The 288,358-nt window shown below is 41.1% G+C and overlaps 2 protein-coding genes across 5 annotated transcripts in view; one reads left to right on the forward strand and one right to left on the reverse strand.

The window, feature by feature from the left end:
* The first annotated feature begins 5,776 nt into the window (after positions 1 to 5,776).
* On the forward strand, positions 5,777 to 148,091 carry STEAP3 (STEAP3 metalloreductase). 3 transcript variants are annotated; one of them, XM_053698021.1, is made up of 5 exons: positions 5,777 to 5,984; positions 91,781 to 92,259; positions 117,292 to 117,819; positions 141,262 to 141,426; positions 146,639 to 148,091. In XM_053698021.1, the coding sequence occupies exons 2-5, from the start codon at positions 91,783 to 91,785 to the stop codon at positions 146,921 to 146,923; spliced, it is 1,455 nt and encodes a 484-aa protein (XP_053553996.1). In that variant the 5' UTR covers positions 5,777 to 5,984; positions 91,781 to 91,782; the 3' UTR covers positions 146,924 to 148,091. The 3 variants fall into 3 exon arrangements, with proteins under 3 accessions (XP_053553996.1, XP_053553998.1, XP_053553997.1); XM_053698023.1 differs by lacking the exon at positions 5,777 to 5,984 and adding an exon at positions 6,521 to 6,584; XM_053698022.1 differs by lacking the exon at positions 5,777 to 5,984 and adding an exon at positions 89,988 to 90,098.
* Positions 148,092 to 198,191: 50,100 nt separating this feature from the next.
* C1H2orf76 (chromosome 1 C2orf76 homolog) overlaps positions 198,192 to 288,358 on the reverse strand; it is a 138,266-nt gene continuing 48,099 nt past the window's right edge. For both annotated transcript variants that reach the window (XM_053698024.1, XM_053698025.1), the window contains exon 6: positions 198,192 to 198,620. In XM_053698024.1, the coding sequence (XP_053553999.1) occupies positions 198,544 to 198,620 (77 nt within the window). In that variant the 3' untranslated portion in view covers positions 198,192 to 198,543. The remainder of the gene's footprint in view (positions 198,621 to 288,358) is intronic.

The following is a 288,358-nucleotide window of genomic DNA, read 5'->3' on the forward strand; positions in this document are numbered from 1 at the left end:
CAGACTGATGTTTCACAGTCAAAAAAGTTTCGTTTTTTTTAATTATTTACACTACTGTTACACCAGATATGAGTGGTGGCCCCCGGGCAAGTGGGCATGGCACACACGCTAGCAGGCAGGCAACTGCAATTAGATTACACTAGCAGACTGATGTTTCACAGTCAAAAAAGTGTTTTTTTTTAATTATTTACACTACTGTTACACCAGATATGAGTGGTGGCACTGGGCAAGTGGGCCGGGCACACACGTTGGCAGGCAGGCAACTGCAATTAGAATTACACTAGCAGACTGATGTTTCACAGTCAAAAAACTTTTTTTTTAATTATTTACACTACTGTTACACCAGATATGAGTGGTGGCACTGGGCAAGTGGGCCTGGCACACACGCTAGCAGGCAGGCAACTGCAATTAGATTACACTAGCAGACTGATGTTTCACAGTCAAAAAAGTTTTTTTTTTTTTAATTATTTACACTACTGTTACACCAGATATGAGTGGTGGCACTGGGCAAGTGGGCCGGGCACACACGTTGGCAGGCAGGCAACTGCAATTAGAATTACACTAGCAGACTGATGTTTCACAGTCAAAAAACTTTTTTTTAAAAAATTATTTACACTACTGTTACACCAGATATGAGTGGTGGCACTGGGCAAGTGGGCCTGGCACACACGCTAGCAGGCAGGCAACTGCAATTAGATTACACTAGCAGACTGATGTTTTACAGTCAAAAAAGTTTTTTTTTTTTTTAATTATTTACACTACTGTTACACCAGATATGAGTGGTGGCACTGGGCAAGTGGGCCGGGCACACACGTTGGCAGGCAGGCAACTGCAATTAGAATTATACTAGCAGACTGATGTTTCACAGTCAAAAAACTTTTTTTTTAATTTTTTACACTACTGTTACACCAGATATGAGTGGTGGCACTGGGCAAGTGGGCCTGGCACACAGGCTAGCAGGCAGGCAACTGCAATTAGATTACACTATTAGACTGATGTTTCACAGTCAAAAAAGTTATTTTTTTTAAATTTACACTACTGTTACAACAGATATGAGTGGTGACACTAGTTGGCAAGTGGGCCTGGCACACACGCTGGCAGGCAGGCAGGCAACTACAATTAGATTACACTAGCAGACTGATGTTTCACAGTCAAAAAAGTTTTTTTTTTTAAATTTACACTACTGTTACAACAGATATGAGTGGTGGCACTAGTTGGCAAGTGGGCCTGGCACACACGCTGGCAGGCAGGCAGGCAACTACAATTAGATTACACTAGCAGACTGATGTTTCACAGTCAAAAAAGTTTTTTTTAAAAAATTTACACTACTGTTACAACAGATATGAGTGGTGGCACTAGTTGGCAAGTGGGCCTGGCACACACGCTGGCAGGCAGGCAACTACAATTAGATTACACTAGCAGACTGATGTTTCACAGTCAAAAAAGTTTTTTTTTTTTAAATTTACACTACTGTTACAACAGATATGAGTGGTGGCACTAGTTGGCAAGTGGGCCTGGCACACACGCTGGCAGGCAGGCAACTTTAATTAGATTACACTAGCAGACTGATGTTTCACAGTCAAAAAAGATTTTTTTTAAAAAAATTACACTACTGTTACAACAGATATGAATGGTGGCACTTAGCAAGTGGGCCTGGCACACACGCTGGCAGGCAGGCAGGCAGGCAGGCAACTGCAATTAGATTACACTAGCAGACTGATGTTTCACAGTCAAAAAAGTTTTTTTTTACAAAATTTACACTACTGTTACAACAGATATGAGTGGTGGCACTAGTTGGCAAGTGGGCCTGGCACACACGCTGGCAGGCAGGCAGGCAACTGCTATTAGATTACACTAGCAGACTGATGTTTCACAGTCAAAAAAGTTTTTTTAAAAAAATTACACTACTGTTACAACAGATATGAGTGGTGGCACTAGTTGGCAAGTGGGCCTGGCACACACGCTGGCAGGCAGGCAGGCAACTGCTATTAGATTATACTAGCAGACTGATGTTTCACAGTCAAAAAAGTTTTTTTTTTTTAAATTTACACTACTGTTACAACAGATATGAGTGGTGGCACTGCAGGCAGGCAACTGCAATTAGATTACACTAGCAGACTGATGTTTCACAGTCAAAATTACACAGCCAAAAAAAAAAGACTGATGTTCTAACCCTAAAAAGGGCTTTTTGGGGTGCTGTCCTTACAGCAGAGATCAGATGAGTCCTTCAGGACTGTAGTGGACACTGAATACACTAGCCTAGCTATCAATTTCCCTATAAAATCAGCAGCAGCTACACTATCCCTCCTCTCACTAAGAATGCAGGATCAGAATGAATCTAAAATGGCTGCTGTCCAGGAGCTGGGAGGGTCTGGGAGGGAGTGTCTGCTGCTGATTGGCTGAAATGTGTCTGCAGACTGTGAGATACAGGGTCAAAGTTTACTCAATGATGACGAATAGGGGGCGGATCGAACATCGCATATGTTCGCCCGCCGCGGCGAACGCAAACAAGCTATGTTCGCCAGGAACTATTCGCCGGCGAACTATTTGCGACATCACTATATATATATATATATGTGTGTGTATGTATGTATGTATGTATATATATATATATATATATATATATATATATATATATATATATATATATACATTATAGAGGTTTGTACGTTTTAAAAAAAAAAAAATCATGTTAGCTGTCCACGGGATTCAAAATTGTGAGTTTAGTGGTCCCTGAGGTCCGAAAGGTTGGCAACCCCTGATATAGAGCATGCAATTTTAAGCAATTTTTTAATTTACTCCTATTATCAAATTTTCTTCGTTCTCTTGCTATCTTTATTTGAAAAAGGCATCTAAGCTAAGGAGCCAGACAATTTTTGGTTTAGAACCATGGACAGCACTTGTTTATTAGTGCTGTTCAATCAGCAAGGACAACCCATGTTGTTCACCAAAAATGGGTCGGCATGTAAACTTACATTCTTACTTTTCAAATAAAGATACAAAGAGAATGAAGAAAATTTGATAATAGGAGTAAATTAGAAAGTTGCTTAAAATTGCATGCTCTATCTGAATCACAAAAGCAAACATTTGGGTTCAGTATCCCTTTAATCATTGCTTTATAACATTTAACCATTGATTTATTGTTTTTATGTGACTGGCACCCCATAGTACACTAGTATGTAATAAAACTTATGTGTACACCTGTGATTGGAAACCAGAGTTCTGTCACATAGAATAAGGGTTAAAGGGACAGTCTAGTCAAAATTAAACTTTCATGATTCAGATAGGGCATGTAATTTTAAACAACTTTCCAATTTATTTTTACCATCAAATTTGCTTTGTTCCCTTGGTTAGTAGGCTCATGTGCAAATGTCTAAGCCCTTGAAGGTTGCCTCTTAACTCAGTGTATTTTGACAGGTTTTTTTCAGCTAGAGGGCACTAGTTCATGTGTGCCATATAGATAACATTGTGCTCACTCCCACAGAGTCAGCACTGATTGGCTAAAAGTAAAGTCTGTCTAAAGAACTGAGATAAGGGGACAGTCTTCAAAGCCTTAGATACAAGGTAATCACACACAGACCCCAGCTCACCCTTCCTGCCTCTCCCTCTCACACACACAGTCCCCTGCTCATTCTACCTGCCGTAAACACACACACACACAGACCCCAGCTCACCCTATCTGCCTGTCTCTCACACACCTACACACACAGACCCCAGCTCACCCTATCTGCCTGTCTCTCACACACCTACACACACAGACCCCAGCTCACCCTATATGCCTGTCTCTCACACACCTACACACACAGACCCCAGCTCACCCTTCCTGCCTCTCCCTCTCACACACACACAGTCCCCTGCTCATCCTACCTGCCGTAAACACACACACACACAGACCCCAGCTCACCCTATCTGCCTGTCTCTCACACACCTACACACACAGACCCCAGCTCACCCTATTTGCCTGTCTCTCACACACCTACACACACAGACCCCAGCTCACCCTTCCTGCCTCTCCCTCTCACACACACAGTCCCCTGCTCATCCTACCTGCCGTAAACACACACACACACACACACAGACCCCAGCTCACCCTATCTGCCTGTCTCTCACACACCTACACACACAGACCCCAGCTCACCCTATCTGCCTGTCTCTCACACACCTACACACATAGCCCCCAGCTCACCCTATCTGCCTGTCTCTCACACACCTACACACATAGCCCCCAGCTCACCCTATCTGCCTGTCTCTCACACACCTACACACACAGACCCCAGCTCACCCTATCTGCCTGTCTCTCACACACCTACACACACAGACCCCAGCTCACCCTATCTGCCTGTCTCTCACACACCTACACACACAGACCCCAGCTCACCCTATCTGCCTGTCTCTCACACACCTACACACATAGCCCCCAGCTCACCCTAGCTGCTCCTCTTAAACAAACAGCCCCTGTTCACCCTACCTGCCTCAAACTCTCACACACACAGCCCCTTGCTCACCATACCTGCCCTACACACACAGACATCATCACACAATCCCCAGATCACCCTATCTGCACCTCTCACACAAATAGTAAGGGCAGTGACAGTTAGCATCCCATTTCACTTAGGGCTATTTTTAAGTTTAGAATCATTGTTATTATTATTAATAATAATATGCACTAGAGTGTCCCTTTAATCCATATTTTGTATGTCACTAAAAGCCAAGGAGTTAAGGACTGTATTTTGTGAGTTACCGTCAGTTACATACCTGCTGCAATAGGGTGGCCAATGCCAGCAGGTCATATAATGACACTAAGGTGTATTATTAGTAACCACTAGCAATGTTATGGAATTTTTTTATTTTTTTTTTTTGGGGGGGGGGGGGGGGGGTTGCAAGTAGCTGATCTTGCCTAGGGCGCAAAATAATCTAGCACAGGCCCTGTATATATATATATATATATATTGCGGGTAAAGTCAGATATTGGGTAAAACTAGGATTACCAGGGTAGAACGGACATTACCCCATCTTAACAATCTTTGGGTTCAAGGAAGGGGGCGAAGCCCCACTTGTAAACTTCATTCCCCAAGGTTCACTCGGGGTGGATGCCAGAGGATCGCTGAGGCACCCCCCAAGCCGAGGCAAAATAAATAGTGTAGATGGGGAAATTACAGTACATCGGGCTTTACCCACAGCTGCATAGGTAATGTCCGTTTTACCCGGGTAATGATCCTAGGATTACCCGGATTTCTTACTTTACCTGTGACATATACATAACATTTGGGACACAAAGGTGCAAAAGCATTTTATTGAAGTTCCAGGGACTTTAGTACCCTCCCTCAGAAACATTGTTAACAAACTGGTGGTGTATAAAATGAAATACTTCTGTGTACAGGAGAGCATATGGATCCTATATTACAAGCAAACTATTAAAATATAAATTACACACACTTCTTTGCAGTCGTTAGCAGGCTCTGGAGATTAACACAGAACAAAAATCACTAATAAGCAGCTCCATCCTCTTAAACTCCAATTATCTGACACACAGCACCACAAAACGTAAATGCTATTAACACTATGGCTTCCAAAAAACAAAACAAAAAACAAGCCATTGTAAAGCAACATGCTGCAGTCCTCTCTGGTAGCCAAGGGGCTAAAGAGCATTTCAGCTTGGAGCACATGAATGGATATCAGCTGTTAAACCAGTTTGTTTAAATAAAATCTCTCTGCACAGCACCGGGTGATCTGGAGAGAATATCTAACCGGCTGTCGGTGTTTGTGTCATGTGACTGAGCATGTGTAGCACCAGAGGGGTTATGTGCTAATTGATAAAGTTATTGCCAGTCACCACATTATAGTTACAACCCATAGAGATAGAGACCGAGTTGTAGTGTGTACAGTACTAGAGATGTTCTGACTGGGACACTTTATATTAAAACACCAGCTCCGCCTCCGGTCTCTATTTCCGGTGTTTGGAAGAGTGGAACACAAAGAAACAGGTGAGGAAGGAGAGTTAGTGCTGAAATCAGGTTGAGCCCTGATAGGTTAATGCTATCCCCCTCCCTCGGGTTATAGTACGGTCTCTGCTATAGTCTGTAGAACTTTTTTTATCCTGTGTATTTATTTATTAGTGTGTCCTACAGCAACAGCACTACACTTTGCAAGCCATGTGACACTGACTACTATGTCCTGGTGTCCTTACTGTATAACAACCAGCTCTTTATTTTTTCTTTATCTTAGAAACAAGGTGTAGTTTATGTTTTTCAGTGTGTTCTTTTAATCAGAATTGCTGTTTTTACAATTTATTGTACTTCAAAATATATTTTCTTAGAAAATAGTTTTCTATCAATGTAAAATCATTTACTGCTGATATCTAACGATGTGCTCCAGTTTGAAATGCACTTTAGCCCCTTGGCTACTAGATAGAGTTGCAGCTTTTTTTTGGCAGCTACAAGGTTAACTATGTTTTGTAGGAATGGCTGTGTCAAATAGCTGGATTTTAATGTGGGCAGGGCAGTACTGTGCTTCCTGCTCTGTGAGACTGCATCCATGTGATTTACTGATCTTCAGTGTCTGCTAAGGACTTGTGCTGATTAGAAGTGAGTTTTTCAAGATCTTTTTGTTAAGGAAAACAAATAAAGTTTGGTTTTAATATAGGAACCACGTACACTGCTGTACACATGAGCATTTAATGTTATTATTAGTTTGTTTAATGTTTCTTCCTATACTTTAAACTTAGATGTTTAGAGAGATAGTACACTTGTATTTGTAACCAAAATGTCATGTTGTCACCTTTTAATAAATAAAGCTTGTTGAAAATATGTGTTTAAAGGAATTTAAAACGCAAACATTTTTCTTTTGTGATTCAGACAATGACAAAAGAAAACTGCTGGCAATTGATTAGTGTGTGTATATACAGTATACAACAGAAGTGAGTACACTCCAGTGCAATATCACTTAAATGTCAAATGATTTAAAATTGTATAACCTAACAGTAATTGCATTTTGTCTAAGTTTTACAATAGGGTATTTGCTCTTATGTAAAATTAAAAACTAACAGTTTAGCTTTACTACATTAAAAACTAGTCCTAAAGCCCGTTCACACGGGCCATTTTTTGCAGTACAGCGGTCCCACCTCTTGCGCTCTCTCCCTCCCCCTCTCTTTTGCTCTCTCCCCCCCCTCTCTTTTGAGCTTTCTCTCTCTCCCCCCATCTCTTTTGCGCGCTCTCTCTCTCCCCCCATCTCTTTTGCGCGCTCTCTCTCTCCCCCCATCTCTTTTGCACGCTTTCTCTCTCCTCCCCCATCTCTTTTGCGCGCTCTCTCTCTCCCCCCCATCTCTTTTGCGCGCTCTCTCTCTCCCCCCCATCTCTTTTGCGCGCTCTCTCTCCCCCATCTCTTTTGCGCGCTCTCTCCCACCCTTTCTTTTGCGCTCTATCTCTCTCCCATCTTCCATATATCGCGTGACCGTGCCCTGCCACGCCCCCGGTCACGCCTGGCCATGCCCACTTCTGCCGCGGCGCAGATCTTCAGCTAGGGACTCAAAGGTCAGGTGTGTTTGTCCTCGTGCTGTCTCTACTGCACATGACAGCTTCGGACAAACACACTTGGCCTTTTATTATATAGGATACCGGCCCCAAAGCAGGAAATCGATGCAACAAAAGTCAGTGCACCTTTCATTACTGAGATTCAAATCTTTTATTTTTTTCAATACTTTGCATGCCCACCTTTATTTTTTATGACAGACTCAATCCTTCTTGGCATGGAGGAAACCAGTGTCGTACAAATTTCTGGGGAGATGTTCTGCCCTTCTTCAGAGATAAAAAATTTTTTGTTAACCTGCTCTCTGCTGGAGGGGTTGTGTTGCTCTACCATTCTCTTTAAAATACCCCAAAGGTGTTCTACTGGATTCAAGTCAGGTGACATACTTGGCCAGGTCATAGTTTTCACTTGTTTCTCCTTTAGAAACTCCTTTGTGATTTTGGCAGTGTGCTTTGGATCGTTATCATGCATGAATATTCGTCCTCTGCTAAACTTCTGGAGACTGGGAGTCATCTTGCCAATATTTTGGTATATTGCAGGCATTTAATGGTGCCATCTATAAATGTCATCTCCCCAACACCTTTTGCAGTCATGCAGTCCCATATCGTCTCCATGATTCACTGTTGTGACTGTGCATTCACTGTAATAATGCATTCTTAGTTGAAAGCTAAATCTAGGAGGTTCATATGCTAATTTCTAAGCCCTTGAAGGCCGCCTGTGTTTCATATAGATAACACTATGCTCACGCACTTGGAGTTCCTAGGAGCCCGCACTAATTGGCTAAAATGCAAGTCTGTCAAAAGAACTGAAATAAGGGGCAGTTTGCAGAGGCTTAGATACAAGATAATCACAGTGGTAAAAAGTGTATTAATATAACTGTGTTGGTTATGCAAAACTAGGGAATGGGTAATAAAGGGATTATCTATCTTTTAAAACCATAAATATTGTGGTGTAGACTGTCCCTTTAAGTTCACCCTGCCCTGACCCAATGACCTAACACGACTTTGTGTCTTCTGCAAAAATAGAGGTGTTGCTATTTAATCCTTGCTCCAAGTCATTAAAAGGATACTAAACCCACATTTTTTCTTTCATGATTCAGATAGAGCATGCTATTTTAAGCAACTTTCTAATTTACTCCTATTATCTAATTTTTTTCCTTTCTCTTGGTATCTTTATTTGAAAAAAGCAGGAATGTAAGCTTAGGAGTTGGCCCATTTCTCTTGCAAGGTGTATCCAGTCTACGGATTCATCCTTTACTTGTGGGATATTCTCATTCCCTACAGGAAGTAGCAAAGAGAGCACACAGCAAAGCTGTCCATATAGCTCCCCCTCTAGCTCCACCCCTCAGTCATTCTCTTTGCTGGCTCTAGCAAGCACCCAAGAGAAATAGAAAAGAAATATGCCCAGGCGCCAACTATACGAAGGCAGGTAAATACAAGTAAAGTAAAATTAAAAACAATTTAATACATACAGTGCAAATAAAATACAAATAAACCAATATTTCATGGATCCATGATGGTTTTCACAATAAATGAAGAGAATAATTTAAAATCAGTAGAGTTTAAAAATATTGATGGTATAAAACCAAAAATAAACCTTATTATAAAAATGATGTTTCCTATGGATATTGGGATCTGACCAGGATCCTAACTGTCATGAACTCCAAGAAGTGCATATATTGCGGCCAAAAATTAATATGTGAAATATGTGAAAAATCCGTGAATAAAATCTCAAAAAATTGTGTGCATATGTCAAACGAATCAAAAAATTCAAAAAGGGAAAATATAAAAATATATAGACATTGTATAAAAAATGTGTAAAATATGTAAAAATATCTATACAAATGTGAGTAACTGTGTCCTAACAAACAACCCAGTGTGGACCAAAGATTGTGATAAGTCAATTAATAAAGTTCAATATTGAAGTCCAATAGTGAAAGTCATGTTGTAATCCTATTCCCCTTGATAGATGTAAGTATCTCCAGAAAACAATGTTGATTGTAGAAATTATCCCAAAATAAGTGAGGAAATGAGCCTAGTAATGGGCTAGTTTACAAATATGGTCCCTCCTAAAAAAACGAAAATAGAGATAGTGTAGATTGTACAAAATTATATGACAAATAGAATAAGGCTTACCAGTGTCTACGTGTTTTGGCCCGTATCAGGCCTTTCTCAAGACTCTCAAGATTTTTTTTTTCTTTCATGATTCAGATAGAGCATGCTATTTTAAGCAACTTTCTAATTTACTCCTATTATCTAATTTTTTCCTTTCTCTTGGTATCTTTATTTGAAAAAGCAGGAATGTAAGCTTAGGAGTTGGCCCATTTCTCTTGCAAGGTGTATCCAGTCCACGGATTCATCTTTTACTTGTGGGATATTCTCATTCCCTACAGGAAGTAGCAAAGAGAGCACACAGCAAAGCTGTCCATATAGCTCCCCCTCTAGCTCCACCCCTCAGTCATTCTCTTTGCTGGCTCTAAGCACTAGGGTCTCTCTCGGGAGTGTAAAGTGAATGTGGTGTTAGAATTGTAGTTTTTATTATCTTCAATCAAAAGTTTGTTATTTTAAATGGTACCGGTTTGTACTATTTACTCTCTAGCAGAAAAGTGATGAAGATTTCTGCTGAGAGGAAAATTATTTTAGCATGTTGTAACTAAAATCCACTGCTGTTCCAACACAGGACTGAGGAGTACCAGAAAACTTCAGTTGGGGGGAACAGTTTGCAGGGTGATCTGCAATAAGGTATGTTCAGTCATTTATTTCTAGACAAGACTGAGATAATGCTAGAAGAGACTGACAATATCCCCATGAGGGGAGGGCAAGCTATGTTCACAGACTTAGTAAGGAATTGAATGCTTACATAATAGGGCTAATATACTGGTTGACACTTATTCAGGGCAATCGATTGTTTGGCTAAGGAAAAATCATTTTGCAAGACACTTTGAAAGCCCTTTTGGGTTTTTTCTTGGGTTATTACCACATGGCTGTTTTTTAGTCACTTAGGAGGGATTTACTAGGCCTCACAGCTCCGGAGTAGAGTGGGAGGGGCCTAATTTCACGCCTCAGATGCGCACTTAGAATTGCAGATAAGTTCATGCTGTTTCACATTGAGGGTCCTGCTGATGTTTGATGGCCTAAAAGAAGCTATATTCCCCCAAATCTGATCCCTAAGGGCAGGTAGGGCAACAGCAAGGCTGTGGCAAGGTGCTGTAGTGATTTAACCAGGTGTTGGCTTTAGGCTGCTCCGGTTTGGGCATTAAGGTGTTAATCGTTTTGAAACTTGGGGTGCAATCTTATTAAGCTTTAGGTATATACTGTGAAAATTTCAGAAAGATTGCTGCATTTTTCACTGTTTTTGTAAAATTGTGTGCTCTTTTTATCTCTTAAAGGCACAGTAACGTTTTTTTCAAATTGTGTTTTTTATTTGATTAAAGTGATTTCCAAGCCTGTTTGTGTACTCTACTAGTCTGTTAAACATGTCTGACACTAAGGAAAATCCTTGTTCAATGTGTTTAGAAGCCATGGTGGAACCCCCTCTCAGAATGTGTCCCACTTGTACTGATATGTCTATACAGATTAAAGATCATATTGTTGCACTTAAGAATTTGGCCCAAGATGATTCTTAGACTGAAGGTAACGAGGGTAGCCCGTCTGCCTCTCCCCAAGTGTCACAACCAGTTACGCCCGCGCAAGCGACGCCTATTACCTCTAGTGCGTCTAACCCTTTTACATTACAAGACTTAGCGGCAGTCATGGATAATTCTCTTAAAGCCTTCTTATATAAACTGCCCGTGTTACCTGCAAAGCGTGATAGCTCCGTTTTAAGAACAGATTATGAGCATTCTTACGCTTTGGTAGCCGTATCCGATATACCCTCACAACGCTCTGAAGTGGGAGCGAGGGATTTGATGTCTGAGGGAGAAGTCTCTGATTCAGGAAGGGTTCCTCCCCAGACAGATTCAGATACATTGGCTTTTAAATTTAAACTAGAACACCTCCGTGTTTTACTTAGGGAGGTATTAGCTACTCTGGATGACTGTGACCCTTTGGTGATCCCAGAGAAATTGTGTAAAATGGACAAGTACCTAGAGGTCCCTGTTTACACGGATGCGTTTCCGGGCCCTAAGAGGATTGCGGATATCGTTACTAGGGAGTGGGATAGGCCAGGTGTCCCTTTTGTCCCCCCTCCTGTTTTTAAGAAAATGTTCCCCATATCTGACCCCATGCGGGACTCATGGCAGACGGTCCCTAAGGTGGAGGGGGCTGTTTCTACAATAGCTAAACGCACAACCATACCAATTGAAGACAGTTGTGCTTTTAAAGACCCTATAGATAAAAAATTAGAGGGTTTACTTAAGAAAATTTTTGTTCAACAAGGTTTTCTTCTCCAACCTATTGCCTGCATTATTCCTGTAACTACTGCAGCTGCTTTCTGGTTTGAGGCGCTGGAAGACTCGCTCCAGATGGAGACCTCATATGAGGAAATTATGGATAGAATTAAGGCTGTAAAGCTAGCTAATTCTTTTATCACTGACGCCGCTTTCCAAATAGCTAAGTTAGCAGCGAAAAATTCAGGTTTCGCCATTTTGGCGCGCAGGGCGCTATGGCTAAAGTCCTGGTCGGCCGATGTGTCGTCTAAATCCAAGCTTTTGAACATTCCTTTCAAAGGGAAGACCCTATTCGGGCCTGAATTGAAAGAGATTATTTCAGATATCACCGGGGGAAAAGGCCATGCTCTCCCTCAGGACAAAGCCTTTAAAACAAAGAACAAAGCTAATTTTCGTTCCTTTCGCAATTTCAGGAACGGCCCCACTTCATCCTCTCCGGCTGCAAAGCAAGAGGGTAACGCTTCACAGCCCAAGGCAAACTGGAAACCTTACCAGGGCTGGAATAAGGGTAAACAGGCCAAAAAGCCTGCAGCTGCCACCAAGACAGCATGAAGGGGTAGCCCCCGATCCGGGACCGGATCTAGTAGGGGGCAGACTCTCTCTCTTCGCTCAGGCCTGGGCAAGAGATGTACACAATCCTTGGGCATTAGAGATTGTAGCCCAGGGATACCTTCTAGAATTCAAGGACTCTCCTCCAAGGGGAAGGTTCCACATTTCTCGTCTGTCTACAGATCAGACAAAGAAAGAGGCGTTTTTACGCTGTGTAGAAGATCTACATACAATGGGAGTGATCCACCCAGTTCCAATTGCAGAACAAGGACTGGGGTTTTACTCAAACCTGTTTGTGGTTCCCAAAAAAGAAGGAACTTTCAGACCAATCCTGGATCTCAAAATTCTAAACGAATTCCTCAGAGTCCCATCATTCAAGATGGAGACCATTCGGACAATCTTACCAATGATCCAGGAGGGTCAATATATGACTACCGTGGATCTAAAGCAGTGATTTTTAACCTTTCTTTTGCTGTGGCACACTTTTTTACATTAAAAAATCCTGTGGCACACCACCATCCCAAAATTAAAAAAAATCACACATTGTAGCCTAATACAGCATATATATATACACATACACACAAACACACACATACTGTATGTATTGTGCTATTATGCCATGCCTCCTATAAACTACCCCTGCACTGGGAATAAAATACAAGCAAAGTTTAAAAAATATGTCACACTGTTGTCAGTCTGCCGTGGCACACCTGAGGATCTCTCACGGCACACTAGTGTGCCACGGCACACTGGTTGAAAAACACTGATCTAAAGGATGCATATCTGCACATTCCTATCCACAAAGATCATCACCAGTTTCTCAGGTTCGCCTTTCTGGAGAAGCATTTTCAGTTTGTGGCTCTTCCTTTCGGGTTGGCCACTGCTCCCAGAATTTTCACAAAGGTGCTAGGGTCCCTCCTGGCGGTTCTAAGACCGCGGGGCATAGCAGTCGTGCCTTACCTAGACGACATCTTAATTCAGGCGTCAACTTTCCAAAGAACCAAGTCTCACACGGAGATTGTATTGGCCTTTCTGAGGTCTCACTGGTGGAAGGTGAACATCAAAAAGAGTTCTCTCTCTCTCCCCCCTCACAAGAGTTCCATTCCTAGGAACCCTGATAGGCTCGGTAGAAATGAAAATATTTCTGACGGAGGTCAGAAAGCTAAAACTCTTAACTACTTGCCGAGCTCTTTATTCCATTCCTCGGCCATCTGTGGCTCAGTGCATGGAGACAATCGGACTAATGGTTGCGGCAATGGACATAGTCCCTTTTGCTCGGATACACCTCAGACCACTGCAACTATGCATGCTCAGTGGAATGGGGATTATGCAGATTTGTCTCCTCAAATTCAGTTGGACCGGGAGACCAGAGATTCTCTTCTCTGGTGGTTGTCTCAGGATCACCTGTCTCAAGGAATATGTTTCCGCAGGCCAGAGTGGATCATTGTAACGACCGACGCCAGTCTGTTAGGCTGGGGTGCGGTCTGGGACTCCCTGAAAGCTCAGGGCTTATGGTCTCGGGAAGAAACTCTTCTCCCGATAAACATTCTAGAACTGAGGGCGATATTCAACGCTCTTCAGGTATGGCCTCAACTAGCTGCGGCCAAATTCATCAGATTTCAGTCGGACAACATCACGACTGTAGCTTACGCCAATCATCAGGGGGGAACAAAGAGTTCCCTAGCGATGACAGAAGTAACCAAAATAATCAGAGGATCACTCCTGCCATCTCTCAGCAATTCACATCCCAGGAGTAGACAACTGGGAGGCGGATTTTCTAAGTCGTCAGACTTTTCACCTGGGGGAGTGGGAACTCCACCCGGAGGCATTTGCCCAGCTGACTCAGCGTTGGGGCACTCCAGAGTTGGATCTGATGGCGTCCCGTCAGAACACCAAACTTCCTCTCTACGGGTCCAGGTCCCGGGATCCCAAGGCGGTATTGATAGATGCTCTAGCAGCGCCTTGGTCCTTCAATCTGGCTTATGTTTTTCCACCGTTTCCTCTCCTCCCGCGTCTGGTTGCCAGAATCGAGCAGGAGAAGGCTTCGGTGATTCTGATAGCGCCTGCGTGGCCACGCAGGACTTGGTATGCAGACCTAGTGAACATGTCATCTGTCCCACCATGGACATTGCCAATGAGGCAGGACCTTCTGATACAGGGTCCGTTCAAGCATCCAAATTTTGTTTCTCTACGTCTGACTGCTTGGAGATTGAACGCTTAATTCTATCAAAGCGGGGGTTCTCTGAGTCAGTTATAGATACTCTGATTCAGGCTAGAAAGCCTGTCACCAGGAAAATCTACCATAAGATATGGAGGAAATATCTTTGTTGGTGTGAATCCAAGGGTTACTCATGGAGTAAGATTAGGATTCCCAGGATATTGTCTTTTCTCCAAGAAGGATTGGAGAAAGGATTGTCAGCTAGTTACTTAAAAGGACAAATATCTGCTTTGTCTATCCTGTTACACAAGCGTCTGGTAGAAGTACCAGACGTTCAAGCGTTTGCTCAGGCTTTAGTCAGAATCAAGCCTGTCTATAAACCTGTGGCTCTGCCATGGAGTTTGAATCTAGTTCTTTCAGTTCTTCAAGGGGTTCCGTTTGAACCTTTACATTCCATAGACATTAAGTTGTTATCTTGGAAAGTTTTGTTTTTGATAGCTATCTCTTCTGCTTGAAGAGTTTCAGAATTATCTGCCTTACAGTGTGATTCACCTTACCTGGTGTTCCACGCAGATAAGGTAGTTTTGCGTACCAAGCCTGGTTTTCTTCCTAAAGTTGTTTCTAACAAGAATATTAACCAGGAAATAGTTGTTCCTTCTCTGCGTCCTAATCCATCTTCGAAGAAGGAACGTCTATTACACAATCTTGATGTAGTTCGTGCTTTAAAGTTCTATTTACAAGCAACTAAGGATTTCAGACAAACATCTTCCTTGTTTGTTATCTATTCTGGTAAGAGGAGAGGTCAGAAAGCGACTGCTACCTCTCTTTCCTTTTGGCTGAAAAGCATCATCCGTTTGGCCTATGAGACTGCTGGCCAGCAGCCTCCTGAAAGAATTACTGCTCATTCTACCAGAGCAGTGGCTTCCACATGGGCTTTCAAAAATGAGGCTTCTGTTGAACAGATTTGTAAGGCAGCGACTTGGTCTTCACTGCATACTTTTGCCAAATTTTACAAATTCAATACTTTTGCTTCTTCGGAGGCTATTTTTGGGAGAAAGGTTTTGCAAGCAGTGGTGCCTTCCGTTTAAGGTACCTGTCTTGTTCCCTCCCTTCATCCGTGTCCTAAAGCTTTGGTATTGGTATCCCACAAGTAAAGGATGAATCCGTGGACTGGATACACGTTGCAAGAGAAAACAGAATTTATGCTTACCTGATAAATTACTTTCTCTTGCGGTGTATCCAGTCCACGGCCCGCCCTGGCATTTAAGTCAGGTAAAACATTTTTTCGTTTAAACTACAGTCACCACTGCACCCTATGGTTTCTCCTTTTTCTTCCTAACCTTTGGTCGAATGAGTGGGGGGTGGAGCTAGAGGGGGAGCTATATGGACAGCTTTGCTGTGTGCTCTCTTTGCTACTTCCTGTAGGGAATGAGAATATCCCACAAGTAAAGGATGAATCCGTGGACTGGATACACCGCAAGAGAAAATAATTTATCAGGTAAGCATAAATTCTGTTTTTTGGTTCAGCACCTGGGTAGCACTTGCAAAGTGGGCGGAGTTTGATAAAATATAATACTCAATATTTCCAAAACCAAACTAGTACAAACGTACGTTTTTGGGTTTTTTTGCAACACAAATCAGCACAAACGGTATATCTGCTTTTAAAATGTGATAATGTGGGGTGCAAAGTATGCGGGGTTTGATCAAATCTAATGCTCAATATTTCCAAAAGCAAACCAGCACAAACATTAATTTTTTGAGCACAAATCAACAGATTCTCAGCACAAACTAATGGTATATTTGTTTGTAAAATTTAATAATGTGGAGTGCAAAGTGGACGGCGTTTGATCATATATAATGCTTAATATCATCAAAACTATCACTAATGTTCATTTTTGAAGCATAAATCAGCACAAATGAATTATATTTTTATTCACAAATTAAAGTTTTAACGACACAAACACAGCACTCACCAACCAGCCCAGATTCATGTGTTTTTGCTGTTGTAGTGGGGCTGGGTACCTTTTATTAAATAGCTGATAACTCAAAAATGAAACAAGATAGAACAGAGATTTAAACAGCACTAACCAACCAGCCCGGATTCATGTCTTTTGGTTGTTGCAGGGGGGCTGGGTGACCTTTATTTAATCTGTAATAACTCAAAAAACAAATGCTATTATCTTAAAAATAAAATCAGCACAAATCTTAATTTTTTGCTGCACAAAACAGCACTAACATAGCTCTAACGAAACACTAAAAAACACTCATACAAATTAGTGTATTTTATTTTTACATTCTAATGTATCATTTATGTTCAGTGGCTGACACCTCCAACAGCTCTATTGGTGGAGAAAGACAAGCCTGTACTAGCATGATAAGAAAGTGTAGGCTAATTCAGGGGAAATGTGGTGTTAAAAAAAATAATACATTTTGAAATGTGCTTTTATTGTTGAAACAAGGGGGGGAAAAAATAGAATGTCCATTTAATCTCCAAAAAGTCTCACATAATAAAATGACGCAGATTATGCCAGACAGCGTCTATTAGGTCCACACAGGGCAACATTGTGTTTCATCTCAGGAACATAACAGAGAGAGGGTGCAGCAGTGTGAGACAAGAGTTGAGATATTTGTACTTTCTTGTTTGTAGACTGTCCACACACAGGTTCAAGAAGTGCTCCAGGCATTAAACTGTTAATGATCTAAATTTAGACTAAATGTGATTCTGTATTTATATATAAAATATGTATTTATTGTAGGTTTACATTAGATTTTCTTTGTATCAGGGTCGTATTAACGTTACCTATGTATTATACGCAAATGGTATCATGCTTTTACACATTTTTATATTAAAGGGACAGTCTACACCAGCATTTTTATTGTTTTAAAAGATAGATAATCTCTTTATTACCCATTTCCCAGTTTTGCATAACCAACACAGTTATAATAATATACTTTTAACCTCTGTGATTATCTTGTATCTAAGCCTCTGCAAACTGCCCCTTTTTTCAGTTCTTTTGACAGACTTGCAGTCTAGCCAATCAGTGCCTGCTCTCAGATTACTTCACATGCACGAGCACAGTGTTATCTATATGAAATATGTGAACTAACACCCTCTAGTGGTGAAAAACTGTTAAAAAGCAATCTGAAAGAGGTGGGCTTCAGGGTCTAAGAAATTAGCATATGAACCTCCTAGGTTAAACTTTCAACTAAGAATACCAAGAGAATAAAGCAAAATTGGAGATAAAAGTAAATAGGAAAATTGTTTAAAATTACATGCTCTATCTGAATCATGAAAGTTTGGCCTAGACTGTCCCTTTAAGCTTAAAGGGAAATTAAAAATGTAAACATCTGTTCAGATAAAGTAAACCATTTCAAACCACTTTCCAATTTACTTCTATTATCCCATAGGCTTCATTATTTTGATATGCTTTATTGAAAGAACAGCATTGGGAGCTAGCAGAACACATTGGGTGAGCAAATGGCAAGAGGAATATGTGTGCCTCCGACAATCAACAGCTAGATCATAGTAGTGCATTGTTGCTCTGAGTCCTCCTAGGCATGCGTTTTTTTTATATTTATTTATATATTTTTGAGGTTGAAAACAAATCGGTACATAGTTGCTCAATATAAGGGCCCTTAGGCAGTGAGTAACACATTACAGCTATAAACAAAATTGTTGTTATACATAGCATTGTATGAATTTTAAAGGGCATTAATTATAATATACAATTTGACATCAAGATATAATTGGCTACAGAATATTCTCATATCGTAAAGCTGTATATGCGGTACAGTAGAGCATAAAACTAACCTCTCAGTTTCTCTATAGATGTCAGAGTAATAATCCCCTATGAGAAAGTTAACATAGAGTGCAAAATATATTCCTCTGACTATAAACAGTGGCCTCTCTTGGACCACCAGGAATGTAAGTCAAACTGAAATGGGGAAGCTTTGGGGAAAGAACTTGAGGAGTCTCTCTTGGACCCTAGTAGGTATCTTAGTTAGGGAGTAACGGTGTAGTCTGGACCCAATATATATTGCAAAGAGGTCTATAGATTATAGGTTATAAAGCCTATTTTATATCAGTTGAGTGGTAAGCAAGTATGTATACATTAGGGGTCGGCCGATTATTAGAGCAGCCGATTATTAGGGCCGATATTTCGAATTTCTGAAATAATCGTTATCGGCCATAAACTTACCGAAATGGAGCAAATTAAAAGTAATTTAGCTCTGTATACTTCAGGGAAACTATGTAGTTTTAAGTGACACAAATCAGCTATAGCACAAATAAGCTGAGCATAGCGTAGCATCTAATAATAAATAGCACTGATAAGAGTCCAAGCCCAGGTGTTCCTGGGAGCTCAGTTACCAACTACCATACCCCCAATGGCAGGCCTGTAGATGAACTTGCATAAACAAAATAATATGATTTGGGAAATGGAAAATGTGATCTTTAAGTGGCACTTAAAGCTACATAGTTTCCCTGAAGTACACAGAGCTAAATTACTTTAATTTGCTCATAGGGGTTAGCAATACATAAAAATCAATCTGCTTGCTAATTGCTGTCAGAAATAGAACATTATTTATTGCATTCTGATACATTTTACTCATTTGAAAAACATTTCACTAAAGCTGCTATATTTTGCAATTTTTTTTAATTTTAAATATTTTATTTTCCCCTCTTAATGGGCATAAAAAAAAACATTTAAAAAAAATTATAGCTCAGGCACATCAATTAAATGTCCACAACGACAAACCTTGAGTAGAAAGCTATGCAGTATAGGAGACTAGTATCAATATTATCTAGCAGTGGATAACAATGCTCTGACCATTAGGTGTCGCTGTTACACATGTATAAAACTCTGCCTATAAGTGACAAAGAAATGTATGCACTCCTCAGTACCAGGGAAGGTATTTGCAATCCAGTAAATATGAGCATATTAAAAATGAAATCAAATAAATAAATCTAGCACTGGTATGCCAGCATGTCCTTTCTTTCCCTGGTGTATGTATAATAAATAAATGGCATACCAGTGCTAGATTTATTTATTTTTAATATGCTCATATATTTACTGGATTGCAAATATATATATATATATATATATATATATGTGTGTGTAACAAAGGCAGATTGCAGCAGACGAAATAGAGTTTAAAAGTTCCAAATTTTAATACAAAACTTTAAAAATGTCCACAACATCCATGGGAACAGTGAGTAAGACACAATCACTTGTACAAAACGGCTAATATATATATATATATATATATATATATATATATATATATATATATATATATATATATATATATATATATATATATATTAAAATTGAAGGCACAAGCACTCTCTCACAGACTCCAGAACGTATTCACACCAGGGTGCATAAAGGTTGATAAAGGTAAATTAAGTAGATGCACTGGATTTATGTAAGCACAAACAATTTATTTTGTGACGTTTCGAGGTATTCACCTCTTCATCATGACAACAAGCAGTGAAGAATGAAACAATATAAAGGCATACAAGAAGCCCCTCCCTCAAGTGACCCACCAATAACAGGATAGACAATTAACATAATTCACATGATACAAAGTATCCACCTTAATCACATAAAATGACAACCATACAATGCAATCCTATCACTTGCTATTTAATTAAATAGACAGAATAAGGAACCCACTCATATACGGTGCATACCAAATCATGTTATATAGATGTGAGTGCAAATCCCAATGTGAGTGTGGTAAAAATATATATATAAAAAAAAAAAGGAAAAATGTTATTACAACTGAAAAGTGTGTATGGGACAGCCATCTAAGGATGAAGTTTATGTGCTAAACTACTCAAAATTCATAGTATACAACGGGAACCCATAAATGTACTGCATATCGTTTCATAACAGGTTCATAACGTGTGTATGTAGGTACACTAATCGTTACTATTTCAGTTACAGCCCAGGATGCCTTACAAATGTATCACTGAAAAGAGATCCCCAGCCGTGTTGCATCAACCATGCTGGTAACGCCTCCCAACCATACCAATAGCTGGATAGGGGAGGGCACGGACACACCGTACTAAATAGACACAATCAGCTGTGTATGGGGACACAAGTTACCCCTGTTGTATGCAAGCTATATGGAGCCAAATAGTACTATATAGCTCCCTATATTATATTGGAGAGATACCAGAATACATTTATGGGGAAACAATTAAACCCAACCCCAGGGTGAAAATTAATCTATTGATATCTACTACATAGTGCCTAGCCTAAAAAGGTCACATACATGCAGTCTAAGCACAAAATGGACAACATGTGTATATATAGCCTAATTAAATAATAGATAGTGCTAAATGCTCACAATTCTGCTTCAAAGTATAGCCTCTGCAACTGACAACAAGTACATAAATAAATAAATATATATCCATGTACATTAGTACAAGGGAGCTAATAAATGTAACAAAGATCACTGTCATGACCTTAAGTATGCATACCCACTTTCAGAGTCAGGCTGAGGTATTTACAAAAAACAATGCCAGTCAATATTCACATTCAGTCCTTTGGGATACAATGTATCCAATCTAAAGATCCATCTAGCCTCGACCTGCAGCAATTTCTTTCTCCTATCACCACCATGATTGAGGGGGGACGACGACATGGTCAATCAAAATGAATCTAAGATCTTTGACTGTATGTGGGGCATCCAAAAAGTGCTGTGCCACCGACTGATCAGTTTTATTGGTATCCAAAGCTGCTCTAATGGCACTGCGGTGGTTAGCCATTTTTTTTCTAATGTCATAATCAGTTTTCCCAACATAATATTTCCCACATACACAACTTAACAGGTATATCACAAATTTAGTTGTGCAGGTCATGTAGTGCCGGATCTTATACTGTTTATTATTATGTGGGTGCCTGAATATGGAACCCTGTATCATGGCACTGCAGGTCGTGCAGCTCAGACATCTGTAGGATCCTTTTTTTCTGGTCTTTAGCCACTGTTCCTGTCTATAGCAGTGTACTGGATCAGTTCTCATCAGCAGATCCTTTAAGTTACTGTTCCTTTTGTATCCCATTCTTGGTAGAGTGGGGTCCGTTTATACTAACCACCAATTTTCCTTAATGCTGTTGGAAAAACGTAGTGACCACTGTCACCTTGTCTTCACTGATCTGTGTTCCCTGATCCTTTAGTAGAGCTGCTTGATTCATTATCTTGACCTCCTCTGCAATAGTAGTTATCATTTGTTATCGTCTCTTGAGGAATTTTTCAGCCATCTCTTGTACCTGAGTGGAAGCCAAATCTGGTAGTGTATTATTCCCAATCACTCTGGTCAACTGTGTTAGGGATTGCTCTGATCATTGACCTAGGGTGATTACTGGTTGCTAGCAGAATCGAGTTGCGATCAGTGGGCTTTTGGTACAATGTCGTAGCCAATCCCCTGTCGTTCTTGAATACCCTCAGGTCCAAAAACTAAATCTTATTTATACTGTGAACCAGTTTGAATTTTACTGGTATGCACCGTATATGAGTGGGTTCCTTATTCTGTCTATTTAATTAAATAGCAAGTGATGGGATTGCATTGTATGGTTGCCATTTTATGTGATTAAGGTGGATACTTTGTATCATGTGAATTATGTTAATTGTCTATCCTGTTATTGGTGGGTCACTTGGGGGAGGGGCTTCTTGTATGCCTTTATATTGTTTCATAGTTCACTGCTTGTTGTCTGAGGAAGAGGTGAATACCTCGAAACGTCATATATATATATATATATATATATATATATATATATATATATATATATATATATATATATATATATATATATATATATATATATATATATATATATATATAATACCGTCCATACCACACAGGTTATACCCTCCAGAGGTCGTCTGCCTGGGTGCTATGATGCCTTAAATATTTCCTGTACAAATGACAGCACTCTCAGGTCTTTTTTCAAAATGAGATCAACAAAATTCTCTTTTTTAATGGAACGTTTTCGAGGAGCTTGTCCCCATCATCAGCATAACATTCAAGTGTGACAAAACATATATTTATACAAACAAACCAATTAATCAAATCATAGTAACCTGTGTCTCCCTTGGTGTCCCAGAAAACCGCCAACCACTCGTGTTTGGAACGCACTATGCGTTCCAGTGCTTTGTAACCGGAAGTACCTCATGTCATGTGACTTCCGGTTTCGTATATTCACAATATACCTTATCCGTGCAGCATTTACATATTTCAAACTTATACTCTTGAGTATTTTTGCTTACTATATGCCTATTATACTCATATAGACATTACATTGCCTTATTTTACTTGTGATCTTGTGATACACTGACTTGTCACTTCTGCAGCGTAGTCTAATCACTCTCACACTAGTGTGCTGATTTGTGCAAACTTTATATTTTTGCATTCCACTTTCTCTGTGTAGTCTATATACTGTGTCCATGTATTGTGTGGGTATTAACTTTTATGTGTTTATTTACAATAGCTTGTGTTGATTGTGCCTTTTATGTTTATCTCGGTTACCATGGTTACCCAGTAGTGTTGGCTATGCATTCTCTATGTGTCTTGCAATCTTTATATAGCCATATTCCCTTAATTCCTTTATTGCACTTAGACTTAGAGGTCTATTGGTTGCCCCACTACATTCTAATATGCATGTGTATTTACTCTTCCCCTAGGTGAACGTATTGCGTTACTCAGTCCCTCTTTTCTTAGACTCTTGTGTCTTAGAAGGTGTCTGCTTAGAGGCTAGTGATCTAATTGTGCCTATAGGCACCTTACATCTTTTACACATACATTTCTGACATATAGTTTCTTTGATTTCTGTTCTGTTATCATATTATTTTGTACATTTAGATGTAGCATGTCCTCTTATTTACTGCTTTTATTATTTTTTCTCTATGTTGTTGTTTGTTATTTATTTTTCTAAGATTGTCTCTTTGTATACAGGATTTTCAAGTGTCCCCACTGTGGTACATCTGTCTCCTAGACTTCTATGCCTTGGATCTGTGTGCATAGCCATTCCACTTCCAATTAGCAGTCTATTTCCATCCTGCTGTGTCTTTAGATGTTGTTCATCCTTTCCATGCTTATCTTTTGTTGTAATAGGCTACTGTGTATCAAGGTTATGGGAGTTGTTGTTTTACTGGTAACCTGTCACTACTGTGTCTTACTCCAGGAGTAGTGGGAGGCACTGTCATGTCTCCCTCTGCTCTGATCTAAGGCATATGACTAGGGCACTACCCCCCTTGGGGTCTGTGTCTCAGTCCTACCTTGATCCGGTGCACAGTATCTGGCCATCGTACCTTTGTATGTGTCTCCTACCTACACCAGTGCCTTAAAATCTGGTGCTGAGTTGAGCCCCCCTGGGTGTATTGTGCCCAGTCTATACATCCATTCTGCTTCTCGTCTGAGAAGGGCTTTATTACGATCGCCTCCTATGTCAAGCTGGGGGATGTGGTCAATTAAGATGTATCTGATACTGGAGACTTGATGTTGTTTTTGAGTGCAATGTCTGGCTACAGGTTGGTCTGAATTGCCTGTGTCTAGTGCCACCCTTATCGCCCGCCTGTGGTTAGCCATTCTTTCACGTAATGTCCCACTGGTCTTACCAATATAAAATTTGGCACATGGGCAGTAGAGTAGGTAGATTACATGTGTTGTATTGCACGACAGAGAGTGTTTGATGTGATACACCTTGTTAGTATGCGGATGGTGGAAGGTCTTAGTGGCTATTAGGCCATTGCACGTTGTACAGCCCAGGCACTTGTATGAACCTTTGATGTTAACCTTATCTTTCTTTAGATAGCATTTTTTGGGGTCTGTTTTGACCAGCAGGTCCCTTAGATTTGTACCCCGCCTGTATGCAATCATCGGTGTGAGATTATGTGCAAATCTTAGTTTTGGGTCCGATTGTATGACGGGCCAATGTTTCCTTAGGATCTTGCCAGCATCACTGGTATTTGGTGAAAATGTAGTTGCCATTATGAGCCTGTTAGTTGTATCTTTGTTTTTTTCTTTGTTCATAAGAGTTGTCTGTGTATATGGTAGTAGTTCTTCTACAATTGTATCTACCATATTCTTTTTATATCCTCGCTGTATAAATTTGTCCCTCATAAACTGAAGTTGGGAGACCCCTGTAGCTTTGTCTGTGTTGTTACGTATTACTCGCATCAGTTGTGATTTTATGATTCCTTTGAGTAACGCTGGTGGGTGACAACTAGTGGCTCAACTCAGCACCAGATTTTAAGGCACTGGTGTAGGTAGGAGACACATACAAAGGTACGATGGCCAGATACTGTGCACCGGATCAAGGTAGGACTGAGACACAGACCCCAAGGGGGGTAGTGCCCTAGTCATATGCCTTAGATCAGAGCAGAGGGAGACATGACAGTGCCTCCCACTACTCCTGGAGTAAGACACAGTAGTGACAGGTTACCAGTAAAACAACAACTCCCATAACCTTGATACACAGTAGCCTATTACAACAAAAGATAAGCATGGAAAGGATGAACAACATCTAAAGACACAGCAGGATGGAAATAGACTGCTAATTGGAAGTGGAATGGCTATGCACACAGATCCAAGGCATAGAAGTCTAGGAGACAGATGTACCACAGTGGGGACACTTGAAAATCCTGTATACAAAGAGACAATCTTAGAAAAATAAATAACAAACAACAACATAGAGAAAAAATAATAAAAGCAGTAAATAAGAGGACATGCTACATCTAAATGTACAAAATAATATGATAACAGAACAGAAATCAAAGAAACTATATGTCAGAAATGTATGTGTAAAAGATGTAAGGTGCCTATAGGCACAATTAGATCACTAGCCTCTAAGCAGACACCTTCTAAGACACAAGAGTCTAAGAAAAGAGGGGCTGAGTAACGCAATACGTTCACCTAGGGGAAGAGTAAATACACATGCATATTAGAATGTAGTGGGGCAACCAATAGACCTCTAAGTCTAAGTGCAATAAAGGAATTAAGGGAATATGGCTATATAAAGATTGCAAGACACATAGAGAATGCATAGCCAACACTACTGGGTAACCATGGTAACCGAGATAAACATAAAAGGCACAATCAACACAAGCTATTGTAAATAAACACATAAAAGTTAATACCCACACAATACATGGACACAGTATATAGACTACACAGAGAAAGTGGAATGCAAAAATATAAAGTTTGCACAAATCAGCACACTAGTGTGAGAGTGATTAGACTACGCTGCAGAAGTGACAAGTCAGTGTATCACAAGATCACAAGTAAAATAAGGCAATGTAATGTCTATATGAGTATAATAGGCATATAGTAAGCAAAAATACTCAAGAGTATAAGTTTGAAATATGTAAATGCTGCACGGATAAGGTATATTGTGAATATACGAAACCGGAAGTCACATGACATGAGGTACTTCCGGTTACAAAGCACTGGAACGCATAGTGCGTTCCAAACACGAGTGGTTGGCGGTTTTCTGGGACACCAAGGGAGACACAGGTTACTATGATTTGATTAATTGGTTTGTTTGTATAAATATATGTTTTGTCACACTTGAATGTTATGCTGATGATGGGGACAAGCTCCTCGAAAATGTTCCATTAAAAAAGAGAATTTTGTTGATCTCATTTTGAAAAAAGACCTGAGAGTGCTGTCATTTGTACAGGAAATATATATATATATATATATATATATATATATATATATATATATATATATATATATAGCGCAATGCTTTACATCCAGAGAGTGCAATTGCTGGAGTGTGTGTGTATGTATGTATGTATGTATGTGTGTATATATATATATATATATATATATATATATATATATATATATATATATATATATATATATATATATATATGTATGTATGTATGTGTGTATATGTATGTGTGTGTATATATATATATATATATATATATATATATATATATATATATATATATATATGTATATATGTATGTGTGTATATATATATATATATATATATATATAATCACTAGCCTCTGATGAAGTGAGCTGATATGCTCACGAAACGCGTAAGGCACGTGACGCATGTTCGTGACGTCACTTCCGGATATCCGATACACACACTCAGAGCCGCTCGGACGCCAGGCTCCTCAGCTATTATTGCCAATTGCAATCTTACGCTTCCCACTAAACTACAGCAACAGTAAGTCCTCGCATCCAAGAGTGGATTTACCGTACTTTGTCACCGCTAATCGGTTTTAGGATATAGCGGTTTACAAACACCTGTTTTACCGTACTGCATATTTTTTATACAAACCGTTCTAGCACTGCTTAGCAGCTCATTGTCATATCACACTATAACATTTATGTCTCATTTTAGATACCAATACAGTTTATATTTATATTTTATATTTTTTAACCCATTCACTCACAACTTTGTATTTCATTTATGAATTTATATTAGATTTCTGTACATCACTTAATTCCCATTCATTGCTTTATTATAGTATACAACTAATACATCTACTCCTATTTGTATTATTATAGTTATAGTTATTGTTAATGCTATTTATTATTGTTAATGTCATTTTTATTCACACATTTATTTATACACTATTTCAGAGATCTCTTTTAATATTTATCCATTTTTTTTAATTTTTAACTTTTTTCAATAAAGGAAGTTTTTAACCCATCTAATTTTTGATCATTTCATTTTTAATACACATTTTTTATCCCACCGGGTATACAGCTCAGAATATAGTGGAATATCCCTTTCTCTCCTCCCTCTGTCCAATTATACAGAGTGGAATTAGAACGGTACTCCTACACTTCGATTTGTAATCAAGTTGAAGTCTATTCATCAGATCACTTTTTTATTTTTTATGCGCTTTTCACCTATTCCTGAAAAGCCTGATTCAGAAAGATATACGCCGTTGATCACCGGACCCTGTGATTTAACAGATATATCCTTTTCCGTTACTCCTGCCCATGCACATGTGGATCGTCTCCTGGAAGCGCTGATAGAAACATCCTTTCAACTGACCACGATCATTTCATCTCACTCTGGAGGAAGTGGGATACCCCTATCGGCAGCATTCATCAGACCAACTACTAGTGCCTTTTCAAAACTCTCCACAATCTCCGGCGCAACGACCTACAAAACACAGCTAGATATATATATATATATATATATATATATATATATATATATATATATATATATATATATATATATATATATATATATATATATATATATATATATATATATATATATATATATATATATATATATATATAGTGTTTGTATTCTTTATGGATGAAGGCCCAACTGAGGGCCGAAACGTCGACCATGTATTAATGTTCTAAGAATAAAGAAAATATTCTTCCTTCTACAAATCCTGAGAGTGCCCTTCTTCTATACTGATCTCTATCTATCTATCTATCTATCTATCTATATATATATATATATATATATATATATATATATATATATATATATATATATATATATATATATATATATACATGAGTTTATATAGAAAGAGTAAATCCTGGAAAAAAAAATATACCTGGATTAAAGACAGGGAATTCAGCACTCTTTTTAAGAAATTTATTTAGCTCATGGAAATAAAGATACTTTAATGGTGTATCCAAAAAAGAGCTTGGATTGCTAGAAGAGAAGGTGATCTCTAACACCCTTTAAACTTAATCTCCTAGTTAGTGTAGCAATAAATTTGCAAGCCGAACCAGAACATGTGGTCTGTGTTTATGCCGGAGAACAGACACACTGCAAGTATTGCCGCTTGATGGATCTCAACTGCAGACTTGTTCGGAGGTCATAAAGGCTCTAAAACAAACTACCGGCTTGAAGTTATATCTGGAAACAGGTCGTATATTGCTATAACTATTGCCTGATAGGCAAATACTTCAACTAACTTGATACCGCTACCCTGCCGAGGGGGCTTATCACAAGTCCTTGATTCTGAAAGGAAATTGCAAACCTTGACTATGCTTGATGCACACAAATCATATATTTACTGACTTGCTATCCTGCATTTAACATCATGCTTTTTCTGCTTTATGGCTAACACATTGCCTGTTTGCATGACTAATCTAAGGACTCTAACAACAAAAAATAACGACCTACAGAAACTAATGTGATCACAAGTTTACTTATCTTGCTGAGTACTTTAAACCTTAACTCTGCCTTTTGCTTCTTTTGCAATTTGACCAAAACAAGTGTACATATTCTGGGGCACACTATCAGTAATTACTTAGATCCCATACCTAATTACCTGCCTGGCATTAAGCCTTACACACTAAGGTGCCGTACGCAGCAGGGTGTAGTAGTTTGGTTGCTGTTCCCCACCAATATATTTATATAATGTATGTACAATGAGATGCCTAGCTTGCTATGTGTTGATGTAAGAGGTTCATAATTACATAATATTTAACCTGGTGTATATCGATGAAAAGGTAAATTTTTTGCATGCAATTTTCCTGTACAGGCACCAACACAGTCCCCTGACCGGTCAGGTTTGAATGTTAACTTATTTTATTAATACCTATTTTTTCATGTTGAATATATATACTATTTTTGTATCTTTTTGCGTTGCAAATTTATTGCTACACTAACTAGGAGATTAAGTTTAAAGGGTGTTGGAGATCACCTTCTCTTCTAGCAATCCAAGCTCTTTTTTGGATACACCATTAAAGTATCTTTATTTCTATGAGCTAAATAAATTTCTTAAAAAGAGTGCTGAATTCCCTGTCTTTAATCCAGGTTTTACTCTTTCTATATAAACTCATGTATGTTATTTAAGGGTCTGCACCACAGTTTGATATATTCGTGACTAAACCAGTATGTGATTAAGATCTGGTTGGTTGCTCATATTTACATATTTAGCTCTCAGCAGCTGCGTCCCCTCTGTATTACTCCTCAATATATATATATATATATATATATATATATATACACATACACACACACACACACATACATATATATATATACACACACACACACACATACACATACACATACATATATATATATATATACACACACATACATATTCGACACACAAGGATAACAAGGGCACTATATAGGCAAGCTCCTCACTAGTTTCAATTGTTTGAGATACTGTATTTAATTTTAGTATCTGTATTCTATATTCCTTTGAGGAGTGGTGCTAGCATCTAATACTGAACTTACAGAAAGATTGGGATATATTCCCTGGAAAGAAATGCTATGTAGCGCACTCTGCCCAGACTGGGGTAGAGCCACTAGTGGCTCTACCCCAGTCTGGGCAGAGAGTGCTACTTAGCATTTCTTTCCAGGGAATATATCCCAATCTTTCTGTAAATACATACATACATATATACATACACACACACATATATATATATATATATATATATATATATATATATATATATACACACATACATACATACACACACACATATACACACACACACACACACACACACACACACACACATATATATATATATATATATATATATATATATACACATACATACATACATACATACATACATACATACATATATATACACACACATGCAACTGGAGAGCATTCCCACTTCATAAATAAACTGTATAAATAAATTAACAACGGCTTGCACTTGCTGAACATAAACTGATGAAACATCCTCTAATCATCTCTTAAATAAGAGAGCAAAAAAATAAATGAGCATAAAGTGATTCAAAAGTAACAATGAATAAAACAGAGCTGTTAGCCTCTGAACAACATCAGAAAGAAAACTCCCAAAGTAGGGGTTGGATCGAAGCAATGGGTGTCAGGCAGATAGAACGAACTGTACAATCATGAATAATGGTGCATCTGCACACATTAGGGCACATATATCCGATCGACGGAACAAGGATGACATCATCACGTAGTATCAGCTGTGTAAACAATATCGCATAACAGCTGTTCCAGCCGATCGGACAACACGCTGTCACTGCGGATAGAAAGAATGTCATGTAAAAGAAGAGTGTCATATAAAATTATCATATCAAAAATGCACATAGGATTAACTATAAATCGAGTAATGTACACTCAAAGATATGTATACTGGTAGTACAAACACTAAGACTATCAAATATACAAGCGGAGCCCAAATGCTTAATAAGGCGAAAAAGGGAACTATTTAATAGAAAAAGAGCATAGCAATCTCATGTGGGTAACTCACTGGATAACCTGTCAAACAGTGATTAACATGTATTTACAGCCTTGTTATTGGACATCTAGCCAATTCCTTTTAAGCAGTCTCCCGGGTTTGTAAAGAATAGAAAACTCAACTCATGAACAAAATAGAAGTCCGGTTGGCTGACTCGCTCCCCATATGTATGGCTACATCCAAACGTTAAGTAGGATAGTTCCTTCACACCATTGGGTCTGTTTCCCATAGCCCTCAGCTTTGGTGGGTCAGAGTATATTGGTTTCAGCTGCTGGGTGTTGTTGCAAGCCGCTTCGAGTTTAAAGTTCAATGGCATCAGTGCCGTTAAAGGCTTAGGGCAGGTTGGTATTGTATATTCCAAACTCTCGGGGTGCAAGCAGGCAACATCCTGGGCGCCTTCCCGGGGCCCAACCAGCATCTCTCTGGTCGCCTAGTGTCAGCGTGGCCAACTCAAGGAAGACTTCTATAGCCGGTTCACGAGCTCTCTGCATGAACTACTCCGTGCCCGGGGACTCGGCTCCTCTGTCGAGGTGCACTTCTCTCTTTTTTTTCTCTCCTCTCGGCTCATCAATATAATCTAGATTGTAAGTTCCCACGGGAACAGGGCCCTCATTTCCCCCTGTATTTGTTTGGTAAACTTTGGTGTCTTTTATATTGTATTGTACTTTTATCTTTGTATCCATGGACAGAGCTGCAGAATCTGTTGGCGCTTTATAAATAAAGAATAATAATAATGTAAGTACTTTTTGTGGGACTTGTCAGTAGCGGATCCACAGGTTTTCCGTAGGCACTGGGAGCCCCTGCATAGGGCCATGATCTCTCATGAGCTGCGTCCATCTGATTGTAAAGTGGGTCAGCAGTTGATAGACAATCACAGGTATCCGACAATATGGAGGTTAGCCTACTCTCTAGTTCCATTTCTGACCAATTGCAACATTTTCTCTTCCCACTTACATACCACATCCAACTTGAAATAATGTTCCAAATATGATCGTTTTATGGCCTCTTCTTTTGAGATTTCTACACATCCAAAGAAAATTACTTGGGTTCCAGACTAATTGTAAACTTTATATTGTGCATGAAGAACCAGTTCGCTGGAGTAGCAAGGTACTCTGTATCCCAGATAACTGGGGGGGAGCGGATATTTGCGGCAGCCCAAGCCACGCCGTGAATGAAGCTTATAAGGTATGGCCTACCAGGCCAGTGAAGATCCGCGTGGCTTTTCTGAAGAGTATATACGCCAGACTTGCATTCAGATATCAGCTCATGAATTCAGATGTCGGTGTGTAGAATATATCTGATTTGCAAATTTAAATAAATTGTTAAGTGTTTATATTGCGTAATATATAAAAATAACAAAACTGAAGCCAGGAGCTTCACAGAGACGCGTGCTGCAGCTTCAGAAGTTGGCTTTGCATGCTTTTCAACAATAGATACCAAGACAACAAAGCATGTTTCATAATAGAAGTAAATTGGAAATGTAATTGTTTAAAATTGCATGTTATGTCTAAATCATGAAAAAAAAAATGTTTTACTCTTTAAAAGCCAATCTGAATATTGAGGAGCTGCAGGTACATTTTTTTTTTAATGATCCAGGCAAGGGTATTTATACATTGATATAGGCAAAATATTAAAATTCTAGTACCATGGATCAATGGTTTATAGCCCTATATTGTAAAGTATATTGCCATATTGGTGTTAAGAGAAATTGAAAAAAAAACATATATTAAAGGCAGATATTTCTCATTTAGATATGAAAAAGTAGGTATATTCATGGTTTTGGCTTCTTCTTAGTGAAAATTTTAAAGTTTAACTCAGAGCTCCTCTCATTAAAGAGATAGTATAGTCGAAATTAAACTTTCATAAGGGGGGCGGAGCCTGCAGCTGTAACGATAAGTCGCATATGAGAAGAGCTCCAGGCTATAATCTTATTTTTATACATCAGCTCTGCAGTTTACTCTAACAAAGTAGGGAGATATATATCCTGAAATACCCTAGATGACTCTGAGGTGTTAGAGGACTTAAACTACAGCTCTGACTATTTTTGCTTTCCAGCTGCGCTAAGAAAGGCCCACTGGTCCCAGCAAAGGAGATCACACATGTCCTCAGGACTTCTATTCACTTCCAACCCTTAGAAACTCGGATGGCATATAGATAAGCAACGCTGCTCTACCGTTCCCAGAGTAATTGGCTAAACTTAGACCGGAGTCAGCAGTTCTACTACCTTTACGACACTAAATATGATATCTCCAACAAAGAGTGCGCATGGATCTATTACAGATCTCCTACTCCTTCGGCTAAACGAACTTGAAGTTGTTCTTATGTTGGAGCTAAAGATGGAAGCCTCTGACGCAGAGGTGTCTTCCTTTTCACTCTACCCACCGGCAAATCTGCAACCGCTGATATGCTTTGAGAACCGAGGACTTAATACAACCTACAAGACTGGACCACCCCCTCCTGGCTCTCCAACATGCAACCCAGATACTACACGCTTACTTGAAGAGAAGACCTTAATATTTTGTAGGCAGAATGTGAAGGAAAATACACTCTCCATATATCCTTTGCTATGGGATTTACTCTGATTGGATAGGGTAGTGTTTACATGCATACTCTCTGTTTACATAGTTAATTCTGTTAGAGGTTTGATAAGGTTTAGAACCTAGATCTGATGTCAGTTGGAATCTTTCAACCATAGGGACAAAAGGATATCTACCAATGAACAGCACTAACTATTAACTATGCCCCACCAAAAATAGGCTCATGTGCTTTGGATGTATAACAGTATTAGTTCTAATTCAACTACCATAGTCCAAACGTGGCTAGTGTAACACTTATATTCCATGCCATACTGTTTTAACTCCTCTGTATGGTGGGTTGTGCTGCCAGCGGCCGAGGGACACACCAATTCAGTTGAGGTATCCAATTTAAAGGGTTGTACGCCAGGGATAGATAGATCATATGTATAGATAGATATAAGCTTTCAGACTGTTGGGTGTTCGATAAATCATTCCAAACCTATTGGTGTCTACTATCAGAATTTAATCGATACCAGGGCTCCACATTAGGATAAGGATTGTATACACATTTCTACGACAATTTTAGTAAGACGTACCTTCCCTGCATACCAGAGCTAACCTGGACTTGCATAAATTCACCTTACTATTAGCCAATATCATGCTATTTAAGGGCTTTAAAATTGATTGTAGTTATAAGAGACTATATCTATAGTCAAACAACAATTTTTATTAATAGGGGTTATCGCCATCGGCTTAACCTTACTTTAAACATACTAGTTTTCTCCCTTTTTATATATAGAAAATACTCCCTTGGTTGGTCACTTCTTGTATTGAAGTCTGGGAATTATTTTGCAGTACCACTTGTTTCCTCTCCTCTAAGCTTAGGCAGAGAGCATACCCACTAGTTCATTTATGCCTCACTTAATTTATGTTATCACCCAATAATATATGTCTCCCTTAAGTTATGATATTTGTAGTCATCTGAGCTCTTATAGTACATAAAATAATACAACCCCCCTCCCCATACCTCACTTATTTGCTAAGCACAGGAAAATGCATCCTTGGAAATCCTATTTTTTATTTGTTTTCCTATCCCCCCTATCATCCCCCTCAGTCAAACTAATAGTTAGGGGTCCATGAGAGACCCTAGTTTACCACTGGGTGATAGAACTTTATTAGTTTATATTAATTATAAATATGGTCATATATCCCCTTTTAATTATAAGTAAAAAAAACTAAAAAATGAGGTGCCACATATCTGGCTTATCTTTCATACGAACCTATACACTCATAGATGATCCTCCTCCCTAGCATTTTACATTACTTTATGATATGTGTTTATGGGATGTTCTATTTTACAGTATTTGTTACCTTGTATTATTTACGCATCTTGTTACATGATGGGCTGGAGAAATGACCTATATTGATTGTACGTTGTTTCACCTCAATAAAAATTATTTAAAAAAAAATTAAAAAATTAAAAAAACTTTCATGATTCAGACAGATCGGGCTATTTGGATGTAGGTACTACGTCACAGTACTTTGCCCAGCATCCAATACAAAAGCGCATGCTGCAGTCACTGCTTTCAGCGTGGACTGGAAACTGCAGCGGGGGGCAGAAGTCATCTGCTGATCGTGCTCCCTTACCATATGAAGGCAAATCACTGATCATTACAGAGAGTGACACTCTGTGTCATTCACTGTAATGATCGTCATTGGTGTCGAGTGGGAGCGGTTGGAGGGAGGCGGGTGGATTGGCCCAGTGGAGGAGGGGGAGATGAAGGGATGGGTTCCCTACACCATAGCAAAAATGTGAGGGAACAATGGGGGGACCCTACGCTAGAGAAAATTAGAGGGTGAGGGGGGTCACAACGCTATAAAAGCTTTTAGGGGCTGGATGTGGGCATTGGCACTACAGGTGCCGACGGTGCTGGAAGACACAGAGAGAGCGGTCTGACCGCTAAAAGTCCTGCTAAGCCGCATAAGGAAAGAAGTTGCAGGGGGGAAAACCTACCGTTTGGGAGCTGTGCTGCTGGTTATGAATCAGCGTTTCTTCAAAGGTGAAGTCAGGAGCGTTGCTGGAATTCGAAACCCCGCTGGTAGGCTGAAGCAGAGGATAGACGGAGGTGTCCGGTATTTGTCTGCTGTGCCGCGCGGGTAGAGGATTGAAAATACAAGCTCCTGGGCCTTTTTTGCAGAGCCAGCTAGCCCTGCCTGGTAGAGAATTTTGCACCCTGGTATATTGCTGAGGACCAAGCAGTGCCTGCTAAAGATCCTTTATTGCAGCAGCAAGATCTATCCTTACATCTGAAGCCGCAAGTATTTAAAATTGCTATATGGGGAGATATTTAAACTGTATAATTTAAATCTGGGTCCTCAGTTTGGAGATAAGTTTTTGGATAGGAAAATATCCTTTAGCTGCATAAGAATTTGGATAAAAGTGTTCTGGACGCTAAGCTGCACTTAAATATTTACTCTGTCGACAAATTATTACGGGACAGTTGCCCTCTGCCATTCTCTTATTTCTTAATTAAGGTATTAAAAGCCATATCAGTCTGTGAACGGTTTGAGAGGACGGTAAAATAAGGAAATAGTTTAAGTGTTAATTTTAGGGCAGGATCCTCAGTATTATGGATTGACAACTACGCCCTAAAAGAAGAGGAAAAGTTGGAGGAGGAAAGAAATTTCTGTAGCAGATTTATACACAGTACATATAATCCCCTAATGTGAGATAAGCTGTGAGAAAGCTATTAATCTGGACTTGATATAAATTCTGCTTTTCTTCCCTAGGATTTTTTTCACTGTACAGGAAAAGTGGTCACGCTTTTCCTTCTACACACTTTTATGTAACAGAATTTAATTTTTTTTATGTTTATCTATTAAGTAATTTTGAAAGTGCTATCAGTTAAATGCTATTTGTTCTTATGGGATATTAGTCAACTTAAAAGGGGAAAAAAAAAAAGTTTTTTTCCCGTCTATAAACACATACACGAAAGAGTTTATTTTTTATTAGATGTATTGTTTTTTTGGATTGTACAGGTGTTGCTTCATATTACACTATTAAGGTCTGTGTCTACATCAGACCGCACACGTGTTTGGCATGTGGTGTGCCGGTTTTTGTGTTCAACTTTGAATTTTATTGTTTTTTTTCTATTTTTCTCGTTTAGTATTAGCACATGGATAGATTTATCACGCAGGCTAAAAACACTCCACTCACTATGCCTGCAAAAATAAGGGATAGGAAAGTCAGGACCACAGATACTAGTCTAGACTCTATTACTGAGGGGGATATTTCTACGTTAAATATGCAGCCCTTAATGGCTCAACTTACAGAATATTTTACACCTCAATTTGCAGAAATTAAACAGGATCTGTCAAATATCTCCCTAGAGATATCCTCCCTCTCCTCTGAAGTAAGACAGTATGCTAATAGATTAACGGAGGCGGAGACCAGAATTTCAGATCTGGAGGACTTAGTTAATAATCAGGATAACCAAATACAAAAACATGAGTCTAGAATTTGTAATTTACAGAATCGCCTGGACGACCTAGAGGATCGTTCCAGGCGTAAGAATATTAGAATTGTAGGGCTACCTGAATTATCTGAGTATGAGGATTTGTTGTATTTTACCTCTAATACATTGCCATCAGCTTTAGGATTTCCTCCCCAGCAAATCCCCCTAGCAGTTGAAAGAGCTCATAGAATCGGTCCAAAAAATAAGATTAATGGGTCTGACAGAGATAGAATGTGTATTTTTAAATTACTTAAATTTCAGGATAAGATTGAGCTTATGAGACTCTATAAAAAAATGAATGTACTTTTGATAGGTAATAAGAAAGTATTACTGTTCCAGGATTTTTCGACTGAAACCTCTGCTAAAAGAAAGCTTATGGCACCCTACTGTACACAACTCATTAACAAGGGCTTAAAAGCTCGACTTATATACTCTGCTAAGATTGTTCTAGAGGATGAAGAAAATAGGTTAACCTTTAATAATGTTACAGAGGTACAAGAATATATTTCATCTATGAATAAATAGATGTGATAGACATGATACATATTAAATATCTGCTGTGTGATGTCCATATACTTAAGGATATTTTATGTATATTTTATTAGAGGTAAAGTTTTGCTTACTATTACAAATGTTGGGTATAATATGTCTAATCCAGATATTGTATACTGACAAGGGTAGGTTTTGTGTATTCTTTCTTAATTGGCCCTTATGGCGGTGCCCACGTTGTTTAGACAATGCTGGGATTTTTATGTTTTTTTGTAGGTTCTAGCTTATTTTATTTTTTTTCCCTCATCTCTCTCCCCCTTGCCTCCCCTCTACCCCCTCTCCATGATCTACTTGTTGGATATTGACGGTAAAACCGCCAGATAAAATATAGGAGATAAGATGAGTTTTAATCAAAGTAAAAATGTGAATTTGCTGTCCTGGAATGTTGGTGGAGTATCTTCTCCAAGGAAGCGCAAACTTATAATTAAATGCTTAGCCAAACATAAACCGGATGTAGTATTTTTGCAAGAACTACACCTCTCTGAAGTAGAATTACCCAAACTTGGTGGGGGATTTAATAGCTACACCTGTTAGAAATAGAAAGGCTGGAGTAGCAATCTTATTTCATAAAGATTTAGATTTTAAAATTATTAACACAGAACTGGATATGGAAGCTAGATACATTATTGCTCAGGTTTTAATTAATGGTGTTCTCCTCGTATTATGTAATGTGTATGGTCCTAATATACATAGCCCATTATTCTGGGAAAAATTAAAAGCAAAATTATATCCCTTCAAGGGACAAAACCTTATAATCGGAGGTGATTTCAACATTTCTCCTTTCCCTGAGCTTGACAGACTATCAAAGAAAAAGCTGTACGATTATAATAGAAGTGCAAAAACTCTTAAATCCTTTCTCTCCAAACTTAAGATGTTTGATATTTGGAGGATTAATAATCCAGATGCTAAGGTTTATTCATGCGAATCAAAGTCCCATAAAACCTTTTCCCGGATTGACATTTTATTTGTCTCAGAATCACTTTCCATTATGAATATAATTCCGCGGATAAATGATATAGAAATATCTGATCATGCAATTATTTCTTTAACATTTCCGGCCCTGGCAAGATAAAAAAATGGCACTCAAAATTTTGTCTTTCCACGTTTCTGGGTGAATAATCCTAGATTTATTCTTTGGCTGAAGCAGAAATGGAACGATTATGTCTCCTTTAATATTGCTAGCTTTAATAAAATTGAGACATTTTGGGAGGCCTCTAAAGCCGTGCTAAGAGCAGAAATCAAGGCGTACTTGTACGCTTGGAATAAAAAAAATACGGCAAGTGAAATTCAAACTGCTAATAGGATAAGGAATGCATACAGAAAATGTTGTAATGAGAGATCCAAAGAAAATTGGGAAATATATTGTTCAGCTAGAAAAGATCGTGATATTTTGTTAAAGCAGAAATCATGTCGGGAGGAGGTAAAACTTAATATTTAAATTTAAAGGTTCATTTGGTTGTTCAGCTAAGCATCTAGCTAGGTTAGTTAAGAATAGAAAGAGCCGGAACTTCATAACTGCAATTAAAACAGAAGCAAATAGATATCTAGATACGGAAAACATAAGTCAAGCTTTTCATTCATTTTATAAGAAAATTTATAACAAGGTTAATATCAATATTGATAATCTAGAAAAATTCTGGACAAAGATAAAATTACCTACAATCCCGGCTGAATATCTTAAAATCTTAAATGCGCCGATATCAGGCGAAGAAATTCTTAAAGCAATAGAAAAAATGAAAAAGAACAAAGCGGCGGGTCCCGACTCTACCCGCAGAATATTATAAAATTTTAGCAGATGAAATAAAAACCTCGCTGGAAAAATTATATAATGATTATTTTTGTTCTAATAATCCTATGTCTAAATATTTTGCGGCGGCTAATATTTCTCTAATTTTGAAGAAAAATAAAGACGCGAAAAATCCGGCCTCTTATAGACCGATTTCGGTACTTAATAGTGATTATAAGATTCTAACTTCTATTATTGCGACTAGACTAGCTAAGGGGCTAGAACATATTATACATCCCGATCAGACGGAATTTATGACCGCCAGAAATTCATTAAAAAATATTCGTAAAGTTACATTATTATTAGATTATTTCTGGAATCTGGAAAAGAATAAAATAATCAAGAGGACTACCGATCTTGCTTTGCTCACGCTTGACGCAGAAAAAGCGTTTGATTCGATTATCTGGCAATATTTATTTCAGGCCCTGGAAAAATTTGGCTTAAAGGATCAATTTATGTTCTTTGTCCGCAAAATATATAATTCTCCAATATCTTATTTAATAATTAATGGTATCCACTCACCAAAATTAACACTTGAAAGGGGTACCAGGCAGGGATGTGCATTATCCCCTCTCCTATTTAATATGGCACTTGAACCGCTTGCAATATGGTTGAGGGATAATCTATCGGGGGTCTCCTTTGGTTCCCATACTATGAAAATATTACTGTATGCGGATGATCTTCTATTAGTTTGCGAGAATACTCCACAGACTATTCCGTTAATTCAATATATGTTAGCTGAATTTAGCTCTATCTCAGGCTATAAAATAAATTTTGAGAAAAGTGAACTTATGTGGGTAAATAAATTAAGGGCAAGCTGTCAATCACATCCTTTTAAAACAGTAGAATATTTTAGATATCTAGACATAATGCTCCATAAAAATCCACAAAAATGGTATAATTTAAATTTCCGTCCAATTTTAGAGAAGGCAAAGAAAGATCTTGAGCTCTGGGCCTCTTTTCCTCTATCTATCTCAGCTCGAATAGATTTAATGAAATCAATTATTCTACCACGTATCCTATATCCATTACAGAATTTACCCTTGTTGCTTACTAATGGAGATATACAGTGCTTTCAAAGATCTGTATCTAGGTTTATCTGGGGAGGGAAAAAACCTCGCATCTCTTTAAATAAACTAATGCAGAAGCATAATGTAGCAGGCTTAGCTCTTCCCAATCTCAGATTTTATAATCTGGCTACTTTAGCTAACATAGCGCTGGATTGGATTACAGACTCTAATAATTTTGCAACTATTGATCTAGAAAGTTTTCTTATACAACCTTTTGCTTTAAAAGCTATGTTACATTGTACTTTAAAGTTACTCACATCTAAGGTTAGATCAATGATTACAATCAAAAATATTATTATAGCTTGGCAAAAGTTTTGTAATATTATGCAAATTGAACCACATTTTTCAAAATTCTTACCCATAGTTGGAAATCCAGACTTCATACCAGCGATTCAATATAAAATGTTTAGATTATGGGAAGAGAAGGGGCTTGTTTATGTGATTCAAGCGCTTTCTGAAAATATGGAAATGCTTCCTCGAGAGGCTCTCTTTAATCAATTTGGCTTGGATAGGAATAACGACTTCGCATATCTTCAGTTATGTCATTTTTATTACAAACAGAGTTCTTCTGTAGATTCGATGGGTAAATGGGTAGACCTTAACATCTGTATTAATAAATTTAGAAATGGTAATACATCTATCTCTTTATTATATGATCTCTTGCTGGCTAAACAAAGCTTGCCAGTGTTAGATAATCTATGCAATAGTTGGATAAAGATATTTCCTGGGTTCGAGGCGGACACCATTAAGCATAGTTTTGATTCTTTGGATAAATGTGTTATCCCCACAAATTGGAAAGAATCACATTTTAAACTTGTTAATAATTATTATCCGACACCTTTCAAGATGTCACGTTTTTTTCCTAACCAGTTTTTTGTTTGTAACCGCTGCCGGTATCCTAATGCGGAAATATTACATATTTTCTGGCTTTGTCCTAAAATATTTCAGTTCTGGCAAAAAATTCAGTACTGGTTTACTCAGCTATTTAAAGAACCATTGCAAATTTCTCCAGAGCAGATATTTTTTTTAGAGTTACCTAATGACATGGCATTGCATTTTCAATACGTGGTTAAAATTTCTATATTGACAGCAAGATTCCTTATTATTAAAAACTGGTTGGCCTCTGCAGCACCCTCTATGGGGGCATTTTTTAAAGAGATTCAAGCACATATAATATTTGAGTCCTTCTATAAAAGATTAGCCTCCGAAAAAAAATAGCTAAATTTATTTACACGTGGTTACCAATAATTAAGTCCTATCCGCTTGCTATACAAAAAAATATTCTTAATCCATTCCTTAGTTCCAAATGCTTTGCTGACTTGGTAGTATTGAACGAATTTCCACCGATGTGGGTTTCAAATTTCAGAGAGGTGGGTTAGGGGATGGTAGGTGGGGGCTATGAGGGAGAAGAATAACATATTTTCAAACATTCTTTAGTTTTTTTTTTTTTTTTTTTTTTTGTTGTTTGTTTTGTGTTAGTTTTGTTTTATTAATTAGAAAATATCTCAATTTCTATTTGGGAAGGTCACGTAGCATCCTTTATTATATAATAGGGTTTAAATTTTGACATATAGATAATGTTTCATGTTATTTTTGCAAGATATGTATTGAAGCTATGTTTTTGTTTCATTTTTCCTGTCATTTTTTTGTTGACCTCCTTATTTGACGATTACTGTATTTGATCTTTGAGTCAGAATAAATAAAGTCTTTAAAAAAAATAAAAATAAAAGAATAATTTGTTACTGGCAGACTGGCTGGCAGTAAAAAATATGGCAGTGTGGGGGGAGGTAAGATAGCTGTTGTGGGGATCAGAGAGGGTGAGGCGGGACCCCTACACTACATAAATAAATAAAAAAAGAAGCCCTAAACTGCATACTAGCAGACCGTCTGCCTGTACCCTAGATGGTGGTGATCGGGTGGAAAAAGAAAGGTGTTTGGGAGGTATCGGGTACGAATCAGGGTGTGGGAGGTGACAGGTGGGAGGGTAATCTCTACACTACAGCAAAAATTAACCCCTTCAATGCTGGGAAATTCTCTTGGTATCCTTTGTTGAAAAGCATGCCTAGATTAGCTCAGGAGCAGCACTTCGAGTTGCTTGCCATTGACTACCTGATATGATCAGCTATCTCCCAGTTAGTCTGCAAGCTGTGTGCATCCTAAAGTTATCCTCCTCTAATAAATCAACATGAACGTGCAGCCCCCAAATCAGACTCCATGCTTGTAGGAGGCACATTGAACCTTTTTTCAGAAGGTTTGATTGGAGTCAGTTAAGGATCCCAGGGTTCTAAGTATAGTTTCTCAGAGATACTTTACTGGTTTTCATTCAAGTGTATATCAAGGGGAAGGAGGTTTCTCACATTTTGAGATTGGTGGAAAAAAATTACTGCATTATCTCAGAAATTCTTGGAGTAAGGAACTGGGAAGCAGATTTTCTCAGTTGTCAGGTTCTCCATCCCGAAGAGTGGTCCTTGAATCAAGAAGTGTTCAATCAAATTGTCAGTTGTGTGGTCTTCAAGAGATAGATCTAATGTTTTTTTTTTGTTTGGATAACAAACTTCCTAGATATTGTGCAAGATCTTAGTATCCTGAGGTGGATTTTGCACACACTTAGGTAGTTCCTTTGGACATTTCATCTCATCTATCTACCTATTTCCTCCCTTTGTGTTGCTGTCAAGGGTGATCGCTTGGATCAAGCAGGAACAGGCATCAGTCATGGTTACTCCAGCTTGGCCTCTTAGGACACAGACCTGATTCAGATGTCCAATTACATTAGGATCTTTTGTCCTAAGGTTCTTTTTTTTTTTTTTTTTTCCCATCATGATCTAAAAGCTCTGAATTTAATGACTTGGAGATTGAAAGCTTGATTTGTGTCAGAGAGATGTTTGATTTCGTTATTGACACTCTTATTCAAGCTAAGAGACGTGACTAGAAATATTTATCATAAGTATTGAAAGTCTTTATTCTTGGTGTTAAGGTAAGTGTTTATGCTATAATTCTTTTTAAATTCCACACATTCTTCAATTCCTTCAAGTTGGCCTAGATAAGGATTTATCTGCAGGTTCCTTGAAGGGTCAAATTTTTGCTTTCTCTGGTTTTTTTTCATCACAAGAGGATCACCAAGCTACTGGACATACAATATTTTGCTTAAAGCTTTGTATAGTATTAGACTTGTTTTAAACCAGTGTCTCCTCCTTGGAATATGAATTTGGTTCTGAACCCCTCCACTTTGAGTCTATGCCTTGCTTGGATATTCAGCTACTGACCTGAAAGGTTTCTTTCCTTCTAGCTATTTCTCCAACGAAGAGTTTCTGAATTATCAACATTGTCTGGCGATCTACCTTATCTTATTTCTCATCAAGATATGGTAGTTATTAGAATTTCCTGTGGTATCTTCAGTTACCATTAATCAGGAAATCGCTGATATCTCTTTATGCCCAGTTCCTAATACATTTAATTAGGATAGCTTACTTGGTTGCGAGAAATTACAGCTCACTCCCCATCTTGGGCCTTCAGGAATGACACATTAATAGAACAAACTTGCAAATCAGCTGGTTTGTTCTTTCCTACACAACATTTTTAATTTTGGTGTTTTGCAAAGGCTGCTTTTAGCAGGAAAGTACGTCAGGCAACACTGTCTGGTACTTACTATGACTTCCTTTATCTTCATTTACCAATATTTTCCTTGGTGATCTTGTGGCCCTCACAGCTTGGGTATTAGATCATGAATTCTCACCACCTAATGAAATAAAACACAATTTATGCTTACCTCATAAATTAAAGAGATCTGAACCCCAGAAAGATTCTGATGATTCACATGAGCATATTATTTTGAACAACTTTCCAATTTACTTTCTCTTGATATCTTCTGATGAAAAGCATACCTCGGGAGCTAGCTGCTGATTGGTGGCTGCACATATATACCTCTTTTCTCCAACATAGGTGTGTCCGGTCCACGGCGTCATCCTTACTTGTGGGATATTCTCCTCCCCAACAGGAAATGGCAAAGAGCCCAGCAAAGCTGGTCACATGATCCCTCCTAGGCTCCGCCTACCCCAGTCATTCTCTTTGCCGTTGTACAGGCAACATCTCCACGGAGATGGCTTAGAGTTTTTTAGTGTTTAACTGTAGTTTTTATTATTCAATCAAGAGTTTGTTATTTTGAAATAGTGCTGGTATGTACTATTTACTCAGAAACAGAAAAGAGATGAAGATTTCTGTTTGTATGAGGAAAATGATTTTAGCAACCGTAACTAAAATCCATGGCTGTTCCACACAGGACTGTTGAGAGCAATTAACTTCAGTTGGGGGAACAGTATGCAGTCTCTTGCTGCTTGAGGTATGACACATTCTAACAAGACGATGTAATGCTGGAAGCTGTCATTTTCCCTATGGGATCCGGTAAGCCATGTTTATTACGATCGTAAATAAGGGCTTCACAAGGGCTTATTTAGACTGTAGACTTTTCTGGGCTAAATCGATTCATTATTAACACATATTTAGCCTTGAGGAATCATTTTATCTGGGTATTTTGATATAAGAATATCGGCAGGCACTGTATTAGACACCTTATTCCTTAGGGGCTTTCCCAAAGCATAAGCAGAGCCTCATTTTCGCGCCGGTGTGGCGCACTTGTTTTTGAGAGGCATGGCATGCAGTCGCATGTGTGAGGAGCTCTGATACCTAGAAAAGACTTTCTGAAGGCGTCATTTGGTATCGTATTCCCCTTTGGGCTTGGTTGGGTCTCAGCAAAGCAGATACCAGGGACTGTAAAGGGGTTAAAGTTTAAAACGGCTCCGGTTCCGTTATTTTAAGGGTTAAAGCTTCCAAATTTGGTGTGCAATACTTTTAAGGCTTTAAGACACTGTGGTGAAAATTTGGTGAATTTTGTACAATTCCTTCATGTTTTTTCGCAATTGCAGTAATAAAGTGTGTTCAGTTTAAAATTTAAAGTGACAGTAACGGTTTTATTTTAAAACGTTTTTTGTACTTTGTTATCAAGTTTATGCCTGTTTAACATGTCTGAACTACCAGATAGACTGTGTTCTGAATGTGGGGAAGCCAGAATTCCTATTCATTTAAATAAATGTGATTTATGTGATAATGACAATGATGCCCAAGATGATTCCTCAAGTGAGGGGAGTAAGCATGGTACTGCATCATTCCCTCCTTCGTCTACACGAGTCTTGCCCACTCAGGAGGCCCCTAGTACATCTAGCGCGCCAATACTCCTTACTATGCAACAATTAACAGTCTGATGGGGCCAGGGAGGTTTTGTCTGAGGGAGAAATTACTGATTCAGGGAACATTTCTCAACAGGCTGAACCTGATGTGATTGCATTTAAATTTAAGTTGGAACATCTCCGCATTCTGCTTAAGGAGGTATTATCCACTCTGGATGATTGTGACAAGTTGGTCATCCCAGAGAAACTATGTAAAATGGACAAGTTCCTAGAGGTGCCGGGGCTCCCAGAAGCTTTTCCTATACCCAAGCGGGTGGCGGACATTGTTAATAAAGACTGGGAAAGGCCCGGTATTCCTTTCGTCCCTCCCCCCATATTTAAAAAATTGTTTCCTTTGGTCGACCCCAGAAAGGACTTATGGCAGACAGTCCCCAAGGTCGAGGGAGCGGTTTCCACTTTAAACAAACGCACCACTATACCCATAGAGGATAGTTGTGCTTTCAAAGATCCTATGGATAAAAAATTAGAAGGTTTGCTTAAAAAGATGTTTGTTCAGCAGGGTTACCTTCTACAGCCAATTGCATGCATTGTCCCTGTCGCTACAGCCGCATGTTTCTGGTTCGATGAGCTGATAAAGGCGGTCGATAGTGATTCTCCTCCTTATGAGGAGATTATGGACAGAATCAATGCTCTCAAATTGGCTAATTCTTTCATCCTAGACGCCACTTTGCAATTGGCTAGGTTAGCGGCTAAGAATTCCGGGTTTGCTATTGTGGCGCGCAGAGCGCTTTGGTTGAAATCTTGGTCGGCTGATGCGTCTTCCAAGAACAAGCTACTTAACATTCCTTTCAAGGGGAAAACGCTGTTTGGCCCTGACTTGAAAGAGATTATCTCTGATATCACTGGGGGTAAGGGCCACGCCCTTCCTCAGGATCGGCCTTTCAAGGCAAAAAATAAACCTAATTTTCGTCCCTTTCGTAGAAACGGACCAGCCCGAGGTGCTACGTCCTCTAAGCAAGAGGGTAATACTTCTCAAGCCAAGCCAGCTTGGAGACCAATGCAAGGCTGGAACAAGGGAAAGCAGGCCAAGAAACCTGCCACTGCTACCAAGACTGCATGAAATGTTGGCCCCCGATCCGGGACCGGATCTGGTGGGGGGCAGACTCTCTCTCTTCGCTCAGGCTTGGGCAAGAGATGTTCTGGATCCTTGGGCGCTAGAAATAGTCTCTCAAGGTTATCTTCTGGAATTCAAGGGACTTCCCCCAAGGGGGAGGTTCCACAGGTCTCAGTTGTCTTCAGACCACATAAAAGGACAGGCATTCTTACATTGTGTAGAAGACCTGTTAAAAATGGGAGTGATTCATCCTGTTCCATTAAGAGAACAAGGGATGGGGTTCTACTCCAATCTGTTCATAGTTCCCAAAAAAGAGGGAACGTTCAGACCAATCTTAGATCTCAAGATCTTAAACAAGTTTCTCAAGGTTCCATCGTTCAAGATGGAAACCATTCGAACTATTCTTCCTTCCATCCAGGAAGGTCAATTCATGACCACGGTGGATTTAAAGGATGCGTATCTACATATTCCTATCCACAAGGAACATCATCGGTTCCTAAGGTTCGCATTCCTGGACAAGCATTACCAGTTCGTGGCGCTTCCTTTCGGATTAGCCACTGCTCCAAGGATTTTCACAAAGGTACTAGGGTCCCTTCTAGCTGTGCTAAGACCAAGGGGCATTGCTGTAGTACCTTACTTGGACGACATTCTGATTCAAGCGTCGTCCCTTCCTCAAGCAAAGGCTCACACGGACATCGTCCTGGCCTTTCTCAGATCTCACGGATGGAAAGTGAACGTGGAAAAGAGTTCTCTCTCTCCGTCAACAAGGGTTCCCTTCTTGGGAACGATAATAGACTCCTTAGAAATGAGGATATTTCTGACAGAGGCCAGAAAAACAAAGCTTCTAGACTCTTGTCGGATACTTCATTCCGTTCCTCTTCCTTCCATAGCTCAGTGCATGGAAGTGATCGGGTTGATGGTAGCGGCAATGGATATAGTTCCTTTTGCGCGCATTCATCTAAGACCATTACAACTGTGCATGCTCAGTCAGTGGAATGGGGATTATACAGACTTGTCTCCGAAGATACAAGTAAATCAGAGGACCAGAGACTCACTCCGTTGGTGGCTGTCCCTGGACAACCTGTCACAAGGGATGACATTCCGCAGACCAGAGTGGGTCATTGTCACGACCGACGCCAGTCTGATGGGCTGGGGCGCGGTCTGGGGATCCCTGAAAGCTCAGGGTCTTTGGTCTCGGGAAGAATCTCTTCTACCGATAAATATTCTGGAACTGAGAGCGATATTCAATGCTCTCAAGGCTTGGCCTCAGCTAGCGAGGGCCAAGTTCATACGGTTTCAATCAGACAACATGACAACTGTTGCGTACATCAACCATCAGGGGGGAACAAGGAGTTCCCTAGCGATGGAAGAAGTGACCAAAATCATTCTATGGGCGGAGTCTCACTCCTGCCACCTGTCCGCTATCCACATCCCAGGAGTGGAAAATTGGGAAGCGGATTTTCTGAGTCGTCAGACATTGCATCCGGGGGAGTGGGAACTCCATCCGGAAATCTTTGCCCAAGTCACTCAGCTGTGGGGCATTCCAGACATGGATCTGATGGCCTCTCGTCAGAACTTCAAAGTTCCTTGCTACGGGTCCAGATCCAGGGATCCCAAGGCGGCTCTAGTGGATGCACTAGTAGCACCTTGGACCTTCAAACTAGCTTATGTGTTCCCGCCGTTCCCTCTCATCCCCAGGCTGGTAGCCAGGATCAATCAGGAGAGGGCGTCTGTGATCTTGATAGCTCCTGCGTGGCCACGCAGGACTTGGTATGCAGATCTGGTGAATATGTCATCGGCTCCACCTTGGAAGCTACCTTTGAGACGAGACCTTCTTGTCCAGGGTCCGTTCGAACATCCGAACCTGGTTTCACTCCAGCTGACTGCTTGGAGATTGAACGCTTGATCTTATCAAAGCGAGGGTTCTCAGATTCTGTTATCGATACTCTTGTTCAGGCCAGAAAGCCTGTAACTAGAAAGATTTACCACAAAATTTGGAAAAAATATATCTGTTGGTGTGAATCTAAAGGATTCCCTTGGGACAAGGTTAAGATTCCTAAGATTCTATCCTTCCTTCAAGAAGGATTGGAAAAAGGATTATCTGCAAGTTCCCTGAAGGGACAGATTTCTGCCTTGTCTGTGTTACTTCACAAAAAGGCTGGCAGCTGTGCCAGATGTTCAAGCCTTTGTTCAGGCTCTGGTTAGAATTAAGCCTGTTTACAAACCTTTGACTCCTCCTTGGAGTCTCAACTTAGTTCTTTCAGTTCTTCAGGGGGTTCCGTTTGAACCCTTACATTCCGTTGATATTAAGTTATTATCTTGGAAAGTTTTGTTTTTAGTTGCAATTTCTTCTGCTAGAAGAGTTTCAGAATTATCTGCTCTGCAGTGTTCTCCTCCTTATCTGGTGTTCCATGCAGATAAGGTGGTTTTACGTACTAAACCTGGTTTTCTTCCAAAGGTTGTTTCTAACAAAAACATTAACCAGGAGATTATCGTACCTTCTCTGTGTCCGAAACCGGTTTCAAAGAAGGAACGTTTGTTGCACAATTTGGATGTTGTTCGCGCTCTAAAATTCTATTTAGATGCTACAAAGGATTTTAGACAAACATCTTCCTTGTTTGTTGTTTATTCTGGTAAAAGGAGAGGTCAAAAGGCAACTTCTACCTCTCTCTCTTTTTGGATTAAAAGCATCATCAGATTGGCTTACGAGACTGCCGGACGGCAGCCTCCCGAAAGAATCACAGCTCATTCCACTAGGGCTGTGGCTTCCACATGGGCCTTCAAGAACGAGGCTTCTGTTGATCAGATATGTAGGGCAGCGACTTGGTCTTCACTGCACACTTTTACCAAATTTTACAAGTTTGATACTTTTGCTTCTTCTGAGGCTATTTTTGGGAGAAAGGTTTTGCAAGCCGTGGTGCCTTCCATTTAGGTGACCTGATTTGCTCCCTCCCTTCATCCGTGTCCTAAAGCTTTGGTATTGGTTCCCACAAGTAAGGATGACGCCGTGGACCGGACACACCTATGTTGGAGAAAACAGAATTTATGTTTACCTGATAAATTACTTTCTCCAACGGTGTGTCCGGTCCACGGCCCGCCCTGGTTTTTTTAATCAGGTCTGATAATTTATTTTCTTTAACTACAGTCACCACGGTACCATATGGTTTCTCCTATGCAAATATTCCTCCTTAACGTCGGTCGAATGACTGGGGTAGGCGGAGCCTAGGAGGGATCATGTGACCAGCTTTGCTGGGCTCTTTGCCATTTCCTGTTGGGGAGGAGAATATCCCACAAGTAAGGATGACGCCGTGGACCGGACACACCGTTGGAGAAAGTAATTTATCAGGTAAACATAAATTCTGTTTTTATTGGCTTATCAATGTGCTGTGGTCAGCTAGCTCGAATTTGTGCCGTGCTGCTTCTTCATAAAGGATACCAAGAGAATGAAGCAAAACTAATAATAGAAGTAGATTGTAAAGTTGTTTAAAATTGTATGTTCTGAGGTTCTGGTGGAGGAGGAGCAAGATGTGAGCTGCTGAGCTCTGTACTCCAGTCCTAAAGACTTTGGCGGTGAAACTGCGCGCCCTATCCAAGTTGGATGAATGCCTGCTGGACAGTTTATGTCAACACACTCATGGAACCTGAGTTAGTGGAACATCATCCCACTATCCTAAAGAAATTAAAGTCACCCAAACAGACTTCCAACCCAACTAACTTTGGACATTAAGGAATAAACAATCCATATAAACTTACTGCCGACCAGCTATTTTTTTTTTTTTTCCCTTGTGAGGACGCTACTTTGCTCCCTGAAGTTACACTACTATACAGCAATTCAAGTACTACCGTACAAAAACAAACTCACCACCCCTCTACACTACTGCTTTACCTGAAGATCTTGTTCACTCCAGGGATTACACATTCACCTGCAGGAGATACCCGCGGCTTCTTTTGAATTTCCCTGGGCCACTCCGGATCGCTGTTGCTGCCTTCTCTCCTCCCCCACTGGTGCTGCGTGGGAGGAGAGTGAGTCCGGTTGGGGCTGCTGAAGATCTGGGAGACTGCCCTCTGAGGACGAACACGTTGTGCTGAAACCCCCCTTCCTCCTCCCCCACCGGTGCTGCGTGGGAGGAGAGCGAGATCGGCTGGGGCCGCTGGAGACCTGGAAGATTGCCCTCAGGGGACGAGTACGCTGTGCTGACATCGCCCGGCCGGGCCCCCCTCCCTCCTCCCCCACCGGTGATGCGTGGGAGGAGGTGAGCCCGGCAGTGTTGAAGCTACGAGTAAGAAAAATACAACGCATCAGGAAATCTATTCCTGTTACTCACTACTGGTGACTCAGGATCGACATCCCTAGACTACTAGAAGACTGCAGGCAAGTGTGTAAGAGGAGGTGAGTGCTAAAATCTTAACATGCTGGTTTGTGAATACTCCTCGTGAACTGATAAAACCCTAAAAAAAGAAAAAAACATATTTGTGGAAGACATAAGTTGTACAAGATCCCTGACAACCTAGTTACCTTATAAAATTAAAAGAAAAACTCTAACAAACATGCCCTACTGGGGTTGCGACTGGGCATAAAAGAAAGCTGAATATTATATTGAGACAAACACAATACCTCCCTATTTTGCCTCGATACCTCTGCTGCAGGTTCAAAAAGCAGTGCGGAGAGGAGGGGAGAGAGGGAGGGGAGGCAGTGGAGAGAAGTAAGGAGGGAAATAAATGGCAACATTGTATGCATAAGCAACAGTATTAAATAATCTAAAAGACACTTTGGTATCAGTTTGTAAGAACGTTTAGCTGAACAAACGGGAATTATTGAAACATCTACCAAGGACTTTGATGGTTAATGGAAAACTCTCAGTTCAGTTATATAGCTTAAATGTCTGTTAAAAAGAAAGCTGCCTCTACGCTTTTCAGAACTGGTTAATACTCGGTGAAACAAAAAGAAAATTGTAAAAACTAATTTTGATGTGTGTTCAAGATTGGCTTATTTAAACTGGGTAGCAAATTTTACATGAAAAATAATTTTCTCATTTGTTAACATAAAGATAAGTTAAAGAATGACTTAATAGCAAAATACATAATTCAGAGAGAACTAGAGAACAGTTCATCCCAGAGATTAATCTGCTTGCCTAGTAGGGAAAATTTACTCTAACTCTGTTAAAAACCATCATTTTAGAAAAGTAAAAGCAATCTAAACAACTTTGATAACTGGCAAAGAAATACTGTCTAAGGTTGTTTAATATAGTTTAACTTAAAAAGAACTTATGTATTGTAGAATAGCATAACCCACGCAAGAAAGTATTCCTACCTTCTGTATTTTTTCTGTTTTCCCTCTCCTCTAAATTCTTATAGAAATCTTTCTGTATATACACAAGAATTATAGAGAGGGTTATTTAGATTCCTTCAAAAATCTGTTACTCTATAATAACATATTTAAACATCAGTTGAACTCACAATAAGGATAAATAAGTAAATATCTGAAGTAAAGGATCAGAATTGAATTAACATAAGTTGAAATAGAGGGATTTACTAGTAGGTAATAGAACTGCAACTGGTGTACTTAAATAACTTCTAACTTATTTTGCGAAATTAGATATTTGTAACTCAAAACAAACAAGTACACACTTACTGGCCTAACCTCCAGAAATAAATGAATGTAAGACAGAGATTGCTGTTTTGAACACTATTAGAGTATATTGCTGTGGAATCTGCTGATAAAATCCCTGTTCAAGTTCTGCCACATCCTGGGTTTATATTTTCACAGTAACACAGAAATAAATACATCACTAAGATCAATTAAACTCACTCTCCCCCCTCTTTTTTTTTTTTCTTTTTTTTTTCTTTTTTTCTCCATTTCCCTTTCTTTTCCACACACAGATAATCACCACCTTCACCTTCATCCTTACCCAGTCCTTCTTTTCCCCGATCTTTTGTATCACTATTTTTTATGGATAAATTTATTACCTCACCATCCCTCACAACCAAACACAATCCAGGTATGGCAGCTAAACAGAGGGAACGAAAAAACAAAACTTTCACAGATAGCTCAGCTGAATTACAAATAGAAAACACTGCAAAAACTCAAAATACCATGTCTTTACTAGACACACAAGCTCTAGTTGCTAGCATAATGGAAGCTATAAACCCCAAGTTCGACGTATTGAAAACTGAGATTAAACAAGACATTTTAAATCTATCAACAGAGGTAAAACAATTTGCTAAAAGATTGCAGGAGGTTGAACAACGAATCTCAGATATTGAAGATGTTACAAATTTATATATTCCTAAAACAGAAGCTAACCAGAGTGAAATAGAAAAATTACAGACTAAAATAGAGGAGTTGGAAAATAGGTCCAGAAGAAATAACCTTAGGGTTATAGGTTTCCCAGAAACTAGGCATGAAGAAGATTTAAATAAAATCATGACCCAAATATTACCACAACTACTAAATATACCACCACCTCAGCAACCCTATATCATTGAGAGAGTCCACAGATTGGGGAAACCACGTGATATCTCAAATTAACTTATTAAACCAAGACCAATAATAGCGAAATTCTTGAATTATCAAGATAAAATATCTTTTTTACAGCATTTTCGCAAAAAACAACCGATATATTATAACAATTCTAAAATTTTATTGTTCCAAGATTTTTCATTTGAAACCTCCACAAAAAGGAGAGAGTTATCCCCAATCTGTGGCAAGATGATAAATGCAGGGTGGCAAGCCACAGTAATATACCCAGCTAGACTTAAACTCACTCTTGAAGGACAAACTTTCTTTTTTGACTCAGCAAAAGAAGCTGAAGAAAAATTTGCTGAACACAGGCCCAAAAATCATTAAATAAAAGAAAACACTATATACCTGAAATTTAACTCTTTTCGTGGTCAAGATGTGTCAGATGTGTAGATATTTTAATTCTCTCTTGCTGTTTCTGTTCTTTTGTGCTTTTCCGCCCTTTTTTCTTTCCCTTTTTTTTTTTTTTTTTTTTTCTCTCTCTTCCCTTCCTTCCTCCTCTTCCTCTCCCTTTTGCCCCTATCTCTCCCCCCTACATTCCCTGGCTCATATTGCTCACAAAAAAAAGAACTATGAATACAAATATTAGATTCATCTCGTGGAATGTTGGGGGAATTTATTTTCAAATAAAACGGAAAACTATTATAAACCACCTTCGTAAATTAAACACAAATATAGCGTTAATACAAGAAACACATTTAAATGCAGAAGAATCGACTAAATTAAAATCTTCATGGGTAGCAGAAGTCATCTTCTCTCCAACTCCTAATAGGAAAAAAGGTGTAGCGATTCTATTAGGGAAAAAATTAACCTATGAAAAATTACTAACTATACTTGACCTTGAAAGTAGATTTATAATTTTAAAAATAAAAACAATGGACTCAATTTATACCATATGCAATGTGTATGCGCCCAATATAATTGACCAAGAATTTTGGAACTCTCTCCAGGCTCAAATCTTACAGGTGGCAGAAGGTCATATAATTCTAGCAGGAGACTTTAACATGGCTCCACGGTTTCCCATTGATAGATTAAGACAAAGTCATTCCCTTAAAAAAACAAAAAAAGATAATCTTGAAGAAAAATTATTCAATTCCATCTTTCATAATCTAGCAGTTAGAGATATCTGGAGAATGCAAAACCCGGATGATAAAAATTATACATGCTACTCTAGGGCGTTTAAATCATTTTCTCGGATTGATCTTATACTGACCAGCGAGAGCTTATATAAAATCGGAGCAAAAGCTTTAATTTCTGAAATATGTATTTCAGATCACGCCCCCATAATGTTAGACATTCCAAGCAAAAATATTCATACAAGATCAAATCGCTTTTTTTACCCAAACTATTTAAATTCTAATCCCAAATTTAATAATTGGCTAAAAACCAAAGTTGAGGAGTACTTCCAATTTAATATTGGTTCAGTGTCAAATTTTGCGATAATATGGGAAACTGCAAAGGCGGTAATAAGGGGGGATATAATCGCATATGTGGCTAAGTTTAAAAAAGGTCTGAGACAAAGAGAAGTGACAGCGGCCGTAACTAATGCCTACAACAGATACTTAAATATCTCTTCAAATGACAATTGGAGAAGGTACTTAAAGGCAAAAAATGAACGTGATACATTTTTAATTTCCAGTACCTCCCATGCTGACTTAAAATACCAGGCAAATCTATTTAAATACGGCAACAAATCAGGTAGACTACTCTCTAAACTTGTAAAAAACTGTAAACAGACCTCAATAATTAACGCTATACAAGAAGATGGCATAATACTCACATCACATGAGGAAATCTCTAATTCCTTTTATCACTACTATAAAACAATTTATTCATCGCCCCTCCCAGCTGATAATTCACATGAGAAGTTTTGGGAGGATATTCTAATACCTCATAATAGCAATGAATTCAATCTTAAATTAAACTCTGAGATCTTAGAGAGTGAAGTTAATCAAGCAATTCAATTACTCAAATCTACAAAAGCTCCAGGCCCAGATGCACTCCCAAATGAGTTATATAAAAAGTTAGCTCCTACTCTTGTTCCACATCTGACAAAACTTTTTAATTTATATTATATGGATAATTTGGCAATCTCTTGTAATTTTGCGGCGTCTCAAACTATTCTCATACTCAAACCAGGGAAAGATCCTAGTAAAAAAGAGTCATACAGGCCTATTGCCCTCCTAAATTCGGATTACAAAATATTCATGGCCATTTTAGCCAAAAGATTACAAGAGGGACTAGCAGACAGTATCCACAAAGATCAAGCTGGGTTTCTTTACAACCGTAACTCTTCAGCTAAGATAAGACAATTATTGCTTATTACTGATTATTTTAAAAATCAAGCTGAACAAGAGTTGACTGACCAATCCGATGCAGTAGTTATAGCTATCGACGCGGAAAAAGCGTTTGATAGAGTGAACCATGATCATATTCTGGTTCAGCCTTATTGTTCACATGGCACATATTGTTTCATGTGACCAAAAAGTGGGAACTGACGGTCATTACTACAAACTGTCTTGTATAGGGTTAATTTTCAATGTGACAATTTATTAAGATCTCGCTGTTTAACTGGAGAAAGGGTTATATAGAGTTAATCCATATGTTTTTCAACAAGGCTGTTATATTATAGCCATTCATTTCTGTATTGATACATTGTCTCCCAATATATTGGAAAATGTAATATATTAAACAATATTACTGCAGAGAGTTCTTGGAGAAAGACTGACACTGTCATATGATGGGATATTTAGTTCCTGCTATTATCATCTCCTTAATTGCTTGTGAGGCAGGAAATGAACAAACTAATAGGAGGAAAGATCCCAGCAGACTGATCTCTGGATATCAAGCAGCAAGTCAGTTTATAGAGAAATACAATCCAAACAGCAAGAAAGAGTTTAGCGCTGAACTTTAACCCTTATTGTTCCATATGCTAAATCTGCTTTCACGATGCAGAATAAACAGAGATAGCAAAGATAAAAAAGCAGCAAAAAGAGCGCTAAACATCAAAGGATAGGTTATATAAGCTATATATTTTAGTATTCAAGAAACCCAACAATATTTATTATTAGTGACGTCACTACAAGATTTTTAAAATGTATCAATTCATAAAAATTTCTATATGAGAGTATATAAACAGCGCTGTATACAGCAAATATAAACTAGAAATGCACAATGTGTAGAAAAAAACACTTTATTTTACTGACAGACCATGTCTTAGAACATTTAAAAAGATATAACATATACCTATTCACAAAGCAATAGTATTAAATGTTGCTATTGTATATAGTCCTAACACATAGGTTAAAAAACTATTTGCACAATGGAGGGCAAATTAACGTTTTTGAGATAAATGAAGAGTGAGAGAAACTGCAAACACTTGCCTGGCCAGACATGAGAATATTTGTATATAATAGAGCTAGAATTTTTAAAAAAATGTTTTTATTGTTACTCTATTCTGAGAATATACAGTATGTATATAGTAAAGCTATGCCTTTAATAACATTTAAGAACACATAAGTATTTGAAGACTTGAAAAGGTGATGCTCTCACTCAGTAGAAGCCTATTGGTCATTTAGGCAAGTGCTGTCTGTTAAATAGGAGCGATTGATTCTGTCAGTTACACCTGAGGAAGGGGCGTGGCCCTGAAACTAGTAGTGGTAACGTATACACAGAGTCTGGCCAGGCAAGTGTTTGCAGTTTCTCTCGCTCTTTATTTATTATATATATATATATATATATATATATATATACACGTATGTAGATTAATAGTGTTCATAACAGTATATAAATTAGGGGAGTAGCAAATTGTTCAATGATTATAGATTGTAAACATTAAAAGAAAATAACTTCTGCACACGTCGTAGAATGTTGTAGATGAGGTAGTGAACAAAAACACAACCCAAACTGTGTATCATCATAGCAACACAACCCATCACAGTAGCACAATGAACTTCAGAGCAAATGTATTTTACTCTCTGTGGAGGACAATAAGGCAACACAGGCCATGTGTCACAGCTGTACAATACTCCATAGAGTACAGTAACACAACATACACATTTGTTTAAGCACTGCTATAAATTTCCTGTTACAGCTGCACAATACTGTGAGCATGCCTCTAATCAACATAACTCATATCATGTAACATATTATGTGTGCTGTATTTTTGTTGACAACTACCCAACTTATCCTTTTGCCATATATTGCAGTGATTGGCACAATATTTCACAACTAAACCACATTTCACATTTGCAGAAGCCCCAAAATGTGCTTTCACTTTTTGTAAAAACAACAAAAACTATATTATCTATCACAGATAAACAGCCCACACAGTGCACAACCTAACACAATATCTCACAGCAGCATTAAACACACTATGCTCAACAACAGTTCATCTGTCATAATGGCTCAACAACATACTATGTGACAGAACAACACTATCAATTTGCCACAGCTTCACATTTACACTATAAATGACAAAAAATATATACTGTGTGTGTTTATATATATATATATATATATATATATATATATATATATATATATATATATATATATATATATATATATATATATAATAATAATAAATAAATAAACATAATCGGCTTAATGATTACTAATCAAGTTACATGATCAATGTTCACTACTTATTTGTCTTCTACAAGATACGACAAGTCCACGGATTTCATCCTTACTTGTGGGATATTAACCTCCTGCTCCTCCCTTCCCTCCACCCCCAGTCATTCTCTTTGCCTGTGTTAGTAATAGGAAGAGGTAAAGTGAGGTGTTAGTTTTAGATTCTTCAATCAAGAAGTTTTTTTATTTTAAATGGTACCGGTGAGTACTATTTTCCTCAGGGAGATATGGAAGAAGAAGGTTTCTGCCCTGAGGTTGATGAGCTTAGCAGATGTAACTAAGATCCATGTTGGTTCCCACAAAGCTTCTGAAGGTAGTGCAAGAGAAATCTTCAGTGTGGAGAACGGTTTCATGCTACAAGCAGCATTGAGGTATGTTCAGTCTTTTATTTCTGAGGAGACTTGGTATATCAGAACTGGCTGATATTTTTTCCCTGCAAGGGAAGGGGTAAGCAATAGACCTGTACACAGAGGGTATTTCTGAAAATCCCGTGTTTAAATATTTTACTTGACATTGTATTGGGCTGAGAGCAATATTCAATGGGACACTGGGAGAGGCAGCTTGACGTTTTTATATTTTATTCCAAAAGAGTCAGTAGGGCTGCAGTATTATTAATGGTGTTTAAGGGGACCACATGGCTTAATTTTCAAACCGCTTCCCATGCGGTTATACAGACTGTGAGGACGACGTCCATGATGGGCGGGGCCTATTTTCGCGCGCTCAGACACGCAGTTTACTCTGGCTGAGAAGGCAGCAGGCATTAGCTCCGGTGGGGCCTAAACTTGTGTTCTGTTCACCGGATCGTTGTTAAGTAATTTTGCAGTACCCTGGGGGCAGGTAGGCGCCACAGCAGAGCTGTGGCGAGGTGCAGGGGTAATTTTTTTCTCTTAAGATATATTTTTTGCTATAAAATGTCTCTTAGAGGGTAAATTCACTCTTTGCTTATAGGGTGCAATAATTTTTGGGCCAATTGAATCAGTATATTTAATTGTGTAGTGTTATTTAACGTTTTAGGCAATTTAGGAAAAATTGTGCGCTTTTTATTTCTTAAAGGCGCAGTACACATTTTTCTAAAAGTTGTTGAAATCAATAAATAAGGTGTTTTTCGACTATTGTGGTTATTACTAGTCTGTTCAACATGTCTGACATTGAGGAAACTAATTGCTCTATGTGTTTAGAAGCCATTGTGGAACCCCCTCTTACTTTGTGTACCTCTTGTACTGAAAGGGCCTTACAATGTAAAAAGCATATTTTAGGTAAAGAAAGTGTGCCTAAGGATGATTCTCAGTCTGAAGAGGATCAGGATATGCCATCTAATTCTCCCCAAGTGTCACAACCTTTAACGCCAACACAAGCGACGCCAAGTACCTCAACTGCGTCAAATTCTTTTATTCTGCAGGATATGGCTGCAGTTATGTCAACTACCCTTACAGAGGTATTATCTAAGTTACCAGTGTTACAGGGTAAACGCAGTAGGTCAGGTATTAATGTGAATACTGAACCCTCTGATGCTTTATTGGCTATTTCCGATGTACCCTCACAGGGCTCTGAGTTGGGGGTCAGGGAATTGTTGTCTGAGGGAGAACTTTCAGACTCAGGAAATATGTTACCTCAGACAGATTCGGACGTCATGTCCTTTAAATTTAAGCTTGAACAACTCCGCCTGTTACTTCTGGAGGTTTTAGCGACTCTGGATGATTGTGACCCTATTGTGATACCACCAGAGAAATTGTGTAAAATGGACAAATATCTAGAGGTACCTACTTACACTGATATTTTTCCGGTTCCTAAAAGAATTTCGGAAATTATAAAAAAGGAATGGGACAGACCGGGTATACCGTTCTCTCCTCCTCCTAATTTCAAGAAAATGTATCCCATATCAGACACCATTCGGGACTCTTGGCAGTCGGTGGAGGGAGCTATTTCTACCCTGGCTAAGCGTACAACTATACCTATTGAAGACAGTTGTGCTTTCAAAGACCCTATGGATAAGAAGTTAGAGGGTCTTCTAAAGAAATGATTTATTCATCAGGGTTTTCTTTTACAACCTACAGCTTGCATTGTTCCAGTTACTACTGCAGCAGCTTTTTGGTTTGATGCTCTAAAGAGTCTCTGAAGGTTTAGACCCCTTTAGAGGACATTTTGGATAGAATTAAGGCTATCAAGCTAGCTAATACTTTTATTACAGATGCCGCCTTTCAAATTGCTAAATTGGCGGCGAAAAATGCAGGATTTGCCATTTTAGCGCGTAGAGCATTATGGCTAAAATCATGGTCTGCTGATGTGTCATCAAACTCTAAGCTCTTAGCTATTCCTTTCAAGGGTAAGACCCTATTGGGGCCTGAGTTGAAGGAAATCATTTCTGACATTACTGGAGGTAAAGGTCACGCCCTACCTCAGGATAAGTCTGTTAAGATGAGGGGTAAACAAAATAATTTTCATTCTTTTCGAAATTTTAAAGGAGTACCCTCTGCTTCCTCTTCCTCCACAAAGCAGGAAGGGAATTTTGCTCAGTCCAAGTCCGTTTGGAGACCCAACCAGGCTTGGAACAAAGGTAAACAACCCAAGAAGCCCGCTGCTGCTGCTACAAAGACAGCATGAAGGGGCGGCCCCCGATCCGGGACCGGATCTAGTAAGGGGCAGACTTTCTTTCTTTGACCAGGCAAGGGCAAGAGATGTTCAGGACCCCTGGGCATTGGAAACGTGACCCACGGGTATCAACTGGAATTCAAGGATTTTCTCCCAAGAGGGAGATTTCTTCTTTCACGATTATCTGTAGACCAGATAAAAAGAGAGGCGTTCATACGTTGTGTAAAATACCTCTCTACTATGGGAGTAATTTGTCCCATTCCAAGACAGGGACAGGGGTTTTACTCAAATCTTTTTGTGGTTCCCAAAAAAGAGGGAACTTTCAGAGAGTTTCTCGGAGTCCCATCGTTCAAGATGGAGACTATCCGAACAATTTTACCAATGATCCAGGAGGGTCAATATATGACTACCGTGGACTTGAAGGATGCATACCTTCATATCCCTATTCACAAGGATCATCATCAGTTCCTAAGGTTTGCCTTCCTGGACAAACATTTTCAGTTTGTGGCTCTTCCCTTCGGGTTGGCCACAGCACCCAGGATCTTCACAAAGGTTCTAGGGTCCCTTCTGGCAGTTCTCAGGCGGGGCATAGCAGTGGCGCCTTATCTGGACGATATTTTGATTCAGCCGTCGACTTATCATCTAACGAAATCTCATACAGACACAGTGTTGTCCTTTCTGAAAACTCACGGTTGGAAGGTGAACCTAGAAAAGAGTTCACTAGTTCCACGGACAAGGGGTCCCTTCTTGGGAACTCTGATAGACTCGGTAGACATGAAAATATTTCTGACGGATATCAGAAAATCAAAAATTCTAAATACTTGCCGAGCGCTTCAGTGTATGGAGGCAATTGGATTGATGATAGCGGCAATGGACATCATTCCATTTGCTCGCTTTCATTTCAGACCACTGCAGCTGTGCATGCTCGGACAGTGGAATGGGGACTATGCGAATTTATCTCCTCAGATAAATCTGGATCAAGAGACAAGAGACTCTCTGCTTTGGTGGTTGTCGCCGGATCATCTGTCCCAGGGGACGTGTTTCCGCAGACCCTCGTGGGTGATAGTGAGAACGGACGCCAGCCTCCTGGGCTGGGGAGCAGTCTGGAATTCCCTGAAGGCTCAGGGTGTATGGACTGAGGTGGAGTCTCTACTTCCAATCAATATTCTGGAATTGAGAGCAATATTCAATGAGCTTCAGGCATGGCCTCAGTTGGCTTCAGCCAAATTCATCAGATTCCAGTCGGACAATATCACGACTGTGGCTTATATCAATCATCAGGGGGGAACAAGGAGTTCCTTAGCGATGATAGAAGTATCCAAGATAATTCAATGGGCGGAGGCCCACTCTTGTTATCTGTCGGCAATCTACATCCCAGGAGTAGAGAACTGGGAGGCGGATTTTCTAAGTCGACAGACTTTTCATCCGGGGAGTGGGAACTCCACACGGAGGTGTTTGCCTCACTGATTTTCCAATGGGGCAGACCAGAATTGGATCTGATGGCATCTCAACAGAATGCCAAGCTTCCAAGATACGGATCCAGGTCGAGGGATCCTCAGGCCGAACTGATAGATGCCTTGGCAGTGCCTTGGTCGTTCAGCCTAGCTTATGTGTTTCCACCGTTTCCTCTCCTTCCACAGGTGATTGCTCGGATCAAACAGGAGAGAGCTTCGGTAATCCTGATCGCGCCTGCGTGGCCACGCAGGACTTGGTATGCGGATTTAGTGGAGATGTCCTCTCTGCCACCGTGGAAACTTCCTTTGAGACAGGACCTTCTCATTCAAGGACCTTTCCAACATCTAAATCTAAATTCTCTGCAGCTGACTGCTTGGAGATTGAACGTTTAATTTTATCTAAGCCAGGATTCTCAGATTCGGTCATTGATACTTTGTTACAGGCACGTAAGCCTGTCACTAGAAAGATCTATCATTAGATATGGCGTAAATATCTTTTTTGGTGTGAATCCAAGGGCTACTCATGGAGTAAAGTTAGGATTCCCAGGATTCTGTCTTTTCTCCAAGAAGGATTGGAGAAAGGGTCATCAGCGAGTTCCTTAAAGGGACAGATTTCTGCTTTGTCAGTTTTGCTTCACAAACGTTTGGCAGATGTTTCAGATGTTCAGTCTTTTTGTCAGGCTCCAATCAGAATTAAGCCTGTATTTAGACCAATTACTCCTCCCTGGAGTTTGAATTTAGTTCTTAGAGTTCTTCAAGGGGTTCCGTTTGAACCCATGCATTCCATAGATATTAAAATGTTATCTTGGAAAGTTTTGTTTTTGGTTGCTATTTCTTCTGCTCGTAGAGTTTCTGAGCTTTCAGCATTACAATGTGATTCGCTTTGCGTACCAAACCTGGATTCCTTCCTAAGGTTGTTTCAAATAAGAATATTAATCAGGAAATTGTTGTTCCTTCCTTGTGTCCTAATCCTTCTTCTAAGAAGGAGCGTCTGTTACATAACCTGGACGTGGTCCGTGCCTTGAAGTTTTACTTACAGGCGACTAAGGATTTCCGTCAATCATCTTCATTATTCATTGTTTATTCCGGAAAGCGTAGGGGTCAGAAAGCTACGGCTACCTCTCTTTCTTTTTGGCTGATGAGTATCATCCGTCTGGCATATGAGACTGCTGGACAGCAGCCTCCTGAAAGAATTACGGCTCATTCTACTAGGGCTGTGGCTTCCACATGGGCTTTTAAAAACGATGCTTCTGTTCAATAGATTTGCAAGGCTGCGACTTGGTCGTCTCTTCATACTTTTTCCAAATTTTACAAATTTGATACTTTTGCTTCTTCTGAGGCTGCTCTTGGGAGAAAGGTTCTTCAAGCAGTGGTGCCTTCTGTTTAGGTCTCTGTCTTGTCCCTCCCGTTTCATCCGTGTCCTGTAGCTTTGGTATTGTTTCCCACAAGTAAGGAGGAAATCCGTGGACTCTTCGTATTTTGTAGAAGAAAAGTAAATTTATGCTTACCTAATAAATTAATTTCTTCTACGATACGACGAGTCCACGGCCTTCCCTGTCATTTTTCAGACAGATTATATTTTATTTTTTATAACTTCAGTCACCTCTGCACCTTTAGCTTTTCCTTTCTCTTCCTAAACCTTCAGTCGAATGATTGGGGGTGGAGGGAAGGGAGGAGCTATATATACAGCTCTGCTGTGGTGCTCTTTGCCACTTCCTGTTAGCAGGAGGTTAATATCCCACAAGTAAGGATGAAATCCGTGGACTCGTCGTATCATAGAAGAAATTAATTTATCAGGTAAACATAAATTTACTTTTTTAATTTTTTTTTAATGAAAACTATTGTCAGTAAGGTTTAATAAAAACACAGCTTCTTTATGCAGAATTAAAAATTGTTCATCATGCATAAGTTTTACACTGACCAAGATTTAATATATATTTGGCTGAATAACTCTGCATTAGTCATAGTAACCCAATCAGAAAATATGTATTACAGTATTGCAACACACATCATGTGTTTCTAAACACTGACATTCAATTGACTTCATTGCAGTATTAAAGGGACAGTCAACACTAAAAATAAACTACCTTGAATGCATTACTTACAACACGATTATTTCAGACATCCTTATTCACATCCTATAATGCAGACTGAATCTATTTTTCTTTAAAAAAAAACAACTGCCGTTCTAAGCCAAAAACTCCTCCTATGTTGACGTCACTCTCAGGCTGATTCTAACTGCAAATCACAGGAGTGTCGGCCACAACGACTCCTGAGCGTTCACACCCAATTGCGCATGCGTAAATCGTATGTTGAGTCAGTATCTGCCTCTTTATACCCGGAACTGTGTAAAGGTTCCCTATTCAGCGACGGACCAGCGCAACAGGTAAGAGATGTTTTTATAGTAGCAAGTGTTCTACAGTAGCAATTTTATGGATGTACTACAGTTACTATACTATTCTATATATATATATATATATATATATATATCTATTAGGGACACACTTGTAATATGTTATTGACCATTATATACTGTGTTGGACCATTATCTACTAGAATAAGAACTTCCAGCACTTAAACTGTTAAAGCGCATTAGCAAATGAGCATTGACATATGCGGGACTTGTCAGTGACATGCTGATCATTGGTACTGAATATCGGGAAAGACATAGGTCAAAGATTAACAAATGTACTTCAAATTTAGCAGACTCGAAGAATACATTTTCCAAGCACCAGGAATTGTTTTCTTTTAATGCTAAATAAGTAGCAATTGGATTTAAAAATAAAAAATTTACAAGCATATTACGCTAATTTTGGAAGAGGTAGTTTTGCATTGTATCTATAAAGTTATTCTGCCTGGACTTGTGATTTAATAGGTGTCATGTCTTTATAATATATTCATTTAAAGTGTGTATGGATTAGCCATTGGTATAAAATGTTATAGTAGACGAGACCTGTTTACCCTCACAAGATAAACCTACCCCCTGAATAATGCAAAATTTTATATATATATATATATATATATATATATATATATATATATATATATATATATATATATATATATATATATATATATATATATATATATATATATATACATATAATATATATAAATATATATATATATATATATATATATATATAATATATAAAAATGCATAGAAAGTAGCAGTATTTTAATTATTCCCCAAAAAAACAAATACACCTCACCGCCCTATTGGTTTACAGAGACACATCTCTGCAAGCTTTACAAAATATGTTGGTTATTTAAAACAGAAATTTGTGCTTAAAAAATAGAAATAATACATTTTATATAAAACAAAATAACTGATAACTAGCGCGATCCTTTGAATCCCTTGGACCCATATACTGTGCTATATTATATCTGCCCTTCCCTCTCTGCTGGGAGGCTGCTCCCTGTATCGTGTTCAGTGAGTAGGAACACTTTCTGAAAGTTTCCCTCGTGCCCCCCGAATGCAATCTCTGTTTCACCTGAGAGTGCTGCTTGCACTGTGTATGTAATAAAAGACAGGTACAAGTCTGGTGTCAGATTCATTGAAACAGTCTCATGTGAAACAGCGTAGAGCAAACAGTACTGTGAGCGTGTGACATATCTAGGTGTGCTTGAGTGGTGCGCTGCAGGATATGACATTGCTGAGTGCATTTGGTGGGCGTGATGTCTATGGTATTGGTGGGTAATGTATGACAGAGGAGGTCGGTCGCTCTAATTCACTCTACGTTGAAAGTCGCGGTTTTATACAACATATGATGACACAGTTATACTCAAACAACATTACACACACATTACACGCATAACACATCAGTCTACAAAAATACACTCACACTGTGGTCCCACATGCCTCACATACACCGCTCACTTCCAGTCCTTGCACAGATAATTCCACCTATCGTTGTGAATGTAGAAACAGTTACCTGGAACTGATATACAAATAAAAACAAAAGCTGCACAAAATAAAAGGAACAGCGTGCAACTATGCGCATGCGTCAGTTGTTAGAATCTTTGGCGGGCACTACAGAGTTTCAAACTAGCCGTGGGGAAGAAGAAGATGAGAGGAGGAGTTATGGAGCCATGTTTTTTTACCCAAACGGCTCAGAACGGCAGTTGTTTTTTTGTTTTTTTTTACAAAATCGATTCAATCTGGATTATATGATGTGAATAAGGATGTCTGCAATAGTCGTGTTGTAAGTAATGCATTCAAGTTATCAAATATCTACCAGGTACGCTCGGCACTATTCCGGCCCAGTGTACCTGGCTTTCGATCCGCCGCCCTGGAGGCGGCAGATGCCATAGGAATCAATGGGAGTCAGAAAGCAGCGAAAGCTTATGTTCGCTGTTGCCCGATATCCCATTGATTTCTATGGAAGAATAAAGTTACGTTTACACCTAACACCCTAACATGTACGCCGAGTCTAAACACCCCTAATCTGCCCCCCCTACACTGCCGCCACCTAAATAAAAGTTATTAACCTCTATCCCGCCGCTCCTGGACCCTGCCGCAACTAAATAAACTTAGCCAATAGGATTTTTCCTACCTTAATTCCGATTGGCTGATAGAATTCTATCAGCCAATCGGAAATGAAGGGACGCCATCTTGGATGACGTCACTTAAAGGAACCTTCATTCTTCAGTCGCTGTCGAAAGAAGAGGATGCTCCGCGTCGGATGTCCTGAAGATGGACCCGCGCCCGATGGATGAAGATAGAAGATGCCGCCTGAATGAAGACTTCTGCCCGTCTGGAGGACCACTTCGGCCCGGTTGGGTGAAGACTTCTCGAGGTAGGGTGATCTTCAAGGGGTTAGTGTTAGTTTTTTTTTTAAGGGAGTATTGGGTGGGTGTTTTAGAGTAGGGTTGGTTGTGTGGGTGGTGGGTTTTAATGTTGGGGGGTGGTTGTAATTTTTTTTTTTTTTACAGGTAAAAGAGCGGATTACTTTGGAGCAATGCCCTGCAAAAGGCCCTTTTAAGGGCGGTTTAGGGCTTAATAATTGTATTTAGTTGCGGCGGGGTCCAGGAGCGGCGATTTAGGGGTTAATACATTTATTAGAGTTGCGGTGGGCTCCGGGAGTGGCGTTATAGGGGGTAAACAGTATAGTATAGTGTGGGTGTTTAGTGACAGGGTACCAAGAAAGCTGTAAAAAAGCTGAAGAGCAGCGAGATCGATGACTGTTAGTTAACAATCCGCTGCTCATCGCACCCTACTTGGTGCGACAGCTTTTTTGATAATTTTGGAGAGGGTATTCAGGTCCGTGGCGGCGATGTTAGGCGAGTGTATTGGTGCCGTTGAATGCAAGTCAGTTGACGCTTTGATAAATAGATGCCTATGTATACGATGCAGAAAATGAGGGTGTGGGTCTGGGGATAAAGCGATAGATAAAGTGAAGCCAAGATTGTTAATAAAGGTTAGGAGTGGCTGTGACACTGCTCCAGTCCTAGCTCCTAAGTCAGGCTCTCTCATATCTCATTCTCTCCTTATAAGATTGGTCAATATTGGCCTCTTTTTTTTACTCTGAAATAATAATCCAGACAGAGAATTGGGAGCTCAGTTCATCAAAATGAAACTAGCTAGGTGCCAGCCAGCGCCAGGGTTACTGGACATAAACCCACACAGACAGTTCAGAAATGTTCAGCCACCCGGCAACCCGCTGCCCCCCCCAGCCTGAGCTCACCATCTGCGTGCTTCGCCAGGCCCTGGCCCCTGCCTCAACTCAGTGCTGCCTCTGCAAGTCCCGGCACTCCAGTCTTACTGCCGCACTGCAGACTCCTACTGAAAAGACTACACGTGCAGCAAGTCAGTCAGGAGGAGCTGCGCGCCAAAGAATCCAAAATTGTTAGTTCCGGGCTGCTTGTCATGCAAAAAGAAGTTATTGCTAATACAATTAATCCCAATACACTAGCCAAGAATGGCCAACATAGTCGACAACAACAAGAATGGCTTATCCAGTTGTTGGACCTGGTATTGACCAATAACTTCTTTTTGCATGACAAGCAGTTTTACATGCAAAAGAATGGGACGGCTATGGGGTCCAATGTGGCCCCAGCCTATGCCTGTTTGGTCATGGACCACATTGAAGAAAGAGTAGTTTACAATGACCCCTTTTTCAAGGAGCATTGTCAGGGGTGGTTCCGCTACATAGATGATCTGTTCATCATGTGGCGGGGCCCCCCTGAAAAATTAAGGGATCTCCAGACCAACATTGAGAATGATGTTCCTTTCCTAAAATTCAGCTGCAAACATGATTGCCACAAGGTGGAGTTTCTGGACACTACTGTCCTCAAACAGAATGGGTCCTTAACTACTGATTTATTTGTGAAGCCCACAGACCGCAATACCTTATTGCATCGTATCAGTTTTCACCCCCCTAAGGTGTTTGACAGTGTCCAAAAATCCCAATTAATGAGGGTGGACAGAATAGTCACAGACCCCCAAAAGAAAACAGCCAGATTTGCCGAGATGAAAAATAAATTTATCCAAAGGGGTTATGATAGTCAGCAATTAGATATAGTAGAACAATCTATTAAAAGTCCCCATAAGTCACATACTATATCTGCTAATAAAAGAATGAATTTTGTTACATCTTATAACACCATGAGCCAAAAAGTGTTCAATATTATCAAGAGGAATTGGCCTTTACTTAAGGAAGCTTGTCCAGAAATTGAAGAATTCCAGATTATCCCTAGAGCAGCTTATCGTAGGGGTAAGACCATAGGTAAAAGGCTGGTTAGAGCCATGTCTAGTTCTGATGCCACTAGAAGAGGAGATCAGAGATTCCTTGGTAAACCGAAGGAGGGCACATTCCCCTGCCTAGGTTGTGGCCAATGTGGAAATGTCATAAAGGGTGGTAGCATCTCTCATCCATACACAGGGGAAAAATTCTCAATTAAAGGGTATTACACATGTAATTCTACACATGTGGTGTATGCGTTAAAGTGCCCATGTGGGCTGTTATATGTTGGCGAGATGACCCAACGGGTCAAGGACAGCATATGCCAACATAAATCCACGATTAGAAATGAGAAAACTGCTAACCTCCCTGTACCTGCACATTTTATTGAGAAAGGCCACCAAATCAACCAGCTCAGATACATGGTAATAGACCAGGCCCCTACACAGATTAGAGGGGGTGATAGGATTAAGGACCTCCTATATAAGGAGGCCAGATGGATCTGGAAGTTAGATACTATGCACCCCAAGGGATTAAATAGGGAATTTGATTTACTTCCTTTTATTTAAGGCCTCTGTTCATTTTGTTTTTGTTCTAGTTGATCAATACACTATGGATATTTTACATGTAGCCAAATATTTAGCCATATAGCATAGTTTATATAGCAACTCGCTGCATCTGTTTTTAAATGGAGTCTTTTTCACATGAGGTTCTGAAGGGGTTAAAATTTTGACTATGTGATAATTACTCACTTATTTGTTAGGTCAGGTGAGACCTTAACAGGTGTGTGACCCCTCCCTCTGAGTTTGTGATTGGTCTCCTATGTATATAAATGTGTGTTTTTTCTTCATATATGTTAGCTTGATAAAGGGGCAGGAGCCCCGAAACGTTGCTCTGTAATAAAGGCACTGTTGCCATTTTTTGAGTGCCACCAGTGTGTTGTTTTATTATACTTGTCACTGGACTTTGGTTAGGGGAGTCCCCCTGGTGTGCACCAACTCGAATCACTGGAAAAATTAAGGATTAAGTGAGTGCTGGTCCTGCTTGTTTAAATAACATTTAATACTATTGCTTTGTGAATAGGTATATGTTATATCTTTTTTAAATGTTCTAAGACATGATCTGTCAGTAAAATAAAGTGTTTTTTTTCTACACATGTGTATTTCTAGTTTATATTTGCTGTATACAGCGCTGTTAATATACTCTCATACAACCTTTCTTGTTCCTAAAAATAGCTGAAGTTCAGCCCTTAATCAAGTGATTAGATACCTAGTATATACTAGTGGCATAAAATCTTTAGTTGATTGTAACTAAAATATACTTTTCTCAGTGTGTGGCGGTCTCCTTTTTTAACTGCTAACTATAAAAATATCTATAATGCTAAAATTGGTAAAAAAAAAAAAAAAAAAGGCTAAAAAAATTGTACCACCTTTAGTGCAAATTTTCTTGGAAATACTGCGCCTTTTTAAAAGTCTTTTTTAGTTTGTCAAATAAGCAGCCCACAAATAAAGGTATTATTGTACCAATGTACTGCCTTGTTATATGATTAGAAAATAACAGTAGATTATTGTATTTGTTCCTGATACAAAGACGCTGTGAGTTAACTCTGTGGGTCTGATGATCTCTTGGCTGGTGTCGTGAGATTCTATAAGAAGCCAGCACTTCTATTACCCTGGTGCAATGAAAACAGGGTGTCTTGCTAAGGGGCTTATACTGCATTTTCGTATGGAGAGGAGAAGCATACATTACAAAAGTTCACAATAAAATTCACATTTTAAACATCATACAAAAGCTGCGACAACTAATCGGCATAATCGATTATGAAAATAGTTGTCAACTAATCTCATAATCGATTATTTGGTTTGCAATTAGTTGGTCTGTGCACAACACCAGATGCTTCACTCCAATGAGTTTATGCACATGGTATTGTGTTTTATGGTTATGCCCTCAGACTAAAGGACGTCTACAGATGTTTACTTTTCAGGACTCTATAAGTTTCTTTTTAAGTTTACAACTACTCCTGACTTATGTGCAACCCAGAAATAATAGGAATCATAATTTGGATTGTTTATATTAAAATCGGGTGATTTGGGACAATGCTTTGCATGATATAGCACCGAGCTTGTTATTTACACCTAGCCCTAGATTGATGGCATTTGTTATATGAATTGATGTCACTATTACCTGTTTGCACAATTATTAGCGGATTGCTTGCTATTGATGATTATATGTTCTCTATATAGATAAATGTGTAAGGCTGAATTCTCTTACTGATATATAGTCTTAGCCCTTTTGCCTTTTTTTGTTTTTTTATATTTTTAATTAACTGGAATATGTACCAAATTCAACCTCTAAGTATATATCTGTTATTTTAAGAGTGTACTAGATATTTTTTACCCTAACCTTATAGCTGGTTGTTTACCATTGCATATAGATATTCAATATATTTTTATGTCAGAATCAAGTCCAGGCTTACTTTAAGAGGTCCCTTGCATTGGTGGAGAGCCAACAAAAAAATAGCCCACCTTGGTGAAATTGGCAAAAACCCTACTTATGCATCTCAGGCACCTCAACACCACCTGAGCGCCTCTTCTCTGCTCCAGGCAAAATAGCTTGCAAAAAAATAAATGATTTATTTATTTTTTATCCGATTAGTCAATTAATCGAAAAAATAATCGTTAGTTGCAGCCCTATTCCCCAAAAAATATGCAGGAAAAAATTGTATTGTTAATGTGCATCAAAAATTGTATTTGATAAAAAAAAGTAAAATGTGTATGTAAATTATACAGGAATAAATTGTATTAAATTTGAACAGCATAAATTGTAATTTAAGTACACTGGATGTGCAAAAAACACTTAGAAAATTGTACTTATAAATACAAAACACAAAGCATAATTGTTGTTTTTTCTTAAAATGGGCTGAACATGGGCGTTCCATGGGTGTATATGAAATTGTCGCTCTAATCCCAGGGTAATTCTATAAAGCTTTTCGCACAACAGATCTCAGTTTTTCTCACAAACTAAAATTGTGGCAAGCCTTTCTCAAAACACTCAAAATAACAGTAAGAGAAAACGCATAATACGAAAATATTGTAAAGTGCTATAAACAGAAAGCAGCGTAATGGGATTTATATTGGCTGGTTCACTGCTAACTTCAATCTACTGAGCAGTGTGCCTTTCCAGCGAGCTTCATTCCTTTCAGGGCAGGGACTGCCCCTTTTTTACGATAATTCCACCAGGACAGCCCCTGCAAGGTTTGGCATGAAAAAACGCATCAGAACTTGCGCGGCTTAGATCATGGGGCCCTGTGTGTAGTCGGGTATACTGAACTGTTTCCAAAGAGTTCCAATCATGTGATGTGTTCAAGGAGAGCCAATCAGCTTGGAGTATTCACTGATATATTTATTTAAAACCACTGGTTATAATCCTCAAGTTTGCTTCTGTTACTTTCATTTAGTCTTAATCATCAAATATTGTACAGAACATTCCACAACTGACAGCTTCAATGTTCTGATGCTGGTAACGCTTCACTGCAATGTGGAGATCTGTTCATTATACTCTGCGATTTACTTTTCGATTTACTTTCATTATCACCAGCTACTAAGCATTTGCTAGAGTGAATACGCATTTGAGTCTGTGATTGGCCGATGGCTGTCGCATGATACAGAGGACCAACAAATTGCAGTAAATTTTGAAATTTGTCAGATTTTTTTTTTTTTTTTTTTACTGCTCTTTCAAAATTCAGAGTAAGTGCAATTGCATTGTATTTTATAATGCACTTAATGTGTATGCAGTTCTACTGTATTTATCGGTCCTTTAACTCTGGGACATGCTTCAGTTGTAGCGCATACACCCCAAGCAAAGCATTACACATCCCTCCCACTTCCCCTACCCTCTCTGTAGTACTTTGCCACGTTTCATGGAGTTTGTCAGAGAGGTGCTCTGCTGAAGATTCAGGCTTTTTGTTCTCAAAAGGATTGTTTCCAGAAAGAGATGGCAGAAGTGTGTTTAGGAGCCCTGTAATCCTACACATTGGCATTTTGTGCACTTGAAAAACTACGGGCTAGATAACAAGTGGAGCGATAACTGTTTCACGCCTATGATATGGGGTATTTTGCAGCTCTTTGTGCGTGTCGTAAGTAGCACGCGTATTACGAGGTGAAAGTAAAGTTGCTTGCTTGAGCGCAATTTAATTTAAATTTAGCTCGACTGGTTAACTGTCATGTGAAACAAAAAAGTTGCACCAAAAATATATAATACATTTTAAAAGTACAGTTACACTCATAATGACACTGTCTGATAAAAAAATTTTCTTTCATGTAATTAGCAAGAGTCCATGAGCTAGTGACGTATGAGATATACATTCCTACCAGGAGGGGCAAAGTTTCCCAAACCTCAAAATGCCTATAAAAACACCCCTCACCACACCCACAATTCAGTTTTACAAACTTTGCCTCCTATGGAGGTGGTGAAGTAAGTGTGTGCTAGATTCTACGTTGATATGCGCTCCGCAGCAAGTTGGAGCCCGGTTTTCCTTTCAGCGTGCAGTGAATGTCAGAGGGATGTGAGGAGAGTATTGCCTATTTGAATGCAGTGATCTCCTTCTAAGGGGTCTATTTCATAGGTTCTCTGTTATCGGTCGTAGAGATTCATCTCTTACCTCCCTTTTCAGATCGACGATATACTCTTATATATACCATTACCTCTGCTGATTCTCGTTTCAGTACTGGTTTGGCTATCTACTATATGTAGATGAGTGTCCTGGGGTAAGTAAGTCTTATTTTCTGTGACACTCCTAGCTATGGTTGGGCACTTTGTTTATAAAGTTCTAAATATATGTATTCAAACATTTATTTGCCTTGACTCAGAATGTTCAACTTTCCTTATTTTAAGACAGTCAGTTTCATATTTTGGATAATGCATTTTAATTTAACATTTTTCTTACCTTAAAATTTGACTTTTTCCCTGTGGGCTGTTAGGCTCGCGGGGGCTGAAAATGCTTCATTTTATTGCGTCATTCTTGGCGCGGACTTTTTTGGCGCAAAAATTCTATTTCCGTTTCCGGCGTCATACGTGTCGCCGGAAGTTGCGTCATGTTTTGACGTTATTTTGCGCCAAAAATGTCGTCGTTCCGGATGTGGCGTCATTTTTGGCGCCAAAAAAGCATTTAGGCGCCAAATAATGTGGGCGTCTTATTTGGCGCGAAAAAATATGGGCGTCACTTTTGTCTCCACATTATTTAAGTCTCATTTTTTATTGCTTCTGGTTGCTAGAAGCTTGTTCTTTGGCATTTTTTCCCATTCCTGAAACTGTCATTTAAGGAATTTGATCAATTTTGCTTTATATATATGTTGTTTTTTCTCTTACATATTGCAAGATGTCTCACGTTGCATCTGAGTCAGAAGATACTACAGGAAAATCGCTGTCAAGTGCTGAATCTACCAAAGCTAAGTGTATCTGCTGTAAACTTTTGGTAGCTATTCCTCCAGCTGTTGTTTGTATTGATTGTCATGACAAACTTGTTAAAGCAGATAATATTTCCTTTAGTAAAGTACCATTGCCTGTTGCAGTTCCTTCAACATCTAAGGTGCAGAATGTTCCTGATAATATAAGAGATTTTGTTTCTGAATCCATAAAGAAGGCTATGTCTGTTATTTCTCCTTCTAGTAAACGTAAAAAATCTTTTAAAACTTCTCTCCCTACAGATGAATTTTTAACTGAACATCATCATTCTGATTCTGATGATTCCTCTGGTTCAGAGGATTCTGTCTCAGAGGTTGATGCTGATAAATCTTCATATTTATTTAAAATGGAATTTATTCGTTCTTTACTTAAAGAAGTCCTAATTGCTTTAGAAATAGAGGATTCTGGTCCTCTTGATACTAAATCTAAACGTTTAAATAAGGTTTTTAAATCTCCTGTAGTTATTCCAGAAGTTTTTCCTGTCCCTGATGCTATTTCTGCAGTAATTTCCAAAGAATGGGATAATTTGGGTAATTCATTTACTCCTTCTAAACGTTTTAAGCAATTATATCCTGTGCCGTCTGACAGATTAGAATTTTGGGACAAGATCCCTAAAGTTGATGGGGCTATTTCTACCCTTGCTAAACGTACTACTATTCCTACGTCAGATGGTACTTCGTTTAACCCCTTAATGACCGAAGACGTGCAGGGTACGTCCTCAAAAAAAAGGCAGTTAATGCCTGAGGACGTACCCTGCACGTCCTCGGTGTGGAAAGCAGCTGGAAGCGATCCTGCTCGCTTCCAGCTGCTTTCCGGTTATTGCAGTGATGCCTCGATATGGAGGCATCCTGCAATAACCATACATGGCCATCCGATGCAGAGAGAGCCACTCTGTGGCCCTCTCTGCACCGGACATCGATGGCCGGTATCGTTGGTGGGTGGGAGCCGAATTGGGAGGCGGGTGGGCGGCCATCGGTGTTGCGCGTGACGTCACGGGGGGCGGGATCGGGATCGGGACCGTCGGGGGCGCGGCGGGCGGGCGCGTGCACGGGGCGGGAGCGGGTGGGAACCGCTACACTACAGAAAAGTTAACAAGTAAAAGTAAAAAAATAATGTAATAAACTTTATTTTAAAAACCATCTAAGGGATCTGGAAGGGGTGGGGGTTGGTCTTGGGGGGGGGGGGGAAAGCTACACTACAGAAAAGGGACATTTTATTTAAAAAAAAAAGCTTTTTTTCACTAAACTGGGTACTGGCAGACAGCTGCCAGTACCCAAGATGGCGCACATTAAGTCAGAGGGGGAGGGTTAGAGAGCTGTTTAGTGGGGGATCAGTGAGGTTGGGGGCTAAGGGGGATCCCTACACAGAAGCATATGTAAATATGCTAACAAAAAATGCACAAAAAAGCCCAAATATACCTTTTATTTTAGTACTGGCAGAGTTTCTGCCAGTACTTAAGATGGCGGGGACATTTGTGGGGTAGGGGAGGGAAGAGAGATGTTTGGGAGGGATCAGGGGGTCTGATGTTTCAGGTGGGAGGCTGATCTTTACACTAAAGCTAAAATTAACCCTGCAAGCTCCCTACAAGCTACCTAATTGACCCCTTCACTGCTAGCCATAATACACGTGTGATGCGCAGCGCCATTTAGCAGCATTCTAATTACCAAAAAGCAACTCCAAAGTCATATATGTCTGCTATTTCTGAACAAAGGGGATCCCAGAGAAGCATTTACAACCATTTGTGCCATAATTGCACAAGCTGTTTGTAAATTATTTCAGTGAGAAACCTAAAATTATGAAAAATTTTACGTTTTTTTTAATTTTATCGCATTTGGCGGTGAAATGGTGGCATGAAATATACCAAAATGGGCCTAGATCAATACTTGGGGTTGTCTACTACACTACACTAAAGCTAAAATTACCCCAAAAAGCTCCTTACATGCTCCCTAATTAACCCCTTCACTGCTGGGCATAATATACGTGTGGTGCGCAGTGGCATTTAGCGGCCTTCTAATTACCAAAAAGCAATGCCAAAGCCATATATGTCTGCTATTTCTGAACAAAGGGGATCCCAGAGAAGAATTTACAACCATTTATGCCATAATTGCACAAGCAGTATGTAAATAATTTCAGTGAGAAACTGAAAGTTTGTGAAAAAATTTGTGAAAAAGTGAACAATTTTTTGTATTTGATCGCATTTGGCGGTGAAATGGTGGCATGAAATATACCAAAATGGGCCTAGATCAATAATTTGGGATGTCTTCTAAAAAAAAATATATACATGTCAATGGATATTCAGGGATTCCTGAAAGATATTAGTGTTCTAATGTAACTAGCGTTAATTTTGAAAAAAAATGGTTTGAAAATAGCAAAGTGCTACTTGTATTTATGGCCCTATAAGTTACAAAAAAAGCAAAGAAGATGTAAACATTGGGTATTTCTAAACTCAGGACAAAATTTAGAAACAATTTAGCATGGGTGTTTTTTGGTGGTTGTAGATATGTAACAGATTTTGGGGTTCAAAGTTAGAAAAAGTGTGTTTTTTTCAATTTTTCCTCATATTTTATATTTTTTTTTATAGTAAATGATAAGATATGATGAAAATAATGGTATTTTTAGAAAGTCCATTTAATGGCGAGAAAAACGGTATATAATATGTGTGGGTACAGTAAATGAGTAAGAGGAAAATTTCAGCTAAACACAAACACCGCAGAAATGTAAAAATAGCCTTGATCCCAAACGGACAGAAAATGGAAAAGTGCTCTGGTCACTAAGGGGTTAAGGATCCTCTAGATAGGAAAATTGAGTCCTTTCTAAGAAAAGCTTATCTGTGTTCAGGTAATCTTCTTAGACCTGCTATATCTTTGGCTGATGTTGCTGCAGCTTCAACTTTTTGGTTGGAAACTTTAGCGCAACAAGTAACACATCGTGATTCTCATGATATTATTATTCTTCTTCAACATGCTAATAATTTTATCTGTGATGCCATTTTTGATATTATCAGAGTTGATGTCAGGTTTATGTCTCTAGCTATTTTAGCTAGAAGAGCTTTATGGCTTAAAACTTGGAATGCTGATATGGCTTCTAAATCAACTTTACTTTCCATTTCTTTCCAGGGTAACAAATTATTTGGTTCTCAGTTGGATTCCATTATTTCAACTGTTACTGGTGGGAAAGGAACTTTTTTACCACAGGATAAAAAATCTAAAGGTAAAAACAGGGCTAATAATCGTTTTCGTTCCTTTCGTTTCAACAAAGAACAAAAGCCTGATCCTTCATCCTCAGGAGCAGTTTCAGTTTGGAGACCATCTCCAGTCTGGAATAAATCCAAGCCAGCTAGAAAGGCAAAGCCTGCTTCTAAGTCCACATGAAGGTGCGGCCCTCATTCCAGCTCAGCTGGTAGGGGGCAGGTTACGTTTTTTCAAGGAAATTTGGATCAATTCTGTTCACAATCTTTGGATTCAGAGCATTGTTTCAGAAGGGTACAGAATTGGTTTCAAGTTGAGACCTCCTGCAAAGAGATTTTTTCTTTCCCGTGTCCCAGTAAATCCAGTAAAAGCTCAAGCATTTCTGAAATGTGTTTCAGATCTAGAGTTGACTGGAGTAATTATGCCAGTTCCAGTTCCGGAACAGGGGATGGGGTTTTATTCAAATCTCTTCATTGTACCAAAGAAGGAGAATTCTTTCAGACCAGTTCTGGATCTAAAAATATTGAATCGTTATATAAGGATACCAACGTTCAAGATGGTAACTGTAAGGACTATCTTACCTTTTGTTCAGCAAGGGAATTATATGTCCACAATAGATTTACAGGATGCATATCTGCATATTCCGATTCATCCAGATCATTATCAGTTCCTGAGATTCTCGTTTCTGGACAAGCATTACCAGTTTGTGGCTCTGCCGTTTGGCCTAGCTACAGCTCCAAGAATTTTTACAAAGGTTCTCGGTGCCCTGCTGTCTGTAATCAGAGAACAGGGTATTGTGGTATTTCCTTATTTGGACGATATCTTGGTACTTGCTCAGTCTTTACATTTAGCAGAATCTCATACAAATCGACTTGTGTTGTTTCTTCAAGATCATGGTTGGAGGATCAATTTACCAAAAAGTTCTTTGATTCCTCAGACAAGGGTAACCTTTCTGGGTTTCCAGATGGATTCAGTGTCCATGACTCTGTCTTTAACAGACAAGAGACGTCTAAAGTTGATTACAGCTTGTCGAAACCTTCAGTCACAATCATTCCCTTCGGTAGCCTTATGCATGGAAATTCTAGGTCTTATGACTGCTGCATCGGACGCGATCCCCTTTGCTCGTTTTCACATGCGACCTCTTCAGCTCTGTATGCTGAAGCAATGGTGCAAGGATTACACGAAGATATCTCAATTAATATCTTTAAAACCGATTGTTCGACACTCTCTAACATGGTGGACAGATCACCATCGTTTAATTCAGGGGGCTTCTTTTGTGCTTCCGACCTGGACTGTAATTTCAACAGATGCAAGTCTCACAGGTTGGGGAGCTGTGTGGGGATCTCTGACGGCACAAGGAGTTTGGGAATCTCAGGAGGTGAGATTACCGATCAATATTTTGGAACTCCGTGCAATTTTCAGAGCTCTTCAGTTTTGGCCTCTTCTGAACAGAGAATCGTTCATTTGTTTTCAGACAGACAATGTCACAACTGTGGCATACATCAATCATCAAGGAGGGACTCACAGTCCTCTGGCTATGAAAGAAGTATCTCGAATTTTGGTTTGGGCGGAATCCAGCTCCTGTCTAATCTCTGCGGTTCATATCCCAGGTGTAGACAATTGGGAAGCGGATTATCTCAGTCGCCAAACGTTGCATCCGGGCGAATGGTCTCTTCACCCAGAGGTATTTCTTCAGATTGTTCAAATGTGGGAACTTCCAGAAATAGATCTGATGGCGTCCCATCTAAACAAGAAACTTCCCAGGTATCTGTCCAGATTCCGGGATCCTCAGGCGGAGGCAGTGGATGCATTATCACTTCCTTGGAAGTATCATCCTGCCTATATCTTTCCGCCTCTAGTTCTTCTTCCAAGAGTAATCTCCAAGATTCTGAAGGAATGCTCGTTTGTTCTGCTGGTAGCTCCGGCATGGCCTCACAGGTTTTGGTATGCGGATCTTGTCCGGATGGCCTCTTGCCAACCGTGGACTCTTCCGTTAAGACCAGACCTTCTGTCACAAGGTCCTTTTTTCCATCAGGATCTGAAATCCTTAAATTTAAAGGTATGGAGATTGAACGCTTGATTCTTGGTCAAAGAGGTTTCTCTGACTCTGTGATTAATACTATGTTACAGGCTCGTAAATCTGTATCTCGAGAGATATATTATAGAGTCTGGAAGACTTATATTTCTTGGTGTCTTTCTCATCATTTTTCCTGGCATTCTTTTAGAATACCGAGAATTTTACAGTTCCTTCAGGATGGTTTAGATAAGGGTTTGTCCGCAAGTTCTTTGAAAGGACAAATCTCTGCTCTTTCTGTTCTTTTTCACAGAAAGATTGCTATTCTTCCTGATATTCATTGTTTTGTACAAGCTTTGGTTCGTATAAAACCTGTCATTAAGTCAATTTCTCCTTCTTGGAGTTTGAATTTGGTTCTGGGAGCTCTTCAAGCTCCTCCGTTTGAACCTATGCATTCATTGGACATTAAATTACTTTCTTGGAAAGTTTTGTTCCTTTTGGCCATCTCTTCTGCCAGAAGAGTTTCTGAATTATCTGCTCTTTCTTGTGAGTCTCCTTTTCTGATTTTTCATCAGGATAAGGCGGTGTTGCGAACTTCTTTTGAATTTTTACCTAAAGTTGTGAATTCCAACAACATTAGTAGAGAAATTGTGGTTCCTTCATTATGTCCTAATCCTAAGAATTCTAAGGAGAAATCGTTGCATTCTTTGGATGTTGTTAGAGCTTTGAAATATTATGTTGAAGCTACGAAATCTTTTCGTAAGACTTCTAGTCTATTTGTTATCTTTTCCGGTTCTAGAAAAGGCCAGAAAGCTTCTGCCATTTCTTTGGCATCTTGGTTGAAATCTTTAATTCATCTTGCCTATGTTGAGTCGGGTAAAACTCCGCCTCAGAGAATTACAGCTCATTCTACTAGGTCAGTTTCTACTTCCTGGGCGTTTAGGAATGAAGCTTCGGTTGACCAGATCTGCAAAGCAGCAACTTGGTCCTCTTTGCATACTTTTACTAAATTCTACCATTTTGATGTATTTTCTTCTTCTGAAGCAGTTTTTGGTAGAAAAGTACTTCAGGCAGCGGCTTCAGTTTGAATCTTCTGCTTATGTTTTTCGTTAAACTTTATTTTGGGTGTGGATTATTTTCAGCAGGAATTGGCTGTCTTTATTTTATCCCTCCCTCTCTAGTGACTCTCTTGTGTGGAAAGATCCACTTCTTGGGTAGTCATTATCCCATACGTCACTAGCTCATGGACTCTTGCTAATTACATGAAAGAAAACATAATTTATGTAAGAACTTACCTGATAAATTCATTTCTTTCATATTAGCAAGAGTCCATGAGGCCCGCCCTTTTTTTGTGGTGGTTATGATTTTGTATAAAGCACAATTATTCCAATTCCTTATTTTATATGCTTTCGCACTTTTTTATCACCCCACTTCTTGGCTATTCGTTAAACTGAATTGTGGGTGTGGTGAGGGGTGTATTTATAGGCATTTTGAGGTTTGGGAAACTTTGCCCCTCCTGGTAGGAATGTATATCTCATACGTCACTAGCTCATGGACTCTTGCTAATATGAAAGAAATGAATTTATCAGGTAAGTTCTTACATAAATTATGTTTTTTATAAAATTGCATTAAAATCTCAGGTGTCCTAAAATTCTGCACATTTAACCACAGTCCAAATTATGACCGAAGAAGAGAGTGTCTGATTTTACGTAGTTATGTAATCAAGCCTACAATGCTGCCTGTGTTTATTGGAAATTGAAACACAATTAAAGGGATGTTAACCAGTAAATGCATGCTAGAGACATAATGATGTATTCAAGGCTAATATTAGCTTTAGAATATGTAGCTGTATTATTTTACAATTATATTAGTTTGTCCCTTATTTTCCCAAACTTTTTTATAGTCTCCCAGGCTCACTTATTTATCTGCAACAACATATTTATCCCTTATTTTTTTTACAACATGTAAAACCTTAATTTCAAACATGTACTCTTGTACCCTTATTCAGCTAATAATTTTGATGTATCTAACAGTTCAATGTCTTTATTCCCACTGTGCCTTCAATGAGAAATATTATTCACAGATTAGCAGGAAGTTGTTGAATGTATTAACCTTTTCGTGACAGGGCTAAAGTGCATACATAGGAACAACTGTTCCGATTTAGACAAATTGAAACCGCGCGATCGTGCACACGATCGCGAGATTTCAATTATTGGATCGCGTCTGGGGGGCGTCCCTACAACCCTAGGAACGCCCTCCAGACCGCGATCAAATTCTGGAAGCACAGAAGGCTTCAGGACAGCCGTTGGCTATGATGTTCTATTCCTCCATAACAGCTTTAAAGCCCAGTGTAATTATGACAGAATAGAACTGCATAACGGCGTTAAAAGGTTAAAAAAAAACAACACCCAAAGGTTTCTTTCATAATTAATAGAGAATATAACTTTTTAAAAAGGTTTCCAAATTCTATCAAATGTGCTTTGCTCTCTTGTTGTTCTTTGTTAATGAGATATCTAGATAGGCAGCATGCACATGTCTGCAGCACTACATAACAGGAAATAGTGCTGCCATCTAGTGCTCTGGCTAATGTATAGCATTATTGAAGAACTGCAGTCATATTGTGCTGCACACACGTGCACACTCCTGAACTTACCTGCTTTTCAACAAAGAATAAAAAAATGATAATAGGAGTAAATAATAAAGTTGTTTAAAATTGTATGGTCTATCTGAATCATGAAAGAGCAAAAAAAATGGTTTTTATGTCCCTTTAAGCTACTGTGTGAATAAAGATGATTTGTATTAAGATTTTTTTTTTCTTTCACTATTTTATTTTATTTTTGTGTTTTCATTGAGAATAAAAAATCTGAACATGATGTAGACAATAAGTAAATCAATATCAATATGTCTATTAACATTTAATTTCTATGAATCCTGACATTTATTAAATATATGAAGTACTGAATACTTGGCATTAAGTTGCTTAAAGGGACAATTTTTTTTTCTTTCAAATGGATTCAGATAGCGCATGCTATTTTAAGCAACTTTCTAATTTACTCCTATTAACAATTTTTTCTTCATTCTCTTGCTATCTTTATTTAAAAAGCAGGAATGTGATGCATAGGAACCGGCCCATTTTTGGTTGAGAACCTGGGTTATGCTTGCTTATTGGTGGGTAAATCTCCGCCTCCAATAAGCAAGCGCTATCCATGGTGCTGAACCTAAAAGGCTGGCTGCTAAGATTTACATTCATGGTTTTCAAATAAAGATAGCAAGAAAACGAAGAAAAATTGATAATAGGAGTAAATTAGAAAGTTGCTTAAAATTGCATGCTCTAGCTGAATCATGAAAGAAAAAATTTGGGTTCAGTGACCCTTTAACCGACAAATCTTGTCATATGTATGGTTGCCTCTTGCTATGTATCTGAATTATGTTGCTTTCTGTATTTACTTTTGTTTGTGTTATAATGGACTGTGAAATCATGCCAATGTACGTTTTGTTGATCATAAATAAATTATATAAAATTTTTATTTTATTTTACCATACTGTATCGAATAGTAAAATAAAGTGTTTTCTCCCCAGTAACTACTGTATAATTTGTCCAACAAAAAAAAAGGTTGTCAACCCTAGTGGCAGTTATCTGGCAAATTACCTGTAGCTTACTTCTGCTTTAGCAGCATTTCATTGGTGAATGTGCTTAAAGGGACACTGAACCCAATTTTTTTCTTTCCTGATTCAGATAGAGCATGACATTTTAAGCAACTTTCTAATTTACTCCTATTATCAAATTTTCTTCGTTCTCTTGCTATCTTTATTTTAAAAAAGAAGGCATCTACGCTTTTTTGGTTCAGACCTCTGGACAACACTTTTTTATTGGTGGATGAATTTATCCACCAATCAGCAAGAACAACCCAGGTTGTTCACCAAAAATGGTCCGGCATCTAAACTTCCATTCTTGCATTTCAAATGAAGATACCAAGAGAATGAAGAAAATTTGATAATAGGAGTAAATTAGAAAGTTGCTTAAAATTGCATGCTATACCTTAGTTGCAGCTACGCATTTTGTGTATGAGCCTTCTCTGACAGCCAGGGCATTACATAGATCATAACATATAGAATCATTTCCATTATCTGGATTAAGATTTTACTATAGAGTGCTTACTGCCTATTAGTGTGTTGCTAATTAACAAATGATAGTAAACCAGGGTACAAGAACCCATCATGAGAATCTAGCCTGTACTGACTACAGCAAAATGTTTTGCTCCAATAATAGTCTGAAACTTCAGGGAACAAGCATAGCCAACAAATTAAAGAGCCAAGAAACCCATCATTTTTCTTTCATTATTCAGATAGAGGATACAATTTTTTTTAAAAAAAAGTTTCCAATTTACTTTTATTATTAAATTTGCTCATGTTATTCTTTGTTAAAGCGATATCTAGGTAGGTAGTGTGCACATGCTAGAAGCACTACATGACAGGAAATTCTACTGCCATCCTAGTGCTCTTGCTAATGTATAACATTACAAAACTGCTGCCATATTGTGCATCAGACAGGTGCACACTCCTGAGCTTGCATCCCTGCTTTTCAACAAAGGATAACAAGGAAACAAAGACAAATTTATAATAGAAGTAAATTGGAAAGTTGTTTAAAATTATATGCTCTGAATCACTTTAGGGTTTTATGTCCCTTCTTAAAGTGGCTCCTCACAGTTCTTGTGTACATATTTTTAACCTGTTGAAGGCTACTTCTGTGTTTAATTATTTCACTTCAAATATAAATTGAGATAAGCTGATACTAATAAATATTTTTGAGCTTCAGAAAACCTCATGCATTTTACACCTATAGCATGCTCTGGTGGGCTCCATACTTTTCAAACACCATCACTTGGTTTTGCTGTGCATGGACACAGTCATCATATAACTATGAATTGTGTTAAAGAGACAGTCTACTCCAAATTTCTTTTCATTTAAAAAAAAAAAGAAATAGATCATGCCTTTTACTACCCGTTCCCAAGCTTTGCACAACCTACATTGTTATATCAATATAGTTAATAACCTTTACATTTCTACATTTCTGTGGTCTCTAAGCCATTACAGACCGCCTCTTATCTCAGAGAATTTTTATAGATTTTCACAAGACACTAGTTCATGTGTATGTATATATATATATATATATATATATATCTCATTGTTCTCACTCCTGTGGAGTTATTCATGAGTCAACACTAACTGGTTAAAATAGTCTGTAAATAGCACTGAAATAAGGGGGCAGTCTGCTTAGATACAAGGTAATCACAAAGGTAAAACGTATATTAAAGGGACAGTCTACACCAGAATTTTTATTGTTTTAAAAGATAGATAATCCCTTTATTACCCATTCCCTAATTTTGCATAACCAACATAGTTATAATTATGCACGTTTAACCTCTTTGATTACCTTGTAGCTAAGCCTCTGCAAACTGCCCCCTTATTTCAGTTCTTTTGACAGCCTTGCATTTTAGCCATTCAGTGCTGACTCCTAGGTAAGTCCACGTGCGTTAGTTCATGTGTGTCATATAGATAACACTGTGCTAACACCCTTTAGTGGTGAAAAACTGTTAAAATGCTTTCAGATAAGAAGCCATCTTCAAGGTCTAAGAAATTAGCATATGAACCGCCTAGGTTTAGCTTTTAACTAAGAATACCAAGAGAACAAAGCAAAATTGGTGATAAAAGTAAATTAGAAAGTTGTTTAAAATCACATGCCCTATCTGAATCATGAAAGTTCATTTGGACTAGACTTCCCTTTAATATAACAGTGTTATTACTGGGGAATAATAAATGGATTATCTATCTTTTTAAACAATAAACATTTTGGTGTAGACTGTCCCTTTTTCTGTTCTTAGTTAGGAATATAACTCCTTACTGCCTCACCCAGGGTGTGTGTGGTTGGGCATAGGTCTGGCCTGTCAATAAAACTGTCATTTCAGTGAGTAGGTCCATTGAGTTCAAACTGTCTAAACATTATAGCAAGGGCTGTGTAATGTAGTGTAGCTCTACAGCATTGGTGTGAAAACAGAGGGGGTCCCTAGGCAGCCATTGGAGTATTCACATGGCCCTTATTCTGTACTCTAAAGCAGCCCTTCTTAAACTGGGGGTCGCGTAACCCTAATGTTGGGGTCGCAGGCCTCCTGATTCCATATTTAATACGATCGTGCACGCACTATTTAACCCCAATATTTAACCAAATGCAATCAAATAAAAAAAAATCGTTCCCTTTTTCATAAACTTTTTCACAAACTTTAGGTTTCTCACTGAAATAATTTACAAACAGCTTGTGCAATTATGGCACAAATGGTTGTAAATGCTTCTCTGGGATTCCCTTTTTCAGAAATAGCAGACATATATGGCTTTGGTGTTGCTTTTTAGTAATTAGAAGGCCGCTAAATGCCGCTGCGCATCACACGTGTAAATGCCGCTGCGCACCACACGTGTATTATAGGAGTTAATTAGGTAGCTTGCAGGGTTAATTTTAGCTTTAGTGTAGAGATCAGCCTCCCACCTGAAACATCAGACCCCCTGATCCCTCCCAAACAGCTCTCTTCCCTCCCCCACCCCACAATTGTCCCCGCCATCTTAAGTACTGGCAGAAAGTCTGCCAGTACTAAAATAAAAGGTATATTTGTTTTTTTTGTGTTTTTAAAAAAATCATATTTACATATGCTGCTGTGTAGGATCCCCCTTAGCCCCCAACCTCACTGATTCCCCCATCAAACAGCTCTCTAACCCTCCCCCTCTACCTTAATGGGCGCCATCTTGGGTACTGGCAGCTGTCTGCCAGTACCCAGTTTAGAAAAAAATTATGCTTTTTTTTTTTTTTAATTTTTTTTTTGCCCTTTTCTGTAGTGTAGCTTCCCCCCCCCAAAGACCAACCCCCCACAGCTCCCAGATCCCTTAGATTGTTTTTATAATAGTAAATCCCCCCCCTCCTTTTCTCCCACTTACTAACATTAAGTTTTTCTATAGTGTAGCGGTTCCCACCCGCTCCCGCCCCGTGCACGCGCCCGCCTGCCCGTTGCCCCCTGTGCATGCGCGCACGCCCCCGTCGGTCCCGCCCCCTTCCACATCACACGGCCCATCGATGGCTGCCCACGTCGGCTCCCACCCACCAACGATACCGGCCATCGATGTCCGGTGCAGAGAGAGCCACAGAGTGTCTCTCTCTGCATCGGATGGCCATGCAGGGTTATTGCAGGATATCGAGACATCACTGCAATAACTGGAAAGCAGCTGGAAGCGAGCAGGATCGCTTCCAGCTGCTTTCCAGACCGAGGACGTGCAGGGTACGTCCTCAGGCGTTAACTGTCTTTTTTTAGAGGACGTACCCTGCATGTCCTCGGTCATTAAGGGGTTAATCCATTTTTCACACACTAGATTTTAATACATTTTCTGGAAATTAAAGGCATTTTGCAACCCATTAGTGGATTCAGTGGTACAAATTGGTTTCACGTTATTGCATTTCATATATATATATATATATATTTTAAATGGACAGTCTACTTGAAAATTGTTGTGTTTAAAAAGAGAGATAATCCCTTTATTTCCCATTCCCCAGTTTTGCATAACCAACACTGTGATATTAATACACTTTTTACCTCTGTGATTACCTTGTATCTAAGCCTCTGACTGCCCCCTTATCTTAGTTCTTTTGACAGACTTGCATTTTAGCCAATCAGTGCTGATTTATAAATAACTCCATGGGAGTGAGAAATAATCCAGTGGTCTTCAATATATCCTCCTGCATCTCACCACGCTATTGAGCAAAAGCACTTTTTAATAGCTGTAGTGTCAGTAATATCTGTGTGCTGAGGAGTAAGGCCCCACTGCAATAAGTTTAGTTCCAAGTACTCAACAAACACTCCTGAACTTGCCAGATAAGAGAGTGAAACCATTGTATATTTAAAAAAAGTGCAGGGACATTTCAGTCAAAATGTAAATACACATATATTTATTACATCTTTGAATAGAAACATATTTGTAATATAAATGTATTGGCAAAAATGCTTCTAGTAAAAGTTATCACTGTTTTAGTGTTAACATTTTTCTCTGCACGTGCATGTGAAGCATAGCTAGATATTGTCACTGCACCCACATTTTAAATAATGCAGCTGCTCAGATCATCAGTGGGGCTTGTATCATGTTAGCAATTAACAAATTGAGTCATTACCAGATGGTAAAAGCAACTTAGGCTCTCTGAGCAAGTGCTGTGTTTAAAATGCTGGTGCACGGTGCATACTTAAATACACCTTTGAAACAGCTATAGCTTTTATTAGAAGCATTTTTGCTAATGCATTTATATTACAAAATTTCTTCTGTTCAATACCAAAATGCACCCATGGGGTTTCCAATTTTGGCTGGAATATCCCTTTAAGCACTTTGTCTGAACAAGATATTGCTGGATATACACTACATTTTTAAAGCTGTTCTCATGATTTTACTACTTTTTAAAGGGACAGTCTACTTGAAAATGTTTATTGTTTAAAAAAGATAAATAATCCCTTTATTGACTATTCCCCAGTTTTGCATACCAACACTGTTATATTAATAAAAATGTTACCTCTGTGATTACCTTGTATTTAAGCCTAGCAGTCTGCCCCCTTATCTCAGTTGTTTTGACAGACTTGCATTTTAGCCAGTCAGTGTTGACTCATAAATACCTCCATGAGAGTGAGCACAATGTTTATCTATATGACACACATGAACTAGGACTGTCTAACTGTGAAAAACTGTCAAAATACTCAGAGATAAGAGGTAGCCTTCAGCGACTTAGAAATCAGTTTATGAGCTTACCTAGGTTTTTAGCTTTTAAGGGTGTCAGTAAAGTCAAAATTAGACATTAAAGGGCCATGATACCCAAATGTTGAAACACTTGAAAGTGATGCAGCATAGCTGTAAAAAGCTGACTAGAAAATATCAGCTGAACATCTCTATGTAAAAAAGAAAGATATTTTACCTCAAAAAATTCCTCAGTAGCCACATCCCATTGTAAAGGACTTCTAAGCAGCAAACGAGTATGTCTGTCCCGGGACAGCTAAGGGAGTGAGCTTTCGTGCACAGTCATCTTATTTCCCTATTCAGTTTAAGGAAGTCTCAGGAGATCACAGTAAAAGAGTTCACGACCTCAGCACTGTTGATGCTGATTGGCTGCTGTTCATTTCTTCTTTTTTTTTTTTTTTTTTTTTACCTGCAGCTGGACAGCAGCCGAGTATAACTTTTTACACAGAACTTACTCTGGTGAGCTGAGGAAATTGTGAGGTAAAATCTCTTCCTTTTTTACATAGAGATGCTCAGGTGATATTTTCAAGTCAGCTTTTTACAGCTATACTGCATCAGTTTCAAGTGATTTAGCATATGAGTAGTATGTCCCTTTATTGATTTAGACAGAGCATACAATTTTTGAACAACTTTCCAATTTACTTGTATTATTTAAGTTGCTTCCTTCTCTTGTTATCCTTTGCTGAAATGTTTATCTAGGTAAGCTCAGGAGCAGCAAAGAACCTAGGTTCTAGCTGCTAATTGGTGGCTGCATTTATATGCAGATTGTCATTAGCTCACCCATGTGTTAGAAACCAGTAGTGCATTGCTGCTCCTTCAACAAATGATACCAAGACAATGAAGCAAATTTGATAATAGAAGTAAACTGCTGCTCCTTCAACAAATGGTACCAAGACAATGAAGCAAATTTGATAATAGAAGTAAACTGGAAAGTTGTTTAAAATTGTATGTTCTACCTAAATCATGAAAGAAAAATGTTGGGTTTCATGTTCCTTTAACAAAGAATATCAAGTGAACAAAGCAAATTTTATGATAAAAAATAAATTGGAAAGTTGTTTAAATTTGAATGCCCTATCTGAATCATGAAAGTTTAATTTTGACTTGAGTGTCCCTTTAAAGCTACAGTCTAGACCTAATACTTCTTGTTACATATCGGACAAGCATCTTTCAACGAGCTCCACATCTATAAACTTGTAAGAAGCACATAAAACTTTTAAATAACCATCATTTGTTGGCAGCCAAAAATAGCCACCAAGCTCCACCCACAGCTTTCTTCTTGGCCAGTTAGCTGTTTACTTGTATTTCAGTTTAGCAGTGCACGTGTAATATTTTTCAGCTAGCTATATCAAATTGCGCATGCACAAATCAGCACGTGCGAGTAGGAAAACATTTAAGAGTCGACTGTGATTGGAGAAACTTAACATACCAAAATATACAAGCAATAGGCAGGCGGAGCGTGGCGTCTATTTTTGGCTCCTAACAAACTATGAATCCTTTAAATGTTTCATGTACTCCTTACAAGCTTATAGATGTGGGACCAGTTGCAGGATGCCTCTCTGGTATGTAACAATAAGTAATCAAAATGATGTATTGGGTCTAGACTGTCCCTTTAAGTATGCATTTTGTTTCACTAGCCTTATGGCTACTGGCACACTGTCTCTGGCACTGGTTATTATTTTGTTACCCAGATGCGATTCTGTTTTCACAATGCTCTGGGATAGAATCACTGCTCTGCATTGGTTAATCAATCACTAGATGTTTGGATATTCTAATGCATTGTTTTCACAATAACCTCTATAATCAAAATTCCAAAATCTGCTTGTAAAGATGTTGCATAGGGCTGTGCAGTGCTCTGTCACTGGTAACATTACACTAATCTAATGCACGGTAATGTGTCTGAAATGGGTCTATATTTAACTACAATATTCCCATCTGCAGTTATTGTCTGTAAATGTGAATTCTGTTTGTGTAAAATGCTCTGTAGGAGGTGACAGGGGGCTGTCTGTAAGACCAAGTCTCTTCTCTCCACCCCACAAAGATAAAAGGTTGTGGCCTGGTAGGGAAGTAATTATTCACACTGATAAAAGCTGGAAACAAGATGTTTTAAACCTATCTGAGACCAGAAAAGATCATGCTGCTCCCTCAGATCTAGAGTCTGATAGACATCAACCAGACCGTTGTATATGGTAAGGACCCAGCTAATCTCTCCAAGCATGCAGGGGTCTTAAATACTAATGACAGCTTAATTAGTTCTGATATGTGTTAGAATCTGAATAGTAAAGTGACAATGTTGTGTGATACTTTTATCTGTTATGTTTTTACTTTGTTTTATTATTGAAAAAGGGAAAATAACTTATCAGGTAGATACATGTAGCTGAAGGATTTGTGAATGAAGTCAAAACCATAAATACCCTGGGAAGCTGCCAGAGATATAAAGCCTGGAGCCAAAGCATGACTATCTTTATTTATTTAATCAGACACAATACATTTTTTCAGCCTAGTACTCCCAGGAGTGTAGATCTAATAAACAGCTGATTGTGATATGTTGCAGCAGATCCTATGGACAGTAAGTGGGGTGTAGGAAACTAAAAAGTTCCATTTGTAACTGTCTCCTGGTGATTCCGATGCTCCAGTGAGAAACACTGTAATTTGCTTAATAAAGGGAAGTTTTTGTTGGGCAGATGCATGATACGCCCTACTATCCAATGCAGACTACTATCACATTTCCTTGAGTTATTTTTATTTGCTTTCATTTGCATCTTTATATTGCTCTGTTCTGTTTATCTTTAGCCTTGCTGTCCTACTTTAGCTAATTGCATTGTACCACTGGAAGGATGGGGTTTACAGGGTATTTCAGAGACCTGTTATGTGGTTCAAGTTGCTGGGGCAAACATCTGCATTTGTGGAAAGTGAAATTTGTTTTATTTTTCTACACAATTTATATACTTTTATTTAAATAAATAAAAACGCATTAAACAATGAAAACCTTTCACATAATGTTTCACGGACACATTGATCCAGATAAGATAAATGGGTGCTATATTCAGGGCTGGCAAGTTATGAGGACAATATGATACTCCGATACTTTTATAATCTGTAATGAAGTCACTGGAGAATGAGAGGCTATGTCTCTGTATAGGATGGGTACATATCCTGGCACACAAGTGTCCTGTCTCAGGAGATGTGACTTATCTGCATGACAAGAAGCATCAGGAAGCGGCCCATAGGTCAGAGTACTGGCATGGGAAGGGGTTTCTGGCAAATAGAGAACTCACTGGAGCACAGTATCTCTCTGCTACACTAAGACTACAGAAGCCCCTCCAGTTTTGCTGATTCCTATGTAATCCTATGGAGCAGAATCACAAAGAATAAAAAAGAACTGAGCTTTATATCAGGCATCATAGATTAACACACAAAGTAGAATTTTTTTTTTCATTCTTAATATATTGGACAGAGTTGTTTTAATTGCCATATCTACATTTTACTTCCTCACACAGGTATAACAGGCTTCATTAAATGCCTTGTGTTCTGTGACCTCTGTCCTGATGTTACTTTGTCAGACCTAAAGATTTCCCTGAATTCCCTTTTTTTCCAACTGTGATTAGAAAGTGCTGCACAAGCAAGGCAGCAAGTGCCTGTGTGTGGTATAGGCAGATTAGTGTTAAATCCATGGGTACTGTACAATTGTCTGCATTCCTCTACTAGACACTCCCAGACATCAGAATTTGCCTCTTTATCATTAGCTGCCACTGTACATGATACATATATGAATTACGTTATAAATGCTGGAGATTTTGATCAGACTGTTAACCTTTGAATTGTGCTGATATCACTCATTTCATATTTTATTTACTTCTTTCACATTAAGGTATGCTGGGTTCCGACATGGCTAAACCTCTGCTGGAGTCTGAAAATGGCGCTGAATCATGTGTCCAGCCGCTTGGGCAAACTATTGGGATTCTGGGTACTGGGGACTTTGCCCGCTCACTGACCACTCGACTGCTGTACTCTGGTTTCAAAGTTGTTGTTGGAAGTCGTAACCCAAAGCGCAGTGTAGGCCTGTTCCCAGCTGATGCTGAGGTGATGCTCCATGAAGATGTAGTGACACGAGCAGATGTGTTTTTTGTGGCCCTGTACAGAGAACATTTTTCTACACTGAGCAAGTTATCAAGACACCTTGCTGGGAAGATATTGGTGGATGTCAGCAACAACTTCAAGGTCAACCGTTACGGGGAATCTAATGCTGAATATTTGGCGTCTCTCTTCCCACAAAGCACTGTGGTCAAAGGATTTAATGTGGTGTCTGCTTGGGCTCTGCAGTCTGGCCCCTCAGATGGAAATAAACAGGTGATGATAATATAGGTATGGAATGATGTAATATAGTGGTAATTAATTATGATGCTGCAGCGTCTGATAGATTAACGCTGTCTGTATGGCCAGGAGAGATAATTCAACAAGTTTTACATTAAATGATATTTAACTGGAGGTTTTAAAGGAATGTGAATCAAGACTTTGCTTCCTGACATTTAACCCTTGCATTTCTGTGAAACTAGTTTACCTCATTCATTTCCAATCGTAAGGGAGAGAGTAACATATTAGATAATAACGATGAGCTAAAAATGAGATATAAACAGAACAGTGTATTTAGATGTGTGCTATTCCATGGTTACATAGCTCCTAAATTATTAATTTGAGAATGTTTGTTTTTTTTATATTTTTTTAGAGTTTTAGAAAAACTTGTATTTGTTATTAAAGGGTAATAACTGTACAATAATATAATGCTTCTGTTTGTTATTATTAAACACATTTTTGTAAGTTGAGTTAATGAGTTAAAAGCATAGTTAAAGCTGAAATGAGGGGCTGCAATAAATTACAACTCCTGAGTAGGAAAGGCTGGTGAGCCAATCAGGAAGAGCATAGGTATGTAGCAGCTAATCACCTGCTGTGTCCAGCTTCAACATGCTATGGGAGTGCACCTGGTGATTGACTTTAAATGGAAAATGAATATTATTAAAAGATAGATAATCCCTTCATTACCCATTCTCCAGTTTTGTATAACCAACACGTTTATATTAATATACGTTTTACCTCTGTGATTACCTTGTATCTAAGCATCTTCTGACAGCCCCCTGATCACATGACTTTTTATTTATTATCGATTGACTTGCATTTTAGCCAATTAGTGCAGTATAACCATTTTAATTCTCCACAGGAGTGAGCACAATTTTATCTATATGGCACACATGATCTAGCACTGTCTTGCTGTTGTGGGATTTAAAAAGCTAATAAAAATCACTGAGATAAGGGGCTTAGAAACAGGCAAACTTAGAGGTTAGCAAATTTATTAATATAACAGACCACATACAAACACAGACATGCACAACCACAGACACACATTGGTACACACACAGACCACATACAAGCACAGACACACATTAGAACACACATACACACACAACCACAGACACACATTGGTACACACACAGACCACATACAAGCACAGACACACATTAGTACACACATACATACACAGACATGCACAACCACAGATACACATTAGTACACACATACACACAGACATGCACAACCACAGATACACATTAGTACACACATACATACACAGACATGCACAAGCACAGACACACATTAGTACACACATACATACACAGACATGCACAAGCACAGACACACATTAGTACACACATACATACACAGACATGCACAAACACAGATACACATTAGAACATACATACACACAGACATGCACAACCACAGATACACATTAGTACACACAGACATGCACAAGCACAGACACACATTAGAACATACATACACACAGACATGCACAACCACAGACACACATTAGTACACACAGACATGCACAACCACAGACACACATTAGAACACACAGACATGCACAACCACAGACACACATTAGAACACACAGACATGCACAAGCACAGACACACATTAGTACACACATACATACACAGACATGCACAACCACAGATACACATTAGTACACACAGACATGCACAACCACAGATACACATTAGTACACACATACATACACAGACATGCACAAACACAGATACACATTAGAACATACATACACACAGACATGCACAACCACAGATACACATTAGTACACACAGACACGCACAAGCACAGACACACATTAGAACATACATACACACAGACATGCACAACCACAGATACACATTAGTACACACAGACATGCACAACCACAGACACACATTAGAACACACAGACATGCACAACCACAGACACACATTAGAACACACAGACACACATTAGTACACACATACATACACAGACATGCACAACCACAGATACACATTAGTACACACAGACATGCACAACCACAGATACACATTAGTACACACATACATACACAGACATGCACAACCACAGATACACATTAGAACATACATACACACAGACATGCACAACCACAGATACACATTAGTACACACATACATACACAGACATGCACAAACACAGATACACATTAGAACATACATACACACAGACATGCACAACCACAGATACACATTAGTACACACATACATACACACAGACATGCACAACCACAGATACACATTAGTACACACATACATACACACAGACATGCACAACCACAGATACACATTAGTACACACATACATACACACAGACATGCACAACCACAGATACACATTAGTACACACATACATACACAGACATGCACAACCACAGATACACATTAGTACACACATACATACACAGACATGCACAACCACAGATACACATTAGTACACACATACATACACAGACATGCACAACCACAGATACACATTAGAACATACATACACACAGACATGCACAACCACAGATACACATTAGTACACACATACATACACAGACATGCACAACCACAGATACACATTAGTACACACATACATACACAGACATGCACAACCACAGATACACATTAGTACACACATACATACACAGACATGCACAACCACAGATACACATTAGTACACACATACATACACAGACATGCACAACCACAGATACACATTAGAACATACATACACACAGACATGCACAACCACAGATACACATTAGTACACACATACACACAGACATGCACAACCACAGATACACATTAGTACACACATACATACACAGACATGCACAAACACAGATACACATTAGAACATACATACACACAGACATGCACAACCACAGATACACATTAGTACACACATACATACACACAGACATGCACAACCACAGATACACATTAGTACACACATACATACACAGACATGCACAACCACAGATACACATTAGTACACACATACATACACACAGACATGCACAACCACAGATACACATTAGTACACACATACATACACACAGACATGCACAACCACAGATACACATTAGTACACACATACATACACAGACATGCACAACCACAGATACACATTAGTACACACATACATACACAGACATGCACAACCACAGATACACATTAGAACATACATACACACAGACATGCACAACCACAGATACACATTAGTACACACATACATACACAGACATGCACAACCACAGATACACATTAGTACACACATACATACACAGACATGCACAACCACAGATACACATTAGAACATACATACACACAGACATGCACAACCACAGATACACATTAGTACACACATACATACACAGACATGCACAAACACAGATACACATTAGAACATACATACACACAGACATGCACAACCACAGATACACATTAGTACACACATACATACACACAGACATGCACAACCACAGATACACATTAGTACACACATACATACACACAGACATGCACAACCACAGATACACATTAGTACACACATACATACACACAGACATGCACAACCACAGATACACATTAGTACACACATACATACACAGACATGCACAACCACAGATACACATTAGAACATACATACACACAGACATGCACAACCACAGATACACATTAGTACACACATACATACACAGACATGCACAAACACAGATACACATTAGAACATACATACACACAGACATGCACAACCACAGATACACATTAGTACACACAGACATGCACAAGCACAGACACACATTAGAACATACATACACACAGACATGCACAACCACAGATACACATTAGTACACACAGACATGCACAACCACAGACACACATTAGAACACACAGACATGCACAAGCACAGACACACATTAGTACACACATACATACACAGACATGCACAAGCACAGACACACATTAGTACACACATACATACACAGACATGCACAACCACAGATACACATTAGTACACACAGACATGCACAACCACAGACACACATTAGAACACACAGACATGCACAAGCACAGACACACATTAGTACACACATACATACACAGACATGCACAAACACAGATACACATTAGAACACACATACATACACAGACATGCACAAACACAGATACACATTAGAACATACATACACACAGACATGCACAAACACAGATACACATTAGAACATACATACACAGACATGCACAACCACAGATACACATTAGAACACACATACACACAGACATGCACAACCACAGATACACATTAGTACACACATACACACACAGACATGCACAACCACAGACACACATTAGTACACACATACACACACAGACATGCACAACCACAGACACACATTAGTACACACATACACACAGACATGCACAACCACAGATACACATTAGAACACACATACACACAGACATGCACAACCACAGATACACATTAGAACACACATACACACAGACATGCACAACCACAGACACACATTAGTACACACATACACACAGACATGCACAACCACAGATACACATTAGAACACACATACATACACAGACATGCACAACCACAGATACACATTAGTACACACATACATACACAGACATGCACAACCACAGATACACATTAGAACATACATACACACAGACATGCACAAACACAGATACACATTAGTACACACATACATACACAGACATGCACAACCACAGATACACATTAGAACATACATACACACAGACATGCACAACCACAGATACACATTAGAACACACATACACACACACAGACATGCACAACTACAGAATAGGGATAGACAGATATAGTTTTTTTTAAGGGCCGATACCATTATTGGCTGCCTTTCTGGCCAATAACAGGAGCCGATATTCTGTACATTTAAAGTTTTGAAAAATCAACACAATTTCTACACAAATCTGGTATAAACTGAACACACACAGACATGCACAACTACAGAATAGGGATAGACAGATATAGTTTTTTTTAAGGGCCGATACCATTATTGGCTGCCTTTCTGGCCAATAACAGGAGCCGATATTCTGTACATTTAAAGTTTTGAAAAATCAACACAATTTCTACACAAATCTGGTATAAACTGAACATGCTTATTAAAATTTTGCTTGAAAATTAACTTATTAAATGGCTTCCCAGAGAAAAATGGCGTAAATACCTTTTAAACTGCACACTAATATAAAATTGAAGTCACTACTGATAAGCTAGACACTACACGATTTCTTCAATACTCCCAGTTAAGTAGAAAAACATTATAGTGCAGAAAGCATCACTTGGTACACTTTACAGATAAGGGTTAAAAGTAAAGTAAAAAAAATAAAATAAAAAAAAAAAAAAAATATATATATATATATATATATATATATATATATATATATATATATATATATATATATATATAGAAGGGACATACTAGAATATCAGTGCTAGATTTATTTATTTGCTTTAATTTTTAATATGCTCATAAATTTACTGGATTGCAAATACCTTCCCTGGTACTTAGGATTGGACTATAAGTTTCTTTATTATGTCACTTATGGGCAGTTTTATACATGTGTAACAGCGCCACCTAATGGTCAGAGCATTGTTATCCACTGCTAGAGAATATTGATACTAGTCTCCTATACTGCATAGCTTTCTACTCAAGGTTTGTTGTTGTGGACATTTTAATTGATGTGCCTGAACTATCATTATTGTTTTTTATGTTTTTTTTCTATGCCCATCAAAGGGGAAAATAAAATATTTAAATTTAAAAATCATCAAAAGCAGCTTTAGTGAAATGTTTTGCAAATGTGTAAAATTTATCAGAATGCAACAAATAATGTTCTATTTCTGACAGCAATTAGCAAGCAGATTGATTTTATTTAACTAAATTAAAACAGAGAAGCGCTCAACCTGGGAACGAACAATAGCATTATAGCTTGTTCCATGGCTAGTTACCACCCAAGAAGCAGCCTCCTTTTGCTCAACATGTGCCTTTCACAGAGAAGAACTTTTCTGCAGCATATCAGTTTGATCCTGACTTCACAGTACAATCCAGCCCGAAATACCAGGCAATTCCTCTCTGAACAAGAGAAATGGCAAAACCCCAGATGTACGCTTCGGCCTATTTATTGCTGACTCCTATGAGCAAATTAAAAGTAATTTAGCTCTGTGTACTTCAGGGAAACTATGTAGCTTTAATTGCCCTTAAAGATCACATTTTCCAATCATATAGGTTTTTTTTTATGCAAGTCCATCTACAGGCCTGCCATTGGGGGTATGGTAGTTGGTAACTGAGCTCCCAGGAACACCTGGGCTTGGACTCTGTTATCAGTGCTATTTATTATTAGATGCTATGCTATGTCCAGCTTATATGTGCTATAGATGATTTGTGTCACTTAAAACTACATAGTTTCTCTGAAGTACAAAGAGCTAAATTTCTTTTGATTTGCTCCATATCGGTAATATCGATAAAATTCTGGCCGATACCGATTATTTTAGAAATTCCAAATATCGGCCATAATATTCAGCCGCTCCGATAATCGGTCTATCCCTACTACAGATACACATTAGTACACACACACATACATACATACATACACACATATATATATATATATATATATATATACACACACATACACACCACCACATATACACATTAGAACACACATAAACACACAGACCACATACAGACAGACATGTACAACCACAGACACACATTAGAACACACACAGACCACATACAAACACAAATGCACCATCAGATACACATTAGAACACACACACACACAGACCACATACAAACAGACATGTACAAACACAGACACACATTAGAACTGTGGCCGGACTGTTAGCCGATGGACATTTGGCAGACGGACATTTGGCCGACTGATAATAGTCCGACACACAAGTGGCTGTCAGATAACAGTCTGGCCACGAGATAGGTAGATAGATTTGATAGATTAGATAAATAGATGCAATAGATAGATACATTCGATAGATTCAATAGATAGATATATCGATAGATAATTTCACAGACAGAGAATTACAAGACGTGCGGGCTGGGACCTATGGTTGGGTTCCCAGAGGTGGTTGTGGCACCCGAGGCTCTGATTAGAACAGAGCACTCTGGAGCTTATCTGCCCTCGGCCGAACTCGGAACATGCTTCGGCATTCTGTCCGTCGGTCAAATGTCCATCGGACAGAATGCTGTCGGACAAATGTCTGTCGGCATTTTGTCCGAGCACCATTAGAACACACAGACACACATTAGAATACACACACAGACCACCTACAAACACACATGCACCACCACAGATACACATTAGAACACACATATACACACACAGACCATATGTTCACATGTACAAAGAACACACAATTGTTTGGTTCTTAAACATGAATTAAAAAGTGTCCAGGGTTGCCCTCATATAAAAGGACTGGAAGCCCTTGTCCAACACTTTAGTATTATGTGACAGCTCTTTCTGTGACATCATCAAATTGCAAATCTGTGCACTCATCTGTGATATATATATATATATATTTTTTTTTTGTAGCTGTTGTCTCTCTCCCATATACTATATGTTTACTCGCCAGAAAATATAAAACAAGTATTGGGATTGAAACCGCAGCACTTTACTTTATTATATTTATTAATATCTTAAAAAAAAAAAAGAACAAAGACATTACAAAAGACAAAAAAAAAAAAAAGAAGAAGAACATATAAACTCTCTCCCCCCCGCCCGCGCACTCCCTATACTTTGTCTTTATTTAAAAATGTTTCCCAGTAGAAACGTATCATTAGGAAATAATCCTCCCTTTTAGATTTTTTATATGAGAACTCTTCTAGTTCCAATAACTCGTTTACTCTGGGTATTAGCATGTCCTCCTTTAGAGCTTCCCTTTTCTTCCAATTGCGTGCTATAATAGATTTAGTGCCATTTAATATATATATTATAAGTTTGGCTTTGATTTTACAAATACCATTAATAGGTTTATTCATAAGGGCATTGTATATGTCCAATTGAATTGTTTTATTTAAAATGAACTGAATACAGGAGGAGGTGCCCGACCACAACCTCTGATTCGATGGGCAATCCCACCATATATGCTTCATTGTCCCAGTCATGCCACACCCCCTCCAGCAGTTTTTTGATGCGTTCGGGTAAATGCTATGTAATCTGGCTGGTGTCAGGTACCATCTGGTTAATATTTTATAATTAAGTTCTTGAATATTTGAAGATACTGAAGTCTCTGCTGTCTTTATAAAGATATGGTTCCATTCTGTGTTTTCCAGCTGGGTGCCAATCTCTTTTTCCCATTTATGTATGTATACGTGATTTTTAGGCTTGTCTGTCTCTGTTAACATTTTATAACTATAAGAGATTGTCCCCTTTATTGGAATTCCTTTATAGCATATTTTTTCATAAGTGGTTAGCTTTCTAACTAAATTATCTTTCAGCCTGTGGTTAAGAATAAAGTTTTTTAATTGAAGATATTTTAGCCATTTTGAATATGCTCCCCCTGCTATATTTGTAAGGTTTTCCCTAGACTTCAGTTTGCCTTGTGTAAGGAAATTTACTAGCGGAGTCGTGTCTTGTGTCTGTTTAATGTTAAAACATCTAGGTATTATTCCTCCCTGGAATTCCGCATTGTTGTCTATTGGTAATAGTGGCGATGGGAATGTCGATATATTGGGATATGTGGCTATTATCTTATCCCATTGTGTTATTATATGTTGGATCAGAGGGTAGTCTCCTATACCTGTGGGTCTGCTTTCTGCCGTTATCCAGCATAAATTGCTGATTGTTTGGGCTTGACTTAGATCAGTTTCTAATGCTACCCATGCTTTATTATTTTTATTTGTGTGCCAATCTATTGCTCTCTGTAATACTATTGCTCTATAATAGTTCTTGATATTCGGTACTCCCAACCCTCCTTTTTTCTTTGGCATATATACTGTAGTTATGTTTATCCGGGGTTTTTTCCCGTTCCAGATGAAAGTATTGATCATCCTTTGGAAATCAATACAGTAATTTTTTGGGAGAGCTATGGGGACTGTCTGTAGGATATATAAAAGGCGGGGGAGAACATTCATTTTTATTGTGTGTATCCGCCCAAACCAGGAGAGTGTTTTTTTTTTCCATTGATTAAGATCTTGCTGTATGTTTTCTGCCAATTTCACATAATTTTCTAAGTATAGGTTTGCCATATCTTGCGTTAAATGAACACCTAGATATTTAAGCGATGACTCTTTCCAAGAGTATGAATTTTGTTGTTTGCAGGTCTGAAGAATCAGTGCAGGTGTTGAGATAAATAGAGCCTCTGATTTGTTAGTATTTATCAAGAAATTTGAGTATTTACCAAACTCTTGAAATGCCTCTTCTAGGGCGTTAATTGAGTCCTCTGGATTGGTCAGAGTCATTAAAACGTCATCGGCGTATAACGATATCTTATACTCTTTCTGCCCAATATTCAGCCCCTTAATTTTATTATTTGCCCGAATTCTAGCCGCTAAAATTTCCATAGAAATTACAAATAGTATGGGCGACAGGGGGCACCCCTGTCTAGTGCCATTAGTTATATTAAATGAATCAGAAATCATACCATTCACTCTTACCCTTGCCGATGGACAGGTATATAAGTGGAATATTTGCTGAATGATTTTTTCCCCAAATCCAAATCTTTTAAGCGTTTGCTGAAGGAATGACCAGCTAAGCCGGTCAAACGCTTTTTCAGCGTCCATTGATATTGTAACCAAAGGGATCTTGTTTAACTTAGCATATTTGATTAAATGTAATGTTTTGATGGTATTGTCTCGTGCTTCTCTGCCTGGGACAAATCCCACCTGATCAGTGTTAATTATACAAGGCAGAATCCTGTTTATTCTATTGGAAATGATCTTTGAGTAAATTTTTATGTCATTATTAAGTAATGAAATTGGTCTGAAATGTTTCGTATTATTGGGTTCTTTACCCGGTTTGGGTAGCACGACTATTCTTGCTTCTAGCATTTCTTTCAAAAAGGATGAGTTATCATTCAATGAATTAAACAATCTGAGTAATTTCGGTGCTAATGATTCTATAAAAGTTTTATAATATGTTGCATTGAGGCCGTCCGGGCCCGGGCTCTTACCGACTGGAAGATTCCTAATAGTCTTAGTGACCTCTTGTAATGTAAATGGTTCGTCTAATGACCTTTGTTGTGTTTCTGTAAGAGTAGGTACTTCCGTTTCTTTTATATATGCCAATTTTTCTAGCTCATTATTTTGAAAGTTATTATTGGGATTTAAATTGTATAATTTCTGGTAATACTTTTTAAATTCTCTGGCTATCTCTTGACTCCCCACTATATAATTCCCTTGCGCATCCTGTATTTTTGAAACATGTGATTGAAATATTTTTTTCTTTAGGGCTCTTGCCAGCAGTTTTCCAGCTTTATTGCCTCCATTAAAGAAGCATTTTTTAAGTGCCAGCGCCTTTTGTTGGGCGCCTTTATTCAGGAATACATTAAGATTGTTACGTGCTTCTTTAAGCTGTATTGCTGTGCCCATATTATATGGGTCCTTTTTATGTAATTGTTCTGCCATTTGCAATGCGTCATTTAAGGAGAGATAGGTTTTATTTAAGTTTTTTTTTATTCTAGCCTTGTGTTTAATAAATTCTCCTCTTATCACTTGTTTATGTGCCTCCCACCAGATTGCAGGGGAGGTATCTCCCCATTGGTTACAATGAAAATACATATTTATTGTTTCTTGAATTGATGACTTGATTTGTAAATCATTCAGCAAATAATCCTCTAGTCTCCATTGATATGGGGCCACTGGTGTTTCTGGCCACTTTATACTTATTGAGATTAATGAGTGATCTGACCAAGATATATTATATATTTTTGTTTCCTGAACCATAGAGTAATTATTTTGATCAATAAAAAAATAATCTATACGTGAATATGATTGTTGAGGGGCCGAATAGAATGTATAGTCCCTTGTTGTGGGATGTAATGTTCTCCAGCTATCTACCAGGGATAAAGAAAGTAGATTAGATTTGACCGACTTAATTATGTGTTTAGCTATATTGCTCTTTTTTTTTTGAGCAATCTATCAATGGCTCAAACGCTAGGTTAAAATCTCCACCCATTATTAGTGTACCTTTCATATTTTCCATTATCAAGTTAGTGATTCTTCTAAAAAAAGCTTTTTGTCCTATGTTGGGCGCATATATATTAACTAGTGTAACAGGTCTGTTATATAATAAACCGACCAAGCACAGGAATCTACCCTCCAGATCCTTTTCCATGTGTAATAGTTGAAAAGGTGTATCTTTCTGAATTATTATGCATACTCCGTTTCGTTTCTGTGTATTTGAGCTATAATAAACAGTTGGGTAAAATTTATTTGTAAATTTAGGTTCGTTATTACATAAAAAATGAGATTCTTGAACAAAAACAATATCTCCTTTTGATTTATGAAAGCTATGTAACGCGATATGCCTTTTATGGGGTGCATTAAGGCCCTTAGCATTTTGAGATAAAATTTTTATTTGTTTTATGTCCATTTTACTTTAATTGAGAGGAAATGCTTACTAGTAAGTAATCCTATTCTCTGGGTTAACATCTTCCCAGCAAAATGAGAGCGCCCCGGCGGCCAGGGGGAAAGGAGGGGGGAGAGAGAAAAAAAAAAACCTTGCAACACATAAGAGTCGTACATAGACCAACAAAAAAACCCAGAACAACGTCCATGTACCTCCTGAGCAGCATTGCCGTCAAAAAACTTAAAAAAAAAAAAAAAATACTCTGTCTCCCTCATTCTCCGTGAGAGAGATAGGGGAGGGAGGAAAAAAAGAAAAAAGGGGGAAAGAGAAAAAAAAAAAAAATTCAAGAGGGAGAAACATTCTATAAGATATCTTCTCTATACTTAATCGATTTCTATTAATCCAGGAATTAAGCTTTCTTGTTGTGTGCTTGCTATCCTTATCTATTACCAACCTTATATAGTGTTCAATTTTACTACATGCCTATTTCTTACAAAATATCTTCTCTGTCTGTGATTTATCTACTGAAAATATATTCTCTGTGCTTAATCTGTTTCTATAAATCTAAAAATTTAACTTTCTTATTATGTATTTACTATCTGTGTCCGTTACCAACCTTATATAGTGTTCAATATTACTACATGCCTATATCTTACAAAATATCTACTCTATCTGTGATGTGTCTACTAAAAAATAATATGTTCTCTATGCTTAATTTATTTCTATAAATCCAAAGATTAATCTTTCTTATTATGTGCTTGCTACCCGTGTTCGTTACTAACCTTTTATAATATTCAATATTATTTCATGCCTATTTTCTACAAAATATCTCTCTATCTGTGATGTGTCTGCTAATTCTACTATTTGTTGTTATACTATCAGTCCTATATATTTTCCCTTTACTTTCTTTCTCTTCTCTCCTCCTCCTCGTGAGAAGAAGAGAAAAAAAAAAAAAACACACCCCCAACCTCTATTCACACCGTAAATTTGCTATTATTCTCTGGTCTTGAGGGTAATTATTCTAAATATGTGGTAAATTACCTTCTCTTCTAACGTGATTAAGTGGCTAGTGATATTCCATAAAAAATTCTCTATTTGTTAATAATTATCTTCCTAATTACAGTCAACTCCCCCTTATGAATCTTCCTTGCATGTATGTAACTAACCCTGTGTGATATTAAGTGTTGCTTTATACCTACAGTTTTATAGGTTTATTTTCCCTTACTATATATCTATTGATTCTTATATTTGTGATAGTGTGTGTTTTAACCTATACTATAGTTTTAAGAGAAAAAAAAAACAAAACAAAAAAAAAACAAACCACCCCTCTTCTTCTCTTTCCCTTAACTTTTCTTTAGAGATGGAGTCTTATCTTTCTATCCACTTTCCAATCCCTTCCTGTTCCCTTTTCCTTTCTTTTCTGCTTCTTTCTACCCCCCTCCCTTCCCGCTCTTCTCTCTTCTTCCCCTTTTATTGCTTATATGTCACTTTAGACCATTGTGAGCCCTGCAAATGTAGGGGAGCTTTTGGTTGTTTTGCATATTGAACTGAAACAGTGTTATGAGATTCTTGATTTTCCATCTGAGTGGGTTGGGGTGGGGGGTCTATTCCCAAAGTAGTACAGAATGTATTTATATCATCCATTGATCTTAAAATCGCCGTTTTCCCATTTATTGTTGCCCTTAGGTCAAATGGGAACCCCCATCTGTAGTTAATATTCAGTTGGCGTAAATGTGTAGTCAAGTGTCTCACTTCTCTTCTCCTCTGTAATGTCCTTGGGCTAAGATCTGTAAAAATCTGTATATTTTGTCCGTCATATGTTATATTTTGTTGTTTCCTTGCCATTTGCAGAATGAGATCTTTATCCTTGTAATGTGCAAATTTAATTATTATGTCCCTCGGTGGTTCCCCCTGTCTGGGTTTAGGCCTGAGGGCTCTGTGACTTCTTTCGAGGGTCCTTAATGCATAGTTATCGGTGCCTGTGAAATTGTTAAAGAATTGGAGGAGATATTCTTCTAATTCTTCCTTCATCACATCCTCTGTGATCCCCCTTATTCTGAGATTGAGCCTTCTATGTCTGTTCTCCATATCTTCTATTTGATTCTGTTGTGTTAAGAGTGCCTCCCCTTGTTGGCGTATTTGAGTTGTTAAGCTATCAATAGTATTATTAACTATTATATTTTCTTCCTCCACTTGTGCCACCCTGTTACCAATCTCAGAAACATCTTTTTTTATGGCTATAAGCTCCGTTTTAATACATTGTTTAACCTGGGAGATTTCATCAAGGAGGGTCTGGATATCTTTTTTACTGGGTAGATTCTGTAAATCTGCCTTTGTTACAGGAGACGAATTTAATTCAGATATTCTCTGTGAGGGCCTAGAGGGAGATTGATCTTCTAGAGTGCTTGTTAGGGATGTGTCTGTTGTTTTAAAGTACTTATCCACTTTTGATCCTTGTGGTGTAGTGATTTTATTTACTTTGTCTTGTTTATTTCCTTTTTTAGAGGTCATATTAGTGGTTTTTAGTTTTTACCCAGCTTTAGGGACTGTATGTGCTTTATTTGCTGGGTTTCACCCCTCTTATCACCATCACCTCTATCCCTTGCCCTTTATGAGTCTACAATCACCCTCGCCTTTTGGCTGTTTGTATGTAGTGCTTTCAGTTATTAAGCAAGTAATATGCTCCCCCAAATTCGTTTTTCCATTCAGTATAGGGCCTAACTAAGTGAGTGTTTCTGCACATACATTGCGTTATATTCCTCTGCTTTTTAGTTATTCCCTTAAATTGCCTTAATTTTAAATATATGATTTTATTTGTATAAGTCACTCAAGGCAGTTCGCGGTGCTACACATCCTCACTGTATAGTATAGGTCAAATCTATGGAACATATAATTGCTCATACATTTAATATAACTAGCATTTCACTGTACATGCAAGAGTGTTAAACTTTTAGCAGTAAATAGCCTCTCAGTGTTAAAGTCTCAATATGCGTTATTGCCAAAATATATCAGCCTAAAAGCATTCCGTTTTCTTATTACCTTTGGTATAAAGTAGTATTGCTTACTTTTTTTATCCAATACTGGTATAGACAAAGAAAATACTTGCTATTTTAAGGGTCCTTGGGAGTTTTTTCCTTACGCCCCAGTTTCTTTTCCAGGACTCCAGTGAAAGGGATCGGGGCTCCTCCAGCAACTCGCGCCGGCCAGCAGCTTTCTGCTCCAATAGACACCGCAGGCTTTGCAGACGACACCCGCCCCAGATGAGACCGGCAGCGGGGATTCCACCTGTAAACCTATCTCACCTGGAAGTTTCGTAGCGCTAAAGGAATGTCTCTTCACGCTCCAATCTCGCGGCTCTGGTCGTTCCTCCACCGTTCTGCTGGCTTGTTAGCTCTAGCTATCGGGCTCCATTCAGGTGCTTCTGTCCCGCCCTCTTTCCTTTCAGCGTGCCTTGGCGTAGCGGGGCGGTGATTCTCTCGTCCCTTGAATCTCTTTCCACCTTGGAGGTTTGCCTCGACCTGTTTTAATTTTTTATGTTTACGAGCGGGGCCGCTTCTGGGTTACTATAGGAGCATCCCGATTACCATCTCTTTGCTTTAGCTCCTCTCCCCTCTCTCTCACGAAGTGTGGGTTGTTATTCAATGCTGCTCATAGGGGGTAGTATTCAGCCGGAGCTCCTAGTACCTGCAGCCATGTTCACTCTCGTCCGGCTCCGCCCCCTTGATATATATTTTTTATATATATTTTTCAAAGCTGAGAGGTCTGAGGTTAAATCTCTCGATTTTTTTTTTTATTTTTATTACTACCAACAAAAACCTAGACGTTTACAACAAATATATGCTGAACTAATAAAAAGTGTTGGAAAATTGATACTATTTTGAGCAGTAGGTTTTTGTCATATTTATGATAGCTAATGCAGTGTGTGCTATGTAAACGGAGTGTGCCTGCAGTTTTTTACATACATATTTGTATGCTGATTTTATAAGAATGAACCCATTCACCCTCAGATCACAGCACCTATGTAGCTAAATCAGGTTTTGCACAATTACAACACAGGATGTACCAAAGTTAGAAGTTCCAGGAACAGGAGTATTTTCTACATATACATGCTGCAATATTGGTATTACTAATGTTTTAGAGGAATGTCAATATCAAATATTTTCTCTCCTCCCTTCACCCCTTCCCCAGACTCTGCTACTTCCTTTATCAAATAAATCCATAGTTTTATACATTATCTGCCAAGTCTGTCTCCCTCATCATTTCCTATATATAATAGAGAGAGTGTGCGCAGAGTGTATGTATGTATGTATGTATGTGTGTATATATGTGTGTGTATGTATGTATGTGTGTATATGTGTGTGTGTGTATGTATGTGTGTGTATATATATAAGTATATATATATATATATATATATATATATATATATATATATATATATAATCAAACTCCTAACAATTCCTAACAACCCTCTAAATTAGGTCAAAAGTAGCAAGACAAAAAGTAGTATGTAGGAGCGCTCAAAGGCTAAACATATAAAATTAGAAATTAAGATAACAATTAAAACTTACTCTGCATACATGAAAAATTATCCACATATGGGGTTAAATAGCAAGCTATATGTGGGATTTAAATACTGCAATAATTTACTAGATGCAACAGGGTGTACAATATATAACAATTTATTATAAATAAAAATCAAATTATCTAAAATTCGGACGTCTCCGATAATAAATATATTTAAAACAAAAATTGTAATCAAGGACTAGACTAGGGCGTATTTGCCACCACTATAGTCTTAGAAGAGACACATATTATCCACCTGTAGTGTAAAAAACACAAGCTGGTGTTGCAAGGTATTGAAACAATGTCTCTAGACAGGCCGCAGGGATTCCACAGCAGTTAGAAGTTCAAGCTTGGATTAGTAACCTAAAACCAGTATAGGCACAGTACCTGACTTCCAGACTCGAAAAAGAGCGAGGGTCATACAAACTTTTACCGACAGCTCAGCCTCTATATTTCCTATCCTCTGCCGTGTAGGTCACTTGTGCGTATGACGTCAGGATACTCTGATCGTATTGTTTTTCAAATCAACAGCTGATTTGCTTTCAAAGCCCTCTTGCAGGGAGAAATGCGTCGATGCTGTGCAGTCATTGCAGATTTGAGACATTTACTATAACCTGTTAAGTGTCCCCCCACAATCACGGAGAACCTAGCGGTTCACACTATTGGTACAAATATACCCAAAGACAAGCCTTTAAAGACTTTTTTGTGTGCTGACAAGTGCCTAAAAGACAAGCCTTTAAAGATTTTATTGTATGCTAATAAGTGCCAAAGATAGCCCTTTGAATAATTTCTGCACCTGCGAAAGCGGATCAGCTGTTTACCACTCGTTGTACATGCTGTGCACTCTGTTCAGTTCCCAGGTTCTTCTGACTTCCCGCCACTTGAGTCGCTGACCGGTGCTGATTGGCTATTAGAGCTGCCTCAATTGGGGCTTATTGGCGGTGCTGAGCTTTAACCACCCAGTGGGTGGTGCTGGTGCTCGCCGCTCATAGGCAGAATAGTAGTCATAAACAGATAATTCCCAAAGAACAGGGAAAAACAAGGCGCGCTAAACAATCAGAGCATTTCATACAAAGAACACAATGTGTATATAGAAATCCACCTGCTCTGTATGATAACAAAAAGGCGCAGTCCATAATTAGTAAATGCCAAACAGATGAAAGAAGTCTGTAATGAATAGGCTGCTCCTCTTGAACCCGGAGTGTAAAGTGCTGTTAAAACATAAAAGATGAAAAGAGGGCGCCTCATAGTGTGAAAACTGTATTAACAGATGGTGTCTACTTATAATGTAGCGCTTACCGGATGAAGTGGCACTGTGCTATGACCAGTGCAGGTGAGCAGACTAGCACTCAACAGTGGCTAGTACACTGATGTCTCGATATCCCTGCAGATGTCACCGCAGCTCCTCATATAGTTTAAGCGGTGTTCTGTCTTAGGACCTCGTACCTCAGGTGTTTGTTCAGATAAAACAGAAACAAACTTCCAGTTCAAATTAAAAAGTATTAAAATGCTTTATTATTTTCAAAGCATCAGCAACGCTTGACAGGGTAACGCGTTTCTCAACCAATTTACTGGTCGTTTCCTCAGACCAAAATCAAAGCGGTTTTGGTTTTATTTTACAGGTATATTTGTAATTATTTTAACTAGGTAGCTATTAAATAGTTATTAACTATTTAATAGCTATTGTACTTAGTTAAAATAAATACAAAGTTGCCTGTAAAATAAAAATAAATCCTAAAATTTTGTAGCTATGTTAGGGTTTATTTTATAGGTAAGTATTTAGTTTTAAATAGGAATAATTTAGTTAATAATAGTAATATTATTTAGATTCATTTAAATAATTAAGTTAGGGGGGTGTTAGGGTTAGACTTAGGTTTAGGGGTTAATAACTTTATTATAGTGGCGGCGACAGATTAGGGGTTAATAGATTTAATAGGCTATGTGGGCTACGGCGGTTTAGGGGTTAATACTAGGATAGGTTTATTGCGGTGTGGGCTATGGCGTCTTTAGGGGTTAATACTAGAATCGGTTTATTGCGGTGTGGGCTATGGCGGGTTTAGGGGTTAATAATTAGGCTTATTGCGTTGTGGAGGGTTGTCGGTCTAGGGGTTAATACATTTATTATTAGGAGTGAGAGGGGGGATTGCGGATATAGGGGTATACGTGTCGGGCTTATTTTTGGGAGGCGTGTTAGACAGTTACGGGAGATTTAAAATTTTAGTTAGTTTTTCTTAGGCGCCGGCAGTTTCTAAAGTGCCGTAAGTCACTGGCGACTCCAGAAATTTGTACTTACGCTCATTTCTGGACATCGCTAGTTTATCCGACTTACGGCACTTTAGGAACTGCTGGCAGGGTATATGTAATACCCCGATCTGCGAGGTGAAATTACGGAGGCACGGGTTCCCTCGCTTGCGCCCTGAAACCTACGCCGTATATCGGATCGCGCCCCTAGTTTTTCAAAAGCCAACCTTATTTGGAGAAGCCAATGTGCAGAAGACAAAGTAAGCCACAGTCATTATGTATAATATAAAGTGCATAGTTTTGCAGCAGGCATCTACTAAACTTAACCTTAAGAACTCTGCAGGGAGCATTTCAGCACTGAGAATTAGCAAAGCCACACTTTTCAGAGCTAAATTACATGAAAGGGGAAAAAATAATAATAATGTTATACTACACAGTGTAGATAAAACCCCCAAGGTGTTTACTGTCCCTTTTTTAAAGTGACATGAAAGTCAAAACTAAGCTTTCATAGTTAACAACATACATCATGTAATTTTAAGAGACATTTACTGCTATTATCAAATGTATTTCTTTTGTAAGATGAGGAAAGTACATAGGTGTCCATGACATGGGGATATATTTCCTGCCACTAGGAGGAGGTCAAGAATCCTCACAAGAGCTTTAATCCCTCCCACCTCCTCTCCCAACTCTGTTTGTTCTTGGCATCTGAAGAGAGAGGTTGAGAAAAGTGCACTGCAAGCAAGATTTTATTATTTTTATTTAATTATTATTAGGAGCTCAGACCTGACTTGAGACCCAGTACCCCTCTTCCATCTTCTCTCAGGGAAGACTTCAGGATAATTTCTCCAATATTGTGTGTGAAGCAGGGGTAAAGGTATACATCAATTATGACATGTTAGTACATTAATGGGTAAATCTTTCAGCCATAATTGCCCTCAGGCATTGCAGGACCTTGTCTCTTAGCCTCCACCTGAGGGGTTGCTGGTATATCCGCAAGTATCTTCTGCAGTATATTTACTTGCACTGGATGGGCTCTCTACTAGATGATCATTTTGTGAGGGAGAAAGGCCTTAGCAAGCTGGTAAGATAGAGTGGAGGTGTACTGCAGACCTCGTAAGTGACTCAGACACTAAATACAGCCCAGGAACTATCCATAGTGCTCTCCTTGTATAGTTACTACATAGTTGGGGGTTCTCAGCCTTTACACATAGCATTTTATCTATGTGTTTAACACCAGAAATAATAGAATTCAGAGTTAAAATCCCTCCTTTTTTTATTGCCTTTTCTCTCTTAATATGAGAATAGTCGACGGCTTCATTCCTTACTTGTGGGAATACAGAACCTGGCCACCAGGAGGAGGCAAAGACACTCCAGACAAAGGCTTAAATACCTCCCCTCATCCCCCAGTTATTCTTTGCCTTTCGTCACAGGAGGAAGGCAGAGAAGTGTCGGAAGATTCTGAGTAGTCTGTTATGGCGGGTAGTATTCTTCGGTAATGGACTGGAGTTTTAAGTAGTCTTGTCAGCCTCTCAGTGAGAGCATTGTCGCATGTTAGGTGTCACGGATACAGGGCTGCAAGGGCTAAACCCCTACAACCTCACCCCTGTTGTTTCTCAGTGGTTTTGGGCTTCACAGAGCAACCACAATCTCTGGAAGCTTTTGTTTGCTTGTTTTGTGTTCTAAGCTTGTTAAGAGAAGAGCTGATGTATGACCGGGAAAACCCTCCTAGGCTAGCCGGGCTCCTGGAACTCCCGGTCGGCTGCCTCTCAACGGACACCCACCTAACCCCTCTCAGGCTTGCCGGGCTCCTGGAACTCCCGGTCGGCCACAGAACAGCTGGACACCCACTAATTTTACCCCTGATCACTCCAGCAACCATGTGCCCCAGAGCTCTGCTCTTTTGGGGATTAGTAGCCCCTAGGGGAGGACAAGAGGTGGGGGAATTACCGGAGGTGAGCTCCTTTGGGAACCGGGGGTTTTGGACACCCCTAACCCCATAACTTCAACGGACTGTAACTCCGGTCCCCAGTAACGAATCACGCTGATTTTTGGACTGTGGGGACCGAGAGCTTTAAAATGACATCCTGGAAGTGCCGCCGCTCCACCGGGATCGCCCCAAAACCGCCACCCCTAGGTACTGAGATTCTGTGGGACTGTGGCTGCTATGGAGGTGCCGGTCAGTTTGGAGGGGCGGGAATGGCGGGAAAATTGTGTGATTGTCCAGGGTCTTATCAAGATGAGCTGTGTGTATAAAAGGAGTGTATGTTTTACAATAAAGAGAGTTCCTGTTTCACCTGAATGCTAGTACGTCTAGTTATTTGGTTGGGCTCCTGCTAAAATCACCTTCCTGGGCTACATAGCAGCCTGTTCCAGGCAGAGGAAGGACCCTCTGGCAGAGCTACCTAGTCTGGGTAGCCGGAGTCTGCCACAGGGTGGGACCCTGAGTACTGGTGCTGACGGGCTATAGGGGTGGCTACAGGCTGTGGTCACTTGCCAGCTACATAGCTGCAGTTGGCAAGGAGGAAGCAGGACCCGTTTGGCGGAGCTACCTAGTTGGGGTAGCCAGGGTATCAGTCACATTAGGGTCTGGAGATGCAGGGAGAGTCTTTTTGCCAAACCATCTAGACTCGTATTAACAGCTCCTAAGCAATCAGTGTTGACAAGTTTCACTGCCTGCTTCTATCATTTAAGTACATGTCAGGTGCCATGCTACAAGACTGTCAAACTTCAGAGGCTGTGTGTCTGTTCCACGGCAGAGATTCCAGTAAGATCGTTTCTTTTTATTTCATATGATAACGTAAAGAAGACAGTGTCACAGTGTAACTCCTTTATCTGTATGGAATCAAGGGTTAATATCTCCAGAAGGAAGTTATTGAACAAAGGGGATTTATACATAACTTGCTTTATTATGTTTTATTTTGCGATATGTGTGAGATGAGGCTCAGGCAGATGTGGAACATTTTGGTTTTACTTTAGTTTTCGAGATAACTGTGCGGCCTGTTATTTTTGGCGTGTTTCTCTCCTGGAGCAGGGGCGGTCCTGCATGGCACTCCATGTGACCGGGTGTGGTCTCATTGACTTCCTCTTTCTTGACCGTGCGGTTTACAGGAGAAGAAGAGGCTCTGTGGGGCTATTCCTAAAGCTTATACCTGTTTTTATTGTGCTTGCACCCTGAATAAAAGGTGATGAGTATTTATTGTAAGGAGGAGGCACCCTGAATAAAAGGTGATGAATATGTATTGGAAGGGGCAGGCACCCTGAATAAAAGGGGATAAGTATGTATTGTAAGGAGGAGGCACCCTGAATAAAAGGGGATGAATATGTATTGGAAGGGACAGGCACCCTGAATAAAAGGGGATAAGTATGTATTGTAAGGAGGAGGCACCCTGAATAAAAGGGGATAAGTATGTATTGTAAGGAGGAGGCACCCTGAATAAAAGGGGATAAGTATGTATTGTAAGGAGGAGGCACCCTGAATAAAAGGGGATAAGTATGTATTGTAAGGAGGAGGCACCCTGAATAAAAGGGGATGAATATGTATTGTAAGGAGGAGGCACCCTGAATAAAAGAGGATGAATATGTATTGGAAGGGGCAGGCACCCTGAATAAAAGGGGATAAGTATGTATTGTAAGGGGCAGGCACCCTGAATAAAAGGGGATAAGTATGTATTGTAAGGGGCAGGCACCCTGAATAAAAGGGGATGAATATGTATTGGAAGGGGCAGGCACCCTGAATAAAAGGGGATAAGTATGTATTGTAAGGGGCAGGCACCCTGAATAAAAGGGGATAAGTATGTATTGTAAGGGGCAGGCACCCTGAATAAAAGGGGATAAGTATGTATTGTAAGGGGCAGGCACCCTGAATAAAAGGGGATAAGTATGTATTGTAAGGAGGAGGCACCCTGAATAAAAGGGGATGAATATGTATTGGAAGGGGCAGGCACCCTGAATAAAAGGGGATAAGTATGTATTGTAAGGGGCAGGCACCCTGAATAAAAGGGGATAAGTATGTATTGTAAGGAGGAGGCACCCTGAATAAAAGGGGATGAATATGTATTGGAAGGGGGAAGCACCCTGAATAATTCTGGAAGGTTTCTACCTACTTCACGATGATACAAGATTACCCAACCAGTTAAAATGATATAATATTGCAAATAGCGTAAAGAATGGAATTAATGTGAGCATGAATCTTGTTATATTTTAAACATTAAACTGAAAATTATGATAGCAATGACAAAAAAATATGATACACTTATGTTGGTGTGAATGTCCCAATGAGGGATGTGTTCCAAAGCGGGGAAATACAAGCCACAGTGAAGTTGTAATTGTCAGTAGTGACGTTCACTGTTGACTCTTATACCATGATATAAACTTCTGCTCTAAGTGATTTTTCTTTCATAATTCAGATAGAAAATACAATTTTAAACAACATTCCAATTTACTATTATCAAATTAGCTTTATTCTCTTGGTATAATTTGTTGAAGGAGAAGCAATGCACTACTGGGAGCCATCTGAACACATTGGGTGAGCCAATGACAAGTGGCATATATTAAAGCCACCAATCCGCAGCTAGCTCCTAGTAGTGCATTGCTGCTCCTGAGCCTACTTACAGTAGGTATGCTTTTCAACAAAGTATACAAGAGAAAGAAGCAATAATAGAAGAAAATTGGAATGTTGTTTAAAGTTGCTAGCTCTATCTGAGTAACAAAAGATTTTAATTTTGAATTTAAAGGGACATTATACACTAGATTTTTCTTTGCATAAATGTTTTGTAGATGATTCGTTTTTATAGACTGTACAGCTTTTTTTTTATTTTAAAGTATAGTTTTGCTTATTGTTAAATAACATTGCACTGATTTTCAGACTCCAAACCAAGCCCAAAGTTTTAGAAGAATACTGATGTATCCCTACTCCAGCTTGCTCCTGGTTGTGTAAAGAGTCTTTTCATATGCAGAAGAAGGGGGAGGGGTAGTATCTGCTATTTTTGCTATATAACCACTTTCAGTGGGTGTTCCAGCAAACCTTTTCAACAGAGCTAAACTGGGAGCTTCTAAGTAAGTTTTTACACTGGATTTTTAGATCGGTATCTGTGCATATTATTTTTTTATAATAGTGTCTATTACATGCAGTTAAATGAAAATTGGTGTATACTGTCCCTTTAATGTTCCCTTAAAGGGACAGTTTACTCAAAAAATTTCTCCCCTTTAATTTGTTCCCAATGATCCACTTTACCTGCTGGAGTGTATTAAATTGTTTACAAGTAGCTCCTTTACCCTTATATTGGCATCTGAAATTGTTAATTTAGCATGTGGTATCCCCACCTATTCTGAAAGTTTGTGGCCGTGCGTACCAGCTATAGATAAGCTTTGTAAACACAGCCAGCAGAAGAAATTACACTCCCAGTGTGATAAAGCAGAGATAAGGTAATAAAATGTTGATTTTCCATTGTTCTCTCAAAGTACTGGTGATTGTTTTAAGGACAGATATAAGATAAAGAAGCAGGTATATGTGCACAATGTGATACAGTAATGAGATCTGATTATACCTACAAGCTCAACCTATTTTATTAGGCTGTGGCTTCAAAACACAAAATCAGAGCTTTAATATACAGAAATAAACCTTAAAAAGCTAATTTTTTACATTTTTTACTCTGCAGTTGGTAAAAAAAGCAATTGTAAACACATTAAGGGAAAAACTATTTTACAGTATACTGTCCCTTTAATAAAACGATAACATTGCAGTGTTTCTAATTTCCCAGTTTTCCTTGATACTAAACCCTGTGAATAAAAACAGGCAGTTCATATAAGTAAGAGCTATTCTGGCGTTTTAGAATTTGAGTATATTTTCTTTCCATCTACAAACAATAAGTTGTATTGTGAAAGCAACACTTCTCTGTGCAGTTTAATCTTACAGAGAAACATCCTAAAGGACGTTTGTAGAGAATCTGTGTCCCGGCAGCAAAAACTGGCACCGTATTTCTTTTCACTTAGCCTGGAATAGCATTCTTTGAATTAATTAATGGAAGATCAATATGTTTCTTTCTTCTTTTACTGATGAGTCTACAATGGAATTATATGGAATGTATCCTTAAAGGGACATGAAACCCCAAACATTTCTTTCATGATTCAGATAGAGAATATCATTTTAAACAACTTTCTAATTTACTTCTATTATTTAATTTGTTTCCTTCTCTTCTTATACTTTTGCTGAAAGGTTTATCTAGGAATGCTCAAGAGCAGCAAAGAACCTAGGTTCTAGCTGCTGATTGGTGGATGCATATATATATATATACTGATTGTCATTGGCTCAATCATTTGTTCAGTTAGAAATCAGTAGTGCATTGCTGCTCCTTCAACAAATGATACCAATAGAGTGAAACAAATTTGATAAAAGAAGTAAATTAGAAAGTTGTTTTAAAATGTATTCTCTATCTGAATCATGAAAGATATTTTTTGGGTTTCATGACCCTTTAACTGTCACATTGATTTTTATCATGGCAACCTTTATATCACATTTATGGTTACATATTACATTTTGTTGTGATTATATGTTTATTAATAAAGATATACCGTGCAGCACTTTGTAGCTAATGACAGTATGTTGGTGCTGACTTTTTCACAGGTCCTGATCTGCTCTGACAATATCTTTGCAAGAAATTATGTTGCTTCCATTGCTCGCAGCATGGGATTTATCCCAGTGGATATGGGAGCCCTTTACTCCGCAAGGGAAATTGAGAACATACCACTCCGGCTCCTGCCCTTCTGGAAAATCCCTGTGGTGCTTGGGGTCTGCCTCTTCTGTTTCTTTTACACGTACAATTTTATAATCGCTGTCTTGCACCCATATGTAGTTGAGAACAAGAACAAGTTCTACAAGCTTCCCATTGAGCTTATGAATGTAACGTTGCCTTGCGTGGCCTATGTCCTCCTGTCTCTGGTGTATCTTCCAGGCATCCTGGCAGCCTTTTACCAGCTGCATTACAACACTAAGTACCGGAGATTCCCTGACTGGTTGGACCAGTGGATGTTACATAGAAAACAGATCGGACTGGTCAGCTTTTTCTTCGCAGCTCTGCATGCGGTGTACAGTTTGTGTCTGCCCATGCGCCGGGCTGCCCGCTACCTCCTTATCAATGATGCATATAAACAGGTAAAATACCACAGTCCTTTCCTATGTGTATAATATGTAGGTGCTTATTATTATATTGTAAAGTTTCTCCAAATTCCATAGCACAGGATAGAGGGGAAGGGGTATGTAATGAGGCTGCTTCATAATAAAAAAGAACAGATACATAAAACAGATTAAAAAAAAACAAATGTAAGATGTACTTTTCATTTATATGCTCTTAAAATCATCATTTCCTCAGGTTAGAGGTAATACTATTATCACTGTTCAGACTCACATTCAGATGCCAGTAATTCCTGACTTATAAAACACATTTAGCTGAACATTAGTAGCTTTTTCCCCAAAATGTCTTCATACTTTTATATAAGTTGTTTTGTTTGTTTGTTTGTTTTATAAATTTCACCCATAGTGCAAAAAGTTATTTCTCCAACATTGGTGTGTCCGGTCCACGGCGTCATCCTTACTTGTGGGAATATCTCTTCCCCAACAGGAAATGGCAAAGAGTCCCAGCAAAAGCTGGCCATATAGTCCCTCCTAGGCTCCACCCACCCCAGTCATTCTCTTTGCCGTTGCACAGGCAACATCTCCACGGAGATGGTTAAGAGTATGTGGTGTTTAGTTGTAGTTTTTTATTCTACTATCAAGAGTTTGTTATTTTAAAATAGTGCTGGTATGTACTATTTACTCTGAAACAGAAAAAGATGAAGAGTTCTGTTTGTGAGAGGAAGATGATTTTAGCAGACAGTAACTAAAATCGTTTGCTGTTTCCACATAGGACTGTTGAGATGAAGTAACTTCAGTTGGGGGAAACAGTTAGCAGACTTTTCTGCTTAAGGTATGACTAGCCATATTTCTAACAAGACTGTGTAATGCTGGAAGGCTGTCATTTCCCCTCATGGGGACCGGTAAGCCATTTTCTTAGTCTCAAACAGAATAAAGGGCTTAATATGGGCTGTAAAACTGGTAGACACTGTTATGGGCAAAATCGATTGCTTTATTTGAGCATTTTATACATGTTTATGCTTGAAATTCACACTTATAAGCTTGGGGAACGTTTTTTTAACGTCAGGCACTGAGTTAGACACCTTTCCAGTCAGGAAGGGCCTTCCTAGTTGTAGGCTGAGCCTCATTTTCGCGCCATTACTGCGCAGTTACTTTTGAGAGCAAGACATGCAGATGCATGTGTGTGGATCTGAAAGTAGTTGGAACGGTTCCTAGAAGGCTTCATTTGGTATCGTATTCCCCCCTGGGTTTGGTAAAGTCGCAGCAAAGGCTGTAGCTGGGACTGTAGAGGGGTTAAAACTGTAACCGGCTCCGGTTTCGTTATTTTAAGGGTTAAAGCTCTGAAATTTGGTGTGCAATACTTTTAATGCTTTAAGACACTGTGGTGAAAATTTGGTAAATTTTGAACAATTCCTTCATACTTTTTCACATATTCAGTAATAAAGTGTGCACTGTTTAAAATTTAAAGAGACAGTAACGTTTTTGTTTTAAAACGGTTTTTGTGTTTTTTTGACAAGTTTAAGCCTGTTTAACATGTCTGTACCTTCAGATAAGCTATGTTCTATATGTATGAAAGTCAATGTGTCTCCCCCTTCAAAATTGTGTGATAATTGTGCCATAGCGTCCAAACAAAGTAAGGACAGTGCTGCCACAGATATTAAAATTGCCCAAGATGTTTCATCAGATGAAGGGAGTAGACATAGTTCTACATCATCTCCTTCTGTGTCTACGCCAGTTTTGCCCACACAGGAGGTCCCTAGTACTTCTAGCGCGCCAATGCTTATTACTATGCAACAATTGACGGCAGTAATGGATAACTCCATAGCAAATATTTTATCCAAAATGCCTACATATCAGAGAAAGCGCGATTGCTCTGTTTTAAACACTGAAGAGCAGGAGGGCGCTGATGATAATTGCTCTGTCATACCCTCACACCAATCTGAAGGGGCCATGAGGGAGGTTTTGTCAGATGGAGAAATTTCAGATTCAGGAAAAATTTCTCAACAAGCTGAACCTGATGTTGTGACATTTAAATTAGAGCATCTCCGCGCACTGCTTAAGGAGGTGTTATCTACGCTGGATGATTGTGACAACCTGGTCATTCCAGAAAAATTATGCAAGATGGACAAGTTCCTAGAGGTTCCGGTGCACCCAGACGCTTTTCCTATACCCAAGCGGGTGGCGGACATAGTGAATAAGGAGTGGGAGAAGCCCGGCATACCTTTTGTCCCCCCTCCTATATTTAAGAAATTATTTCCTATGGTCGACTCCAGAAAGGACTTATGGCAGACAGTCCCTAAGGTAGAGGGGGCAGTTTCTACTCTAAACAAGCGCACTACTATTCCTATCGAGGATAATTGTGCTTTCAAAGATCCTATGGAGAAAAAATTGGAGGGTTTGCTTAAAAAGATTTTTGTACAGCAAGGTTACCTCCTGCAACCCATTTCGTGCATTGTTCCTGTCACTACAGCAGCGTGGTTCTGGTTCGAGGAACTAGAAAAGTCGCTCAGTAGAGAGACTCCGTATGAGGAGGTTATGGACAGAGTTCACGCACTCAAGTTGGCTAATTCTTTTATTTTAGATGCCGCTTTGCAATTAGCTAGATTAGCGGCGAAAAATTCAGGGTTTGCAATTGTGGCGCGCAGAGCGCTTTGGCTAAAGTCTTGGTCAGCGGATGTATCTTCCAAGACAAAATTGCTTAATATCCCCTTCAAGGGTAAAACTCTCTTTGGGCCAGAATTGAAAGAGATTATCTCAGACATCATTGGGGGAAAGGGCCACGTCCTCCCACAAGATAGGCCTTTCAAAGCCAAGAATAAGTCTAATTTTCGTTCCTTTCGCAATTTCAGGAACGGACTGGCCTCTAACTCTGCATCCTCTAAGCAAGAGGGTAATGCTTCCCAAACCAAACCAGCCTGGAAACCGATGCAAGGCTGGAACAAGGGTAAGCAGGCCAAGAAGCCTGCTGCTGCTAACAAAACAGCAGGAAGGAGTAGCCCCCGATCCGGGACCGGATCTAGTAGGGGGCAGACTCTCTCTCTTTGCTCAGGCTTGGGCAAGAGATGCTCAGGATCCCTGGACACTAGAAATAGTTTCTCAGGGTTATCTTCTGGAATTCAAGGAACTACCCCCAAGGGGAAGGTTCCACATGTCTCACTTATCCTCAAACCAAATAAAGAGACAGGCATTCTTACATTGTGTAGATGTCACACTGGTATAGGAAATCTAAAATAAAGACACAGTTTTTTAAACAGGTCAGGTGAATCACAACTGCTGAGATGGAAGGTGGCAACAAATAGAGAGTGTATGTAGCAAGAAGATACTAAAAACCACAATAGTCACAGGGTGTGTGAAGGCGGCTTTCCTGTATCAGCAGGCTGTAATTAATGTATAGGAGGAGATTCGTTATGTTAACCCTATTGCAGGCTGAATAGAGTGGCTACACTCTAGTCTGCAGTGAAAACATATAACACAGTTCCTCCGGTAAGATAATAATCAGAATACCCAAATTTACATGAGAGAAATGGTCAGAATGAAGGTTCAATAATTAAATGAAGTTTCAGCAGGTTATTGTAAGTGAACATGGAGTATCACATATGAGGGTAGGTTTATGCGAAGGGTGGAACTGTGTCATAGTTAACAGAAGAACACTGACAAGAAGACATATGCAGTTTGAGGATGTTACAATGGTAAGCGTTATAGTGCTGGCACATATCAAGGCTGAGAGACAGAGGTTGTAACACTTACAGCGTAGTCGGAAGAGCAGGCTAGTGCTGTGGAGCGAGCGAGAGAGCAGCTGGCGTGTGACGTCACCGCGGTTGTTGCGGAGCTCCGTGGAAGTGCTGAGACAGGAGACAGGAGCGGTAGCGTCCAAGGTAAGTGTGAGTTAGCAATTCTCAGTGGTGGTTAGTAAATCACAGGTGCTTCAGAGGAAACTGAAGGTTGCAAGTATAAAGCAACAGCAGCAAAGTTCGTGAAAAGTTTGATTCCAAAGAAAAAGTTGTTGGCAGCAAATTTGAGTGAACAGAGTTCAGACAAAACTGGCTAGGCAATAGAAGTGTATTTCAATACTAAGCAAAGAATGAGTGAAATAGGTGTGCCTTAAATAGGGTGGAGACAGGTATGAGAAGCAGTGATCCTTAAAGGGACAGTACAACCAAGGATAGTGTATATGGCAGAGATGTATATCCTGACAGGATCCCCCCTTCAAAGAGCGACTCCGGAGCTCAGGGTCCAGGAGAGTCGGGATGCCGTTGATGAAAACGAGACACCAACCTGGGTGCGGAGATGTTAACAGAGGGTTCCCAGGAATCCTCATCAGGTGGGTAACCCTTCCAGCTAACCAGGTACTGTAATGCCCCATTCATCATGCGGGAATCTTTGATGGATCGAACCTCATATTCGATATCAGGGTCGACAGAAACCAGAGGAAGAGAAGAAGTTGAGGCGGAACCCCTCACTGCCCGGTAAGGTTTCAGAAGGGAGACATGAAATGTCGGGTGGATTTTCATAGTAGGAGGTAGGGTGAGACGAACAGCATTGGCATTGACGATATGCGCTATGGGATAAGGACCAACAAAGAGTGGGGATAACTTCTTGCAGGGAGTGTTCATACGTAAATGTTTTGTAGAAAGCCATACCAAGTCACCTACTTCATATTTTGGAGGAGTTGTCCTGCGTCTATCGTAGTACCTTTTGTAGAGCCTCTTTGCGTTTTCAATTGAGGATTCAATACGAGTGAAATTCGAGGAAATGCTTTGGGAAAGCTCAGCGATTGAAGGAGAAGAAGAATCTTGAGTAGGATACAATTGGAATGTTGGATGAAATCCGTAATTTGAGTAGAATGGAGTTTGATTAGTGGTGGCATGTAAGGTGTTGTTATAGCAAAATTCAGCGTATGGTAGCAAGTCCGCCCAAAGATGTTGTTCAGAGGAACAAAAAGACCTTAGGAATTGTTCCAGCCATTGGTTACAGCGTTCGGTCTGTCCATTTGACTGGGGATGGTATGCCGTTGTAAGCCGCCTGTCAATATGGAAGAGTTTGCAGAACTCCGACCAGAGTTTACTGGAGAATTGAGTGCCTCTGTCACTCAAAATGGTCTTTGGCAGGCCATGTAGCTTGATGACATTAGAAATAAGAAGTTGAACAGTTTCTATTGAGGTAGGTAGCTTATGGTACGGGATAAAATGACACATCTTTGTGAAAAGATCCACTACAACCATGATGGTGTTGTTCCTTGAGGAGAGAGGTAGGTCGACTATAAAGTCGAGAGCAATTTCGGACCACGGTGTCTTAGGAGTAGGTAAAGGTAGTAAAAGACCATATGGAGGTTGTTTATTCCTTTTTGATATGGTACAAATGGTGCAGGTGTGGACATGTTGGGATACATCGGCAGTCATATTTGGCCACCAATAACTCCTTTTCGCTAAATCCAGGGTCTTTTTTATACCAGGGTGACCCGCGAGTGGAGAGTCATGTAATGATTCCAGCAGAGGTAGACGGAGTATAGGAGGAATGTATAAACGGGAGCCATGATAATAACATCCATCGGACTTCAACTGTAGTTCCTGTAGTGGTTTCGAAAAATCCTTCTGTTGTTCTATATGAATAATAGGCCTGGTGTCGTATGTGAAACAGAGGAAATTTTCCGAAGGAATTATACTTTGTTGAGAGGGTAGTGAGATGGACTCAGGTGGTATGCGAGAAAGTGCATCAGCTTTCTGATTTTTTGTTGAAGGTCGATAGGTAATAAGGAAATTAAAACGTGAGAAAAACAAATTCCATCTAACTTGACGGGAGGTGAGTGTTCGGGAGGTTTTTAAATACTGAAGGTTACGGTGATCAGTATAGATGAGAGTAGGGTAGGTAGTACCCTCTAAAAGATGTCGCCAATGATCCAGGGATAGTTTAATTGCAAGTAATTCTTTGTCCCCGATAGGGTAGTTTTGTTCAGAGATGTTTAAGGTCCTGGAATAAAAAGCCACAGGATGGAGAGGTTTATCTAGATTCTCCCGTTGAGATAGTACTGCTCCAATTGCGAAGTTGGATGCATCAACCTCTAAAATGAACTGAAGTTTTGGGTCAGGAAAACGTAGAATGGGTGCACTGGTGAATTTCTGTTTGAGTGTATTAAAAGCTGACTGACACTCTTGAGTCCACTTGAATGGAATCTTGACTTTTGTGAGTGTGGTTAGAGGAATTGCCAATTTAGAAAAATCTTTGATAAACTTACGGTAGAAGTTTGCGAAACCCATAAAGGATTGAACCTGGCGTCTGGTCTTTGGGGTAGGCCAGTTCAGTACTGCATCAATTTTTTTATTCTCCATAAAAATTCCTGAAGGGGATATTTCATATCCAAGGAAAGATATGGTCTGGGAATTGAAAACACATTTTTCGGCTTTTGCATAGAGGAAATTGCTTCTAAGCCGGGAAAGAACTTGCCTCACATGTAGAATGTGCTGTTCTAACGTTTTTGAGTAGATGAGAATATCATCTAGATATATGACTATGTTGACATCAAGGAGGTCTCTAAAAAGATCGTTTATTAAGTGCTGAAAAGCAGCAGGCGCATTACACAACCCGAATGGCATGACTACGTACTCGAATAAACCATAACGGGTTCGGAACGCAGTCAGCCATTCGTCTCCTGATCTTATTCGGAGAAGGTTGTATGCACCCCTTAAATCCAGTTTTGTGAAAAACTTAGCTCCCTCTAATCTCTCAATAAGCTCTGGTATGAGGGGTAAAGGGTAGCGGTTCTTTACCGTAATTTTATTTAGCTGACGGTAATCGACTATAGGTCTAAGAGTGCCGTCTTTGTTTTTAACAAAAAATATTCTGGCCCCAGCCGGAGAGGTCGAGGGTCGGATGAACCCTTTTCTAAGGTTCTCTTCTAAATATGTCTTTAGGTGTGTTAGCTCAGTATGAGATAGGGGAAATATGTGCCCAATCGGGATCTCTGACCCAGGGAGTATGTCTATGGGGCAGTCGTATTTTCTATGTGGAGGCAGACTCTCTGCCTCCTTTTTGCTAAAAACATCAGAAAAATCGCTATAAACCTCTGGTATGGGTGGTATGTCCGGAGTGGCAGAAGTTTGTAATACTGTACTGGGGAGACAAGTACTTTGGCAGTATGATGAATTGTAAGTAAGTGTGGAATTGAACCAGTCTATCTGGGGGTTGTGTGTATGCAACCATTGCATCCCCAAAACCACCTGAGAGACCGGGCAATTTATTACATCGAAAGAGACATATTCTCTATGCTGCTCATGAGAGACCACAAGTAGGGGTATGGTATGAAATTCAACAGGCCCAGAAGAAATATTTTTTCCATCTATCCCTCTCAAATAAACAGGAGATTGTTTCTGCATCAGTGGTATTTTATTTACAGTGCAAAATTCCTTATCTATATAAGAAGCCGTGGCACCGGAATCAATTATCGCGGTGGCGTGAAGACGAAGTTGTTCCCACTGTAACAGAAGAGGGATTTTTATGTAAGTAACTGAACTCTGTTGAGTAGTACAACAATAAAAATCTGATAAGGTCTTACCCTTGTTTTGTTTTAGGAGGGAAGGGCAGTCTTTCACAGTGTGTTCGTCAGAGGCACAGTACAGGCATAGATTATTGGATCGACGTCTGAGCTTCTCTTGAGGAGACAGAGGACCTTTGATGAAGGCAATGTCCATGGGTTCAGGGGTGTTTTTGTGTAGTGAAGAGGCATGTGTGGGGTAGGATGCTTTCCTAGGGTTAGAGTCATGCCCAGTCTTTTCTTGGTACCTTTCCCTGAGGCGCCTGTATATTGTAATACTAAGGGACATGAGCTCTTCTAAGGTATCTGGGATGTCTGTGCGAGACAACTCGTCTTTTATTCCCTCAGAGAGGCCGAGTCTGAACTGGTTCCTAAGGGACAGATTGTTCCATTGAGAGTCCTTAGCCCATTTTTTAAATTCTGTGATGTAGTCTTCGACTACCCTCTTCTTTTGTTTAAGGCCACGCATGGCGTTTTCAGCTGTAAGCTGTTTGTATGGATCCTCATACAATTGACCCATTGCGACAAAAAAATTATCCAAAGAATTTAATATCTCTTCATTATTCTCAAAGTAAGTGTTTGCCCATGTACGGGGTTCACCTCTAAGGTAAGATATGGTCGTGAGTACTCTAATCCTATCGTTTGGGTAGGTATGAGGTCTTAAAGCAAACATTAACAGGCATGCATTTTTAAACTCTCTGTAGAGAGTCCTGTCTCCATGGAAACAATCTGGAGGGCTAACCTGGGGTTCATATATATGTGTTCTTTTGTCTACTACATCCCTAATGTATGCTTTGAGGTTATCATTCTCCACTTTTAATGCGTTGAGACCATTTGTTAACAAATCTACTCTTTGTGTTAATGCGTGCATGTGAGTGTTAATCTCAGCTGGATCCATAGGTTTTAAAAGGCTTAGTATTCTGTCACACTGGTATAGGAAATCTAAAATAAAGACACAGTTTTTTAAACAGGTCAGGTGAATCACAACTGCTGAGATGGAAGGTGGCAACAAATAGAGAGTGTATGTAGCAAGAAGATACTAAAAACCACAATAGTCACAGGGTGTGTGAAGGCGGCTTTCCTGTATCAGCAGGCTGTAATTAATGTATAGGAGGAGATTTGTTATGTTAACCCTATTGCAGGCTGAATAGAGTGGCTACACTCTAGTCTGCAGTGAAAACATATAACACAGTTCCTCCGGTAAGATAATAATCAGAATACCCAAATTTACATGAGAGAAATGGTCAGAATGAAGGTTCAATAATTAAATGAAGTTTCAGCAGGTTATTGTAAGTGAACATGGAGTATCACATATGAGGGTAGGTTTATGCGAAGGGTGGAACTGTGTCATAGTTAACAGAAGAACACTGACAAGAAGACATATGCAGTTTGAGGATGTTACAATGGTAAGCGTTATAGTGCTGGCACATATCAAGGCTGAGAGACAGAGGTTGTAACACTTACAGCGTAGTCGGAAGAGCAGGCTAGTGCTGTGGAGCGAGCGAGAGAGCAGCTGGCGTGTGACGTCACCGCGGTTGTTGCGGAGCTCCGTGGAAGTGCTGAGACAGGAGACAGGAGCGGTAGCGTCCAAGGTAAGTGTGAGTTAGCAATTCTCAGTGGTGGTTAGTAAATCACAGGTGCTTCAGAGGAAACTGAAGGTTGCAAGTATAAAGCAACAGCAGCAAAGTTCGTGAAAAGTTTGATTCCAAAGAAAAAGTTGTTGGCAGCAAATTTGAGTGAACAGAGTTCAGACAAAACTGGCTAGGCAATAGAAGTGTATTTCAATACTAAGCAAAGAATGAGTGAAATAGGTGTGCCTTAAATAGGGTGGAGACAGGTATGAGAAGCAGTGATCCTTAAAGGGACAGTACAACCAAGGATAGTGTATATGGCAGAGATGTATATCCTGACAGTAGAAGACCTGTTAAAGATGGGAGTGATACACCCAGTTCCAACGGCGGAACAAGGAATGGGATTTTACTCAAATCTGTTTATAGTTCCCAAAAAAGAGGGAACTTTCAGACCAATTGTGGATTTAAAGATCCTAAACAAATTTCTCAGAGTACCATCGTTCAAAATGGAAACCATTCGAACGATTCTACCCACAATCCAGGAAGGTCAATTTATGACTACCGTGGATCTAAAGGATGCGTATCTACATATTCCTATCCACAAAGAACATAATCAGTTCCTAAGGTTCGCCTTTCTGGACAAACATTTCCAGTTTGTGGCCCTCCCATTCGGGTTAGCCACTGCTCCAAGGATTTTCACAAAGGTACTCGGATCCCTTCTAGCAGTTCTAAGACCAAGGGGCATTGCAGTAGTACCGTACTTGGACGACATTCTAATACAAGCGTCGTCTCTTTCAAAGGCAAAGGCTCACACAGACATCGTTCTGGCCTTTCTCCGATCTCACGGATGGAAGGTGAACATAGAAAAAAGTTCTCTGTCTCCGTCGACAAGAGTTCCCTTCTTGGGAACAATAATAGATTCGTTAAAAATGAGGATTTTCCTGACAGAAGTCAGAAAGTCAAAACTTCTAAACGCTTGTCAAGTTCTTCATTCTATTCCTCGTCCTTCCGTAGCTCAGTGCATGGAAGTAGTAGGGTTGATGGTTGCAGCAATGGACATAGTTCCTTTTGCGCGAATTCATCTAAGACCATTACAACTGTGCATGCTGAAACAGTGGAATGGGGACTATACAGACTTGTCTCCTGTGATTCAAGTTTATCAGAAGACCAGAGACTCACTCCGTTGGTGGCTAACCCTGGACCACCTGTCCCAGGGAATGAGCTTCCGCAGACCAGAGTGGGTCATCGTCACGACCGACGCCAGTCTAATAGGTTGGGGCGCGGTCTGGGAATCCCTGAAAGCTCAGGGACTATGGTCTCGGGAAGAGTCTCTTCTCCCGATAAACATTTTGGAACTGAGAGCGATATTCAATGCTCTCAGGGCTTGGCCTCAACTAGCAAAGGCCAGATTCATAAGATTCCAATCAGACAACATGACGACTGTTGCTTATATCAATCATCAGGGGGGAACAAGGAGTTCCCTGGCGATGAAAGAAGTGACCAAAATAATAAAATGGGCGGAGGATCACTCCTGCCACCTATCTGCGATCCACATCCCAGGTGTGGAAAACTGGGAGGCGGATTATCTGAGTCGTCAAACATTCCATCCGGGGGAGTGGGAACTCCACCCGGAGATCTTTGCCCAGTTGACTCAATTATGGGGCATTCCAGATATGGATCTGATGGCGTCTCGTCAGAACTTCAAGGTTCCTTGCTACAGGTCCAGATCCAGGGATCCCAAGGCGACTCTAGTGGTTGCACTAGTAGCGCCTTGGACCTTCAACCTAGCCTATGTGTTTCCACTGTTTCCTCTCATTCCCAGGCTGGTAGCCAGGATCAAGCATGAGAGGGCCTCGGTGATCTTGATAGCTCCTGCGTGGCAACGCAGGACTTGGTATGCAGACCTGGTGAATATGTCATCGGTTCCACCATGGAAGCTACCTTTGAGACAGGATCTTCTTGTACAGGGTCCATTCGAACATCCAAATCTGGTCTCCCTCCAGCTGACGGCTTGGAAATTGAACGATTGATTCTATCAAAGCGTGGGTTTTCAGATTCTGTGATAGATACTCTAGTTCAAGCCAGAAAACCGGTAACTAGAAAAATTTACCATAAAATATGGAAAAGATATATCTGCTGGTGTGAATCCAAAGGATTCTTATGGAATAAGATCAAAATCCCTAAGATCCTTTCCTTTCTACAAGAAGGTTTGGATAAAGGATTATCAGCGAGTTCTCTAAAGGGACAGATTTCTGCTTTATCTGTCTTATTACACAAACGACTGGCAGCTGTGCCAGATGTTCAAGCATTTGTTCAGGCTCTGGTTAGGATCAAGCCTGTTTACAGACCTTTGACTCCTCCCTGGAGTTTAAATCTAGTTCTTTCAGTTTTTCAAGGGGTTCCGTTTGAACCTCTACATTCCATAGATATTAAGTTGTTATCTTGGAAAGTTCTGTTTTTGGTTGCTATTTCTTCTGCTAGAAGAGTTTCTGAGTTATCTGCTCTGCAGTGTTCTCCGCCCTATCTGGTGTTCCATGCAGATAAGGTTGTTTTGCGTACTAAGCCTGGTTTTCTTCCAAAGGTTGTTTCTAACAAAAATATTAACCAGGAGATAGTTGTACCTTCTTTGTGTCCGAATCCAGTTTCAAAGAAGGAGCGTTTGTTACACAATTTAGACGTAGTCCGTGCTCTAAAATTCTATTTAGAAGCTACAAAAGAGTTCAGACAAACTTCTTCTTTGTTTGTCGTCTATTCTGGTAAAAGGAGAGGTCAAAAAGCGACTTCTACCTCTCTTTCCTTTTGGCTTAAAAGCATCATCCGATTGGCTTACGAGACTGCCGGACGGCAGCCTCCTGAAAGAATCACAGCTCACTCCACTAGGGCTGTGGCTTCCACATGGGCCTTCAAGAACGAGGCTTCTGTTGATCAGATATGTAAGGCAGCGACTTGGTCTTCACTGCACACTTTTGCCAAATTTTACAAATTTGATACTTTTGCTTCTTCGGAGGCTATTTTTGGGAGAAAGGTTTTGCAAGCCGTGGTGCCTTCTGTTTAGGTAACCTGATTTGCTCCCTCCCTTCATCCGTGTCCTAAAGCTTTGGTATTGGTTCCCACAAGTAAGGATGACGCCGTGGACCGGACACACCAATGTTGGAGAAAACAGAATTTATGCTTACCCGATAAATTACTTTCTCCAACGGTGTGTCCGGTCCACGGCCCGCCCTGGTTTTTTAATCAGGTTTGATGAATTACTTTCTCTAACTACAGTCACCACGGCACCCTATAGTTTCTCCTGTTTTTTCCTCCTGTCCGTCGGTCGAATGACTGGGGTGGGCGGAGCCTAGGAGGGACTATATGGCCAGCTTTTGCTGGGGCTCTTTGCCATTTCCTGTTGGGGAAGAGAATATCCCACAAGTAAGGATGACGCCGTGGACCAGACACACCGTTGGAGAAAGTAATTTATCAGGTAAGCATAAATTCTGTTTTTCCTGTAAGTCAAAATCACTTTATTATGTATTGCAGGGCAGCCAGACTCTACTGTGTGTCTTTAGGGAGTATTTAAAAATGGGACATCACTTTTCACAATTATCAGATGCATCATATTTTTGTATATATATATATATATATATATATATATATATATATATATATATATATATGTATTTATGTGTTAATGTGTATATACACATATAAACACATAAATATATATGTATATAGTCATATACATATATATTTACAGGGAACACACATTTCCCATAGACCGCAATGTCGCACTTTTTTTTTCTAAAACCCCACTCCCACCAACTTTAGATGCCAAAAAACTGCTTAGTGCAGTTTTTTTTTTAATGCTAAATTTTTTATTTTAAAAGAATGCTACATTTTTTTAAAATTACATTGCCCTCTATTTTTGAGGGCATTTGGTGTATTTTCTGAGCGCTAATTGCTACTGTGATCTCGCAGTAGCAATAACCAGCTACTTTTAATGGCTGGTTAATTATCGCACGCCGGCAAATTGTGTGATAATTTAGCATTCCACTTGTAATCTAGCACTTTACAGTTACAGTTGAGCAAACCCATAATAGTTTGTCTGAACATATTGGCAAATAGATGAAGACTCCAGAAATAAGCACAAAAAAAACCCTGTATCTCTCAAATATCGAATTCCCGTTATCGCCTTCAAGGTTTTGTAAACGCAAAACAATATGTCACAGCTCACACTGAACATTTCTACACATTCACAAACATACACCTGTAATATAAGGGATATTCTAGTGCAGATGTTCTAATTTGCTAGAGCATGTAATTTCTTTCCTAAGATATGGAGAGTCCTCAATTACTAGTGGGAATATCACTCCTGGCCAGCAAGAGGCGGCAAAGAGCACCACAGCAAAGCTGTTAAGTGTCACTCCCCTACCCATAATCCTCAGTCATTCACTTTGCCTCTGTTAATGAAGGAGGTGACATTTTGGTGTCTGAAGAAAATTGGATTTTTTTCGCTACAAGCAAGTTTTTTTTTGGCATAGCTGTAGTCCACGTCAATCTCTACAGTAGAGTAGTGGTGGCTTTAAAGCAGTTAGGAACTTGTAAGGTGAGACAAGGGAGACCGTTTGTTTTCTGTTACATTTTACCCGGCTGGACTTGCTGGGCAGTTCCTGTTCAGTGCCGGGTTTGCCGGTCACATGACTTGCCTACTCGATGCGGAGTGGAGCGGCACAGTTTCTCCTCTGTGTCGGCTTGGTTCTCAGAGTCTCTCTGCTATTGTTTGAAAGTGTGGTAAGACTCCTCAGTAAACCTGAGGTGTAAAGTTGCCTGTACTGGTTCAGGGTATAGCTTGTATTGCGCATATAATAGTAGGTACTTTAACTACTTTTTTGTCCAAATTTTTTTTTCTCTGTGTGGGAATTTTTAGCTCAGGTTTTGAACAAATGTTTATTATGCCTACAAGCCCAAATTGTTTTGTCCATGGAATTTTGTGACTCATGTTTAGCTAGAACGCTAAAGTATAAGGATAAATGATTGCCCTCTGAGCCATACGTTTCTCAGGATGATGCTGTTCAGGCAATGTCACAGTTTTTTCCTCAAATGTCCCAAGCCTCTATGGCATCACATGCAGTGCTCTGTGATTCCTCTCAGCCTACTGGAGGAGTTTATTTGCCTGCAGATATTGCTGCTCATGTATCCTCTGCGGTATCTGTGGCATTATCTGCTTTTCCTATGCTAAAGGGAAAACGCAAAGGAAAATTAGGGATTCAGATAGTAAGGTTTCCGTTCCAACTTCTGCTACTCATGTTGCCCTCCTTCATAAGTCTGATGAGGATACGTCGGTAGCCTCTGAGGGTGAAATCTCAGATTCGGACAGTATAATTCCTTATTCTGATGCTGAATACACCTTTGTGTATTATTAATGGAGGTTTTGGCTCCTTTGGACGACTCAGATACACCTGTCCATTGTCAACCCTAAGAAATCTAGTAAACTTAATAAATACGATGTTCCTTCCTCTGTGAAAGGGTTTCCTGTTCCAGACTGTGCAACGGAAATTATTGCACAGGAATGGGAGAAGCCAAAGATACCTTTTTTCCCTGTCTCCTGTCTTTTAAAAAGAGGTTTCCTGTTGCTGACTCCATTAAAGATTCATGGTGCACGGTGCCTAAAGTAGAAGGGGCCATTTCTACTCTGGCTAAGAGAACTACTATTCCTATAGAGGATAGCTGCTCTTTTAAGGATACAATGGACAAAAAGCTGGAGGCTTATTTGAAGATGTATGTTCATCAGGGTCTTCAATGGCAACCTGCAGTTTGTATTGCCACTGTGTCAAGTGCGGCATCTTATTGGTACAACGCCTTTATTCCTTTATTTCTGATGCTACCATGCAAGTTATTAAACTGGGAGCCAAGATATCTGGCTTCGCTGTGCTAGCCCGCAGGGCGTAATGGCTAAAATCTTGGTTAGCTGATGTTACTTCCAAGTCCAAGCTTCTGGCGCTTCCTTACAAGGGTAAGACCTTGTCTGGACCTGGTCTGGCAGAAATAATTTCTGACATTACTGGTGGAAAAGGATCTTTCTTTTACAAAGATATGACGAGTCCACGGATTTCATCCTTACTTGTGGGATATTAACCTCCTGCTAACAGGAAGTGGCAAAGAGCACCACAGCAGAGCTGTATATATATAGCCCTTCCCCTCCACCCTCAGTCATTCTCTTTGCCTGTGTTATACTAGGAAGACATGGTAAAGTGAGGTGTTAGTTTTAGTTTCTTCAATCAAGAAGTTTTTTATTTTAAATGGTACCGGTGCATACTATTTTCCTCAGGGGGATATGGAAGAAGATTTCTGCCCTGAGGTTTGATGATCTTAGCATTTGTAACTAAGATCCACGCTGGTTCCCACAAGACTTTTGAAGGTAACCATGAGACATCTTCAGTGTGGAGACTGGTTTCATGCTACAAGCAGCATTAAGGTATGTGCAGCCTTTTTTTCTGAGGAGACTTGGTGTATCAGAACTGGCTGGCATTATTTCCCTGTATGGGAATCGGGTAAGCAGTAAAACCTATTTTAATAAGAGGGGTGTTACTGGAGTCCCTATTTTATATTTATCATTAGTTGATATTTGGGCATTAGGTGACATGGGAGACAATATAAAAAACAATGTTTTATGTTTTTTATTTTTTGGCACTTAAAACTTATTGGTTTTATGCTTGAGGGTTATATTGTGTGTGTATTTTTACTTTAGTGCAAAACTGCATTTCCATGCGGTGTTGTTTGGGCCTACTCCAACTTTTGACCTTAAGGGGCGGAGCCTATTTTGGCACAATTTCTTCAGGCTTCGCAGCAGCAAACAGTAACTCGGTGGCTCCTGGACTGTGTAGCTGGTCTGAAGGGTTGGAAACTTGATTCGAGTACCCTGGGGGCAGGTAGGCGCCACGCAGAGTGTATTTTTATCTATCTTTTGACTACATGTTGATATAAGTACTTCTTAAGCCTTATTTCTGCCCTTGCTTCTGGGTGCAGTAATTTTTGGATTATCCATCGATATTAAGTTAAATTTGGGAATAATTTAACGTTTTTTGTGCATTTTGGAAAAATTGTTCACTTTTTCTTTTCTTAAAGGCACAGTACACGTTTTTTTAATGTTTATTTTATGCTATAAATAAGTGTTTAAACGACTTTTGTGGTGTTACTAGTCTGTTCAACATGTCTGACATTGAGGTTTCTCATTGTTCTATGTGTTTAGAAGCTATTGTGCAGCCCCCTCTAACATTGTGTAACTTTTGTACTGAAAGGGCTTTACAATGTAAAAAGCATATTTAAAAAAAGTAAGTGTGCCTAGGGATGATTCTCAGTCTGAAGAGAATCAGGATATGCCTTACAATTCTCCCCAAGTGTCACAACCTTTTATGCCCACACAAGCGACGCCTAGTACTTCTAGTGCGTCTAATTCCTTTACTCTGCAGGAGATGGCTGCAGTTATGTTTACTACCCTTACAGAGGTATTGTCTAAATTACCAGTGTTGCAGGTTAAACGCAGTAGGTCAAGTATTAATATAAATACTGAATCCTCTGATGCTTTATTAGCTATTTCCGATGTTCCCTCACAGTGCTCTGAGTTGGGGATTGGGGAATAACTGTCCGAGGGTGAAATTTCTGATTCAGGGAATGTTTTGCCTCAGACAGATTCGGATGCTATGTCATTTAAATTTAAGCTTGATCACCTCTGCCTGTTGCTTAGGGAGGTTTTAGCGACTCTGGATGATTGTGATCCTATTGTGATTCCTCCAGAGAAATTGTGTAAAATGGATTAACATTTGGAAGTTCCTACTTACACTGATGTCGCTAAGAGAATTTCGGAAATTATTAGTAAGGAATCGGATAGACCAGGTATACCGTTTTCTCCCTTTCCTAATTTTAAGAAAATGTTTCCTATATCCGATACCATTCAGGACTCATGGTCCCTAAGGTAGAGGGAGCTATGTCTTCCCTAGCTAAGCATACTACTATACCCATTGAGGATAGTTGTGCTTTCGAGGATCCTATGGATAAGAAATTAGAGGGTCTACTAAAGAAATTATTTGTTAATCAGGGATTTCTTTTACAACCTACTGCTTGCATTGTTCCAGTAACTACTGCAGCAGCTTTTTGGTTTGAGGCTCTAGAAGAGTCTCTTAAGGTTGAGACTCCATTAGATGACATTCTAGATAGAATTAAGGCTCTTAAGCTAGCTAATTCTTTTATTACTGATGCCGCTTTTCAAATTGCTAAATTAGCGGCAAAAAATGCAGGATTTGCTATTTTAGCACGTAGAGCATTGTGGCTCAAATCTTGGTCTGCTGATGTGTCATCAAAACATAAGCTTTTAGCTATTCCCTTTAATGTTAAGACCCTTTTTGTGCCAGAATTGAAGGAGATCATTTCTGATATTACAGGAGGTAAGGGCCATGCCCTACCTCAGGATAGGTCGGTTAAAATGAGTGGTAAACAGAATAATTTTCGTTCCTTTCAGAACTTTAAAGGAGGACCCCCCGCTTCTTCTTCTTCCACAAAGCAGCATGAAGGGGTGGCCCCCGATCCGGGACCGGATCTAGTAGGGGGCAGACTTTCTTTCTTTGCTCAGGCTTGGGCAAGTGATGTTCAGGATTCCTGGGCACTAGAAATAGTGACCCACGGTTATCAATTGGAATTCAAGTATTTTCTCCCAAAAGGGAGATTTCATCATTCAAAATTATCTGCAAACCAGATAAAGAGAGAGGCGTTCTTACGCTGTGTAAAAGACCTTTTCACTATGGGAGTAATCTGTCCTGTTCCAAAATTGGAACAGGGACAGGGGTTTTACTCAAACCTATTTGTGGTCCCCAAAAAAGAGGGAACGTTCAGACCCATTTTTTGACCTCGTGTCTAAACAAATTTCTAAGAGTTCCATCATTCAAGATGGAGACAATTCGAACGATTTTGCCAGTGATCCAGGAGGGTCAATATATGACTACCGTGGATTTGAAGGATGCTTACCTTCATATTCCAATCCAAAAAATCATCGGTTTCTAAGGTTTGCTTTCTTGGACAAACATTATCAGTTTGTGGCTCTTCCTTTCGGGTTGGCACAGCACCAAGAATCTTCACAAAGGTTCTAGGGTCTCTTTTGGCGGTTCTCAGACCGCAAGGGATAGCGGTGGCGCCTTATCTGGACGATATTCTGATTCAGGCGTTAACATATCATCTGACCATAACTCACACGGACACAGTATTGTATTTTCTGAGGTGAACATAGAGAAGAGTTCACTTGTTCCACAGACGAGGGTTCCTTTTCTGGGAACTCTGATAGCCATGAAAGTATTTCTGATGGAGGTCAGAAAATCAAAGATTTTGAATACTTGCCGAGCACTTCTCTTCATTCCTCGGCCATCAGTGGCTCAGTGTATGGAGGTAATCGGATTAATGGTAGCGGCAATGGTCCTTTCCAACATCCAAATCTAATTTCTCTACAACTGACTGCATGGAGATTGAACGCTTGATTTTATCGAAGCGAGGATTCTCTGGTTCAGTTATCAATACTTTGATACAGGCTAGAAAGCCTGTCACTAGAAAAATCTATCATAAGATATGGCGTAAATTTCTTTTTGGTGTGAATCCAAGGGTTACTCATGGAGTAAAGTTAGGATTCCTAGGATTTTGTCTTTTCTCCAAGAAGGATTGGAGAAAGGGTTATCAGCAAGTTCCTTATAGGGACAAATTTCAGCTTTGTCAATTCTGTTTCACAAACGTTTGGCAAATGTATCAGATGTTCAATCTTTTTGTCAGGCTCTATCTAGAATTAAGCCTGTATTTAGACCTATTACTCCTCCCTGGAGTTTGAATTTAGTTCTTCGAGTTCTGCAAGGGGTTCCGTTTGAACCTATGCATTCCATAGATATTAAACTATTATCTTGGAAAGTTCTGTTTTTGGTTGCTATTTCTTCTGCTCGAAGAGTTTCTGAGCTTTCAGCATTATAGTGTGATTCACCTTATCTCATATTTCATTCTGATAAGGTGGTTTTTACGTACCAAACCTGGGTTCCTTCCTAAGGTTGTTTTGAATAAGAATATTAATCAGGAAATTGTTGTTCCTTCCTTGTGTCCTAATCCTTCTTCTAAGAAGGAGCGTCTGTTATATAACTTGGACGTGGTCCATGCCTTAAAGTTTTACTTACAGGCAACTAAGGATTTCCATCAATCATCTTCATTATTCATTGTTTATTCTGGAAAGCGTAGGGGTCAGAAAGCTACGGCTACCTCTCTTTCTTTTTGGCTGAGAAGTATCATCCGCCTGGCATATGAGACTGCTGGACAGCAGCCTCCTGAAAGAATTACGTCTCATTCTTCTAGGGCTGTGGCTTCCACATGGGCTTTTAAAAACGATGCATCTGTGGAACAGATTTCTAAGGCTGCGACTTGGTCGTCCCTTCACACTTTTTCCAAATTTTACAAATTTGATACTTTTGCTTCTTCTGAGGCTATCTTTGGGAGAAAGGTTCTTCAAGCAGTGGTGCCTTCCGTTTAGGTTCCTGTCTATTGCTTTGGTATTGGTTTCCCACAAGTAAGGATGAAATCTGTGGACTCGTCATATCTTTGTAAAAGAAAACTAAATTTATGCTTACCTGATAAATTACTTTCTTTTATGATATGACGAGTCCACGGCCCAACCTGTTCTTTTTAAGACAGTTTTTCTTTATATTTTTTGTAAACTTCAGTCACCTCTGCACCTTTTTAGCCTTTCCTTTTTCTCTTCCTATACCTTCAGCCAAATGACTGAGGGTGGAGGGGAAGGGGAGGGGCTATATATACAGCTCTGCTGTGGTGCTCTTTGCCACTTCCTGTTAGCAGGAGGTTAATATCCCACAAGTAAGGATGAAATCCGTGGACTCGTCATATCGTAAAAGAAAGTAATTTATCAGGTAAGCATAAATTTAGTTTTTCTACCACAAGACAAGAAGAATAGATCTAAAGGACGTCAAAGTAATTTTTGTTCCTTTCGTAAATTCAAAGGAAATTCTTCCTCTCCCTCTTCCAAGCAGGAACAGTCCAAGTCTTCTTGGAAACCCAATCAGTCTTGGAACAAGGGGAAGCAATCTAAGAAACCCGCAGCTGAGGTTTGCCCCCGATCCGGGATCGGATCAAGTGGGGGGCAGACTTTCTCTGTTTTATCAAGCAGGATATGAGATGTTCCAGATCCCTGGCCCTGTGGACATCGTATCTCGGGGTTACAGAATAGAATTCAAGACTTTTCCTCCCAGAGGCAGGTTCCACCTCTCAAGATTATCTACAGACCAGATAAAAAGAGAGGCATTCTTGAATTGCGTTCGGGACCTTTCTTCCCTGGGAGTGATAGTTGCAGTTCCTGTAAGGGAACAGGGTTTAGTATTCTATTCAAATCTGTTTGTGGTTCCCAAAAAAGAGGAAACTTTTTGTCCTATTCTAGACCTAAAGTGTCTCAACAATTTTATCAGGGTACCGTCCTTCAAAATGGAAACCATTCGTTCCATTCTTCCCTTGGTCTGAGAGGGTCAGTTCATGACAACCATAGACTGGAAGGATGCGTATCTTCATGTTGCCATTCACAGGGATCATCACAAGTTCCTGAGATTCGCATTTCTAGACAAACATTTTCAGTTTGTGGCTCTTCCGTTTGGCTTTGCCACAGCTCCCAGAATTTTCACAAAGGTTCTGGGGGCTCTCTTGGCAGTGTTCAGGCCTCAGGGAATTGCAGTGGCACCCTACCTGGACAACATATTGATTCAGGCGCCATCTTTTCAACAAGCAAACTCTCATAGAGAGATCTTGTTGTCTTTTCTACATTTCCACAGATAGAAAGTGAATTTGGAAAAGAGTTCCCTTGTTCCAGCTACAAGGGTAGTTTTCTTAGGGACCATAATAGATTCTCTATCTATGAAAATTTTTCTGACGGAGGTCAGAAAATCCAAAATTCTTTCCTCTTGCCTCTCTCTGCAGTCTACTGTTCGACCATCCATTGCTCAATGTATGGAGGTAATTGGTCTGATGGTTGCTTCCATGGACATCATTCCCTTTGCTTGATACTATTTGAGAGCTATGCAGTTATGCATGCTCAGGCAATGGAACAGGGTCCATTTGGATCTGTCTCAGAGGATAGATCTAGATCAGTCGACAAGAGACTCTCTCCCGTGGTGGCTTTCTCAGGAGCATCTGTCTCGGGGCACATGCTTCTGAAGACCTTCCTGGGTGATTGTAACCACGGACGCCAGCCTGCTGGGCTGGGGAGCAGTCTGGGATTCGTTAAAGGCACAGGGACTATGGACTCAGGAGGAGTCTGCTCTCCCATAAATATTTTGGAGTTGAGAGTGATTTAAAATGCTCTAATGGCTTGACCTCAGTTGTCCTTAGCCCGGTTTATCAGTTTCCAGTTGCACAATATCACCTCAGTGGCTTACATCAATACCAGGGAGGAACTCTGAGTTCCTTAGCCATGAAGGAGGTGGCTCGGATTGTTCAGTTGGCGGAAGCTCACAATTGCTGTCTTTCTGCCATCCACATTCAAGGTGTGGACAACTGGGAAGCGGACTTCCTAAGCAGATATACATTTCATCCCATCAGGAGGTGTTCTCCAGGATAACCCTTAAATGAGGGATGCCGGTGATGGATCTGATGGCATCTCGATAGAATGCCAAGCTTCCAAGGTACGGTTCAAGGTCGAGAGATCCGCAGGCCGCCCTGATAGATGCTCTGGCGGTTCCTTGGGATTTCAGTCTGGCATATCTGTTTCCTCCGTTTGCTCTCCTTCCACGGGTCATTGCTTGTATCAAACAGGAGAGAGCGTCTGTAATTCTAATAGCTCCTGCGTGGCCTCGCAGGATCTGGTATGCAGACCTAGTGAAGATGTCATCTCTTTCACCTTGGAGGCTGCCTCTGAGGAAAGACCTTATATCTCAGGGTCCATTCCTTCATCCAAACCTTGTTTCTCTGAAGCTGACTGCTTGCAGATTAAAAGTTATTAGTTCTGTCTAAGCGTGGTTTTTATGAGTCGGTCATTGAGACCATGATTCAGGCTCACAAGCCTGTTACTAGAAAGATTTACCATAAGGTATGACGTAAATACCTTTATTAGTGCGAATCCAAGGGCTAATATTGGAGTAGGGTCAGGATTCCTAGGATTTTGTCTTTTCTCCAGGAATTGTCAGCCAGTTCTCTGAAGGGTCAGATTTCTGCATAATCTATTTTGTTGCATAAGCGTCTGGCGGATGTGCCAGACGTTCAATTCTTTTGTCAGGCCCTGGTCAGAATCAGGCCTGTGTTTAAGTCTGTTGCTCCTCCTTGGAGCCTTAACCTTGTTCTTAAAGTTTTGCAGTAGGCTCCGTTTGAGCCATTCCATTCCATAGATATAAAGTTGTTATTTTGGAAGGTTTTGTTTCTTATTGCTATTTCTTCTGCTCAGGGAGTCTCAGAACTCTCGGCTTTGCAGTGTGATTCGCCTTACCTTATTTTTCATGCTGATAAGGCGGTTCTTCGTACTAAAGTGGGATTTCTCCCTAAAGTAGTTTCAGATATAGAAGGAACAACAATTTCCTGATTAATATTTCTATGTCCTAATCCTCCTCCTCATAATGAACGTTTGTTACACAACTAAAATTCTACCTTCAGGCGACTAAGGATTTTTGCAGTCCTCTATCCTGTTTGTTTGTTTCTCTGGAAAGCGTAAAGGTCAGAAAGCTACTGCTACTTCTCTTTCTCTCTGGTTGAGAAGTATAATTAATTTTGCTTATGTGACTGCTAGTCAGCAGCCTCTTGAGAGAATTACAAGGCTGCAACTTGGTTCTCTCTGGATACTTTATTCAAATGTTATACTTTTGCCTCGGCTGAGTGGTGGTGCCTTCTGTTTAAGTATGCCTTCTTTTGTTTTCCCTCCCTAGTCATCTGTGTCCTCTAGCTTGAGTATTGGTTCCCACTAGTAATTGATGATGTGGTGGACTCTCCATATCATAGGAAAGAAAACAAAATTTATGCTTCCCTGATAAATTTGATGACGCCGTGGACTCTCCATATCCGGAAATAAATAAATTTATCAGGTAAGTATAAATTTTGTTTTTTGCACTGTTGAGATTTCAGTGAATTGAAGCATAACATTTTTGCAGTCACCACTTCCATAGTTTGGTTATGTATCCTCTTGGGAACTGTAAAAAGTAAAATTTAGTAAGTTACACATATTCAAACAGGAACTTTTTGGGAGAAAAAAACCCCCCAAAATTTCTAGAAGTTTAATTAATTCTATTCTCTGGTATGTATTGTCTGTCTGTTTTCTGTAGGTGTTTTCTGAGCTTCGTCTTTTTTTCTTTTTTTTTCTTTCTTTTTTTTTAACCTCACAAGATTAAACAAGATATTAGTAATGGCTGGGTAGAAGAGGAGGTCTGGAGGATGGAGTTATATGTTTCTGCTGGGATTCTAGCATTCGGAGTGCTATCCATACTTGCTGTTACTTCGATTCCATCAGTTACAAATTCCTTGAATTGGCGTGAGTTCACCTTCATCCAGGTGAGTGTTTTGTCTGCTGCCCTCTCAAACACACACACGGTCACAGTCTGCAGCTCTTTGCATCCATTGCCTTCTCACACACATACGTAATACTTTAACAATATAAACTATTGTAAGGAACTCAGTACCAGGTCCACGTGAGTGGGCGCCCATGCTCAGGTTGTTTTGGTGAGGTTGTGCATGACTTATCAGACTTCAGTACTCGGTGACACTGACTATATATTTGTAGCATGCACGACTTTCTACCGTGCACGCTACAGTAGCATCCAATCTCCATCAATTTATGCACGCACCCGTGATGCACACACTTGATTGGACTAACAATCAATAACGCATGTGCAAGCTCACTAGAATTATGGGGAGCATTGGTAACACCTGACAGCATAATAGTTTACAGAAACCTACTGATAATGGAAGGCAGATCACAGGGCTACAGGCCCTGTTAATAGTTTATGCAAAAATGAGCGTCGTTAGCACTCAAGGGGAACAAAAGTCATATTTTAATTCAACATTTGCAAAAATGTTTCCTTTAAACATATCACTGCATGAATGACAAGTTTGAACATGCATCTGCCATCGTAGCAGAGTAGGCCATACACGGCACATGTGCACAAACTTCCCGAGTCACATTGACGCCATCAGCAGGAAAACCCACTTTCACAAGGCCTACTACTATGTCTGCATCACATTCTATTTCTAGCAAAATAATTTTTAAAAGCACACCAGTGCACTTTTTTTTTTTTTTTTAAACGTCCCTTTAATGTGGGTCTCTAAAAACGATCCCAATCCACTAAATAAAATAGAACCCATATCTAATCACAAGTCATAACAATAGCTCTAATCCTATAATATAAAAGGCCAAGTGTGTTTGTCCAAAGCTGTCATACGCAGTAGAGACAGCGCGAGGACAAACGCACCTGGCCTTCAACACATTGACCTAGCGCCTGGGCCGACTGTGCGTGACGGGGCCAGGCGTGACAGGGCGGGACTTGGTGTGATGCGGGTGGGGCCGGGCGTGGCATGGGCGGGGCTGAGTGGGGCCGTGCGGACGCCAGGTGGGAGAGAGAAAGCTCAAAAGAGGGGGGATAGAGAGAGAGAGCAAAATAGGGGAGATAGAGAGAGGAAGAGAGACGGCAAAAGAAAGGGGGAGGGAGAGCAAAAGAAAAGGGGGAGAGAGAGAGAGCAAAATGGGGGAGAGAGCAAAAGAGAGGGAGACAGCAAAAGAGAGGCGGGAGAAAGGGGAGAGCAAAAGAGGGGAGAGAGAGCAAAAGAGGGAAGAGAGAGGGGATAGAAAGAGAGAAAAAGAGGGGGGATAGAGAGCAATAGAGGGAGAGAGACAGCGCAAAAGAGGGGGGAGAGAGAGCAAAAGAGGGGGAGAGAGAGCAAAAGAGAGGGAGAGAGCAATAGGAGGGGAGAGAAAGCAAAAGAAGGGAGAGAGCGCACAAAAGAGAGGAGGGGGAGAGAGCAAAAGAGGGAGGAAAGAGAGGGGGAGAGAGCAAAAGAGAGGGGGGGGAGAGAGAGCAAAAGAGGGGGGGATAGAGAGAGAAAAAGAGAGGGGGAGAGAAAGAGCAAAAGAAAGGGAGAGAGAGCAAAAGAGAGGGGGGATAGAGAGAGCAAGAGAGAGGGGGGATAGAGAGAGCAATTGCAATTGCGTATCCTATCTTTTTAATGGGATTTGCCTAACGCTATTATGATCGCCTGAAAAAGTGAGCGGTAGACCCTCTCCTGTCCAGACTCCTACCGCATATAAAAGTCAGTAGATAAGAGCTTTATGTTACGGCGTTAGCCCATAAAACTTAACTAAAGTGCTACAAAGTACACTAACACCCATAAACTACCTATTAACCCCTAAACCGAGCCCCCCCCCCCACATCGCAAAAACACTATAATAAAATTATTTAACCCCTAATCTGCCGACCGGACATCGCTGCCACTTTAATAAATGTATTAACCCCTAAACCGCCACACTCCCGCCTCGCAAACACTAGTTAAATTTTATTAACCTCTAATCTGCCGTCCCTAACATCGCCGACACCTACCTACATTTATTAACCCCTAATCTGCCGCAACCAATGTCGCCGCTACTATATTAAATTTATTAACCCCTAAATCTAACCCTAACCCCCTAAATTAAATATAATTTAAATAAAACAAACTTAAATTACTACTATTAAATAAATTAATTCTATTTAAAACTAAATACTTACCTATAAAATAAACCCTAAGATAGCTACAATATAAATAATAATTACATTGTAGCCATCTTAGGGTTTATTTTTATTTTACAGGCAACTTTGTATTTATTTTAACTAGTTACAATAGTTATTAAATAGTTATTAACTATTTAATAACTACCTAGCTAAAATAAGTACAAAAGTACCTGTAAAATAAACCCTAACCTAAGTTACAATTACACCTAACACTACACTATAATTAAACTAATTACCTAAACTACTTACAATTAATTACAATTAAATTAAATAAACTAAATTACGGGGGAAAAAACACACTAAATTACAGAAAATAATAAAAGAATTACAAGAATTTTAAACTAATTACACCTAATCTAATCCCCCTAATAAAATAAAGCCCCCCAAAATAATAAAATTCCCTATACTAAATTACAAATAGCCCTTAAAAGGGCCTTTTGCGGGGCATTGCCCCAAAGTAATCAGCTCTTTCACCTGTAAAAAAAAAAATACAATACTCACCACCCATGCACCCAACTCTACTCTAAAACCCACCCAATCCCCCCTTTAAAAAACCTAACACTACCCCTTTGAAGATCACCCTACCTTGAGCCGTCTTCACCCAGCCAGGCACAAGTGATCCTCTAGAGGGTCCGAAGTCTTCATCCTATCCGGCCAGAAGAGGACATCCAGACCGGCAGAAGGCTTCATCCAGGTGGCATCTTCTATCTTCATCCTTCCGGAGCGGGTCCATCTTCAAGACATCCGACACGGAGCATCCTCTTCATCCGACGGCCGACGACTGAATGACTGGTCCTTTAAGTGACGTCATCCAAGATGGCATCCCTTGAATTCCGATTGGCTGATAGAATCCTATCAGCCAATTGGAATTAGGGTAGGAAAAATCATATTGGCTGATGCAATCAGCCAATAGGATTGAGCTTGCATTCTATTGGCTGTTCCAATCAGCCAATAGACTGCGAGGTCAATCCTATTGGCTGATTGCATCAGCCAATAGGATTTTTCCTACCTTAATTCCGATTAGCTGATAGGATTCTATCAGCCAATCGGAATTCAAGGGACGTGATCTTGGATGACGTCACTTAAAGGACTCGTCAGCAGTCGGATGAAGAGGATGCCCCGCGTCGTATGTCTTGAAGATGGACCCGCTCCGGAAGGATGAAGATAGAAGATGCCGCCTGGATGAAGCCTTCTGCCGGTCTGGATGTCCTCTTCTGGCCGGATAGGATGAAGACTTCGGACCCTCTGGAGGACCACTTGTGCCCGGCTGGGTGAAGACGGCTCAAGGTAGGGTGATCTTCAAGGGGGTAGTGTTAGGTTTTTTAAAGGGGGGATTGGGTGGGTTTTAGAGTAGGGTTGGGTGTGTGGGTGGTGGGTTTTAATGTTGGGGGGGTATTGTATTTTTTTTTTACAGGTGAAAAAGCTGATTACTTTGGGGCAATGCCCCGCAAAAGGCCCTTTTAAGCGCTATTTGTAATTTAGTATAGGGTAGGGAATTTTATTATTTTGGGGGGCTTTTTTATTTTATTAGGGGGATTAGATTAGGTGTAATTAGTTTAAAATTCTTGTAATTCTTTTTTATTTTCTGTAATTTAGTGTTTGCGTTTTTTTCCGTAATTTAGTTTATTTAATTGTAATTAATTGTAAGTAGTTTAGGTAATTAGTTTAATTATAGTGTAGTGTTAGGTGTAATTGTAACTTAGGTTAGGATTTATTTTAACTAGGAAGTTATTAAATAGTTAATAACTATTTAATAACTATTGAACCTAGTTAAAATAAATACAAAGTTGCCTATAAAATAAATATAAATCCTAAGCTAGCTACAATGAAACTGTTAGTTATGTATAGGTAAGTATTTAGTTTTAAATAGGAATAATTTTATTTAATTTTAGTAAATTTATTTAGATGTATTTAAATTATATTTAAGTTAGAGGGGTGTTAGACTTAGGTTTAAGGGTTAATAAATTTATTATAGTGGCGGCGGCAGATTAGGGGTTAATAAATTTAATATAGTTGCGGCGACGTTGGGGGGGGGGCAGATTAGGGGTTAATAACTATAACGTAGGTGTCAGCGATGTTGGGGGCAGTAGATTAGGGGTTCATAAGTATAATGTAGGTGGCGGCGGTGTCCGGAGCGGCATATTAGGGGTTAATAATATAATGTAGGTGTCAGCGATAGCGGGGGCGGCAGATTAGGGGTTAATAAGTGTAAGATTAGGGGTGTTTAGACTCGGGGTTCGTGTTAGGTGCAGACATAAAATTCCTTTCCCCATAGGAAACAATGGGGCTGCGTTAGAAGCTGAACGCTGCTTTTTTGCAGGTGTTAGGTTTTTTTCAGCCAGCTCAGCCCCATTGTTTCCTATGGGGAAATTGTGCACGAGCACGTTTTGACAGCTTACCGCTACCGTAAGCAACGCTAGTATTGAGGTGAGATGTGGAGCTAAATTCTGCTCTACGCTCACCTTTTTGCGGCTAACGCCAGGTTTAAAAAAACCTGTTTTACCAGCGTTACTTTTGGTGAGCGGTGAGGAAAAACTGTGCGTTAGCAACGCACCCCTGTTGCCGCAAAACTCGTAATCTCGCCGTGTATTTGGCTACAAGGTTTTTATGTTTTTTAAATAAATGTTGTAAACTTTGCAAACAGTTTGTCAGTGTTATATGATGGAAAAATAGAATGCAAACAAATTCAAAATGTTCTTCAGCTTTGTGATTATATATTTTTGGATTGAGTAAAAAAGATAAATCTCTGTTCCAATTAGCTTCCTATTCATGTAAAGGCTGTAGCAAAAACAGTGTATAACCGCTTAATTCCCGTCTTTTACTTGCAGGGGACTTTGATAAACTTCAGATATTTCTTTAAAATAAAAATAGTAATAAAAAAAATATCACAGTGGTTTCTGCAGCTTAATCAAGAAATTGTGTAGAGATAACAGGATAGCAGCTCTAATTCCTGCAGCGTTAAGAGTATCCTGTTTAAGCCCTAAATCTGTTTTTATTTGCAGTCTAAGCTGGGATTTGCTGCCCTGGTAATCAGCACCCTGCACACGCTCCTGTTTGGGTGGAAACGAGCATTTGATGGAACTCGCTACAAGTTTTATTTGCCGCCAACCTTCACTCTTACTCTGCTTGTGCCTTTTGCAGTCATCTTGGCGAAAATTGTGCTTTTTTTGCCATGTGTTGATCGGAGGTTGCTGAGAATCAGGAGGGGATGGGAGAAGAATGGGTCTGTAAAGTTTCACTTGGCAAATAATAACCAGGATTTAACCGAAACTATTAGTCATCTATAAATGAGTCAAGTGAAAAACCGCAGTCGTTTTAGACCTTTCTAGTGCCTGACGCCCAGAAATGTGCTGCCAACCCTTAGAGAATTCAGCTGTAACTATCTTAATCTGAAGAAATCAGTTCCTGCCGTAAAGTGCACAATTCCTTTCTCAGTGTTCTGTATTAGTTTGAACTGGTTTATTGGTTGCCTATTTACATGTGTGTGTGTGTTTCCAGGTCTGTGTGTATGTACATTTGTGCAAATATGTAGATTCCATATATAAACATATGTGTCAGATAATAGTATCTCACTGTTCCAGCAAGTTGTTATTTTTTTCTTCAAGTGGTGCTTTATAAACTACACTTGTTCTGGTGTTTCTTGTAGTAATATTCAGACACGGTATTTACATGGTTACTACTGCCACTGTCCTTTTTAAATTTGACAAATCTATATCCCTTTAGACTGTGCCCACCTCCAAAAAGTGTAGAGCTGCAGGCCATGTTTACTTTCCCAATTGTCCCAGACACTTACTGTGCTCCCTGCCTATGTGGCACTCCACACTCATAATAACTTTCACTAGAAGCATCTCTGCTAGTACATTGCAAAAATACACCTAGTTAACAATGAAATCCATGTGTGCACACTTCAATTCGTACTATAGTGAAAAGCCAGTCTTCAGAATACATATATTATAATGATTCACACTCAGATCAGTACAGTTTACCTGAAATGGGAGTCCCATAAAGAAGACTAAGCCCATCTTAAAGCCGGTTGCTTTATCGTGATTTAGAAACAGAACGGATCCCTCTGAGAGTAACTAAGCATTTCCTACTAAAAGTGTAGTCACACCGGGCGTTATGTAGTGGCCTGAGTGCTGCCAGATGTTTTACTTATTTCAAATATAAGAGCAGGTGTCATTTATTTTATGTATAAAATGTGTTTCTTTATTTCTTCTCTCATGAATTACTTGCTGCATTATTGAGATGTTACACATTTTTAATGGGTTCTTTATATACATTTTTTATAGAAAGATTTGCTTTATTTTATAAATGAGTTTGATATTTCTTCTATAAATATCTACCTATGAGAAAAAACAAAACTAACAAATGTCTCAAATACCTGCACAAATGTGTAACTATTTATGCTGCAGTGTTGTAGTGTACAACTAGCTCTAATAAATGAAATGTACATCATATTCTGTCATGTTGTTTTTGTATGTAGATAGCCTGAAAACAAATTTTCAAAGGGACTCAAATTTAAGCTTTCATAGTTTAGATAGAAGTCAACTGAACATTTCTTAAAACTGCAAGCTGTTATCAAATTTAATTTGTTCTCTTGGTATCCTTTCTTGAAAAATACTTGACTAGACCTGCAAGTATTCAGGATTCTTTATTAGTTAAATGAATCTCAAAAATGGACGAGATCTGTGATATTCGCCTCTCTCTAGCACCGGATTTATTAGGTAAAATATCTGCACTTGCACAGCATTAGTGCGATAATAAAATAAGTCAATTAAAAAAATGCAGTCGTTTTAGACCTTTCTAGTGCCTGTCGCCCAGAAATGTGCTGCCCACCCTTAAAGAATTCAGCCGTAACTATCTTAATCTGAAGAAATCAGTTCCTGCCGTAAAGTGCACAATTCCTTTGTCAGTGTTCTGTATTAGTTTGAACTGGTTTATTGGTTGGTGACTCAAAAAGTGTAAATATAAAAGACTCTCCAATTTACTTCCATTAAAAAAAATGTGCAAAGTTGTTTAAAATTACATGCTGTATCTGGATCATAAAAATTTAATTTAACCTGAGTGTCCCTTTAATTTTAAATGAAGTCTTAAAAACCAAAGAAAAGAACATAAATACAAATTCATAAAATATTGTTCAAGACCATTTCAAAACCTATTTAAAGCAAGTTATTTATTTATTTTTAAGTGGTGCTTTATAAACTACACTTGTTCTGGTGTTTCTTGTAGTAATATTCAGACACAGTATTTACATGGTTCCTATTGCCACTGTCCTTTTTAAATATGACAAAAATATATCCCTTTAGACTGTGCCCACCTCCAAAAAGTGTATTTCTGCTAGTACATTGCAAAAATGCCTCTAGTTAACAATGAAATCTATGTGTGCACACTTCAGTTCTTACTATTGTACCAGTCTTCTGAATAAATGTATTATAATGATTCTCACGCCGATCAGTACAGTAGCTACACTTTCTACTAATTCTCACTGGCTAATAAAGATAACTATTGCCGGAGATAAACAAGCATCAGCAAGCCTGTCAGGGAAATCTTGGTTTATTTGTACATTTTAATGTCTTGTTTTAGAAGAAAACAAAAGTAAAGACTACAATGTGACTTGAAAGCTACAATATGGCATCGGTATCTATCAAGGTCTCTATTTATACAGCAGAGATTGCAATATGACTGTGCAACTTTTTTTGTTTGTTTTTACACAAAAAGGGACATTCTAGTTAAAATTAAACTTTCATGATTCAGATAGGGCATTTAAAAAAACTTTCAAATTTACTTTTATCATCAAATTTGCTTTGTTCTCTTGGTATTCTTAGATGAAAGCTAAACCTAGGTAGGCTCATATGGTCCCTCCTCACTGAGAGAGAGGGGCCAGGGTGAGTAAGGACCATGGTCTGCACTCTGCTCTGCTGGGGACCCTGTGTGGCTAGGTTAAAGGGCCACTAAACCCAAAATCTTTATTTCATGATTCAGATAGAACATACAAATTTAAACAACATTACAATTTACTTCTATTATTTATTTTGATTCATTTTTTAGATATCCTTAGTTGAAGAAAAAGCAATGCACATGGGTGAGCCAATCACACGAGGCTTCTATGTGCAGCAACCAATAAGCAGCTACTGAGCATATCTAGATATGCTTTTCAGCAAAGAATATCAAGAGAATAAAACAAATGAGATAGTAGAAGTAAATTAGAAAGATGTTTAAAAATGCATTCTCTTTCTAAATCATGAAAGAAAAAATGTTGGTTTCATGTCCCTTTAAGGCCTGGGATGAAAGTGAGACAGAGAAGCAAAGTCTGCAAGGCAGGCCACAACCGCACCCTGGCCTGTGCTGCTGCCTGGACCTCAGAGAAGAGGAGGTAAATAGGCGCTGGCCAGGGGGAATAGAGGGCAGCTACCAACCAGTAACGAGTAAGTCTTGTCTCCTGGATGCCCATTTATAAATCCCATTTCAGGAAGTTGAACTTTGCTCTGCTGGGGGCCCAGAAGGGTGAGATTAAAGCTTGGGGTGAGACTGAGACCGCGTTAAGAGGAAAGCAAAGAGACTGCAGAGCAGGCCCAAGCCATACACTACTCCCTGCCCTTTCACCAGCCAGGGGGGCATAAGGACAGCCACTAACCAGTAATGAATAAGTCTCATAAAAGCCCAGGGTTAGGGGTGGTTACCAGACCAAGATCCAATGGCATCCCTGTCAACCCTCTGTCTCTCTCCCCTCTACCTCTTTCCCCCTCTCTGTATGTCACTACTCCACTCTCTCTCTCCCCCCTCTGAGTCTCTCCCCCACTGTCTCTCTTCCCCTCTGTGTGTGTCTTTCTCTTCCCCTCTGTGTGTGTCTTTCTCTTCCCCTCCGTGTGTGTCTTTCTCTTCCCCTCTGTGTGTCTCTCTCTTCCCCTCTGTGTGTGTCTTTCTCTTCCCCTCTGTGTGTGTCTTTCTCTTCCCCTCTGTGTGTGTCTTTCTCTTCCCCTCTGTGTGTGTCTTTCTCTTCCCCTCTGTGTGTGTCTTTCTCTTCCCCTCCGTGTGTGTCTTTCTCTTCCCCTCCGTGTGTGTCTTTCTCTTCCCCTCCGTGTGTGTCTTTCTCTTCCCCTCCGTGTGTGTCTTTCTCTTCCCCTCTGTGTGTGCGTGTCTTTCTCTTCCCCTCTGTGTGTGCGTGTCTTTCTCTTCCCCTCTGTGTGTGCGTGTCTTTCTCTTCCCCTCTGTGTGTGCGTGTCTTTCTCTTCCCCTCTGTGTGTGCGTGTCTTTCTCTTCCCCTCTGTGTGTGCGTGTCTTTCTCTTCCCCTCTGTGTGTGCGTGTCTCTCTCTTCCCCTCTGTGTGTGCGTGTCTCTCTCTTCCCCTCTGTGTGTGCGTGTCTCTCTCTCTCTTCCCCTCTGTGTGTGCGTGTCTCTCTCTCTTCCCCTCTGTGTGTGCGTGTCTCTCTCTTCCCCTCTGTGTGTGCGTATCTCTCTCTCTCTTCCCCTCTGTGTGTGCGTGTCTCTCTCTTCCCCTCTGTGTGTGCGTGTCTCTCTCTTCTCCTCTGTGTGTCTCTCTTCTCCTCTGTGTGTCTCTCTCTCTTCTCCTCTGTGTGTGTCTCTCTTCCCCTCTGTGTGTGTGTGTCTCTCTCTCTTCCCCTCTGTGTGTGTGTCTCTCTCTTCCCCTCTGGCTATATCTCTTCCCATCTAGCATGCATTGCTGCTCTTTAGCAAGGGAATAAAGCAAATAGAAGTAAATTGGAAAGTTGTTTAAAATTGTATGTTCTATTTGAACCCCCCAAAAGAATACATCTTGGATTTCATGCCCCTTTAAAAGGGGGCCTCATATATTTGCACTGCCTAAGGCCCCAGAAAACATAAAACCGCTTCTACCGGAAACGCACAATCTCCTCTTTGGTGGTGTGGGACTGGGCGGCAAAACAATCACGGCTCAGGGGCTGCAGCAGCAGCACTGCCAGTGAGTCATCCTCTCTAGAGAGTGAATAAGTGAAGAACCAAAAAGTGACGTCTACAAAGAGACTCAGGACGATTTATTAAATGTCTGTCCGACATGATCCGCTCCGCGGATCATGTCCGACAGACATCGCTTAATGCCAACAGCATACACTGTCAGCATTTAGCATTGCACAAGCAGTTCTGGTGAACTGCTTGTGCAATGCTGCCCCCTGCAGATTCGCATCCAATCGGCCTCTAGCTGGGGGTGTCAATCAACCCGATCACTGCTTCTTAACTGCTGCTTATGGCAAGCCTGAAGGCTCGCAGGGTATTAGGACCATTTGGCCCCTCAGTCTGCAGCAGGTAGGTGGTGTTTTGTTTAAAAAAAAATTATTGCAATGTTGGCTGGCTCTGAATGTAATGCCTAATGGGCATTGGGCCTTATCTGATTAACAGCATTTGGATAATGGCGATGTGAACAAGCCACACACACACACACACTAAGATTGTCTTGAAAAAGGCTCAATTGTGGAGCCGAAACGTCGACCTGAAATATGTTATTTTTTACTGAATAAATAATCAACTATAAAAAGACCTGTGAGTGCCCTCTATTTTTCATATGGATGCGTATAAAGAGTGATTGAGGAGTCACCCAGGCATTACAGAAAAAGAAGACAGGTTGGAGTGGAGAAAATGTTGTTGAAAAACAAAACGTGGTTTATTGTTGTGACGTTTCGGGGATCAAACCATCCACTTCATCAGACCAAACAAGAGAGAAAAATGTGTGCCCATGGCCTCTCTCCCTGGAAGTGACATCATAAACAACACATGTGATAATCACCATAGTAACATTAGTAAAAAAACAATGTATGTAGTACATCCTATATAATAAAAGGCCAAGTGTGTTTGTCCGAAGCTGTCATGCGCAGTAGAGACTACGCACGAGGACAAACACACCTGGCCTTTTAACTGTCTTCCTCCTGGAGTCGCGTGTGGTGGAGTGGGCGTGGCCGGCGGGTGCGGATGGATGGGGCCCGGACAGGGCATGGACCGGGCGTGGCGCGGGCGGGGCCAGATGCCGGGCGAGTGCACAGTGAGTGATTGAGACAGAGAGCTCTACAAAGAAGGGGATAGAGAGAGCAGAAGAGGGAGGGAGAGAGACAGCAAAAGAGAGGGGGGAGAGAGCACAAAAGAGAGGGGGGAGAGCACAAAAGAGAGAGGGCGAGAGAGCACAAGAGAGAGAGCACAAAAGAGAGAGGGGGGAGAGCACAAAAGGAAGGGAGGAGAGAGCGCAAAAGAGAGGTAGAGAGACAGCAAACGAGAGGGAGAGAGAGCAAAAGAGAGGAGAGGGAGAGAGAGCAAACGAGAGGGGGGAAGAGAGAGAGCAAAAGAGAGGGAGAGAGCGAGCAAAAGAGAGGGGGAGAGGGAGAGAAAAAGAGGGGGGAGAGAGACAACAAAAGAGAGAGAGACAGCAAAAGAGTGGGAGAGAGAGAGCAAAAGAGAGGGGAGAGAGAGAGCAAAAGAGGGGAGAGAGAGAGAGAGCAAAAGAGAGGGGAGAAAGAGAGGGGATATAGAGAGAGCAAGGGGTGGGACCGCTGTAGTGCAAAAAAATGGCCCGTGTACACGGGCTTTAGGACTAGTAAATACATAATCAAATAAAGTGAATAATCAAATAGAATGATTTAGTGTGTGACTGATAATTAGGAGGAATCAACACATATTATGAATGCATATGCTTGATACATAATATAGATACCAGCTAGCGATGTTACTCCATAGTATATCACAATTTTCACAATGTGCGAATATACATTTAACATCCTTCTTATCATACAATACAGATCAGTGCCATTAAAAGGCTCGCTGTAGTCTCAAAACTACCATTTGGCCATATATATAGGTAGTATACAGCTCTCATCCTGCCAATTGGCGTTAAATCTGATAGAGAGCCGACAGGCTGTTCGCAGTTAAATTCTCTGCTACCCCCGTTATGGAAACAATGCAAATGCACTACTGTGTGTATTCATACATCCAATAAAGAGCAAACAACTCATAAGGGGATCCGTCCCACATTACTTATTCACAAACATCGTTAAAGAGCTGACAGGCTGATCATAGTTAGACTCCATATTACCTCCGTTAAGGAAACAGTGCACATGCACAACCGTAAGTATGCATACATCCAATAAGGAGCAATCAGCTCATAGGGGGATCCACCCCACAACATTTGTTTATAAACAGTTTGCTGTAGCGTGTCCTCCATTGCGTGGTGTGTTATCAAACACCAAACCAATGAGGATTAACTCACCTCAGGGCGGACCCACCCAACACCAACTGTCAGCTGATCCAAGGCTCCGTGTATGCTAAAAAATAACATCATAAAAAACATTGCATCTTCAGTTAGTATAACAATTGTCTCAAAGGTGTAAGCATATAAGGGGTAGTACATACTGCTGGGTATAAACGTAAATGATGTCAAAGGTTGAGTGGCAACATTATAATGGAGCAGTCAGTAGCCTAATGTTAATATTACAATGAATACTAGAGCCTATGGTGTCATCATATACCTAGCGGATCCCCAATGTTGTCTGATTAGCCTTGTGATGATTATGGAATGAAAGTACATAAATAATAGATACTATATCTACTTTAGTGCTATAAATATAGCACTGTACCTAATATATATGTGTGCAATGTTATTTCCCTACAAGATCATTATCTATCAGGGTGTAAATATGTAGCAATCATAATTAGACAATAATGTGAATGTAATACTTATCACCAATAGTCAGCAATGATCATATTTATAAAAAACAGTGCCAATCAAGAGTGGCGTGCAGTCCATTGGGTTGTATAGTATTCAGACGATGGATCCATCTAGCTTCACATCTCAACAGTAGTTTCCCTCTATCTCCACCTCTCCTGAGAGGGGGTATATGGTCGATTAATCTGAAGCGTAGGTCTGATACTGAATGTTTATGGTTAAGAAAATGTCTAGCCACCTGCTGATCTGTCTTGCCCTTATCAATTGCAGCCCTAATGGTAGAACAATGGTTTGCAAATCTTGTGCGGGCGTCGTCTTCGGTTTTCCCAACATAATACATCCCACATGAACAATTTAAAAGGTATACAACAAACTTGGTGGTGCAGGTTATGTAGTATTTGATGCAAAATTGCTGATTGGTATGTGGATGTTTAAAGGATTTGCATGGTATCATAGTGTTGCAAGTAGTACACGATATACACCTAAATTAACCAGTCTTTATAGGCTGAAGCCAGGAGGATGTAGTATAACAATGTGTTGGGTCGGTAATTACTAGAGAGTCCCTTAAGTTTCTTGCTCTACTAAAGGCCACCCTAGGTTTCATTGTAAAGGGTAACATGGGATCTGAAGAGAGAATATCCCAATGTTTAAATACATTCCTAGGTAGAGTGTTCATCATAGGATTATATGTTGTGAGTAAAGTCAGGCGATCAGTATCAGCTGGTTTGGTATGTTCTACCAATAGATCCTCCTTTCATGTAGTTGTGTTTTTATATCCCTGGTGAGCTTCGGTTTGTAACCTCTTTGTATAAACCTCTGTTCCAGTTCTCTTAGTTGTTCTTCTTTATGTGTCGGCTCCGTATTGTTGCGTATGACTCTAAGAATTTTTCCTTTGGGAACTGCTTCAACCATCCTCTTCGGAAAACAGCTCTATGCCAGCAAAATAGAATTTCTGTCTCTCTTTTTTAAAAAGAGTAGTGTTGAGTCATCTATTGGCTTTATAGATCCTCAGATCCAGGAAATCCACTTGTTGGGAATGTGCAGTTTTCTGTTCTTAAAGTTCAGGAGTTCATTCTTGTAGGTGTCAACCTGTCTTCAGCTTGTCAAACCAAGCTTCAGTGGTGTATGAGCGCAGAGTCTCTTCTTTCTGTATTTTAAACATGTGAACCTCCTCTCTCACTTTTGTTAATAGGCATCTTATTTCCTCTAAATAAAAAAGAGAGAAGCGCTCAACCTGGGAATGAACAATAGCATAATAGCTTACTCTATGGCTAGTTACCACCCAAGAAGCAGCCTCTTTTTGCTCAACATGTGCCTTTCACACAGAAGAACTTTCCTGAAGCATATCAGTCTGATCCTGACTTCACCGTACAGTCCAACCTCCGAAATACCAGGCAATCCTTCTCTGAACAAGAGAAACAGCAAAACCCCAGACGTACGTTTCGGCCTATTGTGGGCCACGTCAGTGAGGTGCAGCCATATCCCTCTAGGCACAATGAGCAACGGGTCCACGTCTGGATTCCCGCATCACACTTAGGGAGACGTCCCAAAATGTCATCTTACTTCCTCTATCACCAGGAGCATAAGATCCATTGAACATTTGCTCAAGATTTTACACCACTTCACATAAAAATTGTGGTTATTTGCCCGGCTGATAAGGGCGGAGCCCTGGTAAATATGGACTATTCAAAATACAGTAATGAGATCTTAAAACAGCTGATTGACGTAGCAGTCTATAGAGTGTTACATAGTAATTCTATAAAGGACTTTAAAACACAAGTAGACCAAACGTTACTTCAGGATTTTATTGATGGCTGGTTGGATAAGGATACCTATGAATTTCTTAGTGTGTCAGCCGGTATGCCCGATTTTATACACCTTGCCAAAGGTGCATAAGGATGCACTAAATCCCCCAGGATGCCCTATAGTCTCTGCGAGAGGCTCCTTGCTTCAACCTTTGGCTATTTACCTTGATAGCCTATTACAGCCAATTGATCTCAACATGTTATCTTACACCAAGAACTCCACCCAGATTATCAAGGCATTATATTCTTTTGGTGAGATTAAGGAGATTCTAGCAACGCTAGACATGACAAGCCTTTACACCATCATTCCACACTCAGAAGGCTTGACAGCTGTTGGAGAAGCATTAAACAGATACCCTTATATTGGCCTGCAAGTGGTATTCATTCTGAAATTACTCGAATTGTGTCTAAATCTGAATTTTTTCAGATTTGAGAACATCTTTTAGCTACAGACTGCTGGGACGGCTATGGGCTCTAATATGGCCCCTGCATATGCCAATATATATATATGGAGAAATATGAGACCAACATCATGCTAGTATTTACAGATCCACGCCTCAGTATGTATAGAGTTACATTGATGACCTCTTCATTATATGGAGAGGCACAATGGATGAGCTCCATCTGTGGTTACAATATCTTAACAACTTAGACCTACGGGTCAGATTGAAGTTGACAGCACATTCCCAACATGTGGATTTCCTGGATATGAGGATCTATAAAGCCAATGGACGACTCAACATTACTCTTTTTAAAAAATAGACTGACAGAAAATATATTTCTATCTTAATGGGAGGACAGTCCACTGCTTCATTCAATACTTGTGGGAATTAAGAACCTGGCCACCAGGAGGAGGCAAAGACACCCCAGCAAAAGACTTAAATACCTCCCCCACTCCCCTCATCCCCCAGTCATTCTTTGCCTTTCGTCACAGGAGGTTGGCAGAGAAGTGTCGTAAGATTCAGAGTAGTCTCTTATGGAGGGTAGTACTCTTCGAAATGGGACTGGAGTTTTAAGTAGTCCTGTCAGCCTCTCAGTGAGGGCATGGGTGAATGTTAGAGTCCAGAGATGCAGGGAGAGTCTTTCTGCGAACCCATCCCGACTTAGTTTAACAGCTCCATTAGCAATCAGTGTTGATGAGTTTCGCTGCCTGCTTTTCTTATCTCAAGTCCATGTCAGGAGCGATGCTACTACCCTGTCACACTTGAAGGGTCGTGTTCCTGATCCACGGCGTTGATTCTGGTAAGATCGTTTCATTTACAGTATATATATTTGATAACACAAGAAGACAGGGTCACAGTTTGGCTCCTTTATCTTTATAGAATCTAGGGTAATACCCTTGGAAGGGGGTTATTGAACAGGGGGGATTTTATTATGCATAATATTGTTTATTGTGTTCTGCTGCATTTTGTGTGAGATGAGGCTCTGCGTGGAACAGTCAGTTCTCTTAGCGAGAGATTGAGGTGGGCTTTTTTGGCGCGTCTTTTTCGAGAGTGCAGGGGCTGTCCTACATGGCACTCCATGTGACCGGGTGTGGCCTCTGTAACTTTCTCGACCTGCGTTCGGAGGAGACGAAAAGTGTTTCTTGTAGTCCGGGTCATAGGTGGTGGTGAGTGCCCCGGCCATTGGGATATAAAGGTGCCATTCATTTTTAGATCAAGTCCGTAATAAAGGTGCAAGCTATGGAGGACTATGATATGTTAGAGGATACTCTTTATCTAAATCTATTAACTGTGTATACTGTGAGGAGGTTCCAGTTGAGTCGCCTACGCAACTCGGTTCCACATGCTTTGAAAATATTGCTATATCCAAAAAGAATAAAGTATTTAGTACAAATGAGCCGTCCACCTGAAGTGCGTTCCCTACAATCATCTCCGTTTACACAAGCAGTTCCCCAGGGCACTACTAATCCTCCTGCGGGAGGGGACCTTTGGCCTCCAGACTTCGCCGATCAGTTACAGATGACGGTTTCTGCGGCCATTAATGCGATGCCTCGCCCTACTAAGCGTAAGCGGAAGGTACGGCACTGCTATCCGTCTCAGGGGTCTGAGGTGACTCTGCTGGATGTCTCAGATAGATTATCCGCTGAGGAGGACAACTCCGAATTATCAGAGGATGTCGCTTCTGGGTCGGAATCGGCTATTTCTAGGCCTCCGTCCGCGGAGGAACCAGATTATAAATTTAAGATGGAGCATTTGCACTTTCTGCTGAAAGAGGTGCTTGCTACATTGGAGGTTCCGGAAACGAAGCTTCCGGAGGAACCTTCGTCCCTAAACTGGATAGGGTTTACGAGGACGGGGTAGTGCCCCAGGCCGGTTCCAGTCAAGATGGCTAACATTATTAAGAATGAATGGGAGAAACTTGGTTCGTCCTTTTCCCCCCTCTTCTTCTTTTAAAAAGCTTTTCCCCATGCCAGACTCGCAGCATGAACTGTGGGGAACCGTCCCTAAGGTGGACGGTGCTATCGCCACGCTGGCTAAGAGAACGACTATTCCGCTAGAGGATAGCTCCTCTTTCAAGGAACCCATGGATAAAAAGATGGAGTCCATGTTCCGGAAGATGTTCCAACTCACGAGGTTCGTTTTCCAACCGGCGGTGGTGGTTGCTGCGGTGGCTACCTACTGGTGTGACGCTCTATCAGCAATAGTTGAGGTGGAGACTCCCCTCAATGAGATTCTAGAACGAATCAAGGCCTTAAGGGTAGCGCATTCGTTCATTTGTGATGCTAACATGCAGATTATTCGCCTGAATGCTAAAACATCAGGGGTTTTAGCCCGCAGGGCTCTGTGGCTAAAGTCGTGGTCTGCTGACATGACTTCCAAGTCTTGCTTGCTTTCCCTCCCATTCAAGGGGAAAGTTTTGTTTGGCCCGGGCCTCGATTATATAATTATTCTACACACACACAATAGCAAGGGCACTATAAAGGCAAGCTCCTCAATGGTCTATATTACTTAGGATACTTTGTCTGTCAGTATCAATACACTGTCTGATCGTGAGGAGTGGTGCTAGCATTTAATGAAAACTTTCTTTGAACAATGGGATGAGATTCCCCAGAGAGAAATGCTTAGTAGCACTCTTTGCCCAGACTGATTTGAGAGGCAAAAAAATCTTTATTTTAAAATGTAACTTTTATTAAATTGTTTAAAAGATGGGTGAACACAAACATTTAAAATCATTCTATCATATATAGCTGTACTGGTTAAACTGTGAGACCTTAATAATATAATCTGGCCTTTATAACGTAGAGTAATTATTGGTGCTCACTAGTTTACGTCTACCAGTCTGAATTTTATGGGGTGGTAAAGACCAAATAGATATGTGTATAAAAAATGGTATTTCACAAAGTGTGGTAAAATAAGATTCGATGAACCCAATAGTATAATTTAGGGTAAAATTGGATTGATTCACAATACTTCTCCCTCTTACCAAGGGAGATTAGAGTATATGTGAGTTCACACCAATAGTAATGTTTTTGTTTGTCAAGAGGTAACAGTGGTTGTCAGCATATGTTCATTATATTGTGTAACATATTGTGGTGTAACTGGTTCTAGTTAAATTAGGTCACTGTAATATATATGCCACAGTGTTACTGCAGTTATCAATCCCTCACTGCCCTTTGCAAGTAGGTTGCTTGGCTATATAGTTATTCAGTTTTATATGATGTTGGCCTAAATAGGTTACTTTGTGCAGTTATTTTGCACTTCTTATAAAGGTCAGTCTAATTGTGCCAATGCAAAAATTCTTGCTTTGGTTACATATCAATATCAGTATGCTGCCCTTCTGCTGGGCATGGGATTGGAATTATGACAGTGTTATATATTCTGTCTGTGTGTTATTAAATTATTACACAATGACTATTATTTATTGTATTCAGTTAAAAAAAAAACACAATTGTCTGCCCCCTCTTGCGAGTTTAAATATAATATATGGTTACTTTGTGCTGGGCATCGAATTAATATTGTAACTGTGTTGTCTATTTAACTGTACTAGATTGCTACACAATAAGTAATTTTAATTACCCTGTGCAATTTATCTTTTATGCTTATTGTGTATTATCTATATCGACCTAATAGTTACTTGTGCATATTATAGTTGTGCGTTGGTATTCTATGTTGCCCGATATATGGATGTATCTTAATTAGTGGTGAGTGCTTTATTACAAATAGGAATTTTTTAAAGATAACATTGTTATATTCAAACTTATGTCTTAGATGTCTTGTATCACTATCAATTGATACTAGGTGCTATTATAACCTTGTTGTAACACTGTTATTCTCTTTGTATTTGCTAGTACATATATTAATTGTAGATTTTTTATATACTTTGTACTTGCTAGTACATATTTTAGTTGTAGATTTTATTTGTGTACTCTTTATTTCCCAATATGTTGGGTATATCGTAGTTAATACTTGTGCTGCAAATAGACCTTTATAAATTACGTTTCCACTTGTAATCTATATATTGAATACTTCTATTGACACGTAACCTGTATTTCGTTTTGTCTCATAAATTACAGGACAAAGTGACAATCTATTTTTTAATTGATATTCCAAACTGAGAATTTCTAATGGTTTTAAATCACTGTTCTCACACATATGAAACATTATTATCACTATCAGAGTTCACAAGTGCACATAAATTTTCAGATGTTCTTTGTGAGTTTCAAGTCGCTATATATGAGCTGCATACAGCAGACCTCTAGTTGCAATTAAAGTGTGCACGCATTGATATATAATATCTGTTAGTGTTTTTTCATTTCCATTATATACATATGTATGTTATCGCTCAGTTTTTGTTATATGAGTTACGTGCGGAAGACCTCTATTGGTTTAATTTATTATTAAAGCATACATCCACAAACATATAGTACCTGCTTTCATTGATTCATTCACACTATATAAATGTGTCTATTCCACTCTTGTCTATGTTTACTATTCACATCCACACTGTGTGGCTGATTGCTATATTGTAGTAAATATAACCGCTATATATTAAGGTTAACAAAAAGTCTCCTTATAAATTGTCCGTTGGTAGCAATCGTTGCCTAATATTCTAAAGTGGTTATGGTGTTTGTGCTCCACTGTATCAGTGGCACCCCCTCCAATCCTAAAGACTGGATTATATCATATCTACGGTCACGGGTGGCCAGGGTGCCTTTTTGTGTCAGGATAAGAAGGCTAAACCTAAGGGGTCTATTTTTCGTCCCTTTCATGCGGACCTGCCGCAAAGTCTGAGCAATCCAAGGGATCTCGGAAGCCAGCTAACTCTTGGAACAAGTCCAAGCAGAACAAGAAGCCCGCCAAGTCAATGTCGGCATGAAGGGGCGGCCCCCGATCCATCCTCGGATCAGGTAGGGGGCAGACTATCTCTTTTTGCGGAGGCCTGGAGAAGAGACGTTATAGACCCTTGGGTTCTGGAGGTCGTAGCCCAGGGTTACAGGATAGGTTTCAGTCCTATCCGCCCACAGGCAGATTCCTCCTGTCAAACATATCTTCAAGACCAGAAAAGAGAGATGCCTTCCTAGGGTGTGTGAGGCATCTCTCATCTCTCTGGATAATTGTCCCAGTTCCTCCGGAAGAAAGTGGTCTGGGGTATTATTTAAACCTTTTCGTGGTCCCAAAGAAGGAGGGTACGTTTCGTCCAATTCTGGACCTAAAGGCCCTAAACACGTTTTTGTCAGTTCCATCGTTTAAGATATAGACGAGCAGATCAATTTTGCCCCTGGTTCAAGAGGGTCAATTCATGACGACTTCATAGACCAGCACTTCCAGTTTGCGGCCCTTCCGTTTGGTCTGGCGACTGCCCCAAGAGTCTTTACAAAAGTTCTGGGAGCTCTTCTCGCAGTAGCAAGAGCCAGAGGGATTGCAGTGGCACCTTATCTGGACGATATCCTGGTCCAGGCTCCGTCCTACTGTCTTGCGGAGGATCACTCGAGAGCTCTTCTCCTTCAGTCATACTGGTGGAAGATAAACAAAGGAGTTTGTTGGTCCCCAAGCAAAAGGGTGGAATTCCTGGGTACGATAATAGATTCTTCAGCCATGAAGATATTCTTGACAGATCAGAGACGTTGCAAGCTTGCGTCCAACTGTATAGCTCTTCAGACATCCTCCAGGACATCTGTGGCCAGGTGTATGGAGTTGATCAGAGGCTCATGGTATCCAGCATAGATGTCATTCCATTCGCCAGGTTCCATCTCAGACCTCTTCAGCTGTGCATGTTGAGTCAATGGAACGGTTATCATTCAGATCTGTCCCAACAGATATCTCTGGACAGACCGGTGAGGGAGTCCCTATCTTGGTAGACCCGACCGGGGCAGTTGTCTCAGGGGACATCCTTTTTGAGACCATCCTGGGAGATTGTAACCACGTTTGCAAGTCTATCAGGATGGGGAGCTGTTTGGGGTGTCAGAAAGGCACAGGGCAGATGGACTCTAGAGGAGTCGAGTCTTCCTATAAATATTTTGGAACTTCGAGCGAAATTCAACGCTCTAAGGGCTTGGCCCCTTCTGGGGTCATCCCGATTCATCAGATTCTAATTGGACAACATTACCGGTGGCTTACATAAATCACCAGGGGGGGGGGGGAGAAGCTCCCTAGCCATGAGGGAAGTCTCTTGGATTCTGGAATGGGCAGAGACTCACAATTGTTCACTCTCAGTAATCCACATTCCGGGTGTGGACAACTGGGAAGCAGATTTTCTGAGCAGACGTTTCATCCAGGGGAATGGTCTCTCCATCCCGAGATGTTCGTGGAGATCTGCAGCAGATGGGGAACGCCGGAGATAGACCTCATGGTGTCCAGACTCAATTGCAAACTACCCATATACGGGTCGCGATCCAGGGATCCTGATAGCGGAACTGATAGCTGCATTGGCGGTACCCTGGGACTTCAAACTAATTTACATATTTCCACTGCATCCTCTACCTCGTGTAGTGGCCCGCAACAAGCAGGAGCAAGCATAGTTTGGTGTATTCTGATTGCTCCGTCGTGGCTGAGGAGGATGTGGTTTGCAGATCTGGTGGGGATGTCGTCATCTCCACCGTGGAGGTTACCTTGTTGCAGGGATCTGCTGGTTCAAGGTCTTTTTCTATATCAAAATCTCGATTCTCTGAGGCTGACTGCGTGGAGATTGAACGGCTAGTCTTAGCCAAGAAAGGATTTTCGGGAAAAAAACAAAATTTATGCTTACCTGATAAATTTCTTTCTTTTGTGATGTACCGAGTCCACGGTTTCATCCTTACTTGTAGGATATTATCCTTCCTAACAGGAAGTGGCAAAGAGAGCACCCACAGCAGAGCTGTCTATATAGCTCCCCCCTTAACTCCACCCCCCAGTCATTCGACCGAAGGCCAAGGAAGAAAAAGGAGAAACTATAAGGTGCAGAGGTGACTGAAGTTTTCAATAAAAATACTATCTGTCTTGAATAGACAGGGCGGGCCGTGGACTCGGTACATCGCAAAAGAAAGAAATTTATCAGGTAAGCATGAATTTTGTTTTCTTTTGCAAGATGTACCAAGTCCACGGTTTCATCCTTACTTGTGGGATACCAATACCAAAGCTTTAGGACACGGATGAAGGGAGGGACAAGACAGGAACCTAAATGGAAGGCACCACTGCTTGCAAAACCTTTCTCCCAAAAATAGCCTCCGAAGAAGCAAAAGTATCAAATTTGGAAAATTTGGAAAAGGTATGAAGCGAAGACCAAGTCGTAGCCTTACAAATCTGTTCAACAGAAGCATCATTTTTAAAAGCCCATGTGGAAGCCACCGCTCTAGTGGAGTGAGCTGTAATTCTTTCAGGAGGCTGCTGTCCAGCAGTCTCATAAGCCAAACGGATGATGCTTTTTCAGCCAAAAGGAAAGAGAGGTAGCCGTAGCGTTTTGACCTCTACGCTTTCCAGCATAGACAACAAACAAGGAAGATGTTTGACGAAAAACTTTGGTTGCCTGCAAATAAAACTTCAAAGCACGAACCACGTCCAAGTTGTGCAACAGACGTTCCTTCTTAGAAGAAGGATTTGGACACAGAGAAGGAACAATAATTTCCTGATTGATATTCCTGTTAGTAACAACCTTAGGGAGGAACTCAGGTTTGGTACGCAAAACCACCTTTCAGCATGGAAAACAAGATAAGGCGAGTCACATTGTAATGCAGATAATAACTAAATTTAGACTCCATGGCGGAGCAACAGGTTTAAACACAGGCTTGATTCTAACTAAAGCCTGACAAAAAGCCAGAACGTCAGGGACATCTGCCAGACGCTTGTGCAATAGAATAGACAAAGCAGATATCTGTCCTTTTAAGGAACTAGCTGACAATCCTTTCTCCAATCCCTCTTGAAGAAAGGACAAAATCCTAGGAATCCTGATCTTACTCCATGAGTAGCCTTTGGATTCGCACCAAAAAAGATATTCACGCCATATCTTATGATAGATTTTCCTGGTGACAGGCTTTAGAGCCTGAATCAAGGTATCTATGACCGACTCAGAGAAACCCCGCTTTGATAAAATCAAGCGTTCAATCTCCAAGCAGTCAGTTGCAGAGAAATTAGATTTGGATGCTTGAACGGACCTTGAATCAGAAGGTCCTGTCTTAGTGGCAGAGTCCATGGTGGCAGAGATGACATGTCCACCAGGTCTGCATACCAAGTCCTGCGTGGCCACGCAGGTGCTATTAAAATCACTGAAGCTCTCTCCTGTTTGATTCTGGCAATCAGATGTGGAAGGAGAGGGAAAGGTGGAAACACATAAGCCAGGTTGAATGACCAGGGTACTGCTAGAGCATCTATCAGTACTGCCTGAGTGTCCCTGGACCTGGATCCGTAACAAGGAAGTTTGGCGTTCTGACGAGACGCCATCAGATCCAATTCTGGTGTGCCCCATAGCTAAACCAGTTGAGCAAACACCTCCGGATGGAGCTCCCACTCCCCCAGATGAAAAGTTTGACGACTTAGAAAATCTGCCTCCCAGTTCTCTACCTCTGGGATATAGATCGCTGAAAGATGGCAAGAGTGAGTCTCTGCCCATCGGATTATTCTGGAAACTTCTATCATCGCCAAGGAACTCCTTGTTCCCCCCTGATGATTGATATAAGCTACAGTCGTGATGTTTTCCGACTGAAATCTGATAAATCCGGCCGAAGCCAGCTGAGGCCACGCCTGAAGAGCATTGAATATCGCCCTTAATTCCAAAATATTTATCGGTAGGAGGGCCTCCTCCTGAGTCCACAAACCCTGTGCTTTCAGGGAATTCCAGACTGCACCCCAGCCCAGTAGGCTGGAGTCCGTCGTCACTATAACCCACGCTGGCCTGCGGAAACACATTCCCCGAGACAGGTGATCTTGTGACAGCCACCAAAGAAGAGAGTCTCTGGTCTCTTGATCCAGATTGATCTGAGGAGATAAATCTGCATAATCCCCATTCTATTGTTTGAGCATGCATAGTCTCAGTGGTCTGAGATGCAAGCGAGCAAACGGAACTATGTCCATTGCCGCTACCATAAGTCCAATTACCTCCATACACTGAGCCACTGACGGCCGAGGAATGGAATGAAGAGCTCGGCAGGTGGTTAAAATCTTTGATTTCCTGACCTCAATCAGAAAAATTTTCATGTCCACCGAATCTATCAGAGTTCCCAGGAATGGAACTCTTGTGTGAGGAATAAGAGAACTCTTTTTCACGTTCACCTTCCACCCATGAGATCTTAGAATGGCCAACACTAAGTCCATGTGAGACTTGGCTAGTTGGAAAGTCGACACTTGAATTAGGATGTTGTCTAGATAAGGCGCCACTGCTATGCCTTAGGACTGCCAGAAGGGACCCTAGCACCTTTGTGAAGATTCTTGGCGCTGTGGCCAACCTGAAGAAAAGAGCCACAAAATGGTAATGCCGGTCCAGAAAGGCAAACCTGAGGAACTGGTGATGATCTTTGTGGATAGGAATGTGTAGAAATGCATCCTTTAAATCCACAGTGGTCATATATTGACCCTACTGGATCATTGGTAAAATAGTCCAAATGGTCTCCATCTTGAAGGATGGAACTCTTAGGAATTGGTTTAAGATCTTGAGATCTGAAGGTTCCCTCTTTTTTGGGAACCACAAACAGATTGGAGTAGAAACCTTGTCCCTGTTCTGCTTTCGGAACTGGGCAGATCACTCCCATGGTAAAAAAAGTCTTCTATACAGAATAAGAATGCCTCTCTTTTTTTCTGGTTTACAGACAATTGAGAAAGATGGAATCTCCCCCTTGGAGGAGAATCTTTGAAATCTAGAAGATATCCCTGGGTTACGATTTCTACGGCCCAGGAGTCCTGAACGTCTCTTGCCTAGGCCTGAGCAAAGAGAGAGAGTCTGCCCCCTACTAGATCCGGTCCCGGAACGGGGGCTACCCCTTCATGCTGTCTTAGAGGCAGCAGCAGGCTTTTTGGCCTGTTTACCCTTGTTCCAAGCCTGGTTAGGTCTCCAGGTTGGCTTGGATTGAGTAAAGTTCCCCTCCTGCTTGGCAGCAGGGGAAGAGGAAGCGGGACCACCCTTGAACTTTCGAAAGGAACGGAAATTATTTTGTTTGGTCCTTGTCTTATTGGGAGGGCATGACCCTTCCCCCCAGTGATGTCTGAAATGATCTCTTTCAGTGCAGGCCCGAATAGGGTCTTACCTTTGAAAGGGATGGTCAAAAGCTTAGATTTTGATGACACATAAGCCGACCAGGACTTAAGTCATAACGCTCTACGCGCTAAAATGGCAAAACCTGAATTCTTTGCCACAAACTACAATAGGGTCACAATCATCCAGAGTCGTTAAAACCTCCCTGAGCAATAAACGGAGGTGTTCTAGCTTAAATTTAAATGCCGTCATATCTGAATCTGTCTGAGGGAATAACTTTCCTGAATCAAAAAACAGAATTTATGTTTACCTGATAAATTACTTTCTCCAACGGTGTGTCCGGTCCACGGCGTCATCCTTACTTGTGGGATATTCTCTTCCCCAACAGGAAATGGCAAAGAGCCCAGCAAAGCTGGTCACATGATCCCTCCTAGGCTCCGCCTTCCCCAGTCATTCGACCGACGTAAAGGAGGAATATTTGCATAGGAGAAATCATATGATACCGTGGTGACTGTAGTTAAAGAAAATAAATTATCAGACCTGATTAAAAAAACCAGGGCGGGCCGTGGACCGGACACACCGTTGGAGAAAGTAATTTATCAGGTAAACATAAATTCTGTTTTCTCCAACATAGGTGTGTCCGGTCCACGGCGTCATCCTTACTTGTGGGAACCAATACCAAAGCTTTAGGACACGGATGAAGGGAGGGAGCAAATCAGGTCACCTAGATGGAAGGCACCACGGCTTGCAAAACCTTTCTCCCAAAAATAGCCTCAGAAGAAGCAAAAGTATCAAATTTGTAAAATTTAGTAAAAGTGTGCAGTGAAGACCAAGTCGCTGCCTTACATATCTGATCAACAGAAGCCTCGTTCTTGAAGGCCCATGTGGAAGCCACAGCCCTAGTGGAATGAGCTGTGATTCTTTCAGGAGGCTGCCGTCCGGCAGTCTCGTAAGCCAATCTGATGATGCTTTTAATCCAAAAAGAGAGAGAGGTAGAAGTTGCTTTTTGACCTCTCCTTTTACCAGAATAAACAACAAACAAGGAAGATGTTTGTCTAAAATCCTTTGTAGCATCTAAATAGAATTTTAGAGCACGAACTACATCCAAATTGTGCAACAAACGTTCCTTCTTTGAAACTGGATTCGGACACAAAGAAGGCACGACTATCTCCTGGTTAATGTTTTTGTTAGAAACAACTTTCGGAAGAAAACCAGGTTTAGTACGCAAAACCACCTTATCTGCATGGAACACCAGATAAGGAGGAGAACACTGCAGAGCAGATAATTCTGAAACTCTTCTAGCAGAAGAAATTGCAACCAAAAACAAAACTTTCCAAGATAATAACTTAATATCAACGGAATGTAAGGGTTCAAACGGAACCCCCTGAAGAACTGAAAGAACTAAATTGAGACTCCAAGGAGGAGTCAAAGGTTTGTAAACAGGCTTGATTCTAACCAGAGCCTGAACAAAGGCTTGAACATCTGGCACAGCTGCCAGCTTTTTGTGAAGTAACACAGACAAGGCAGAAATCTGTCCCTTCAAAGAACTTGCAGATAATCCTTTCTCCAAACCTTCTTGAAGAAAGGATAGAATCTTAGGAATTTTTACCTTGTCCCAAGGGAATCCTTTAGATTCACACCAACAGATATATTTTTTCCATATTTTGTGGTAGATTTTTCTAGTTACAGGCTTTCTGGCCTGAACAAGAGTATCAATGACAGAATCTGAGAACCCTCGCTTTGATAAGATCAAGCGTTCAATCTCCAAGCAGTCAGTTGGAGTGAGACCAGATTCGGATGTTCGAACGGACCTTGAACAAGAAGGTCTCGTCTCAAAGGTAGCTTCCATGGTGGAGCCGATGACATATTCACCAGGTCTGCATACCAAGTCCTGCGTGGCCACGCAGGAGCTATCAAGATCACCGATGCCCTCTCCTGATTGATCCTGGCTACCAGCCTGGGGATGAGAGGAAACGGCGGGAATACATAAGCTAGTTTGAAGGTCCAAGGTGCTACTAGTGCATCTACTAGAGTCGCCTTGGGATCCCTGGATCTGGACCCGTAGCAAGGAACCTTGAAGTTCTGACGAGAGGCCATCAGATCCATGTCTGGAATGCCCCACAATTGAGTAATTTGGGCAAAGATTTCCGGATGGAGTTCCCACTCCCCCGGATGAAATGTCTGACGACTCAGAAAATCCGCTTCCCAATTTTCCACTCCTGGGATGTGGATTGCAGACAAGTGGCAGGAGTGAGTCTCCGCCCATTGAATGATTTTGGTCACTTCTTCCATCGCCAGGGAACTCCTTGTTCCCCCCTGATGGTTGATGTACGCAACAGTCGTCATGTTGTCTGATTGAAACCGTATGAACTTGGCCTTTGCTAGCTGAGGCCAAGCCTTGAGAGCATTGAATATCGCTCTCAGTTCCAGAATATTTATCGGGAGAAGAGATTCTTCCCGAGACCAAAGACCCTGAGCTTTCAGGGGTCCCCAGACCGCGCCCCAGCCCACCAGACTGGCGTCGGTCGTGACAATGACCCACTCTGGTCTGCGGAAGCTCATCCCCTGTGACGGGGGAATCTCAACGGAGTGAATCTCTGGTCCTCTGATCTACTTGTATCGTCGGAGACAAGTCTGTATAGTCCCCATTCCACTGACTGAGCATGCACAGTTGTAATGGTCTTAGATGAATTCGCGCAAAAGGAACTATGTCCATTGCCGCTACCATCAAACCTATTACTTCCATGCACTGCGCTATGGAAGGAAGAGGAACAGAATGAAGTATTTGACAAGAGTTTAGAAGTTTTGATTTTCTGGCCTCTGTCAGAAAAATCCTCATTTCTAAGGAGTCTATTATTGTTCCCAAGAAGGGAACCCTTGTTGACGGAGATAGAGAACTTTTTTCTACGTTCACTTTCCACCCGTGAGATCTGAGAAAGGCCAGGACAATGTCCGTGTGAGCCTTTGCTTGTGGAAGGGACGACGCTTGAATCAGTATGTCGTCCAAGTAAGGTACTACTGCAATGCCCCTTGGTCTTAGCACCGCTAGAAGGGACCCTAGTACCTTTGTGAAAATTCTTGGAGCAGTGGCTAATCCGAACGGAAGTGCCACAAACTGGTAATGCTTGTCCAGAAATGCGAACCTTAGGAACCGATGATGTTCCTTGTGGATAGGAATATGTAGATACGCATCCTTTAAATCCACCGTGGTCATGAATTGACCTTCCTGGATGGAAGGAAGAATTGTTCGAATGGTTTCCATTTTGAACGATGGAACCTTGAGAAACTTGTTTAGGATCTTGAGATCTAAGATTGGTCTGAATGTTCCCTCTTTTTTGGGAACTACGAACAGATTGGAGTAGAACCCCATCCCTTGTTCTCCTAATGGAACAGGATGAATCACTCCCATTTTTAACAGGTCTTCTACACAATGTAAGAATGCCTGTTTTTTTATGTGGTCTGAAGACAATTGAGACCTGTGGAACCTCCCCCTTGGGGGAAGCCCCTTGAATTCCAGAAGATAACCTTGGGAGACTATTTCTAGCGCCCAAGGATCCAGAACATCTCTTGCCCAAGCCTGAGCGAAGAGAGAGAGTCTGCCCCCCACCAGATCCGGTCCCGGATCGGGGGCCAACATCTCATGCTGTCTTGGTAGCAGTGGCAGGTTTCTTGGCCTGCTTACCTTTGTTCCAGCCTTGCATTGGCCTCCAGGCTGGCTTGGCTTGAGAAGTATTACCCTCTTGCTTAGAGGACGTAGCACTAGGGGCTGGTCCGTTTCTGCGAAAGGGACGAAAATTAGGTTTATTTTTGGCCTTGAAAGACCTATCCTGAGGAAGGGCGTGGCCCTTGCCCCCAGTGATATCAGAAATAATCTCTTTCAAGTCAGGGCCAAACAGCGTTTTCCCCTTGAAAGAAATGTTAAGCAATTTGTTCTTGGAAGACGCATCCGCTGACCAAGATTTTAGCCAAAGCGCTCTGCGCGCCACAATAGCAAACCCAGAATTTTTCGCCGCTAATCTAGCCAATTGCAAAGTGGCGTCTAGGGTGAAAGAGTTAGCCAATTTGAGAGCATGAATTCTGTCCAAAATCTCCTCATAAGAAGAATCTTTATTGAGCGCCTTTTCTAGTTCATCGAACCAGAAACACGCTGCTGTAGTGACAGGAACAATGCATGAAATTGGTTGTAGAAGGTAACCTTGCTGAACAAACATCTTTTTAAGCAAACCCTCTAATTTTTTATCCATAGGATCTTTGAAAGCACAACTATCTTCTATGGGTATAGTGGTGCGTTTGTTTAGAGTAGAAACCGCCCCCTCGACCTTGGGGACTGTCTGCCATAAGTCCTTTCTGGGGTCGACCATAGGAAACAATTTCTTAAATATAGGGGGAGGGACGAAAGGTATGCCGGGCCTTTCCCATTCTTTATTTACAATGTCCGCCACCCGCTTGGGTATAGGAAAAGCTTCGGGGGGCCCCGGGACCTCTAGGAACTTGTCCATTTTACATAATTTCTCTGGAATGACCAAATTCTCACAATCATCCACAGTAGATAACACCTCCTTAAGCAGGGCGCGGAGATGTTCCAATTTAAATTTAAATGTAATCACATCAGGTTCAGCTTGTTGAGAAATTTTCCCTGAATCTGAAATTTCTCCCTCAGACAAAACCTCCCTGGCCCCCTCAGACTGGTGTAGGGGCACTTCAGAACCAATATCATCAGCGTCCTCATGCTCTTCAGTATTTTCTAAAACAGAGCAGTCGCGCTTTCGCTGATAAGTGGGCATTTTGGCTAAAATGTTTTTGATAGAATTATCCATTACAGCCGTTAATTGTTGCATAGTAAGGAGTATTGGCGCACTAGATGTACTAGGGGCCTCCTGTGTGGGCAAGACTGGTGTAGACGAAGGAGGGGATGATGCAGTACCATGCTTACTCCCCTCACTTGAGGAATCATCTTGGGCATCATTTTCTCTAAATTTTGTGTCACATAAATCACATCTATTTAAATGAGAAGGAACCTTGGCTTCCCCACATACAGAACACAGTCTATCTGGTAGTTCAGACATGTTAAACAGGCATAAACTTGATAACAAAGTACAAAAAACGTTTTAAAATAAAACTGTTACTGTCACTTTAAATTTTAAACTGAACACACTTTATTACTGCAAATGTGAAAAAGTATGAAGGAATTGTTCAAAATTCACCAAAATTTCACCACAGTGTCTTAAAGCCTTAAAAGTATTGCACACCGAATTTGAAAGCTTTAACCCTTAAAATAACGGAACCGGAGCCGTTTTTATATTTAACCCCTTTACAGTCCCTGGTATCTGCTTTGCTGAGACCCAACCAAGCCCAAAGGGGAATACGATACCAAATGACGCCTTCAGAAAGTCTTTTCTATGTATCAGAGCTCCTCACACATGCATCTGCATGTCATGCTTCCCAAAAACAAGTGCGCAATAGAGGCGCGAAAATGAGGCTCTGCCTATGATTAGGGAAAGCCCCTAGAGAATAAGGTGTCCAATACAGTGCCTGCCGGTTATTTTACATAATTCCCAAGAATAAAATAATTCCTCAAAGCTATGAAGTATAAAATATGCTTATATATCAATCGTTTTAGCCCAGAAAATGTCTACAGTCTTAAAAGCCCTTGTGAAGCCCTTTTTTTCTTTATGTAATAAAAATGGCTTACCGGATCCCATAGGGAAAATGACAGCTTCCAGCATTACATCGTCTTGTTAGAAATGTGTCATACCTCAAGCAGCAAAAGTCTGCTCACTGTTTCCCCCAACTGAAGTTAATTCCTCTCAACAGTCCTGTGTGGAAACAGCCATCGATTTTAGTAACGGTTGCTAAAATCATTTTCCTCTTACAAACAGAAATCTTCATCTCTTTTCTGTTTCAGAGTAAATAGTACATACCAGCACTATTTTAAAATAACAAACTCTTGATTGAATAATAAAAACTACAGTTAAACACCAAAAAACTCTAAGCCATCTCCGTGGAGATGTTGCCTGTACAACGGCAAAGAGAATGACTGGGGAAGGCGGAGCCTAGGAGGGATCATGTGACCAGCTTTGCTGGGCTCTTTGCCATTTCCTGTTGGGGAAGAGAATATCCCACAAGTAAGGATGACGCCGTGGACCGGACACACCTATGTTGGAGAAATCTCTCCCTCAGATAGCAAATCCCTCATCCCTACCTCAGAACATTGTGAGGGAATATCGGATACGGCTACTAAAGCGTCAGAAGGCTCAGTATTTGTTCTTAACCCAGAGCTACTGTGCTTCCCTTGCAACCCTGGCAGTGTAGATAAAACCTCTGTGAGGGTAGTATTCATAACTGAGGCCATAGAAGTTTTAGACGCACTAGAAGTTCTTGGCGTCGCTTGTGCAGGCGTTACTGGTTGTGACACTTGGGGAGAACTAGATGGCAAAACCTGATTTCCTTCTGTCTGAGAATCATCCAGTGCCAAACTCTTATAAGTCAAAATAAGCTGTTTGCAATTTATAGACATATCAGTACAAGTGGGACACATTCTAAGAGGGGGTTCCACAATGGCTTCTAAACAAATTGAGCAATGAGTTTCCTCAATGTCAGACATGTTGAACAGGCTAGTAATGAGACAAGCAAGCTTGGAAAACACTTTATTCAATGAAAAAAATAAAATTTTCAAAAACGGTACTGTGCCTTTAAGAGAAAAAAAGGCATACACAAACTGAAAAACTGCTTAAAATTACTCCAAACTTTCTGAAATTTTTAAAGTACACCCATCAAGCTTTAGTAAGATTGCACCACAATTTCGGATTGAAAAGTGTTTAAAACCTGATAAAACCCTTGTCAGCACCCAGCCACAGCTCTGCTGTGGCTCCTACCTGCCCTCAAGGATCAAGATTGTGGAAATAAAGCTTTGATTAGGCCCTTGGAAGTGCACCAGGACCCCTCTGTTGTAGCTTGCCTATGTAAAACTGAGGCACGAAAATAGGCCCCGCCCCTCTCTTACTCGATGTTGCTGGGGCCTACACATAAATCTACAAAACGATCTATGAGCCATGTGGGTTATAAAAACCCCAAATAAGCCAAGTGAACCCTCAAAAACAGTCCCAAATTAAATAAATATAGTACTCCCAGACACACAAACGTTTTTCCCAATTAAAAACATACAAACTGAGTGCCCATAAGATTAGCCCTATATGCAAGATAGTAACATCCCCTCTCAGACTAGGATTACTGCTTCCCCTAATGGGGATACTGTCAGCCTTTCTGTAGTTATCAGGTCTCTGCATAAAAAATGACTGAACATACCTCATTGCTGTATAGCAAGAAACCGTTCCAAACACTGAAGTTTTCCTGTACTCCTCAGCTTCTGTGGGAACAGCAGTGGACCTTAGTTACAAATGCTAAGATCATCATCCTCCAGGCAGAAATCTTCATCTATGTTCTGCCTGAGAGTAAATAGTACAACACCGGTACCATTTAAAAATAACAAACTCTTGATTGAAGATAAAATAAAACTAACAGTTTAACACCTCTTTCACTTTACCGTTCCTGCTTAGAGCCGGCAAAGAAAATGACTGGGGGGTGGAGTTAAGGGGGGAGCTATATAGACAGCTCTGCTGTGGTGCTCTCTTTGCCACTTCCTGTTAGGAAGGATAATATCCCACAAGTAAGGATGAAACCGTGGACTCGGTACATCTTGCAAAAGAAATAATTGTCACTCTCGTTCAGGCCAGGAAACCGGTCACTTGACGCATCTACCACAAGGTGTGGAAGACCTACTTGTCCTGGTGTGAGGAACAAGGATATCCCTGGCATAAGGTCAGGGTATCCAGGATTTTGGCTTTTCTCGAGGACGTTCTGGATAAGGGTCTTGCCACCAGTTCCCTAAGGGGACAGATCTTGGCTTTATCTGTACTGTTGCATAAGAATCTTGCGGAGCTTCCTGACATTCAGTCCTTTGTTCAGGCTCTGGTAAGGATCAGGCCTGTCTTCAGGAATCCGGCTCCTCCTTGGAGCTTAACCATGGTTCTTAAGGTTTTGCAGAGGGCTCTATTTGAGCCTATGGGGCCTATTTATCAAAGGTCTTGCGGACCTGATCCGACAGTGCGGATCAGGTCCGCAAGACCTCGCTGAATGCGCTCTCTGTATTCAGCATTGCACAAGAACTGCTGGTGGGGTGTCAATCAACCCGATCGGGTTAAATTCCGGCGATTCCTATCCGCCAGGCGGATAGGGTTATGGAGCAGCGGTCTTTAGACCGCTGCTTCATAACTGCTGTTTCTGGCGAGTCTGAAGACTCGCCAGAAACACGGCCCTTCAAGCTCCGTTCGGAGCTTGATAGATAGGCCTCTATGCATGCTCTTGAAATTAAGGTTCTTTCTTGGAAAGTCCTGTTATTACTGGCTATTGCATCAGCACGCAGAGTCTCTGAGTTGGCGGCCTTGCAATGCAAGCCGCCCTACTTAGTTTTTCATGCTGATAAGGCTGTTCTTCGCACTAGATTGGCATTTTTTTCCAAGATGGTGTTGAGTCATAACATCAATCAGGAAATAGTAGTTCCTTTTTTTGTGTCCTAACCCTTCTTCTTCGAAGGAGAGGCTACTTCATAATCTGGACGTGGTTCGGGCTTTGAACTTTTATCTTCAGGCCACAAAGGAGTTCAGACAGACCTCGTCTTTATTTGTTGTGTACTCAGGGAAGCGTAGCGGGCACTCTGCCACTTCTCTATCTTTTTGGTTGAGGCGTATGATCCGTCTGGCATATGAGACAGCGGGACACAAGCCTCCTCAGAGGATTACGGCTCACTCGACTAGAGCTGTGGCCTCATCTTGGGCCTTTAAGAATGAGGCTTCTATGGAGCAGATTTGTAAGGCGGACACTTGGTCTTCCTTACATACTTTTGCAAGATTTTATAAATTTGATGTTTTTGCTTCGGCGGAAGCAGCTTTTAGGAGAAAGGTTCTGCAGGCTGTGGTGTCCTCCGTTTAGGGTCCGCCTCCCTTTGCCCTCCCTTTTTGTTTTTCATTCAGTGTCCTCTAGAGCTTGAGTATTTGTTCCCACAAGTAATGAATGAAGAAGTGGACTCCCCTCCCATTAAGAAGGAAAACATAAATTATGCTTACCTGATAATTTCATTTCCACTGTTTCTCCGGTGGGCGGACCTAAATTTAATTTTTTTTTTTTAATATTTGTAATTTTTATTAGTTTTTTTGAAATAAAAGAGTGATAGATACAACAACTGTACGAGACAATCGTACATCAAATGCAAGTACATCAGGACATAAACGTAAGCATTACAGACATACCGTAAATTTCTATGAAAAGGGTGTCAGTGTCCTGACAGGACATAAAAAAGCATCGAGGGGGGGGGGGGGGAGGGGGAGAGGAGGTAGGGGAAAAGGGAAGGTAGATATGCTAAGATGACTTTGGAAAAAAAGGGGCCAATTCAGGTTACAAGGGTAAGGCCGGGTCTTCTGCCTATGTGGTTAGGGGTGTACTGCCAACTAGGTGTCGAAGGTGGGGAGCCAGAGAGTATCAAACCTGTTTTTCCAATCGGACCAGATCAGTTCGAAGAAATCAGTCCTACCCGAGGCATAATAGATACTCTTCTCCATAGAGTACATGTATGCCATAGTGGATATAATATCTGACCAGGCTGGGGGAAGGGATCTTTTCCAAGATCTCGCTATATTAAGTTTAACAGCTGACAGAAGGTAAATACAAAGTGCACCATAATGTTTCGATAATTTGCATATGCCTAAGTGGAACAGAGCCGTCTCGGGAGTTCTGGGTAGGTTGATACCTAAACTGGTTAATGTAGAGAAACATTTGTTCCAGATAGGTTTGAGTCTGGGACAGCTCCACCAAATGTGGATCATATCCCCTATATGTGAGCAGTCTCTCCAACAGGTGGGGGAGGCCACTGGGAAGATTTTCGCGCTAGCTGGGACGTAGTACCAGTGCGTGAGCACCTTAATGTAGGTTTCAAGGACGGTAATGCAATGAAGGGTTTTCTTTGTAAATAGGAGCGTGCGTTGCCACTCTAGGGGGGGTTTCGTGAAGTCTAACTTCCATTCCCATTTCAGGATATGTTGGGCTTTGTCAACTGGGACAGCACCTTCCATGAGGGAATAGTGTAAGGACAGTGGTTTGCCCAGTCTGAGCCCCTGTTGCCATCTAGCTTCCCAGATGGTAAGCTGTCGAGGCAGAGAGGGTTTGAATCCCCACCGAGATAAGAAGCTAGTAACTCTGGAGTATTCAAATTTCATATACAAGGGTGTAGATGGAGTAGTATTGAGTTGGGTGTAGGGGGAGAAAGTTGTATGTGGCGAGGTAGACCATAGGTCTCCCACCTTCATGATACCCAGCCGAGCCCAGGCGTTCGGATGGGAGTCCGGTAAACCGGACAGAAGACCAGTCACAGAGGTAATTGGGGAAGGATGAGGGGCTACCTTGGGATTATGCCTCAGGCGGTCCCAGGCGGACAGGCATTCCTTAATAATCGGGTTAGAGGCGTCTAGATTCCTTCTGCAATGGGGTGGCGTCCATATTAGGTCCCTTAAAGTAAGGTTATGTGGTAGGGAGGCTTGTTCAATAGACCTCCATTTACTATCTGAATCTTTGACACCCCATTGAGAGATATGGGTGAGCATAGCAGCATCCGCATACCTAAAATTAGAGGGAGAAGCAACCCCGCCGTGCATTCTAGGGTATTGCAGAACATTATGGGCAACACTAGGGGGTTTACCCTGCCATATGTATTTAGTACAGGCGCTCTGGAACTGTACGAGAAGAGTTCTGGGTACTCTTATTGGTAGACAACGAAGGGCGTACGTGAGTTTAGGAAGATAACTCATCTTTAGGGCCGCTATGCGTCCTAACCAGGATACACATTTGAAGTTCCATCGTATGGGCAGAGACCTAAGCTCGGTCAAGAGGGGTTTGAAGTTATCTTCAATAATTTGTGGGAGAGAATTGGATAATTTAACACCGAGATGGGAGATGTACTTATGGCTGGGGATAAACTTATATTTTCTACATAAGCTTTTGGAGACCTCGGGGAACCCAGAATAATTCAGATTTCGAGTGATTTAATTTATAGTACGACAAGGCACTAAATGTCTCTAGAAGGGACAGGAGTCTCGGAATCTCTTGTGAGGGTCTGGAAAAAAACAGGGTGGTATCATCTGCGAATAGGGCTACTTTGTGAACCGTACCGTGTAGGGTGATTCCCGAAATCTCTTTATCTGTCCTAATAGCCGCAGCCAGAGGCTCCATGGCCAGTGCGAACAAAATCGGGGAGAGGGGGCAGCCCTGTCGGGTGCCATTGGAGATAGGGAAGGGAGTGGGGTCAAACCCCAGACCTCTCACTGAGGCCACTGGGGAGGAATATAGGGCCTTGATTGCCAATATAATTCGCGCAGGGAACTGGAAGTTCTCTACGACCCGCCAGAGGTACTCCCATCTGACGCGGTCAAAGGCCTTCTCGGCATCAAGAGAAAGTACCGCAAGTGGTCTATTCAGTCTCTTGGCTTCAAGGAGTATGTCAAGGAGCCTCCTGGTGTTATCTGGGCCCTCTCTCCCTGGTATGAACCCGACTTGATCTGGGTCAATAAGTGTTGGGAGCAACTTTGCTAGCCGGTTAGCCAAGATTTTGGCGTAGATCTTAACGTCGGTATTGATGAGTGAAATAGGTCGGTAATTAGCGCAGAGGGTAGGGTCTTTATTGGGTTTGGGAATGGTGATGATGGAGGCATCAAGGAATTCCTTATCGAATTTCCCTGTGGACATAGCATTATTGAAAAATCTGGTAAGTATAGGGGCGAGTTCTGTTAGGTATGTCTTGTAGAAAATGGCCGTGAAGCCATCCGGCCCAGGGGCTTTAAGAGATTTCAGTTTTTTAATAACCGATTTAACCTCCTGATTAGTAATCGGGGTGTCAATGCACTCTTTATGAGATTCGTCAAGGGTGGGGAGCTCAAGGGAGTGAAGGAAGGAATCTATGTTTTCCGAGGGGGCTTTCCCGATCGTCGTGGTATCGCCTATATTATAGAGTTCAGAGTAGAACTTATGGAACTGTTGGCCTATCTGGGAAGGGAGTCGGACAGATCGTCCACCCTGTTTGATTTCGTGAATACGAGTGGCACCCGAACGCTGCCTGATTTTATTGGCTAGTAAAGAATCTGCTTTATTGCCTTTGGAGTACAGGAGGTGTTTCAAACGGAGGAGATTGGATTGTGTCTTACGGAATTCTAACGGCAGATATGCCGCCTAAGGTCTTACACCTCAGATTTGTAGGTTACCGGGTTCGAGGTCCGCCGTTGGGTTTCAAGAACCCGCAGTCTGCTGTGTGCTTGGGAGAGGGAGAGGCCTGCTTGTCTCCTGAGGTGAGCCTGCTTGCGGATGAAAAGGCCTCGCAGAGTAGCCTTAAACGCACCCCATATTGTGTTCTCGCTAACTTCTGGGGTATCATTGGTCTGGAGAGTGAAGCAAATCTCCTTCCTGATCTCTTCCCTAAACGGGACATCCGAAAGGAGATGGTGTGGCAGTCTCCATGGGGCTTTGGCCTTGGTAGTGTGACTAGAGTCAATGTCTAAGGTGATAAGGTCATGATCTGACCACGGGCAGAGATGAATGTTCACGGAGCGGACCAGATCTAGGTCTGTGGGGTGGCAAAAAAAGTAATCTAGCCTAGAGTGTGTAGCGTGAGGGTGGGAGAAGTGGGTAAAATCTTTGTCTAGAGGATGAAGGGACCTCCAAATATCAAAATAAGTGAACTGGCATATAAGTTCCCGGAATCCACGACTGGTAGGGTCGTGGCTGGAGGGGAGTCTCTTAGAGGGGCCTGTTTTCCTATCTATCTTCTCATCCCATACCATGTTCAGGTCACCGGCGAGGATAACTCTGCCTTGTTTGACCTTCTCCACATGCAGAAGGACTTTCCTGAGGTACCTAGGTTGAAGTGAGTTTGGGAGATAGACCGAAACAACAGTATATGTGACATGGTCTAGATTACATATAAGGATGAGATATCTGGCCTGAGGGTCTCTGAATATAAAGAGGGGCTCGTAAGCCACTCTTTTGTGTATTAGGATGGCTACTCCTCTGGCTTTCTTTATGAAGGAAGCCGCCTCAAAAACTGGGTAGTCCTTGGAAGTGTGGAGGGGGGGGGGGGGAGTCCGCTAGTAGGTGCGTCTCCTGGAGGAAGGCTACATCCGCTCCATGGTGATGGAGGGATCGGGATAAAAGGCATCTCTTGCCCACAGTATTAAGGCCTCTGACATTATGGGTGAGGAATCTAAGAGAGGCCATTTAGAGGTCTTGGGAGGGGGCGAAGCGAGGGGTAGTGGTCAAAGATTGGTTGGGGGAGGGGGATGAGGGGTAGGGAATAGCAAGTGGAAGTAGTCCACCTATGTGGGGCCCTAGAATGGGCACCAGAAATTGGGGGGGAGTTAACCTTGCCTGAAAGGCAGAGGGACTAGTGCAAGTAGCCCCGCTCAACTATAAAAAAAGCACAAAGTAACTAATTAACCATATATATCAACTCAAACTCTAACCTGAGTTAGTTAGAATAATATTGAAAATGTAAACAAATCAGAGTATATGAACCTGACATTGGTATTGAAATGCAACTCAACAACCTCAAGTGGGTGAGGCCTGAGGCCTCAGAGTGTGGTCAGGGGGGTTTGGTTTTGAACGCTTTGGTCTCTGTTCTTTGACAGACCATTCGGGTGCTGTGACCCTCAATCTGGAGCGAGACTCTTGCTGGTTGCTGGGGGCGGCTTGGAGGCTAATAGAGTGCCTCCCATAGAGGGTGAGGAGACTGTGTGGGTTTGATTATCCTTGGTCGCGATCAGTTTAGTGGGGAATCCCCACCTATATTTGATCCCTGCTTTCCTCAGCTGAGTAGTAATTGGGGCATAGAGCTTTCGCTGTTGCAAAGTATGTGAGGAGAGGTCAGGTAGGAGTTGGATGTCTTTGAGATTATCAGGTAAAGTAGGTTTGTTGTATGCTGCCTGCATCAACCGATCTTTGAAGGCAAAGTGGTGGAAGCAGACGACCACATCTCTCGGCCTATCTGATGATACTGAACGTGGCCGGAGAGCCCTGTGGGCCCTTTCCAGGGACCCCAAGTATGCGGTGAACAAAGATATGAGATACTCCTGCAAACCACCTGTGTTTACCATCTCAGGGATGCCTCTAAACCTGATATTGTTCCTCCTAGCTCTGTCCTCCACATCTGCCAGTTTCAGCTCAAGTTGGGAGATTTGTTCGGCCAGATTTTCTGCATAGGCTAGGAGGTTCGAGTTGTCGGTAGCCAGATCGTCTTGTTGCCGCTCAAGGGAATCAACCCTATCTCCTATTTCTTGGATTTCCTTTTTAAGTTCAGCCGAACTTCTCTGGATCTCAGCAGTGATAGATTTGGTCTGAGCTGCGAGGAGTTTCTGAAGAGTGCTTTCGGTAATGTAGTGATTGAGATGCGCAACAGACAGAGCTTGACTGCGAACCCTCATCTTGAGATTCTGGGTCGCTAATGTCCTTGCTCACTGAGGAAGTTTTCTTGCGTGGTTGAGAAAAATGGTCAAGGACAGTCTGCTTTGAGGCCGGTTGGGTCTTGGTGTTTTTTCTAGCTGAGTGTGACATGTTTGGTGATGAAAGGAGACCAAGGAGTATGTCGGTATGGTGGAGAAGAGGCCCACCCTGACCACGTACCCACAGAGAAGTCGTTAAACCCCTGGACTAAACACAAAGATAAAGAAGGGTTAAGATTCAACACCTGGTTAATACATTAGCGATAAATGGTACACTGTAAGAGCGGGGCCAGCACTGCCCTCATAATGAATTACACCTAGTACATAGTATTACACCCTGGCAATTGTGACGGCTCCTAAGAGCCCCCATGCACCTCAGGGAGGGGGGATACGACCAAGAGGAAGGGGAAAAGGGGAGTGGAAGTGACCAACCCAGACAAGCTGGGCCGGAAAGGAGGAGGCGCGAGGGGGACCAATGCAGCCAGTCCCGTGTAGCGAGACTTACAGGAATACCACAGAAAACTCAGTGTAATAAGGACAAGTAGTAGCATACCTCAATATTTAGAACAACACTAGGTAGCAAAGGCCCTGCAAGTAACTAAGGCAAAATGATGGAAGTACTATGGCCTGAGTATTGGAGCTTAAGCAATCAAAGGCCACAGCTAATGGGTTATCACTTAGTTTAGAGGGAGAAGGGGATACTACATGAAGGGGGGGGCGTGGGTAGGTGAAAGTGACCAGCTCGCCACTTGAGTGGGCCAGGGGTGTAAGAGTATACCAATTATCAAGCTGGTTTAAGTATGTTCAATAGCACAACACATATCCACTGCACTGAGACAATTAGGGAAATGAAGCATGAGAGCAGCAGAGAGAAATCAAGCAGACGTATACAGGAAGCATCTACAAAGACTAGTACTGTAGATAGAACCTGTAAATAAAAGTAAGCATTAGTAAGATAGTCATAAGTAATAACACTCCACTTTGAGCTTAGAGCCCAAAGGCACATAGGCTGGCGCAGCAGCAGTGATTACATCAATTAATGGAACAGGTTATTGTGTTCAGACAGGCTCACTAGAAGTACTCTTTGACAAGGCTGCAAGAGTAAGATTACTGTGGCTGCAGTCTCTCAGGTTTTAAATTTGTCTGCACAGCATATGGGTACAGGCAGCAGAGGATGCCCAAGAGGTGGTTGTTGGTTAAATTATTTTCCTGTGGGGGCTTTTTATTGATTTCACTGCTTGCAAATGTTCCCAATGTGATTAACAAATAGCCCTTGCTTCAGGAGAGTCCTCAGAGTAGGGATGTTTGCTTGGTCAGATTAAGGAGATAAATGTCCGTGGACTGCCCAGTATGTGAATGTTCTGTCCCCCACACTAAGCAACCATGAAATGCAGAATAGCCTGGCTGCCTTAGTATAGCAAACGAGCAGTGCTTAAAATGCTAATGTCTCAAGGTATAGCCCGGTTAGGATGACAGACAGCACATGCAGTTTAGGGGTCAGAGCTGCCTGTAGGAGTATATTGGAGGTACTCCGTTAATTACTGGGAAATAATTGTCCCGGTCCCTGGGGTTTTATTGCAGTGTGAAAGGGCAGATGTAATTATGAGGTGTTTTTTAAACCCTCTTACCTGTCCGTCCGGTGATCACTGATGGGGTCTGGAGCCGGCACTTCATGTATGGCCCGGCAGCGCCTCACAGACTTAGGCCTCAAAATCAGTACCCCATATATTGTAGAATTAAGGTAGGGGTCCTCAATATGTTCACAGAGCAGATAGCATATGGATATATGGGGAACTGTCACTGTACAAAGCTGTAGATGGGCCAAGTGTGCTTGTGTGATGAAGATTGCGCACTTACATGTGGGACAAGATGGCGCCGGCCTACTCCTTGTAGTTCAGCTCTCCACAAGGATAACCCCTGTTCAAGCTCAATCACCACACTTTGGGACCTCCTCTCCGGTTTGTCAGGGTCTGTAGAGCTGGATCGCCACTTTTAGAAGTTTTTCCGGTCAGTTTGTTGCGATCGTGGGATCCGCTGTAGGCCGAAGCCCCGGCCTTACCTGAGCATGTGCCGGTTCTCTTCTTCCGGGATATAAAAGGCTCGTTCCGGAATGCTCAAAATTACATCCGGAGTAGCAGACCACAGCTGGGCACTATCCCACTAGAAGTGGGGAAGAATTATCCCCAAATTATATGCAGGAGTGTAAAAAATAATAGAAGTTACACAGAGCTCTGGTGCTTTGCTTCTGCTCAGCTTGATGGCTTGCTCCGCCCCCCCCCCTAAATTTAATTTTATTCTTCTGGCACCATTTATACCCTGATATTTCTCGTACTGTTCCTTGTACCCTTGGCAGAATGACTGGGGGATGAGGGGAGTGGGGGAGGTATTTAAGCCTTTGGCTGGGGTGTCTTTTCTTCCTCCTGGTGGCCAGGTTCTTAATTCCCACAAGTAATGAATGAAGCAGTGGACTCTCCTCTCACAGATGGAAATGAAATTATCAGGTAAGCATAATTTATGTTTTTGCCGGCACAGAGCTGTCATCCGAAGAGGATGGTTGAAGCAGTTCCCAAGGGACAAATACTTAGAGTCATACGCAACAATACGGAGCCGACTCATAAAGAAGAACAACTAAGAGAACTGGAACAGAGGTTTATACAAAGAGGTTACAAACCAAAGCTCATCAGGGATATAAAAACACAACTACAGGAAGTACGACAGGAAGATCTATGGGTAGAACATACCGAACCAACTGATACTGATCGCCTTACTCTACTGACAACATATAATCCTATGATGAACACTCTACCTAGGAATGTATTTAAACATTGGGATATTCTCTCTTCAGATCCCATGTTACCCTTTACAATGAAACCTAGGGTGGCCTTTAGGAGAGCAAGAAACTTAAGGGACTCTCTAGTAATTACTGACCCAACACATTGTTATACTACCTCCTCCTGGCTTCAGCCTATAAAAACTGATCCATTTAGGTGTATATCGTGTACTACTTGCAACGCTATGATACCATGCAACTCCTTTAAACATCCACATAACAATCAGCAATTTTGCATCAAATACTACATAACCTGCACCACCAAGTTTGTCGTATAGCTTTTAAATTGTTCATGTGGGATGTATTATGTTGGGAAAACGGAAGACGACACAGGCACGCACAAGATTTGCAAACCATCGTTCTGCCATTTGGGCAGCAATTGATAAGGGCAAGACGGATCAGCCTGTGGCTAGACATTTTCTAGAACATAAACATTCAGTATCAGACCTACGCTTCAGATTAATCGACCATATTCCACCACACCCTCAGCAGAGGTGGAGATAGAGGGAAACTACTGTTGAAATGTGAAGCTAGATGGATCCATCGTCTGAATACTATCCAACCCAATGGACTGAATGCCACTCTTGATTGGCAGTTTTTTATAAATATGATCATTGCTGACTATTGGTGATAAGTATTGCAAGTTTCACATACACATTATTGTCCAATTATGACTGCTACATATTTACACCCTGAAAGATAATGATCTTGTAGGGAAATAACATTGCACACATACAGTGGGGGAAAAAAAAGTATTTAGTCAGCCACCAATTGTGCAAGTTCTCCCACTTAAGAAGATGAGAGAGGCCTGTAATTTTCATCATAGGTATACCTCAACTATGAGAGACAAAATGTGGAAACAAATCCAGACAATCACATTGTCTGATTTGGAAATAATTTATTTGCCAAATTATGGTGGAAAATAAGTATTTGGTCACCTACAAACAAGCAAGATTTCTGTCTCTCACAGACCTGTATCTTCTTCTTTAAGAGGCTCCTCTGTCCTCCTCTCATTACCTGTTTTAATGGCACCTGTTTGAACTTGTTATCAGTATAAAAGACACCTGTCCACAACCTCAAACAGTCACACTCCAAACTCCACTATGGTGAAGACCAAAGAGCTGTCGAAGGACCCCAGAAACAAAATTGTAGACCTGCACCAGGCTGGGAAGACTGAATCTGCAATAGGCAAGCAGCTTGGTGTGAAGAAATCAACTGTGGGAGCAATAATTAGAAAATGGAAGACATACAAGACCACTGATAATCTCCCTCGATCTGGGGCTCCACGCAAGATCTCACCCGTGGGGTCAAAATGATCACAAGAACGGTGAGCAAACATCCCAGAACCACATGGGGGGACCTAGTGAATCACCTGCAGAGAGCTGGACAAACGTAACAAAGGCTACCTAACAAATGCTACCATCAGTAACACTACGCTGCCAGGGACTCAGATCCTGCAGTGCCAGACGTGTCCCCCTGCTTAAGCCAGTACATGTCCGGGCCCGTCTGAAGTATGCTAGAGAGCATTTGGATGATCCAGAAGCGGATTTGGAGAATGTCATATGGTCAGATGAAAACAAAGTAGAACTGTTTGGTAGAAACATAACTTGTCGTGTTTGGAGGAGAGAGAACACCATACCTACTGTGAAGCATGGGGGTGGCAACATCATGCTTTGGGGCTGTTTCTCTGCAAAGGGAACAGAACGACTGATCCGTGTACATGAAAGAATGAATGGGGCCATGTATCATGAGATTTTGAGTGCAAACCTCCTTCCATCAGCAAGGGCATTGAAGATGAAATGTGGCTGGGTCTTTCAGCATGACAATGATCCCAAACACACCGCCCGGGCAACGAAGGAGTGGCTTCGTAAGAAGCATTTCAAGGTCCTGGAGTGACCTAGCCAGTCTCCAGATCTCAACCCCATAGAAAACCTTTGGAGGGAGTTGAAAGTCCGTGTTGCCCAGCGACAGTCCCAAAACATCACTGCTCTAGAGATCTGCATGCAGGAATGGGCCAACATACCAGCAACAGTGTGTGACAACCTTGTGAAGACTTACAGAAAACGTTTGACCTCTGTTATATATCCTTTGTTGGCAATGACAAAGTATTGAGATGAACTTTTGATATTGACCAAATACTTATTTTCCACCATAATTTGCAAATAAATTATTTCCAAATCAGACAATGTGATTGTCTGGATTTGTTTCCACATTTTGTCTCTCATAGTTGAGGTATACCTATGATGAAAATTACAGGCCTCTCATCTTCTTAAGTGGGATAACTTGCACAATTGGTGGCTGACTAAATACTTTTTCCCCCCACTGTATATATAGGTACAGTGTTATATTTATAGCACTCAAGTAGATATAGTATCTATTATTTATGTACTTTCATTCCATAATCATCACACGGTTAATCAGACAACATTGGGGATCCGCTAGGTATATGATGACACCATAGGCTCTAGTATTCATTGTAATATTAACATTAGGCTACTGACTGCTCCATTATAATGTTGCCACTCAACCTTTGACATAATTTACGTTTAAACCCAGCAGTATGTACTACCCCTTATATGCTTGCACCTTTGAGACAATCGTTATACTAACTGAAGATGCAATGTTTTTATTTATTATCTCTTATTTTTTAGCATACACAGAGCCTTGGATCAGCTAACAGTTGGTGTTGGGTAGGTTAATGAGTTAATCCTCATTGGTTAGGTGTTTGATGACACACCACAGCAAACTGCTCTACGGGACTAAGGTAAACTTTAAGATTAATATATGTAACAATGTTTTTGAACAAATGCTGTGGGGTGGATCCCCCTATGAGCTCATTGCTCTTCTTGGATGTATGCATACTTACGGTTGTGCAAGTGTACTGTTTCCTTAACGGAGGTAATATGGAGTCTAACTATGATCAGCCTGTCAGCTCTTTAAAGATGTTTATGAATAAGTAATGTGGGACGGATCCCCTTATGAGTTGTTTGCTCTTTATTGGATGTATGAATACACACGGTAGTGCATTTGCATTGTTTCCACAAGGGAGGTATAACAGAGAATTTAACTGCGAACAGTCTGTCAGCTCTCTATCTGATTTAAAGGGACACTCAATCAAAATTAAACTTTCATTATTCAGATAGAGCATGCAATTTTAAACAACTTTCCAATTTACTTCCATTAAAAAAATGTGCACAGTCTTTTTATATTTAAACTTTTTGAGTCACCAGCTCCTACTGAGCATGTGCAAGAATAAGTGTGTATGCATTTGTGAATGGCTGATTGCTGTCACATGGTACGTGTATGCATTTGTGATTGGCTGATGGTTGTCACATGGTACAGGGGGAGTGGAAAAAGTCATAACTTTTAAAATAGTCAGAAAAAAAATCTACTACTCATTTGAAGTTTAGACTAAGTGCTATTGCATTGTCTTGTTATCTTGCATTTGTTGATTATGCAAATCTACAGTATTGACTGGTCCTTTAACGTTAATTGGCAGGATGAGAGCTGTATTCTACCAATATATATGGCCAAACGGTAGTTTTGAGACTACAGCGAGCATTATGAGCACTGATCTTTATTGTATGATAAGAAGGATGTTAAATGTATATTTGCACATTGGGAAAATTGTGATATACTACGAAGTAACATCGCTAGCTGGTATCTATATTATGTATCAAGCATATGCATTCATAATATGTGTTGATTCCTCATAATTATCACTGTCACACACTATATCATTCTATTTGATGATTCACTTTATTTGATTATGTATTTATGTACTACATACATTGTTTTTTACTAATGTTACTTTGGTGATTATCACGTGTTGTTTATGATGTCACTTCCGGGGGGAGGGGCCATGGGCCTATATAGGCACACATTATTTTTCACTCTTGTTTGAACTGATGAAGGGGATGGTTTGATCCCCAAAATGTCACAAAAATAAACCACGTTTTGTTTTTTTCAAAGTTCAAAACACGGAAGGGGACTGCACTCCTAGACTGGACCGAGAACACATCCCATGACCCTGCAACATGATCAGCCCTGGGTGCTCAGTGGCACTCACAAGAAGCTGTGCTGTCCCCAGAGTAACAGGCAGTTAACCCCAGACAGGTCTGGGTGCAAGAACCATAGGGAAAATTACAAAACAAATTAATACAACACACAGAGAAAACCCTGCACTCAATAGCAAGCTCACAGCTAAGATTTGAAAAAAAAATAAAATGGAAAGGTTAGTTACCGCATCTGGCCAAATGGGACAAGCCCAGGTACCACGTCAAGGTTCTTTCCAATACCTGGGACCCTGAAACAGTCACACAATGCAAGCTCTCAAATCCAAGAGTCACAGGCAGTTAATCCCAGACAGGTCTGGATGCAAAAACCAGATGCGGTAACTAACCTTTCCATTTTTGCTTTTAAATCTTAGCTGGGAGCTTGCTAGTGAGTGCAGGGTTTTCTCTGTGTGTTGTATTAATTTGTTTTGTAATTTCCCCTATGGTTCTTTCACCCAGACCTGTCTGGGGTTAATTGCCTGTGACTCAGTGCTACCCAGGTGGTGAACCAAAAATGGGCTGGCTAAGGCTTCAAAGCTTACATTCCTGCTATTTCAAATAAGATACCAAAAATGAAAATAGGAGTAAATTAAAAAGTTGTTTAAAATTGCATGCTCTGATTCATGAAATAACATTTTTTTTAAAATGTTTTTGTGACTTAAACAAGTATTATTCATGCCATGTTTGGTATACAGTTATTTTATTATTCTTTATTTATAAAGCGCCGACAGATTCCGCAGCGCTGCCCATGGGTACAAGGATAACAGTACAATGGAGAAACAATACGATAAGACAAATACAGGGGGAATTGAGGGCCCTATTCCCGTGGGAACTTACAATCTAGATCTAGATTGTCCCTTTAACAATCAGTTAAAGGGACAGTCTACTCTAGAATTGTTAGTTTAAAAAGATAATCGTTTTATTACACATTCCCCAATTTTGCATCACCAACACAATTATAATATACTTTGTACCTCTGTGATTACCTTGTATCTAAGCTTCTGCAGACTGCCCACTTATTTCAGTTATTTTGAAAGACTTGTAATTTAGCCAATCAGTACCCTCTCATAAATAACTCCACAGGCATGAGCACAATGTTATCTGTGTGGCACACATTAACACCCTCTAGCTGTGAAAAGCTGTCAAATGCATTCAGATAAGAGGTGGCCTTCAAGGCATTAGAAATTAGCATATGAGTCTATCTAGGTTTAGCTTTCAACTAAGAACACTAAGAGAACAAAGCAAATTTGATGATAAATGTAAATTGGAAAGTTGTTTAAAATTACATGCCCTATCAGAATCCTGAAAGTTTAATTTTTACTAGACTGTCCCTTTAAATAAGAAATGGTGAGCGAGAGGGGAAGGGGCCTCTTTGCCCTAAAATACCCAGGCCTCTTTTTGGTCACAGTCTGGCCCTGTATATGCTAATTTAGAGGCCCTTGAAGGTCAACTCTTATCTTAGTGCATTTGGACAGTTTTTCTCAGCTAGACAGCACTAGTTTATGTGTGCAATATAGATAACATTTTGCTCACTCCCGCTGAGTTATTTATGAGTTAGTGTTGATTAGCTAAAATGCAAGTCTGTCAAAAAACTGAAATAAGGGGGCAGTCTGCAGCATCTCAGATGCAAGTTAATCACAGAGGTTAAAAACAGAATTTATGTTTACCTGATAAATTACTTTCTCCAACGGTGTGTCCGGTCCACGGCGTCATCCTTACTTGTGGGATATTCTCTTCCCCAACTGGAAATGGCAAAGAGCCCAGCAAAGCTGGTCACATGATCCCTCCTAGGCTCCGCCTACCCCAGTCATTCGACCGACGTTAAGGAGGAATATTTGCATAGGAGAAACCATATGGTACCGTGGTGACTGTAGTTAAAGAAAATAAATTATCAGACCTGATTAAAAAAACCAGGGCGGGCCGTGGACCGGACACACCGTTGGAGAAAGTAATTTATCAGGTAAACATAAATTCTGTTTTCTCCAACATAGGTGTGTCCGGTCCACGGCGTCATCCTTACTTGTGGGAACCAATACCAAAGCTTTAGGACACGGATGAAGGGAGGGAGCAAATCAGGTCACCTAAATGGAAGGCACCACGGCTTGCAAAACCTTTCTCCCAAAAATAGCCTCAGAAGAAGCAAAAGTATCAAACTTGTAAAATTTGGTAAAAGTGTGCAGTGAAGACCAAGTCGCTGCCCTACATATCTGATCAACAGAAGCCTCGTTCTTGAAGGCCCATGTGGAAGCCACAGCCCTAGTGGAATGAGCCGTGATTCTTTCGGGAGGCTGCCGTCCGGCAGTCTCGTAAGCCAATCTGATGATGCTTTTAATCCAAAAAGAGAGAGAGGTAGAAGTTGCTTTTTGACCTCTCCTTTTACCGGAATAAACAACAAACAAGGAAGATGTTTGTCTAAAATCCTTTGTAGCATCTAAATAGAATTTTAGAGCGCGAACAACATCCAGATTGTGCAACAAACGTTCCTTCTTTGACACTGGTTTCGGACACAGAGAAGGTACGATAATCTCCTGGTTAATGTTTTTGTTAGAAACAACTTTTGGAAGAAAACCAGGTTTAGTACGTAAAACCACCTTATCTGCATGGAACACCAGATAAGGAGGAGAACACTGCAGAGCAGATAATTCTGAAACTCTTCTAGCAGAAGAAATCGCAACTAAAAACAAAACTTTCCAAGATAATAACTTAATATCAACGGAATGTAGGGGTTCAAACGGAACCCCCTGAAGAACTGAAAGAACTAAGTTGAGACTCCAAGGAGGAGTCAAAGGTTTGTAAACAGGCTTAATTCTAACCAGAGCCTGAACAAAGGCTTGAACATCTGGCACAGCTGCCAGCTTTTTGTGAAGTAACACAGACAAGGCAGAAATCTGTCCCTTCAGGGAACTAGCAGATAATCCTTTTTCCAATCCTTCTTGAAGGAAGGATAGAATCTTAGGAATCTTAACCTTGTCCCAAGGGAATCCTTTAGATTCACACCAACAGATATATTTTTTCCAAATTTTGTGGTAAATCTTTCTAGTTACAGGCTTTCTGGCCTGAACAAGAGTATCGATAACAGAATCTGAGAACCCTCGCTTCGATAAGATCAAGCGTTCAATCTCCAAGCAGTCAGCTGGAGTGAAACCAGATTCGGATGTTCGAACGGACCCTGAACAAGAAGGTCTCGTCTCAAAGGTAGCTTCCAAGGTGGAGCCGATGACATATTCACCAGATCTGCATACCAAGTCCTGCGTGGCCACGCAGGAGCTATCAAGATCACCGACGCCCTCTCCTGATTGATCCTGGCTACCAGCCTGGGGATGAGAGGAAACGGCGGGAACACATAAGCTAGTTTGAAGGTCCAAGGTGCTACTAGTGCATCCACTAGAGCCGCCTTGGGATCCCTGGATCTGGACCCGTAGCAAGGAACTTTGAAGTTCTGACGAGAGGCCATCAGATCCATGTCTGGAATGCCCCACAGCTGAGTGACTTGGGCAAAGATTTCCGGATGGAGTTCCCACTCCCCCGGATGCAATGTCTGACGACTCAGAAAATCCGCTTCCCAATTTTCCACTCCTGGGATGTGGATAGCAGACAGGTGGCAGGAGTGAGACTCCGCCCATAGAATGATTTTGGTCACTTCTTCCATCGCTAGGGAACTCCTTGTTCCCCCCTGATGGTTGATGTACGCAACAGTTGTCATGTTGTCTGATTGAAACCGTATGAACTTGGCCCTCGCTAGCTGAGGCCAAGCCTTGAGAGCATTGAATATCGCTCTCAGTTCCAGAATATTTATCGGTAGAAGAGATTCTTCCCGAGACCAAAGACCCTGAGCTTTCAGGGATCCCCAGACCGCGCCCCAGCCCATCAGACTGGCGTCGGTCGTGACGATGACCCACTCCGGTCTGCGGAATGTCATCCCTTGTGACAGGTTGTCCAGGGACAGCCACCAACGGAGTGAGTCTCTGGTCCTCTGATTTACTTGTATCTTCGGAGACAAGTCTGTATAGTCCCCATTCCACTGACTGAGCATGCACAGTTGTAATGGTCTTAGATGAATGCGCGCAAAAGGAACTATGTCCATTGCCGCTACCATCAAACCTATTACTTCCATGCACTGCGCTATGGAAGGAAGAGGAACGGAATGAAGTATCCGACAAGAGTCTAGAAGTTTTGTTTTTCTGGCCTCTGTCAGAAAAATCCTCATTTCTAAGGAGTCTATTATTGTTCCCAAGAAGGGAACCCTTGTTGACGGAGATAGAGAACTCTTTTCCACGTTCACTTTCCATCCGTGAGATCTGAGAAAGGCCAGGACAATGTCCGTGTGAGCCTTTGCTTGAGGAAGGGACGACGCTTGAATCAGAATGTCGTCCAAGTAAGGTACTACAGCAATGCCCCTTGGTCTTAGCACAGCTAGAAGGGACCCTAGTACCTTTGTGAAAATCCTTGGAGCAGTGGCTAATCCGAAAGGAAGCGCCACGAACTGGTAATGCTTGTCCAGGAATGCGAACCTTAGGAACCGATGATGTTCCTTGTGGATAGGAATATGTAGATACGCATCCTTTAAATCCACCGTGGTCATGAATTGACCTTCCTGGATGGAAGGAAGAATAGTTCGAATGGTTTCCATCTTGAACGATGGAACCTTGAGAAACTTGTTTAAGATCTTGAGATCTAAGATTGGTCTGAACGTTCCCTCTTTTTTGGGAACTATGAACAGATTGGAGTAGAACCCCATCCCTTGTTCTCTTAATGGAACAGGATGAATCACTCCCATTTTTAACAGGTCTTCTACACAATGTAAGAATGCCTGTCTTTTTATGTGGTCTGAAGACAACTGAGACCTGTGGAACCTCCCCCTTGGGGGAAGCCCCTTGAATTCCAGAAGATAACCTTGGGAGACTATTTCTAGCGCCCAAGGATCCAGAACATCTCTTGCCCAAGCCTGAGCGAAGAGAGAGAGTCTGCCCCCCACCAGATCCGGTCCCGGATCGGGGGCCAACATTTCATGCTGTCTTGGTAGCAGTGGCAGGTTTCTTGGCCTGCTTTCCCTTGTTCCAGCCTTGCATTGGTCTCCAAGCTGGCTTGGCTTGAGAAGTATTACCCTCTTGCTTAGAGGACGTAGCACTTTGGGCTGGTCCGTTTCTACGAAAGGGACGAAAATTAGGTTTATTTTTTGCCTTGAAAGGCCGATCCTGAGGAAGGGCGTGGCCCTTACCCCCAGTGATATCAGAGATAATCTCTTTCAAGTCAGGGCCAAACAGCGTTTTCCCCTTGAAAGGAATGTTAAGTAGCTTGTTCTTGGAAGACGCATCAGCTGACCAAGATTTCAACCAAAGCGCTCTGCGCGCCACAATAGCCAACCCTGAATTCTTAGCCGCTAACCTAGCAAATTGCAAAGTGGCGTCTAGGGTGAAAGAATTAGCCAATTTGAGAGCATTGATTCTGTCCATAATCTCCTCATAAGGGGGAGAATCACTATCGACCGCCTTTATCAGCTCATCGAACCAGAAACATGCGGCTGTAGCTACAGGGACAATGCATGAAATAGGTTGTAGAAGGTAACCCTGCTGAACAAACATCTTTTTAAGTAAACCTTCTAATTTTTTATCCATAGGATCTTTAAAAGCACAACTATCCTCTATGGGTATAGTGGTGCGTTTGTTTAAAGTGGAAACCGCTCCCTCGACCTTGGGGACTGTCTGCCATAAGTCCTTTCTGGGGTCGACCATAGGAAACAATTTTTTAAATATGGGGGGAGGGACGAAAGGAATACCGGGCCTTTCCCATTCTTTATTAACAATGTCCGCCACCCGCTTGGGTATAGGAAAAGCTTCTGGGAGTCCCGGGACCTCTAGGAACTTGTCCATTTTACATAGTTTCTCTGGGATGACCAACTTGTCACAATCATCCAGAGTGGATAATACCTCCTTGAGCAGAATGCGGAGATGTTCCAACTTAAACGTAATCACATCAGGTTCAGCTTGTTGAGAAATGTTCCCTGAATCAGTAATTTCTCCCTCAGACAAAACCTCCCTGGCCCCATCAGACTGGGTTAGGGGCCCTTCAGAACCATTATTATCAGCGTCGTCATGCTCTTCAGTATCTAAAACAGAGCAGTCACGCTTACGCTGGTAAGTGTTCATTTTGGCTAAAATGTTTTTGACAGAATTATCCATTACAGCCGTTAATTGTTGCATAGTAAGGAGTATTGGCGCGCTAGATGTACTAGGGGCCTCCTGAGTGGGCAAGACTCGTGTAGACGAAGGAGGGAATGATGCAGTACCATGCTTACTCCCCTCACTTGAGGAATCATCTTGGGCATCATTGTCATTGTCACATAAATCACATTTATTTAAATGAATAGGAATTCTGGCTTCCCCACATTCAGAACACAGTCTATCTGGTAGTTCAGACATGTTAAACAGGCATAAACTTGATAACAAAGTACAAAAAACGTTTTAAAATAAAACCGTTACTGTCACTTTAAATTTTAAACTGAACACACTTTATTACTGCAATTGCGAAAAAACATGAAGGAATTGTTCAAAATTCACCAAATTTTCACCACAGTGTCTTAAAGCCTTAAAAGTATTGCACACCAAATTTGGAAGCTTTAACCCTTAAAATAACGGAACCGGAGCCGTTTTTAACTTTAACCCCTTTACAGTCCCTGGTATCTGCTTTGCTGAGACCCAACCAAGCCCAAAGGGGAATACGATACCAAATGACGCCTTCAGAAAGTCTTTTCTAAGTATCAGAGCTCCTCTCACATGCGACTGCATGTCATGCCTCTCAAAAACAAGTGCGCAACACCGGCGCGAAAATGAGGCTCTGCCTATGATTTGGGAAAGCCCCTAAATAATAAGGAGTCTAAAACAGTGCCTGCCGATATTATTATATCAAAATACCCAGATAAAATGATTCCTCAAGGCTAAATATGTGTTAATAATGAATCGATTTAGCCCAGAAAAAGTCTACAGTCTTAATAAGCCCTTGTGAAGCCCTTATTTACGATCTTTATAAACATGGCTTACCGGATCCCATAGGGAAAATGACAGCTTCCAGCATTACATCGTCTTGTTAGAATGTGTCATACCTCAAGCAGCAAGAGACTGCTCACTGTTCCCCCAACTGAAGTTAATTGCTCTCAACAGTCCTGTGTGGAACAGCCATGGATTTTAGTGACGGTTGCTAAAATCATTTTCCTCATACAAACAGAAATCTTCATCTCTTTTCTGTTTCTGAGTAAATAGTACATACCAGCACTATTTTAAAATAACAAACTCTTGATTGAATAATAAAAACTACAGTTAAACACTAAAAAACTCTAAGCCATCTCCGTGGAGATGTTGCCTGTACAACGGCAAAGAGAATGACTGGGGTAGGCGGAGCCTAGGAGGGATCATGTGACCAGCTTTGCTGGGCTCTTTGCCATTTCCTGTTGGGGAAGAGAATATCCCACAAGTAAGGATGACGCCGTGGACCGGACACACCTATGTTGGAGAAAGGTATATTAATATAACAGTGTTTTGTTATGCAGAACTGGGGAATGATAATAACATAAATTATGCTTACCTGATAATTCTCTTTTCTTCAGATGGAAAGAGTCCACAGCTGCATTCATTACTTTTGGGAATTCAGAAGAACCTGGCCACCAGGAGGAGGCAAAGACACCCCAGCCAAAGGCTTAAATATTACTCCCACTCCCGTCATCCCCCAGTCATTCTGCCAAGGAACAGTAGAAGAAATATCAGGGTGAAAAGGTGCCAGAAAAACAAAAAACAGACGCCCTGCATAAAAAAAGGACTGGGAGCTGTGGACTCTTTCCATCTGAAGAAAAGAAAACTATCAGGTAAGCATAATTTATGTTTATCCATAAATGGAAAGAGTCCACAGCTGCATTCATTACTTTTGGGAAAACAATACCCAGGCTATAGAGGACACTGAATGCAAAAACGGGAGGGTACAAGACGCGGCCCATTCTAAAGGGCACCAGGCCTGAAAACCTCTACCCAACAAAATCCCGCTTCGTCTGAAGCCAAGAACAACTTTGAGAAAGAGTTAAAGACCCAAGGACACTGACCCACAGATAGTCCACAAGCCTTGCTAGAGACCGCAGGAACTAGACTAGACTGAGTCAACAGTCTCCAGGAGACACCATCGCCCAGCAGTCTGTCTCCAAACAACACGCCCCTTACTAAAGAAAGGGAACAAGCTACCGTGATCTTCCACAGAGAAGGAAAGACATGGAGAAAACATGAATGTACTTGTAAAGCGCGGCTACTCCCCCTTAAGGGGCTCAAGGCACTGCTCATCATATCAACCTTGAAACGAGGAAGGCTGAGTAGACCGCCGAGGATCAACTTCCAACCCTTGGTTTGCTACAGTACAGAGTAGCCACAGTGCATTAGTATACTGAGCTAGCTGTCCAGCTAGCATAAGGAACACCAGACCAACAGAGACCCACCAGTCTCATAGAAATAAGGGTAAGCAACGCCCAGACCCCAAAAAAACAGAAACGACGGGATAAGGCCGGGAGTCTGAAAAAGAGAGGAAATTCCCCCAACACAGTGCAACCTCACTCTAAAATGCAACTAAAGACGAAGGTCCCCAAGTCGCAAAAAGGTAGCTCAGAATTCCGAAATAATCAGAAACGAAACCTCGTGCAGCAAGCTCAGATAGGTCTGACGAACAACATCTGAAGCAAAAACACTTCACGCTGCAGTCATCAAAAGATGACTCAAACTTAAATACTTGCAGGGCAAGCAGAAAGCAGAGTCCCCAAAAAATCAGAATCCTCCATAACTGGGACACTGAATAAAAAATAGACCAATAAGAAAAAATCTAAATGGCATCTTACACCCCCAATGGCTGTGGCACTCACCGCCTCCAGAGAACCAGACACTAGTGGACCAGGATTTCTCTGTCGCCACATGGTCAGGAATGCGGAAATGGAGTCACAAGGTAAACCGTGCAGTCCATGCAAAAGCGCGCCCGACCCAAACATGATTATAAACCCCCCTGTTCAATAACCCCCCTCAGGAGATATTAACCCTTGATTCTTAGATAAAAAAGGAGCCTCACTGAGACCCTATGTTAGAGTTATCCCCGAAAGGTTGTAGCCCCTCTTGGATAAACACATCCATGATGAAAGTAAAATGAAACGATCTTACCAGAATCTACGCCGCGGAACAGGAACACGACCCTTCAAGTGTGACAGATAGTAGCGTCGCTTCTGCCATGGACTTGAGAGAAAAAAAAAGCAGGTAGCGAAACTCGTCAACAATTGCTTGTGGAGCTGTTAATATGAGTCGGGATGGTTTCGCAGAGAGACTCTCCCTGCATCTCCGGATTCACCCATGCTCTCACTGAGAGGCTGACAGGACTACTTACAACTCCAGTCCCATGCCAAAGATTACTACCCTCCATAAGAGACTATTGAAAACTTCTGACACTTCTCTGCCAACCTCCTGGGACAAAAGGCAAAGAATTACTGGGTGATGAGGGGAGTGGGAGGAGTATTTAAGCCTTTGGCTGGGGTGTCTTTGCCTCCTCCTGGTGGCCAGGTTCTGAATTGCCAAAAGTAATGAATGCAGCTGTGGACTCTTTCCATTTATGAAGAAAAAAGGGATTATCTATTTTTTTAAACAATACAAATTCTGGAGTAGACTGTCTTTTTAAGGGCTGCTTTACTTCGTGGTGTGTATTATAAGGAATCAAGTTTAACAATATTGCAAGTTTTAAAACACTTTAAATCTGTATTGTATCTGTATTATGAAAGGATGCCAACCGAGGCATTTATAGTAGGCAATTGACACACATTGCTCAAAATATAACATATAAGCACCATACAGTAGTTGTTGCTAGTTGTTAAAAATGCCCAAGATCACACACAGTGAACATGTTTTTTGATTTGAGAAAAAAAAGTTTAAACCAATTTTTAAACTAACAGGAAATGCATATTAGTGCACAACTGATCAGGGATAAAGTGGTTGCTGGCTGAAAGACAATTCTCACAGCTCTTTTGGACAAGAAAACACCTGCACAAGCATAAAAAGAGAAAGTTTATTTAATAAGCATGGGAAGAGCAGTTTATCTGTATATTTTTTTTAAACCCTCTTTTATAGATTAAAGAAACAATGCATTGACTTTTACTGTGCCATTAGCTATCTGGCAATCAACCTATGTAACAGAAGCCAATAAGGCAATATAGCGGGATTTGTACCTACTACACAGAAACCTTTTTTCTCAAATACCATTAGAAGGAACCATCCTTGGAGTAGTAATTTATTAAATAAAAATGTGCAGAAAACGCTTCTTTGTAAACGTGACGTCATGCCCCTCTGACTCCTGTGCATTCTGGAGCAGCTGAAAGAAGCCTCAAGCAGATTGAGAGTGTTTAGTCACCAAGATGTGGTTGGATTTGCTTTGTAGTTCTTGTAGTCTTTTTCACAGAATAAAGCCAACTCTGTTTCGTGGGCTGTAGAAACAGGCAACATATTCATTTTAACAAATGTCCAGACATTGAATAAAATACCTTTAATTACTCAAGACAAAAAAAAAATGCTAAGAATAAGTGGTGGTTCCTCAATCTCAGAAGATGACTGTGTACCCCCTACCAGTGGGGTGCGCTATAGAGTGAAATGCCAGACACGCAAGTACATTAAATGAGCAGGAAAGGATTACTACATATATTTTTGTGACATAATCATGCAGTCTATCTTATATGGTTTAAATATCAAACCTCCCCTTGTTTCCTACCCATATATTTGTGTCCCCTTTTCTGGCCTTTCTCCTCATCTTGCTCTGTCTACAACAAGGTAGCTATTTACTTATTAAAGGGACATGAGACCGAAACATTTTTCTTTCATGATTCAGGTAGATTATACATTTTTAAACAACTTTTCAAATTTACTTATGTTATCAATTTGTCTTTAATTTTCTTAGTATCTTTTATTGAAGAAGCAGCAATGCACACCTAAAAGCTAGTTTAACACATTTGTAAGCCAATGAAAATGGGCATACAAGTTCAGCCACCAATCAGCAGTTAGCTCCAAGCTCCTGAGCCTAGATATGCATTTTAAAAAAGGATACCAAGAGACTGAAGCAAATTAGATAATAGAAGTAAATTGGAAAATTGTTTAAAAATGTATTCTCTATCTGAATTGGGAAAGAAAAAATTGGGGTTTCATGTCCCTTGGCAACCGAGGACGTGTCAAGCACTTCTACAAAAAATGACAGTAAAGGACCAAGGACGTGCTTGGCACGTCCTCTGGGGTTTGAAGTGCTGGAAGCGATCGTGAGCGCTTTCAGGGTATTGCAGCGATGCCTCGATGTTGAGGCATCGTGCAATACCCTTTACCAACCATCCGATGCAGAGAGAGCCACTCCGTGGCCCTCTCTGCATTGGCCAGCAATGGTGCTGATTGTTGGTGGGTGGTAGCCAAAGCAGGGAGGCGAGTGGGCGGCCCATCGCTGGAGTAGGTGGGAGGGGGTCTGTGAGGGGCGGGAGCCCTTGGGGACGCTCCTGCCCCAGCATGTAATTTAGTGAGTGCCGGGAACATTGGAGGGGGGGGGGGGAATCATTATTTTTTTTTGTCCCCTTTTCCTCTAATTCCATTCTGAAATTGTGAGCTTTTCAGTTCCTGTTGGAAATGGAAGTGCAGAACACTGTTATATTCCACACAGCCATTGGCTGCACAACTATAGTGACCTATTTATAACTGTCTCTAATTGGCCACAGCAAAGAAGATAACCTAATGGCAGCTCCCATTGTTTTAAAGACACTAAAACGTTTACACTTATTTTTTCAATATTAAAATAGCAAAAGAAACTTTAAAAAATAAATCTACATGTTATTCTCAGACTAATCTTTTCTATGAATAAATAATTCTACCTAGCATTTATTTAGTGTTTAATGTCCCTTTAAGTTTAGCAGAAACAGTATCATTGCTATAATGTCTATTACAATAGTGACCATATAGTTTAAGCTGATTTGTAAAGCAAATTATACTTAATCAGCAAATTTATGAGTTGTACCTGAAACATCCCATGGAACACAGAGAATATCATTTGCTTGTTAAAAATAAAAAAAAATCTAGATGGATTCCAGGAACATCCATATCTTGAAATACTGTATGCTGAAACAATTCTGTTACCCATTAAAGGGACATAAAGTCAGTAGTATACTGCCATTCTCACAGCTTATACATAAAATATACCATGTTCCTAACTGTCTTTCAATCAAGCATTAAAGTGCCAATCAACAGCTTGGTACCCTGAGAATCAGCATCTCTTCTGTGTATAAATTATTAATCTTCTAGTTTAAAGCAACCCTAGCACACTTTGCTAACTCTTATGTGCCTAAAAACAGATAGCTCCTTCACTCGCCCTGTCTCCTGCTCTCACATTGCCTTTTATTTATTTGCAGCTACTCCAGCTCTTTATTATGCTGTAATTTTTCCATTCCTTAGTGGCTTTTACCAGTTTTGCTCTTAGTAATACAAAATCATTTAACATAATGTAACACAAGGAACTTGAAGCTGCCAAAACACAGATCAATAAATACAATTTGCCAGCAACAAATTACCTCCAATTAAAAAAAAACTTTCTTCTTGATAATTTAATTGGAGATAACATACATATTCCCATGTTACCAATTAATCTTAACCCCTATGACCTCTTCTTGAAATTGCTAGAGCTGGGCCAGGTAAAGAAAAGGAATAAGAACCATAAAAGGAGCAGGGAAAAAACATAATTTATGTAAGAACTTACCTGATAAATTCATTTCTTTTATATTGGCAAGAGTCCATGAGCTAGTGACATATGGGATATACAATCCTACCAGGAGGGGCAAAGTTTCCCAAACCTCAAAATGCCTATAAATACACCCCTCACCACACCCACAATTCAGTTTAACGAATAGCCAAGCAGTGGGGTGATAAAGAAAGGAGTAGAAAGCATCAACAAAGGAAATTTGGAAATAATTGTGCTTTATACAAAAAATCATAACCACCATAAAAAGGGTGGGCCTCATGGACTCTTGCCAATATGAAAGAAATTAATTCATCAGGTAAGTTCTTACATAAATTATGTTTTCTTTCATGTAATTGGCAAGAGTCCATGAGCTAGTGACATATGGGATATCAATACCAAAGATGTGGATCTACACTCAAGAGTCACTAGAGAGGGAGGGAATAAAATAAAAACAGCCATAATCTGCTGAAAAAAATTATTCCACAACCCAAAAATATAAGTTTATTTCATTTGAAAGAAAAAAAACTTAAATCAAAAGCAGAAGAATAAAACTGAAACAGCTGCCTGAACAACTTTTCTACCAAAAACTGCTTCCGAAGAAGCAAATACATCAAAACTGTAGAATTTAGTAAATGGATGCAGAGGACCAAGTTGCAGCTTTGCAAATCTGATCAACTGAAGCTTCATTCTTAAAAGCCCACGAAGTGGAGACTGATCTAGTAGAATGAGCTGTAATTCTCTGAGGCGGGGCCTGACCCGACTCAAAATAAACTTGATGAATCAAAAGTTTCAACCAAGAAGCCAAGGAAATAGCAGAAGCCTTCTGACATTTCCTATGACCAGAAAATAAAACAAATAGTTTGGAAGTCTTCCTGAAATCTTTAGTAGCTTCCACATAATATTTCAAAGCTCTTACCACATCCAAAGAATGTAAGGAACTTTCCAAAGAATTCATAGGATTAGGACACAAGGAAGGGACAACAATTTCTCTACTACTGTTGTTAGAATTCACAACCTTAGGTAAAAATTAAAAAGAAGTCCGCAAAACTGCCTTATCCTGATGAAAAAAATCAGAAAAGGAGACTCACAAGAAAGAGCAGATAACTCAGTAACTCTTCTAGCAGAAGAGATGGCCAAAAGGAACAACACTTTCCAAGAAAGTAGTTTAATGTCCAAAAAATGCATAGGTTCAAATGGAAGAACCTGTAAAGCCGTCAGAACCAAATTAAGACTCCAAGGAGGAGAAATTGATTAAATAACAGGCTTAATAAGACCTAAAGCCTGTACAAAACAGTGTATATCAGGAAGTATAGCAATCTTTCTGTGAAATAAAACAGAAAGAGCGGAGATTTGTCCTTTCAAGGAACATGCAGACAAACCCTTATCCAAACCGTCCTGAAGAAACTGAAAAATTCTAGGAATTCTAAACGAATGCCAGGAGAATTTATGAGAAGAACACCATGAAATGTAAGTCTTCCAAACACTATAATAAATCTTTCTAGAAACAGATTTACGAGCTTGTAACATAGTATTAATCACTGACTCAGAGAAACCTCTATGACTTAGTACTAAGCGTTCAATTTCCATACCTTCAAATTGAATGATTTGAGATCCTGATGGAAAAACGGACCTTGAGATAGTAGGTCTGGCCGAACGGAAGTGGCCAAAGCGGGCAACTGGACATCCAAACCAGATCTTTATACCAAAACCTGTGTGGCCATGCTGGAGCCACCAGCAACACAAATGATTGTTCCATGATGATTTTGGAGATCACTCTTGGAAGGAGAACTAGAGGCGGGAAAATTTAAGCAGGATGATAACACTAAGGAAGTGTCAGCGCATCCCCTGCTTCCGCCTGAACATCCCTGGACCTGGACAGGTATCTGGGAAGTTTCTTGTTTAGATGAGAGGCCATGAGATCTATCTCTGGAAGACCCCACAACTGAACAATCTAACGGCTAGATTTAGAGTTTGGCGGTAGCCGTCAAAACCAGCGTTAGAGGCTCCTAACGCTGGTTTTGGGCTACCGCTGGTATTTAGAGTCAGTCAGGAAAGGGTCTAACGCTCACTTTGCAGCCGCAACTTTTCCATACCGCAGATCCCCCTACGCCATTTGCGAATCCTATCTTTTCAATGGGATCTTTCTAACGCCAGTATTTAGAGTCGTGGCTGAAGTGAGCGTTAGAAATCTAACGACAAAACTCCAGCCGCAGAAAAAAGCCAGGAGTTAAGAGCTTTCTGGGCTAACGCCGGTTCATAGAGCTCTTAACTACTGTGCTCTAAAGTACACTAACACCCATAAACTACCTATGTACCCCTAAACCGAGGCCCCCCCCACATCGCCGCCACTCTAATAAAAAATTTTAACCCCTAATCTGCCGACCGCACACCGCCGCAACCTACGTTATCCCTATGTACCCCTAATTTGCTGCCCCTAACACCGCCGACCCCTATATTATATTTATTAACCCCTAATCTGCCGCCCCCAACGTCGCCTCCACCTACCTACAATTATTAACCCCTAATCTGCCGACCGTACCTCACCGCCACTATAATAAATGTATTAACCCCTAATCCGACTCACTCCCGCCTCAATAACCCTATAATAAATAGTATTAACCCCTAATCTGCCCTCCCTAACATCGCCGACACCTAACTTCAAGTATTAACCCCTAATCTGCCGACCGGACCTCACCGCTACTCTAATAAATTTATTAACCCCTAAAGCTAAGTCTAACCCTAACCCTAACACCCCCCTAAATTAAATATAATTTAAATCTAACGAAATAAATTAACTCTTATTAAATAAATTATTCCTATTTAAAGCTAAATACTTACCTGTAAAATAAACCCTAATATAGCTACAATATAAATTATATTGTAGCTATTTTAGGATTAATATTTATTTTACAGGCAACTTTGTATTTATTTTAACCAGGTACAATAGCTATTAAATAGTTAATAGCTATTTAATAGCTACCTAGTTAAAATAATTACAAAATTACCTGTAAAATAAATCCTAACCTAAGTTACAAGTAAACCTAACACTACACTATCAATAAATTAATTAAATAAAATACCTACAATTATCTACAATTAAACCTAACACTACACTATCAATAAATAAATTAAATAAAATACCTACAATTATCTACAATTAAACCTAACACTACACTATCAATAAATAAATTAAATAAAATACCTACAAATAAATACAATTACATAAACTAACTAAAGTACAAAAAATAAAAAAATTAATTACAAACATAATAAAAATATTACAACAATTTTAAGCTAATTACACCTACTCTAAGCCCCCTAATAAAATAACAAAGCCCCCCAAAATAAAAAAATGCCATACCCTATTCTAAAATTAAAATAGAAAAGCTCTTTTACCTTACCAGCCCTTAAAAGGGCCTTTTGCGGGGCATACCCCAAAGAATTCAGCTCTTTTGCCTGTAAAAAAAAAACATACAATACCCCCCCCACCAACATTACAACCCACCACCCACATACCCCTAATCTAAACCAAACCCCCCTTAAATAAACCTAACACTAAGCCCCTGAAGATCTTCCTACCTTGTCTTCACCATGCCAGGTATCACCGATCGCTCCAGGATCCGAAATCTTCATCCAAGCCCAAGCGGGGGCTGGAGATCCATCATCCGGCTGAAGTCTTCTATCAAGCGACGGCTGAAGAGGTCCAGAAGAGGCTCCAAAGTCTTCCTCCTATCCAGGCAGAAGAGTAGATCCGGACCGGCAACCATCTTCTTCCAAGCGGTCACAAGCGTCTCCATGTTGAAGACCTCCGGCACGGATCCATCCTCTTCTTGCGATGTCCTAAGTCCGAATGAAGGTTCCTTTAAATGACGTCATCCAAGATGGCGTCCCTCGAATTCCGATTGGCTGATAGGATTCTATCAGCCAATCGGAATTAAGGTAGGGAAAATCTGATTGGCTGATTGAATCAGCCAATCAGATTGAGCTCGCATCCTATTGGCTGTTCCGATCAGCCAATAGAATGCGAGCTCAATCTGATTGGATCAGCCAATCGGATTGAACTTGAATCTGATTGGCTGATTCCATCAGCCAATCAGATTTTTCCTACCTTAATTCCGATTGGCTGATAGAATCCTATCAGCCAATCGGAATTCGAGGGACGCCATCTTGGATGACGTCATTTAAAGGAACCTTCATTCGAACTTAGGACGTCGCAAGAAGAGGATGGATCCGCGCCGGAGGTCTTCAACATGGAGCCGCTTGTCACCGCTTGGAAGAAGATGGTTGCCGGTCCGGATCTACTCTTCTGCCCGGATAGCATGAAGACTTTGGAGCTTCTTCTGGACCTCTTCAGCCATCGCTTGATAGAAGACTTCAGCCGGATGATGGATCTCCAGCCCCCGCTTGGGCTTGGATGAAGATTTTGGAGCCTGGAGCGATCGGTGATACCTGGCATGGTGAAGACAAGGTAGGAAGATCTTCAGGGGCTTAGTGTTAGGTTTATTTAAGGGGGGTTTGGGTTAGATTAGGGGTATGTGGGTGGTGGGTTGTAATGTTGGGGGGGGGGTATTGTATGGGGTTTTTTTTACAGGCAAAAGAGCTGAATTCTTTGGGGTATGCCCCGCAAAAGGCCTTTTTAAAGGGCTGGTAACGTAAAAGAGCTTTTCTATTTTAATTTTAGAATAGGGTAGGGCATTTTTTTATTTTGGGGGGCTTTGTTATTTTATTAGGGGGCTTAGAGTAGGTGTAATTAGCTTAAAATTGTTGTAATATTTTTATTATGTTTGTAATTCATTTTTTTATTTTTTGTACTTTAGTTAGTTTATTTAACCCCTTAATGACCGCAGCACTTTTCCATTTTCTGTCCGTTTGGGACCAAGGCTATTTTTACATTTTTGTGGTGTTTGTGTTTAGCTGTAATTTTCCTCTTGCTCATTTATTGTACCCACACATATTATATACCGTTTTTCTCGCCATTAAATGGACTTTCCAAAGATACCATTATTTTCATCATATCTTATAATTTATTATAATTTTTTTTATAAAATATGAGAAAAAAATAGAAAAAAAACACTTTTTCTAACTTTGACCCCCAAAATCTGTTACACATCTACAACCACAAAAAAACACCCATGCTAAATATTTTCTAAATTTTGTCCTGAGTTTAGAAATACCCAATGTTTACATGTTCTTTGCTTTTTTTTGCAAGTTATAGGGCCATAAATACAAATAGCACTTTGCTATTTCCAAACCATTTTATTCAAGACTAGCGCTAGTTACATTGGGACACTGATATCTTTCAGGAATCCCTGAATATCCCTTGACATGTATATATATTTTTTTAGAAGACATCCCAAAGTATTGATCTAGGCCAATTTTGGTATATTTCATGCCACCATTTCACCGCCAAATGCGATCAAATACAAAAAGTCGTTCACTTTTTCACAAACTTTCGGTTTCTCACTGAAATTATTTACAAACAGCTTGTGCAATTATGGCATAAATGGTTGTAAATTTTTCTCTGGGATCCCCTTTGTTCAGAAATAGCAGACATATATGGCTTTGGCATTGCTTTTTGGTAATTAGAAGGCCGCTAAATGCCGCTGCGCACCACACGTGTATTATGCCCAGTAGTGCAGGGGTTAATTAGGGAGCTTGTAGGGAGCTTATAGGGTTAATTTTAGCTTTAGTGTAGTGTAGCAGACAACCCAAAGTATTGATCAAGGCCCATTTTGGTATATTGCATGCCACCATTTTACCGCTAAATGCGATCAAATTAAAAAAAACGTTGAATTTTTCACAATTTTAGGTTTCTCACTGAAATTATTTACAAATAGCTTGTGCAATTATGGCACAAATGGTTGTAAATTCTTCTCTGGGATCCCCTTTGTTCAGAAATAGCAGACATATATGACTTTGGCGTTGCTTTCTGGTAATTAGAAGGCCGCTAAATGCTGCTGCGCATCACACGTGTATTATGGCTAGCAGTGAAGGGGTTAATTAGGTAGTTTGTAGGGAGCTTGCAGGGTTAATTTTAGCTTTAGTGTAGAGATCAGCCTCCCACCTGACACATCAGACCCCCTGATCCCTCCCAAACAGCTCCCTTCCCTCCCCCACCCCACAATTGTCTCCGCCATCTTAAGTACTGGCAGAAAGTCTGCCAGTACTAAAATAAAAGGTTTTTTTAAAGCATATTTACATATGCTGGGGGTGTAGCATCCCCCCTTAGCCCCCAACCTCCCTGATCCCCCCAAACAGCTCTCTAATCCTCCCCATCTGCCTTATTGGGGGCCATCTTGGCCTTGGGTACTGGCAGCTGTCTGCCAGTACCCATTTTGCAAAATAAAACGTTTTTTTTTTGTTTTTATTTTTAGTTTCTGTAGTGTAGCTTCCCCCCCCCACAGACCAACCCCCACAGACCAACCCCCACCACCTGCCTGATCTTTTTACTGCCAACTTTATTTCCCCTTTTTAGTAAATTTTAATGGTACTTTTTCTGTAGTGCAGCGGTTCCCACCCGCTCCCTCCCGTGCACGCGCCCGCCCCCACCCCCGTGCACGCGCGCGCGCCCGTGCGCGCCCCCCGGGCATTCCCGCCCCCGATCCCGCCCCCCTCAGCATCATCCGGGGCCATCGATGGCCGCCACCCGCCTCCCACACCGGCTCCTATCCACCCTCAAACGTAGCCGTTAATGTCCGGTGCAGAGAGGGCCACAGAGTGGCTCTCTCTGCATCGGATGGCTACAAATGGTTATTGCAGGATGCCTCGATATCGAGGCATCACTGCAATAACCGGAAAGCAGCTGGAAGCGAGCAGGATCGCTTCCAGCTGCTTTCCACACCGAGGACGTGCAGGGTACGTCCTCAGGCATTAACTGCCTTTTTTTTGAGGACGTACCCTGCACGTCCTCGGTCGTTAAGGGGTTAATTGTAGATAATTGTAGGTATTTTATTTAATTAATTTATTGCTAGTGTAGTGTTAGGTTTAATTGTAACTTAGGTTAGGATTTATTTTACAGGTAATTTTGTAATTATTTTAACTAGGAAGCTATTAAATAGTTCTTAACTATTTAATAGCTATTGTAGCTGGTTAAAATAAATACAAAGTTGCCTGTAAAATAAATATAAATCCTAAAATAGCTACAATATAATTATTATTTATATTGTAGCTATATTAGGATTTATTTTACAGGTAAGTATTTAGCTTTAAATAGGAATAATTTATTTAATAAGAGTTAATTTATTTCGTTAGATTTAAATTATATTTAATTTAGGGGGGTGTTAGGGTTAGACTTAGCTTTAGGGGTTAAAAAATTTATTAGAATAGCGGTGAGGTACGGTCGGCAGATTAGGGGTTAATAATTGTAGGTAGGTGGAGGCGACGTTGTGGGGGGCAGATTAGGGGTTAATAAATATAATATAGGGGTCGGCGGTGTTATGGGCAGCAGATTAGGGGTACATAGGGATAATGTAGGTTGCGGCGGTGTACGGAGCAGCAGATTAGGGGTTAATAATAATATGCAGGGGTCAGCGATAGCGGGGGCGGCAGATTAGAGGTTAATAAGTGTAAGGTTAGGGGTGTTTAGACTCGGGGTACATGTTAGGGTGTAAGGTGCAGACTTAGGAAGTGTTTCCCCATAGGAAACAATAGACTGCATTAGGAGCTTAACGCTCAAACTGCCCCATTTTCAGCTCAAACTGCCCCATTGTTTCCTATGGGGGAATCGTGCACAAGCACGTTTTTGAAGCTGGCCGCGTCCGTAAGCACCGCTGGTATCGAGAGTTGCAGTGGCGGTAAATTATGCTCTACGCTCCTTTTTTGGAGCCTAACGCACTGAAAACGCAGCCATTCTGTGAACTCTAAATACCAGCGGTATTTAAAAGGTGCGGGGGGAAAAAAGCATGCGTTAGCTACGCGGGTCGTTACCGACAAAACTCTAAATCTAGCCGTAAGAAAACACATCTGGGTGGAGAGACCACTCCTCTGGATGTAAAGTCTGGCGGCTGAGATAATCCGCCTCCCAAATGTCTACACCTGGGATAAGCACCGCAGAGATTAGACAAGAGCTGGATTCCGCCCAAACAAGTATCCAAGATACTTTTTTTCATAGCTTGGGGACTGTGAGTCCCACCCTGATGATTGACATATGCCACTGTTGTGATATTGTCTGTCTGAAAACAAATGAACGGTTCTCTCTTTAGCAGAGGCCAAAACTGAAGAGCTCTGAGAATTGCACGGAGTTCTAAAATATTTATTGGTAATCTCGCCTCTTGAGATTTCCAAACCCCTTGTGCTGTCAGAGATCCCCAAACAGCTACCCAACCTGAAAGACTTGCATCTGTTGTGATCACAGTCCAGGTTGGCGGAACAAAAGAAGCCACTTGAACTAAACAATGGTGATCTATCCACCATGTCAGAGAGTGTCATACATTGATTCAGCATACAAAGCTGTAGAGGTCTCATGTGAAAACGAGCAAAGGAGATTGCGTCCGATGCTGCAGTCATGAGACCTAAAACTTCCATGCACATAGCCACTGAAGGGAATGACTGAGACTGAAGGTGCCGGCATGCTGCAACCAATTTTAAACGTCTCTTATCTGTTAGAGACAGAGTCATGGACACTGAATCTATCTGGAAGCCTAAAAAGGTGACCCTTGTCTGAGGAATCAAGAGACTTTTGGTAAATTGATCCTCCAACCATGTTTCCAAAGAAACAACACTAGTTGATTCGTGTGAGATTCTGCAGTACGCAAAGACTGAGCTAGTACCAAGATATTGTCCAAATAAGGAAACACTGCAATACCCTGTTCTCTGATTACAGAGAGTAGGGCACCCAGAACCTTTTTTATTGGAGCTGTTGCTAGACCAAATGGAAGAGCAACAAATTGGTAATGCTTGTTTAGAAAAGAGAATCTCAGAAACTGATCATGTTCTGGATGAATCGGAATATGAAGGTATGCATCCTGCAAGTCTATTGTGGACATATAATGTCCTTGCTGAACAAAAGGCAGAATAGTCCTTATAGTCACCAACTTGAAAGTTGGTACTCTTACATAACGATTCAAAAATTTTCAGATCCAGAACTAGTCTGAATAAATTTTCCTTCTTTGGTACAATGAATAGATTTGAATAGAACCCCAAACCTTGTTCCTGAGGAGGAACTGGCATGATTACCCCTGAAGACTCCAGGTATGAAACACACTTCAGAAAAGCCTGAGCTTTTACTGGGATACGTGAGAGAGAAAATCTTCTCACAGGAGGTCTTACTCTGAATCCTATTCGATACCCTTGAGACAATGCTCTGAATCCACTGATTTTGGACAGATTTTATCCAATTATCTTTGAAAAACCTTAATCTGCCCCCTACCAGCTGAGCTGGAATGAAGGCTGCACCTTCATGCGGACTTAGGGGCTGACTTTGGTTTCCTAAATGGCTTGGATTTATTCCAATTTGAGGAAGGCTTCCAATTGGAAGCAGACTCCTTGGGGGGAAGATTGAGTTTTTGTTCCTTATTCTGACGAAAGGAACGAAAATGGTTAGAAGCCTTAGATTTACCCTTAGGTTTTGAATCCTGAGGCAGAAAAACTCCCTTCCCCCAGTGACAGTTGAAATAATAGAATCCAACTGAGAACCAAATAAATTATTACCTTGGAAAGAAAGGAGATAGTAATCTAGATTTAGATGTCATATCAGCATTCCAAGATTTAAGCCACAAAGCTCTTGTAGCTAAAATAGCTAAAGACATGGATCTAACATCAATTTTGATAATATCAAAAATTGCATCACAAATAAAATGATTAGCATATTGCAATAGGCGAATAATGCTAGATAAGTCAGAATCCAATTCCTGTTGCGCTAAACTCTCCAACCAGAAGGTTGATGCAGCCGCAACATCAGCCAAAGAAATAGCAGGTCTGAGAAGATGACCTGAATATAAATAGGCCTTCCTTAGATAAGATTCAAGCTTCCTATCTAAAGGATCCTTAAAAGGAAGTACTATCTTCCATAGGAATAGTGGTACGTTTAGCCACTATTCCCAAAACTCTATAGATTTTGCTGGTAAAGGATACAATTTTTTTAAACTTGAAGAAGGAATAAAAGAAGTACCTGGCTTATTCCATTCCCTAGAAATCATATCAGAAATAGCCTCAGGAATAGGAAAAACCCCCGGAGAAACCATAGGAGGTTTAAAAACAGCATTTAAACGTTTATTAGACTGAACGTCAATAGGACTGGTTACCTCAATATCCAAAATAATTAACACTTCTTTTAATAAAGAACGCATATACTCTATTTTAAATAAATAAGTAGATTTGTCAGTGTCAATGTCTGAGGAAGGATCTTCTGTATCAGATAGATCCTCATCAGAAAAGGATAAATTATGTTGTTGGTCATTTGAAATTTCATCAACTAAATGAGAAGTTTTAAAAGACCTTTACGTTTATTAGAAGGTGGAAATGCAGACAAAGCCTTCAAAATAGAATCAGAAACAAATTCTTTAAAATTTACAGGTATATCATGCACATTAGAAGTTGAAGAAACTACAACTGGCAATGTGCTATTACTGATGGATACACTAACTGCATGTAAAAGTTTATCATGACGACTATTACAAATGACATTCGGCGAAATAATTTCAACAAATGCACTTCGGTAGGACCTATGTCAGGCAGCAATGTTCCAGCAGAAACTTCTGAGGCAGGATCAGATAGAGACATCTTGCAAAATGTAAGAGAAAAAACAACATAAAAATCAAAATTATCTATTTTCTTATATGACAGTTTCAGGAATGGGAAAAAAGCAAATAGCATAGGCCTCTGATAGAGAAAAAAATCAAGAGGCAAACATCAATGGGGTATTGAAATAATGAAAAAGTTTGGCGCCAAGTATGACGCACAACGTAACGTAAACTTTTTGGCGCCAAAAATAACCGGAAATGACACACTCGCTTCACTAATGACGCAACCGTGTGAAAGGTCTAGGCGTCAAGTATGACGCCGGAAATGACAAAGTTGCGTCATAGACGTATTTTTCTGCTCCAAAAATATTTTCACGCCAATAATGACGCAATAAAGTTTAGCATTTGACGCACCCGCGGGCCTAATGCCACCTGCAATTTGCAAGAAGTAGTCAATTGAAAAAAGACTAAACCCCAGGTAAGAAAAAAAAATGATATAAAAAGATGTTTATATTACCCAAATATGAAACTGACAGTCTACAGAAGGAAATACATGAACCTGACTCATGGCAAATATAAGTATAATACATATATTTAGAACTTTATATAAATGCATAAAGTGCCAAACCATAGCTGAGGTGTCTTAAGTAATAAAAAACATACTTACTAATAGACACCCATCCACATATAGCAGATAGCCAAACCAGTACAGAAACAGTTTTCAGTAGAGGTAATGGTAAATTGAGAGTATATCATCGATCTGAAAAGGGAGGTAGGAGATGAATCTCTACGACCGATAACAGAGAACCCATGAAATAGACCCCCATTAGGGAAATCATCGTATTCAATAAGTGATACTCCCTTCACGTCCCTCTGACATTCGCTGTACTCTGAGAGGAATCGGGCTTCAACAATGCTGAGAAGCGCATATCAACGTAGAAATCTTAGCACAAACTTACTTCACCACCTCCATAGGAGGCAAAGTTTGTAAAACTGAATTGTGGGTGTGGTGAGGAGTGTATTTATAGGCATTTTGAGGTTTGGGAAACTTTGCCCCTCCTGGTAGTATTGTATATCCCATATGTCACTAGCTCATGGACTCTTGCCAATTACATGAGAGAAATGAACCCTAAAATACATAAGGGTGGGGTCTCTTTGGCTCTCACCACCATGAAAGAAAGAAATTTATCAGGTAAGCATAAATTAGGTTATCTCTCATATAGTTGGTGAGAGTCCACACTCCATTACTCCTGGCAACTAATACCCACGAGTAATAACATAAAAGGTAAGGATTTAAAAACCTCTCTAAGCGCACTCCTAGGAATCCTTAAACAGGCACTTTTATTCAGTGAACGTTTTCAGACATAACATAGTCCGTCCTCAGACCAAAAAAGTGTTAACACTTTTTTGGTCTGAGGACGGACTATGTTATGTCTCAAAACGTTCACTGAATAAAAGTGCCTGTTTAAGGATTCCTAGGAGTGCGCTTCCTTCTATATGTCTATTTGCTTGTTTTGCTGCACCCAGGACATTGATCTTTTGCTTGCTTGGAGTGCAATCTTCTACAAATTTATTATATATAATATAATATAAAATATGCTTACCTGATAATTTCATTTCCATCGTGGGGAGGAGAGTCCTTGGCTTCATTTATTACTTGTGGGAAATAAGAACCTGGCCACCAGGAGGAGGCAAAGACACCCCAGCCTAAGGCTTAAATACCTCCCCCACTTCCCTCATCTGCCAGTCATTCTGCCGAGGGAACAAGAAACAGTAGGAGAAATATCAGGGTAAAAATGTTGCCAGAAGAAAAAAAAAAAAAAAAAAAACAGAATTTATGTTTACCTGATAAATTACTTTCTCCAACGGTGTGTCCGGTCCACGGCGTCATCCTTACTTGTGGGATATTCTCTTCCCCAACAGGAAATGGCAAAGAGCCCAGCAAAGCTGGTCACATGATCCCTCCTAGGCTCCGCCTTCCCCAGTCATTCGACCGACGTAAAGGAGGAATATTTGCATAGGAGAAATCATATGATACCGTGGTGACTGTAGTTAAAGAAAATAAATTATCAGACCTGATTAAAAAAACCAGGGCGGGCCGTGGACCGGACACACCGTTGGAGAAAGTAATTTATCAGGTAAACATAAATTCTGTTTTCTCCAACATAGGTGTGTCCGGTCCACGGCGTCATCCTTACTTGTGGGAACCAATACCAAAGCTTTAGGACACGGATGAAGGGAGGGAGCAAATCAGGTCACCTAGATGGAAGGCACCACGGCTTGCAAAACCTTTCTCCCAAAAATAGCCTCAGAAGAAGCAAAAGTATCAAATTTGTAAAATTTAGTAAAAGTGTGCAGTGAAGACCAAGTCGCTGCCTTACATATCTGATCAACAGAAGCCTCGTTCTTGAAGGCCCATGTGGAAGCCACGGCCCTAGTGGAATGAGCTGTGATTCTTTCAGGAGGCTGCCGTCCGGCAGTCTCGTAAGCCAATCTGATGATGCTTTTAAGCCAAAAAGAGAGAGAGGTAGAAGTTGCTTTTTGACCTCTCCTTTTACCAGAATAAACAACAAACAAGGAAGATGTTTGTCTAAAATCCTTTGTAGCATCTAAATAGAATTTTAGAGCACGAACTACATCCAAATTGTGCAACAAACGTTCCTTCTTTGAAACTGGATTCGGACACAAAGAAGGCACGACTATCTCCTGGTTAATGTTTTTGTTAGAAACAACTTTCGGAAGAAAACCAGGTTTAGTACGCAAAACCACCTTATCTGCATGAAACACCAGATAAGGAGGAGAACACTGCAGAGCAGATAACTCTGAAACTCTTCTAGCAGAAGAAATTGCAACCAAAAACAAAACTTTCCAAGATAATAACTTAATATCAACGGAATGTAAGGGTTCAAACGGAACCCCCTGAAGAACTGAAAGAACTAAATTGAGACTCCAAGGAGGAGTCAAAGGTTTGTAAACAGGCTTGATTCTAACCAGAGCCTGAACAAAAGCTTGAACATCTGGCACAGCCGCCAGCTTTTTGTGAAGTAAAACAGATAAAGCAGAAATCTGTCCCTTCAAAGAACTTGCAGATAATCCTTTCTCCAAACCCTCTTGTAGAAAGGATAGAATCTTAGGAATTTTTATCTTGTTCCATGGGAATCCTTTAGATTCACACCAACAGATATATTTTTTCCATATTTTATGGTAAATTTTTCTAGTTACAGGCTTTCTGGCCTGAACAAGAGTATCAATGACAGAATCTGAGAACCCTCGCTTTGATAAAATCAAGCGTTCAATCTCCAAGCAGTCAGTTGGAGTGAGACCAGATTCGGATGTTCGAACGGACCTTGAACAAGAAGGTCCCGTCTCAAGGTAGCTTCCATGGTGGAGCCGATGACATATTCACCAGGTCTGCATACCAAGTCCTGCGTGGCCACGCAGGAGCTATCAAGATCACCGATGCCCTCTCCTGATAGATCCTGGCTACCAGCCTGGGGATGAGAGGAAACGGTGGGAATACATACGCTAGTTTGAAGGTCCAAGGTGCTACTAGTGCATCTACTAGAGTCGCCTTGGGATCCCTGGATCTGGACCCGTAGCAAGGAACCTTGAAGTTCTGACGAGAGGCCATCAGATCCATGTCTGGACTGCCCCACAACTGAGTAATTTGGGCAAAGATGTCCGGATGGAGTTCCCACTCCCCCGGATGAAAAAACTGACGACTCAGAAAATCCGCTTCCCAATTTTCCACTCCTGGAATGTGGATTGCAGACAAGTGGCAGGAGTGAGACTCCGCCCAATGAATGATTTTGGTCACTTCTTCCATCGCCAGGGAACTCCTTGTTCCCCCCTGATGGTTGATGTACGCAACAGTCGTCATGTTGTCCGATTGAAACCGTATGAATTTGGCCTTTGCTAGCTGAGGCCAAGCCTTGAGAGCATTGAATATCGCTCTTAGTTCCAGAATATTTATCGGGAGAAGAGATTCTTCCCGAGACCAAAGACCCTGAGCTTTCAGGAGTCCCCAGACCGCGCCCCAGCCCACCAGACTGGCGTCGGTCGTGACAATGACCCACTCTGGTCTGCGGAAGCTCATCCCCTGTGACAGGTTGTCCAGGGACAGCCACCAACGGAGTGAATCTCTGGTCCTCTGATCTACTTGTATCGTCGGAGACAAGTCTGTATAATCCCCATTCCACTGACTGAGCATGCACAGTTGTAATGGTCTCAGATGAATTCGCGCAAAAGGAACTATGTCCATTGCCGCGACCATCAAACCTATTACTTCCATGCACTGCGCTATGGAAGGAAGAGGAACAGAATGAAGTACTTGACAAGAGTTTAGAAGTTTTGATTTTCTGGCCTCTGTCAGAAAAATCCTCATTTCTAAGGAGTCTATTATTGTTCCCAAGAAGGGAACTCTTGTTGACGGAGATAGAGAACTTTTTTCTACGTTCACTTTCCACCCGTGAGATCTGAGAAAGGCCAGGACGATGTCCGTGTGAGCCTTTGCTTGTGGAAGGGACGACGCTTGAATCAGAATGTCGTCCAAGTAAGGTACTACTGCAATGCCCCTTGGTCTTAGCACCGCTAGAAGGGACCCCAGTACCTTTGTGAAAATTCTTGGAGCAGTGGCTAATCCGAACGGAAGTGCCACAAACTGGTGATGCTTGTCCAGAAAGGCGAACCTTAGGAACCGATGATGTTCCTTGTGGATAGGAATATGTAGATACGCATCCTTTAAATCCACCGTGGTCATGAATTGACCTTCCTGGATGGAAGGAAGAATTGTTCGAATGGTTTCCATTTTGAACGATGGAACCTTGAGAAACTTGTTTAGGATCTTGAGATCTAAGATTGGTCTGAATGTTCCCTCTTTTTTGGGAACTATGAACAGATTGGAGTAGAACCCCATCCCTTGTTCTCCTAATGGAACAGGATGAATCACTCCCATTTTTAACAGGTCTTCTACACAATGTAAGAATGCCTGTTTTTTTATGTGGTCTGAAGACAATTGAGACCTGTGGAACCTCCCCCTTGGGGGAAGCCCCTTGAATTCCAGAAGATAACCTTGGGAGACTATTTCCAGCGCCCAAGGATCCAGAACATCTCTTGCCCAAGCCTGAGCGAAGAGAGAGAGTCTGCCCCCCACCAGATCCGGTCCCGGATCGGGGGCCAACATCTCATGCTGTCTTGGTAGCAGTGGCAGGTTTCTTGGCCTGCTTACCTTTGTTCCAGCCTTGCATTGGCCTCCAGGCTGGCTTGGCTTGAGAAGTATTACCCTCTTGCTTAGAGGATGTAGCACTTGGGGCTGGTCCGTTTCTGCGAAAGGGACGAAAATTTGGTTTATTTTTAGCCTTGAAAGACCTATCCTGAGGAAGGGCGTGGCCCTTACCCCCAGTGATATCAGAAATAATCTCTTTCAAGTCAGGGCCAAACAGCGTTTTCCCCTTGAAAGGAATGTTAAGCAATTTATTCTTGGAAGACGCATCCGCTGACCAAGATTTTAGCCAAAGCGCTCTGCGCGCCACAATAGCAAACCCAGAATTTTTCGCCGCTAATCTAGCCAATTGCAAAGTGGCGTCTAAGGTGAAAGAGTTAGCCAATTTGAGAGCATGGATTCTGTCCAAAATCTCCTCATAAGAAGAATCTTTATTGAGCGCCTTTTCTAGTTCATCGAACCAGAAACACGCTGCTGTAGTGACAGGAACAATGCATGAAATTGGTTGTAGAAGGTAACCTTGCTGAACAAACATCTTTTTAAGCAAACCCTCTAATTTTTTATCCATAGGATCTTTGAAAGCACAACTATCTTCTATGGGTATAGTGGTGCGTTTGTTTAGAGTAGAAACCGCCCCCTCGACCTTGGGGACTGTCTGCCATAAGTCCTTTCTGGGGTCGACCATAGGAAACAATTTCTTGAATATAGGGGGAGGGACGAAAGGTATGCCGGGCCTTTCCCATTCTTTGTTTACAATATCCGCCACCCGCTTGGGTATAGGAAAAGCTTCGGGGGGCCCCGGGACCTCTAGGAACTTGTCCATCTTACATAATTTCTCTGGAATGACCAAATTCTCACAATCATCCAGAGTAGATAACACCTCCTTAAGCAGAGCGCGGAGATGTTCCAATTTAAATTTGAATGTAATCACATCAGGTTCAGCTTGTTGAGAAATTTTCCCTGAATCTGAAATTTCTCCCTCAGACAAAACCTCCCTGGCCCCCTCAGACTGGTGTAGGGGCACTTCAGAACCAATATCATCAGCGTCCTCATGCTCTTCCGTATTTTCTAAAACAGAGCAGTCGCGCTTTCGCTGATAAGTGGGCATTTTGGCTAAAATGTTTTTGATAGAATTATCCATTACAGCCGTTAATTGTTGCATAGTAAGGAGTATTGGCGCACTAGATGTACTAGGGACCTCCTGTGTGGGCAAGACTGGCGTAGACGAAGGAGGGGATGATGCAGTACCATGCTTACTCCCCTCACTTGAGGAATCATCTTGGGCATCATTTTCTCTAAATTTTGTGTCACATAAATCACATCTATTTAAATGAGAAGGAACCTTGGCTTCCCCACATACAGAACACAGTCTATCTGGTAGTTCAGACATGTTAAACAGGCATAAACTTGATAACAAAGTACAAAAAACGTTTTAAAATAAAACCGTTACTGTCACTTTAAATTTTAAACTGAACACACTTTATTACTGCAAATGTGAAAAAGTATGAAGGAATTGTTCAAAATTCACCAAAATGTCTTAAAGCCTTAAAAGTATTGCACACCAAATTTGAAAGCTTTAACTCTTAAAATAACGGAACCGGAGCCGTTTTTATATTTAACCCCTATACAGTCCCTGGTATCTGCTTTGCTGAGACCCAACCAAGCCCAAAGGGGAATACGATACCAAATGACGCCTTCAGAAAGCCTTTTCTATGTATCAGAGCTCCTCACACATGCATCTGCATGTCATGCTTCCCAAAAACAAGTGCGCAATAGAGGCGCGAAAATGAGGCTCTGCCTATGATTAGGGAAAGCCCCTAGAGAATAAGGTGTCCAATACAGTGCCTGCCGGTTATTTTACATAATTCCCAAGAATAAAATAATTCCTCAAAGCTATGAAGTATTAAAAATGCTTCATAGCTTTGAGGAATTAAAAAAATGCTTATATATCAATCGTTTTAGCCCAGAAAATGTCTACCAGTCTTAAAAGCCCTTGTGAAGCCCTTTATTCTTATGTAATAAAAATGGCTTACCGGATCCCATAGGGAAAATGACAGCTTCCAGCATTACATCGTCTTGTTAGAAATGTGTCATACCTCAAGCAGCAAAAGTCTGCTCACTGTTTCCCCCAACTGAAGTTAATTCCTCTCAACAGTCCTGTGTAGAAAACATAATTTATGCTTACCTGATAAATTCCTTTCTTCTGTAGTGTGATCAGTCCACGGGTCATCATTACTTCTGGGATATTAACTCCTCCCCAACAGGAAGTGCAAGAGGATTCACCCAGCAGAGCTGCATATAGCTCCTCCCCTCTACGTCACTCCCAGTCATTCGACCAAGGACCAACGAGAAAGGAAAAGCCAAGGGTGAAGTGGTGACTGGAGTATAAATTAAAAAATATTTACCTGCCTTAAAACAGGGCGGGCCGTGGACTGATCACACTACAGAAGAAAGGAATTTATCAGGTAAGCATAAATTATGTTTTCTTCTGTTAAGTGTGATCAGTCCACGGGTCATCATTACTTCTGGGATACCAATACCAAAGCAAAAGTACACGGATGACGGGAGGGATAGGCAGGCTCTTTATACAGAAGGAACCACTGCCTGAAGAACCTTTCTCCCAAAAATAGCCTCCGATGAAGCAAAAGTGTCAAATTTGTAAAATTTGGAAAAAGTATGAAGCGAAGACCAAGTTGCAGCCTTGCAAATCTGTTCAACAGAGGCCTCATTCTTAAAGGCCCAAGTAGAAGCCACAGCTCTAGTGGAATGAGCTGTAATCCTTTCAGGAGGCTGCTGTCCAGCAGTCTCATAAGCTAAACGAATTATGCTACGAAGCCAAAAAGAAAGAGAGGTAGCAGAAGCTTTTTGACCTCTTCTCTGCCCAGAGTAAACGACAAACAGAGAAGACGTTTGTCGAAATTCCTTAGTTGCCTGTAAGTAAAATTTTAGAGCACGGACTACATCCAGGTTGTGCAGTAGACGTTCCTTCTTCGAAGAAGGATTTGGGCATAAAGAAGGAACAACAATCTCTTGATTGATATTCCTGTTAGTAACTACCTTAGGTAAGAACCCAGGTTTAGTACGCAGAACTACCTTATCCGAATGAAAAATCAAATAAGGAGAATCACAATGTAAGGCTGATAACTCAGAGACTCTTCGAGCCGAGGAAATAGCCATTAAAAATAGAACTTTCCAAGATAACAACTTTATATCAATGGAATGAAGGGGTTCAAACGGAACGCCCTGTAAAACATTAAGAACAAGGTTTAAACTCCATGGTGGAGCAACCGTTTTAAACACAGGCTTAATCCTGGCCAAAGCCTGACAAAAAGCCTGGACGTCAGGAACTTCTGACAGACGTTTGTGTAACAGAATGGACAGAGCTGAGATCTGTCCCTTTAATGAACTAGCGGATAAACCCTTTTCTAAACCTTCTTGTAGAAAAGACAATATCCTAGGAATCCTAACCTTACTCCAAGAGTAACCTTTGGATTCACACCAATATAGGTATTTACGCCATATCTTATGGTAAATCTTTCTGGTAACAGGTTTCCTAGCCTGTATTAAGGTATTAATAACTGACTCAGAAAACCCACGTCTTGATAAAATCAAGCGTTCAATTTCCAAGCAGTCAGCTTCAGAGAAGTTAGACTTTGATGTTTGAAGGGACCCTGTATCAGAAGGTCCTGTTTCAGAGGTAGAGACCAAGGTGGACAGGATGACATGTCCACCAGATCTGCATACCAAGTCCTGCGTGGCCACGCAGGTGCTATTAGAATCACTGATGCTCTCTCTTGTTTGATTCTGGCAATCAATCGAGGAAGTATCGGGAAGGGTGGAAACACGTAAGCCACCCTGAAGTCCCAAGGTGCTGTCAGGGCATCTATCAGGACTGCTTCTGGATCCCTGGATCTGGACCCGTAACGAGGAAGCTTGGCGTTCTGTCGAGACGCCATGAGATCTATCTCTGGTTTGCCCCAACGTCGAAGTATTTGGGCAAAGACCTCCGGATGAAGTTCCCACTCCCCCGGATGAAAAGTCTGACGACTTAAGAAATCCGCCTCCCAGTTCTCCACTCCCGGGATGTGGATTGCTGACAGGTGGCAAGAGTGAGACTCTGCCCAGCGAATTATCTTTGATACTTCCATCATAGCTAGGGAGCTTCGTGTCCCTCCCTGATGGTTGATGTAAGCTACAGTCGTGATGTTGTCCGACTGAAACCTGATGAAACCCCGCGTTGTCAACTGGGGCCAAGCCAGGAGGGCATTGAGAACTGCTCTCAATTCCAGAATGTTTATTGGCAGGAGACTCTCCTCCTGACTCCATTGTCCCTGAGCCTTCAGAGAATTCCAGACGGCACCCCAACCTAGAAGGCTGGCGTCTGTTGTTACAATTGTCCAGTCTGGTCTGCTGAATGGCATCCCCCTGGACAGATGTGGCCGAGAAAGCCACCAAAGAAGAGAATTTCTGGTCTCTTGATCCAGATTCAGAGAAGGGGATAAGTCTGAGTAATCCCCATTCCACTGACTTAGCATGCACAGTTGCAGTGGTCTGAGGTGTAGGCGTGCAAAGGGTACTATGTCCATTGCCGCTACCATTAAGCCGATTACCTCCATGCATTGAGCCACTGACGGGTGTTGAATGGAATGAAGGGTGCGGCAAGCACTTTGAAGTCTTGTTAACCTGTCCTCTGTCAGGTAAATCTTCATTTTTACAGAATCTATAAGAGTCCCCAGGAAGGGAACTCTTGTGAGTGGAACGAGTGAACTTTTCTTTTCGTTCACCTTCCATCCATGTGACCTTAGAAATGCCAGTACTAACTCTGTATGAGACTTGGCAGTTTGAAAGCTTGAAGCTTGAATCAGAATGTCGTCTAGGTATGGAGCTACCGAGATTCCCCGCGGTCTTAGTACCGCCAGAAGAGCACCCAGAACCTTTGTGAAGATTCTTGGAGCTGTAGCCAATCCGAATGGAAGAGCTACAAACTGGTAATGCCTGTCTAGGAAGGCAAACCTTAGGTACCGGTAATGATCTTTGTGAATCGGTATGTGAAGGTAAGCATCTTTTAAATCTACAGTGGTCATGTACTGACCCTCTTGGATCATAGGTAAAATTGTCCGAATAGTCTCCATCTTGAACGATGGAACTCTTAGGAACTTGTTTAGGATCTTTAAGTCCAGGATTGGTCTGAAAGTTCCCTCTTTTTGGGGAACCACAAACAGATTTGAGTAAAACCCCTGTCCCTGTTCCGATCGTGGAACTGGGTGGATTACTCCCATTAACAAGAGCTCTTGTACGCAGCGTAGAAACGCCTCTTTCTTTGTCTGGATTGTTGACAACCTTGACAGATGAAATCTCTCTCTTGGAGGAGAGTATTTGAAGTCCAGAAGGTATCCCTGAGATATTATTTCTAGCGCCCAGGGATCCTGGACATCTCTTGCCCAAGCCTGGGCGAAGAGAGAAAGCCTGCCCCCCACTAGATCCGATCCCGGATCGGGGGCCCTCAATTCATGCCGTTTTAGGGGCAGCAGTAGGTTTCCTGGTCTGCTTGCCCTTGTTCCAGGACTGGTTAGGTTTCCAGCCTTGTCTGTAGCGAGCAACAGCTCCTTCCTGTTTTGGTGCAGAGGAAGTTGATGCTGCTCCTGCTTTGAAATTACGAAAGGAACGAAAATTAGACTGTCTAGTCTTAGTTTTGGCTTTGTCCTGAGGCAGGGCATGGCCTTTACCTCCTGTAATGTCAGCGATAATCTCTTTCAACCCGGGCCCGAATAAGGTCTGCCCTTTGAAAGGTATATTAAGCAATTTAGACTTAGAAGTAACATCAGCTGACCAGGATTTTAGCCACAGCGCCCTGCGTGCCTGAATGGCGAATCCTGAATTCTTTGCCGTAAGTTTAGTTAGATGTACTACGGCCTCCGAAATGAATGAATTAGCTAGTTTAAGGACTCTAAGCCTGTCCGTAATGTCGTCCAGAGTAGCTGAACTAATGTTCTCTTCCAGAGACTCAATCCAGAACGCCGCTGCAGCCGTGATCGGCGCAATGCATGCAAGGGGTTGCAATATAAAACCTTGTTGAACAAACATTTTCTTAAGGTAACCCTCTAATTTTTTATCCATTGGATCTGAAAAAGCACAGCTATCCTCCACCGGGATAGTGGTACGCTTAGCTAAAGTAGAAACTGCTCCCTCTACCTTAGGGACCGTTTGCCATAAGTCCCGTGTGGTGGCGTCTATTGGAAACATTTTTCTAAATATCGGAGGGGGTGAGAACGGCACACCGGGTCTATCCCACTCCTTAGAAACAATTTCAGTAATTCTCTTAGGTATAGGAAAAACCTCAGTACTCGTCGGTACCGCAAAATATTTATCCAACCTACACATTTTCTCTGGTATTGCAACTGTGTTACAATCATTCAGAGCCGCTAACACCTCCCCTAGTAATACACGGAGGTTTTCCAGTTTAAATTTAAAATTTGAAATATCTGAATCCAGTCTGTTTGGATCAGAACCGTCACCCACAGAATGAAGTTCTCCGTCCTCATGTTCTGCAACCTGTGACGCAGTGTCTGACATGGCCCTAATATTATCAGCGCACTCTGTTCTCACCCCAGAGTGATCACGCTTACCTCTTAGTTCTGGTAATTTAGCCAAAACTTCAGTCATAACAGAAGCCATATCCTGTAATGTGATTTGTAATGGCCGGCCAGATGTACTCGGCGCTACAATATCACGCACCTCCCGAGCGGGAGATGCAGGTACTGGCACGTGAGGCGAGTTAGTCGGCATAACTCTCCCCTCGTTGTTTGGTGAAATTTGTTCAATTTGTACAGATTGACTTTTATTTAAAGTAGCATCAATACAGTTAGTACATAAATTTCTATTGGGCTCCACTTTGGCATTGCAACAAATGACACAGGTATCTTCCTCTGAATCAGACATGTTTAACACACTAGCAAATAAACTTGCAACTTGGAATACAATTCAATTAGAATAATATTAAAAACGTACTGTGCCTTTAAGAAGCACAGAAAATCTATGACAGTTGAAAATTAATAAATTGAAACAGTTATAGCCTCAATCCTTGTAAACAACACAACCTTAGCAAAGGTTTAATCCCAATAGCAAAGATAACAAATTCTGAAAGCAGGATAAACGTTTTTTATCACAGTCAACTATAATTCTCACAGCTCTGCTGAGAGAAATTACCTCCCTCAAAATAAGTTTGAAGACCCCTGAGTTCTGTAGAGATGAACCGGATCATGCAGGAAATACAATGAGCTGCTGACTGAAATAACTGATGCATAGAAAAGGCGCCAAAAAACGGCCCCCAACCCCTCACACACAGCAGTGAGAGAGAACAGAAACTGTCAGAAAAAGATTAAGCAACTGCCAAGTGGAAAAATGGTGCCCAAACATTTATTCACTCAGTACCTCAGCAAATGAAAACGATTTTACATTCCAGCAAAAACGTTAAACATAATTTCTAGTTATTAAACAGCTTTATGTACTTCTTACAGTGTAATTCTAGTGAAGTACCATTCCCCAGAATACTGAAGTGTAAAGTATACATACATGACATTATATCGGTATGGCAGGATTTTCTCATCAATTCCATTGTCAGAAAATAAAAGCTGCTACATACCTCTATGCAGATTCATCTGCCCGCTGTCCCCTGATCTGAAGTTTACCTCTCCTCAGATGGCCGAGAAACAGCAATATGATCTTAACTACTCCGGCTAAAATCATAGCAAAAACTCTGGTAGATTCTTCTTCAAACTCTGCCAGAGAGGTAATAACACACTCCGGTGCTATTTTAAAATAACAAACTTTTGATTGAAGATATAAAACTAAGTATAATCACCATAGCCCTCTCACACCTCCTATCTAGTCGTTGGGTGCAAGAGAATGACTGGGAGTGACGTAGAGGGGAGGAGCTATATGCAGCTCTGCTGGGTGAATCCTCTTGCACTTCCTGTTGGGGAGGAGTTAATATCCCAGAAGTAATGATGACCCGTGGACTGATCACACTTAACAGAAGAAACAGCCATCGATTTTAGTAACGGTTGCTAAAATCATTTTCCTCTTACAAACAGAAATCTTCATCACTTTTCTGTTTCAGAGTAAATAGTACATACCAGCACTATTTTAAAATAACAAACTCTTGATTGAAGAATAAAAACTACAGTTAAACACCAAAAAACTCTAAGCCATCTCCGTGGAGATGTTGCCTGTACAACGGCAAAGAGAATGACTGGGGAAGGCGGAGCCTAGGAGGGATCATGTGACCAGCTTTGCTGGGCTCTTTGCCATTTCCTGTTGGGGAAGAGAATATCCCACAAGTAAGGATGACGCCGTGGACCGGACACACCTATGTTGGAGAAATTAGGTCCGTCCACCGGAGTAACGGGCGGGAGCCGTGGACTCTCCTCCCCACGATGGAAATGAAATTATCAGTTAAGCATAATTTATATTTTCCATCTAAAGAGAAGGAGAGTCCACGGCTTCATTCATTACTTGAGGGAACAAATACCCAAGCTCTAGAGGACACTGAATGAAAACGGGGGGACAAGAGGCGGACTCTAATCTGTCCCCTGCGCTTCCCTGAGTACACCACAAAAAGAGATGTAGTCTGTCTGAAATCCTTTGTAGCCTGAAGATAAAACTTCAAAGCTTGGACCACATCCAAATTATGAAGTAACTTCTCCTTAGGAGAAGAGAAGTTAGGACACAAAGAAGGTACAACGATTTCCTGATTGATATTACGGTTAGACACAACCTTGGGAAGGAATCCCAAACCAGTGCGAAGAACTGCCTTAGCGTGAAACACCAGATAAGGAGGCTCATATTGCAAGGCCGCCAACTCAGATACTCTGCGTGCCAATGCAATAGCTAACAGAAAAAGAACCTTCCAAGAAAGAATCTTAATGTCAACAGAGTGCATAGGTTCAAACGGAACACTCTGCAACACCTTCAAAACCAAGTTCAAACTCCAGGGCAGAGCGGATTGTCTAAAAACAGGCCCGATTCTAGACAAAGCCTTTAACAGGAAAATCCTGGATACCTTTACCTTGTGCCAAGGATATCCATGCCTCTCACACCAGGATAAGTAAGTCCTCCACACCTTATGATAGATGCGACGAGTGACCGGCTTCCTGGCCTGAACGAGATTATCAATCACTCTCTCAGAGAACCCTCTCTTGTCCAAGACCAATCGTTCAATCCCCATGCAGTCAGCCTCAGAGAATCTAGTTTTTGATGATGAAAAGGACCCTGTACCAGCAGATCCCTGCTACAGGGTAACATCCATGGAGGATGTCATCGTTCCCCACCAGATTCGCAAACCACGTCCTCCGCGGCCACGACAGAGCAATCAGAATAGCCAAAGCTTGCTCCTGCTTGATGCAGGCCACTACACAAGGTAGAAGTGGCAATGGTGGAAAAATGTAAACTAGGTTGAACCCCCAAGGTACCGCCAAGGCATCTAATAGCTCTGCCTGGGGATCCCTGGACCGTGACCCGTATCTGGGTAGCTTGCAATTGAGTCCAGAGTCCCCCATTCATGACAAATCTCTGCAAGCATCTCGGGGTGGAGAGACCATTCCCCCGGATTGAAGCATTTGCCTGCTGAGAAAATCCGCTTCCCAGTTGTCCATACCCGGAATGTGGATTGCTGAGAGCGAGCAGTTGTGGGACTCTGCCCATTCCAATATCCGAGACACCTCCCTCATCGCTAGGGAGCTTCTCATCCACCCCTGATGGTTGATGTAAGCCACCAAGGTAACGTTGTCTGTCTGGATTCTGATGAAGCTGAACAACCCCAGAAAAGGCCACGCCTTCAGAGCATTGTAGATCGTTCGAAGTTCCAGAATATTGATTGGGAGGAGAGACTCCTCTCGAGACCATCTTCCCTGTGCCATCCTGGCACCCCAAACAGCTCCCCATCCTGCCAGACTCGCGTCCGTGGTCACAATCTCCCAGGACGGTCTCAGGAAGGATGTTCCGGACGGATCCACCAAGAGAGGGATTACCTCGTCCGATTGGCCAGAGAAATTTCTTAGGATAGATCGGTATGATCGCCCTTCCACTGTCTCAACATGCACAACTGAAGAGATCTGAGATGGAACCTGGCAAATGGAATGACATTGATGCTGGATACCCTGAGCCCGATCACCTCCATACTCTGAGCCACAGAGGGACTGGAGTAGGACTGAAGGGCAAGACAGGCAGATGCAATCTTTTTGCGTCGCTGATCTGTGAGAAATATTCTATATCATCGTCCCCAGGAACTCCACCCTGTTGCTGGGAATCAGGGAGTTCTTTCCTGAGTTTATCTTCCAACCGTGAGATTGGAGCAAATGCAGAAGGGCCCTCGAGTGGTCCTCTGCAAGACTGAACGACAGCGCCTGGACTAGTATATCGTCCAGATAGGGCGCCACAGCAATGCCTCTGGACCTGGCTACTGCAAGCAGTGCCCCCAGAACCTTTGTGAAGACTCTCAGGGCCGTCGCCAGACCAAAGGGAAGGGCCACAAATTCTAAATGTTGGTCCAGGAACGCAAATCTCAGGAACCTGAAGTGATCCCTGTGGATTGGCACATGAAGGTAGGCATCCTTCAAGTCTATTGTCGTCATGAACTGACCCTCTTGAACTAGGGGCAGAATAGATCTGATTGTTTCCATTTTGAACGATGGAACAGCCAGAAACTTGTTTAAACATTTTAGGTCCAGAATTGGGCGGAACGTGCCCTTCTTCTTTGGGACCACAAAAAGGTTTGAATAGTACCCTAGACCCCTTTCTGCTGGGGGTACTGGTACAATAACTCAGTGAGAAGAGGGATCCCTCACACAGTCTAGAAAGGCTTCTCTCTTTCTGGTCTGGAAGACAGATTTGATAGAAGGAATCTGCCCCTGGGCGGATGAGTTCTAAACCCTATCCTGTATCCTTGGGCGACAAGGTTCCTGAACGTCCTGCAACCAGGCCTCTGAGAATAGAGATAATCTGCCCCCTACTTGGTCCGGAGACTGGTCAGGGGCCGTCCCTTCATGCCGACTTTGTCTCGGAGGGCTTCTTTTGCTTGGACTTGTTCCAAGACTGAGCTGGCTTCCAAGTCCCCTGGGACTGTTCCGCTTTTGCGGCGGGCTGCTGGCGTTGGGCATTGTCCGCACGAAAGGGACGAAAAGTAGATCCCTTAGGTTTAAACTTCTTATCCTGCGGTAGGAATTACCCTTGCCTCCCGTCACCGTGGATATGATCGAGTCCAATCCTGGACCGAACAGGATCTTTCCCTGAAAGGGATAACAGTCTGAACTTAGAAGTCATGTCCGCAGACCACGACTTTAGCCACAGAGCCCTGCGGGCTTGTACAGAAAACCCTGAAACCTTAGCATTCAGGCGAATAATTAGCATATCGGCATCACAAATAAAAGAATTAGCGACCCTCAAGGCCTTAATTCTCTCCTTATTTCATCAAGGGGCGTTTCCCTCTCGACCATATCATTCAGAGATTTGCACCAATATGTTGCAGCTCCGGCAACTGCCGCTAATGGCTGAAAAACAAACACTGTGTGCTGAAACATCTTCCTCAACATGTTTTCTAACTTTTTATCCATGGGCTCCTAGAACAACGAACTATCCTCCAGAGGAATCGTTGTTCACTTTGCAAGCGTAGCGATAGCACCATCCATCTTAGGGACCGCCCCCCACCGTGCAAGCTGAGAGTCCAGGACGGGGAACAGTTTCTTAAAGGAAGAAGGAGAAAAGGAAGAACCTAATCTCATTCATTCTTGATAATATTAGCCATCTTAACAGGAACCGGGAAGGTCTGAGGTACCACTCTGTCCTCATATACTTTATCAAGCTTAGGAATCGAAGGCTGCTCCAGTAGTTTCGGTTCCGGAACCTCAAGAGTAGCAAGCACCTGCTGCAGCAAAAAGCGCAAATTCTCCATCCTAAACATAAAGTCAGGCTCCTCTACAGACGGAGCTTTAGATGATATGGATTCCGACCCAGAAGGAATGTCCTCCGAAGAGTCGGAGGCATCATCGTCAGCGGATAACCTTTCTGAGATATCCATAGGAGTATATGACTCCTGCGCAGGATCGCCACATTTTACCCTACGCTTGCGCTTAGCAGAACATTGGTAAGGCACTAATCACCTTCGAGACTGCCGTTTGTAATTGATCCGCAAAATCTGTCGGCCAACGGATTTCCCCCGAAGGAGAGATAGACATGCCTTGGGGCGCTGCATGTGTACTCAGAGATGAATGTAGGGGACGCACATCACGGGACGTGGAGCCCTCAGATGTGGACGGCTCAAAAGTATAAAACGTAAACTAAGGCACCTTTACAACCTCTAATGGCCAGGGCACTCACTACCTCCTAGGACATGGATCACAGAAACTGTTACGTCTCCTGCACCATCAGCCCAGCAGGAAGTAGAGTAGGCCACACCCGGTCAGCAAGAATGCCTTGCAGGACCGCCCTTGCACTAGGGAGGAAACACGCCAAAAACAGAATTTATGTTTACCTGATAAATTACTTTCTCCAACGGTGTGTCCGGTCCACGGCGTCATCCTTACTTGTGGGGATATTCTCTTCCCCAACAGGAAATGGCAAAGAGCCCAGCAAAGCTGGTCACATGATCCCTCCTAGGCTCCGCCTACCCCAGTCATTCGACCGACGTTAAGGAGGAATATTTGCATAGGAGAAACCATATGGTACCGTGGTGACTGTAGTTAAAGAAAATAAATTATCAGACCTGATTAAAAAACCAGGGCGGGCCGTGGACCGGACACACCGTTGGAGAAAGTAATTTATCAGGTAAACATAAATTCTGTTTTCTCCAACATAGGTGTGTCCGGTCCACGGCGTCATCCTTACTTGTGGGAACCAATACCAAAGCTTTAGGACACGGATGAAGGGAGGGAGCAAATCAGGTCACCTAAATGGAAGGCACCACGGCTTGCAAAACCTTTCTCCCAAAAATAGCCTCAGAAGAAGCAAAAGTATCAAACTTGTAAAATTTGGTAAAAGTGTGCAGTGAAGACCAAGTCGCTGCCCTACATATCTGATCAACAGAAGCCTCGTTCTTGAAGGCCCATGTGGAAGCCACAGCCCTAGTGGAATGAGCTGTGATTCTTTCGGGAGGCTGCCGTCCGGCAGTCTCGTAAGCCAATCTGATGATGCTTTTAATCCAAAAAGAGAGAGAGGTAGAAGTTGCTTTTTGACCTCTCCTTTTACCGGAATAAACAACAAACAAGGAAGATGTTTGTCTAAAATCCTTTGTAGCATCTAAATAGAATTTTAGAGCGCGAACAACATCCAAATTGTGCAACAAACGTTCCTTCTTTGAAACTGGTTTCGGACACAGAGAAGGTACGATAATCTCCTGGTTAATGTTTTTGTTAGAAACAACTTTTGGAAGAAAACCAGGTTTAGTACGTAAAACCACCTTATCTGCATGGAACACCAGATAAGGAGGAGAACACTGCAGAGCAGATAATTCTGAAACTCTTCTGGCAGAAGAAATTGCAACTAAAAACAAAACTTTCCAAGATAATAATTTAATATCAACGGAATGCAAGGGTTCAAACGGAACCCCCTGAAGAACTGAAAGAACTAAATTGAGACTCCAAGGAGGAGTCAAAGGTTTGTAAACAGGCTTAATTCTAACCAGAGCCTGAACAAAGGCTTGAACATCTGGCACAGCAGCCAGTTTTTTGTGAAGTAACACCGACAAGGCAGAAATCTGTCCCTTCAGGGAACTTGCAGATAATCCTTTTTCCAATCCTTCTTGAAGGAAGGATAGAATCCTAGGAATCTTAACCTTGTCCCAAGGGAATCCTTTAGATTCACACCAACAGATATATTTTTTTTATTTATCGGTAGAAGAGATTCTTCCCGAGACCAAAGACCCTGAGCTTTCAGGGATCCCCAGACCGCGCCCCAGCCCATCAGACTGGCGTCGGTCGTGACAATGACCCACTCTGGTCTGCGGAATGTCATCCCTTGTGACAGGTTGTCCAGGGACAGCCACCAACGGAGTGAGTCTCTGGTCCTCTGATTTACTTGTATCTTCGGAGACAAGTCTGTATAGTCCCCATTCCACTGACTGAGCATGCACAGTTGTAATGGTCTTAGATGAATGCGCGCAAAAGGAACTATGTCCATTGCCGCTACCATCAACCCGATCACTTCCATGCACTGAGCTATGGAAGGAAGAGGAACGGAATGAAGTATCCGACAAGAGTCTAGAAGTTTTGTTTTTCTGGCCTCTGTTAGAAAAATCCTCATTTCTAAGGAGTCTATAATTGTTCCCAAGAAGGGAACCCTTGTTGACGGGGATAGAGAACTCTTTTCCACGTTCACTTTCCATCCGTGAGATCTGAGAAAGGCCAGGACGATGTCCGTGTGAGCCTTTGCTTGAGGAAGGGACGACGCTTGAATCAGAATGTCGTCCAAGTAAGGTACTACAGCAATGCCCCTTGGTCTTAGCACAGCTAGAAGGGACCCTAGTACCTTTGTGAAAATCCTTGGAGCAGTGGCTAATCCGAAAGGAAGCGCCACGAACTGGTAATGTTTGTCCAGGAATGCGAACCTTAGGAACCGATGATGTTCCTTGTGGATAGGAATATGTAGATACGCATCCTTTAAATCCACCGTGGTCATGAATTGACCTTCCTGGATGGAAGGAAGAATAGTTCGAATGGTTTCCATCTTGAGAAACTTGTTTAAGATCTTGAGATCTAAGATTGGTCTGAACGTTCCCTCTTTTTTGGGAACTATGAACAGATTGGAGTAGAACCCCATCCCTTGTTCTCTTAATGGAACAGGATGAATCACTCCCATTTTTAACAGGTCTTCTACACAATGTAAGAATGCCTGTCTTTTTATGTGGTCTGAAGACAACTGAGACCTGTGGAACCTCCCCCTTGGGGGAAGTCCCTTGAATTCCAGAAGATAACCTTGGGAGACTAATTCTAGCGCCCAAGGATCCAGAACATCTCTTGCCCAAGCCTGAGCGAAGAGAGAGAGTCTGCCCCCCACCAGATCCGGTCCCGGATCGGGGGCCAACATTTCATGCAGTCTTGGTAGCAGTGGCAGGTTTCTTGGCCTGCTTTCCCTTGTTCCAGCCTTGCATTGGTCTCCAAGCTGGCTTGGCCTGAGAAGTACTACCCTCTTGCTTAGAGGACGTAGCACCTTGGGCTGGTCCGTTTCTACGAAAGGGACGAAAAACAGAATTTATGTTTACCTGATAAATTTCTTTCTCCAACGGTGTGTCCGGTCCACGGCGTCATCCTTACTTGTGGGATATTCTCTTCCCCAACAGGAAATGGCAAAGAGCCCAGCAAAGCTGGTCACATGATCCCTCCTAGGCTCCGCCTACCCCAGTCATTCGACCGACGTTAAGGAGGAATATTTGCATAGGAGAAACCATATGGTACCGTGGTGACTGTAGTTAAAGAAAATAAAATATCAGACCTGATTAAAAAAACCAGGGCGGGCCGTGGACCGGACACACCGTTGGAGAAAGAAATTTATCAGGTAAACATAAATTCTGTTTTCTCCAACATAGGTGTGTCCGGTCCACGGCGTCATCCTTACTTGTGGGAACCAATACCAAAGCTTTAGGACACGGATGAAGGGAGGGAGCAAATCAGGTCACCTAAATGGAAGGCACCACGGCTTGCAAAACCTTTCTCCCAAAAATAGCCTCAGAAGAAGCAAAGTATCAAACTTGTAAAATTTGGTAAAAGTGTGCAGTGAAGACCAAGTCGCTGCCCTACATATCTGATCAACAGAAGCCTCGTTCTTGAAGGCCCATGTGGAAGCCACAGCCCTAGTGGAATGAGCTGTGATTCTTTCGGGAGGCTGCCGTCCGGCAGTCTCGTAAGCCAATCTGATGATGCTTTTAATCCAAAAAGAGAGAGAGGTAGAAGTTGCTTTTTGACCTCTCCTTTTACCTGAATAAACAACAAACAGGGAAGATGTTTGTCTAAAATCCTTTGTAGCATCTAAATAGAATTTTAGAGCGCGAACAACATCCAAATTGTGCAACAAACGTTCCTTCTTTGAAACTGGCTTTGGACACAGAGAAGGTACGATAATCTCCTGGTTAATGTTTTTGTTAGAAACAACTTTTGGAAGAAAACCAGGTTTAGTACGTAAAACCACCTTATCTGCATGGAACACCAGATAAGGAGGAGAACACTGCAGAGCAGATAATTCTGAGACTCTTCTAGCAGAAGAAATCGCAACTAAAAACAAAACTTTCCAAGATAATAACTTAATATCAACGGAATGTAAGGGTTCAAACGGAACCCCCTGAAGAACTGAAAGAACTAAATTGAGACTCCAAGGAGGAGTCAAAGGTTTGTAAACAGGCTTGATTCTAACCAGAGCCTGAACAAAGGCTTGAACATCTGGCACAGCTGCCAGCTTTTTGTGAAGTAATACCGACAAGGCAGAAATCTGTCCCTTCAGGGAACTAGCAGATAATCCTTTGTCCAATCCTTCTTGAAGGAAGGATAGAATCCTAGGAATCTTAACCTTGTCCCAAGGGAATCCTTTAGATTCACACCAACAGATATATTTTTTCCAAATTTTGTGGTAAATCTTTCTAGTCACAGGCTTTCTGGCCTGAACAAGAGTATCGATAACAGAATCTGAGAATCCTCGCTTCGATAAAATCAAGCGTTCAATCTCCAAGCAGTCAGCTGGAGTGAAACCAGATTCGGATGTTCGAACGGACCCTGAACCAGAAGGTCTCGTCTCAAAGGTAGCTTCCAAGGTGGAGCCGATGACATATTCACCAGATCTGCATACCAAGTCCTGCGTGGCCACGCAGGAGCTATCAAGATCACCGACGCCCTCTCCTGCTTGATCCTGGCTATCAGCCTGGGGATGAGAGGAAATGGCGGGAACACATAAGCTAGTTTGAAGGTCCAAGGTGCTACTAGTGCATCCACTAGAGCCGCCTTGGGATCCCTGGATCTGGCCCCGTAGCAAGGAACTTTGAAGTTCTGACGAGAGGCCATCAGATCCATGTCTGGAATGCCCCACAGGTGAGTGACTTGGGCAAAGATTTCCGGATGGAGTTCCCACTCCCCCGGATGCAATGTCTGCCGACTCAGAAAATCCGCTTCCCAATTTTCCACTCCTGGGATGTGGATAGCAGACAGGTGGCAGGAGTGAGACTCCGCCCAAAGAATAATTTTGGTTACTTCTTCCATCGCTAGGGAACTTCTTGTTCCCCCCTGATGGTTGATGTACGCAACAGTCGTCATGTTGTCTGATTGAAACCGTATGAACCTGGTCCTCGCAAGCTGGGGCCAGGCCTGGAGAGCATTGAATATCGCTCTCAGTTCCAGAATATTTATCGGTAGAAGAGATTCTTCCCGAGACCAAAGACCCTGAGCTTTCAGGGATCCCCAGACCGCGCCCCAGCCTATCAGACTGGCGTCGGTCGTGACAATGACCCACTCTGGTCTGTGGAACATCATCCCTTGAGACAGATTGTCCAGGGACAGCCACCAACGGAGTGAGTCTCTGGTCCTCTGATTTACTTGTATCTTCGGAGACAAGTCTGTATAGTCCCCATTCCACTGACTGAGCATGCACAGTTGTAATGGTCTTAGATGAATGCGCGCAAAAGGAACTATGTCCATCGCCGCCACCATCAAACCGATCACTTCCATGCACTGAGCTATGGAAGGAAGAGGAACGGAATGAAGTATCCGACAAGAGTCCAGAAGCTTTGTTTTTCTGGCCTCTGTTAGAAAGATCCTCATTTCTAAGGAGTCTATAATTGTTCCCAAGAAGGGAACCCTTGTTGACGGGGATAGAGAACTCTTTTCCACGTTCACTTTCCAGCCGTGAGATCTGAGAAAGGCCAGGACAATGTCCGTGTGAGCCTTTGCTTGAGGAAGGGACGACGCTTGAATCGGAATGTCGTCCAGGTAAGGTACTACTGCAATGCCCCTTGGTCTTAGCACCGCTAGAAGGGACCCTAGTACCTTTGTGAAAATCCTTGGAGCAGTGGCTAATCCGAAAGGAAGCGCCACAAACTGGTAATGTTTGTCCAGGAATGCAAACCTTAGGAACCGATGATGTTCCTTGTGGATAGGAATATGTAGATACGCATCCTTTAAATCCACCGTGGTCATGAATTGACCTTCCTGGATGGAAGGAAGGATAGTTCGAATGGTTTCCATCTTGAACGATGGGACCTTGAGAAATTTGTTTAAGATCTTGAGATCTAGGATTGGTCTGAACGTTCCCTCTTTTTTGGGAACTATGAACAGATTGGAGTAGAACCCCATCCCTTGTTCTCTTAATGGAACAGGATGAATCACTCCCATTTTTAACAGGTCTTCTACACAATGTAGGAACGCCTGTCTTTTTATGTGGTCTGAAGACAACTGCGACCTGTGGAACCTCCCCCTTGGGGGAAGTCCCTTGAATTCCAGAAGATAACCCTGGGAGACTATTTCTAGCGCCCAAGGATCCAGAACATCTCTTGCCCAAGCCTGAGCGAAGAGAGAGAGTCTGCCCCCCACCAGATCCGGTCCCGGATCGGGGGCCAATATTTCATGCTGTCTTGGTAGCAGTGGCAGGTTTCTTGGCCTGCTTTCCCTTGTTCCAGCCTTGCATTGGTCTCCAAGCTGGCTTGGCCTGAGAAGTATTACCCTCTTGCTTAGAGGACGTAGCACCTTGGGCTGGTCCGTTTTTACGAAAGGGACGAAAATTAGGTCTATTTTTTGCCTTGAAAGGCCGATCCTGAGGAAGGGCGTGGCCCTTACCCCCAGTGATATCAGAGATAATCTCTTTCAAGTCAGGACCAAACAACGTTTTCCCCTTGAAAGGAATGTTTAGTAGCTTGTTCTTGGAAGACGCATCAGCCGACCAAGATTTCAACCAAAGCGCTCTGCGCGCCACAATAGCAAACCCAGAGTTCTTAGCCGCTAACTTAGCCAGTTGCAAAGAGGCGTCTAGAGTGAAAGAATTAGCCAATTTGAGAGCATTGATTCTGTCCATAATCTCCTCATAAGGAGGAGAGTCACTATCGAGCACCTTAAGCAGTTCATCAAACCAGAAATATGCAGCAGTAGTGACAGGGACAATGCATGAAATGGGTTGTAGAAGGTAACCCTGCTGAACAAACATCTTTTTAAGCAAACCTTCTAATTTTTTATCCATAGGATCTTTGAAAGCACAACTATCCTCTATTGGAATAGTGGTGCGTTTGTTTAAAGTAGAAACCGCTCCCTCGACCTTGGGGACTGACTGCCATAAGTCCTTTCTGGGGTCGACCATAGGAAACAATTTTTTAAATATGGGGGGAGGGACGAAAGGAATACCGGGCCTTTCCCATTCTTTATTAACAATGTCCGCCACCCGCTTGGGTATAGGAAAAGCTTCTGGGAGCCCCGGCACCTCTAGGAACTTGTCCATTTTACATAGTTTCTCTGGGATGACTAAATTTTCACAATCATCCAGAGTGGATAATACCTCCTTAAGCAAAATGCGGAGATGTTCCAATTTAAATTTAAATGTAATCATATCAGATTCAGCCTGCTGAGAAATGTTCCCTAAATCAGTAATTTCTCCCTCAGACAAAACCTCCCTGGCCCCCTCAGATTGGGTTAGGGGCCCTTCAGAGATATTAATATCAGCGTCGTCATGCTCTTCAGTAACTAAAACAGAGCAGCCACGCTTACGCTGACAAGGGTTCATTTTGGCTAAAATGTTTTTGACAGAATTATCCATTACAGCCGTTAATTGTTGCATAGTAAGGAGTATTGGCGCGCTAGATGTACTAGGGGCCTCCTGAGTGGGCAAGACTCGTGTAGACGAAGGAGGGAATGATGCAGTACCATGCTTACTCCCCTCACTTGAGGAATCATCTTGGGCATCATTGTCATTATCACATAAATCACATTTATTTAAATGAATAGGAATTCTGGCTTCCCCACATTCAGAACACAGTCTATCTGGTAGTTCAGACATGATAAACAGGCATAAACTTGATCAGAAAGTACAAAAAACGTTTTAAAATAAAACCGTTACTGTCACTTTAAATTTTAAACTGAACACACTTTATTACTGCAATTGCGAAAAAACATGAAGGAATTGTTCAAAATTCACCAAATTTTCACCACAGCGTCTTAAAGCCTTGAAAATATTGCACACCAATTTTGGAAGCTTTAACCCTTAAAATAACGGAACCGGAGCCGTTTTGAGCTTTAAACCCCTTTACAGTCCCTGGTATCTGCTTTGCTGAGACCCAACCAAACCCAAAGGGGAATACGATACCAAATGACGCCTTCAGAAGTCTTTTCTAAGTATCAGAGCTCCTCTCACATGCGACTGCATGCCATGCCTCTCAAAAACAAGTGCGCAACACCGGCGCGAAAATGAGACTCTGCCTATGCTTGGGGAAAGCCCCTAAAGAATAAGGTGTCTAAAACAGTGCCTGCCGATATTATTATATCAAAATACCCAGATAAAATGATTCCTCAAGGCTAAATATGTGTTAATAATCAATCGATTTAGCCCAGAAAAAGTCTACAGTTTAAATAAGCCCTTGTGAAGCCCTTATTTACAATCGTAATAAACATGGCTTACCGGATCCCATAGGGAAAATGACAGCTTCCAGCATTACATCGTCTTGTTAGAATGTGTCATACCTCAAGCAGCAAGAGACTGCAAACTGTTCCCCCAACTGAAGTTAATTGCTCTCAACAGTCCTGTGTGGAACAGCCATGGATTTTAGTTACGGTTGCTAAAATCATTTTCCTCATACAAACAGAATTCTTCATCTCTTTTCTGTTTCTGAGTAAATAGTACGTACCAGCACTATTTGAAAATAACAAACTCTTGATTGAATAATGAAAAACTACAGTTAAACACTAAAAAACTCTAAGCCATCTCCGTGGAGATGTTGCCTGTACAACGGCAAAGAGAATGACTGGGGTAGGCGGAGCCTAGGAGGGATCATGTGACCAGCTTTGCTGGGCTCTTTGCCATTTCCTGTTGGGGAAGAGAATATCCCACAAGTAAGGATGACGCCGTGGACCGGACACACCTATGTTGGAGAAATTAGGTTTATTTTTTGCCTTGAAAGGCCGATCCTGAGGAAGGGCGTGGCCCTTACCCCCAGTGATATCAGAGATAATCTCTTTCAAGTCAGGGCCAAACAGCGTTTTCCCCTTGAAAGGAATGTTAAGTAGCTTGTTCTTGGAAGACGCATCAGCCGACCAAGATTTCAACCAAAGCGCTCTGCGCGCCACAATAGCAAACCCAGAATTCTTAGCCGCTAACCTAGCCAATTGCAAAGTGGCGTCTAGGGTGAAAGAATTAGCCAATTTGAGAGCATTGATTCTGTCCATAATCTCCTCATAAGGAGGAGAATCACTATCGACCGCCTTTATCAGCTCATCGAACCAGAAACATGCGGCTGTAGCGACAGGGACAATGCATGAAATTGGTTGTAGAAGGTAACCCTGCTGAACAAACATCTTTTTAAGCAAACCTTCTAATTTTTTATCCATAGGATCTTTGAAAGCACAACTATCCTCTATGGGTATAGTGGTGCGTTTGTTTAAAGTGGAAACCGCTCCCTCGACCTTGGGGACTGTCTGCCATAAGTCCTTTCTGGGGTCGACCATAGGAAACAATTTTTTAAATATGGGGGGAGGGACGAAAGGAATACCGGGCCTTTCCCATTCTTTATTAACAATGTCCGCCACCCGCTTGGGTATAAGAAAAGCTTCTGGGAGCCCCGGCACCTCTAGGAACTTGTCCATTTTACATAGTTTCTCTGGGATGACCAACTTGTCACAATCATCCAGAGTGGATAATACCTCCTTAAGCAGAATGCGGAGATGTTCCAACTTAAATTTAAATGCAATCACATCAGGTTCAGCCTGTTGAGAAATGTTCCCTGAATCAGTAATTTCTCCCTCAGACAAAACCTCCCTGGCCCCATCAGACTGAGTTAGGGGCCCTTCAGAGATATTAATATCAGCGTCGTCATGCTCTTCAGTATCTAAAACAGAGCAGCCGCGCTTACGCTGACAAGTGTTCATTTTGGCTAAAATGTTTTTGACAGAATTATCCATTACAGCCGTTAACTGTTGCATAGTAAGGAGTATTGGCGCGCTAGATGTACTAGGGGCCTCCTGAGTGGGCAAGACTCGTGTAGACGAAGGAGGGAATGATGCAGTACCATGCTTACTCCCCTCACTTGAGGAATCATCTTGGGCATCATTGTCATTATCACATAAATCACATTTATTTAAATGAATAGGAATTCTGGCTTCCCCACATTCAGAACACAGTCTATCTGGTAGTTCAGACATGTTAAACAGGCATAAACTTGATAACAAAGTACAAAAACGTTTTAAAATAAAACCGTTACTGTCACTTTAAATTTTAAACTGAACACACTTTATTACTGCAATTGCGAAAAAACATGAAGGAATTGTTCAAAATTCACCAAATTTTCACCACAGTGTCTTAAAGCCTTAAAAGTATTGCACACCAAATTTGGAAGCTTTAACCCTTAAAATAACGGAACCGGAGCCGTTTTAAACTTTAACCCCTTTACAGTCCCTGGTATCTGCTTTGCTGAGACCCAACCAAGCCCAAAGGGGAATACGATACCAAATGACGCCTTCAGAAAGTCTTTTCTAAGTATCAGAGCTCCTCTCACATGCGACTGCATGCCATGCCTCTCAAAAACAAGTGCGCCACACCGGCGCGAAAATGAGGCTCTGCTTATGCTTTGGGAAAGCCCCTAAGGAATAAGGTGTCTAATACAGTGCCTGCCGATATTATTATATCAAAATACCCAGATAAAATGATTCCTCAAGGCTAAATATGTGTTAATAATGAATCGATTTAGCCCAGAAAAAGTCTACAGTCTTAATAAGCCCTTGTGAAGCCCTTATTTACGATCGTAATAAACATGGCTTACCGGATCCCATAGGGAAAATGACAGCTTCCAGCATTACATCGTCTTGTTAGAATGTGTCATACCTCAAGCAGCAAGAGACTGCACACTGTTCCCCCAACTGAAGTTAATTGCTCTCAACAGTCCTGTGTGGAACAGCCATGGATTTTAGTTACGGTTGCTAAAATCATTTTCCTCATACAAACAGAAATCTTCATCTCTTTTCTGTTTCTGAGTAAATAGTACATACCAGCACTATTTCAAAATAACAAACTCTTGATTGAATAATAAAAACTACAGTTAAACACTAAAAAACTCTAAGCCATCTCCGTGGAGATGTTGCCTGTACAACGGCAAAGAGAATGACTGGGGTAGGCGGAGCCTAGGAGGGATCATGTGACCAGCTTTGCTGGGCTCTTTGCCATTTCCTGTTGGGGAAGAGAATATCCCCACAAGTAAGGATGACGCCGTAGACCGGACACACCTATGTTGGAGAAAACAGCTGCGCAATTACTCCCAGGAGGAGAACTAAAGTTTACCCATTGCCAGAGCCTCATCTCACACATATCGCAGCAATGACACAAACAATATTATGTATAACCCCCCCTGTTCAATAATCCCCTTACTAGGGACATTAACCCTTGATTCTATAAAGATAAAAAGGCATCACACTATGACCCTGTCTTCTATATTGTCATTATGTGTATAAAAATTATATGATCTTACCAGAATCTACACCATGGAACAGGAAGACGGCCTCTCAAGTGTGACAGTGTAGTAGCATCGCTCAGGACATGGACTTGAGTGCACAAAGCAGGCAGCGAAACTCGTGAACGCTGATTGCTTATGGAGCTGTTAATTGAGTCGGGGTGTTTCGCAGGAAGACTCTCCCTGCATCTCCGGACTCTAACTTTCACCCAAGCTCTCACTGAGAGACTGACAGGACTACTTAAAACTACAGTCCCATTTTCGAAGAGTACTACTCTCCATATGAGACGACTCAGAATCTTCTGACTCTTCTCTTCCAACCTCCTGTGACGAAAGGCAAAGAATGACTGGGGGATGAGGGAAGAGGGGGAGGTATTTAAGCCTTTGGCTGGGGTGTCTTTGCCACCTCCTGGTGGCCAGGTTCTTATTTCCACAAAAGTAATGAATGAAGCTGTGGACTCTCCTCCCCTTTAGATGGAAATATATATTTAATGCACTTACACCCTCCTAAGTAGCTTTTTAAATAAACTCACAGGTACAATGCGTGCTATAAGGAATTAAGCGCAGCAAAACCCAGCGTGCGCATAGCCAAGGACGAATGTGCGTTAAGCAGCAAAAGTGCAAAAACAAGTATAAGTCTAAAGGAACGTGCTCCGACGTGCTCAAAACAGCAAGGGGAATCATGTAAAGGATTCTGTCCCAGGGCCATATATATTAGCAAGGAATAGAATTATATTGAAGATCCATAAATGGAGGCAAAAGACCTACAACCAATTATGTAAGGTTTATGAAACATTTTCCATGAGCTGAAAAAAATAATCACAAACCATAACCCATATACATCCCAGTGACAAGCACTGTACTGAGTGGGAACCGGGTCTGAAACCCCCTTTCTCTGAAGAATTAAATGCACATCTTCATTCAACCACCTGCAGCTGAGGCAAAGTAAAGACTGCGGTATGTGTGAGGGGTTTTATAGACCTCTTGGTGTTTGGGTATCTTTGCCTCCTCCTAGTGGTAGAGAAGGGTAGTTCCCAGGCGTAATGGATCATGGAGTCTCACTACCTGTATGAAAAAATAGTTTTTAGAGGAAAAAAAAAACTAAAAACAATTAAATGTGAATATGAATTTGTTTTCTGTTTTTATTATATACTATCTTATTTATTCATTCAGATAGCACCAACCCATGTGGCAATCTTCACAAGCATAAATAGAACCTCCAACATAAAGAAATACCACTCATAGAAATGTGTGAAATGTAGAACATGACAATTATTCTAGAAAAATAATCTTACAATAATATAATCCAAACGTGCATCAAAATACTAATTTTACTAAATTATCTGCACTGTAGAACAAAATGCACAGTAAAGCAGCCTTCACCTGGCAGGATGGGATTTAGCTTCTGTCATTATCCCAGAAGTGTTTCATTTCCACAGTGAGGAAGGTGAGACCAGATTGCTGTCCCCTCTGTGCAGCTGCTACTGTCTAATCACTGCCCCTCTGAGCAGCTGATACTGACTCGTCACTGCCCCTCTGAGCAGCTGATACCGACTCGTCACTGCCCCTCTGAGCAGCTGATACCGACTCGTCACTGCCCCTCTGAGCAGCTGATACCGACTCGTCACTGCCCCTCTGAGCAGCTGATACCGACTCGTCACTGCCCCTCTGAGCAGCTGATACCGACTCGTCACTGCCCCTCTGAGCAGCTGATACCGACTCGTCACTGCCCCTCTGAGCAGCTGATACCGACTCGTCACTGCCCCTCTGTGCTGCTATAAACTAATCACTGCCCCTCTGTGCTGCTGCTACTACCTAATGTTCTAATAACGGACCCTCTGTGCTGCTACAAACTAAACACAGGTGCTCACTTGTAGCTAATCTCTCCAGTGTTATTCCTCTTTACTACTTATTCTGTTACCCATTCCCTCCCTCTAGCACACTACTTTGTACTACCATTTCACTGAACCCCTCTCACCAGTTGCTGTCCTCATCCTCTCCCTCTAGTACTTTCTCTCTGCTACTTTCCCCCTCATCCTCTCTCTCTGATCAATCCCCTCCCTATCCCACATATCTCAGTTCTCCCTCTTTCTGTACATTTGCAACAAACTAGTCCAGTGGTTTTCAAACTAGTCCTCAAGCCTCCCCAACAGGTCAGGTTTTGGATGCAGGTAAAATAACCATGTTTACTAATCGGCTATTTCACCTGTGCTCTAGTTCAGATAGATATTCTCAAAATGTGGCCTTTTAGGGAGGTCTGATCTAGTCCCCAATATTCTCTCTCTTATGATCTCCTTCCATTCTCTCCCAACCTGCATCCTGCTATTCTCCCCCTCTGCTGTTTTGATCCCTGGTTCTCTCTATTCTTCATTTCTCCCTCTTTACTTCCATTCTCCTCTTCTTCTGTCTTTGTATTTTTCTTTTTAGCTTAAAGGAACATGATTTAGATAGAGAATACAATTTTAAAAAAGTTTTATGTTTACTGCTATTATCAAATTTGCTTCATTCTTTTATTCTTTGTTGAGATATCTAGATAGGTAGAGTGCACGTGTCAGGAGTACTACATGACAGGAAATAGTGCTACCATCTAGTGCTCTTGCCAATGTATAACATTGTTGCAAAACCTCTGCAAACACATGCACACTCCTGAACTTACCTTCCTGCTTTTCAACAAAGGATAACAAGAAAACAAAGAAAATGTGATAATAGAAGTAAATTGGAAAGTTGTTTATAATTTTATGTTCTGTCTGAATCATGAAATAAAAATGTTGGGTTTTATGCCACTTTAACTGGATTTAGCTTAATAAAATCTTTGTTTTATTCTGACATCATTTGCAATCAGGCCACTTCATGTGATGTCACTAATATGCAAACCACTGTATCTTGTGATTTCTCCCCCCAAAGTTAGCAGTTCTGGTAACACTCATTCCTAAACAAAATAGCTTGCTCATTGCTACAAAATATTGCCAATTCATATAATACACCACAAACCCACATATACTTAAATATGAGCGCAGTAACTTTACAGAGGTCCATTGATAGACCACTAAGGGACAGAATACGAGTGAAGCTCAAACATTTGCGATTGAGCAATAAGGGGTTTATCGCGGGGGTTTGCTCTCATCGAGCTTACCATTTGTATTACAAGTTGAAAGTAAACGTGATCACTTTTGCACAATTGAGATTTACGCTAAAATGATTACCGCAACTTCAGAGCTCTGGTTAACTGTTTTGTGAAAGTAAAAATTTGCACAAAACACATCAAAAATACATTACAAAGTACAGTTACGCTCATAACACCATCTAATAAAAATTATTTAAGAAAAAATATTGTAAACAAAAGTTATAAAGGCTCAAAGATATAAAGATCTCAGATGCAGGTGATGGGTTTTAACAGAGATATATACACGTCTAAAGATGTATGTGTATGTATATATCTATATGCGTGTACATATGTATTTTTAAATAGATATACCCAGGTAAAAACGGACATTAACCAAGCTACTGTGGGTTAAGCCTGATGTACTGCAATTCCCCCATCTACACTACTTTTTTGTGCCTCCTCCTGGGGAGTTGAAGGGGTGCCTGCCGATCCTCTGGCATCAAACAAAAGTCAACCTTGGGGAATGAGGTTTACAAGGGGAGCTTCACCACCCTTGAACCCCCCAGGCAGAGGCAAAGCAGATAGTAAAGGTGGGGGAATTACAGTGTAACAAATATATGTTTGATGCGGTTACTCAATGAAGCGCATGCACACTGAGGGGATTTATGATCTTACATATATATATTTATTACCAAAAAATATACACACACATATATATATATATATATATATATATATATATATATATATATATATATATATATATATAATTAGAACACATTCTTATAAAATATTAATTTCCATCTTAATATGAGGAAAGTCCACGGCTTCATTCCTTAATTGTGGGAATACAGATCCTGGCCACCAGTAGGAGGCAAAGACAACCCAGCCAAAGGCTTAAATACCTCCCCCACTCCCCTCATCCCCCAGTCATTCTTTGCCTTTCGTCACAGGACGACGGCAGAGAAGTGTTGGAAGATTCGGAGCAGTCTCTTATGGAGGGTAGTACTCTTCGCTATGGGACTGGAGTTTTAAGTAGTCTTGTCAGCCTCTCAGTGAGAGCATTGACAAATGTTAGGGTCTGGAGATGCAGGGAGAGTCTTTCTGCGAAACCATCCAGACTCGTATTAACAACTCCTAAGCAATCAGTGTTGACAAGTTTCACTGCCTGCTTCTATCACTCAAGTCCATGTCAGGTGCGATGCTACAAGACTGTCAAACTTGAGAGGTTGTGTGTCTGTTCCACGGAGATGATTCCGGTAAGATTGTTTCATTTTATGTCATATGATAAAGTAAGAAGACAGGGTCACATTGTGACTCTGTATGGAATCAAGGGTTAATATCTCCGGAAGGGGATTATTGAACAGGTTTGCTTTATTATGTTTTATGCTGCGACATGTGTGAGATGAGGCTCTGGCAGATGTGGCAACATTCAGGTTTTACTTTCGTTTTGGATAAACTGCGCAGCCTGTCAGTTTGGCGCGCTTTTCTTCCTGCAGCAGGGGCGGTCCTGCATGGCCTCATTAACTTCCTCTTTCCTGACCGTGCAGTTTACAGCAGAAGAAGTGGTTTCTCTGTGGGGCTTGAGTCATAGGAGGTGGTGAGTGCCCCGGCCATCAGGGGTATAAAGGTGCCATTTACTTTTTCTATAGTCCATTTTAAAAGCGCAAGCTATGGAGGACTGATGCCTTAGAGGGTACTCCCTCTTTACCCAGATCTAATACCTGTTTTTTTTGTGAGGAGGCTACGGTATACCTGCCTGCTCAACTATATTCCACATGCCTTGATAAAGTAGATATGTCTAAAAAGACTAAGATGTTTAGTACAAGTGAGCCGTCCACCTCTGAGGGGTCTTCGTCCCGCGAGGTGCGTTCTCTGCAATCATCTCCGATTACACATGCAGCTCCCCATTGCACGACTAATACTCCTTCGGGGGGCCCTCTTACCGCCAGACTTTTCTGAACAGTTGCAAACGGCAGTGTCTGCGGCCTTTTTGTGCTTTACCTCGCCCTGCTAAGTGCAAGCGAAAGGTTAAAAACTGCTATCCTTCCCAGGGGTCATCTACCAACTTGCTGGATTTATCTGATACTAGATTATCCGCTGATGAAGACGCCTCTGATACTTAAGAGGAGGCTCTTTCTGGGCCAGAATCGGCTGCCTCTAAGCCTCCGGCTGCAGAGGAACCAGACTTTATATTTAGGATAGAGCACTTACGCTTTCTGTTAAAGGAAGTATTGGCTACGTTAGAGGTTCCGGAACCTAAGTTACCTGAGAAACCTTCTATTCCTACGCTTGGTAAGGTTTATGAGGACAGGGTGGTGCCACAAACTTTCCCGGTTCCCGTTACGATGGCAAATATTAAGAATAAATTGTAAAGACTTGGATCCTCTTTTTCCCCTTCTTCCTTTAAGAAATTGTTCCCGGTTCCTGACTCCCAATTAGATTTGTGGGGGTCTGTCCCTAAGGTGGATGAAGCTATCTCCAGGCTTGCTAAGCGCACCACTATCCCGATTGAGGAAAGTTCATCGTTTAAGAAGCCCATGGATAAGAAACTAGAAACTCTGTTGAGAAGGATGTTCCAGCACACGGGGTGTTTATTTCAGCCTGCAGCGTCGGTTGCTGCGGTGGCTGGAGCCGCTACCTATTGGTGTGACTCTCTATCGGAGATGATCGAGGTAGAAACTCCCCTTGATGAGATTCAGGAAAGAATTAAGGTCTTGAGGGTGGCTAATTCGTTTATTTGTGATGCAAACATTCAGATTATTCCCTAGAATGTCAAGACATTAGACTTTTCTGTTCTGGCACCTAGAGCACTGTGGCTGAAGTCTTGGTCCGCTGACATGACTTCAAAGTCTAGATTGCTTTCCCTTCCATTTAAGGGTAAGGTTCTTTTCGGTCCAGGACTAGACTCTATTATATCCACGGTCACTGGGGGCAAAGGTGCCTTTTTACCGCCGGATAAGAACAACAAACCTAAAGGACAGGGTCCTAATTTTCATCCCTTTCGTTCGGATAAATCCCAATGCCAGCAGCCCTCCGCAAAGCCAGATCAGTCCAAGGGAACTTGGAAGCCATCTCAATCTTGGAATAAATCCAAGCAGAACAAAAAGCCAGCCGAGACAAAATCGGCATAAAGGGGCGGCCCCGATCCTTCGCTGGATGGTGTTGGGGGCAGACTCTCTCTCTTTGTGGATGCTTGGCTAGGAGACGTGCAAGACTCTTGGGTTCTGGAGGTCATTGCTCAGGGTTACAGTATAGGTTTCAAATATCATCCACCCAGGGGCAGATTCCTCTTGTCAAACCTATCTTCAAGACCAGAAAAATGAGATGCTTTTCTAGGGTGCGTGAGGGATCTCTTCTCCCTAGGAGCGATTGTGCCAGTACCTCTAGCAGAGAGTGGTCTGGGATACTACTCAAACCTTTTTGTGGTCCCAAAGAAGGAGGGTACGTTTCGCCCGATTCTAGACCTTACATGCTTAAACAAGTTTGTCGGTGCCATTGTTCAAGATGGAGACTATAAGGTCGATTCTGCCCTTAGTTCAAGAGGGACAGTTTATGCTTATGATACACTTGAAGGATGCTTACCTTCATATGCCAATACACAAGGATCACTTCAAGTTCTTAAGATTCGCCTTTCTGGACCAGCACTTCCAGTTTGTGGCTCTCCCTTTTGGTCTAGGTACTACCCCAAGAGTCTTTACAAAGGTTCTAGGAGCTCTGCTCGCGGTGGCGAGTTCCAGAGGTATTGCAGTAGCACCATACTTGGACGACATCCTGGTCCAGGCTCCGTCCTGTCGGCTGGCAGAAGACCATTCAAGAGCTTTGCTACTACTTCTTCAATTTCATGGATAGAAGATAAACTTAGGAAAGAGTTCTGTGGTCCCCAGTACCAGAGAGGAATTCATGGGCACGGTAATAGACTCCATATCCATGAAGATATTCCTTACAGTCTGAGGATGTTGCAAAATTACTCTCCCTCCAGACCATCTGTGGCCAGGTGTATGGAGGTAAATTGGCCTCATGGTGTTCAGCATAGATGTCATTCCATTCACAAGATTCCATCTCAGACCTCTTCAGTTGTGCATGCTGAGGCAATGGAACGGTGATCACTCGGATCTATCCCAACAGATTTCTCTATACAAACGGTCGAGAGAAATGCTCTCTTGGTGGCTCTGTCCAGATTACCTGTCCCAGGGGACATCCTTCTTGAGACCATACTGGGAGATTGTGACTATGGACGCAAGTCTATCAGGATGTGGGGCTGTTTGGGGTCGCAGGAAGGCACATGGTCGGTGGACTCAAGAGGAATCGCTTCTCCCAATCAACATTTTGGAACTTAGAGCGATCTTCAGCGCTCTGAAGGCTTGGCCTCTTCTGGGTTCGTCCTAGTTTATCAGATTCCAATCAGACATTACCTCAGTGGCTTACATCAACCATCGGGGGGGGGGGGGGGAGCGAGAAGCTCCCTAGCCATGAGGGAAGTATCTCGGATTCTGGAATGGGCGGAGGCCCACAGCTGCTCGCTGTCGGCGATCCTCATTCCAGGTGTGGACAACTGGGAAGCAGACTTTCTCAGCAGACAATCTTTTCACCTGGGGGAATGGTCTCTCCATCCCGAGGTGTTTGCAGAGATTTGCAACAGATGGGGGATGCTGGAGATGGATCTCATGGCGTCCAGACTCAATACCAAGATACCCAGATATGGGTCAAAGTCCAGGGATCCTTAGGCAGAACTGACAGATGCCTTAGCAGTGCCCTGGGGGTTCAACCTAGTTTACATTTTTCCACCGCTACCACTTCTACCTCGGGTAGTGGCCTGCATCAAGCAGGAGCAAGCTTCGACTATTCTAATTGCTCCATCATGGCCTCTAAGGATGTGGTTTGCGGACCTGGTGGGGATGTCGTCATCTCCTCCATGGAGGTTACCTTGTCGCAGGGATCTGCTGGAACAGGGTCCTTTTGTTCATAAAAATCTGGATTCTCTGAGGCTGACTGCGTGGAGATTGAACGCCTAGTCCTAGCCAAGAGAGGTTTTTCTGAGAGTGATTGATACTCTCGTTCAAGCTAGAAAGCTGGTCACCCGTCATAATAAGGTGTAGAGGACCTACTTATTCTGGTGTGAAGAACGTGGATTCCCCTGGCATAAGGTCAAGGTTTCCAGGATTCTTTCCTTTCTCCAGGACGGCTTGGAGAAGGGACTTGCCGCTAGACCTAAAAGGACAGATTTCGGCGCTGTTTTATTACACAGGAGGCTCACTGAGCTTCCTGATATTCAGTCTTTTGTTTAGGCTCTGTCCAGAATCAGACCTGTGTTTAGACATTCCGCTCCTCGGAGTTTAAATTAGGTTCTTAAGGTTTTGCAGAGGGCTCCGTTTGAGCCCATGCATTCGGTTGACATTAAGTTAGTGTCTTGGAAGGTTCTTTTTCTACTGACTATTGCTTTGACACCCAGAGTCTCTGAGATGGCAGCCTTGCAATGTGAGCCTCCTTACCTTGTTTTTATGCTGATAAGGCTATTCTTTGCACTGGGTTGGGTTTTCTCCCTAAGGTGGTGTCTGATCGCAACATCAGGAGATTGTGGTTCCTTCCTTGTGTCCTAATCCTTCTTGGAAGGAACGTTTACTTCATAATTTGGATGTGGTTCAAGCTTTGAAATTCTATCGTCAAGCTACAAAGGATTTTAGGCAGACTTCGGCATTGTTTGTTGTCTATAGTGGGAAGCGCAGAGGTCAAAAGGCTTCTGCCACTTGACTATCCTTTTGTTGAGGAGCATTATCTGCTTAGCATATGAAACAGCAGGACATAAGCCTCCTCAGAGGATTATGGTTTATTCAACTAGAGCTGTGGCTTCTTCTTGGGCCTTCAAAAATGAGGCCTCTATGGAGCAGATTTGTAAGGCGGCTACCTGGTCCTCCTTACATACTTTTTCCAAGTTTTACAAATTTGACGTGTTTGCTTCGGCTGAAGCAGCTTTTGTGAGAAAGGTTTTGCAGGCTGTGGTACCCTCAGAATAGGGTCCGCCTCTCTTTTTACCCTCCCGTTTTCATTCAGTGTCCTCTAGAGCAGCGTGGACCACTGGTGGTCCGCGAGAAGATGTATCAAGCAGGAATTAATCTCCTTTGTTAGTGTCACCCCCGTCGCACTGCAACTCCCTACAGTGCCTGGCTAGACATCAGTGAAAACTGACGTAGGAGGAGTTAAATTACAATCTCCCTATGCACGTTGGGTAGTACTGAGCAACTTGCGCAGCTATATTTTATTTTTAACACCTCCCGCCCGTCGCGCTGCTCAGAGGAAGATGCTTCTATTCTAAAGCCAGCAGAGGTTGGTATAGTCTTGACTTGAAATAGTGGAATTAAATGTTCCTGCATACAAAGCCTGAATTCCAGTAATTGCCATCCAGCAGATCAGCCATATCCCACCAGTATTATAGTAATTGGCAGTAACATCAGTCGTGGTTAGCTCACATCCATATTGAGAGCTTTCTGATATAAACTTAAATTTATGACTCCAATGTCTGTCCATGATCATAAGTAGTTTTGAATAATTCCTAACTGGGGAGGTAACTTGGAAGTCTTATGGTCCTTTTAAACTAATTATTTTGTACCCACTTTCTGGCTCCCTGTTTCCAGCTCAAAAGTTGTCACTCACCCTTCATCTTTCATTTGGAAGTATTCTCATTCAGTTAGTTAATTCCAAAAAAATAATTCTTAAAAATGTGTAAATATATACATAATGTAAACTTAGCTATGGTTATACGTTATGCACAGTATATATGTATGTATGTATATATGTATGTGTGTGTGTATTTATACACACACACACACACACATTATATACAGTTGTGCTCATAAGTTTTACATACCCTGGCAGAATTTATGATTTCTTGGCCATTTGTCAGAGTATATGAATGATAACACAAAAACTTTTCTTTCACTCATGGTTAGTGTTTGGCTGAAGCCATTTATTATCAGTCAACTGTATTTACACTTTTTTAAATCATAATGACAACAGAAACTACCCAAATGACCATGATCAAAAGTTAACATACCCTGGTGATTTTGGCCTGATAGCATGCACACAAGTTGACACAAAGGGGTTTGAATGGCTATTAAAGGTAACCATCCTCACCTGTGATCTGTTTGCTTGTAATTAGTGTGTGTGTATAAAAAGGTCAATGAGTTTCTGGACTCCTGACAGACCCTTGCATCTTTCATCCAGTGCTGCACTGACGTTTCTGCATTCTGAGTCATAGGGAAAGAAAGAATTGTCAAAGGATTTGTGGGAAAAAGGTAGTTGAACTGTATAAAACAGGAAAGGGATATAAAAAGATATCCAAGGAATTGAGAAAGCAAATTAGCAGTGTTCAAACTCTAATCAAGAAGTGGAAAATGAGGCGTTCTGTTTGATAACATACTGCATTCATCTTGCCATCAGTTCTGACCAAATTTCCTGTGCCTTTGTAGCTCACACATCCCCAAAAATCAGCGATCCACCTCAGTGTTTCACAGTAGGAATGGTGTACCTTTCATCATAGGCCTTGTTGACACCTCTCCAAATGTAGCGTTTATGGTTCTGGCCAAAAAACATAATTTATGTAAGAACTTACCTGATAAATTCATTTATTTCATATTGGCAAGAGTCCATGAGCTAGTGACGTATGGGATATACAATCCTACTAGGAGGGGCAAAGTTTCCCAAACCTCAAAATGCCAATAAAATACACCCCTCACCACACCCACAATTCAGTTTAACGAATAGCCAAGTAGTGGGGTGATAAAGAAAGGAGTAAAAAGCATCAAAGGAATTTGAAAATAATTGTGCTTTATACAAAAAAATCATAACCACCATAAAAAGGGTGGGCCTCATGGACTCTTGCCAATATGAAAGAAATGATTTTATCAGGTAAGTTCTTACATAAATTATGTTTTCTTTCATGTAATTGGCAAGAGTCCATGAGCTAGTTACGTATGGGATAGCAATACCCAAGATGTGGAACTCCACGCAAGAGTCACTAGAGAGAGAGGGATAAAATAAAAATAGCAATTTTTCGCTGAAAAAAATTAATCCACAACCCAAAATATAAGTTTATTCTCATAAATGAAAGGAAAAACTTAACTCATAAACAGAAGAATCAAACTGAAACATCTGCCTGAAGAACTTTTCTACCAAAAACTGCTTCAGAAGAAGCAAATACATCAAAACGGTAGAATTTAATAGATGTATGCAAAGAAGACCAAATTGTTGCTTTGCAAATCTGATCAACTGAAGCTTCATTCTTAAAAGCCCACGAAGTGGAGACTGATCTAGTAGAAAGAGCTGTAATTCTCTGAGGCAGGGCTTGACCCGACTCCAAATAAGCTTGAAGAATCAAAAGCTTTAACCACGATGCCAAGGAAACGGCAGAAGCCTTCTGACCTTTCCTAGAACCAGAAAAGATAACAAATAGACTGGAAGTCTTCCTGAAATCTTTAGTAGCTTCAACATAATATTTCAGATGTCTCACCACATCCAAATAATTCTTAGGATTAGGACACAAGGAAGGGACAACAAATTCTCTATTAATGTTGTTAGAATTCACAACCTTAGGTAAAAATTGAAAAGAAGTCTGCAAAACTGCCTTATCCTGATGAAAAATCAGAAAAGGAGATTCACAAGAGAGAGCAGAAAATTCAGAAACTCTTCTAGCAGAAGAGATGGCCAAAAGAAACAACACTTTCCAAGAAAGTATTTTAATGTCCAAAGAATGCATAGGCTCAAATGGAGGAGCCTGTAAAGCCTTCAAAACCAAATTAAGACTCCAATGAGGAGAGATTGATTTAATAACAGGCTTGATACGAACCAAAGCCTAAACAAAAAACAGTGAATGTCAGGAAGCTTAGCAATCTTCCTGTGAAATAAAACAGAATGAGCAGAGATTTGTCCTTTCAAGGAACTTGCAGACAAACCCTTATCCAAACCATCATGAAGAAATTGTAAAATTCGAGGAATTCTAAAAGAATGCCAAGAGAATTTATGTGAACACCCCCATGAAATATAATTATTCCAAACTCGATAATAAATCTTTCTAGAAACAGATTTACGAGCCTCTAACATAGTATTTAATCAGTCAGAAAACCTCTATGACTAAGCACTAGGCGTTCAATTTCCATACCTTCAAATTTAATCATTTGAGATCCTGATGGAAAAACGGACCTTAACACAGAAGGACCAGTCTTAATGTAAGTGGCCAAGGTTGGCAACTGGACATTCGAACAGGATCCGCATACCAGAACCTGTGTGAGGTCATGCTGGAGCCACCAGCAACACAAACGATTGCTCCATGATGATTTTGGAGATCACTCTTGGAAGAAGAACTAGAGGCGGGAAAATATAAGCAGGTTGATAACACCAAAGAAGTGTTAATGCATCCACTGCTTCCGCCTGAGGATCCCTGGACCTGGACAGGTACCTGGGAAGTTTCTTGTTTAGATGAGATGCCATAAGATCTATTTCTGGAAGACCCCACATCTGAACAACCTGGATGGAGGGACCACTCCCCCGGATGTAAAGTCTAACGGCTGAGATAATCGCATCCCAATTGTCTATACCTGGGATATGAACCGCAGAGATAAGTCAGGAGCTGGATTCCGCCCAAGCAAGTATCCGGGATACTTCTTTCATAGCTTGGGGATTGTGAGTCCCACCCTGATGGTTGACAAATGCTACAGTAGTGATATTGTCTGTCTGAAAACAAATGAACGGTTCTCTCTTTAGCAGAGGCCAAAACTGAAGAGCTCTGAGAATTGCACGGAGTTCTAAAATATTGATTGGTAATCTCGCCTCCAAACCCCTTGTGCTGTCGGAGATCCCCAAACAGCTCCCCAACCTGAAAGACTCGCATCTGTTGTGATCACAGTCCAGGTTGGACGAACAAAAGAGGCCCCTAGAACTATACGATGGTGATCTAACCACCAAGTCGGAGATAGTCGAACATTGGGATTTAAGGATATTAATTGTAATATCCTTGTATAATCCCTACACCATTGGTTCAGCATACAAAACTGGAGAGGTCTCATATGAAAACGAGCAAAGGGGATCGCGTCCGATGCTGCAGTCATGAGACCTAAAACTTCCATGCACATAGCTACTGAAGGTTCCGACAGGCTGAAACCAATTTTAAAAGTCTCTTGTCTGTTAGAGACAGAGTCATGGACACTGAATCTATCTGGAAACCTAAAAAGGTGACCCTTGTCTGAGGAATCAAATAACTTTTTGGTAAATTGATCCTCCAACCATGTTTTCGAAGATACAACACTAGTTGATTCGTGTGAGATTCTGCAGAATGTAAAGACTGAGCTAGTACCAAGATATCGTCCAAATAAGGAAACACCGCAATACCCTGTTCTCTGATTACAGAGAGTAGGGCACCGAGAACCTTCAAAAAGATTCTTGGAGCTGTCGCTAGGCCAAACGGAAGAGCGACAAATTGGTAATGCTCGTCTAGAAAAGAGAATCTCAGAAACTGATAATGGTCTGGATGAATCAGAATATTTAGATAAGCATCCTGTAAGTCTATTGTGGACATATAATGCCCTTGCTGAACAAAAGGCAGAATAGACCTTATAGTCACCATCTTGAAAGTTGGTACTCTTACATAACGATTCAATAATTTTAAGTCCAGAACTGGTCTGAATAAATTTCCTTTGTTTGGGACAATGAATAGATTTGAATAAAACCCCAGACCCTGTTCCTGAAATGGAAACAGCATGATTACCCCTGAGAGCTCCAGGTCTGAAACACACTTCAGGAAAGCCTGAGCCTTTACTGGATTTGCTGGGATGCATGAGAGAAAAAATCTTCTCACAGGAGGTCTTACTCTGAATCCTATTCAATACCCCTGAGAGACAATACTCAGAATTTGTCCACACATCCTTGAAAAATCTTAATCTGCCCCCTACCAGCTGAGTTGGAATGAGGGTCGCACCTTCATGCGGACTTGGGGGCTGGCTTTGGTTTCTTAAATGGCTTGGATTTATTCCAATTTGAAGGTTTCCAATTGGAAACAGATTCCTTGGGGGAAGGATTAGGTTTCTGTTCCTTAATTTGTCGAAAGGAACAAAAGCGGTTAGAAGCTTTAGATTTACCGTTAGGTCTTTTATCCTAAGGCAAAAAAACTCCCTTCCCCCCAGTGACAGTTGAAATAATTGAATCCAACTGAGAACCAAATAACTTATTACCTTGGAAAGAAAGCGATAGCAATCTAGACTTAGAAGCCATGTCAGCATTCCAAGATTTAAGCCACAAAGCTCTTCTAGCTAAAATAGCTAAATACATAGATTTAACATCAATTTTGATGATATAAAAAATGGCATCACAAATAAAATTATTAGCATGTTGAAGCAAGCGAACAATGCTAGACAAATCAGAATCCAATTCTTGTTGCGCTAAATGTTCCAACCAAAATGTTGATGCAGCTGCAGCATCAGCCAAAGAAATTGCAGGACTGAGAAAATTACCAGAATATAAATAGGCTTTCCTTAGATAAGATTCAAGTTTCCTATCTAAAGGATCTTTAAAAGAAGCACTATCTTCCATAGGAATAGTAGTACGTTTAGCAAGAGTAGAGATAGCCCCATCAACTTTGGGGATCTTTTCCCAAAACTCCAATGTAACTGCTGGCAAAAGATACAATTTTTTAAACCTTGAAGAAGGAATAAAAGATGTACCAGGCCTATTCCATTCCTTAGAAATCATATCAGAAAACAGAATTTATGCTTACCTGATAAATTATTTTCTCCAACGGTGTGTCCGGTCCACGGCGTCATCCTTACTTGTGGGATATCTCTTCCCCAACAGGAAATGGCAAAGAGTCCCAGCAAAGCTGGCCATATAGTCCCTCCTAGGCTCCGCCCACCCGTCATTCGACCGACGGACAGGAGGAAATATATATAGGAGAAACCATATGGTACCGTGGTGACTGTAGTTAGAGAAAATAATTCATCAGACCTGATTAAAAAACCAGGGCGGGCCGTGGACCGGACACACCGTTGGAGAAAATAATTTATCAGGTAAGCATAAATTCTGTTTTCTCCAACATTGGTGTGTCCGGTCCACGGCGTCATCCTTACTTGTGGGAACCAATACCAAAGCTTTAGGACACGGATGAAGGGAGGGAGCAAATCAGGTTACCTAAACGGAAGGCACCACAGCTTGCAAAACCTTTCTCCCAAAAATAGCCTCCGAAGAAGCAAAAGTATCAAATTTGTAAAATTTGGCAAAAGTGTGCAGTGAAGACCAAGTCGCTGCCTTACATATCTGGTCAACAGAAGCCTCGTTCTTGAAGGCCCATGTGGAAGCCACAGCCCTAGTGGAGTGAGCTGTGATTCTTTCAGGAGGCTGCCGTCCGGCAGTCTCATAAGCCAATCGGATGATGCTTTTAAGCCAAAAGGAAAGAGAGGTAGAAGTCGCTTTTTGACCTCTCCTTTTACCAGAATAAACAACAAACAAGGAAGATGTTTGTCTGAAATCTTTTGTAGCCTCTAAATAGAATTTTAGAGCACGGACTACGTCCAAATTGTGTAACAAACGTTCCTTCTTTGAAAATGGATTCGGACATAAAGAAGGTACAACTATCTCCTGGTTAATATTTTTGTTAGAAACAAGCTTAGGAAGAAAGCCAGGCTTAGTACGCAAAACCACCTTATCTGCATGGAACACCAGATAGGGCGGAGAACACTGCAGAGCAGATAACTCTGAAACTCTTCTAGCAGAAGAAATTGCAACCAAAAACAAAACTTTCCAAGATAGTAACTTAATATCTATGGAATGTAAAGGTTCAAACGGAACCCCTTGAAGAACTGAAAGAACTAGATTTAGACTCCAGGGGGGAGTCAAAGGTCTGTAAACAGGCTTGATCCTAACCAGAGCCTGAACAAATGCTTGAACATCTGGCACAGCTGCCAGTCTTTTGTGTAGTAAGACAGATAAAGCAGAGATCTGTCCCTTTAGAGAACTTGCAGATAATCCTTTCTCCAAACCTTCTTGTAGAAAGGAGAGAATCTTAGGAATTTTTATCTTATTCCATGGGAATCCTTTGGATTCACACCAACAGATATATCTTTTCCATATTTTATGGTAAATCTTTCTAGTTACCGGTTTTAAACACCAAAAAACTCTTAACCATCTCCGTGGAGATGTTGCCTGTGCAACGGCAAAGAGAATGACTGGGGTGGGCGGAGCCTAGGAGGGACTATATGGCCAGCTTTGCTGGGACTCTTTGCCATTTCCTGTTGGGGAAGAGATATCCCACAAGTAAGGATGACGCCGTGGACCGGACACACCAATGTTGGAGAAATAGCATCAGGAACTGGAAAAAACTTCTGGAGTAACTACAGGTTTATAAACAGAATTTAAACGTTTACTAGTTTTAATATCAAGAGGACTAGTTTCCTCAATATCCAATATAATCAACACTTCTTTTAACAAAGAACGAATGTACTCTATTTTAAATAAGTAGATTTGTCAGTGTCAATATCTGAGGAAGGATCTTCTGTCTGTCATTTGAAAATTCATCAACTTTATGAAAAGTTTTAAAAGACCTTTTACGTTTATTAGAAGGCAGGATGGCAGACACAGCCTTCTGAATAGAATCAGCAATAAAATCTTTTAAATTCACAGGTATATCTTGTACATTAGATGTTGAAGGAACAGCAACAGGCAATGCATTATTACTGATGGACACATTCTCTGCATGTAAAAGCTTATCATGACAACTATTACAAACCACAGCTAGAGAAAAAATTTCCACAAGTTTACAACAAATGCACTTAGCTTTGGTAGAACTGTTATAATGCAGCAGGGTTCCAACATTGATTTCTGAGACAAGATCAGATTGAGACATCTTGCAAATGTAAGAGAAAAAAACATATAAAGCAAAATTATCAATTTCCTTATATGGCAGTTTCCGGAATGGGGGGAAAATGCAAACAGCATAGCCCTCTGATATAGAAAGAGGCATATACCAATGGGGGAATGAAAATATTTGGCGCCAAGTATGACGCACAACACAAACAGAATTTTTTTTGGCACTAACACCAGGAAATGACACACTCGCGTCATCAAAGACGCAACCTTGTGAAAGGACTCGACTTTGACGCCAGAAATGACGAATTTGCATCATTGAACGTAATTTCGCGCCAAAAAAAATATCTTTTTATATCCCTTTCCTGTTTTATACAGTTCAACTACCTTTTCCCGCAGATCCTTTGACAATTCTTTTGCTTTCCTCATGACTCAGAATCCAGAATTGTGAGTGCAGCACTGGATGAAAGATGTAAGGGTCTGACATGAGTCCAGAAACTCATTGACCTTTTATACACACTCTAATAACAAGAAAACAGATCACAGGTGAGGATGGGTACCTTTAATAGCCATTCAAACCCGTGTCAACTTGTGTGCATATTATAAGGCCAAAATCACCAGGGTATGTAAACTTTTGATCAGGGTCATTTTGGTAGTTTCTGTTGTCATTATAATTTAAAAAGAGTAAACACAGTTGATGAATAATTAATGGCTTCAGCCAAACACTAACCATGAGTGAAAGAACGGTTTTTGTGTTATCATTCATATTCTCTGAAAAATGGCCAAGAAATTATAAATTCTGCCAGGGTATGTAAACTTATGAGCACAACTGTATTATATATATATATATATATATATATATATATATATATATATATATATATATATATATATATATATATATATATATATATATACACATATACACACACACACACACATACATACACACACACATTATAGAGGTTTGTACCTTTATAAAAAAAAAATCATGTTTGTGTTCTACGGGATTCAATATTGCGAGTTTAGTGGTCCCTGAGGTCCGAAAGGTTGGCGACTCCTGCTCTAGAGCTTGGGTATATGTTTCCCACAAGTAAGTAAGGAAGCAGTGGACTCTCCTCATATTAAGATATAAAACAAATTATGCTTACCTGATAATTTCATTTCCATCTGTATGAGGAGAGTCAACGCCCCCCGCTCGTTTCTCCGTTGTATGGACCAAAATTGTTGCTCGTTTCTCCTACTGTTCCTTGGCAGAATGACTGGGGGATGAGGGGAGTGGGGGAGGTATTTAAGCCTTTGGCTGGGGTGTCTTTGCCTCCTTCTGGTGGCCAGGTTCTGTATTCCCATAAGGAATGAAGCCGTGGACTCTCCTCATACAGATGGAAATGAAATTATCAGTTAAGCATAATTTATGTTTTTTTATGTCGGGTTAGAGCACATAAGAATATGCTATCAGGTTTTAGGTTTTCTTCCCCACTTTTTTTTCTCTCCATTGACTACTATGAGGAGACTATGTGAAAGCGCATGTTATATTCCAACTTCGGCTTTTAATAAGTGCTACACATAAGTCTGCCATACCACCGATTGCAGTAACAGAATGCGATCTGGGTACTGCTGCATTGCAGCCTCTAAGTATGTGGTTTTATGTTTTTTACTGAAATGGCCCAGTGAGCCGATCAATTACTTGCTATTTCGAAATTATCCTTCAGAAAACCAATTTGGCCAATCCTCTGGCTCACCTGTATGGTGTTGTACAGGTCTTGAAATAATTAAAAATAAATTTGGAAAACCAAAAATCACAAGCCTTACATATTATATAACATTGGATCTTAATCGCTGTGTTTAGACCCAAAAGGAGCCACCCCACTATAATGTCAGTGACCAACAAGAAGGAATAGGGACAGCTTCATGTTTAACCCCAATAGTTGTCTACTGTCAATATGCTGTATGCTGGCCAAATGTTTACGGCATCTGAGTACAAAGGATAACACTGTTACATTACTGAGGGTCTTATAGCAGGTTTTCAAAATTTATATAACTATTTCAACGTTTTAGAGTCTGTCACTTAGTTAAGACAGTAATGTCATGAATATACACATGTGTACCTTGGAGATATTGTCGGTTCGGTTCTGGACCACCGCAATAAAGCGAATATAGCAATAAAGTAAGTCACTTTTTTTTTTTTTATAGATATATCAAATATATGAAAAATGACGACACAAGGTTGCCACAAACCTTCAATTTATAAAAAGAGCAATATATGTGAAGCTATATACACTCACCAGCCACTTTATTAGGTATAGTATCTCACAAAAGTATGTACACCCCTCACATTTTTGAAAATATTTTATTATATCTTTATGTGACAACACTGCAGAAATGACACTTTGCAACAAGGTAAAGTAGTGAGTGCACAGCCTGTATAACAGTGTAAAAACAAAATTTATGCTTACCTGATAAATTTATTTCTTTAGCGATGTACCGAGTCCACGGATTCTTCCTAACTTGTGGGATATTGTCCTTCCTGACAGGAAGTAGCAAAGAGAGCACCACAGCAGAGCTGTCTATATAGCTCCCCCCTTAACTCCACCCCCCAGTCATTCGACCGAAGGCCAAGGAAGAAAAGGAGAAACTATAAGGTGCAGAGGTGACTGAACTTTACATAAAAAATACTATCTGTTTTGAATAGACAGGGCGGGCCGTGGACTCGGTACATCGCAAAAGAAAGAAATTTATCAGGTAAGCATAAATTTTGTTTTCTTTTGCAAGATGTACCGAGTCCACGGATTCATCCTAACTTGTGGGATACCAATACCAAAGCTTTAGGACACGGATGAAGGGAGGGACAAGACAGGAACCTAAATGGAAGGCACCACTGCTTGCAAAACCTCTCTCCCAAAAATAGCCTCTGAAGAAGCAAAAGTATCAAATTTGTAAAATTTGGAAAAGGTATGAAGCGAAAACCAAGTCGCAGCCTTACAAATCTGTTCAACAGAAGCATAATTTTTAAAAGCCCATGTGGAAGCCACCGCTCTAGTGGAGTGAGCTGTAATTCTTTCAGGAGGCTGCTGTCCAGCAGTCTCATAAGCCAAACGGATGATGCTTTTCAGCCAAAAGGAAAGAGAGGTAGCCGTAGCCTTTTGACCTCTACGCTTTCCAGCATAGACAACAAACAAAGAAGATGATTGGCGAAAATCTTTGGTTGCCTGCAAATAAAACTTCAAGGCACGAACCACGTCCAAGTTGTGCAACAGACGTTCCTTCTTAGAAGGATTAGGACACAGAGTGGAGCAACAGGTTTAAACACAGGCTTAATTCTAACTAAAGCCTGACAAAAACCCCGAATGTCTGGGGCATCTGCCAGACGCTTGTGCAACAGAATAGACAAAGCAGATATCTGTCCCTTTAAGGAACTAGCGGACAATCCTTTCTCCAATCCTTCTTGGAGAAAAGACAAAATCCTAGGAATCCTGATCTTACTCCATGAGTAGCCTTTGGATTTGCACCAAAAAAGATATTTACGCCATATCTTATGATAGATCTTCCTGGTGACAGGCTTTCGAGCCTGAATCAAGGTATCTATGACCGACTCAGAGAAACCCCGCTTTGATAAAATCAAGCGTTCAATCTCCAAGCAGTCAGTTGCAGAGAAATTAGATTTGGATGCTTGAACGGACCTTGAGCCAAAAGGTCCTGTCTCAGTGGCAGAGTCCATGGTGGCAGAGATGACATATCCACCAGGTCTGCATACAAAGCCCTGCGTGGTCACGCAGGCGCTATCAAAATCACCAAAGCTCTCTCCTGTTTGATTCTGGCAATCAGACGCGGAAGGAAAGGGAATGGTGGAAACACATAAGCCAGGTTGAACGACCAGGGTACTGCTAGAGCATCTATCAGTACTGCCTGAGGATCCCTTGACCTGGATCCGTAACGAGGAAGTTTGGCGTTCTGACGAGACGCCATCAGATCCAATTCTGATGTGCCCCAAAGCTGAACCAGTTGAGTAAACACCTCCGGATGGAGCTCCCACTCCCCCGGATGAATAGTCTGACGACTTGGAAAATCTGCCTCCCAGTTCTCCACCCCTGGGATATAGATCGCTGATAGATGGCAAGAGTGAGCCTCTACCCATCGGATTATCCTGGAAACTTCTATCATCGCCAAGAAACTCCTTGTCCCCCCCTTATGATTGATATAAGCTACAGTCGTGATGTTGTCCGACTGAAACCTGGTGAATCTGGCCGAAGCCAAATGAGGCCACGCCTGAAGAGCATTGAATATCGCTCTTAATTCAAGAATATTTATCGGTAGGAGGGCCTCCTCCTGAGTCCACAAACCCTGTGCTTTGAGGGAATTCCAGACTGCACCCCAGCCCAGTAGGCTGGCGTCCGTCATCACAATAACCCACGCTGGCCTGCGGAAACACATTCCCCTGGACAGGTGATCCTGTGACAACCACCAAAGAAGAGAGTCTCTGGTCTCTTGATCCAGATTTATCTGAGGATATAAATCTGCATAATCCCCATTCCACTGTTTGAGCATGCATAGTTGCAGTGGTCTGAGATGCAAGCGAGCAAACGGAACTATGTCCATTGCCGCTACCATAAGTCCGATTACCTCCATACACTGAGCCACTGACGGCCGAGGAATGTAATGAAGAGCTCGGCAGGTGGTTAAAATCTTTAATTTCCTGACCTCCGTCAGAAATATTTTCATATCCACCGAATCTATCAGAGTTCCCAGGAATGGAACTCTTGTGAGAGGAATAAGAGAACTCTTTTTCACGTTCACTTTCCACCCATGAGATCTTAGAAGGGCCAACACTAAGTCCGTGTGAGACTTGGCAAGTTGGAAAGTCGACGCTTGAATTAAGATGTCGTCTAGATAAGGTGCCACTGCTATGCCCCTCGGCCTTAGGACCGCCAGAAGGGACCCTAGCACCTTTGTGAAGATTCTTGGCGCCGTGGCCAACCCGAAGGGAAGAGCCACAAACTGGTAATGCCTGTCCAGAAAGGCAAACCTGAGGAACTGGTGATGACCTTTGTGGATAGGAATGTGTAGATACGCACCCTTTAGATCCACGGTAGTCATATATTGACCCTCCTGGATCATTGGTAAAATAGTCCGAATGGTCTCCATCTTGAAGGATGGAACTCTTAGGAATTGGTTTAGGATCTTGAGATCTAGAATTGGTCTGAAGGTTCCCTCTTTTTTGGGAACCACAAACAGATTGGAGTAGAAACCTTGCCCCTTTTCTGTTTTCGTAACTGGGCAGATCACTCCCATGGTAAAAAGGTCTTCTACACAGCGTAAGAACGCCTCTCTTTTTGTCTGGTTTACAGACAATTGAGAAAGATGGAATCTCCCCCTTGGAGGAGAATCTTTGAAATCTAGGAGATACCCCTGAGTTAAATTTCTACGGCCCAGGAGTCCTGAATGTCTCTTGCCTAGGCCTGAGCAAAGAGAGAAAGTCTGCCCCCTACTTGATCCGGTCCCGGATCGGGGGCTACCCCTTCATGCTGTCTTAGTGGCAGCAGCAGGCTTTTTGGCCTGTTTACCCTTGTTCCAAGCCTGGTTAGGTCTCGAGGTTGGCTTGGATTGAGCAAAGTTCCCCTCTTGCTTTGCAGCAGGGGAAGAGGAAGCGGGACCACCCTTGAAGTTTCGAAAGGAACGGAAATTATTTTGTTTGCTCCTTGTATTATTTGACTTATCTTGAGGGAGGGCATGACCCTTCCCTCCAGTGATGTCTGAAATGATCTCTTTCAGTGCAGGCCCGAATAGGGTCTTACCTTTGAAAGGGATGGTCAAAAGCTTAGATTTAGATGACACATCAGCTGACCAGGACTTAAGCTATAACGCTCTTCGCGCTAAAATGGCAAAACCTTGTATTTGTCCATTTTACACAATTTCTCTGGAACGACAATAGGGTCACAATCATCCAGAGTAGCTAAAACCTCCCTGAGCAATAAACGGAGGTGCTCTAGCTTAAATTTAAATGCCGTTATATCTGAATCTGTCTGAGGGAACATCTTTCCTGAATCAGAAATCTCTCCCTCAGATAGCAAATCCCTCATCCCTACCTCAGAACATTGTGAAGGAATATCGGATATGGCTACTAAAGCGTCAGAAGGCTCAGCATTTGTTCTTAACCCAGAGCTACTGCGCTTCCCTTGCAACCCTGGCAGTTTAGATAAAACCTCTGTGAGGGTAGTATTCATAACTGAAGCCATATCTTGCAAGGTGAAGGAATTAGACGCACTAGAAGTACTTGGCGTCGCTTGTGTGGGCGTTACTGGTTGTGACACTTGGGGAGAACTAGATGGCGAAACCTGATTTCCTTCTGTCTGAGAATCATTTAATGCCAAATTCAAAATATGCTGTTGGCAATTTATAGACATATCAGTACAATTGGGACACATTCTTAGAGGGGGTTCCACAATGGCTTCTAAACAAATTGAACAATGAGTTTCCTCAGTGTCAGACATGTTTAACAGGCTAGTAATGAAGCAAGCAAGCTTGGAAAACACTATTTAATGAAAAAAAACACAATTTGCAAAAACGGTAATGTACCTTTAAGAGAAAAAAAGGCATACACAAACTGCAAAACAGGTTAAAATTGCTTCGAAAATTCCGAAATTTTAACAGTGTACCCACTAAGCTTTAGAAGGATTGCACCACAAGTAAAAAAGCAATAGACCCCCAAATGAAAAAAACGGATTGATAATTGTCTAAAACCGGTTAAAAACCCCTAAAGCACCTTGCCACAGCTCTGCTGTGGCCCTACCTGCCCTTAGGAAGCGATAATATGGGGTTTAAAGCTTCAATTAGTCCCTCAGAAGACTATCAGGACCTCAGGAGAAGTTGCTTGCTGCTCGTAAATGCTTGTAAAAAGGCCCCGCCCACCTCACTCGATGTTGCTGGGGCCTACACAAAACTAACAAACCCTGCCTGAAAGCCATGTGGGTTATAAACAACCCCAAAGAACCCTCAAGCAAATGTCCCATAAAACAGAAAACGTTACTCCCAGATACAAAAACATTTGTCCCAAATTCACATAAACTGAGTGCCCACAAAAAATAAACCCTTTATGAAAGCTAGTAAAAACCTCTGATAACACTAGGATTACTGCTTAACCTTCCCCTAATGGGGACACTGTCAGCCTTTGAGTTAACACAGTCTCTGCAGAAAATATGACTGAACATACATCATTGCTGTATAGCAAGAAACCGTTCCTCACACTGAAGTTTTCCTGTACTCCTCAGCTCATGTGGGAACAGCAGTGGACCTTAGTTACAAATGCGAAGATCATCATCCTCCAGGCAGAAATCTTCATCTATGTCCTGCCTGAGAGTAAATAGAACACCGGTACCATTTAAAAATAACAAACACTTGATTGAAGATAAAATAAAACTAACAGTTTAACACCTCTTCTCTTTACTCTTCCTGCTTAGAGCCAGCAAAGAGAATGACTGGGGGGTGGAGTTAAGGGGGGAGCTATATAGACAGCTCTGCTGTGGTGCTCTCTTTGCTACTTCCTGTCAGGAAGGACAATATCCCACAAGCTAGGATGAATCCGTGGACTCGGTACATCTTACAAAAGAAATTGCTGTCCCCTCAAAATAACTCAATACACAGCCATTACTGTCTAAACTGTTGGCAACACCCCTAAGTGAAAACGTCTAAAATAGGCCCAAAGTGTCAATATTTTGTGTGGCCACCCTCTTGGGCATGGAGTTCACCAGAGCTTCACAGGTTGCCACTGGAGTCCTCTTCCACTCCTCCATGATGACATCACAGAGCTGGTGGATGGAGACCTTGTGCTCCCCCACCTTCAATTTGAGGATGCCCCACAGATTCTCAATAGGGTTTAGGTCTGGAGACATGCTTGGCCAGTCCATCACCTTTACCCTCAGCTTCTTTAGCAAGGCAGTGGTCATCTTGGAGGTGTGTTTGGGGTCATTATGTTGGAATACTGCCCTGCGGCCCAGTCTCCGAAGGAAGAGGATCATGCTCTGCTTCAGTATGTCACCATACATGTTGGCATTCATGGTTCCCTCAATGAACTGTAGCTCCCCAGTGCCGGCAGCACTCATGCAGGCTCAGATCATAACACTCCCACCACCATGCTTGACTGTAGGCAAGACATACTTGTCTGTACTCCTCACCTGGTTGCCGCCACACACGCTTGACACCATCTGAACCAAATAAGATTATCTTGGTCTCATTGGACCACAGGACATGGTTCCAGTAATCCATGTCCTTAGTCTGCTTGTCTTCAGCAAACTGTTTGCAGGCTTTCTTGTGCATCATCTTTAGAAGAGGCTTCCTTCTGGGATGACAGCCATGCAGACCAATTTGATGCAGTGTGTGGCGTATGGTCTGACCACTGACAGGCTGACCCCCCCACCCCTTCATCCTCTGCAGCAATGCTGACAGCACTCATACGTCTATTTCCCAAAGACAACCTCTGGATATGACGCTGAGCATGTGCACTCAACTTCTTTGGTCGACCATGGCGAGGCCTGTTCTGAGTGGAACCTCTCCTGTGAAACCGCTGTATGGTCTTGCCCACCGTGCTGCAGCTCAATTTCAGGGTCTTGGCAATCTTCTTATAGCCTAGGCCATCTTTATGTAGAGCAACAATTCTTTTTTTCAGATCCTCAGAGAGTTCTTTGCCATGAGGTGCCATGTTGAACTTCCAGTGACCAGCATGAGAGCGATAATACCAAATGTAATACACCTGCTCCCCATTCACATCTGAGACCTTGTAACACTAACGAGTCACATGAAAAATGGCTAATTGGGCCCAATTTGGACATTTCCACTTATGGGTGTACTCACTTTTGTTGCCAAAAGTTTAGATATTAATGGTTGTGTGTTGAGTTATTTTGAGGGGGCAGCAAATGTACACTGTTATACAAGCTGTACACTCACAACTTTACATTGTAGCAAAGTGTCATTTCTTCAGTGTTGTCACATGAAAAGATATAATAAAATATTTACAAAAATGTGAGGGGTGTACTCACTTCTGTGACATACTGTACACCTGTTCAATTGCTTGGTAACACAAATTGCTAATCAGCCAATCACATGGCAACAACTCAATGCATTTAGGCATCTAGACGTGGTGAAGATGACTTGCTGAAGTTCAAACCGAGCATCAGAATGGGGAAGAAAGGATTTTAAGTGACTTTGAACATGGCATGGTTGTTGGAGCCAGACGGGCTGGTGTGAGTATTTCACAAACTGCTGATCTACTGGGATTTTCACGCACAACCATTTCTAGGGTTTACAGAGAATGGTCCGAAAAAGAGAAAATATTGCAGTGAGGGACAGTTGTGTGGACGAAAATGCCTTGTTAATGTCAGAGGAGAATGGGCAGACTGGTTTGTGATGATAGAAAGGCAACAGTAATTCAAATAACCACTCGTTACAACCAAGGTATGCAAAAACAGAATTTATGTTTACCTGATAAATTTCTTTCTCCAACGGTGTGTCCGGTCCACGGCGTCATCCTTACTTGTGGGATATTCTCTTCCCCAACAGGAAATGGCAAAGAGCCCAGCAAAGCTGGTCACATGATCCCTCCTAGGCTCCGCCTACCCCAGTCATTCGACCGACGTTAAGGAGGAATATTTGCATAGGAGAAACCATATGGTACCGTGGTGACTGTAGTTAAAGAAAATAAATTATCAGACCTGATTAAAAAACCAGGGCGGGCCGTGGACCGGACACACCGTTGGAGAAAGAAATTTATCAGGTAAACATAAATTCTGTTTTCTCCAACATAGGTGTGTCCGGTCCACGGCGTCATCCTTACTTGTGGGAACCAATACCAAAGCTTTAGGACACGGATGAAGGGAGGGAGCAAATCAGGTCACCTAAATGGAAGGCACCACGGCTTGCAAAACCTTTCTCCCAAAAATAGCCTCAGAAGAAGCAAAAGTATCAAACTTGTAAAATTTGGTAAAAGTGTGCAGTGAAGACCAAGTCGCTGCCCTACATATCTGATCAACAGAAGCCTCGTTCTTGAAGGCCCATGTGGAAGCCACAGCCCTAGTGGAATGAGCTGTGATTCTTTCGGGAGGCTGCCGTCCGGCAGTCTCGTAAGCCAATCTGATGATGCTTTTAATCCAAAAAGAGAGAGAGGTAGAAGTTGCTTTTTGACCTCTCCTTTTACCTGAATAAACAACAAACAAGGAAGATGTTTGTCTAAAATCCTTTGTAGCATCTAAATAGAATTTTAGAGCGCGAACAACATCCAAATTGTGCAACAAACGTTCCTTCTTTGAAACTGGTTTTGGACACAGAGAAGGTACTATAATCTCCTGGTTAATGTTTTTGTTAGAAACAACTTTTGGAAGAAAACCAGGTTTAGTACGTAAAACCACCTTATCTGCATGGAACACCAGATAAGGAGGAGAACACTGCAGAGCAGATAATTCTGAGACTCTTCTAGCAGAAGAAATCGCAACTAAAAACAAAACTTTCCAAGATAATAACTTAATATCAACGGAATGTAAGGGTTCAAACGGAACCCCCTGAAGAACTGAAAGAACTAAATTGAGACTCCAAGGAGGAGTCAAAGGTTTGTAAACAGGCTTGATTCTAACCAGAGCCTGAACAAAGGCTTGAACATCTGGCACAGCTGCCAGCTTTTTGTGAAGTAATACCGACAAGGCAGAAATCTGTCCCTTCAGGGAACTAGCAGATAATCCTTTTTCCAATCCTTCTTGAAGGAAGGATAGAATCCTAGGAATCTTAACCTTGTCCCAAGGGAATCCTTTAGATTCACACCAACAGATATATTTTTTCCAAATTTTGTGGTAAATCTTTCTAGTTACAGGCTTTCTGGCCTGAACAAGAGTATCGATAACAGAATCTGAGAATCCTCGCTTCGATAAAATCAAGCGTTCAATCTCCAAGCAGTCAGCTGGAGTGAAACCAGATTCGGATGTTCGAACGGACCCTGAACAAGAAGGTCTCGTCTCAAAGGTAGCTTCCAAGGTGGAGCCGATGACATATTCACCAGATCTGCATACCAAGTCCTGCGTGGCCACGCAGGAGCTATCAAGATCACCGACGCCCTCTCCTGATTGATCCTGGCTACCAGCCTGGGGATGAGAGGAAATGGCGGGAACACATAAGCTAGTTTGAAGGTCCAAGGTGCTACTAGTGCATCCACTAGAGCCGCCTTGGGATCCCTGGATCTGGCCCCGTAGCAAGGAACTTTGAAGTTCTGACGAGAGGCCATCAGATCCATGTCTGGAATGCCCCACAGGTGAGTGACTTGGGCAAAGATTTCCGGATGGAGTTCCCACTCCCCCGGATGCAATGTCTGACGACTCAGAAAATCCGCTTCCCAATTTTCCACTCCTGGGATGTGGATAGCAGACAGGTGGCAGGAGTGAGACTCCGCCCATAGAATGATTTTGGTCACTTCTTCCATCGCTAGGGAACTCCTTGTTCCCCCCTGATGGTTGATGTACGCAACAGTTGTCATGTTGTCTGATTGAAACCGTATGAACTTGGTCCTCGCTAGCCGAGGCCAGGCCTTGAGAGCATTGAATATCGCTCTCAGTTCCAGAATATTTATCGGTAGAAGAGATTCTTCCCGAGACCAAAGACCCTGAGCTTTCAGGGATCCCCAGACCGCGCCCCAGCCCATCAGACTGGCGTCGGTCGTGACAATGACCCACTCTGGTCTGCGGAACGTCATCCCTTGAGACAGATTGTCCAGGGACAGCCACCAACGGAGTGAGTCTCTGGTCCTCTGATTTACTTGTATCTTCGGAGACAAGTCTGTATAGTCCCCATTCCACTGACTGAGCATGCACAGTTGTAATGGTCTTAGATGAAAGCGCGCAAAAGGAACTATGTCCATCGCCGCTACCATCAACCCGATCACTTCCATGCACTGAGCTATGGAAGGAAGAGGAACGGAATGAAGTATCCGACAAGAGTCTAGAAGTTTTGTTTTTCTGGCCTCTGTTAGAAAGATCCTCATTTCTAAAGAGTCTATAATTGTTCCCAAGAAGGGAACCCTTGTTGACGGGGATAGAGAACTCTTTTCCACGTTCACTTTCCAGCCGTGAGATCTGAGAAAGGCCAGGACAATGTCCGTGTGAGCCTTTGCTTGAGGAAGGGACGACGCTTGAATCAGAATGTCGTCCAGGTAAGGTACCACTGCAATGCCCCTTGGTCTTAGCACCGCTAGAAGGGAGCCTAGTACCTTTGTGAAAATCCTTGGAGCAGTGGCTAATCCGAAAGGAAGCGCCACGAACTGGTAATGTTTGTCCAGGAATGCAAACCTTAGGAACCGATGATGTTCCTTGTGGATAGGAATATGTAGATACGCATCCTTTAAATCCACCGTGGTCATGAATTGACCCTCCTGGATGGAAGGAAGAATAGTTCGAATGGTTTCCATCTTGAAAGATGGAACCTTGAGAAACTTGTTTAAGATCTTGAGATCTAAGATTGGTCTGAACGTTCCCTCTTTTTTGGGAACTATGAACAGATTGGAGTAGAACCCCATCCCTTGTTCTCTTAGTGGAACAGGATGAATCACTCCCATTTTTAACAGGTCTTCTACACAATGTAAGAACGCCTGTCTTTTTATGTGGTCTGAAGACAACTGAGACCTGTGGAACCTCCCCCTTGGGGGAAGTCCCTTGAATTCCAGAAGATAACCCTGGGAGACTATTTCTAGCGCCCAAGGATCCAGAACATCTCTTGCCCAAGCCTGAGCGAAGAGAGAGAGTCTGCCCCCCACCAGATCCGGTCCCGGATCGGGGGCCAATATTTCATGCTGTCTTGGTAGCAGTGGCAGGCTTCTTGGCCTGCTTTCCCTTGTTCCAGCCTTGCATTGGTCTCCAAGCTGGCTTGGCTTGAGAAGTATTACCCTCTTGCTTAGAGGACGTAGCACTTTGGGCTGGTCCGTTTTTACGAAAGGGACGAAAATTGGGTCTATTTTTCGCCTTGAAAGGCCGATCCTGAGGAAGGGCGTGGCCCTTACCCCCAGTGATATCCGAGATAATCTCTTTCAAGTCAGGGCCAAACAGCGTTTTCCCCTTGAAAGGAATGTTTAGTAGCTTGTTCTTGGAAGACGCGTCAGCCGACCAAGATTTCAACCAAAGCGCTCTGCGCGCCACAATAGCAAACCCAGAATTCTTAGCCGCTAACCTAGCCAATTGCAAAGTGGCGTCTAGGGTGAAAGAATTAGCCAATTTGAGAGCATTGATTCTGTCCATAATCTCCTCATAAGGAGGAGAATCACTATCGAGCGCCTTTATCAGTTCATCAAACCAGAAACATGCGGCTGTAGTGACAGGGACAATGCATGAAATTGGTTGTAGAAGGTAACCCTGCTGAACAAACATCTTTTTTAAGCAAACCTTCTAATTTTTTATCCATAGGATCTTTGAAAGCACAACTATCCTCTATGGGTATAGTGGTGCGTTTGTTTAAAGTAGAAACCGCTCCCTCGACCTTGGGGACTGTCTGCCATAAGTCCTTTCTGGGGTCGACCATAGGAAACAATTTTTTAAATATGGGGGGAGGGACGAAAGGAATACCGGGCCTTTCCCATTCTTTATTAACAATGTCCGCCACCCGCTTGGGTATAGGAAAAGCTTCTGGGAGCTCCGGCACCTCTAGGAACTTGTCCATTTTACATAGTTTCTCTGGGATGACCAACTTTTCACAATCATCCAGAGTGGATAATACCTCCTTAAGCAGAATGCGGAGATGTTCCAACTTAAATTTAAATGCAATTACATCAGGTTCAGCCTGTTGAGAAATGTTCCCTGAATCAGTAATTTCTCCCTCAGACAAAACCTCCCTGGCCCCCTCAGATTGGGTTAGGGGCCCTTCAGAGATATTAATATCAGCGTCGTCATGCTCTTCAGTAACTAAAACAGAGCAGCCACGCTTACGCTGACAAGGGTTCATTGTGGATAAAATGTTTTTGACAGAATTATCCATTACAGCCGTTAATTGTTGCATAGTAAGCAGTATTGGCGCGCTAGATGTACTAGGGGCCTCCTGAGTGGGCAAGACTCGTGTAGACGAAGGAGGGAATGATGCAGTACCATGCTTACTCCCCTCACTTGAGGAATCATCTTGGGCATCATTGTCATTATCACATAAATCACATTTATTTAAATGAACAGGAATTCTGGCTTCCCCACATTCAGAACACAGTCTATCTGGTAGTTCAGACATGTTAAACAGGCATAAACTTGATAATAAAGTACAAAAAACGTTTTAAAATAAAACCGTTACTGTCACTTTAAATTTTAAACTGAACACACTTTATTACTGCAATTGCGAAAAAACATGAAGGAATTGTACAAAATTCACCAAATTTTCACCACAGTGTCTTAAAGCCTTAAAAGTATTGCACACCAAATTTGGAAGCTTTAACCCTTAAAATAACGGAACCGGAGCCGTTTTAACACTTTAACCCCTTTACAGTCCCTGGTATCTGCTTTGCTGAGACCCAACCAAGCCCAAAGGGGAATACGATACCAAATGACGCCTTCAGAAAGTCTTTTCTAAGTATCAGAGCTCCTCTCACATGCGACTGCATGCCATGCCTCTCAAAAACAAGTGCGCCACACCGGCGCGAAAATGAGACTCTGCTTATGCTTTGGGAAAGCCCCAGAGAAATAAGGTGTCTAATACAGTGCCTGCCGATATTATAATATCAATAAACCCAGATAAAATGATTCCTCAAAGCTAAATATGTTTTAAAACTGAATCGATTTAGCCCAGAAAAGTCTACAATCTTAATAAGCCCTTGTGAAGCCCTTATTTACCATCGTAATAAACATGGCTTACCGGATCCCATAGGGAAAAATGACAGCTTCCAGCATTACATCGTCTTGTTAGAATGTGTCATACCTCAAGCAGCAAGAGACTGCACACTGTTCCCCCAACTGAAGTTAATTGCTCTCAACAGTCCTGTGTGGAACAGCCATGGATTTTAGTTACGGTGCTAAAATCATTTTCCTCATACAAACAGAAATCTTCATCTCTTTTCTGTTTCTGAGTAAATAGTACATACCAGCACTATTTTAAAATAACAAACTCTTGATTGAATAATAAAACTACAGTTAAACACTAAAAAACTCTAAGCCATCTCCGTGGAGATGTTGCCTGTACAACGGCAAAGAGAATGACTGGGGTAGGCGGAGCCTAGGAGGGATCATGTGACCAGCTTTGCTGGGCTCTTTGCCATTTCCTGTTGGGGAAGAGAATATCCCACAAGTAAGGATGACGCCGTGGACCGGACACACCTATGTTGGAGAAATACCATCTCTGAGCGCACAAAACGTCGAACCTTGAAGCAGATAGGCTACAGCAGCAGAAGACCAAACCAGGTGCCACTCCTGTCGGCTAAGAAAAGGAATCTGAGGCTACAATTCGCACAGGCTCACCAAAATTGGACAATAGAAGATTGGAAAAACGTTGCCTGGTCTGACAAGTCTCAATTTCAGCTGCGACATTCAGATGGTAGGGTCAGAATTTGAGGTAAACAACATGAAAGCATGGATCTATCCTGCCTTGCATCAACGGTTCAGGCTAGTGGTGTAATGGTGTGGGGGATATTTTCTTGTCACACTTTGGGCCCCTTAGTACCAATTGTGCATCGTTTAAACGCCACGGCCTACCTGAGTATTGTTGCTGACCATGTCTATCCCTTTACGACTACAGTGTACCCATCTTCTGATGGCTACTTCCATCAGGATAATGCACCATGTCACAAAGCTCAAATCATCTCAAACTGGTTTATTTAACATGACAATGAGTTCACTGTACTCCAATGGCCTCCACAGTCACCAGATCGCAATCCAATAGAGCACCTCTCGGATGTGGTGGAATGGGAAATTCGCATCATGGATGTGCAGCGACAAATCTGCAGCAACTGCATTATGCAATAATGTCAATATGGACCAAAATGTCTGAGGAATGTTTCCAACACCTTGTTGAATCTATGCCATGAAGAATTACGGCAGTTCTATAGGCAAAAGGTGGTACAACCCGGTACTAGCAAGGTGTACCTAATAAAGTGGCCGGTGAGTGAATATAGTAGCCAGTTGGGGGAAGTGTAATATTTTCTAAGATTATCTCATGTACTGCTATCCAAAGCACAAATTAATTGCATAATTTAACAAAATGTATTTAATGATAATTTGTGCAATAAAAAAAATTAACATTTTTAAATATTGGCTAATTTTAACTTAAAGGGACAGTCTACACCAGAATTTTTATTGTTTAAAAGATAGATAATCCCTTTATTACCCATTTCCCAGTTTTGCATAACCAACACAGTTATAATAATATACTTTTAACCTCTGTGATTATCTTGTATCTAAGCCTCTGCAAACTGCCCCTTTTTTCAGTTCTTTTGACAGACTTGCAGTCTAGCCAATCAGTGCCTGCTCCCAGATAACTTCTCGTGCACAAGCACAGTGTTATCTATATGAAATATGTGAACTAACACCCTCTAGTGGTGAAAAACTGTTAAAATGCAATCTGAAAGAGGTGGGCTTCAAGGTCTAAGAAATTAGCATATGAACCTCCTAGGTTAAGCTTTCAACTAAGAATACCAAGAGAACAAAGCAAAATTGGTGATAAAAGTAAATTGGAAAATTGTTTAAAATGACATGCTCTATCTGAATCATGAAAGTTTATTTTGGCCTCGACTGTCCCTTTAAAATTGCTTAAAATGGTCAAATCAGTCGGGTGGTGCACCAGCTAGAAAGATCCTTGGAAGAACACTGTATGTATGTATATTAGTTAGTGTGTGGTGTAAATATATATATATATATATATATATATATATATCATAATTTATGTAAAACTTACCTGATAAATTCATTTCTTTCATATTAGCAAGAGTCCATGAGCTAGTGACGTATGGGATATACATTCCTACCAGGAGGGGCAAAGTTTCCCAAACCTCAAAATGCCTATAAATACACCCCTCACCACACCCACAAATCAGTTTAACGCATAGCCAAGAAGTGGGGTGATAAGAAAAAAGTGCGAAAGCATAAAAAATAAGGAATTGGAATAATTGTGCTTTATACAAAAAAATCAAAACCACCACAAAAAAAGGGTGGGCCTCATGGACTCTTGCTAATATGAAAGAAATGAATTTATCAGGTAAGTTTTACATAAATTATGTTTTCTTTCATGTAATTAGCAAGAGTCCATGAGCTAGTGACGTATGGGATAATGATTACCCAAGATGTGGATCTTCCACGCAAGAGTCACTAGAGAGGGAGGGATAAAATAAAGACAGCCAATTCCGCTGAAAATAATCCACACCCAAAACAAAATTTAAATCAAATAATAAGCAGAAGAATCAAACTGAAACGGCTGCCTGAAGTACTTTTCTACCAAAAACTGCTTCAGAAGAGGAAAACACATCAAAATGGTAGAATTTAGTAAAAGTATGCAAAGAAGACCAAGTTGCTGCTTTGCAAATCTGATCAACCGAAACTTCATTCTTAAACGCCCAGGAAGTAGAAACTGACCTAGTAGCATGAGCTGTAATCCTTTGAGGCGGAGTTTTACCCGACTCGACATAAGCATGATGAATCAAAGATTTTAACCAAGACGCCAAAGAAATGGCAGAGGCCTTCTGACCTTTCCTAGAACCGGAAAAGATAACAAATAGACAAGAAGTCTTTCTGAAATTTTTAGTAGCTTCAACATAATATTTTAAAGCTCTAACTACATCCAAAGAATGCAACAATCTTTCCTTAGAATTCTTAGGATTAGGACACAATGAAGGAACCACAATTTCTCTACTAATGTTGTTAGAATTCACAACCTTAGGTAAAAATTCAAAAGAAGTTCGCAACACTGCCTTATCCTGATGAAAAATCAGAAAAGGAGACTCACAAGAAAGAGCAGATAATTCAGAAACTCTTCTAGCAGAAGAGATGGCCAAGAGAAACAAAACTTTCCAAGAAAGTAATTTAATGTCCACCGAATGCATAGGTTCAAACGGAGGAGCTTGAAGAGCCCCCAGAACCAAATTCAAACTCCAAGGAGGAGAAATTGACTTAACAGGTTTTATACGAACCAAAGCTTGTACAAAACAATGAATATCAGGAAGACTAGCAATCTTTCTGTGAAAAAGAACAGAAAGAGAAGATTTGTCCTTTCAAAGAACTTGCAGACAAACCTTTATCCAAACCATTCTGAAGAAACTGTAAAATTCTAGGAATTCTAAAAGAATGCCAAGAAAAATGATGAGAAGAACACCAAGAAATGTAAGTCTTCCAGACTCGATAATATATCTTCCTAGATACAGATTTACGAGCCTGTAACATAGTATTAATCACAGAGTCAGAGAAACCTCTATGACTGAGAATCAAGCGTTCAATCTCCATACCTTCAAATTTAAGGATTTGAGATCCTGATGGAAAAAAGGACCTTGCGATAGAAGGTCTGGTCTTAACGGAAGAGTCCACGGTTGGCAAGTAGCCATCTGGACAAGATCCGCATACCAAAACCTGTGAGGCCATGCTGGAGCTACCAGCAGAACAAACGATCGTTCCTTTAGAATCTTGGAAATCACTCTTGGAAGAAGAACTAGAGGAGGAAAGATATAGGCAGGATGATACTTCCAAGGAAGTGACAATGCATCCACTGCCTCCGCCTGAGGATCCCTGGATCTGGACAGATACCTGGGAAGTTTTTTGTTTAGATGAGAAGCCATTAGATCTATTTCTGGAAGTCCCCACATTTGAACAATCTGAAGAAATACCTCTGGGTGAAGAGACCATTCGCCCGGATGTAACGTTTGGCGACTGAGATAATCCGCTTCCCAATTGTCTATACCTGGGATATGAACCGCAGAAATTAGACAGGAGCTGGATTCCGCCCATACCAGTATTCGAGACACTTCTTTCATAGCCAGAGGACTGTGAGTCCCTCCTTGATGATTGACATATGCCACAGTTGTGACATTGTCTGTCTGAAAACAAATGAACGATTCTCTCTTTAGAAGAGGCCACGACTGAAGAGCTCTGAAAATTGCACGGAGTTCCAAAATATTGATTGGTAATCTCACCTCCTGAGATTGCCAAACCCCTTGTGCTGTCAGAGACCCCCAAACAGCTCCCCAACCGGTCAGACTTGCATCTGTTGAAATCACAGTCCAGGTCGGAAGAACAAAAGAAGCCCCCTGAACTAGACGCTGGTGGTCTGTCCACCACGTCAGAGAGTGTCGTACAATCGGTTTTAAAGATATTAACTGAGATATCTTTGTATAATCCCTGCACCACTGGTTCAGCATACAGAGCTGAAGAGGTCGCATGTGAAAACGAGCAAAGGGGATCGCGTCCGATGCAGCAGTCATAAGACCTAGAATTTCCATGCATAAAGCTACCGAAGGGAATGATTGAGACTGAAGGTTTCGACAAGCTGAAACCAATTTTAGACGTCTCTTGTCTGTCAAAGACAGAGTCATTGACACTGAATCTATCCGGAAACCTAAAAAGGTTACCCTTGTCTGAGGAATCAATGAACTTTTTGGTAAATTGATCCTCCAACCATGTTCTCGAAGAAACAATACAAGTCAATTTGTATGAGATTCTGCTAAATGTGAAGACTGAGCAAGTACCAAGATATCGTCCAAATAAGGAAATACCACAATACCCTGTTCTCTGATTACAGACAGAAGGGCACTGAGAACCTTTGTAAAAATCCTTTGAACTGTTGCCAGGCCAAACGGCAGAGCCACAAACTGGTAATGCTTGTCCAGGAAAGAGAATCTCAGAAACTGATAGTGATCTGGATGAATCGGAATATGCAGATATTCATCCTGTAAATCTATTGTGGACATATAATGCCCTTGCTGAACAAAAGGCAGAATAGTCCTTATAGTTACCATCTTGAATGTTGGTATCCTTATATAATGATTCAATATTTTTAAATCCAGAACTGGTCTGAAGGAATTCTCCTTCTTTGGTACAATGAAGAGATTTGAGTAAAACCCCAGCCCCTGTTCCAGAACTGGAACTGGCATAATTACTCCAGCCAACTCTAGATCTGAAACACATTTCAGAAATGCTTGAGCCTTCACTGGATTTACTGGGACACGGGAAAGAAAAAATCTTCTTGCAGGAGGCCTTATCTTGAAGCCTATTCTGTACCCTTGTGAAACAATGTTCTGAATCCAAAGATTGTGAATCGAATTGATCCAAATCTCTTTGAAAAAACGTAATCTGCCCCCTACCAGCTGAGCTGGAATGAGGGCCGCACCTTCATGTTGACTTAGGAGCTGGCTTTGGCTTTTTAAAAGGCTTGGATTTATTCCAGACTGGAGATGGTTTCCAGACTGATACCGCTCCTGTAGGGGAAGGATCAGGCTTTTGTTCTTTATTGTGACGAAAGGAACGAAAACGATTAGAAGACCTAAATTTACCCTTAGATTTTTTATCCTGTGGTAAAAAAGTTCCTTTCCCCCCAGTAACAGTTGAAATAATAGAATCCAACTGTCAACCAAATAATTTATTACCCTGGAAAGAAAGGGAAAGCAAAGTTGACTTAGAAGACATATCAGCATTCCAAGTTTTAAGCCATAAAGCTCTTCTAGCTAAAATAGCTAGAGACATATACCTGACATCAACCCTAATGATATCAAAGATCGCATCACAAATAAAATTATTAGCATGTTGGAGAAGATTAACAATGCTATGAGAATTATGATCTGTTACCTGTTGCGCTAAAGCTTCCAACCAAAAAGTTGAACTGCAGCAACATCCGCTAAAGATATAGCAGGTCTAAGAAGATTACCTGAACATAAGTAAGCTTTTCTTAGAAAGGATTCAATTTTCCTATCTAAAGGATCTTTAAAGGAAGTACTATCTGCCGTAGGAATAGTAGTACGTTTAGCAAGAGTAGAGATAGCCCCATCAACCTTAGGGATTTTGTCCCAAAACTCTAATCTGTCAGATGGCACAGGATATAATTGCTTAAAACGTTTAGAAGGAGTAAAAGAATTACCCAAATTATTCCATTCCCTGGAAATTACTTCAGAAATAGCATCAGGGACAGGAAAAACTTCTGGAATAACTACAGGAGATTTAAAAACCTTATTTAAACGTTTAGATTTAGTATCAGGAGGACCAGAATCCTCTATTTCTAATGCAATTAAGACTTCTTTAAGTAAAGAACAAATAAATTCCATTTTGAATAAATATGAAGATTTATCAGCATCAACTTCTGAAACAGAATCCTCTGAACCAGAGGAATCATTATCAGAATCATGGTGAACATTTAAAAATTCATCTGAAAAATGAGAAGTTTTAAAAGACCTTTTAAGTTTACTGGAAGGAGGAATAACAGACATAGCCTTCTTAATGGATTTAGAAACAAAATCTCAGGACTTCCTGCTGGAGGCGGAGCACACAGGTAGCACAGGTGTTTGCTCCCGCTCCAGGTACACGCTGCCTGGAGCAAACTATCAACCAGCGGTTTGCCGAATTATCCTTGGCCGAGGAAACGCTATCCGGCCCGGATTGAGGATCCTCGGATCCCGCAACAGAAGTCCCCTAAAGCAGCCTGACTAGTGCTTGTTGGCTGAAGCACACGCTCTTTTCTTACTCAGTCGGGTCAGACAGTACTCGGTCCTGCACATATAAACCGAACTCACAGATAAGATGGGCCGTGTATGATATCTAATAAGGCAATAAGACTAAGCGACGCAACCTTAGCGTTGCAACCAGACTCACAAAATTTGACCCTTTTGATTGGCCTAAGACGTGTATTGGTGGTTGTCTTACTCACCTTCATTGTGGATCTTGCCTACCTGCTCCCTGGTTCCCGTTACCTGCCGCCTGTAGTTCGAGAGAGTGATTACAGAAGGGCGCGCTGCGCCTCCTGCAGTTGGAGTCTGCTGACAAGCTTGGCGAGAAAAGCTGAACGGTAGCCTGGTGGGTCTGTTCGCTCTTACCTGTCGTGGCCCCAGACGAAGTAGCGCTGGAGCGCGAAGTTTGGTAAAGTCTGTGTGGGCTGACAGGCTTCCAGGGCCGGCGGATGATTCCCTCTCCCTCCGGATCTTCTTGTAACCCATTCTCGGAGCAGAGCAGCTATCAGCCACAGCGTCCCATACACTGCTCCCTGGTGTAGTAGTGTGTTTTGGGATAATAAGCTGAGTACAGCAATTGAATGCTGGTGTTAATACAGCTCTGCAGAGATAATTTTCGGTGGTTACCAGGTACGCCCGAGGGTATATCACAAGCAGCTTAGTATAGAAGTACCGCTTCAGCGGCCGGTGCTCACAGAAACCGGCATGGACAGATCGTCTCTGGTGAGCCATTGAACTAAGCTTTTTTTCTTCAAAGACATGTTCTGATCTATTGCTGTTCTTTCAGCTGCTGAGACCATTCCGGATGGGGGCAAAATTTGTATGGACTGGGTCTCAGACTAAAATTCTGTAACAATCTTGACCTGGTAGTGTGCAAATATTAAGTAAACTGAGTTATGTCTATGATTTCATCTTAACTTTATTGTGGCAATACACTAAAGTGTTTGAGGCTGAGCTTGGAAAACGATTTTCTCTGATAAACACTCTGAGCTGCTTACATAGGGCTCTTAGATTGTATATAAGACCTTTTTCACTAACTCTGACACACTATAAAATCTTCTCCTGTTTTGCCACATTAGTGTCAGTGCTTAGAGTATATCCAGGTATATAGTAATAACAGCGACAAAAGGGGTTTAAGACAGCTTAATTATAATCTGTGCAGTCTGTGTCTTTGCTACTTTGTACATATTTTGTCATGACCAGATAAATAGTTTGAAGGCAGATAATACCATAGCCTCACAGGTACACAGAGTGAACATTAACATTGCCCTATAAGACAATAAAAATAATACCTTGTTTTGTGTCTTATGATATACTGAATAGATATTGCTGTGCCCAGTTGTTAAGTTTTGCAGGCAGATAATACGGCTGCCACGTAGGAAAGGCACATAGTTATATCAATATCAAAACTGCATAAGAGGGTTTCATTACAATCTGTTTAGTCAGAGTATTGCTATACCAAATATTATCATTGAGCCTATATAGATGAAACAGTGATAAAATTTATTTAAGATAGTTTAAAGATACCCTGTTCAGTCATTGTTTGCACCACAGCGTATGTATAATGTTGCGCCTAGAGATTAAGTTCTGAAGGTAGATAGTATTCAAACCATATAAGAAAGGAATTTACTATGCACAGTTAAAAAACATTTTTTTTAACCTATATCATATTTCTGTCAAGTACAAACTTCTAAAAACGACTTAAGTGTGGGTTTTAGATTAATTCACCTATTTAATCCCGCTGTAGTAGTCTGATTATCAGAAGCTTTTATTAGTATAGGTTGGATACACTCGCTTACAGTACAAAGTAAGTTATAAGTTCCACAAATCACGAGCTGATCCACATCCACTTTTTTTTCTCTCTCTTTTTTTTTTTTCTTCTTCTCTAAGGAGTATATTAGGCACGTATATAGAATTCATTGAGAGTGAACATCATGGTAATACACTTTGGTTAGGACAGAGGTAATAGTCCCCATCTTGGAGACTTCTTACATATAGTGTTAAATTGAACCTCTGATAGAATTAGTTGGGTATAAGGTCTACAGACATTCTTTAGTGCGAACACGTATTATTAGAGGTTGATTTTTTTTTTTTTCTCTTTAGACAAAACACGTATTATAAATCTATCTAGGTTTTAGATCAGGGTATACACCATTATATGGATTGATTAAGGCGCACAATAAAAATTTGAGGAACACAGGACAAGTTTGGTAAGGCCCCAAATTCGCGTTGCATAATAGTTGATAGTTCATTATCACTTTGACATAGTAAGGGTTAAACACAAGAAAATCTTTTTTTTTTTTTTCTCTTCCCTCTCTTTTTTGCTTTTAATCTCTAGTTACTAGCAAATAGCGGTATATGGATAGATACATGCACCAAAAGAGCTCTCCCTCCACTATGCCGCCTAAATCTAAGGACAAGAAGGGGGGCAGCAGGATGCTGGACTCTAGCATTGATACTTCAGTAGAGAAAAGCTCACCGCCCCCAATGGGTAATAACATGGTTGAGTTCGCCGCCGAGGTGGCAAAAATTTTAACTCCCCAATTCGAATCAGTAAAAGTGGAAATTAGATCCGAAATCGCGAATCTTACGGTAGAAGTTAGACAATTCTCCTCGCAAATGGAGGAAGCGGAGAATCGGATTTCGGATTTAGAGGATAGATTTAATATACAGGAACCCATTACAGACTCACATAAAAAAATGATTGCATCTTTACAAGCCAAGATTGAAGATCTTGAGGATCGCTCAAGACGAAATAATCTGAAAGTGATAGGCCTCCCAGAAACGTTAGAGTTTCAGGATCTGATGGCCTTTGTATCTATTACGCTACCTCAGGCTTTGCAGATTCCGGCTCCTGCTGTCCCCTTTCAGATAGAGAGGGCCCATAGGATAGGGGCGCGTAGAGATAATAATGAGGGGAATAGACCCAGACCAGTGATATTTAAATTTCTTAATTTTCAGGATAAGATGCTATACTTACAATATTATCGAAAATGTAATCCTTTAATATTTCGCTCTCACAGACTACTAATCTTTCAGGATTTTTCATCAGAAACCCTGGCAAAGAGAAGAGACATGTCTTTCTTTTATGGCCGATTACAGAAGGGGCAATACAACATTAGATTAATGTATCCTGCGAGATTGGTAGTTCTGAGGGATGGCAAATATCTTACACTCAATAATGTTGTGGAAGCAGAGACTTTTTGTAGAGAGGAGGGGGTTCCATAAAGTAGCCAACTGGGAGTAATATTCTATTCTCTCTGCCTGTATTTGGTTTGTTATGTATTTATGTATAGGAACCACGCCAAGAAGGATGGGGTTCCTTTTTTTTTCTTCTTTTTTTTCTCTCTTCTCTCTCCTCCTTCTGACCCGCTCCCCGGGCGCGACCATCCGCCTTCTTGGTAATATACGAGTAAAATATGATGGGAAGTAAATTAAATTTTTTGTCTTGGAATGTGGGTGGCGTAACCTCCCCAATGAAACGTAAATCCATAATTAAACATTTGGGTAGATTCCAGCCTGATATAGTTCTGCTCCAAGAATTACACCTTAAGTCCCAAGAATTCCCCAAACTTAAATTCAAATGGGTCGGGGAGGTTTTGGCTGCGCCTGCCTTATCCAGGAAAAGAGGGGTGGCCATATTACTTAATAAAAATTTGACCTACCATTTGCATAACGTGGATGTAGACCCGGAAGGGAGGTTTTTAATAGTGGAAATTGAAATTAATAAAATACATTATGTATTATGTAATATTTATGGTCCGAATCAAATAGATTATAATTTTTGGTCAAAGTTAACATGTAAACTACATAAATTTATCGGCAATAACTTAATTATTGCAGGTGATCTCAATTTAATTGCTGATACTGTGTTAGATAATTTGAAAAAAAGATCACTGCGGGCGAGATGTAGGAGGGTTCGTATTTTTCATAAATTTTGTGCACAATTAGGCCTAATCGATATCTGGCGTTCACAGAACCCGGATAGTCGCACATTTACATGTATGTCTCATGCCCAGCAGGCACTGTCCAGGATAGACTACTTTTTGATTTCGGACTCTCTTCTGGGTTGGAACTGGACCTCACAAATTGAAGATATTATAATATCGGATCACGCGGTCATCTCATTGTCGTGTAATACGGCAGTAAGAAATGCGGGTGCCAATCGCTTCCTCTTCCCTAAATTCCTAAATAATAACGTAGGTTTTCAAAATTGGCTTCAATCCAGGTGGGTGGAATATGTAAAGAATAATAGGAATTACTTTGAAAAAAGATTGAGGTATTTTGGGAAGCCTCTAAAGCTGTTCTCCGAGGTGAGATAAAATCCTATACTATTTCTTTGAAAAAGAAATACACTCAGGTTGACAGGCAAATGGCTAATCACGTCAAAAATGCATATAGAGTATACATTAATAATCCCATTAAACAGCATTGGGAGACATATATAAACGCAAAGAATGTACGCGATATCCATATAAGACAAAATAGCATTCAGGAGGACATCAGATCGCAAGCATTATATGGCGGTCATAAAGGACGGTCTGCAAAATTTTTGGCTAGGTTGGTCAAGTCTGCCCCACGGCAAGCTATTCCTGCAATTAAGCAGGGTAGTGTGCGCTACACTGTGAAAAGAAAGCAAAGACAGGCGCAGCCCAATTCAAGTGTAGTGTGCGCTACACAAAGCACCCCGATATTGAACGGGTGTTCGTGCAATATTTTCAAGAGGAATTCGAATCAGAGATCCCGAATCCAATCAAGAAAACAGAATTCTGGCAAAAGATAAAGGTCCCAAAAATATCTGAGGAAATGCGGAACTCTTTAAATGTTCCTATATCTGCAGAGGAGATAACAGCGGCAATTAAAAATGCCAAACCAAATAAGGCGGCCGCACCTGATGCGTTTCCCATCGAATTCTATAGGATTTTAGAGCCACAGGTGGTACCAGTATTAGAAAAGTTATTTAATTGCTATTTCTTAGAAAATGCTAGCTGCTCCCAATATTTTGCTGCCGCGAATATTTCCCTAATCCTGAAAAAGGGCAAAGACCCCGAGATACCCAATTCATATCGGCCTATATCCGTTTTAAATACGGATTACAAGATTCTAGCCGCCATTCTCGCTAACCGTTTAAAACCATGCATTGGGAGTATAATACATACGGACCAATCGGGTTTTATGCCAGGACGAAATCCCGTAAAAAATATGCGCAAACTGTTAATATTAATTGAGTCGTACTGGAACAGACAGGCGCTTCCCAATCAATATAAGAATACGGACAAAGCAATTTTAACGGTGGATGCAGAAAAGGCATTTGACCGTGTTAATTGGGAACATTTGTTATTCTCCCTCGAGCAATTTGGCTTGACTGGTAATTTCAATGACTATATTAGATTAATATATAAAGCTCCGACATCCGCATTGATTATTAACAACGTTCTATCTCAAAGACTGACCTTACATAGAGGTACTAGACAGGGTTGCCCCCTCTCTCCACTTCTATTTAACATCAGCTTAGAACCTTTGGCTTTACTACTACGGCAAGAGCTAGAGGGTATTTTGTTGGCAGGAGAGAAACAGGTTCTCCTTTTGTATGCGGATGACCTACTTTTATTCTTATCTAATCTCAGTAAAGCATTGCCAATTTTGAAGGGCATTATTTCGGATTTTGGAGAGATATCAGGGTATAAGATAAATACCACTAAATCAGAATTATTATGGCTATATAAGGACCCCATATCTACTATAGATCACCCATTTCGGGAAGTTGTACAAATCTCTTATTTAGGTTTGAAATTATCATGTAATCCGGCGGAGTGGTATAAGGCTAACTTTATAGAATGCTTGGAACAATGCGGTAAAAAACTGGAGGAGTGGGTAGGTCTACCCATATCCCTTTCGGCACGTGTGATGCTGATTAAAACAGTTATTTTTCCTAAACTCCTATATATTTTACAGAATATACCGTTATTTCTGCACAATAAAGAGGTTACTAAGTACAATAAAGCATGCACGAGCTTTCTATGGAAAGGTTCCAAACCTAGAATTGCAAGCTATCGACTTATGAATAACAAGCTGGCAGCGGGTCTTGCTCTTCCCAACATTCAGGCTTATAACTTGGCATGTATCTCTAGGACTGCGATAGACTGGCTTATGGAAAAGGATCAAATTTCTTCCTTTTCCTGGGAATCAGAGTTGGTCGCTCCCTTCTATTTGAAGGCCTTACTCCATTGCCCCTTGACGTCATTACCATCGAACATTTTTTATCTAACTATGTTCAAGAATGTCATAATGGCATGGCAGAAATTATGTAGCACTCTAGAATGCCCCGTACATGTCTCAAACTACTTATCCATATGTGGTAACCCTAACTTTTTAACCGGATTGTCTAATCAGATCTTTAAGGATTGGGAGACAAAGGGTTTGAAATTCGTAGGGCAGATCTTGGGAAATACGGGTGCGCCAGTATCATTCGCAGAACTAGTGCAGAAATTCGAATTGGGGACACGCGAGTTCTATGCTTACTTGCAAATAAGACATTACCTTCAAGAATTACTTTATAACTTTGGAAACAATTGGTCTTTATATATATCCAAGCTAGACTAACTCTATATGCATCTGGTGTATTTGCAATCTCCCCATTATATTCACTCATAATTCAAATCCCTTCTAATATTCAAATTAAGGATATGACAGTAAAATGGTCTTCCTATTTCCCAGATATAGAAGAGCAGACGATTACCGATAGTTTCAAGATAATACAACAGAGCTGGGTTCCAACTTCATGGAGAGAGTCTCAGGTCAAAATAGGTCTACTGAGATATCAGACACCGAAGCTGCTATCTAAATGGTATAAGACTAATTTTCTTTGCCCCAGATGCTCCGCAACAGAGGCGGATTTATTTCATTGCTTGTAGGCTTGTCCTAAAATTAGCCAATACTGGAAAAAGATAACTTACTGGATGAATACAATCCTACATTTAGACCACCAATTAAAGCCTACGGATATTCTCTTCTTGGTTAAGTATCAAGGCATAATTAAAAATTATAGTCTTATTAACACAATTATACTAACGGGACGTATTCTCATTTTTAAATTGTGGAAAGCGCGAGACGCACCCCAAATATCCCTCTTCAAGAAAGCCTTACTAAATTAATTTACCGTAGAACAATTTAATATTCCTTACCCTCAGGAGGAGCACTTAACCACTTTTTTTCGGAAGTGGGAAATTTTTATTATGGCCTTGCCCCCGGCATGCCAAAGAAAGGTGATAAAACCATTCCGGAACTCGGAGTTTATACTGACAAATATATATGCAGGCCACTTTCCCAGAGAATGGGTAGTGGGTTAAGACTGAGGCCTGGGGGGCGTATTGAATACTGAGGCTTGGGAAGGTGGGTTGGTGGAGGAGGGCGGACCCTTTTGATCTTTCTGGTTTTTGGATTCAACTCAACTTTTTTGTTCTTGACGTTGTTTAGAAATACGCATTGTATACACTGTATACTCTGTTAAAGTCCTGTTAAGATCTATATGTATAAGAAGAATTTTTCTAGTGTTTAGAGATTTTTCGGTACATTTATTGCAATATTTAAAAGGAAAGGATAAAAGATTAATCACAAAAGATAAATGATAAATGTGGACAAATATATAAATGCGAATTGTTGACAAATGATGATAAAAGATAAATGTTTAAATGATGATGACAAAGGAATTTATACTTGGAAATGTCATGTACCTGACACTTGTATGCTTATGTTTTGGTTTTATTTTTATAATGTTGGAAAATCAATAAAAATTATTTAAAAAAAAAAAAAGGAAGAAACAAAATCTCTTATATTAACAGGAACTCTCTGAGTATTAGATGTTGATGGAACAACAACAGGTAATGTAACATTACAAAAGGAAATATTATCTGCATTAACAAGTTTGTCATGACATTCATTACAAACAACAGCTGGAGGAACAGATACCACAAGTTTACAGTAAATACACTTAACTTTGGTAGATCCAGCATCAGGCAGCGATTTTCCAGAAGTATCTTCTGATTCAGGGTCAATCTGGGACATCTTGCAATATGTAATAGAAAAAACAACATATAAAGCAAAATTGATCAAATTCCTTAAATGACAGTTTCAGGAATGGGAAAAAATGCCAGTGAACAAGCTTCTAGCAACCAGAAGCAAATAAACAATGAGACTTAAATAATGTGGAGACAATAATGACGCCCATATTTTTGGCGCCAAGAAAGATGCCCACATTATTTGGCGCCTAAATGCTTTTAGCGCCAAAAATGACGCCACATCCGGTAACGCCGACATTTTTGGCGCAAAAACGTCAAAAAAATGACGCAACTTCCGGCAACAAGTATGACGCCGGAAAAAACAAAGAAAATTTTTTTTTGCGCCAAAAAAAGTCCACGCCAAGAATGACGCAATAAAATGAAGCATTTTCAGCCCCCGCGAGCCTAACAGCCCACAGGGAAAAAACATAATTTATGCTTACCTGATAAATTCCTTTCTTCTGTAGTGTGATCAGTCCACGGGTCATCATTACTTCTGGGATATCACTCCTCCCCAACAGGAAGTGCAAGAGGATTCACCCAGCAGAGCTGCATATAGCTCCTCCCCTCTACATCACTCCCAGTCATTCGACCAAGGACCAACGAGAAAGGAAAAGCCAAGGGTGAAGTGGTGACTGGAGTATAAATTAAAAAATATTTACCTGCCTTAAAAACAGGGCGGGCCGTGGACTGATCACACTACAGAAGAAAGGAATTTATCAGGTAAGCATAAATTATGTTTTCTTCTGTTAAGTGTGATCAGTCCACGGGTCATCATTACTTCTGGGATACCAATACCAAAGCAAAAGTACACGGATGACGGGAGGGATAGGCAGGCTCTTTATACAGAAGGAACCACTGCCTGAAGAACCTTTCTCCCAAAAATAGCCTCCGATGAAGCAAAAGTGTCAAATTTGTAAAATTTGGAAAAAGTATGAAGCGAAGACCAAGTTGCAGCCTTGCAAATCTGTTCAACAGAGGCCTCATTCTTGAAGGCCCAAGTGGAAGCCACAGCTCTAGTAGAATGAGCTGTAATTCTTTCAGGAGGCTGCTGTCCAGCAGTCTCATAAGCTAAACGAATTATGCTACGAAGCCAAAAAGAAAGAGAGGTAGCGGAAGCTTTTTGACCTCTCCTCTGCCCAGAGTAAATGACAAACAGAGAAGACGTTTGTCGAAATTCCTTAGTTGCCTGTAAGTAAAATTTTAGAGCACGGACTACATCCAGGTTGTGCAGTAGACGTTCCTTCTTTGAAGAAGGATTTGGGCATAAAGAAGGAAC

Source organism: Bombina bombina, chromosome 1, assembly GCF_027579735.1.
Source record: "Bombina bombina isolate aBomBom1 chromosome 1, aBomBom1.pri, whole genome shotgun sequence".
Taxonomy (NCBI): Eukaryota; Metazoa; Chordata; class Amphibia; order Anura; family Bombinatoridae; genus Bombina; species Bombina bombina.

Bases quoted from the DNA above. Each gene is read 5' to 3' on its own strand.
- STEAP3 (XM_053698021.1), top strand. From the start codon at position 91,783: ATGCTGGGTTCCGACATGGCTAAACCTCTGCTGGAGTCTGAAAATGGC. The intron at 92,260-117,291 runs GTGATGATAATA...ACTTTTTCACAG, and splicing joins CCTCAGATGGAAATAAACAG to GTCCTGATCTGCTCTGACAA. The intron at 117,820-141,261 runs GTAAAATACCAC...TAACCTCACAAG, and splicing joins TCAATGATGCATATAAACAG to ATTAAACAAGATATTAGTAA.